Genomic DNA, 243,211 nt, shown 5'->3' with positions numbered 1-243,211 from the left:
GATATTAAAATTAGAGAAAAGGGCCTGACAACACTTTCTGTTCAGATGTCCTTGAACTTTAGGAAATTTCAGGTTTGACCTACACCACTTTAGTCTCTTTCCAGTGTCACTCTTCTCAACTATAGCTACTACTAAAGTAGTGTAGAAACCAATTAAAAGCAGAGACACAAGTGCTGGAACAAGTCAGCTCTCAGATCCCGTGAAAATGCAAGAGACGAGGCACTGCTGTGTCAAAATGAGCCTGCACAGTTTTTTTTTTACAAAGCCTTTCCCCACCCCTAATCTTATGTCACTCTCAATTTACTACAAACCAAGCAAATAGATTTTTGGTATGTAGAAATTAGATGCTTGGCTATAAGTTTCAGAAGTGCCAGTGCTATATGCACTCCTTGTCAAGGATTTTCAGATGATGCTGAGCATGAAAAAAATCTATTAATGTGCTAAGAGGTTGGTGCTTGTTTGTAAAAGAAAACTAATTTATAATTTCCATATGTCTGCTAGTATTTCATCTTCTGTCTTTGCTTGTGACCTTGGCACAAGACAAGGCTTAGATTTTTCAAGAGTAAATGTTGAATTTCACTGCACACACACACAAATCAAAAATAATTCCATCACTGATCATCAAATTTTACAGGTAGGCACATTAAGAAAAAACAACAAGAAGTTCTGTGGCACCTTACAAACTAACATATTTTGGAGCATAAGGAGGTCACTGCTCACAAAAGCTTATGCTCCACAATGTCATTCTACGAGGTGCCACAGGACTTCCTGTTGTTTTTGCAGATACAGACTAACATGACTACCCCTCTGATATCAAGAAAAATGTTGCTTGAAAACTTTTGACTTCCACCTTACGTTTTAGAAGATGTGCTGTAACATTGGTGTTAGAAGAAGTGGGGCAGACATACCATTTAAGCAAGGTGAAGAGGAATGGGAGGAATGACCTCCCTCTTGCAGCTCCTCCTGCTTTATAGCTTTGTGTATGTTAATTTTAGAAATAGGGAGTCGCTAGCATAAAGGAAATTACCAGGACAGTGGAGAAGCCTGCAGCTTCCCCCATAATCTTGCACAACAGTGAACATTTAAATTGATAAACATGGGGGACCCCCTAAAAATATAATCCAATGTTATTTTTAAAAAAAAAATCAAATTTTGCCAAGACTACTTAACACAAATGAAATTTTCTGTTGAGTATTTATAACATGGTGAACTGAACAGAATTAAATTATGAGGAATTAAATTCAGTGAAAACAAATGGTTGCAATACACTACACTCAGGAAGGAAAGATGAAATTGACAAAAACAAAAGGGAATAAATGGCAAGGCAATAGTACTGCAGAAAAGATGTGGACACTTGGGTGAGATGACTGACCTCTTTGGGTCCCTTCCAACTGTACTTTTCTAGGGCTGTGTCTAGACTAGCTCCCAACTTTGAAGGGGGCATGGTAATTAGGGTGTCAGGAGGTTACTAATGAAGTGCTGCAGTGCATATGCAGCACTTCATTAGGCTAAATCTCCCCCCAGCAACTTCAAAGTGCTGGCTTGCACGTAGCTGTAGGTACTTCAAAGTGCCCGCGTTCCTTCGACATACCCACGGCTACACGCAAACCCGCACTTCGAAGTTTAACACTTCGAACTTGCCGTGGGGGACATTTAGCTTAATGCAGTGCTGCATATGCACCGCAGCACTTCATTAGTAATCTCCCGACACCCTAATTACCGTGCCCTCTTCGAGGTTGGGGGCTAGTCTAGACACAGCCTAGGAGTATTTGTACTTAGCGTTTGATAAAACGTAAGAGATACCACATGAAGCAAAGCACTTAGAATGACTCACCTCTATACTTTAAATTATACTTTAAAGTTTGGTGTATACGTACAATTTAGTCTGACGTAAGTACAGCTCTCAGGTGTGAAGCCCACAATCAAGTGCCAGAGCTATATCCACTTTACCTTTTGCATAGCATCAGCTATAGGTGGACAGAAAAATGCTTCTATTGACCTAAACACTGTTACTTGGTGAGATGGTGATCCTGCCATGACAGAAAACTCTCTTCTTTGCCATAGGTTTTGTCTACATTACAAATTTATGGCAGCATAGCTAAGTCATCAAACTTAAAGCCATTATAGTCCCATCCACATACACCTGGTCCAACAAAGCTACTATTTACAAATAGAAAAAGCCACAAAACTATAGCATTCTATGAAGTCTTTAGAAAATGTACAAGCTTCAATATATGAGAGCTTAGGAATCATAACTCTGAAAATGGGGACAATGAGCCACGGAAAGGTGAAGTGATTTGTTTACAGAGAGTAGCAAAACTCAGGCACATTTTAAAATGAGGTCCGATTTTTACTTCATAAACACTTCTCTCTACTTAACCTGTTTTGGTGAAGAAAGAGAAGTTACTCACCTGTAGTAACGATGGTTCTTCGAGATGTGTCCCCATGGGTGCTCCACCATAGGTGTTGGGCTCGCCCGGCGCCGCAGATCGGAATACTTCTAGCAGTTTCTATTGGCTTGCGCATGCGCCGACAGGCGCCGCTCCCTTGCGCGCCCCCGGCCATGTGCGCAATCCGGTCCCCGCCAGTTCCTTGACCAACCGCCTCGGATGCTCCTGAAAAACACCAGACAGAGATCCAAAGCGGGGAGGATGTGCAGGTGGTGGAGCACCCACGGGGACACATCTGGAAGAACCATCGTTACCACAGGTGAGTAACTTCTCTTTCTTCTTCGAGTGGTCCCTGTGGGTGCTCCACAATAGGTGACTACCCAGCAGTAACCCAAGTAAGGAGGTGGGTAATCGATTTATGTGCAGCTTGCCCCCGAGAGGACTGCTGTCGACAGACGGGTATCCTCCTCGAATACCCGATACAGGGCGTAATGCTTGGCGAAGGCGTCGTAGGATGACCTGGTCGCCGCTCTACAGATGTCTTTTAATGCAATTCCCTTGAAGAAGGCTGTTGATGCTGCCACCGCCCTGGTGGAGTGAGACCTAGGCGGAGCCAGCAAAGGGGTCTTTCGAACCTTGTAGCACATTTTTATACAGGATACAATGTGCTTCGAAATTCTATGGGAAGAGGGGCCTTCCCCTTTTGACCTGGGAGTGAGACACCATAAGCCTGTCCATTTTGCAGAAGGACTTAGTTCTGTCTATGTAGAAGGCCAACGCCCTTCTCACATCTAGGAGCTGTAGGTGCGCTTCCTTGCTGGAGCTGTGAGGCTTCGGGTAAAACGAGGGTAAAACTATTGGTTCGTTAGGATGGAACTCCGAGGAAACTTTTGGAACGAAGGCTGGGTGTAACCGTAAGGCTACCACCTCCTTTGAGAATACTGTGCAGGGCAGCGTTGCCATCACTGCTGCGAGCTTGCTCACCCTGCGGGCTGACGTAATCGCAAGAAGAAAGGTTGTTTTCATAGTAAGGAGTCGGAGGGGTACCATGGCTAAGGGTTTGAAGGGTGGTCCCGATAGCGTGCTGAGCACCAAGTCCAAACTCCATGACGGCAGTAGCGGTTTTCGAGGGGGATACAGGTTTACCAGCCCCTTCAAGAACCTTGTGAACATAGGGTGGGCCCTTCCTCTATATGCCGAAAAGCTGATATAGCAGTGAGGTGGACCTTTAGCGAGGATAGAGAAAGCCTGTCTCGTCTGAGGTCCAATAGGTATTCTAGTATTATGGTTATGGGAATGTCGAGGGGAGCTAACTGTTTGGCGGAACACCAGGCTGTAAAGCGTGTCCATTTCTGTTCGTAAGTCCTCCTGGTGGAGGCCCTTCGGCTACACTCCAAGACTTGTTGTACTTCCTCCGTACACGTGCTCTCTAAGGCGCTGAGCCATGGATTAACCATGCTTGTAGGCGTAGTCCCTGAGGGTGCGGGTGCACTATGGACCCCTGAGCCTGCATGAGTAAGTCCGGCGCCACCAGTAGGGGGAGTGGTGGACGATCCGACATGCGCAGAAGCAAGGGAAACCATTGTCGTCGGTCTCAAGTTGGAACTATGAGTATCATGCGAGCTCTCTCCCTTCTGGCTTTCTGCAGAACCTTGTGGATAAGCGTTGTGGGGGGAAACGCGTAGAGTAGAGGGCCCTTCCACGAAATCATGAATGCATCCCCCAGGGACCCCTGCCCTATTCCTGCTCTGGAGCAGTACTGGGGACACTTCTTGTTGTACTGGGTGGCAAACAAATCGACTTGGGGAAACCCCCATGTACGAAATATGTGCCATAGCAGGTCGGAGCGGATCTGCCATTCGTGCGTGAGTGCGAGGCGCCTGCTCAGCTGATCTGCCTTCACGTTGCGGGCGCCCAGCAAGTACAAGGCTTTCAACGTTATGTTGTTGGTGATGCACCAGTTCCACAATCGGACTGCTTCCGCGCATTGCACACGGGATCGTGCCCCTCCTTGTCGATTGATGTAAAACATAGTGGAGGTATTGTCGGTATTGATCCCGACTACTTTGCCGTGTAGGTATTTCCGAAAATGTCTGCATGCACTGAACACTGCTCTGAGCTCCAGTATGTTTATGTGCAGTGTCTGTTCCGCAGGGGACCATAGCCCTTGTGTCACCTTGCTGCCAATGTGCGCTCCCCATCCTATGAGAAAATAGAAATTTGTGGTTGGTGGAAGGGCACCCCCACTAGCAGATTCTTGGGATTTCCCCACCACGCTAGGGATCTGCGCGCTTCTGTCGTGGGCGACACTACCCTGTGGACAGTGTGGGATGCCAGTTTGTAAACACTTGCCAGCCAATGCTGCAGGCTTCGCATGTGTAACCTGGCATTCTGTACCACAAACGTCACTGCCGCCATGTGCCCCAACAGTTGCAGGCATGTTAGGACCAGCACCGCGGGGCTGTACGTCATGATTTGCACCAGGGCGTTGATAGCGCGGAAGCGGGCGTCAGGCAGGTATTCTCTTGCTGCGATAGAGTTTATGCGTGCCCCTATGAACTCTATATCTTGCGTGGGTTTGGTCTTTGACTTTGCGAGGTTGATAACTAGGCCCAGCGAAGTAAACGTGTTCGCGGTGACGCATATCATGCGTAGGACCTCTGCCTTTGAGGCCCCTTCCAGTAGGCAGTCGTCCAGATATGGAAAAATAAACTCCCCCTGTCTGTGCAGGTAGGCTGATACCACTGCCAGGGTTTTGGTAAAAACTCTGGGTGCTGAGGATAGGCCGAACGGAAGAACCCTGTACTGGAAATGTTCCCCGCCGACCGTGAAGCGGAGGAAGCATCTGTGTGCCGGGTGGATTGTTATACGAAAGTAAGCGTCTTGTAAGTCAAGGGCTGCAAACCAGTCTCCATCGTCCAGTGCCGTAAGTATGGAGGCAACTGTGATCATCCGAAAGCGTTGCTCGCGCAAGTAACGGTTGAGGCCCCGTAGATCCAAAATCGGCCTCCAGCCTCCTGTTTTCTTCTCTGTTAGGAAGTAGCGTGAGTAAAAACCTTTCCCTTGGAATTCCGGCACTCTTTCCACCGCCCCTATGAACATGAGGTGATCTACCTCCTGCTTCAGCCTCGCCTCGTGGGCAGCGTCCCTGAGATGAGGCCGGGTGGGAGGTTTCGTCAGTGGAAGTGACTGGAAGGGGATCGTGTAACCCGTGGCTATAATTTCTAGCACCCACTTGTCTGTGGTGATCTTTTGCCATTGGGAGTGGAACGGTTTGAGGCGATGATGGAACATGAGATGAGAATGGCATTGAGCGATGGTGTTGATAGTGCAGCCCTCGACATAACCGTCAAACTTGCTGTCTCTGGGCTTGTCCCGAGGGTGTACGGCTTTGTTGAGAACGTCGTCTGGGGGCCCTGTACTGCTGCTGCTGTTGATGGCACCCTTGGTCATAGCCTCACTGATATTGAGCGCGCTGTGGTTGGTAAGCATAGCGTCTTTGCTGAGGATAGAACTTCTTTTTCTTGTATGGGGGAGTATAAATACCCAAAGGTCTGAAGTGTGGCCCTCAAGTCTTTGCTGGAGTGGAGGATCGAGTCGGTTGAGTCTGCAAACAGCTTTTGCTTGTCAAAGGGAAGATCCACGATCTTCACCTGTAGGTCTCTGGGGATTCCAGATGTCTGGAGCCAGGATTCCCTACGCATTACCACTGCTGCTGCTGTTGAACGTGCCGCCGCGTCCGCCACGTCCAGGGCAATCTGGACTCCCGTCCACGACGCCGCATAACCTGCTTGGACCATCGCCTTTAACACTGGCTTCTTGTCCTCCGGGAGTAAATCCATGACAGGAGTGAGTCTAGAGTAATTGTCAAAGTTATGGTTTGATAGATGTGCCGCGTAATTTGCCAGTCTCAATAATAGGGTAGAGGAGGAGCAGACCTTCCTGCTGAACAGCTCTAGTTTCTTAGCATCTTTATCCAACCCCCCTGATTTGTACTGAGACGTTTTCGACCTCTGCTGGGACGATTCGACCACCAAAGAATTGGGTTGTGGGAGGCTAAACAGGAACTCTATGCCCTTGGCTGGGACGAAGTACTTCTTATCCGCTCTCTTGTTCGTAGGCGGAATAGAGGCCGGAGTCTGCCATATGTTAGTGGCTGACTCCATAATGGCTTCGTCCAGCAGGATAGTAATTTTAGATGAAGCTGGGGTCTCAAATTTTTCAGGAGTTTATGGTGCTTATCCTGCATCTCTACTATTTGAATGTCCTACATGAATGCTACTCTTTTGAACAGCTCCTGTAATTGTTTAAGGTCATCCGGAGGGGAGACATCCCCGGGGGCCAGGGCCTCATCTGGGGAGGATGAGGAGGAACCGCTGGGGTAAACCTCCCCGAAATCCTCTGGCTCCCGAGTTCAGTGGTATACTTGCTCCCTGGTGGGCTGTGAAGGGAAGTCTCGGGATTCTGTACCTAACTCCCCCTGGGACAACTGTGTTCCCGTCCCACAGCGAGAGTGTACACGGGAGTATTGACGAGTAGTAGGAGAGGACCTGCCCCTGGATCTAGAGCTGTGGTGTCTGTGTTCAACATGATGAGGACGACCATAGCAACATGGGCAAGGGCCCAGTGATGGAGACCTGGACCACGATCAGGGAGTGTACCCATGATGTCTGGGAGAGCGGGATCTCCGCGACGACATTGACAGTGGTGAAGCTGGTTTGTGATAGTACTCAAGGGGATCCACGCCCAAAAATGGTGAAGGTGGCCTGAGCCACGGCAAAATTGGTTGGAGGAACGGAGAGGGAGGCTCGAAATAAGGCAGTGGAGTTGCAGCCCGGCGGTGCGGTGTGTGTATCTCGGGAGCGGGGGTGGGTGATAAGGGCAGCGCAGCCCTGCCTGGAGATGGACTAAGGTACCGGGTTTTAGCTCTGGCCTTGCCCCTCCCCAGCGGGGTGGGCACCGCCCCCTCTGGTGCTGGGGATCTCAGCCCCGTTGTCGGTGCCGCATGGGTAGCTTCCTCCGGCGCCAGTAGGCTCCATGCTGGTGCCCTTGCGCCGTCGGCGTTGGTGCCACGTGTGGCAGCGCTGCCGATTCCGGCGCTGGCACTCGCAGCGCCTTCCGTGCCGCTTGTTGTATAATTGGAGGCTCAGCCTCTGCCCCATGCGCTGCTGCGCTGCCGCTTTCATCAGCTCGCAGCTAGGGGCTCTGCGTTGCGCTCGTCCTGCTCGCTGGGACTGCCAGCGAGGATCGAGCCGGGGAGAGTTTCCTCCTCTTCTGCACAGAGGGGGTCAAAGAGGCTGCCTTCCTTTTATGCAACCCAGAGGGCCCTTCTGTGTGATGTGAGGCTTCTCCGGCAGCTCAGGCTGGAGGGCCTTATCAAACAAGATCATTTTGAGCCTCATTTCTCTGTCCTTCCTGGCCCTGGCTGTAAGCTTAGCGCAGTGGGAACACTTCTGGGTAACATGAGACTCTCCCAGGCAGCGAATGCACTCACTATGCCCATCTGAGGCCGGCATAGCCTCGCAGCATAACTGACACTTCTTAAACCCCGAGGAAGCCATCGCGGTGAGTCTTTACTGTTAACAGGGTACTTAGCCACTAATCAGTGCTTTCTAACCCAAAATAACATTCACGGCCTTCAGGGCAGCGGACGGCTTAACAGCCTTCTTGTCCGCCTCTCCTTCGTTCCTCTTCTCTCTGCTATCTAATATGCTCTTCTCTTTTTTTTTTTTTTTTTTTTTTTTTTTGTATAATAGTGACAAACAAACGAACGACACGTAAAAAACAACTATCTTATCTGTCTCTGGCTTTAGCCGGAGTGGATTCCATCTGCAGCCGATAGTGGCTGAGAAGGAACTGGCGGGGACCGGATTGCGCACATGGCTGGGGGTGCGCAAGGGAGCGGCGCGCGTCGGCGCATGCGCGATCCAATAGAAACTGCTAGAAGAATTCCGATCTGTGGCGCCGGGCGAGCCCGACACCTATTGTGGAGCACCCACGGGGACCACTCGAAGAAGAACATGTTATTGTGAATTTTAATAAAATCCAAGTACTATAATGAGAAGCTAGGCAATTCAAACTAGAAATAAGGCATAAATTTAACAGCGAAGGCAGAATGGAACAATCTCCATGTGTTGTGGTAGATTCTCCATCACTGGTAATTTTTAAATCAAGATAGGTTTGTTTGTTTTTGTTTTTTTTTTTTTAAAAAGATAGGCTGTCATTTAAAGTTAATTTTGGCATGACATAGGGCCCAAATTATACATACAGGTGGTCAGACTAGATTAGAATGGTCTTGAAGTCTATGAAACAGACAAGCTTAGCAGAAGCACGGAAGTTTTAAGAACAGAGATCACAATGATATCAATAGTTTGTGAATGGATGTATAGCATTTGGATAGAATTGAGTGGTTTCTTATTTTTGTGCAACATCCTTATGGGCTGCATATTAACACAAGCAAACCTATCCCCAAAATATCTGAGTAAACACACATTTTGTATTCACAAATACATAGAATACAAGTGTGCATATTTAAATACCATCATAAACTAAAATAACATTTTATTTTTCCTTAAGATAATGTCCACAGTATTCTTTAAATAATCCAAAATAGATATTTGGGGCAAATACTGTAACTATTTTAGAAAAAAAAAGTTGTGTTAATTTATATCCTTAATTTAGATTTAAAACATTGTTTTTATATAAACATTTGGAGGTGTTCTAGGACCAATTATCCCTGATAAGATACTTTTGCACAAAGGAATTCTTCAGTTACAATCCTCATGACAATTTCTTCCACTGATGCAGCTTGATCAGTTCAAGGTAGACGTTAATATTGGGAACTGTTGGCTCTGTATTTGTTCTTTCCCTAAAAGCAAACCATACTTTTGGGAACAGCCAGATGCACTGTATTGTGTCATCACTGAAACCTCATATATCAAGAGGTGTATACAATATATCCCACTGGAGCACCTAAGCTGTGAATTAGCAAACTCACTAAACCTGATCTTTATAATGAATCTTTAAATCCATTACTGAAGTCAAATACAAGCAAAACAGTATTTTCTTAAAACTGAAAAACAGTCTGTATTCTAAAACACAAAAGATCTGTACCAATTAAATACAGTATGGCAGAAATTGAATATAAATTACAGTTCTTTACAGTAAATAGTAAAACACTACATTCACCTTAATATACACAAAATGAAAAGAAATAACAGCAGCTTTTCGGTAAGGTCCCAGGTATCTTACTCATTCACTTGGCTAAGAAAAACAGGTACAGCAGGCCATTCATTTCACTCACTTTTACCACTTGTTACTTTACAGCTATCCCAGACATTGTACAGGCATCTACAATATGTACATGCGGAACAGCTTCCTCAAGAACTCACAAGCATTGTACATAAATCCCTCCATCATTTCCATTATTAAAATAGACTATACAGATTAAAAGTATTTTAGAACGTTCCATTTTAGCTTGATCATAACCAGTATATAACAACAGTGCAAGGTTTGCAGTTGTGATCCATTACTGCTCCTTTGTTTCTCCATTTGCCTAAAAGCCATTTTTAAAGGAAATAGTGTCCTCACTTCTTTGCAGCAATACTGTTTCCGCAATCCAGCTGCCTGGCTTGGGTTAGCATATAACATTCCAAACATACAGCCTTGGCACTGTTTGTATTTTCAATACAGTGCCAAGTCACCACAGTGGCAGGCCTCTAGGAAGACAAAAAATGAAGCAGTCAGATATTTCAGTGTATTTAACACAGGACATAAGGCAGCATCGTGCCCAGTGATTACAAGACACATGGCACCAAGCTAGTAGTTAAAACAAATGTTTACAATAAAAACAGGATATCAACAGCAAGTGGGTCAGTCTAATAAAAGTTCTTTGGTAATTAAGAACAGCATAGTGTAGATTTTTCAAATATGATATTACATCCTTTTACCCCCCAAAATAAAATATGTTTTTTTTGTTGTTGTTTAAAATACATCTCCCAAGTCATTGTGTAACAAATAGTCCAGTACCTCATAAGTATCTACAAATCTGTTTTAACTGTATTTTTAGTGTGCAGCCATATCTGCCTATTGGCAGACTAACTATAGATACACAATATATTTATATATATAATATATATTTTTATAAAAAATTAGAGAAGTAAGTCCATGACTCTACAGAGTGCACATTCAGTATGGACAGATGAAAACTGTACAGTGACTTTTAAAATCCATGAAGGGTTCTACACAGTAATGCGTGCAGCAAGTGCAAAAATGCTACAGTTTATTTAATCCAAGACTTCCTGTTCTCTTGTTTCCTAGAAAAAGACGACGCAGCTGCATCTCCTGACTGACAGAGGGGTGCTTCTCCTGCTTCAGAAGAGGAAGATGACCCTGGAAGTATGGAACTTTTCCGCTTCTCGGAAGATGCTTGAGATTGTGAAGTGCTACTGCATCTCTTTGTTGAAGCTGGTGCTTTACTGAGGCGCTCAGGACGAACAAACAAACCATGTCGTGGCTTGCAGTGGAAATACTCTCTACCTTTTACAGTTCCATCATGTTTCCCTTAAATGAAAATAAATACATGACATTAGTTTTCAGTACTTAGTCGTCATATGCAGTTACTATATATATATATGTGATGATTATCCCTAAAAATACTGAGTATTCAAGCTTGAAACTCTTGCTGGTGACAGCAGTACATGAATAAGCGGTGAAGCATTCTGAATAATGACAACACATCACACTAACTCTTAGGCTATGTCGACACTACAAGATAATATCAACTTTAAGTCATTTAGCTCAATTTTACCAAGTGCTTCTCTTCACTGTAAATTCCATTAGCTCAATTTATTGAGCACTAAAATGGACATAATATCAATATCATAATATCGTCAGAACCTGACAGGTGTAGCATTGTTTCGAATTTAAAATTCCAAATGAAGGGTAGTGAGGAAGTACCATGTCTCTAAACTGAATTCATTAGCCTCCAGAGGCGTCCCATATGTGCCCCACAATGCCACACAGTTCTCCACCCTGGCCTTTTCCATCTCCACTGCTCTCAGGTGCAGAGGAAATAGGCAACAGGAAGACCGTTTCAATTTGGCACCTGGAAGCCTTTGGCTATGGCATAATGAGATGTTGAAAAATCTTTTCTTTCTTTACTATTAGTGCAGCTGTGAGGTCTGTGGTTCTGTGTCTACCTCTGCTAGCTGTTTTTTTTCCCTGCACTGCTTGGCACCAGCTGCTGCCCCTCCTCACCCCCACCACGTGGCAGCTTGGCTATGGGTGGGGGTTGTGCTTGTGTGATAGGATGAGAAATTTCTTTCTAGCTGTTGACATTTTGTCTTGACTACCACATCTCCTCCCTTTCGTCCCGCGGAGGTGCCCCACATTCCTGAACCTTCCCTACATACTACATTTATCTCTTCCACCTCCTGCTGGAAAGCAAGAGCAAACAGTGTTTTTGTGCCCTTTTGCAGCTTGGTATCTGTGCAGATGCTATTGCAAAGCTACCATGGCCCCTGTCCAGTTTAAAACTACTGTGGCAAATGTTGTGCACTCCTTACACATTATGCTGTGATACATACAGAGCGTAAGCAGCTGCCAGAGCAATTAAGATTCTGATGAGAACATGGACATGCACATATGTGAAACATCAGAGAGGAGAAACGGAGATGCTGGCTGCACTCAATGCTTTGTACACAGTGGTTCAGAAGCCATGAAACAGGCTGGTGGGACTGTACTGCTCTGCAGGTATGGGATGATCAGCAGTGACTGCAAAACTTCTGCATGTGTATGGCCACTTTCATGGAACTTTGCAAATTGCTTTCCCCAGCCCTTAAAGAAAGCAGAATGGACCCTGTAGCATAGACTGATTAGTTAGAAAATCGACCTAAATCAGTGAACCTAACATCCTAGTATAGACCTGGCCTTAAGCTAATATAGTGATAAAGTACAACATTTATTCCCTTTTCAGAAGTAACTGGTATTGCAACATCACAATTAAATAATTTAGAAAACAAAAACTTCTTTCATTGTCTAAAAAGGTTCCAACACAATCTGAAATCTAGGTTGTCAATTTTTCTAAAAGAGCGTTAACTCTAAAGGTCTGTAGATGATTTCTATAAAGAGCTTTTGTACTCAAATGGCATTGCTTCCTGTTTTGCGCCAATGTTCTCATCAAAATGAAAGTTGTGCTGGTAAAATCAAGGTATAGTTTTAAAACAATTCTTTAAACACTATTCTGCTATTTTTCTCACAAACAGTGATCTTTGGCAAAGACAGCAGGCAGAATTTTAACTCCTCAGTGGCTGGTTGCTATAGCAATGGGCGGTGAATGATGAACTAGCAAAAAGGTTGCTTTAAATGTTGGCAGTTTTAAAAGGTTAAAGTTACCTCAACTTACCCCAGCTACAAAAAGAGTGGGAGGGAAGGGACAGACAACAAAGGGGAACCAATGACAGCCAGTATGACTTGAGGTGTCAAAATACTTTGCAAAAACCCAGAGAAACATAGTTCTTTGTTTAAAACAACTGTGAGCACACACAAAAATTAACCCTTCAAAAACAAACTAAAACCCTGTACACTTAAAGAAATATGCCACATTAAGAAGGATGAGTATATAAAATAGCCCAACTTCAAGACTGGTGTGATATTTTCCAACACAATTTACTCGTGGGGAAATTCACCATCACTCAGAATTCATGTTTCCCCACAGAAGATACATCTGCCAGAGAGTTTCTGCAGTTATGCCTTTTGCCCAACAGAGGTTGCTGTGGTGCCAGAACAGAGGGCAGCTGGCTCACCCAGGGTAGCAGCCAGCCACTGATAGGGAGAATGATAGGTGCGTCCTCACGGCACCCTGCCTGCAAGGACAGATGAGGAGGCAAAAGATAACAAGGGAAGGACAGACAGAACAGAGCACATAGGATTGCTCTCTCTCTCTCCGTGTGTGTGTGTGTGTGTGTGTGTGTGTGTGTGTGTGTGTGTGTGTGTGTGTGTGTGAGTGAGTGAGTGAGTGAGTGAGTGAGTGAGTGAGTGAGTGAGTGAGTGAGAGAGACACTGAGGTTCAGAAGGGCTGGGGTGGGGGGCAGACTTGGGCTGAAGGGAAGTGAGGGTGCTGGGACATATGGAAACAGGGCAGATGTACCTGGCTGAATGGGAGAGGATAGGGTTCAGCCAGGACCTTCATGGAGGAGAGTCCTCAACTCCCTAACAATCCCTCCTCCCAAAAAAGCCTGTTCTGTACCTCTGCCATCCACTCCCAACCACCATCTAGGTTCACTCCCAGGCTCCTGCCCACCAGTTACTTTCCTCTCCACCTCAGCTGCTCTGTTACCCAGGACTCCACCAAGCCTTTGCACTGCTTCTGACAATGTGGGAGATATTAGTTCTATATTGTAATTGAAATTAATTTTTATTCTAAGTTCTCTATGAATATGCTCAATAAAGAATCTATTTGCTAAAAAAACATTAACTGAATCATTTGTTGTCTGTATTGTTACAGACATTTGCTGACATGTACCGTGAAATAATTGAAACTGGTGTCATTGTAGTATGTTGTTTTGACAAATACCATATGCATATTTTCAAAACATTGTATACAGAATTTCCAACTTTTTTGCACAGAATTCCCTGTGGACTACTTAATGTGCGAATATACAGTATAAACATACATTATGCCAGAAGTTATAACTTACAGAACCTTATTTGTGGGCACTTACCCAACTGAACGCTTAATTCAATTCCAACCCAGATGCCAGGTGAAAAATCCACTGGTCCAACGTATCTTACTGTGCCAGTCTTATTACCTCCCACACACACTTGTTCTCCCATTGCCACCCAGCTAGGCAAAGTGTGGGTTTGGTCTGCAGAAGCACCATCTTCAGAGTCAGAAACATCTAAATGGTTCTTTATAATAAAATCGTTAAGGGAAGAATCAGGATATGTCTGACAATATGAAGTCTCTTCTACTAACACAGAAAACAGAGGGTTTTCAGTGGCATTTGACAGCTGGGAATCCACACCCCCAGAGGCCAGCTGGCCTAAGTGTATGCCCTCTTTGTAAGTGTTTTGTGATAAATCTGAGACACTGTCCATTGTAGCCATTGGTATTTCTTTCTTTTCATTAGAGGAACCAGTGGAACATAACTTTTGACCTACTGACTGGTCAAAGTCCTTTCCATCTTCAGCACCCATAAACTCTGTAAATGAATGATCTTCGAGAACATCTGACGTATGCTCAATCGTTGCTTTCCGGGATGAAAACTCAATTTTGTCTCGAGTGTTTCCGCTGGTTGAGGAATCTAAATGGGAACAAGAGCCAGCTCTATGTAAGTTCTCAGAGTTCTTCTCAGTGGCATTTCGGGATGGTGAGATCTCTTTTGCTAAGGCCCTGCTTTCTTTGAGTGGTGACACATGTATTTTATCTTTAGCTAAGCACCTTTCTGGAAGTTCCTTGTTCGAAGATCTCAAATCATATGCAAGACATGATCCTGAGTGATCACTGGAGTCCAAATCTTTCATCTGATTGGTTAGCTGGTCTGTGCTATCACTACAGGGAACAAGCATGTCAGATAGTGTAGCATTAGAGGCACTATGCGAAAAGTAACCACTAGTAATACTGCTAGTGGTGGGGCTGCGGGATACCTCTTTCTCAAAGACACGTGAAATCATGCTATCTGTTTTAGTGGAAAACCACTCTCTGTTCTCCAAGTTAGCATTGTAAACGCTGAAGTCAGCAAACTCCTCAGGTACATAAGGCCGAAAATTATGAAAACCCTGTGAGCCTGTCAGCTTCTGATTAATGGCCTCCAACTCACTGTCGTCTTCATCAGAGTCCTGCAAAAATTACAGTCATATGGGTTAAGCACTTTATGAAATACTTTCTAGATTAAAGTTTCAAAAAAAATGTTTTTTCATTGATTTGTAAGTACTGTCCCAAAGCTTATACTCTGTGACGGTCCAAATAAATTTGTCTCCTAAATATCAAAAATGAAGAAAAATGTTTACATCCTTTAAACAAAGTACAAGTCCTCTCTGAACAGCAATTAATGCCTGAGTAACTTACAGAAAAAGAGCCACTGAAAGTGCTGTCCTATCAATATTTTCTAAGATGTTCACTTTAATTAAATTAATGAAGTGTTCAAGATGTTTTAACCTCTGAATTTATATGTTCAGTAACTAGACCAGACAGTGAAATTTAACAAGTCATGTTCTAAATGAGTCACTTATTGACTACAAAACAGGTTTTTGTCTAATCAGGTTTCCGGAAACCATATACTATGTTAGAGTTCTTGTCAGGACAGGCAAATTATAAATGAATTCATTTCTGAGAGAGACGCTTTATGATAATTGCATCACAAAATAGACTTTAAAAGTTTTTAAAAAACTTGTCTACATGCTCAGTTAGTGTGCAGCAAACAAGGGCATGAATCCAAGTCTTGCACTAATCTGCCATCTGGACACAACCTGAGTCCTAAAGTGTGGCCTGCTATACTTTCTGTGATTCATACAAAGCCTCCTCTTCTACTCCTCCCACTGCCTAAAAATGCTTACATAGTAGACCCCTGACTTATGCAGGAATTTCATTCTCACAACCCCTGTGTAAGTCAAATTTCCCTTGCAAAGCAAGGGAGCAGGAAATTAACAAGGGCACCAGCCCTGGTCAGTTTCCTGGCTCCAGTGAGTGGAGGGTAGCTGGAGACCAGGCTAGAGCCTGGCTCCTGGCTTCCCTAGGCTTGCCAGAGCCATGAAACTGACCAGCAGCAGTGCTGGTCAGCTTCCTTGCTCCCACAGTGAGGCAGGGAGCTAGGAACCAGGTAAGCCTGGCTCCAGGCTCCCCTCTGCTGGTAGGAGCCAGGAAACTGACCAGCACATTGCTGGTCAGTTTCCTGGATCCAGCCAGCAGGGAGCCAGGCACAGCTTCTCCCAGCTGGGGGAAGCCACGTTGACTGTCTGCCCTGCCTCCTTCAGCTGGGAGAAGTCACGCTGGGTAGACAGCTGTGGCAACACAGCTTCTCCCAGCTGGAGGAAGCTAGGAGAAGCCACGCTGCCAGCCTGACTTCCCCCTCACTGGGGGAAGCCAAGGGATAGACAACTGCTGCAGCACAGCTGTCTGTCCACCCTGCTTCCCCCAGCTGGGGAAGCCAGCCAGCCAGAAAGCACAGAGTGGCTTCCAGTTGTGCTTAACTCGTGTTAAGGCAAGTGAAGCACAACTCAAAGTCGCACACTTTGGTGGTTTACTATAGGCTCAAAATAGAAAAGGAAACTCTCAGGAGAAAATTCAGAACATCTCAAAATAGTTTGGTTTTGTATTTATGTAAATATCTTACATATTTTACAATTTCTGCCTTTGAAATTCTTTTAAATTTAAGTCATAAACCTTCATCACGCACAAAGAACTGCATCACTATTTTAAGAGTTGCCAATGCATAATTTTTGTACAAGTGCTATTTTCACAGAGAAAAACATAGGTTGGTTGCCAGGAAACACAGACTTCAGCAGTGATGCGGGAACAATTTTGGAGTGGTGGCGCTGAGCTGAATTCAACTCCACAACTCTGTCTATGCCCCCTAGTCATAGGTGGCACTGGCAGCTGGGACCCTGCATGTGGGGCTGGTAGCCAGGACCCTGGGACCTGGAGACTGGCCAGGACCGTGCACGTGGGACCTGGTGGTGAGGCTAGTGGCTAAACAGGACACAGGCCCAGCCGCTAAGACCAGTTGTGTGAGGATGGCAGTTGAGCAGGACCATGCGGCTGGAAGTGAAGCCAGCACCCAAATCCCTCTATACAGGTACAGCACTCAAGCAGGATCCAGGCCTGGTAGCAAAGCCCCATGGGGAACAGCAGGGCCAGGGCTCAAGCTCATGTGTGAGGACAGCAGCCAAGTGGGACCTGGGGCTGGAAGCAAAGTTTCTGGGGGACAGTAGGGCCAAGCAGCTCAGACCCTAGACTACAGGGGCTGGTGGCTGGGAACCAGGGCAGCATGGGTACGCAGCTGGGATGCCCAAATCCTGAGGTGCTGCAGAACCACCCCTGCATTCCTACTTCCCATGCCTATGGATTTCAGAAATACGGTTTAAAAACATCAATATATTTGCTTCAGCAGATATAACAGATCTACAGTAATAGTGCTGGTCTTGCACCACAGAACATAAGTAACACTCCTCCAGTTGTAGAGCATACTTTTCTCGCACTGGAAAATACTCACAGTTTTAAAAATCCACATTGTAAAAGCGTGCACTTTATGCAATGATCTCTAACAATGTTCTTACAGTACTACTGCTGCAACTACAACACTAGGTCTAATTCAGTTTATCTAAAATGGCACCTTCTACCCACGTAATTTCTCATCCTTACACAACTGATGATCTCAATCAAAACATAAGCAAGTAATACATAAGCCTGAACCGATGCTCTGATCTAGCCAAACTCTTAAGCATCTGCTCTTAAGATGTCCTAATTTATGGCAGGGCTATGACAGTGACCTGATTTTCCATCCCTTATCTCAAGAGTCAACAGAGAAGTGAATCTGGGCCAAAATTTTTGCTTCTTTAATTATTTTCTTTGTTAATTGGATATTTTCACGATAGCATTCATCATAGTCTCCAAGCATCTCAAACATTAATGGCTTTATCCTCAATGCTGATGTGAGGCAGGGAAGTGTTATTAAACTCATTTTAAAAATGGGCAAAATGAGGCACAGTGATTAGAATGACTTGCCCAAGGTAATACAGGACATCTGTGGTACAGCTAGGAAGAAAACCAGTCTAACATGCCTTGACCCAAAAAAGACCATCCTACCTTTCCTCCAGTTTTCACTCGAGAGTGTTTAAGACTTTTTTTTTTTTTAAATCTGAACTTTGAGAACTCAGAAAACAAACTAAAACAATATATTTATTATTTCAGGTATTAATGCTGTGCCCATGACTATAGTATCTAAGCACTAAACATGGTACAGGTGGTATTTACTGCTAATGTCACTTACAGCCTGTTGGAAATACATTTTAAAATGAAGCTATGGAACTTGAGAAAAAGCATACAGAGCAACAATTTTGTTCACTTATGTTAATTTTATAAAGCAGCAAATCTCTCAAATTTCCTCAGATGCACATATTTGGAAGGCCATACTTAAGTATATTTGATTACATGTTTTTTATAGCAAGTTTGAATTAGAAACTAGCCTATACCATCAATAAAACAAAAACCAAAAAGGGAATCCCCACAGAACATGCCTTCTACTGGAGCACCAGCCAGATGCAAGGAAAGCAAAGGGGCCTGCAGCACCAAAAACAGATTCAAGAGAAATGGTACGCAGCATGTGGCAGCAGAATTAAGAAAGATGGGCAAGCAGCAAAGAGGGGAGCAGCAAAGGCACAGGGATTCAGAGAATGAGAAGTGACAACACAGCAAAACTGATATCTTGCCGATGTAAGAAGTCTTCTGTACTCTCCCTGTATTCAGCAGAGCTAAATGCAAATATCTGAAAGCAATAAAGCTCTTAATCTAGGGGGTCACAAGTAGGCCTTAGACAACCAGCTACGGTTTACTACTACGAACTGCCTAACTAATAAATACAATTTATTATAGGTTGAACCTCCCTAATCTGGAACTCTCTTGTCCAGCAAAATCTGTAATCTGGCATGATTTTGGTTAGCTGGATGACCACTTATGTGTGTGGCCAAGTCTTCTGCGATCCCATAAAGTTTGTACACAGCCAGCAGTCCTGCCTCTCAGTGTTCTGTGCTCTTATTTCGCTGTAATATACCCCTAAACGTCTTCTAACAGCCCAGTAAGCAGTGAAAGTTTTGGTAATGGGCTAGATAATATTGACTTTCTGTGGTCCAGCAAATTCTCTTGTTCGGCACCCATCAGCCCCCAAGGGTGCTGGACAAGAGAGAGGTTCAGTCTGTAATTTCAAACAAGACACACGTTATTTAGTGGTTATGCCACTGGTGCTTTAAATTTAATATTCATGGCACCAAGTTTATTGCCCACTACAGGTATAAGATCTGCTGGAACAAGATTAGAAATGTAAATTGCAAAACATTTTGAAATGCCCACGCAATATTAAAACATTTAATCTGATCTCATTTCACACCCGAAACGTCTTGCTTCACATACATACAATATATAGATGATAGCCTATGATTTAGATTTAATGCCATACTTCCTTTCTTTTTGATGACCGAGGCCAAAAAATTAACATTGTCATCAGTGGTCCAAGGTCTATTTATTTTCCAATGTTATGAAAGAAGGTTAAACAAAATAAAAAAAAATACCCACCACAGAATGTAAGAATTGTTGAGCCAGGCCAATCAAATATCATGTAAAATATTTTAAAATATGTAATATTTTACTCTAGTTAAAAAACAGCTGTCCATTTTGTACATACACATTCAATCTTCATTTAGAATTCTTGTTGTTCACATGTAGTCGAACCCGTCAAGATGTCGCTGTTGTGTCACATCAAATGTGACACTCAGCTCTTCAGATTCAGGAATATTGTGCCTACTGCCAGATTCTTTTAGAATTGCAAACCTATTTACACCAATTGAGGACCAGGACATGTTAATTACACCAGTTTACGGGTGACAGAGGAATCAGTCAGAGTGCTTCTTGAAAGCTGAGAGTCTTCAATTTCAGTCACGTGTACAGGGTCTGATTGGCTGAAGTTTAGTGGAGTGGGTTAACGAGCTATGAAGCCTACCATAATACAAACATTGCAACCGTCCTGGGATCCCAGCTTAGACAAAGGTTTGTTTCAGTGAGGTTTAGGCACATCTCTATTTGAAAGATTTAGGTTAAGTTTACACAACCAAGTTTTGTCAATGAAACTTTGGTTTGCTTGGGAGCGTCAACCTAACAAAAATCTCCAGAGGGCATTTACACTTGCTCCCTCTGTCAACAGACTGTGTCTACTCTGGGGCATCGTGCTCATCAAAAATGTGAGCGATGCACTGTGGATACGAACCCTGCAGGGCAGCGCTGATCCCTGTACGTCTTCTGAGTTCTCCCACAGCTTCCCTTAGCTTCTGGGAATGGCATCGAGTAGCTGTGTGAGCTCTCTGTGCTGAGAAATGTCAAAGCAGCACAACAGTATCTCCCCACCTATCCCCCCTGCAGCAGCACTGTCTTCCCAATGCAGGACAGAACAGGAGCAGTCCAATGATTTGCTCTTTGCTGCCCAAACAGAGTAGCACACTCAGCTGTCAAACAATTCGCTGAGCTTTGGAAGGGCAGGCGCCCATGCTTGCAGGGCAGCAAAGATCAAAACACTGAATAGAGCCAAAGGGTAGGCATTGCTGGCTACTGGTGGAAGCCAGTTCTTTTGACAAACCAACAAATTCTACACCAGGAGTGAGGAATCGCCCTCCCCCACAATCCAGATCCAGCCCACTGCTTGTGTGGATCCAGCCCCCAAGGCTCAGAGCTTCACTTTGTTGCCTTTCATTTGTCTGGCCAGCAACTGATCTTTTTCTTATGTGGGTCAGTGGCCCTCCCAACCCAAAAAAGGTCCCCCACCCCTAGTCTCCACTGACTATTTGTTGACAATACAGGGAGGAGAAAGAAAAATGTCTCTCACAGGGGTCGAATTTTTTCCCAACAAAAGTCACACTGAAATGTTTACATGCTCACTGTTTTGTCCACACAAGGCAGTTTTGGCAACAAAACTTGGTAACGTAGACATGCCTTTCATCTAGCCTGGGAGCCCACCCACCGGCATAGACCTCTTGTAGCTCAGGCCATTTTACTTCTACTCTCGGAAGCTATATTGTTATGAAGTTAGTAGGGTTGCAAATTAAGTTATTTTAATCCCTATGGATTACACATTTTTCTAATGTACTCCTAGAGTTTTATCCTGCCTCTCTTCCCTTCACGGTATGCAAGCCAATGACTCACAGGTCACAAGTGCTGACTGCTGACACAGACCATGCTGTGGACCTGTACCACGATGTAGAAAAAATAAAAATTAGCTACTGCCCATGAACAGCAGCCACTTTTCAAATGTAAACGCCACAAGGCTAAATCTACATCAGGGTAAGAGCCTATGAAATTTAATTAAAAACCCATACAGACAAAAAACATACTAAAGCTACACTGTCTGAATGAAAGAATCTACATAACAGCAGGAATTTTTGGCACCACACTTTAAGGGCTACAGGACTGCCAATCCGCAGACCTCCCAAGGTCCCTTCCAGCCCTCAGATTCTATGATCCCCAGCCCCCAGTCTTCAGGTTTTGAATTCGCATACCAACTTTAGAGTGAGGCAAATGTTAACAGCCAAGTCCTATGGCAACACGTGCCATACAAAAATGCTGAAACACCTGTCATAAAAGCTTTGCTAGTGGGGGAGGCATTTAAAAATGTAACCAAAGTGAGTGAAAAATAAATAACTTACAGTCTAAAAATAATAAAGAGCAGTTGCCTGTTGATTAAGAACTGCAATCTTACTTTAGCCACAGCATTTCAACATCAGGCACCTTGAAGTTTCCACCATTAAATGCAAGGTAACTTACACCAAATGGGATCATGCCATTTACTTTGATGTACAGTCACAAAATCTGAGTAATGTGTACAAGTATACCAGAAAGATTTCAACATAGCTTGCTAAACGTACCTTTCATCTATTTCACCATTTGCATGCTGCAACCCTTAAAACTGATTGTTTTCCTTGTCTGATAGGTGATACGTGACTGATCAGAGAATCGAGTTATTGCAAATTGTATATTATATTCACAGATAGGCACCCATGCATTATAATAGCCAGTTTAAAATTAAGAAACACCAAATGTACATCAACTTCCCCCACTTCTTAACTGTCCACGAAAGGGCCTTAAACCCACCACCAGGCATTATGACAGAAACAGATACAAACTTACAATCTTCTCTTCATGTATGCTATTGTTTTCTACAGGCATGCTGCTGGCATTACTTCCTGAGGGCACAACACAGCCAGCGCTATGTACCTGAGGTGAAGGCATGCTCTGAAAATGTTAAGACACACGACACGTCACACAAAGACGACACTGACAGCTGAATACAGTATTACACTCATGCAAGTAAGAAAGGAACAAGGACATCTCACTAAGTGGAACACATAGGCAGACCACATACTGTACCATGGTTCAAGTTACTACAGTTAAGAAATTTATGCAATCTTCAAAATGATAGTTTAGGTTAGAAATAAGGTGTCAGTCACAGAAATCCTAAAAACACCACTTTTAAAAATAACGCTGTTTTATCAAAGAAAAATATTCAAGGGATTTTTTTTTTTTTAAACAAATTAAAAATGAATGTCATTGTTGGGGGGGGAAAAAGGACCCACACACACACTATACAAAAATACTTAACAAAAAAGTGAAACTTGCTAAGTTCCAGTGAAAGATAGCAATCCCTGAAGCACACACTAATCATTACCAACACAGGATCACAACATTTTCATGCTATGGGTACATGCTACAAACCATTTACTAAGTACTGCAAAGTTACTCTTTATTCATGAATAAAGAACGATGCAGAGTTTTGCTTTACTCAAAAAAAAAAAAGTGTTACCTGTTGGCTAAGTAGAGGTCTGGTTTCGAGAGGGATCTTTCTTTTATGTTCCTCTTTTACAGGCATTAAGGGTTTGAAAAACTTTGGTGGCTGAGGAGAAAATGCTTTAAATGGGCTGGCTATTAAGGCATGTGGATTTTCTGATATACAACCTAAGGGAAGAACAAAAACATAGTTATTCAGTTGTGTGGAGCCACTGCACCGTGTTCTTAAGCGCAAACAGAATAATGTAGAATCAGGCAAGGTCAAACAGCATGTTAGAAAAACTTGTGCTTACAAAAAGAGCAAGACCGGCCCAAGTAGGAGATGGCAGAGAGCTTCCAGGGGGGAAGGACGGAGACAAGGATTGTTCCAATTTGGAACAGGCTCATGCACAGGACTGTAGATGCTACTGGCTGGTGCAGAAGCTTCCCTTCTTCATAGAATACTAGAACCGGAAAGGACCTGGAGAGGTCATCAAGTCCAGAACCCTGCACTCATGGCAGGACCAAGCACCATCTATATCAGTGTTTCCCAAAAAGTGGAAGTGAAAATAAGGGTTCCGCAAGAAATTCCCTGTGGCTCCGGAGCTGCGTGTGCTCTTTAGAAGTCTTTGTGCTCCGGATGCTGTTGTCACTCATCTGCAGCTCCCTGCCCTGCTGCCACTGAAAGAGTAGAACTAAATTTAATTGATTTAATGGCCAGCAGAGCAGCAGGAGGGATCCAGCAGTTAAACCAATTAAATTTAGTTTCACTGTTTTAGTGGTGACAGGGCAGGGCGCTGCAGACAGCCCCTCACTCACCCTGCTACTCGTCCCTACAAGCTGCATGGCTGCCATGCACACAGCTACCATGGCCTCAACTCCCTGGCCACAGTAGCTCCATGCTGGGCCAGTTCTGCCTCTTCTTGGCCCCCTTGCAGGGCTGGATTCAGAAAGGGGCTTTGGTGCTGCGGGGGCTCCAGGCTGTAGCTGGTACAAGCCCTGTTTTCTGGGCCAGCCCTAGTGTGGGTCGGGGGAGGCAGCTTGGCACATTGCCATTCCCTCCCCCTCAGCTGTGTCCCCAAGGAGGGAAGTCCTGCTACCTGAGTGGCCACACCCCTCTGGCCCCCACCAGCAGAACACTTCCACGCCAGCCTTCCTTCCACTGGGCACATGTGGCTGCCCGGTGTAGGCTCCCCAGCCACTGACACAGATGGGTTAGTTCCAGGGGCTTGTTGGGGTTGAAGCAGTTTAATCCTGGAGATGGGGGTGGGTTTAGGCTGAGAGGGGTTAAGCCTGAGGGTGGTTTGCAGGATGAGGGGTAACATTTGAGGATGGAGGGCAGATTTGGGGGCTGAAGAGGGAAAAAGCCTTGGGTGGGTTTGGGGGCTGAGGGGAGTAGAGCCTGGGAATGGGGTCCACAAAATTCTTTCAAGTTTAAAAGGGTTCTGTGGTCAAATAAAATTGGAAAACACTGATTTACATCACACCTGTTAGATATCTATCTAACCTATTTTTCAAATACCTCCAGTGATGGAGATTTCACAACCACTGTAGGCAATTTATTCCTTTGCTTAGTCAACCGTGGTGCGGTTTAAGCCCATTGCTCCTAGTCCTATCCTCAGAGGCCAAGTAGAAAAATTTTTCTCCCTCCTCCTTGTAACCCTCTTTTAGGTACTTGAAAGTTGAGATCATGTCCCCTCTCAGCCTTCTTTTTTCTAAACGAACCAATTTTTTAATCTTCTCTCACAGGTCATATTTTCTAGACTTTTCATCATTTTAGTTGCTCTTCTCTGGACCTTCTCCAATTTCTCCACATCCTTCCTGAAATGTGATGCTCAAAACTGGACACAATACTATAACTGAGGCTTAATCAGCACAGAGTAATATGGAAGAATGACTTCTTGTCTCTTGCTCACGACACTCCTGTTAATGCACGCCAGACACCGTTTGCTTTTTTTTGCAACAGTGTCACATTGTTGACTCATACTCAGCTTGTTGTCCACTACGACGCCTAGATCTCTTTCTGCACAACTCCTTCCTAGGGAGTCACTTCCCATTTTGTATGTGTGAAACTGATGTTCCTCCCTAAAAGGAGTACGTTGCATTTATTCCTCATTGAGCTTCACCTTATTTTCCTCAGACCATTTCTCCAGTTTGTCCAGATCATTTTGAATTCTGACCATATCCTCCCCAAAGCACTTGCAACCCCTCCCAGCTTGGCATCATCTGCAAACCTGATAAGCATAACCTCCATGCCATTATCTAAATCACTGATAAAGATATTAAACAGAACTGGGTCCAAAACTGACTCTTGTGGATCCCACTTGTTATTCCCTTCCAGTATGACTGTGAATCATTAATAACTACTCTCTGTGAATGGTTATCCAACCATTTATGCACTCACCTGATAGTAGTCCCATCTAGGTTGAATTTCCCTAGTTTACTGATAAAGCATTTGATACAGTACCACATAACCTTACTAAGTCTAGGTCAGGGGGTCTCCAACTGAAATAGTGAGAAGAGCCATTTTTTTCCAAAATCAATACTTCAAGAGCGGCAATGTATGGGAATATGAGAAAGTCCTTAATAAATATATAAAAAATAATGTCAAACCATACTTTCCGTAACCCCCATTTTAAGAACAGGGCGCACACAGTGATTTATACCAGTTAGAAAGTTAAAATACCCCCATTTCAAGGTTTAATCCCTCCAGCCCCAAACCACCCCCACCCACCTCCAGATTTAACCTACCTGAGAGCATGTGCACAGCTCTCTTTCATCGTCACCACCTCCTCCCCCATGCTGCTTCCCCTGCCGCCACTGACTCTGTGCAACGCTAGCTGGCTCAGCCGCCCCTCCCCGAAGCTTTCCTGCAGACTTCCCCCATGTACACGGTGGGCAGCTCCCTGCCCTGCAAGCCTTCTCCTCCAGACTCCCTGCCTTGCTGGCTGATTTCTGCAGAGTCCCCAGTTCTGCCGGCTTTCTCCTCTGGGCCCCCAGCCCTGCCAGCTGATTTCTGCAGGGCTCCCTGCTGCAACTCACTGCTCAAAAGCTCTAGTGGCTGCTGCCGCTTAAACAAAAAAAACCCTTAAATCCAGTTTAACCGGCGGCAGCCTCTAGAGCTGCAAGAGAAGTCAGCAGCGGCAGCACTCGGAGCCGCAGGTTGCCACCTCCTGGTCTAGGTCTACCATGTCCACTGCTTCCCCCTTTGTCTACAAGGCTTGTTATCATATCAAAGAAAGCTATCAGGTTGGTTTAACATGATATGTTCTTGATAAATCCATGGTGTTACCTATCACCTTATTATGTTTCAGATGTCTGTAGATGAATTCCTTAATTATTTGCTTTCCTCATCAGTCACAAGAGACTATTTACAAGGGCACTAAGGCACGAGGTCCACTGAAGATGAGAAGACACCACTGACTCTTGCTATGCAAGGAAGGCGCTCATACAACCACTGCAGGTGGTAAAAGGAACTGAGAGTGCACAGGACTAGTATAGCTAGTATACTGTTGCATGTGAGTTCCACTCCAGGGCTGCCACAGCCAGCCGCAGATTCCACTCAGGCAAAAATCTTTGGTAACTGTACACATGGGTATGCACACACCCGAAAGATCATCAACATGAGCAAGCACTGAAAGAAAAATCACAGTGATCAGATCTTTTCTCCCTCTGTCTCAGTGTTCCCCTTCTTGGTCCCGCATGCTGCTCCATACTGGCACGAAGCATGAATTCAGACTATGTAAAAGAATCATTGTAGACCCAAATATAATTTAAAATGAGCTTATAAGCATGTGTATCTCTCTGCCCTGCTCTGTACTTTCAATGGAATTCATACCTGCATTCCCCATTGGTAACAGTTTGTTACAAACAGGTTCAAAGAAAATATTGTTGATGGGATATACATACTGACACACAAACAGTAATCAACCAGAACAACTATGGAATCAGTTTTAGTTCTGAATTGATCATTCCATGTAATTCATGCCATGGCAACTAAAGTTTTTTAAATGTACAAAATAAAGAAACCCTTTTTTGTTCTTTCCTACTTTATTTTGGTTCTCACTTCTTTTGCCTCTTTAAAACACTTGTCTTCTCTTTTTCTTCCTGGCCGTTGCCTTCCTCTTTTTTTCCTCCCTGCTTCTATACTGTACTTTTCCAAAGTATTGGCTCTGAGAACGGCACCACTTTAAATCCTGCATTTTATTTTCAATCTCTTGGTACAATATTTTGTTTTGTTTTTTCTCTAAGAGCAATTTAAACACGTATATGTTTGAAAGACTTACCACCAGCATCTTTATTTCTGCGAGGGGAATCCTTCGGTAATGTACCGTAACATGATATATCTTGATAACTGGAAGAACAATCAGCTATATCTAGGTGGCTTTCTGACCAACCCTAAATAATGTAAAATAAATGCTCACTAATCATGAATTAGTAGACAAAGTCAAATCTCAAAAGTTGTTAATTCCCTAACCCATGCAATTTAACTGTGTCACTGCATACACTTTCTGGTAAGGAAGTATTAACTGGTCAACAGGCACACAACAGTCAGACACATCAGTTAAAATAACAAAGACTGTATTAACAGTGCAATCAATGATATGACTGCAGGACATGCAGACATTCTGACACAGACTTTGACCTAGTTAGCTTAAACAACAATAGCCAAACCATAGCAGAACAGATTAGCATTACATAACCAGGCTCTCACAGGGGGCTGTGAAGCTCATGCTGCCTCCACAGATGCCCTGCTAACACTGTTTTAGCTACCTGGAGCAAAACCAGCTAGGGTATGTCTGTTGGTGCTGTAGTCATGCACCCACTGCAAGTTTAGGGTAAGTTCTATGGGCCTCTACTCTGGTGCCAGGAGTGAGACAGCCTGCTCACTCCCTTTACTCACTAGGCAGGATGCACTAACAATTTAGTGCTCTTTGACGGTAGGCTCAGGCCTGAAAAAGTTAAATCCAATAGCCTGGCAGAAGCCAAGGAGGTGGGCACTTCCCGATTAGTAGTTCCACACTGTACTGTTGAGAATCCTTATTATTCTTTATGGAGGTAGTTTATCTGTGCTCTGTCAGCTTAATTCTTTGTTTCCCCCAACAACCTCATTTTATTTTAGACCTTGCAGTATGAAAAATTAATATCCAGAAGATAAACTGAGGCATATGTAACACTCATAGAAATAATACAATATAAGAAATCTCTCGTGTTTTCTATAAAGACATCCTAGAGACTACTTCCTATTTTCTCTCCTCCACAACACAGAAGAGAAGAGAACCCTATTAATGCCGACTGAGAAACCCTAGTACAGTAAACTCTTTCATATCTAGCAGTCCTGGGACTGGGAAGTTGATGGATTTTCAAATATTCTGGATAATACAAAGGTATACGTAGCAATGCAAAACACTAAAGAAAACAAGACTACATATTAAGAAACAAACAAAACTGTGTGCAGAGTACCTCATTTACCAACATTAGCATCATACACTACAAACTTGTACTGTACTTGATCACCATCATCAACTGTGGGCTCAGCACCCATTGGTGTCTGATGCCTCTCTCACTATTTCCTTCCATCTTTCCCTATCCAGTGCAGAGTGGCTTAGTTTCTGTAGACTAGCTCCACACCAATCTACTATATGTACTGTATTTGCTGTCCTTATTAGTATTTACTCTCACTATACTGTACTTATGGAAATCATAACTAAAAGTTACTTATGGTTAAAATGCCAGTTTTTTGAGAATTCCAGATGATAGAATGCCAAATAAGAAAGAGTTTACTGTAGAACCTTGCTTGCAATAATTATTTTAAAATATACTGAGACATTTTGTTGTTTCACCTTGCAGTACGACTAAGTCATCAGTCACAATCATCTGCACAGGAAATTGACTGCCTCTAAGAATATGTTCTAAAATTTCCTACTTCTTTCAAATTCCCCTCCCTTAGTTATGTCACATCTATATCTAAAACTATGCTTTAAGTCACAAGTAAGTATAATCCAAAAATGGTTCACTTAAATAAAAATAAGTAATATGAATCCAAGATCCAAATAAGGATACATTTCGGCTATGCGCGCGCGTGTTTTGTTTTAGAAAAAATGAAAGAACTGAAGATTTCAGCAGTTTATGCATCTGAAAAATCCAAATTTACAAACCTTATCATCTTCATCACAGCCAAAAAGATCTAATCGGCTAGAGGATACCTACAAGATACCAGGAAAGAGGTATGAGAAAAGATTCTCTTGTGCTCATAGATTCAGATTATGAATCAGAAGGGACCACTGTGATCTCTTAGTCTGACCTGTTCTAGGTGTCTACATGAGTGATGTGCTCAGCTAGCAGAACTGCTGTTTCAATTGCCTAGAATACTCAAAATAAGTGCAAGAGCAAATCATAACCACAGATGTCACAGAAATCTACAAGACCCTAAATAAAATTTACTAGGAAAAACACGGAAATCAACCACTTAAAAGTGACAATTTTAAAAATATCTGGACGGACTGTTTGAATCATACAAGAGTAAAGCAGGGATACATACAAGAGTAAGGCAGGGATACTCTTTAAAAAAGTTTAGCAAGAGGTACCCAAAACTGACAACTCAGACCAAAATTCACCTGAAAGGGGGAAGAGAGATTTTACATAAAATTTGTGGGATTTTTTTCCTACTCAATTATTATTGTGACCCAATTCCCCCTTCATACTGACAGTTCTAGAAACATGGATGTGTGTGTATGTATATATGTGAGAGAGGGAGATCACTAGCTCACAGAACTGGAAGAAACCTCCAGAGATCATCGAGACCAGTCCCCTGCACTCAGAGCAAGACCTATCACCTTCCCGGACTGATCTAACCTGCCCCAGACACTTAAAAGGCCCCTTAAAGGACTGAACACACAACCCTGGGTTTACAAGGCCAATGCTCTAACCACTGAGCAATCCCTCCCCTACTAATCTATATACTAGCTAATAGTGGTAGCTTAGAAAACACACATTTGGTGTTACAATGGTTAGGAATAATTTTATCCACTATCTAAATTCAACAAGGAAGACCCTGGCATCTAACATTTTTTTGGAAAGAGTTTCTTACATTGTGGACATTTGGTGTACTGATGCTCCTCCGTATATGTCTTGCCTTGGTAGAGAGTGCTTCTTTAATTGTGACTGCCTGTGAAAAGACAGAATATTTTAATCTCTGTCTAATTCACTGAATCAATAGCTCCTATACAAAGCAGCATATTTAAGACTAACTTTGTGTATTTTACATGCCTGACATATGTCTTCATAACGGCTGTGTCAACACTAGAATACAACTTCGACGGGAGCATGGTAATTAGGGTGTCGGGAGATTACTAATGAAGTGCTGCGGTGCATATGCACCATTTCATTAAGCTAACTGTCCCCCACAGCAACTTCAAAGAGGCAAACTTCGAAGTGCCGGCTTGCGTGTAGCCTCGGCTAATCCGCCAGTACTTCCAAGTGTCCAGGCTACTTTGAAGTCCCTTAACTTCTCAAAATTTACTCAAAATTTTGAGGAGTGGAGGGACTTCACAGCAGCCCGGGCATTTCGAAGTACCGGCAGGTTAGCCGCAGCTACATGCAAGCTGGCATTTCAAGGTTTGCCGCTTTGAAGTTGCCGCGGGGGGACTATTAGTGTAATGAAGTACTGCATAGGCATCGCAGCACTTCATTATTAATCTACCGACAGCCTACTTATCATGCTCCCGTAGAAGCTGGGAGCTAGTGCAGACACAGCCAACACGTTTTTGCCATTTAGCTAGACATTTTTTAAACCTTATTTTCCCACCACAAACACCACCTCAAAATCTCCCCAGTCTTAAGACCTCCACTGGATCGCCTTTCCTTGCTACTTGCCTGCCTTAGTCGTTCGAGGCTTAGAATGTTCTCCACCTGTAACACGCAACGTATATATTTTTCTATGTAGGTTTCACCATCAGATGTACCCTCGTTTTCAGTCCTTGCTGCCATCAGGGCCAGAGTCTCACGATCTTCAATTTCCTCTGTAGCCTATTATAAATTGTAAGTTTTTTTTAAATAGATACATTTTTGAGATATCAAAAATTATTTCCCTTTAAAATCCTGTTTTTAGAAGATAGGCTTAAAACTAGGCACCAGTCTTGTATGCATAAATAGTTATACTGACACTGTATCAAACAAAACAATTTTTAAAAATGTCTGTAATTGTTTGTTCAAACCTGATACCAAAGCTCACAGTCCAGAAAGTAAAAAAGTTAACTAAAATCAATAAAATCCCTCATTAGGTTAGCTCTTCCGCATGTTATGCATTTTTTTTAAAAGCTTAAATAAAGATTCATTTGGCACACAGGGATCCACATGTACAAGTAACACATTCTTTTCATAACCACAAAAACTGAGTATTCAATTCCCATCCAAATAATGTTTCTTGCCCCAACATATCATTCCTCTCCTTTCACAGATTGTAAAGAAGTGCAGTATAGTTTACCTTTGGTATATTGGATACTATTTCATAGGTCACACCACAGGAATAAAATATATTTTTCAAGGATATTCTTCTTTTCAGACTCTGGGTAAAACTCTAGAAATATAAAAGAATTTTAAATTTCTATATCCACAATGGTAATTTTTAGCATATAATTTCATGTATTTTGCATATTTTAATGGTAAAACAAAAATAACTTCACATTTGTAAGTTCATGAAAATTTTGATGCTTCTTTCTAATATGACAATCACATATTTTTATACACTCATCCCTCACTATACGAGCACAATTCGTTCCCAAATTTTTGCTCGTAGGCAAAAACTCACAAGAGCAACACTAAATTCCCATGACAGTACACGTAGAAGTCTCAAATTTGTTCCAAGTGCTTGTAACTTGACATAAACCAGTTGAGTTTAGGTACTTTTCTGACATAGGATGTAGTATGTAGAGCAGGGATTTCCAGCCTATGGGTCAGGATGCAAACATGGATCTCATTAGATTTGTTAAAGGTCGCCAGCTGGGCAGTTCCCAGCTGCATGGGGCTGTTAAAGAAGCCACTTGCAGTTTCTCAACACTGCCGCCTCAGGCAGATATCTATCAATAGTGATACCTGCTGGAGACAGCAGCTATCTCTGTCACTAGGGTTTGCAATTACATTATACCTAGGTGCTGAAACCTTAACACTTGAGTTAATTGCTAGGAGCAGGAGGGCTGGGGAAGGCACCCAGCCTAGCAGCCCTGGCGAAGAGACTATGGGAGGAGGAGCAGTGTCTAAGGCTAGGGCTGTTGAGGGGTGCAAGGGGGGTTTTAAGACTGCGAGAAGTTTGGGGCTGCAGGGAGAGTCTAACGCTGGGGACGGTTTGGGGCTGCTGGGGCACTCTAAAGCTGGGGGTGGTTTGTGGTTGCTGGGGGGTGCCTAAGGCTAGAGACAGTTTGGGACCATAGGGGGCAGTTAAAACCTGACTGAGGGTGAGGTCTGTGGGGCGGGCGGCGGGGGGGGTCTAATACAGTAAATCCTGGAGTTGCCCAGGGGTTGTTCCTCCAACCCCTGCATAATTCGAATTTTCTTGCAAGGGGAATGGAGCCAGGAACCACCAGGGCTTGTCAGTTTCCTGGCTCCCAGAGTGGCAGGACCTCGGAACAAGGGGCAGGCTGGTTCCAGTCTCCCCATGGCTTGCGAGGCTGGGAAACTGATTAGCTCATGGGTCATCAGTTTCACATTCCCACCATTGCAGGGGAGGGAACCAGGCTAAGAGCCTTCTCCCTCTCTTCCCTCAGCTGAAGGGCTGTCAGACAACTGCATGTCTGATGGAAGGGAGGGAGAAGGCTCCAGCTGTGGGTCTCCCCACCGCCAGCCAGGGACCCCACGACTGGAGCTGAGCCAGCTGCAAGGCTGCGGGCCTCCCTGCCCCCAGGCCAGGGACCCCACTCACATAAGTGGAGGAAGTTCACTCATATAGTGAATAAACGTAGGTATATATGTTCCTTGTTTTAGCAAGTACTCATAAGTAAAGTACTCTTTAAACGAGGGATGGGTGTACTTATGGGCCCAGGTTTCTCCATTTAGTTGAAATTTCCATAGTTTTTTACAACCGTGTGAAGTATAAGTTGAGTGTAAACTATATTCAAATCAAAACAGTAGCATTTTACACGTTCTTTGCACAGGCATAAATGACTACACAAAGACTGAGATGTGTGAGCTTATGGGTGCTCCACGACGCTCCCTCTCTTCTTTTACATCAGTGATCCACTGCTTGACTCTGTGATAGATAAGAAGCTGAAGGAGAAACGTCAACACATGCTAGCCAGTCTCATGACACTTGTGACATGCTAGCTAGTCTCATGCTGCCACTGAAATTCTCCGATCAACAGTATGGGGGCACGCACACACGTACAACGAAGGATTCACAGGGACCTCCTGAGGAACCATCGTTACTGCACAAGGTAACCTTCTCTTGCCACTACTGCCTGCTCACAAGTTTCAACCATTGTTACTGCACAAGGTAACCTTCCCCCTCTTCAAGTCGCATCTCTGTGGGTGCTCCACTGTAACCTGTAACTGTAAACTTCCCAATGCTGGAGGCTGGACTTTGGAGTCAAGTCTAATACATATGATAGTACAGAAGCCCTGTATTTGACATCTGAAGCCAAATCACTCACACTGGCACAATGTTTGTGAAAGTAAGTGCAGAATGTTACAGCTCCACTTATCTCTGTTATGGATATAGAGAGTGATCAATGAAGAGACCAACCTTATGGAATGCATGTACAGTGAAGACAAGTTTATCTCCCCGCATAATTGATAGCAAAGTTTAATATAGCCAGAGACCCACTTGGGGAGCCTCCGAGCTGGCACTGCTGCACCGTTCAATTTATTCACAACTGAAAGGAAGAACCTTGGAGATTTTCTGAAGGGCTTTGTCCTAAACAGATGGACAATGCTGCTCTCACATTGAGCATAGTCAGGATGGCCTCTCCATTATCCATGGGAAGACCAGGATAGAATACTGGCAGTTGAATGAGGGGATTCATGTGAAATGCAAAAGGTATTTTGGGAGCACACTTTGGGTATAAGCTGAGGACAATTTTGTCTGGGAAGAATATCATAAAAGAGGGATATACCATCAAATCTTCTATCTCCCCTGTCTTTCTAGAAGTGATGGCAAAAGTATCATCTTATTTCATGCTCTATGTGAGAACCTAGATCAACAGGGAATTCTCTCATCATTGAGTGAAATTTTCTTATTTAACAGAACATTTTAGACAAATGACCCTTAAGAACAAAAAAAAAGCCAGTTGCAAAATGGAATAATACTAGGGCAAGAGAAAGGTATCAATAAAATTAAGAGATATATAAACATATATGAAAATACAAATAAATCCTATTACCTGCTTGTTGTAAATATTGGCTGCAATCCTTTTACGCAGTACTAATTCCATAGCAGCAGGATGACTAAGCTGCACAGTGACCTTCACTATTAAGTAAATCCTCTCATTTTGTGGTGTTACCCTGTTCAAATGCACTGACTCATGCACAGAAGAGTCCCAAGAAGCAGTGGCTGAAACCTAAGTGGACAAATTCAGTAGTGTGGCATGAAGGGAGAAAAAGAAAATGTGTTTTGATTACTTCAGTTTAAAATTTACAAGAATTTACCAGGAAAAAGAACCATTCATGAAAGAAAAATAATAGGGTTAGGGTACTTTAGGAGCACAAGTGTGGGCGTGTCAGGATCTGAAAGGCCACATTGACCATGTGATCCTGGTGCAGTGAAGAGCCCAAGTATACATGGGACCTATACACAGCTGCAATCAGAGGGTAAAGTGGACGGAGGGACCACACGCAGATCCATCTCTACAGGAATCCTCTGGTCTTCCCTTATTTGGGACTTGATGCAAAGCTCTCGTAACTGAAGTAGCATTGGACTAGGCTAGTTTCCCAAACTTCTCAGTAACACGGCACACTTCAATGAGACAAAATTCCATGGCACACCTACTCTTTTCAGCTGAATTGATTGCTCATAAACATCACATTTAGCTATATTTATTATTAAGGTCTTACTAGAAAGGTTCACAACAAAGTAGTGCATACAACACATTAGACAAGGATCCAATGCATTAATGTTTCAAATCCACCACAGAAAACACCATCTTCAACAGGTTAGAAAAAGGCAGACACTCAGTTATTCAGGGGCGTTGGAGTTGGCTCCTTCATCCCAGCTCCAAGAAGCTCCCACTCTCCCACCCTCCTTGGCATGGGGGTGGGGGAAGCAGCTCCACAACCCCTTTCAGGCCAGGTAGCAGCATTTCAGATGCCTTCTGACATGAATGGTCTCCTGTGGGACTGAGATTCCTCCTCACAGCAGCTCTGCCAAGAGCCACGACAGGGACAAAATGAAGAACCCCATACCAGCTGGGACTCAGGCAGCCTTGCTGCTTGAGTCTCAGCTGGTATGGGGTCATCATTCCCCTGCTCTCCCGCACAGAAAGGGGAAATTGGTGAAGTTTCACAGCACACTTGGGCTGTTCTCATGGCACACCAGTGTGCCGGAGCACACTGGTTGAAAACCACTGAACTAGGCCATACTAGGGGCAAACAAAGGCCTCTGCATCTTTCATTGTGTGAAAGATATCTCCTTTTTCTTGCCACAGGCATCTCCTCAGCCAAATTATTCATTCTGAGAGTTGGTCTGAGGGTATATGCCTAAATGAGACAAAATATAGGATGCACTAGATGTTCATGGTTGGTCTGGGATAAAAAGCACAGAAAGACCTAAAAAGTACCCTATCAACAACTTTCAGGCCATCTATTCTTGAGATGAAGCAGCAAAAACACATACAGGTCCTGCTTTTAAAAAAAATGCTTTACAGGTCATCTTTAAACTGAAAAAAAAAAAAAAAAAAAAAAAGGAATAAGGGCCACTTCATCAACCACTGAACTACAACACATTCTAGGGCTGATTTGGTAACTGTCTGACAGTTCAGCATAGAAAACAAGGAATATCCCATCCAAATGAAACTCCAGGAAAGAATTTGTGGATACAGAACGTAATTACCAGAAACTGAATTTGTTAGCAACTCTACTCTGACAAAAAGTGCACTAGAACATATGCCTATAAAGCGTTTTCTATGTGTATAGTAACCTGCACGGTATTAACACTGAAAGTATGGTCTTGGCTCCAAACACATTAACATTAACAAGAAATTAACTTTTACAATTAATTTGATACTTATCTAGTAATAGAAATTAAATACACAATAAAAACATAAAACAGAAAGCAAGCATGAACATAAGGCCATTGTCAGGAAGGAGGCTATCTAGTAATTTACCTCATCGTCACTGTGTTTTATGATTGGCAGATAAAAGAACTGACTCCCATGCTCTTTGGGTAGTATTGAGTTAACTCCTGACGCATGGGGACCGACAAGCTGTTCACTGGCACTGAGGTCATCAGCTAAGGAAATTTACACACAAAGAACACAAATGAAAAAGTTAGCTCCACAACAAAGGATATAACTTAAGAGAAGTTTGAATTGTTATAAAGGCCTGAATTGTTACAAAGGCTTATCCAGTGATTTTGTACATCTTTCATACCACATTATGTGCTGGCTAGTAACTAATATGCCAAATTGTGAAGAAGTTTGCGACATATACACCAGGGATGAGGGAAAACTAGATTGAGACCATAACATTCCTTCGTGCATGTGATCCAAACAAAATTTCAAACTAGATTTCTAGACGTTCATCAATCAATTATAGTGTGCCAGCCAATCCCTGAAAAAAGAATTTTATCTACTCATTCATCATAACCAGATAGCTTCTCATATCACATATGATGCTGAGGTATCAAGGCATTTTAGAAGACTACAACACTAAGGTATCTGAAGATTTGAATTTACACACTGGACAATTGCAGGGTTGTAGACAAGCAAGTTCCTCTCAATCAGGTAGTTCTTCCTAAACATTTTGTTTAGTGTCATACCTGCAAACTGCCCCAAATCCTCAGATACATAACAAATTTCAGCTAAGTGATACACTAAAAATTCATTGTGGTAGTCCTTTCACATTAAGAACTCAGTGACTTTACTAGGAAAGGCTGCATATACTCTGTATTATGCTAATGAGATAAAATTTAAAGAATCATTACTTTTGAACCAGGTGAGGAAGCACACCACTGCCACTTTCTCAATAGAGTTTGGACAATTTTCTATCAGTTCTTTAAAGGAATACAGTCTTGCACATAGAACTGAAGCACCTTTTGAAACTTGCACTATATTCACCTATCTGTTATTGATCTTAAACATCAACCCTGCTTCTTTTGGAGGTACTATAATGCATTAATCCCCTCAAGTATCTTTTAGGGAAAATCTGCTTCGGGTCTCTTACAATGCCTTGTTACTTGGTCCCAGTTGTAAAATCATTCTGTGCTTACTTGCACCAATCTGCGAAATCAGAAAAAAGGATTTTGTCCCTCTTCTAAAAGCTGTACAACATATAGAATCAGAGGCAGTGTTCCCTGTAAGATGAAGGCTTGAGCAGCCACCCAGGAGAAAGACAGGTGTTGCCCAGCTGATTAGCAAAGAACCCACTGCCACTCACAGCTGACAGCCTGTGTTTCTACTGGTGGTGCACATCCACACATCCCTTGATGCACATAACATTTATTACACCGAGGGATGAAAAAAATTCGAGGGAACACTGATCAGAGGCATATTTATACTTTTATTTTGCTTGCTTTCCAGAGCCATCCCCTCATTTACCAGTGTACTAAACTGAAATCAACTATTTCATTCAAAACAGCATGAAAAGCAACTAACTAACCTGGAGGTACAACTTACCATTCAAATCAAGGAAAAGGACAGGTATGTGTGTTTCCATTCCTGAAGGAGGGATCCTGGAAAAAAGAACAAACTAATATGAATACGGTTAAATAAATACCTAAGCTAACCCACACAGTCAGTTATACATGCATTATTTACATAAAATGCATCCAATAAATGAAATCTTCAAACATTTTTGGTAGAAAATTTAATTGCACCAAAAAAAGTTAGGATATGCTAAGTTCTAGTACCCATGGCTATGTCTATGCTAGACGGTTTTGTCAACAAAACTCACAGAGCATCTACACACAAAATGCATTTTGCAGACAGAAACTGTCAACAAAAAAGCCATGTAGATGCCCCGGGAGGACCTTTTGTTGACAGAGCAGATCAAAAGATGTGTAGACAGATTTTTTGTCAGAACATCTCTTCCAACAGTAACTTCTGTGGACAGATGCTTCTGGTGTAGATGTAGCCCGCAGGTCTAGTAAATCACTTATCCTACATGTTGTATTCTTGTATATATGACTAAATGCACAGCTTAAATAAAAAAATTTAGTATGGTGTGATGTGGCACACTGCAACTTTCATGGGAATCCCATCTTTAAATGGCTTGTTCTGTGTGTACACATGATCTCAGCAATATCACCGATATAGGTCTCCCCCGCCCGAACTAATTCGCCACTTAAAAAAAAAAAAGAGATCAAATCATAGTACACTGAAATAAACACTATGGATTTGTTCACACTAGGAAATAACTTCAAAGTTAACTTTGAAGTTAGGCGCTACTTCAAAGTAACCAGCAGAGAGTCGACACATGTTTACAGTTACTTCCAAGTAAGGAAGTCCAACTTCAAAGTCCTTACTCCATTTTCGGGAATGGACTAGTGCCCCACCTGGAAGCAGGGAGTGTGTAGACTTTGAAGTTAAGCATCTGTTCGAAGTTGTACTTCGAAGTAAGCAAATTCAAAGTTATTTTTGTAGTGTAGACACAGCCAGTTATGTTTTTCAGTGGTCTCATTCACATAGGTAAATATATTTTCAAGTTACATGCGTGTACAACTAATCACTAAAATTAAATTACATAGCATTTCTATGAATGTGTATATTTTTGGTTAAGTGGTCCACAATACCTAAACTGAAAAGGGAAAAAAATTACAGGAACCTAGAAATCAGTGATATGAAGAAAACTACTAGATCATTTAACTCCTTCTTGCTAACAAAGGACTACCTACTTGGCATTGTACACTATTTTCAATCAAACAGAGCAATTAATTCTTAGCATGTTTCTCCCAACTTAAGAACTCTGAACTACATATAAATCAAGCTTGATTTGTGGTTCCTCACCTCTACCCCACCAAAAGCCAGTTTTAGTAATGTGAATACAAATAAAGGTTTCTCAAACTTGTGGCTTTTTGAGTGGGGAACAAAACCTCTTCAACTGGTCCAAACATTTAAAAAGGTCGAACAGAATTTTATAAAACTTTCTATAATTTGTTTTTGAGACAACAAAATGTACAAATGAAAGCTTTCAACTTACAGGCAATTTTCAGAATTATAACTACTTGAAAAGAAGTGTTTAAATTTAACATAACTGCTCAAATTGTAAGTATAGGATTGTTATCTCAGGAGTTTCTGTACAAGTTAGTCAACTTTTTCTGTTGACCAGCATATCCCAAAGTGTGGTACCTGTACCTCTGGTGGTACGCGAAAGGATTTCAGGGGGTACACAGCAGAAAATAAATTACTAAAAATAGGAGATAAGCACTGGGACAGCATTGGGAGCAGGGGTACACTGATATGGCCGCAGTTCCGAAGGGGATATGTGAATGTTTTAAGTTTGGGAAACACTGCTTTAGATTCGTAATACACTGTACATTCTACAAGTTAGCACAATTAAATTTTGCCCAACAGTTCTTTGCTCAGTTCAGATGCAGTTCCTTCTCCAATGCAAAGCAATGAGGAAATCAGGAAATGTATTGAATAGTTTATATTCATATTAGATTATTAAAGAATCTGGGGCTGATTCACCACTGTTCTTCCAGCTTACGTCAATTAATACTAACGTGTAATACTAGTGTAATATGGCAACACAAACGGTGGTGAATCAGACCTTCAAATTTCATTACTTTGCTATGCGCACACACAAAAACAATGTTGGGGTTTGGTCTTCCTGAATTCTATTTACACATACCAATTTGCAGGAGCACCTGGGATGCCACTGTCTGGTGCTGGGACAAGCACTGCATTCCTCTCTTCTGTTAGTCCCATCCACTGTTCTAGGAGCCGTGCTTCCCGTTCTATTTCATCTTCAGTTTTGTCTACAGTGAGAGAGAGTATATCGGATGTATTATTTTTAATCTGCACTTGTAATTCACAATTTCCTGTAAAGAAGTCACAGTGTATCACTAGATTATAAATCACATTATACAGACATGTGACACTGAAATTTGAAGTATTACAAATTTCAGCTTTGCCAGAAAGTTTCCTCAATAAGTTAAGTTACTATTAGTATTCTAAACAACACGCTAAGCATTGTCCACAAAATATAGTGAAGACAAGTTTTTCCTCAACAGCTCATGATTCCAAGTTTCACTTTAAATGAAACTATGTCTGTTTGGAAAGGGGAAAAAGAGTAAAAAGAAAATTTAGCTTCCAGTAATACAAACCTTGCTTATTGCTGATTTTTTTAATCTGTTCATCTAAGTACTCCCTACGTTTTATGAGTGCATCAGACCACCTTTCTCGCACATAGTTTAAATCTTCCTCCTAATGTGGGGAGAGAAAATATTCTCCTCAATGTTCAATATAGAACTTCACAAGAGACATACAATTATATGGGATAATTTGTGAACAGAAATGTTACTGAACAATTTTTCACAATTAATATGCAGGAAGTTTTCGTGTATATCATGCACTGATTAAGCAGTACACCATCCAGGAATTAAAAGATCACTATATTTGAAGTTTCAAATTACAAGAGGAAAAGCATGAAAAGTTAACACTACACCAGCCGCTGTACAGTTTTTATGGTAGCAACATTGCTAAGAATTCATATGCAGAATTTGTGATTTAGGAGTAAGTACTGAGACGAGGAAAGTGGCATCCAAACTCTTTAATAGCAGTAGAATGGGGCAAATTAGGTATTACTCACTGGCCAGGTATTTTGCTGAAAATGCCAACAGGTCAGTACACCCTTAAACTTGCATAACATTCTGTTAGCTGCCACCAGTGCAATAAAAATTCCCCATGCAAACAAAATCTATCATGCATTCATGCTTTATGACATCACAGGAAAATTTGGTCCATTTTTCTCTGTGATTCAAGGTGTCAGGAAGCACACAAACAGCCTGCAGGAAGTTAGTACCTAAACTGACATTTTGAAGACTGCCACAGAACATACTATGCTACATCACGGAATGTAAATACCTATGTTTTAACAGGTTTTGCTTCTTCCAAGTCTTACAACTAGGAAGATATCAGGAATGTGGATTTCCATTTTTAACTTTTTTTTTTTCTTATTCTTCTTAGATGCTACCTTTTGGTGATACCTATTTTTAGCTTTCCTACTTTTCAAATTGTTCAAGCTATTCAGGATACCTAATGCAGATAACTTTTTAATATTTAGGTGAGCAAAACCAACTTCAATAAGCTGAAACAACAAAATTTCTTATTGAGATTTAATTTCACAGCACATCTCCCCTCTACTAAGTCTCTCTACCAGCATTTTCAAACAGTAATACATTTGCTACGGATATTAGAATTTACTTTTTAAAGAAAACCTTAAGTATAAATTCCAGACAGTAAACGTTAAAGAAGGTTGCATGTTTATATTTGTGAGAGTGTTAGGTACTGTATTTGTATTCTAACATTCAAGTTGCTAAACTTTATCTTTTAAAGCAGTGGTGTCCAATAGGATTTTCCTGACACCTCCCCAGCCCCACCCCCCACCCAACTGCTGGCCAGAGACCACACCGGGCCCTACGGACGGAGATGTATGAGCCCCACCCCACCCCCTGGAACTGCCAGGCCATGCAGCTGGAGAACACACCAGTGCCTCCATCAACAGCTGGGCCCCATGGCTGGAGACCGCGCCAGGTCCACAGCAGGAGCTGCTGTTGGAGTGGCACTAGCCACACCAGTTGCTGCCACCATGGTCTTTTCTCACAAAGTGGTGGGGCACGTGGGTGGAGGCTGCTCTATTTGCCACACTGCGGTGTCCTGTTCGCCACGTGCAGTGAATGGACAGCATATTGGACATAGTTTTAAAGAAACAGGATGTTGGAAGATCTGAATGCTGGAAATACTTTAGAAAGAAATGAAAAATAAGATTAGAGATTGAGGATATATTGAAATGACGATGTTTTTATAGCCCAGGCAGTTTTTTAATGCAGAGAATACATTTTTAAAGTTGCTTGTGCCTGCTCCAATACTTTTATCCACTTTAAAGTTGCTGGCTATTAGCATTAGCTGTGCCCCATGCCACAGGATAGACAGCAATGGCAGCAATACCTGATAACTATCCATATCACCACCATCAACATCATCTCTCTGGTAGGAGAAAATAAATTTTGTAAAAACACAAAGAACATGCATTTTTCTTGACTTATCAGCATACTAAAAATACATATAAATAAAACTTCAAACATCTTCATCACACACAAAGTGGTACAAAGGCAAAGCATTTATAAAATTTAATCACTAGAGTCACACACTTTAATGGATTTCATCAGCCCTGTTGTTTTAGTTATAGGGTATCAATTAATAAATTAAATTATGGATTGAACCTCTCTAGTCAGCACCCTCAGGACATGACTGGTGCCGAACGAGAGAATGTGCCAGACCATAGGAATTCAATATTGTCTAACAGCATTAGCAACACTTCCACTGCTTACTGAGCTGTTACAAAACATTTAGCAGTAAATTAGAGCTAAATAACAGAAAAGAACATTGAGAGCCAGGACTAGTGGCTATAAACCAACTTTATGGGACCACAGGGAACTTGGCCACACCCACAAACTACAGACCCATCAGCCTCACATCAGTCCCCCGGCAAATCCTGGAGGGGATCCTCCACTATAAAAATACTAGAGAGAGGAAAATGATCAGAAATAGTCAATATGGATTCACTAAAAGCAAATCATGCCTGACCAACCTGGTTGCCTTCTATGATGAAGTAAATGGCTTTGTGGAAATGGGGAAGGCAGTGGATATGATATACCTAGACTTTAGCAAAGCTTTTGATATGGTCTCTTGCAGTTTTCTTGTCAGTACATTAAAGAAGTATGGATTGGATAAATGCACTTCACAGTGGATAAAAAGCTGGTTACTTTGTCAGGCTCATTGGGTTGTGATCAATGGCTCGATGTCTGCTTGGTGATCAGTATCAAGTGGAGTACCCAAGGATTGTTCCTCAGGCCAGTTTTATTTAACATCTTCATTAATGACCTGGACGAGGGGATGGATGGCACCCTCAGCAAATCTGCAGATGACACTAATCGAAGGGGACTGGTAGATTTGCTGGAACGTAGGGATAGAGTCCAGAGTGACCTAGACAAATTGGAGGATTGGGCCAAAAGAAGTCTCATGAGGTTTAACAAGGACATGTGCAGAGTGCTGCACTTCAGACATAAGAATCCCAAATACTTCTACAGGTTGGTGACCGACTGGATAAGCAACTGTTCTGCAGAAAAGGACCCAGGCATGACAGTGGATGAGAAGCTGGACAGGAGTCAACTATGTGCCCTTGTAGCCAAAAAGGCTAACAGCAAATTGGGCTGCATTAGTAGGAGCTTTGCCAGCAGATCTAGGGAAGTGATTATTCCCATTTATTTAGCACTGGTGAGGCCACATCTGAAATATTGCGTCCAATTCTGTCCCCACCCCCTTAAAAAGGATGCAGAGGTATTGGAGAGAGTCCAGCAGAGAGCGACAGAAATATTTATAAAGAGAGGCTGAGAAATTTAGGCTGTTAGTCTACAGAACAGAAGAGTGAGGGGGGATTTGACAGCAGCCTTCAACTACTCAAATGGGGGGATACAAAAAAGATGGAAAGAGGATGTTTTCAGTGGTGACAGATGACAAAACGAGGACCAATGGTCTAAAACTGCACTGGGGGTGGTTTAGGCCAGATAGTACGAAAACCTATTTCACTAGGATGGTGGTGAAGCACTGGAATAGATTAGGTAGAGAGGTAGTGGAATATCCATTCCTAGAAGTTTTTAAGTCTCAGCTTGACAAAGCCCTGACTGGGATGATTTAGTTGGGATTGGTCCTGTTCTGAGCACAGGGTTGAACTTGATAACCTCCTGAGGGCTCCTTCAACCCAATGATTCTATGATAAATGGTCGCCCAGCTAACAAAAATCATGCTGGATGACATGTTGCCAGATGAGTGTGCCGGACTAGAGAGGTTCAGCCTCTACTGGCCTCAAGTTTATTACTTGATATTAGTATCTCACCTGTGATAAGTATCATTGTTAGTGTAAATTTTAATTTTTTTCAAATCTATTTTGTTGCTTGTACATAACACACAAGCTTTTAAACAGACAAGACGTTGTCATATTTCTAAACAAGTAACACTTAACAGTATACAGGAATTAAAAAATCAGATCAACGTCATATGGCAAAGGTAGGAACCCCCTGAAAATAATATATTGTACCACATGTCATCAAACTCTTACATATAACATGATGGCTGAGCACTTCTATTCTATAAGCATACATTAACAGGGAAGAGGACATTAGGAGGTCCAATGATGAACTGATATGTACATTAATTGTATACTTCTACATCTGTCCTCAATGAAATTAGTAGGTGTTCTGCCACCAGCTTCCACATCAACAAGCTTGGGCCCATAAGCACATACTACACATATACCTGGCATCTGTTAAAGACAGCAAAAATACCAGAATATTATGTATGGATGTGATTATATTAAAATACTTTGGCCCCATTTTGACTTAATAATTTGAACTGTTTTAAGAAGGTTCTCAAATATAGCAAATAATTATTAATTAAACACATTAACCTGTTGCCCTACCTGGTAGCTATCCAAGCCCCTCTGTAGTTTGGTTGATCTGGCAGTCACACAGCCTATAGAGACAGAAAGAATGGCTTCCACCATGAGGGGAAGTGTTCCTGAATGCTGCACAGGCTTCACTGTCACCTGAACTCTTCGAGAATGACCCTGAACAAGTGAGACCAGAAGATCCAGAGAGAGAAATTCAGAACAATGTTTTCAGAATACTCAAAGTGGGTTAACAGAATAAGAAAAGGACTCAGTACCTGCCTAAGCTGAAAAACCCCCCCAGTGTTTACATCCTTTGCCTGATGGAGTTCTACTGCTGTGTATTCCCCCAACTCATTTAATTCCTGTATGGAAATCCACATTTCTATTCTGCGCGTTACTTCACTCCACCTACAGAGAGACAGACAAACAAACAAACAAACATTTGTAACTCAGATGTTTAAGAGAACAAAAGTTGTTCTAACCCTGCAAGCAGGCCACCTCAGAGAATAACAGAGGCCTGGGCCTCTGAGTTCAGAGGCCCCAGTTCAGCCTCAGACATATCTAACGTCTCAATCACAGGGTCATACTAACACCAAAAGAATATATGAAAATGAACACTTGAAACATTTAGTTATTAACAATAAAGTCATCATACCAACAGCATGAATATTAAAAATGTAACTTTAATTGTGACTTTCCACTGCAAGCAAAACTATTTTAGGAAGGCTTATCTGGCTTTGTTGTGTGTAAACTTGTTTATAATTGCAGAAAAATCTATTTTACATGCATCATCACTGTTAATGTTAAGCATTGCAAGCCCATTCACATGCTTTTGTCCAATTGCAGAATATTTCTTTACTTCTTTTAAGATGTTGACTGCATTCACCTGAAGCCATTGATGCAGGAGACTACCAAAAATATGTACTGCAATTGTGATATTAGGAAAGATAGTTGACAGCCAAAGATCAAATATTTTTGGAAGAACTTCTTTTGGCTTGCAGTCCAATTTAAACTTGGGGGAACATATACATTTCAGGAAGATGATCTTGTCAGACAGCTCTCTTGAAATTTTGTTGCTGTATCTCTGTTGAAACTGTTCAGCTGCTGAATACAGATCTCCAACACTGAGTTCTCTGGACTCCCAAAAGAATCCAAAACAGTTATATATTTCTTGCAGTGACTCAAATTGACATGTAAGATCAGATTTGATGGAATAAGTGATAACAAAAAAAAATTGACTCCATAGTACTTTTCTGCATCAGATTGAGATTTTAGGCTTTGACTGGTGGAAAATTCAGATGGAAAGTCAATATCCTTTGCTACTGACTTGGACTCAAATGATTGCGCCTCATTGATCATGAGCCTTTTGACTATCTTCCAGAAGTCGTTCAATGACATCCCTCTCTACACCCAATGTAGCACTGCATGGTTGAAATACAAGATTGGTTTGGGGATCATTTTTAGCAGTTTCTTACACATAGACAATATTAAAATGCATTCAAATTTGGATGTACACTTCTAAATTGACTTAAGCTCAGTGCAAGCCTGTGTTGTGAGACTAAGAAATTCAAGCTCAGTTAAAGCCTCTCTCAGGGTCTACACGTTGTGCAACTGGTTTAATGCCATCAATTCATGCTGACTATTTCATTGTCGACATACCATGAAGGGAAACAGGCAGATGCTGCTTCAGAATGTCCCACTTTTGACAACTGCTGCCGCAGAGGTTGCAAAATTACTGGATTGATCTAAAGTATGATATTGCTTCCTTTGCATGATTCAGTGCAATCAGCACCAACATGATTTAGTGTTTGATTACCACAACTGGAGACAACAGAGTTTGGATTTTGCTGAAGGAGGACTGCTTGTACTCTGTTGTTCTTCTCGGCCATATTGGATCCATTGTCATAGGCTTGGCCTAGGCAGGCTTGGAAATTTAACCTGAAACCTTCCAAAATTTCTAATACATGAGCAGCGATTTCTTTTCCATTTTTTTCATGAAATTATTGAACAAAATGAATCACTCTTCAATTGAAACCTCTGAACTTCCTGCAATTTTAATATATTGAACAACCAAGGGCCTCTGTTCTTTAGTAATCTGGAGCTGCATCAATAATAATTGAAATGTGCTTCACACATATCTCTTCAAGAGTTATTGTTTGCACAAATGTCCCACACAGCTCGTTAAACTCGTTTTGTATTCTAGTAAACAGGAAATGGACCTTCATGCATTTTCCACCTTCTTGAGATTCATGAACACACTTAACATAGCCTGATAAAAGTGAGTCATACTTGCTAAGAAGCTCAAGTGTACCAAGAAAGTTTCTGTTTGTAGGGTCATTGACTGCAACTAAACAACACCAATCCCTGTTCAGAAAGAAAAACAATGGCATTCAATGTGTGTTCAAGGAGTTTTTTTTTTTTTTTTGGCAAAAGGAGTTTTTTTTCCAGTTTCTGTGTTTTTTACACTCAGCAGAAAGTTTTCAATTGAACTGTCAGCTAGTGGCGCTCTACCACCTGGTTTCCATGTACCATAGTTATCTTTATGCAATACTGAAGTTTGACGTGACAATATTTGATCTTTCAACTTCCTCCGACATCTACTGATGCTCCAACCTGATGAATCAAACAGTACTGATGCATTTGAAGTATTACTGTTTAAAATGAAACAAGAGTGCACAGTACAGAGCCCCCTTTTCTGTGCTCCAGCAGAGCCACTCTCTTGTGTAGATCTCTCCATTCAAAAGTGTTTTGGTCAGCAGACAAGTGAGAAACGCATTTCAGCATCTTTCAGTATATTAGTTGGACTCTGAAAACAATTAACTGAGAAATGACTGCATTTGAGCAACATTGTTCTTTTCAAGATGTTCAATATCAGATTCTGATGTCACTGTTGTTACACTGTGTCCTATGCTAGTCATAAGTTCTTGCTCTTGCTGTGCAGCATCTCTAAGGTCCTCTTTTGTCTGCCTGCACAGTCTCTAACTCCAGCATAGATTCTACATCTATCCCTATGACTGGCACTTCTATGTTTTCATTAATGACCCCCTCATTTTAAGGCAGCGGTACTGAAATGTCATTTGTGGATACAAAGTTTTCATCATCAGGGCTATGTCCATACAAGCCCCCCCTCTTTCGAAAGAGGGATGTTAATGAGACACTTTGGGATATGCTAATGAGGTGCTGCAATGAGTAAGCAGCACCTCATTAGCATAATGACGGCCGCAGTGCTTCAAGTGTTGCTTTCGATTGCATGTAGCTCATCTACACAGGGTCCTTTTCGAAAGAACCTCGCACACTTTGAAATCCCCTTATTCCTATTTAGTTACAGGTAAAAGGGGATTTTGAAGTGTGCAGGGTCCTTTTGAAAAGGACCCCATGTGGATGAGACCCTGTGTAGACAAGCTGCATGTGATCGAAAGTGGCACTTTTGAAGTGCTTCAGCTGCCATTATGCTAATGAGGTGCTGCATATTCATTGCAGTGCCTCATTAGCATATCCTGAAGTGTCTCATTAGCATCCCCCTTTCGAAAGGCGGGGTGGCTACTGTTGACATAGCCCAGAACTGGAAGTGTCCCTGTCAGTATGGTCACCAGCTATTGGCTGAGGTGTCTTTTCTATGAGAAATATTGTTATTGGCTTTACACTCTTAACTGCTACCTCACTCTGTTGCTTTCACTACTTTTAAATCTTTGCTTCAGTTTTGTAAAGGTGTTCTCAAACACAGTAACACACAAAATTAATTTACTAAAGGCTATTGGTTATAGCAAATTTTAATTGTATATAATTCACAATGAATAATATACAACAACGGTTTGGGGGTGTTATTTACCATGGTCCTTTGGCTTTATTTCAAAGTCTCGAAATTTTGTCTGCTAAGGTGTCCTCATTATTAAATTCCTCTAATAATTGGTGCATTACTATGAATATGAACATGAGGCGATTGCCAGATTAGCTATAAAGTTTATTAAACAACTAAAATTAAAAGTTGGGTATCACAATAAAGGTTTTTAAAGGTGAATCTAAAACTGAACAAAGGAGGCAGCTTCCAGCTGAGCCTGGTATGGTTATCGTATACAAAGACACATCAGAAAAAACAGGAATATGAAAATCTCCTATGCAGAGATAAAGGTAAAACTGACCCACAAACCAAGCAAAATCACTTTAACAGAATTAATTACAGTTTTCAAAACTTCTAAACTACATGAAGACTAAACAGGGTTTCATAAAGTAGAATCACTAATCACAAAAGCTACTTCAGTTACAGAGATGAAAAATCAGATGAAACTGAAAGACTGGTGAAGGACCAAGGTCCCACAATGATTTAAATCAATTTTATGCCTGCATATATAGCTTCTTTTGTTGTCTCTGTTATATCTGAAAGGTGTATAATAAATGGAAATGACTTGGTAGAAAAATATCAAAATTTGAGGCCCCTTTGTCTCCAGAGGCCTCGGTGAAATGGACCTTTGCCTGCCCCGCCCCCGCCCCGATAGGGTAAGATACTTGCAGGAAACCCTTAATCTATTTGGAAAGCTAAAGGAAGTATTCCTTGTAATTTGTTCATACCTATCTGTCAGTGTCCTAGTTTTAGCACTAAGAGAATCAACCTCCCAAATTGAGCTGCCATTGCCAGTACACCTGTGACCCCACACCTCAACAGCAAGAGCTCCTTCTGAAATGAACTCCAGAAATTCCTCTGTGACATTCACCACGTAGTCCTGGAAACAGAGAAGACAATATCTATTAAATTAGTAAGTCAAATCTCCACATTTTGTTTGCAAGGGGAGGGGGCAGAGCATACGTAGCAGAGGTAATAATTTGGATGAAAAGCTTTAAATTCACAGGTGGGTCTTGATGGCAGAAAAAACCTGAGACAAATCTTAGGAATTCATATATGTGTATTTTTAACTTTTTAACATTCTCAACCTTCCAACCACACTCTAAATAGTCTTAGATTTATACTCTGTAAGCTACTGATATTATTAAAACCTTCGATTAATAAATATAGTGGACCCCCAACTTACACAGTTTAGACTTGAGCATTTCTTGAAATCATGCAAGTCAAAATCGTTGAGTGGCATGGAGCTGAGAACCACACAGCAGCCTGGCTCCAGGCTTCCCCTCCACTTTTGGGAGCTGGGGAACCGATTAGCACTGCTGCGCCTGATGCCCAGCTGCCTGCCACTCCTGAGAGCCAGGAAACTGACAAGTGCTGCTGTTCCTGGCTCTGGACTCCCCACCACTCACAAGAGCGATGAGCCAGGTGCAGCCAGGACCAGGGGACCCGAAGGCAGCAGGGCCCCTCCCCGCCCTGTCCCAACTTACTCGAAATTTGACTTATGCATGCTTGCCCAGGAACACAACCTACGTGTAAGTCAGCGATCTAGTGTAGCAAAAATTTCATAATAAGTGTTAGTGTTTCCTTACAAATTTAAAGGCAACTGCTTTGAATATATCTCTAAATTATAACAAGTTATCACTACAGCTTATTATAAATTTGAGTTTATCTCCCAACACACAGTTTCTTAGGGATTATGATACAGGGCATTTAGTTATGTTTTCTCCCCAAAAAGTTCACGTCAATTTAGGATCATACTCTGAATAGTTCATCTCAAATGTATTACCTTCCTTTGATATGCTGTTTTAAAATGCAATCATTACCTGACAGTGACAGAAGGTCACTGTAAACCGAGCTTCCTTGCTTTGAGGTGACGGCACATCTGGATTGACCACTGGTGCTGCTACTGTTGACTCACACTGATCCCAGAATGCATATTGACAGAAGACAAAGTTAGACAGATTCAGTGGTAGTCCAGTTGCTTCTTTTATTTTTACCTAGGCAAGACAGACACTCAATTGTGATTATCTCCTCTTACACATTGTTTAAAAAACTGAAGCATTTAAGCAACAACTAACAGTTAGAACCAAATTTTCAGAGAGAGACCTCAAACCACTCTCTAAACATGCATATAGCCTGCAAGCCTGCAGCTTGCATATACAAAAACTCAAGTATATTTGCACACAGTGTTTAAGTATTCAATTTGCATACCTATACACATGTTTTTGAGCATATAAAATGGTAGGCTCCCAAAACTGAACAGGTAAGTTTACATTTTAAAACTATATGTACACACAATTCTTTATTAAAGGACTGTCAGGGGTCTACAGTAGCTAAAAAAAACTCATAAGTTTTAGTGTTTCCTTACGAGTTTAAAGACAACTTCTTTGAATATATCACTAACTTATAACAAGTTATCACTACAGCTGATAACTGATGGCAACAGACTGAAATAGTCTCTAACCACAGAGCAGGAACAGCCATAGAAACTTCTTTATTGATCAAATTTCTACCCTGAAATGCACAGATCTTTTCTTCTGTGACTGCCAAGATGGGTATCTCTTGGGATGTCAGTATTCATGGTATGAACCTGTGTCCACTAGAAACTGAACTGAAACTACTTAAATCACCCTCTTTCAATAGGGATCATTTTCAATCACTACTTATACAGACTGAACTGGAACCAGAGTTAGAGAGATAAGTTTCTTTCCTATTTATAGCACCGTATATAACCAAGTTGTATCAATACATTTGTCCGTTAAAAAAAAATCTCAACTAACAGATTGTCTTCTGCCTACCCTGCATGTGAGTTTTTTTGTTCTGTGAATAATTTCTCCATTGCTGTCCATGATTTCCAGGCTTCCACTCTCACTGGAGTTCTCAGAAGAGTCGTCCCCTTCTGCTACATGTTCTGGAACAACACCAGTGACTCGCAACACTTCAACATGAAGTCGTCCTGCAACCTGAAGCACAAATACTAAGTATTTATGCTTTAAAAACACAAGAACATTGTATAAAATACCCAACCTCCTGGGGAGAGAAGAGGAGCAGTAAACAAGTAGTAAAACTGAAATATCACTGCACGTTAAACATGAAATAGAAGAGGAATACCACCACAGGGAAACATAAAAGGAAAAGAATATGGAGAAAATGAATCCACGATACGTTTGTCTCACTAGTCAACTTTTCAATTCATACACAATGGTAAATGTACTTACGGTCATTACTGCAGTGAAACTGGCTGCACTTTCACTGAGGTTAAAGAAATTTGTGCATAAAGCTGAGGCACCTCAATTTCTGCCCTAATTCTTGTCTGCCAAGTTATCATCACAGAATGTATTTTATATTTTGAGTCAAACACATTTTCTTCATCATAAAATGAGAATGTTTTGCTGATTGTTTATTAAAGTTACAAAAAATTTAAAAAATAAAATCAGCATTTAGGTTAGTCAAAATTCTAGTGTGAGATATTTATCTATAAGACAGATTACAAACCCAGAAATAATTTCCCTCCATTTTTCCACTTGTAATACATTACCAATACATTAAGACTATTTAGTCTTACCTCTCCCTGTTGGCTGATGATCGGCACTGCATATTGAAGCTTAACATCATAGAAAAGGCACTCCAAAAATACATTGGCTACTCCAATTAAGATATGATTCTCTTGTGCTTCGTAGAAAGGGTCACCTTTTTTACCAACGAGCTTCCTTACCTGTTTTTTTTTAAAGGGTATATTAATTACTTTTTAAAAGTTGTAAACAAACCAAAACTGAACAAATACATATTCTTTATTCTGTGTTGTTTACCATTAATCACCCACTCCACAGATGTTTTATTCTACATCATCACATCACATTTAAATTTAGAAGTAAAGCTCACCACAAAATTACAATAATATTTTTGGGATTGAGATCAAGTATTGCCTTTAATTTCACTCATATGAATAATATGACATATTTTGTACGAGATTCAGTCATATTCAGACCCTTTTCTAAATACACAGCTATAAGGACTTCAAGGAGTTTCGCCTCCTTATAGCCAAACTGAAATTGGTCTTTAAAAGAAAGAACCAAATCCTTTTCCCAATACCCAGCTAGACACAGTATATGGACAAGATGCTGGGGAGCGCTGCAAGGTCTACAGGTGCTGCAGGACTCCCTGCCCCACCAACAAACTTGGAGCTAGTTCTTTACTGCTAAAGGCTGAAACAATCTCCACAAACACACACACACCCCACGCATAGCAGCTGATCATCTGGCTCTGCTTTCAAAGTATCTTACAGGTGTATACTGCTCTGTGGACGTACGAGCACTTTGCATCCTATTCCTCCTTTTTGTCTTCCTGTTCGCCTCCCTCTCCAAATATAAACATTTGAGACACAGTAGTACCGTTACAGTATATAGGGTGTTACGTACTTCCAGGAAAGATGATTAATGCCCAAGGGAACAGACTAGTAAACCAAACCATGTACTTTTAATACTTAGGGGTGCGCTCTTTAGCACTCCTGTGCTCACTGAACTCAGTGGCCCACTGGCTTCTCTATGTGCAGTATCAAACCCACAAAACAAACATGATGCGAGTTTCTTATTGTCCTGCCCAAAGCAGCAATAATGCACACAGAGGCCAAGTAATAGCTCAAACTGTTGTGAGAATAATGCTCCATGCAATACTGCAGGAGTCAGAATAATTTGTGCTCTCCGTATCAGCCATGTGATAGCATGTTTGCTGCTGCTTCCAACCAGGCTATTAAAGCACACATTCTCAAACAAGCAGGTCCTACTTCATTCAATTATTGCAAAGTAAAATGAGGCAAGGACAATTATGATTACATACAGATATGATATTTGTGCATAAGCACCATGCATATTTTTTCTACAGGAACTGTAGCAAATTTTAAGTTCTAGGACCAAATTCTGCTCTCAAATACTTGTGCCAAGTCCACTGGTGTCATGTTAACTGGAATTCTGTCAATAAGAGCGTAAAGCGCATATGTGAGGGCAGAATGAGGAGGTTTTTTTTTTTTCTGCATTGCAATGTACGTTCCGCATTTCACTATTGTTCACAATTCCATCAACAACTAGTGCACGAAATTCTTCAAAGTACACTAGACCCCCAATTTACACGTAGGTTGCATTCCTGGGCACCATGAGTAAGTCAAATTTCCTGCAAGTCAGGACTGGGTTCCCCAGTACTGGCTGTGCCTGGCTCTCTGTTCCTGTTAGCATTGGAGAGTTAGGAACCAGGCTACAGCCTGGCTCCTCTCCGCTTGCAGGAGCTGGGAAACTGATCAGTACTGCTGCACCTGTCAGTTTCCTGCTTCTTATGAGTAGCTGGCAGCTGGGAACCAGGTGCAGCAGCAATCAGTCAGTTTCCTGGCTCCCTGCCACTTGTGGTCTCCGGGAAACTGACTAGCATTCTGGAGGGGAGCCCAAAGCCAGGCTGCCACTTGGTTCCCAGCTCCCTGCCACTTCTGAGAGCCAGGAAACTGACCAGCACAGAAAACTGGTCAGTTTCCCAGCTCCCACAAGGGGAGGGGAGCCAGAAGTCAGGCTGCCACCTGGTTCCTACCTCCCCACCACTCACAATTTCGACTCACATTACTGCAAGAAACACAACGTCGAAATTGTGTAAGTTGGGGGTCTACTGTTCAGTATTTGTGCGTGTCAGCTTATGTATACATATTTACAGTCTGTATTGAATGGGTAAAGACAAATATGGATATTTTTAAAATGTATTTTAAATACCTCAGGAACTTTCTCCTTCCATTCTTGATACAGGTCTCGCATGTCAATTAATTTGTTCTCCAGCTTCTCAATAGTCCACACTTGAGTACCTTTTTCTTTTCTTCTTACTTGAATAGCTGGCTCACTTACTATTGCCCCCCTCTGAGTCAGAAAAGAATAATTGACTGTTCAGAAATTCATTGTGTAAAATATTTTAACTCCAATTATAGTCTCAAAAAGTACTAACACACAGAATACATGGCTCCCTTTTATATTCCAGTCAGCCAGCTCTACCTTCCAACTCAGCATGTATGGCTTTTAAGTTCCAGTGACTACTTACTTCCTGTTGTTCTTCTCAAATAATTATTATTTTTTTTTTAACATAAAAGTGTTAAATAAGAATAATCTCACAAAATCTACAGTAGTGGATAGTAATATCCTAATTGACAGCAGTGGATTTTACTATGCACCTGAAATGTCAATAAGCCTATGAAAAGTCTTGAATAGGTTATTTTAAGTTTTGTAAAGACAAAATCATAAAGGCCTGAAAAAGGGTGAAGTTTTTTTAATCTTCCCCAATTTGAATTTAAAAACAAGGAATTCTACTTAGGTTGTTACAGAGGGGATACATTTCACTAATAAACAGAAGCTGATGTAGATTTAGAGGGAGGCAGGACCAAAGAAAGCCTGAAAATGGGGCCAAGGGTGATACAGATGGGAGCCAACTCATTCCCCTCTTTTCCAGTCCTCCTTATTTGAGAGGACAAGGCCAAAAGCGCCCCCACAACAGGCTAGCTGGGACTGGGCTGGGTAAGAAGAGGGCTGACAACAGCATTCCCAGATAAACTGAAATTATTAACAGAAGAATGATGTCCTGTCCTGTACATCTGACTGCCAGGTATTCTCAGATAAGTGAATACAACTGCAGCCCAGTTAAACACTCTGTCTCTCTTCCTGCATGGCCAGGACAATAAAACAGTACCATCTTTCTGAGATTAGCTTTTTTTACCTTTCTGTTGGCACTCAGGTTTGCAGCAGGGATCTGAAGTGTCACCTGATAGTCAGTTAGCTTCTTCATTTCTTCTGCTAAGAAGTTTGCTTCTCTCACTAGTGTGTTTGCCTTTACTATTTGCTCTCGAAGTTTAGCCAAGCTCTGCCGGAACAATTCATCCCTGTAGTGCAGCAGGTATGAAAAACAGAAGGAAAAAGTTACCTATTTCTGTAACTGGTGTTTTTCCAGATGTGTTGCTCGTCTCCATTCCAATGCAGGTGTGTGCGCATGTGCATGCCCAATTGTTGGAAGTCTTTTTCCCCTACTCATCAGCCATCTGATTGGTACAGTGCCCCCTGGAGTGGCGCCGTTATGGTCACCAATATATACACTGCCCTACCCTCAGCCTGCTCAGCTCCTTCTTGCCGGCTACTCCGACAGCAGGGAAGGCAGGTGGGTTTAGGAAGGGACATGAACAACCCATCCCAAAGTTACGGAACAGGTAACTGTTTTTTCTTCTTTGAGCGATTGCTCATATGCATTCTAACGTAAGCGAATACAAATTGACATTAGGAGATGGAGTCAGAGCCCTGCCTACTGCCACATCCTCCCTAGCATGCTCCCTAATTGCATAATGAGTCTCAAACATATGTATGGAGGAATGGGTGGCTGTCCTACAGATCACCTGAATCAGGACATGGGCCAGGAATACTGCTGAGGATGCCTGCGCCCTCTTAGAATGAGCCCTAATCAGGGGAGGGGGCACCCCATTAGTTTATAGCATTTCCTAATACGCGCTACTATCCAGGAGGAAATCCTTTCAAAGGAAACCAGATGGCCCTTCATCCTGTCCACCACTGCTACAAAAAGCTGCTGCAACTCTTTGAAAGGTTTGCTTCTATCTACATAAAAAGCCAATGCCCTGCAGACATCTAGCATGTGCAGGCTCTGCTCCCTTGGGGCCATATGTGGTTTGGGGTAAAAAAAGAGGCCGAAAAACTCTTCCACTTTTGAAGATACGTGACCCTGGTGGAGGATTTCTGACTGTTTAGGAGCACGTCCCTCACTGGCTCTGACCAGGGAAGTTCCATGGTGATCAGCCAGGAAGCTTCCTTGCCATGGGGTGAAGCAACAGGTCGGGGTGCTGCAACCACCCTATGGCCTGCGTCAAGAAGTCCAGGTGTGAAGGGAGTGTTACAGGTTCACTCACTGACAGGTCTAATAGGACTGAGTACCGGTGCTGCCTGGTCCATGCTGGAGACACCAGGATCCCCAAGGCCTGATCTGACTGAATTTTGAGGAGGACCTCATGGAACTGGAGGGAACACATACAGGAGCAGGCCTGCCGAAGAAATGCTGAATGCGTCTGCCCAAGATCCCAGACTCCCATTCTGGTAAGAGCAAAACATCTGACGCTTCTCATTAAAGATGAGTAGTGAACAGGTCCACCTGGAGATAGCCCCAAATTTGGAAAATTGATTGTAGCACATCCAGGTGAATGGACCACTCGTAGTTTGTAACGGACCTGTTGAGGTGGTCTGCTATGGAGCTGTGAACCACCAGTAGGCACTGACCTTGCAAGAGAATTTGGTGTTGAATGCAAAACTTCCAAAGAAGTCTGAGGGCCTCGTGACATGCGGGGGCTGGGGGGCAGTGTGCACCCCCCATCTGTTGATATAATACATTACTATCATGCTGTCCATGCTCACCAGCACTCTCCCAGATGTGCCATCCTCCCGTGCCTAAGGCTGATGCATCAGTTACCAGGGAGAGGGAAGGTTAAGGAGGTCTGAAAGGCACCCCTGAACATACTGTCAGATTGCCCAACCACCCATGCAGAGTCCGCGGAACCGGCTGCAGTAGAGTCACTAACACGTCTATACTGAATCTCACAGGGTGATATACCGAAGCCAGCCACAACTGGAGAGGGTGCAGGTGAAGCCGGGCATGCTGTACCATGAATGTGCACACCACCATGTGTCTAATAAGTCTCATGCAGCACCTGGCTGTCGTGGTGGGGAATCTCATCAGGTCATTTATGATGTTGGCCATAGCCTGAAATCTGCTCTCCAGCAGGGAGGCCCTGGTGTGCACAGAGTCCAAGAGAGCCCCCACAAGCTCTAACGTTTGGGTGGGAACCAGTGTCAACTTTGTCTCATTTAACAACAACCCAAGACCGTTGAACACCCATCAAATAAGCCTCCAATGTTGCTGTATTTGGGCCTGTGATTTCCCTTTGATGAACCAGCTGTCCAGGTATGCGAACAACTGGACGCCGTGCCTGCAGAGGACGGCTCCCACTACTGCCATGCACTTGGTGAAGGCTCTTGGAGCCATCAAGAGACTGAAAAGGAGGACTGTGAACTGATAATGTTTCCCATTCTCTACAAACCTGAGAAACCTCCTGTGAGGAGGGTAGGTTGCAGTGTGAAAATGTGCGTCCTGTCAGTTGAGAGCAACAAACCAATTCCCCTGATCCAGCAACAGAATTATGAGTCCCAGGGAGACCATGTGAAACCGGACCTTTTTTACATACCTGTTCAGGCCTCACAGGTCCATGATGGGTCTCAGACCCCCTTTGGATTTCAGTATTAGGAAACAGCAGAAATAAAAGTCTTGATTCTTGAACTGAGGGAGAAGCTCCTCTATTTCATCCCACTCGAGGAGCGAATGGACCTTCCGGGTGAGCATGTTCTCATGAGAGGGGTCCCTAAAGAGGAATGGGGAAGGAGGGTGGTAAGCAGGGGTAGGAACTGAATTGGATAGCCTATCCCCTTTCTACTGTGTGCTGGACCCACTGGTCTGATGTTATACAGCACCAGGTAGGGTAGAAAGGGGAAAGGAAAAGAGAAAATAAAGGGTGTGCTGGATCCCACAGTGTGAAGTGCTTCAATGATCCTGACCATTTGGTTTCGGCACAGAGAGGGGGCTCTGCCTAGAAAAGGGGCAGGGGTAAGATGTCTGTGCTGAGCTGTGGGAACAAGACGACCCAAAGACCTTAGGCTTGCTCTTGAGTCTTTAAGACTAGGAAGTCTTTCGTCTGTTTTCTCAGAAAACGAAGTGTGTCCCTCAAAGGTACATGTTGTATGGTCTGCTGCACTTCCTGTGGTAGGCTGGAGATCTGTAACCATGTCCCACACCAATCCCCAAAGCCATAACTTGGGTGGCCACATCTGCAGCATCCAGGGCAGCTTGGAGGGCCACATGCAGGATCAGTTTATCTTCTTCCACCACTGCTATAAATTCTTGTTTAGCATCCGGAAGGACTAGTTCTGAGAATTTAGACAGCGAGGACACTATCGAAAGAGTACCTGCTCACTAGAGCCTGCTGGTTTGCCATATACAATGGTAAACCCCCTGTGGAATAAACCTCTCTCCCGTACAAGTCCAATTTCTTGGCTTCTCTACTTTTGGGACGAGGGCCCTGAAAACCTTGCCGCTGTCTGTGGGTGGCTGCATCCACAACCAAGGAGTCAGGAGGCAGGTGGGTTAACAAGTGTTCATTCCCCTCAGATGGGACAAAACACCACTTTTTTCTTTCTTTCTTGCAGTTGGCTGGGCAGATGTCAGTGCCTCCCCCATAGTTTTGGCCATTTGGGCAACTGTTTTCGTGATGAGTCAGGCCACATTACAGGGCCCATGGACAATAAAATGTGCGTCCTGGGGTCCGCCTCATCCTTAACCTCTTCAGCTTGGACACCCAAGTTCTGAGCAACCCTATGAAGCAGCTGCTCTAGTGCCTGACCATCCTTCAACACCAGAGAAGTGGAGAAATCTGCCACTGCTTTGTCTAGGAAGGACGATGAAGAGGTTCCAGCCTGCACCAAACCACTTGGATCCATGGCTACTGAGGCATCCATATTGACTGCCAGCAGTGAAGGAAAGAGTTGAGTCATCAGCACTGTAACACCAGCCTGGAGTGGTACTGAAGCTGATGCAGATGGGAGCAGTGCTAAGGCCACTGAGGTTACCAGCACTGACAGGGCCCATGCACCAAGGCCAAGGGCATTGGCACTGATGCAGCTGGCACCAGTGCCAGCGCCGTTAAGTTTGGCACCACAAGCAGGGGCAGCACCAATACCGGTCTGTCCCCTGGCATCAACTGGTCCGTTGTTGCCTCCCATGGCAGCGCCCCCAGAGCAGCTGAGGGTGCCTTGTGGAGTACCACAGGAACCCCCAACACCGCTGGCAGTGATGGGGTGCACTGTGCGGTCTGAAGAATTGGAACTGAGATTTGCGATATGCCCAGCGGACCCAAAAGGGTCACTGAGGAGGCACTTGCCAATTGTGATAGCTCCGACCACGCCTAGTGTGCGCTCTGATGGGAGGAAGAATGGCTACTCCTGTCTGATCCCAAAAAGTAAGAGTGACTCCAAACCCAATGCCTCTGACACCGAGGACCAGGGAGGTGCCTGATCCACAGGCACCTGCCTCTGCACTGACTGTGCCGACACCTGCACCAGCATCACCGACGTCAAAGGTGGTGCCATCAGAGCCAGTCTGCCGCGTGACAGAGGCCAGCTCTGCACGTGCACCAGTGGTGCTGAAGTCCTTGGAGGCCAGGTGAGCGCTGTGATCTTCAGAAGACAGTGCAGCACACAGAACGCCTTAGGCGTTGAGGGCATGTCCAGTGAGTGAGGACTGAGTTCATGAGTCAGCTCTCCAAATCCTGACCCTTCCACGGTTCGACTGTCAGCATCGCAGGGTCATCCCTTCTCCCTGGCACCATAGGGGACCAGCCCCTCTCGTGCCTCTTCCACTTATGCAGAACCAGGGACTGCGATTTGTGCCTCCTGGAAGGGCATGGTGCCAGCCTGTCACCTCAGTGCCGCACACCTTTGTCCATTCTCAGTGCCAACATCACACTTAGTGCCGGTACACTCCACACCGAGGATACTGGGCTCAGACCTGCTGACGGCGAACGCTCTGGTTGAAGTGCGGCTTCCGTTAGGAGGACTTTCAGGCATTGCACTCTATCTTTACATGTCCTCAGTTTAAAAGTCCTGCAGATCGCACAGAAATCCCTCTGATGGCTCTCACACAGGCACTGCAGGCAGGGTGAGTGGGGATCGCTCTTCAGCATGCACTTACCAAACTCTCCACAGACCTTAAGGCCTGGAGACCCAGGCATGCCACGGCTGCAAGAGGGGGGAGCCAGCCTCCCCAGCTTGGGCCCAGCAACTATGTATACAAGAATTAACAACACCCTAGCTAGTAACTATGAATAACTTAACTATCTACCCATAAGGGCTAACAGCAAGAAAATGCTGCTCACACGAGCACAGGGAGTTCCGATACCATCACCATGGCAACAAGGAACTGAGCAGGGAGAGGGTTGGGCAGTGTATATATTGGCGACCGTAACGGTGACACTGCAAGGGGTGCCACACTGACCCGATGGCTACCAGCTAGGGAAAAAAGACTTCCAGCAAATGGGCATGCACGTGTGCACACACCTACCTTGGAATGCACATGACCAATCACTTGAAGAACCTATTTTTGTTATTTCAATGTCCCAATCAGAATGGCTAGTCACATTTTTTTCCTGAAACAAATTTGGGAAGAAATGCTGTACTAACACTAAATGTATCTTATGCATAATTTTACTGAAAAAACCTTAGCATTTGAAATTAAAATAAATCTATGGAGGGAAGTCCAGAACAATTAAACCCAAACTTTCCCAACTAGAAGTCACATTGGTAACAGAGGAATTGCTACACTGGTAATTTGCTAGGAGCTTGAAGGCTGCTCCTTATTTTGAAGTAATGGAACACATTGCATCCGTCCTTCCGTGTATTCTGGAGGTGTGGCCCAGATCAACAACCAGCCCCAGCATGTCATGCTTCATCTTTGTACCAACTGAACGCTGCCATGTACAAAACCTGTGTCTCTATACCTTCTTATTAAAAAGATAGCGCTGGCTGGAGGGGGCCGGGGGGGGGGGGCAGGGAGAGCCTGTTGTTCCATAGTATTCCATGAGCCACTGCACTAGGCCACATCTAGCATTAAGCAGTCTATGTCCGCGTATCAAATGCGCTTCGTAATCAAAAAAACCTTGCACAAATTAACAACTGGAGCATTATATGCAGCTTAACACCCTTTGCCCAAACCCCAAAAAGGTTCCCAAACCTGTTTGTACAAACTTAATCTAATAGGAAAACTGGAAGCACAAACCTGCACATTGTGCTTCCACCTATGACGCAAGCCTGGGCTCTTCTGGTGCAGGATCCAAGACAATTTTTATAGTTTTATGTGATTATAGTTTGACTAATAGAGTATACGCCCAACAATTTCGACCTTGCTTTAGGAGGCCTGCACAAAACAACCCAGATGTGCAGCAGCACTTCAATAGTATGTTGTATCTAATAATTTTTTTGCATAAAATCCAGAATTAAACCTTAGATTCCTCAGTCTCCAGAACGTCCACACACAGACACACATATTCACAGCACAAAATGCTACAGAAGTCAATTATGCAGGTGTACTTCGCATTTCCACAGTATGTATAGGATTAGAAATAAATTTTAGAGAAATGGCAATATTGCTCTCAGGATCATGTAGAGATGGGCAGAAATTGGTAGTTTGGCTGAGTGGACATTTTGCTTAGGCTTTTAGATCCATCAGATGCCTTAAATACCACAGACCGTACCCTACTGTTGTTATGCCTGTATGCCAAAGCAGGAACTGCTCGAGTGGCTGCATGTTTCCTTGAGAGGAGTTCCAGACAGTAGTTCTGGGCTCTCTCCCATGTAAGGTAACACAAACTTACGTATATGTTGAACAGAAAAGGATAAGATCACTGGTAGGATTAGCAAGGAGGCCAGCTTTGTGGTTTCTTACGTATTCTAAAGTATGTAGCTCAGTGATTATTTGCTATCTGACAAAGGTAGTTGTGGGCAACCAGTGACCTGCGAGAGATTTTTTGCCCATGTGCAGGGATACCAGATTCTGCTGGCATCTGTCTGCATAGCTTTTTTCCTGCCAGCATTACTAAAGTGCCAGGCATATAAAGCACAAGCATGTAAGGTGAGGTGCATGCTGATTGCACACAATATTGACTGTGAGAGCTGTGTGCTCCCTCTGCATCCAATGAAAGTGCCGCAACGATTCAAGTGGCACACCCTGGAAATTCCAGGTCTGCAAAAACAGTAAGCAAAACTACCCTACCCTGGTAGGCCGCCTTGGTTACAACAACCTTGAAGCCCACTGAGATGAAGAAGGGCCACTCTCACAGTCCACTCAATAGGCTAGGTTGCCCATTGTTGGGCTAAACTCTGACAATACAAGGGATGGGAAGCTTGTTATATGCCAGGCATTCATGAAGCAGCTGTATCCTAAGCTACATCTACACTAGGAGATGATAAACTTAAATTTATTAGAAGTCAAATTCAACCTCGTTCTTACGAATTAGAATGTAAGTGTCCTCAAACCTTCTGGAAAGTCGACCCACCATTTCTCCATCTCAGGTTACTGCATCCCCATTGCCTTATCCAAGTTTGAATGTGTGAGCATTGCATTGTGGGTACCTATCCCACAGTTCCTCAACCCTGTTGCTTTCTGGGGGAGTTATACCAACGAGTTGTGTTAAAAAAGAAAATGCCTCAGTTGCTTGTGGTTGTTTGATGTCACTATCCCAGAATCCAAACCACTGTTTCAGAATTAAGAGCACCCACTAACCTCACAAAAAAGAACTGGAGATCATGCCATTTTCGATGGCACAGCACTAGCACAAGTATGGATCCTCGAATGCTTCAAGTCATTGCACACACAGTTACAGTAATTTCATGGACTGTTGTGCATTTTCTTTCAACTATAATTGGGGATGATGGTTGAGGAGGATGATGAAGATTTTGAAGAAGAAATCACTCAACTGAAGTCCACAAATACTGGCTGCCCCAGATGCATTGCTGAGAGTGGAGCAGCGGCTTTGGACTCATGAGACCAGCACAGACTGGTGGGACCACACTGTTTTGGAGTCCTGGGATGACCAGCAGTCGCTTTGCACAAATAAGTCCACTTTCATGGAACTTTGTGATGTGCTGGCCCCACCCTGCAGCACAGCAACACAAGAATGTGGCCGGCTTTAACAGTTCAGAAATGAGTGGCAATTGCTCTGTGGAAGTTTGCAAACCCCGAGTGTTACTAGTCAGTAACAAATCAATTCATAGTGGACAGAGCTACAGCAGGGACTACGGTGGTGCAGGTAGCCAGGGCACTCTGTCAGCGTTGCCTGAGGAAGACTGTGATCCTGGGAGATGTACAGCCCATAGTGGATGGCTTTGCTGCCAGTGGGTTTCCTAACTACAGTGGGGCAATAGTATGCACATCCCCATCACAGCCACAGCCCACCTGTCCTCTGAGTATATAAACAGAAAGGGGTCCTTCTCGATGGTGTTGCAGGCAGTGGTAGATCACAAAGGTTGTTTAAGTGACATCAACGTGGGATGGTCAGAGAAAGATCATGATGTGCGCATCTTCAGAAATTCTGGGCTGTACAGAAAGCTCATGGATGCGATTTTTCCCCCCAGAACGGAAAATCAACATTGTCAACATGGACATGTCTATTGTAACATTGTGCGACCCCGTTTACCCTCTCCTCCCTTACCTCATGAAATCCTACATAGGAGCCCTGGACAGCAGCCAGGATAACTTCAATGTCAGACTCAGCAAGTGCAGAATTGTGGCGGAATGTACCTTTGGCCATTTAAAAGTGAAGTTAAGGTGCCTACTGACCCGTTTGGACCTTTCAGAAACTAATGTCCCCACCGTGATTACAGCATGCTGTATTTTGCATAATATTTGTGAAACCAGGAGGGAGACTTTTATGATCGACTGGAATTCAGAGGCTGAGGACATGAGGTGAAGGGATGGTTATTTTCCAAAATAGTGCCTGGCAGCTGTGCTATCGGCCCCCCTCACCCCCATCTGGTCCCCTGTGCCATGAGTCCTCTGAGGACCATCGTGTAGCACTAGGCAGCTGTGTTACTGGCCCCCTCCACCCCCATTTGGATCCCTGTGCCGCTACTCCTCTGCAGACCTTGGTATAGTGCGGGGCAGCTGTGCTATGGGCCCCCTCCATCCCCAACCAGGTCCCTGTGTCACAAGTCCTCAGCAGACCTTGGAGTATCGCAGGGAGCTGTGCTATTGGCCCCCTCCACCCTCACCTGGGTCCCTCTGCTCTGAGTCTTCTGCAGATCTTGGCTGTCCCTCATGAGTCCCCATGATGAGTTGTGCACTCCACCACACATGGGAACCAAAAAAATCACACTGAGGGGGTCATAAAAAAAGTTTATTTGAGGGACAAGAGGATTAAGGGGTAAAGAAAGTAAGAGTTGTCAAGAGTCGTGGAACAGTCTTTTTCAGTGGCTATTAGAGCTAGAATGGCAGGCCTTCTTCATTTGAGAAGTTTTACAGCCGTCTGCTGGGCTGATGGGAAAATACTCTTGGCTGTACCAGGAGCAGCTGTAAGCAGGGGAAAAAAAGGCCATGCAAAGGAGGGCAAAAACCCATCTGTGGTGCACAGGCCAATTTGCTGTAGCAGGGTCTGCAGCTGCATGGTGAGGGGGAAGGGTGGAGGGGTGTGTGATTCCAGCCACCGGGACAGCTGGGTGGGAAGGGATCCCTGTAAAGTGAAGGGAAATGGAGGGGGAAAAGGAAATGGGATGGGAGAAGGGCCGCAGAAGCTGCCATCTGTGCAGAGGAGAGGAGACTGAGTGCCCACCAGCCACGTAGTGCTGCAATGTGCCCCAGGTAAAAGTAAGAGGGCAAGGAATATTGAAAATACATACAATCCAAATTCCCATGCTTCTTTAGGTTGACAAAGACGACTTCACCCTCCTAAAAAATAACAGACAGAAAAAAAAAGAGCTGCTCATCCTGTGTGACCACAAGCCTGGAAAATTTGCAAAAATGTTGTGTGGCACCATATCACCAGATCGCTATCTGGCATGGCAAGGTATGCTACCTTGGAAGCCACAGTAAGTCATGGCTGAACAAAACGTGGTGCAAAAAATACAAGAATTCTTGGATGATGCATTTGAAGAGCTCTCCAAAAAGGAGAAGCATTCCCTCCCTATAAATATTAACATGCTGTTCTGAGGGGAGCAGTTCCAGAAAACTTATACCTCATACTCAGCCATAACCTGCCTAGCGTTCAGAAAAGAATACTCACCAGAACAGATGGGCCTCAGGGGCTTGGGGACTGACAGACAGGACTGGTTCCAGGTCTATAGGGAAGAGCTCTGGGCTGTCAGGAACAGTTTCCTTGGGCCCCTGCTGGCTGCTGCTATCCTCCTCTCCACTGGACTCTTCCTCCTGGCCAGTCCACACCGGACTTCAGACCAGGGCCTCCACAAGTGTTGAAATGAAGAGTGGGCAATGTGGTCGGGTACCCCACCAAGAAACATGTATAGCTGTTCATAATAGTGGCAGTTCTTTGGAGAGGAACCAGACTGCTTCCTGGACTTTGCGATACGCCTACTGGAGTTCTTTCACCTTCACCAACATTATGTAGAGTCCTGGGAGTAACCTTAGGCAATCATCAACTGCTATATCTTCTCATATATGTTAGTGTTTCTCTTGGACACCCGAAGTCTGCTTGCCGCTGTTTATTCTCTCCGCACTGCAAGAGGATCCAGAATCTCCTGATGGCTCCATGCTGGAGCTCTCTTGCAACCCTGAGAACTACTAGGAAGATCACTATCCTGAGTGCTCATGATTGCAAGAGACGGCAACCAATGTGATGGTTACCGATGCAGTGAGATGTGATGGGTAAAAGAAATTTTAGCTTTTGAATGCTTCCGACATTTCCAGGGGTTGCTAGTGATGAATTCAAATTTGCAGGCTTCCTGTGACCTACTTATGGCGCACCTGGAGAGCAGCAGACATGGGAGCAGCCATACATGGCAGGTCACCGCATAGCACTGTTGGATATATATGGGACACCTGTGGAGGCGGATAAATTCAATTTTAAGACACGGCTCTTCTACACCAGCCTTCATGCGGACTTTTAAATTCGAGCTTGATGCTGCACCCAACCTGTTTTAATGGTGTTATATTGATATTAGTGCTCCCTAAATTGAGCTAATGGTATTTACAGTAAAGACAGTCACGTTGTAATATCGAGCTAACTGCTTTAAATTTGAATCTCTCAGTGTAGATGCAGCCCAAGAATGCTCCCTCTCTTCCTCTGGCCCCTATGACTCCCACCGCCTGATCTGGAGGAAAGAGGATGTGACATGACTAGATTTTTATATTGGGCCTAGAAGCCATTTTAATGCCCATTGTGGCTATTGTCCCCAAATATTGTGCTGAGGGGCTGTGTGAGGTGTCTAATGAAAACTAATGGTGCCTTGAACCTGTGTATGCTACTTATGTGTCTGTATCATGCATGTAGGTAAAGTTATAGACTTTAGCTATGTAACTGAACACTGAAACATTTTCTAGCAAAGCTTCACAATGGAAAGTGCGAACTCAACTCCAGCCAAGATGAGTGGATTATAAACAAAGGCTCAGGCAATCAAATCCACATCCCAGATACTTGGAACTTATCAGTGGAATGCAGCGCATTGGTCAGATGACCTGGACAAAAACAAAGGAACAGGTCCACCTCAGAATTCTGAGAGTGTAACCTGGGATTCATCCAATGGCACCTTGCCATAACAGCCCAACTGAGTCAGGTGGGGGTGAACCCTCAAGGAACTATGGGAAGAAGAAGGGGCTTGGTCTCTGAACACGAGAGTAAACATAGGATGGTGTGGACTCAGCAGGATTCATCTTGGATCTTTTGGTCTTCAAGGGTCCATGTCCCAGCATGGGGACCGCAGCAGGCTGGACCTACAATGCACCAATAAGTGAATCTATGGAACATGAAATAAACTTTCAGAGACTTTCAAGAATCAGCAAACAACACTGCTGGTCTGCATCAGTAGTTATGATTGATTTATATAAAGTATTGCTTTAACAAATTTCCTCTCCAACCCTGTTCTCTCTCTCTTTTTTTTAAATTAATGAATTTTTAGATATTCGAGCTAAAGGATCAGAGTGTGGTGATCTGATTAAATTCCAGATATATATTGACCAGGAACCAGGGCTGGACCCTTTGGGGTCCAGAAGAATCTGTGTGTTACTGGGTGAAACAGGCTTAAGAGCCTCTTGCCTTAATTTGGGAGTTGTTGGTCTGGTGCTGGCACAGCAGCTGGGAAGTCTGTGGGTGGCTTCTGGCTGGCAGAAGTGCTGTGTTGGCTGGTTGGATTTGCCAGAGAGTGAGAAAGAAATCCCAGCCTAGGGATGTAAGTAGCCTGGTTTTCAAAAAAAAAAAAAAAAAGAAAAAAAAAGGGTACCCTGGCTTGAGTTCTCTAGCTGTGTCCAGAAACCCCATCCTATTACAGAGGGAAATTCCTTTCCCCTTTCCTCTTCCCACTGTTATCCCTGACATCAGCAATTTCACATTAGATGGCAATAATGCATCCTACAAAGAGATACACTGTGGGCTCAGGTGGAAACGGAAGTCAGAGAAGCTACTTGTTCACTTCGCAGTGCTCTGTGTTGAGAATGTGTTACTTGAGTGCTCTGTCATACTGCTGGCTTCCACATAGAACTGAATGTGTTTTTGATCTAAAAATGGTCTCAATGGTGTGGGATCTGGCTACATAAAATATACCTCCTTTCCTCCCTGCGTGACACTTTCACATGTGAAATCAGAAGAAGTACTCAAGCTAACAGGTTCCCAATTTAAAAGAAAAAGGAGGGAGTCCAAAGACAAGACTCCTTCCAGGAGAAGTTCTTGGCTCCTTTTCTTGGTCCAAGTAGAGCCAAAATTCAACAATTTTCTGGGACTACTACAAAGACAATCTCTTTTCCTCAGGCTTCTGGGGAAGAAATGGGTGTCGAGGATAGCCTGACTAGGTGGGGCTGTTACCTGAGCCACATAGTAGAGTGGGGAGTTCTCACTATTTTTCATACACTAATTCTGGGGTTTTTGTGTGTGTGGTTGTGCCAATGCACTTACAACACCACAAAAATATCGCACAGAAACCGAAGTGAACAAAATAAGTTTTAGGTGGGATTTTTGTATTTTTCTGCACAAAAGGTATATGCCAAGTTCCATTTGGACACAAGCTAAAGCAAATATCCATTTGGATACAGAGTGTTTAAAGACACTGTTTTTAAAACAAACAGCAGCTAATCCTTCACTACAGTGGCATTTGGAAGGTACATACCAGTCACATTCCATGCAAGGCCAGTCAGTAGGGTTCTTTGCCTACAAAACCTTATGCTCCAATATATCCGTTAGTTTATAAGGTGCAACGGGACTTCTCTTTGTTTTTGTGGATACAGACTAACAATACTCTTCTGATACTTGTCACTAGCTTCTGTTACACCTTTTCCTTCAAACTGAACAGGTGGTGCTATGCCCTAAATTCAGAAGTATGTTTTTCGTATTTCCCATCACTTGGTCCACCGATATTCTCTTCCCTCTCATAACGCTACACCGTCTTTACTGCCTAATTGACACTAGAAATTCCCCACTGACTTCTCTTGATTTCCCTTTTTAGTACATATACTGTTTTCTCCCCTCTTCAGAAACCTTCCTTAGAGCTAAAGAAAATGAAGTCTCAAAAAGATTCTGCATGCAGGACTGGAAGTGTTCGCTATTTTTTCAGGATACTTTTTATTCATTAAAATAATCTGCTAGAACTCAAAAATTCAATCAAAGGCGTGGTAGCTGTGGTGTTCTTATGTTGCAGCTCTAGAGACCTCAGCCATGAGAGCGGTTTACCCATCAGTGAACCCGAGCGACAAAACTCATTTCTGAAGGTCCATTCCCCAAACTCTTAACACTTGCTGTACAGAGGGGTGAGTGCTGGCATGCCCTCCCCATCTCTTGCTTGAGGGCTTCATCTTTTCATACCAGCCTGAAGCTAGAGGATATCGTCACCCATTCTAGTTTTCTATCCATTTTCCTGCTCTAGACCATTCTGTGTGATGTAAGGGGAAAGGTGAGGGTGAGTGTAGTCTCTACTACTCTACCCCTCAACTCCGACCTGTTTTGTGAGTGGCCTTTCCTTGTGAGTGATTCCAGTTTTTACCCATGCTGCTGTTCACAGTCTTTCCCAAGCAGCAGTACTGTAACATGATTTTTTTTTTTGGACAACTTCACTACTGCTCACAAAGCAGTTGTAAAAATCAGCAGCAAGTCCAACCAGAGACTGATTCATTTCAATCTGTTATTTGGCAAAACTGCACTAAGTTTTAAAAGTACTGCAAACTCTGGAAGATGAGACTGCATCATTTTGCATTCAGTTCACATTAGGATGGTTCTCCTTACATCTCTAGGAGCTAGAATCTTTCTTAAATAAAAATAAAATATTACAGTTTTCCAGTACTTGACTGTGAAATCTTTGTTTTCTCTAGTGAATATGCAAGCAGATTTTTTATTTTCCAAATGCAATTTGGCAGAATTTGTGAATGCTGAAAGGAAGCAAACACAAAAACTAACACAAAATGCATGGTTTAGCAGGACTAGATATTGATTCTGTTTCCTACATTCTTTTTTGTCTATTCCATAAGACTATTTTGGCTTACTCTGTTTAGACTTTTGTTTTATATTGACTTTTTCTGGAGGAGGAGGAGGAGGAGGAAATACGCTGTGATAGAAAGAAGCGTTCAAAAGTCACCATGTGTTAAAAAAGAGATGAGTGAACAATGAAGTCTCTGTTGAAAAATGCAAATAAACATTCACAGAAAATTGAATTGGGAAAAAAAACTAGTACTCCATTTAGTCATTCCTTCAGTCGGATGAATCATACAATCAGGAACAGAATATTACTTTGTTTACAATAAAAGGCTGCTGCTGAAATCTTATTCCTCTTACCCTGCACTGACTGTCTCTCTCCCATCTCTCTCCCCAACAGCTTCCTTTTACCTTCTATCTCAAGAACAAGTTTCTGCCATCCTTAATAAGTATGCTACCCCTTCCTAAACTCAGCTCATTTCCCACCACTTCTTTTCCAACTTCCTAAACTGCCCTTCCAAATCTCCCTCCCAAAAGTCACTTGTGAATCTTCCACCCATGTTTTGTTTGCATTTTCTCACACTCACAATTGGATCTCTCGTGTTTCCATTGCATATTAAATAACCTCCCTTTGTCAAACATTCTAAAAACAGCTTTACCCTTAAAAATAAAGCATGTCCAACATGAGAGTACACCTTTATTTTTTGGGTATTTCCTATAGTTCTAAATTTTGTCTGCGCTTGATGCACATTGTTAGACTGTGTTTTCACAGTGTTGGGTAATATTTGATAAAGCTTGACCTTATCTATTTGTCCTTTCCCTCCATTTCCCCATCCAAGTAATGTCAGCAACACAACCAGGAAGTGTGAATACTGTAGTAATTTAACACAAGCATAGCATCTGAACTGCTCTTTGAAGAATTCATGGTGAGAAAAAAAAAAAAAAAGTCACCACAACACTCAGGGCCAAATTCTGCTCTGAAAAGTGCATTGAGATACTAAATCAAATCAATGGGAAGCACGGCAATGGTCAGAATGCAGGTCTTAATGAAATAAAATTGTGATTTAATTATACAGAATATCGTTAAAATGCAGTATCAGACCCATTAGCCAAAATGTTGATTGTTTCCAGAAAGTTGATCATCTTGCCCTTTTATCCTCCCAGCCCTCCTCTTTATATTTCTCATTCACATTGGTTTTTAACTCCAGGATTCTCACCTCTCTTCTGTCCAGAGGTTTACTTTTTGCTGAGCAGTCTGAGCTGTATATGACAGCCTATCACTGCTATGCTGATTCTGCCTTTCTGGAGAAAGCTGCTGCCGGAGCTGCTCAAGCTCACGCTCGTACATCATCCTCTGCTCTTCTAGAGCACTCCGCTTCTCTTCCAAATACTGCTTCTCCAAGATCTGCACCACATTTTGAACTGGGTCTAGAAAAGGAGGAAACGAGAGAACACAACACTTGAATTTAATTCCAGGCCAAACCTCTTATCAATATTGGCTAGCACACTACAAACACTTCCATTGCTTACTGGGCTCTTAGAAGATATCTGAGATAAATTAAAGCTAAATAACAGAACATAACGCTGAGAACCAGAATGGGAGGTTGTAAACAAACTTTATGGGACCAGGGGAAACTTGGCCACAGTCATGATAAGTGGATATTTGGCTAACTAAAATCATGCTGGACTACAGATGTTGCCAGATGAGAGTGTGTTGGAGTACAGAGGTTTGACCTGTACGGTCAGAATATCTATATTTCAGTAGCATTCAAAAATGTGTAAGTACTTTCCAAGAGCAAAGAAAAATAAAGCCATTGCCCCAAAGAAGTTATAATCCAAAAGTCAAAATAAATGTACAAATGAAAGAGATATAGCACATAGAGAAAAACAGAATAGTAATGGCTGACATTACTAGTTCTATTTTTAATGCTGTTTTAAAATATATTATGGACCCCTAAATGGGGGAGGGAAGGAGGAAAGAGTGGGGGTTGAATTAAGAGCAGGGAAGGAAGGTAAGAAGAAGAGGGAAAGGAAAACTTCATTTTCTCTGTATTAGCAGATGAGGAAATGTGATGGAAAGTAGTGGAAGAAAACTGAGGCAAACAGAATACATTTTATCTACCCCAGTTAATAACAGTCACTGAAATAAAGGACTTTTTCTCCCTTTTAAGAGTAAGTTGCCAATGAAACATTTTCTAAAATTTCTTTGTGGTTCTGAAAAAGAATGATTTTCTATAATAAATTAATCTTGCTATATATCAGAAAGGGAGGGGTCGGAGAGCAAAGACAGCTATATTCCAGACCAGACATGTCAAACTCAAAGCCTACTGAGGGCTGCACAATCAAAAACTGATAGAATTACATTTTCTTTAGGGGCCCTGAAAGCTATCAGAAAGTTGTAATGATTACAGATTATGTTTTAGGTATATTTTATAATATTTTTTCAGGTCTTGTTTGACTATAACACAATTTTGATTAAGAATTTAATACTTAATATGAACTTTGGTTTTATAATTTTATTATTAGTTCACAAAATGAGAAAAGGCACATGTAGGCAATGAGGGAAGGAAGAGAGACAGAAAACACTGATGATAAAAGAGATGAGGGAGAAAAAACAAACTGGAAAAGTCAAAGACAAGCCATCTGAGAGAAAACCATCTCAAAGAAAGAAGGAACGTATGGTTTTGCAGTGAATATGCAAAGGCAGGTGTCAGGATGCCTGCACTCTATGGTTAGTTCTGCACGCTCTGTGCTGCCAGTTTCATCATCTCCAAAAATAAGGATAACCTACCACACAACAAAGTCTTGAGTTACCAACATGAATGGGCTTTGAGATTTGTGGCGGGAAGGAACAGCAAGAGCTAATGTAAAGAAGTGGGATCTGAGAGGAATGGAGCTGTACAGACTCAGAGAATGAAGATTAGGGCTGAGAGAAACTGATCACCACCAGCTCGCTGGTGGAACGCCCCGATGTTGTGTTGCCAAGGGTGTACTGAAGTAGGAACATTTCCACCGTACAGGATTTGTCAATCACTGTGACCAGGGTAGAATGATGCTTTGGCTGACTGTATATAGCTCCCTCTCACCTTTTGTACAGGGTGGGTACAGCACAGTGAAACCCCTTCTCTGCCCAAAGGGCAGCCTCTCCCCCCACATGGTGGTTACAGATTCCCTTCCCCCCACCCCCTTTCAGTGGGCCACAGAAGACATCACAATTCAACATTTTTATCCTGCACAGTGGAAGCAGGGAGAGAGGAGAGCGGCGCTGGGTGGCCCCAGTAAGGGAAGGAGTGATGGGGAGAGAGCCCAGGTCAGGATCTCTTAGATTCTGTGGCTACTGTCTGAAGTCCAGGAAGGAGATTTCCTTTCAGTTCCACTGGAGAGAAACTGCGCTCCCCTCCCCCTCTCAGACCTCCTCTCCTCCAGTTTACACTGCACCCCTCCCCCGCCCCGTTTCTCTGCACTTCCTTCTCAGACTTCCTGGGGTTTACACTGCAATCCCCCATTGCTCTGTGTCCTCCCCCACTTCAGACTCTTTGGGGCTTGTGTTCCCCCCACTTCAATGCAGCCCCCATTGCACCACCCCCTGAACCCTTGAGGCCAGCACGGCTCCCCATTACAGGGCAGTCCCCATTGCATCACTGCCTCAGGCCCCATGAGGCTTGCACGGCACCTCCCCATATCCCTCCCCATATAATTATGCCTTGTGTGCCTCTGCTTCTTGCTCTGCCCCCCACTGCTCCCTACCTGCCACTGCCCCAGGCAGGCGCCCCTCTATGCCTTGGCCCATGTGGGTTTCACCACACCTGCCCGTACCTTCTCCCCATATAAAACTCTTCCTCATGTTCCTCTGCCCCTTCTTCCACACTCCCCCCAGGTCCCTACTTACTGCTGCCCCAGGCAGGCACCCTTCCCCACTTCTGCCAACATGGGTTTCACCATCCTTCTCCTGAGAGCAGTCACACTCTCCTCTGGCACGCATGAGGGGCAGGGGGCAGGACAAACACCAATCCCAGCTCCTCGGGCTGTCCCCCGCGCACGCATATTAAAGCCCCCCTGGCTCCCTGGGGTCTTAATATGCATGCAATGGACACGGACAGCCTGAGGAGCAGGAATTGATGTATGTCCTGCCCCCTGCTGCTCATGTGTGTCAGAGAAGGGAGTGTGACTGGGTAGGTCACACAATGTTTTATTAACATCTAGGCATGGGCCGCAAAAAACACACACACACACACACACACACACACACACACACACACACACCCCAAAAATGGTTGAGATGGCTGCTCCAGTCTGATCACAAAGAGGTAGCAAGCAAGCATATCCTTGAATGAGCTACAGAGCAACTGGTGCCCAGGCAGCATGGCCACCACCGCCCTGGGGAGCAGCTGCTGGCCACCCCCACCAAGTCTCCTCAAACCTCCCACCTCCCTGTCCTGACTCCTGCACCTCCACACTCCCAGCTAACTGCCCTAAGCCCCCCACCCCATGCCCTGACTACTGCACCCCACAACCACCCTAGCCCTCTGCCCTAAAGGACCTGAGCAATCTGGGTAAATATTCTAACATTCAATAAAGTCTGGTTTGATTTCATGTTTGAAGACTAAAGGTCAATACTTTATTGAACAATACGGTAACACTTAGACTACCCTGCTGTGCTGTAGCTGCCACATACAGACCCTGAGAAAACAAACTAAATACACAAATAGCTCACATTGACACAATCACAATACTTTGGTGTGCAGCACAGTTCACACTGCTACATGCCAAACTCTGGGACTGTGTAGACAAACTCTTCGATCCAAGGGGTCCAACATGCCAGCATTAGCCACATGTAGCTATTTGGCCAGTTGAGTGAGGCTAGTTGGCTTGAACAATAAATATATTTTCAGAATAACATGGACTAATTCACTATAGCAGTAGCCACTATTCAGAACTGATTGGCCACCATGGCCTTAAATGTGAGTGGTCCTGCCTTTATTCCAAATATCAAGTCATGTTTGGCCAATATACAATACTGGTGCTACATGGAGAGACATGCCATCGTTAGAGGTGCCACGTTAAATAGAAGCTCTGTATGACAGTACATACTAATGACCAGGAAAAGTTCTTTATAAAACCCAATTTCTCACGCGGTCAGAACAATGGTGAGGGTTGCCTGTGATCTTCTATCATAGTTTGCATTTACCCATCTGCATTATTTTCAGCATCATTAAAAGTATCAATTTAAGAAATGAGTCTTTGGAAAAACTGAAAACTAAAAATTACTATTTTAATCATATCTTTGTGGTTGAAAGAATAAAACTCATGCTTTGAGCATGGACTTACAGTGATACACATCATTACAGCCATTATGAATATGAAGTGAAAATGTGTAAATAGTAAACATTTTATAAAGACATTAAATAATATATTATGTATCTTAAATGGTTAGTGATAGCCTCTTTCCTAACTAGCCAGAATTTGTTTTGTCATTAGAATCATTAGTTATTTTTAACTTCCAGACACATTTTGGACTAAAACAGATTTTTCCATGAACAGAGTTTTGACAGAAGTATACACACTAAATTACTTATTTGCCTACCTATAATTCTCATTAAACACTTGCATAATACAAGCAGATTTATCTTCACATCTGCAACTTTTATAGCATCATCTCTAAAATATTTTGAAACCATAGTTACACAGAAGAATGACTGAGAAATTAAACATGACAGAAAATAAAGGACAAGCATGCTAGAAATGAAAAGATGTTATTGTGTTTGGAAGGAAAGGAAACAACACTAAAGAAAAATCATTGAGAAAAGCATTTACTAAATTCCTCAAAGACTATTTAATTGTTGCCAGAAAGTGAGTTCCTCAAGATCAAATGGAAAGACCTCTCCAGACACCTGCTACTACAGATCACATTAATATCTGTTACACCAATCAAATCATAGTACGAAAAAAATATTCTTTGTAACATCTGGGAAGTCAACAGTTTTCTAATTTCAAGTAACATTTCCAGTATCTGCAAGAAGCAGATTAAGTAGTATATGAGTATTTATAATTTAATACAAGCAGTTCTAATTTGCTAAACATTAAAAATGGAAATTCATCTATATTAATGTTGTAACTGTGAAAACTAATGGTCCAATTTATAGCTGCATAACTACAGAAGAAATGAAAGTTATAAATGGTGAAATTCTCCCCAATTCGAAGAGCCCACATTAGGCACTAACCAGAACCTACACATCCCATGTAAACCAATTTAGAACGTTGTATGAAATGTCTGCAATGGGGAGGATTTTACTCAACATTAGCTTTAAATTGGATCTTATCTGGTACTGGAGGCATCAACTTGCACACATTAATGCATGTGAATATTTCTATGGATATGATTGGGTGTGCTCAAATACACAGTTACTCTTCTGCAAAACCATTTGAGGGATTAGAGCTTGAACATTTAAATAAAAGACTATACTTTTTGGATATGCAACTGGCACCTCACTTTGATTCTAAAAATGGATTTTAACGTGTGATGGAAATGTTACCCTAATAATGACAGTAAAACGCTTAAAAACTGACATATATAAGCCCCCTTCTAAGCCAAGCTACAAGTTGAGAAAAGTTGAGTGTACTACTACTAAAAATTGCACTACAAAATCCCCACACAGAACTGTAATGATTTTAAATAAAACAGGAAAAAGGAAACCCAATCACATCACTTATTTCACGATCATAAAATAAATAGAGGAATAAAAAGCATAGTTGTTTGCTATATGTCTGATTGGATCTCCAACACACAGCTTATCTGCCATGTTTTGAGAAGGAAATGAGCATGGTGAGGGGAAAAAGCCATTTGGGCAGCAGTTGTCCACCACTGTCTTCAAAATTCTACCCTTTCCTCAGAACTTTCTTAGTGCTAGATATAGGACACTTACATTTCTGAGATAATACATTCTTAATGCAGCTTTGCCTTGCAGAGGGCATATTTATTTAAAGAGGGATTTTAAAAAAAAAAAAATCAATTACTCCTTGTGTTTGCTTTATGTCTCAAATCAAAATAACAAAAATCGCATTTATAATAACCTACAGCTAAGAAAGAGAAACCACAAAATCAGAAGTCCACTTCCTAAGGGATATACTGAAAATATGGAAAAAATTAACTTACTGTCTTTAAATACTTAAGTAAAGTTATGCTTCACCTCCACATACAGATTGCTTTTTCATTTTTTAAAGTAAAGGAATAATGGCAGTGGAGAAAAGCTGGTTTGAATTTACTTTTAATACATAAAAATGACACTTCCATACATTTTACATATTTATCAACAGAATGTTTACATCACTTGTTACACTCATCAAGTGATAGTTTCTCTGAGATTTGTCAGATTTGCCCTTGCCTTAGAGCTCAGCCCTGTGGCAAGCTACACTAGCCATGGAGGTGATAAATCAGGGATTTTCACCACTGCTCCTGTTTTCAGTGGGTTTAATGGATTTTTCATTTAATGTAAAACAGCAATGTATGCATTTACCAGATTAAAACAACCAAATTAATTAAAATGTAAGGATGTATCTCACATTTACAAATGCTAAAGTAAATTACCAAAATCTGTCTAACAGTGAGATACAGCATATAAAGAAAAAAATAAAAGGCAATCAAAAGACATGCCATTAAATTAAGGAACAGCAACTCACTGTAAATTGATACAGATTATTAACATCCCTGGTTAGTGACAGGCAGTTCAACCACCAATTGATGTTCTTCCATTAGTTGAACCATCTCATGAAGTGCCAAGTTTTAAACCTGCCTCAGCTTTGGCATAAATGAGTGATGTTCCAAGGCCTTAATACAGGCAACTGTACCTTCGTGTAGGATGAGACTGAAGATCACAAGGAGGACAGATTCATCTCAAATTCCCTTGCTGGGACAAGAGAACCATTACAAGCATATTTCTATGCTCAAATGATGATAATTTACATGAGTTAAAAGCCTGATCTTGCAATCCTTACCCACATGAATAGTCCTATTGAAATAAGTGTTATTACTGATGTAACAACTGCAGGATTGGGCCCTTAATACCGCAGTGTCCAATATATTCGCTACTTGCCACATGTGGCAAACAGCACGTTGCACTGTGGCAAATGCATGCATACCTAACTCATAATAAACAATAATTCTTCAAATTCATCATATGTGCTCAAGATGATTCGCACAGGTGCTCCTTTAGGCAAGGCAGCCTGCCAGCCAGTGGGAAACCCAAGGACACTGATACCTTGTGCGCTGAAAGGGAGCACTGTAGGGCATAGCAAGCATAGAGGTTTGGTATCACACCCTCCAATACGTGGGGACTGTGTCACTGTCTGTGAACTACGGGCAGGTAAAAGCTGGAGCCATGCCACTCCCAGCCGTGCTGGGGCGGGGGAGGCTTGTTACAAGCTACTTGGGGTTCAAAGCCTTTCCATGATTAGCCTCTCTTTGCTGCAACAAGTTGTGTTGCGGTACTTTGTCTGTGGTCATTACATCATCTCACAGTTTTGTGCGAATTCAAAGGCCAGAAGGTATTTATTTTTCTAATATTATTTAATACCTTTGTATAATATAATGTGGCAACTATGGAAATATGATAACCACTAGTGTGGCGAGCTTTGAATTCTGATTGAACACTGCTGCCTTAGTATACTGAACTCTTGCTATAATAAAATCAGCAGGGTATGAAATCAATGCCATGTTCAACAGCAACATGTAAATGATGTGAGGGAACAGAAGAAACCAGAGAACTGTAAATAACTTATTCTGATTACTATGAGTCATGGCAGTGAAGGAAACTTTCCTATTTAGGGGAAATAGCAGGAGAGATGATGGTGAGATGCAAAGACAACAGTAAGCAGGAACAACAAGCAGTTCCATAGCACCTTACAGAACAACAGATTTATTTATGAGGTAATGAGCTTTTGTGGGGCGAGACTGCTTCCTCAGATTTTCAGATTGGAGCGGACACTTAGAATCCAGGGTTAATATACCGGGGATGGGGAGTCAACAGGAGGGAAGGAGCACGGGGGAAAGGTCACCCATCAGTAACAGAACCAGTTAAAGAAGTAAATTAAGTTAAAAGAAATGTGTCACAATCCTGCTAACAGCAAAGGTGGGGAAATTGCCCTTTTAATGTGTGAGATAATTGAGATCTCTATTAAACCCTAAGATTAAATGTGTCAAACTTGCAAATGAATTTAATTCAGATGTCTCCCTCTGCAATCTCGTGGTAAAATCCTTTTGTAGAAAAATGGATACTTTCAATCTTTTATTGAATGTCCAGGGGGTGTTAAAGTGTTCCCCTAGAGGTGTATATGTACTCCAATTCCTGGTGTTGGACTTATGTCCATTCACCCTTTGGTGCAGAGACTGCACAGTTTGTCCAACGTACATGGCAGAGGGGCATTGCTGGCACATGATGGCATGTGCAGGTGTATGAGCCCCGATGGTGTTGCTGATGTGGATAGGTCCAGTGATGATGTCTCTAGTATAGATAGGTGGACAAAGCTGGCAATGGGGTTATAGTCAACTATGTTATGGTATTACATCAACAGTACGTGATGGACAAGAAAAGATGAAACTGCCATGAAGTACAGTTTAAAGTTAAGTTTATAGCACTTTCACAATTAATTGTGGTCAAAGCTTAGAAGGTTTTAGAAAAGGATTAGATAAAATGACCATCATTTACAATTTTATCACATAGAACAATAATGTGGAAAGAATAAAAAGGTGCTTCAGGACATCAGCTAACCATTGACTGATAACGTTAGAAAGAAACTCTACGGCTGTGTCTACACTACAGTTCTGTTTCAAAAGAACATCTTTCGAAAAAGAACATCGAAAGATCCTCTTTTGAAACAGAGCATCCACACACACCAGCAGGGACCAAAGATTCAGTCCATTCTTTCAAAAGGCCCCCAGCACAATTTCAAAGGAGAGCGTCCACACATGCCAGGCACTCTTTCGAAAAAGCAGGGACAGGTAGCGCCACGGGCAGGGCTGAATGGTGGATGAGCCCTTCTGGGGCCGTCGCTTGCCATCCCCTTAAAGGGCCGACCCCCTGTTCCTCAGCCTGCACGCTCTGAGGGACAGCAACCCTGGCCCCAGGCAGTGCAAGAGCGAGAGAGACAGCGAGAGTAAGAGCGACAGCGGAGGTGGCATCCCAGGCCCTCATGGACCCCTAGCAGCACCCCCCGCTCCATCACAGCTGTGGCCAGCGCCCTGACCATGGTCCTGGCCACTGTGCTGCAGCAGCTCCGGGTGGCCATCACAATAGCCACCATCCTGGACACCATCCTCAGGGTGCAACATCCCCAACCAGTCCCCTGGGTCATCTGCCTGTGGAACTTCCCCACAAGCAGCAACTGGTGGGACCAGATGGTGCTGGAGGACTGGGGCAATGAGCAGTGGCTCCAGAACTTCAGGATGACCAAGAGGAAATTCCTGGAGCTGTGCCACTGGCTCACCCCAGTTCTGCAGCACCAGGATATACACCTGAGGCCGGCGCTCCCCCTGCACAAAAGGGTGGCCATCGCCCTATGGAAGCTGGCCACCCTGGACAGTTACCGATCCACTGGCCACCAGTTTGGGGTGGGCAAAGCCACTGTCAGGGCAGTCCTCATCGAGGTAAGCCGTGCCCAGCTCACAGCAGGACTCCACGCTGGGGGCAGCCTTGCGACAGGCACCATCGGGAGAAGGGTGGGCACCCTGGGGAGGGGATGGGACGGGCAGGGGCAGGAATGGGGACAGGCATGGGCGGGCAAGACACACCCCACCCCATGCTCACGAGCGTGCCCCACCATGCCCTGCAGGTCATCCAGGCGATCAACAAGGTGCTCCTGAGGCAGCTGGTGTGCGTCAGGGACCTGGACGATGCCATCCAGGGAGCTGGGCTCCCCCTACTGCTTTGGGGCCCTAGATGGCACCCACATCGCCATCCAGGCCCTGGAGCACAGCCACGGGAGCTATGTGAATCGCAAGGGCTACCACTCGGTCGTCCTGCAGGCCCTGGTCGATGCCAATGGCTGGTTCCAGGACATCTACATGGGCTAGTCCAGCTGCGCCCACAACGTGAGGGTCTTCCAGAACTCAGGGATGGGATGTCGTATGGCCAAGGGGACCTTCATCCCCCAGCGGGAGCTCCCCATCGGGGACACGATGATGCCGCCCTGTATCGTGGCTGACACGGCCTACCCCCTGCAGGCCTGGCTGATGCAGCCATACACTGGGCACCCCCAGCCAAGCCAGGACCTTTTTAACGCACAGCTGAACCGCGCCTGGAACACTGTGGAGTGGGCGTTCAGCTGCCTCAAGGACCGTTTTAGATGCCTCTACACCAGGCTGGAGGTGGGCCTCCCCACGTCCCGGCGGTGGTCGGGGCCTGCTGCACCCTCCATAAGCTGGTGGAGGCGAAACACAAGCCCTATATGCAGAGGTGGGCCGCCAAGGTGAGGCATGAGTACGAACAGCCCCATCATCCTGTGCCGCCAGGCCCAGGAGGATGGGGTGCATGCAAGAGACACCCTGCTCCGGGACCATGGTAACCACCCCCACCCGCACCCTGCACACGCACACTCCCCCCTACCCACACACACCCCCCAACACCCATGCACGGGGAACACAGGTTAAAACATAAAATAAACTATTTACTTTGAAGAAGTGTGCCCCTCATTTTCTAGGTGGAACTATACACATGTAGGGGGAGGATAAGTGGAGAGAACGGCTTACATGGGAATGGGGAGGGTGAAAAGGGAGAACTATTTATATGGGAGCAGAGAGGGTGGACGGGAGGCCAGGGTGGGGAATCCTCACCCCTCCATGGCTGCCCCTTCCTCCAGATGTCCGAGGGCCCCACTGGGGCGGGGTGGGGCTGGGGCCAATGGCACAGAGAGGTAGGGACGCAGCTCAAGCGCAGTCCCCATGCATGTGCCAGGCTCAGCACGGGGGGAGGAGGGGGCCAGGGACTCAGCCTCCACCTGGCCAGCTAGGTGTGGGCCAGGCAGATGAGGCTGGCCGGGGGGTGGGGGAGAAGGGAAATGCTGGAGGGAGCAGGGGATGCACGTGTGAGTGGGGCATGGGGGAAGGTGGGAGGGCAACAGGGGGTGTGGGTGTGGGAGTGACCTGCGATGGACCGGCGGCAAGGGCCAGGTGGTCAACCACGGCCTGGGTGAGGGCATCCAAGTTGGACTCCGCTCAGTCCCATGACTGCTGCTCCACGGGAAGCCACTCCCACACAATGCCCGTCAGCTCCTGTGGGGTTGCGTTCCCTGTCTCCTCCCTGGCCCCGCGCTGTCCTTGTCTGAGGCCTGGGCCGCTCCCCCTCGCCCTCAGTGGTAGGGCTCCCTGGGCCTGTCGTGGCACTGGTCCGGCTGCTGGAACTGTGGAGACAAAAGGAAAGAGGAATGGGCCATTAGTCAAAGTGACGGACCCTCTGAACCCTCCCACCCCATCCCAGCAGTCCTGCAGGGACCACATCCAGGGCTCCCCATCTGGGTTGCAGGAGCGCTGGCTCTCCTCCGCCTCCTTCGGTCCCTCCGCGGCCTGGTGGCCTGTGGTACCATCCAACCTGCATGGTGCTTGGTGCCACACGTCATCCCTGTGAGGCCAGGGTGGTGGGGCCATTTGGCCTGCCCGTGCCCTGGGGCTGATGTCCCTGTGGGTAGTGTGGGACCACGCCAGGTAGGACTGCGTGCCCCCTCCCCTGGCCACCAGCATGCATGGTACTCACCTGTGGGTCCCTCCAGGAACTCGGGCGAGGCGTGGTCGGAGGGGGCCAGGCTGGATGGGCCTGAGGGGACGTCGAACCCCCTCGCTTGAGCCCTCGTCATCGCTGGTATCCAGGATTCGCTGGGGGCACTTGCCAGTGGCCAGTGGTCTGGACTAGTCCTCCCCCTCAGTCCCCATCTCCTCCAGCTCGGTCGGAGGTGTCCAGGTACACGGCCAGGGGTCTCGTCTCCTTAGGCCCAAGGAGGCGGTCGAGTTCGTGGTAGTAGGGGCAGCTGGTGGGTCCTGCCCCTGACTGCCTGGCCATGTCCTGAGCCCAAAAATACGCCTGCCAGAGCTCCTTCACTTTTGACCTCACTTGGTCTGGGTGAGGTGACCCTGGCCAGTGAGGTCCTTGACTTGAAGGTAGGCACGTTTCGGCGCTGGACCCCCGTCTGCGGCAGGACCTCCTCATCTGCCCAGAGGGCAAGGAGATCCTGCAGCCTGGCCTCTATCCAGGAGGGGGACCGACGTTTTGGGGGCTGGCTCTCCTCCTGTGAGGACTCCTCCCGGTCCCTGAACGGGCCCTGGGGTGGGCAGGAGTCCCAGCTGCTGCGGCTTCCCCCGGGGCGTCACGGCTAGGAGCTGTGCGGATGGCAGCCTGGGCTCTCTGCTGCCTGCACACTCTCAGCTTCCTGTCTGAGGGCTTCTCGGAGCCTGCGTGCTGAAAGGTGGCTGGACACTGGAGCCACAGAACTATGCTTGTGCTGTGAGTGGCGCCACCGCCTGCCAGCTGATCATGGCCATGGAGGACCTGCTCTTTCGAAAGAGTAGGCTGCAGAGCATCTACACTTGCTCTCTTTCGAGATTGTCTTTCGAAACAGGGCACTTTTCCCATCCCGGGAGCAGAGGACCAACTTCCAAAGAACAGGGGAGTTCTTTCAAAGTTAATTTCAAAAGAGTGCCGTGTTAGTGTAGACGCTCCTTGGCTCCTTTTGAAAGAACTCGGACTTCCGATCCTAATTTTGAACATATTTGCTAGCGTAGATGCACCCTACCTGTGGGAAGTTTATTCTGTAATTACCCAGGACTGCCTTTCTTGTATTCTACTCTGAGCCATCTAATATTGGCCTCTTTTGGGAAGAATACCGAACTAGATGGATTACTGGTTTGCTCCAGCGACTACTAAACTAATGTATTTGAGCAGGTTTGGTTTTTTTTTTCAAACTGGACCCAATCATTCAGCAGCAAGCATCTGATTTGGCCATTCTCTTACCATTACTATTCAGCGTTTTCATTATGACTTCCATTTGTGCAAATTCATAGTTGTAATCTGGTTCAGAAGAAGCTTCACTAGCTGCATCCAGTTCATTCTCTGCTAAAATGGCTTCTTTTTCAAAGTCTTTCAACCAATCTCGTCGCTTCCTCTTTGGCAGATTGATTCTATTTAAAAATTTAAAAGTGACTTAAGATTTTAAAAACAACAACAGTGAAAATAGGTAGGCAAAAAAGGTGCATGAGCGGGAGGAAATAAAGGATTACAAAATTACCTAAAAAAGTGGTTGTTTCCCCATAGGATTCTATCTCCATGCCACAGCTGAGTGGCAGAACATACCAGTGTGCCATTTACACAGGATCTAAAAAAAGAGGAAGACCACTTCGGTGAGATAACAGAAATGATATATGGAAAACACCTACAAGTTCATCTAGTCTATTTTCCTCATCTATGCAAGATGATATACCAGCTAACCAAGTTCTTAAGTGTAAACGTGAAAGGTTATGAATGAAAGACCAATTGCTACCACCTCTGAAGAACTGCTGTGGTTGTAGGTCTGCATTATAAACAGTAGGGGGAGAGGGCTTCCATTTTAGTCCATAGCTTGTGGTTCAAAAAAAAAAAAAAAAAAAAACTGCATGCACATTCCAGAAACTGGGTCACAGACTGTTTCATTGTGAACAGTCTCTGAACCTAGCTACATGCAAACCTTATTAAAAAAAGATTGTGCACGGTTATTTTGTCATTTGTAAGGATACCTCCAAAAGCAGGTTAGTTTAACAGATGGCAAATATTGCTAATATGTGCTATAGTTATTATATAATTTATAAATAAAACTCCCCTTTATCACTGAATGTCACTGTTTTGATAAACAGCTTATATTAATCAGAAGTTTCTCTTTTTGAGAAATTCTGAAAAACAGCATTTGCATCTAGGGTCCTCTGTATTTAAGCTTTAATCATAACAGAATTAAGTGGGATTGTTTGGTTCTTGCTTCTTTGGCTCAAAGCAGCAAAAGGAAACTAAGCAGCGTTTACTGCCAAAATGTGTCTTACAAGCACAATATTGTCCCTTTAGACGCAGCATTGTGAATTCAGTTTTATATCACAAATATCTTAAGTATGAGGTATGAAATAATTCATTGTTTGATTTGCAACTCTCATAACAAAGTTATCATAACATAAATATTCCAGAAACAACTACTTAAGCATTTCTGATCAGGACAAAGAAAACAAAGCTTTGTTATATTTTTCCACTCACATACTACTGTGTTCTTACAATTCAAAAAGACTAACTCCCTGTACTGTAACTCTACCACCCTAAGTCTAAATACCAGCAGTACGACAATATATAGACTAAGGTGTGCTTTACAAAAAACACGGTGACAACTCTCAATTTTTGCTTACCATATAATGCCTGTATTTGTGACATTAAGTACACAGTAAGATCACAGGTGGTGTACTTGTGTGGAATTACTACACATTAAGTAATGTTGCAAGGTTGAATTGCTTTAAATGCTAGCAAAGAAAAATATCCCTATAAATTGAATATTCCTATAACTCTAAGGTTATGGCTACACATCAGCTCTATTTCAAAATAAATGATTCCAGAATACCTATTTCAAAATAGGACTGCTACACGCAACAATCTATTTCAAAATATTACTTAGCTATTTCAAAATACTTAGTCTGCGTATACAGTGCTTATTTCAGAAGAGTGCCTATTTTGAAATAGCTATTTTTAAATACATGCTGCTAAGACAGGGAATAGCGCTTATTTCAAAATTATTATTCCAAAATAGATGCTCACGTAATAACAGCATCTCTTTCAAAATAGGTATTTCAAAGTAGGTGATATTTCTCCTGCAATAAGGTTTACCACTTTCAAAATAATACACCCTCTATTTCAAATTTATTTTGAAATAGTGTGTGCATAGTGCAGATGACAGCAAAGTTATTTTGAAATAACTGCTGTTATCGCCACATAACTTGGGTGTGTGGCTGTAGCCTGAAAGAAAAATGAGAGGGAAAGAGCCTGGATTCATATATTTACTAGGTATTACTATAACTGGGGCCTGCAAATGAAATTTATATATACCATGAACTCGGAGGAAGTAAATTCACATGGGTTGCAGTAACCCATTCAACCAGCTAACTGACAGACAGATATTCCATCCCAGAAGTTAGCATAGTAGTAACTGCATCTTTATCATCCTGCCTGTACAGAACCCATGTAAACAATGATCCCATCCTTCTTTCCAAGACCCCTCTAATGATAGTTTATCCAGAAAGATCATGGAGACTTCCTGTCTGGTGTGTAGGTCCCTTGTGTCTTATGTTTCTGTTGACATAAGCTGAATTAAAACTGGCTGTTGACTAGAACACACAATATTTGTGACAGAGTAAAATAAAAATGCACACCTCTTTCGGTAATGAGAAGCCAACATTGCACAAAGCAAGTGCACTGAACTTTCTTACCTTGCATTTTCTTTTGGTGTGAGAGAAACTTCTCCATCTGATGCAATGTCAATCTCACAGTGCTCTGGTTGGATCCCTATACCAAAGAGCTGTATGTCCTGAGAGGTATCTGCACCAACCCTGGTGTGATCCTGGTTTATTAATAAAACATTAACGAAAATCAAGGTGTTTCTCTTTATGTAACTTATGAGTTCCAATTTACAATGAAAATACTAACATAAAAAGAATATAAAATGTGTAACTATGCTGTGGACTTCTGCCAGAAAAAAAATGGTGCTGGTCTGGCAAAAGTAAAATCTGTAAGGGGCAACTGACCATTTCTTCTATGCAGCATTTCAGCTTAGTAGTTTTTTTTTTTTATAAAAACCATAAAACACCACAAAAATTATTTCTAATTTTAAATATTTACAAGACTCTGGTGCCCAAGCATTACTGCACATAGTAACAAAAAGCAACTGTGTCCTGCAGTCCACAGAAGACAACATAGGCTGCAAAACTGTGGCACAAATGGACTAAAGTAAGCATACTGTATTAGTCAACTCTGTTCCATAGCTTCTGTCTCTTGGAATCTGACCCAAATAGGATAGGATCTTGTGCACTAACAGATATTTCAGTTGTGTCCCCATATAGCTGCTCCATTTCAGGTGTGCTTGCATCCCATGCACCTTTGATACAAGAATGTTGGTAGTAACAGGTATTTGGCTTTGCTGCCTTGAGGAACCTTTACTACTACTCCTAATACTGTCCTCATGAATGCTTTATTTCAACTGGTTTCTGAGCAAAATCCTGAAGAGGATGAGGGAATTCTGGAGTCAAGTCCAACGCTAAAGAAAATACCACATTATCAAGGACAGCATCTCATCCAGAAGAATGAATAACTGCTTAGTGCTCAGAAAAAGTATGCATCAAAGTCCCAGCTGCAGCCTTGCAGATCTCAACAATGGGGACGTGTTTTGAGTTATGCAACAGACAGAAATGCATTTCGTGGAATAGGCTAATACCACAGAACGTGGTTACATATCAGAAGCTTCATAATATGAAACAACATGTCCAGAAATCTACCTTGAAGTTTCTGCGTGGAAATTGTGAAATCAATTGCGATGGCAATTGAAACAGTCTTGGAAAAATTTCTAAACAGAATGATTAGCTCCCTCCTGTTTAAATTATGCAAAACAGCATTTTTCCTGGTCTGACATGGTTTTGGGAAAATAATTAGAGATTATCTCATTTACACACAATCAAGTCATCAATGTGTTAAGTAGAAACTTAGGTTGCAGACTAATTTTTTGTTCTTCAAAAACACTGGGGAAAATCTGCCATTAAAGCTCCCATATTCCTGATTTTTTTAGAGGAGGTGATGCCAAAAAATCTGTTTTTGTTACTAAGTAAAGAATGAAACAGGCGGCCAGCTGTTCTAAAGAAGATTTTGTAAGACATTTGAATATAAATTTAAATCTCATATACAGGAAAGGGATCTCCAGTATGAAGTATAAGGCCCCTCAAACACCAGCTGAATCTTGCTCTGACAGAATTATCAAACACTGAGCCTCCCACAACCAGGGAACAAAAGTTATTATAGTGGCCAAATGAATGGCGGAAGAACTCAAACAAACCAGATTTTAATGCCAGGAGATAGTTGAGGACAGCAGAAAAGGAAGAAAAATTATAATCTACCTTCATACTTGTGGTTCTTCAAGATGGATTGCTCATGTCCATTCCATTCTAGATGAGTGAGCCTCCACACAGTCATAGACTTCTGCCTTAGCATTTTATTTATAGAGTCAGCTGCAGTCGGCATCCCCTTGAGTGCTGCACTCATGCATTGGGCGCTCCCAGTTCTATACTCTCTCTGTTCCTTCTTACCAACAACTCCAATGGAGGGGCAGGGGAACAAATAAAAGACTGGGCATGAGCAACACATCTTGAAGAATAACAGTGACAAAAGGGAGGTAACTATTTTCCCTTCTTTGAGAGTTAGCCCATGTCAATTCCATTCTAGGAGACTCACAACCAGTGCCCTCAGAGGTGGGCTCAAAGTCTTGCAGCTTGCAGTACTGCTCTACCAAAAACAGCCTTATTCCACGTCTGCTAGATAACCACAAAATGGGATGTTAATATGTGGATGAAAACCAGGTAGCCACTGTACTGATGTCCGGGACAGGCACTTGGGCTACAAAAGCTGCTGTAGCTTGGTTGAATGGACATTCATGATTGACAGAGGCAGCACCCTTGCCTGAGTGTAGCAGACAGAGATCCAAGAAATTTTTTGGGTAGACAATGGACGATCTTTCATCCTGCCAGGTATCATGATAAACAAGTGTGACAACTTGTGGAACGGCTTGGTCCTTTCGATATAGAAGACAAGCACCCTACTGAGGTCTTTAAAAAAATGAAACCTACACTCCTCTAGTTTATTTAGCTTTTGGGGGGAAAAAAGAATAAGTACATGTCCTGGCCTGTATAAAATTTGAGACAGCACCTTGGACAGGAAAGCAGGGCATGACCACAGCAGGACCCTGTCTCTGTAAAAACTGTATGGGGTGATTCCAAGATAAGCACTCTAACCTCAGAGACCTGGTGGACAGATGTTATTGTAACCAAGAATGCAACCACCCAGGAAAGTAGAAGGAAAGAGCAGAAAGCCAAAGGCTCAAAGGGCAGAGCAGGGGCAGCTGTTCCCATGAAAAATGACAGCACAAGATTTAAGTCCCCTGGAGAGATGTTGTAAAGCTGCTCATGGCTCTTGAAGAGCCTGACAGGCATATTCTGGGCAAAAGCCAACTTACTTCTGAGTGGTGGATGGAAGGCCAAGTGGACCTTAATATTTGAAACAGGCCTGGGAGATTGAGATGCAAAAGATAGTTCAGGATTAACTGCAGTGAGGCCCATGTGGGGTGAACGCCTTCACCCAAGATCCAACAAGTGAAATGCTTCCATTTGGCCAGGTACCTCATGCTGGGGGAGGCCCTTCTGCTGCCCATTAGGACCTGCTGTACACTGAGCACTCCTGTTCCTCCATATTTAACTGTAGAGAAGCCAAACTGTCAGGTGCAGCACCACCAGATTCAGATGCAGAAGACTACCATAGTTTTGTGACAGTAGGTTTGACTGTAGCAGTAGCCTTAAGAGAGCAGTCACTGAGAGGTAAACCAGCATGGTGCACAAGCATTGGCATGACCAAGTCTATGCTACAATGATCATCTACACGCTGTTCTGCTTGATCTTCACGAAGAGTTTGCAGCTCAGCAGAACTGCAAGCCTGACTGTATCTCACAAAAGGTAACACTAAAAGGGTGAAACACTTAGCATGTGTATAGCTATAATTTTTTTTTTATTTAAGAAGTAGAATATGAAAGCTCCCTACCAGTAAAAATTTGTCAAACAGAAACAGACTAGTATGCAAATAATGAGAGTGAACTCCTCTGTGAAGCATTCTGAGTGATGTTGATAGAAGTACTATATAAGAGCCAGGCATTATTATAATGGACTTTGCTGCCTGTCATTCACTTGGGATGATACATGTAGCGTCAGAATACCAATATATTAGCAAGTTTGCACTGTTATTGTTTCCCATGGAATTAAAGAATACAGGCTGAGCCTCTCTAATCCATAACACTCTCATCCAGCAACAGCTGTAATCTGGAATCATTTTAGTAAGCTAGATATCCACTTATGGGTATGGCCAAGTTTCCTGGAGGATCCATAACATTTGTTTACAGCCACCAGTTCTGGCTCTCAATGTTCTGTGCTGTTACTGAGCTTTAATTTACCACTAAATGTCTTGTAAGAGCCCAGTGAGCAGTGGAAGCAACGGTAACTCTGCTAGACAATTTTGATCTCCCGTGGTCGAGCAAATTCTCTTGTTTGGCACCAATCAGGTCCCGAGGTTGTCGAACTAGAGAGATTCAACCTGTACTGCCAGTAACTGAAGTGCACAAAAGCTACTTTCATCAAGAAAAAAAGTTAGGAAAACTTATTACTCTGATGTTTAACAGCTTTATTGAATTATAGTTAATTTTCACTCTTAGAATGACTACCAAAAATAGCTCTTTCATAGTGAATAGACTGACTTGCTGTATTTAAATGTTAATGTTTAATATTATGATTTGGTAATAAGACATTAAGAGCTACATGAAGCTTTTCTGTAATCTGAAATAAAAAATGAAGTTTTTTTTTTGAAACAGATTTGTCCCCATATGTATTCAGAATTAAAAAATACATTTTTACTGCTTTCAGACAACACAAATAAAAGGAAGCAAGAGAAATTCTATTTCTTCTTTAGCATCAACACAATTGTTTACTAAGGTAGAGAGTCCACCACCCTTACATATACTAGGTTGTATATTACTCCATGAGAACTCCCATTAGAATCAATGGGACAACTTTGGGGGCACAGTACTACATAGCGTGAGTGAGGGCAATGGAATACAGCCCCAAATTTCAATCAACCAGCTACATAGCGCAAATTAACCAAAGACAATGGAGTCACACGAGTGTAAATGAGGGCTTTGGCCTGCAAAATGTTTACTACATGTTACACTGCATTAGGAAAGGACCTCACCATGACTCTAAGCATATACAGTGTGCCCACAGGGAAAACAAAAAAATCCTAAAACTTCTTAATTGTCAACTGAGCACACCTGAAAGTCACTGAATTAATTATGGAAACATGTTTTTCTGAATACATGAATTGTTCCTTCATGCTAATATGAAACAGAAATCCAACACTGGGGGGGCTGCGTAAAGTTCAGATTTCATCCCTGGAATCCAGTTCTCAGTTCATGGTTAGAAAGAAACTCCAAATGCAACACAGGAGTGCTTCCATCAACCTCTTGGGAGCAGCGCTAATGGAGTCCAAAGGGGATTCATATCTAGTCTTCGTTTGGAAAAACTGGGTCTGCAACACAGGATTGTGCATAACACTTGGACACACTGAACCTGGTTCTTCTGCTTCACCATCATGAATCAAGAGTCACCCAATGAAGTCAATGGAGCTAAAGAGTAAGCTAGGCAAATTGAGAGGGAAATTGCAACAAAGTAAAGTTGTCCTGATCAGTCCTATGGAGTCTATCATTCTAAATACCAAATTATTTCAGAAATTATAAACAAGATTGTTCTTCAGTCTGATTTGTTAAATATGTTAGTGTTCTGATCGCATTCTTACCTTTAAATAATAAACCAAAAGTTCATTGAGTGCAGGGTCTGCATTCAGATTAACCAGGTAACACTTGTCATCCCCAACTTTGATACCAGAGGATTCTAAGGAAATTCCCATGCTCTCTAGTTGCCTTTGCCTCTCCTAAAAACAAATAAAAAGGTTGAACTCATGTATTATAATTTCCTGAGACAATAATTAAAACAAGTAAATGAAAGCAAGGACGAAAGCTAAACACTTATCTACATACAAGACACTGATACTAAAAGTATGACCACATACATTATAGTAAAAGGATTAACTAAAATAAACAATCATACCCTGTATGCTTTTACTAGATTTCACTGTTATGCACCATGATGTACTCCTTTAGGCTATGTCTACACTAGAGAGTTTTGTAGACAAAACTGGAGTTCCGTCGACAAAACAGAGCATCTACACACAAACTGCGTTTTGTCAACAGAAATTCTGACAAAAAAGCCGTGTAGACGTTCCAGGGGGCCTTCTGTCAACAGAGCAGATCAAAAGATTGATCTGCTTTTAATATGTAGACACAATCTGTCGAAAAGAAGTTTTTGTCAGACATCTCTTCCAACAGTACCTTCTATGGTTCGATACTTATAGTGTAGATGTAGCCTTAATGTTCACTCACTTTGAAAGCCATACAAGTAGTCCAATCAACTTCAGGGGGAATGCTCACATGAGTAACTAATATGAACCATATGAGCTGCAGAATCAGGCTCTGAATAATGTCAATAGCAAGTTTGTCACATTACAGGCAAATACAAGAAAGATAAGCAACTTAGCAGCTATGGTGTTTAAGGGAATGACAACGTAGCTTAGGCTCAAGGGTTCATTTTGTTTTTAAAAAGCTCTAAAGTACCTAATACTAACAGAAACAATTCAGCAGAGATGTCTTTGTTTGGATCCACACATTATATTGTAGTGGTGTAACCCAAATATCATAACATACTGTTAATGCATGAGAGCTTGAAAGCGCAACTGACACATTCACTGTCCAAGCTGCAAAAAACAAAACAAAACAAAAAGAAACAAAAAAAAACCCAAATAGCATAAATGATGGAAAATAAATCAGAATCTACAAGTTCTGTAAATTCTAGTCAACAGTAATATGAGGACTTGTCTACAAAAGAAAACATAGGAAAATGAATACAAGTTAGCCGAACATCTGAATTTAAAATGGATTATTTAAACAACAGTAAATCCATGTGTGGACACATTCAGAATTAATTGGCCTTATTTTGGGTTATTTTAATTCAAAATTAAGAAATTAAATTAAAGACACTAATTCCGAATCTGTGCACACAGACATTTAAATAATCCATTTCAAATTCACAACTTTAGTTAACTTTGAATAATATTATGAAGTCCCCTTCTGTAGACAAGCATTTAGTGACAAGTTCATTTGTTTTTACACAACTTTCTACTCTACTTTACAGAGTCACTTTATGTTAAAGAACTGTTTTGTAACAGCCCATGTTGATGAATACAATGCTGAGATTCCAGTCCCTCCGAAGTCAATCTGAGTGTTTTTCATCCACTTCAATGAAGCTATGATTTCAGCCACTATACTCATGTTTCTGCTTTGATCTGACAAATCTGAAGTAGCCCATAATCATTGGCATTTGTTTTTAATACTTATAGTGAACTTTAACTATCATGGCGGTGAGCCCATTATATTTAGTCTACTGAAAGAGTCAGTTTTAGCAAATTACACTGTTCTCTGGATGTAAGGTTGAAAGAAGTGATAAAAGAATGAAAAATACACAGAAGGAATGAAAGAGCAAGTAAAGGCTCCCTACAGAGATAAGGGCATAGGAAACAGTAATAGTCAAAGCCAGACTCTCAGCTATTGTAAATCAGTAAAGATCCAGTGAAGGCAATGGAATTATACTACTTTACAACAGCTGAGGATCTGTGTCTCACCACAAAGTAGCTGCACTACCTGTGCAATTTCTTCAGTTTTCCTTAACTTTTCTTCCCAGGTGACTGTAAGTTCTTTAATCAGTTTTTCAGATTCTTCCAACTTTTCCTTCAGCTCTGGTGCTTTCAAGGCCTTAATGTTGAGAAGCGGAAAACTGTCAGAGCTATGCAGATTTATCCAAGCTAAGATCTGACAAATATATTTATGTAAAAACTAGGTGACTATGCAAAAAATAAATAAATAAAATACAAAATCTTAACAGGTTATTCCTTTGAAATTGGATATTCTTGTTCACCCTACTTTGACTCATTTTTAATTATTTGGATTAAATGCATTCCCTAGATTCAGAACACATGTGCAGTTGCTCATATTTTACCCAAGATCCTACTATGATTTTATAAAGTGCCCTGAACAGTTATATAATTAAGCACAGAAGATGAAAAAAAAAGCAATTACAGTAAACTCTTCCATATATGGTAGCCCTGAGACTGAGAGGTTGCTGGATATTCTAATATTCTGGATAGCAGAGAGGTATACCTAGCAATGTATAACATTAAAAAAAAAACACACCAAGATTACAGATTAAGAAACAAAAATGTATGCAGAGTTCTTTATTTACCAACAATAGTACTGGACACAGTAAACTTACACTGTATTTGCTGTGTTTATTTGTATTTACTTTCACTATACTGTGCTTATGAAAAACAGAACAGAAATTTACGTATGGTTCAAATGCCAGTTATCAGAGAGTTCCGGATAACAGAATGGTGGTTAAGACAGGGTTTACTGTATCCCTAATGGTTGTCAAAAACAGAGATGCAGTTAAAAATGTTGTTTAAATGGTTAAACAATTAAGTGACTGAGACCGATGCCACTGGCGAATATGGCTGGGGCAGGACCTGCTCCAGCATCATGCAGTTAGATCAGGCTAAATGGTAAGAGTAGTGCTTACTGGTTAATCTTTTACATCCCTAGTTAAAAAGAAATTAAACTAGATGGTGAAAATATCCATGTGATCAATATATATTCAATAGTTATTTTTGTTTCTCAATCTTTTGGTGACAGTCAAAGGGTATTAAAGCTCTTCATAATTCAGTGAGACAGACTAGACTATATGTAGTGTTGGGTAAATTTAGAGCACTTCCATGCATCCTCAAAACGTTTTAGTACAAAAATCTCCTTGACAACAGTAGACAGACAAATAGATGAGAAAAAAATAAGGTTAATGAAGACCATTACTATTAACATAATAGACAACAGTCACAGCACACTAGTTGCTTTAGTAGCTTTGATTCCTGACTCTATGCTTTTATTGAACAGTTTAACTTAAAAAAGCTACAGCCAATTCCCATATTTTTTTAAGATGAAAACCCACTTTACACTTGTGGTCAGAGTCTGTTCTGTGCCGTACTACTCTGTATCCACTTGTGACTTTAGATTAAATCTTCAGGGAATGAAGTTTGGGAAGATAAACCTTCTGTACAACCACAGGCACCAGGTTCCACCTTTTCCTCAGTGTTCTCAACCCTGCCCCCAGCCCCAACCATGCCCCCTTCCCATCTTCTCCACCAAGGCTCTTCTCTCTCCAGCACCTTCCTGCATGCTGTGGAACACTGAGGGGAGTAGCTAGGATGAAGAGGGTAAAAGGCTGCTGGTGGGTGCTAAGCACGCCCTAATTTTTTTCAGCACCTCTGTGTTTTACATAGCGTACCAAAGGCTCAAGAACAATCAGATATTTCAGCTTATTTCAAGACAGAGTTAATAATGCAATACAATTAACACAGCAATCTCGCTTTCCCTTCATTTTAAGATCTGCACATAGAACTGAATTCCTGTCAACACACTTGACATTTTCTTATAGAACTCTAGATAAACAAAGCCCCAGATAACTTCACCTCAGCTTGAGAGAGCTGTTCTTTCAGTTTTTCTACTTCTTCACGTAGTTCTCGAATGACTCTGGCATTTGGATCTTCATTTACCACAGCATGATTAACTATCCTTTTGGCTCTGTCGGCATATCTCAACGTAGAAAGCGTTTCTTCATAATTGTCAGCTGCTGGGCTAATTGTGGCTATCATGGCAGTTTGGCTGTTTCCTCCCAAGTTGTCCTTTGAAGCATAATCATTGAGAGTTTGAGGCATACAGGACAGATTAAAAGGTACCCCAATGCTCTTTGTAGTCATAATGTAATGCAAAGAATGGATTTGAAATATGAATTACAGCTACTTAGACACCAACATGCCCTGGTTAATTTTATAACTCAATTACTTTCTAGGTTTCAATGTACTAGACACTATCCCTCTACAGATTAAAGTGAATGATGTACAGTGGGTCATAACATATTGCTATAGTCAGGGCAAACACAGCACCAGAGACTCTGTTCCTAGTAATATGGAAAGAAGTTTATAGCAGCAACTGCTGCTCAACTCGATACAAATCAAGAGCTGGTGCTTGTACACACAACTGTAAGCTCTGATCCCACATCACATATATCATGCTTAGAATTAGTCTATAGCAGAGGCTTTCAAAGTGTGAGATGTGCCCATCCAGGGAAGTCTGGAGGAATGTTTAGGAGGGCCAGTGCAGTACCGGCCCCTCTCAATATGCAACCTCCCCTGAGATGGCTCAGGAAGGTAGGTTCAGGTTGGCCACATGTAGGAGACCTGTGTCTTTTTGCTCATGACAGTCGTACAGAGGAACAGGAGTAGTAAGAGCAATGATGCACTACTGCCCGAGGTGGAAAAATGGAGGTTGGACCCTCCGACCTGTACACAGCTCCCACCCCTTACCAACTTATACGACTGGGGGGCTGTACTCTAATGGCTACCCCCATGATGACTTCATGCCCCTCCCCTCACAGAATTTAGTGCCAAAGTCAAAGAGGCTGCCATTCTGAGCCACAGACAAATATGGAGAGAGAAAAAGGGCTGCATGGACAATGGCCCCTGGGACCAAAAGCAAAGGGTGTGGGTGGGGTGGGAGTAGGGCTTGTATTGTCCCAGAGCTGCATGAGGTGCTCCAAGAGCCACGGAAAGCTGCCCCTTGCCTGTAGTTTCTTGCCACCTAGGGTCTATAGATCACAGGCAGCCCCACCAGCCCAGGTCAGGGTGATGGGCATAAAGAAGCCAAGAAAGGGATCTCCAGGTCAGTACTGTGGCAGAGGAGTTGGATCTCCATCCATTACAGGCAGTCATGTTGACCCCAGAGGGTTATTTCCCTGCCCATCATTGCAGCTGCCCAGCAAGCTTCAGAAAGCCCAGTCCAGAAGCACGGTCATTACCACCCAAACTGTGTTACTTCTCCACCATGCTGTGGGTGTAGAGTACAAAGCCAGGAAGCCTAACGACTCACTGTGAAGGAGTTGGCTAGCTCAGCCTAATGTCTGCAGGCATACCACACTTTTTTCTGGGTGCAGTTCAGAGCCCCACTCCTGTATATGTGACCAAAGTGCCTCTGGCAGGGCTCACATTGTAGTCTCCCGCTCCTTTCTTCCCTCATCATCCAGGGCAGGGTGGAGGCTTGAGTGAGCTCCGTGCAGCAAAGCCTGCGTCAGTCCTACACAATGGGACTTGGAAACAGAGCACCACCTCCATCCCAACTCACCTGAGTGGGTCATCCAGTCTTTGGCATGTATTGTCTTCGTTAGGGGAAGAAGGGGAACCAAAAATTGTAAGTCATACGGGGGGTTCAGCTCAAAAACTTTGAAAAAGCTGGGCTACAGGATGAAATGAGACCATGCATTACCTTGAGAAGCCAAGTGAGTACAGAATCTCTATAAGGCACAAACTTGTTTTTCCCCTTTCCTGCAGCTTGATCAGCAAGTGATGATATAACCAAACCCAGCGTTGAGAGTGACCTAGGAAAACAGCAAAACCTTAACAGCTTTGTGTGTGTGTGTGTGTGTGTATTTTTTATATATATATATATATATATATATATATATATCCATCCCAAACTATGTGATTTGTTAAAATGCAGAAGAGGAAGAGGACTTGAAAGAGAACTAGACTGTGATTTACAATAGTTCATGTAGGCTACCTCCACACTTGCATTCCTCTTTTGAAAGAGGAATGCAAATGAGGGAAATCAAATGAAAATGAGGCACGGATTTACTTATCTTGTGCTTCATTTGCATCATTTCTTTTTGGAAGAAAAAAGCAGTGTCGATAAGGCTCTGTAAAAAATAAACCCCATCTTTGAAAGAACCCTTCTTCCTATTTTGTTTCCGGAAGAAGGGTTCTTTCAAAAACAAGGTTTATTTTTGAAAGAACCCCATCTACACTGTTTTTTCTCTTTTGAAAGAATCTCTTTTGAAAAGAGATTAATAAAGTATGATATGTAAATCAGTGACTAGTTTGCATTCCTCTTTTGAATGCAAGTGTAGATGTAGCCATATAGTTTTTAAAGATGCCTGTTAAAGTAACCACATTTATACAAAGAGAACTGGATTCAAACATTAATCTAAGTGGTTGCCTAGGATTCCATACTGTAACCTGACGAAACAAAACTCAGAGTTTGGGACTCGGTTAAAACATTACAATATTTTAAATACTTCAGCATGTGAGGTTACAGTACCTTATATATCCTTCCTCAGAGACCTGTGTCTAAAGATATGAGACCTTTACCTCGACACTTATTCATTAAGCATGGTTGATGGTACTGCAAATCTGAGTCAGAGGGGCTGAAGTCAACAGAACCACTAGCATGCTTAAGCATGTGCATAAAATGTATACAGGATCAGGGCCTAAATTAGACTAGCAAAACAGTTAAAGCACAAGCTTAAAAGAAGTTAGTCTTGTTTTAAACCAAAGAGTCTTACTCTCATCACCACGCTTCCAATCTGAACATAAAGCCTTTACAAAAAGGATCAACTAATTAACGCTGATTGGATTGAGAAGTAGGTGGGAATAGTTGGCCCTTTAGATATGCTATTTATACTTAAACATTTTGATATATTTTATAGGGGTATTTTTGCATTTGTGCACACACATTATATACCTGGGTAGGCAGCATCTTCATTATAGGCTACAGCTGTGCAGCTGCACCAGTGCAGCTATGCCATTGCAGCACTAAGTGAAAACAAGCCCTCTGATGCAGTCATGGCACAGTGCCTATCAAAATGAGGTCATGACCCTGACCGGGGCTCCAGAGTGCTACTGCAGTAAAAGCAATAAAAGATTGTCAAAAGATGTCACATAAAAGTGTTTTAATGAGAGAGCTGAAGGTGTTCCAGCTGCTACAACTTTTATGGAAGATGTTCCAATATCGTGCAACAGAAGGACATACGTGGATATTATGAGAAAGCATGGTTCAAGTACAGGAAATAAGATGTGGGGTGCATGTTCATGCGTCCTTATGACCACACATCCTAGCATGCATATTTGCTTATCGGTACAAACAGCTTTTCAGTGGATGAATCACCACGTCATTCAGCACAAACGAGTATTTTAATTTTAAAGTGAAAGTCCAGCAGCCTTTGCAATTTTGTCTGGGAAAACTGATTCCTGGATCCCTAATCTCTCATTTCCAGAGATTATGAAGACAGCAAATACAGAGATGCCACACACTGCTCCATAGCAACCTCCCAAGATAATGACAGAGCACCAATAACGGGCTCTTAAGAGTATGTTGTTGAATACCCATCAATCAGAGCAGGGGTGCACAAAGTGGGGGGTCTAGCTCCCTCAGGGGGGTGAAATTTCATAAGGGAGGAAACAGTGTGATCGGCTGCTGGGTCTCAGGCTCATCATCTCATTAAAAATGTTGAAATATGTTACTGTTTTATATGCCAATTAATAAAGTTTATACATTCTAGATACTTCTATTCTTTCACATGCTGAAAGGGTTTGTTTGTTTTCCTATGAATGTAACCAAAATTTCCGTCAGTTTGGATTACATTGGACAGGTTGGGCGGGGGGGAGCTGCTAATTGCAGGGATGAAAAGCGGGACCCAATATAAAAAGGTTGCTCACTCCTGAGCTAGAGCAGCAGTGACAAGAACAGAAGACCTGTGAAAATACGAAGAAACATTAAACCAAGGGGGGGAAAGTAGGCCTAGAAAAAAACTGAAGTAAACTCTCCAACCAAAACTGTTCCTCAAAGGTCATACATAAAGCCAGCTAATTTAACTGTTTCTCTCCCAGTTGAGTACTAGTTTCCATACTGAGCATAGGGCCTGTGGTATCCCAAATTCCTTTGCAATATATCTGGGATTCTAAACAACAAATCAATGCACTGGCTTTAACTAGTCAGTGCACTCTAGTGGACAAGGCACCAAACTGACTCAGGAGCTGTGCCACTGACCTGCCAGCAGTCATTTCACCAGCATACCTCAAGTTTCCCCAGCTGTAAAATGAGGCCAGTGATCGTGAACTCTTTTGTAAGGAGCTTTGAGATCTAGCAATGAAAGTTGCTGCACAAGAGCTAGGCATTAGTAATAACAAAAAATGCAATGAGTGTTCTGTACAGCTAGTTATTAACAAATGCAATAATACCAAAATGAACATCCCTTAAAAACACAAATGAAGAAATTGTAAGAAAAGCCATTGTTTAAACATAAGGCAAGCATTATAAGAAATGACTGAACTACAATAATGACAAGATTCCAGTGGGTATATTGCCTCATAAATGCACCAGAGATGTGTAATTACTTTTGTCTAATCAACACACTGTCGTCTGATAATGCTTACACAACGTCCTTTTTAAAAAAAAAAAATCACACCACTGCTGGATAAGTTGGGACAGTTCAGGAAGAGAAAGTGTACTTGGCAGCCTGATTCAGAGCACATGAAAGGGAGAGTTAGTGCTGTGGATTTCGTACTTTCAACATCCATTTTTCCTTATGCATGACTGAACTCACTTGTTATTGTGCGGTCAGAAGCTTGTACATTCCAGACAAGTGCCTGAATCAGCAGTTGTAGAGGTGATGCCTGCTTACCCAAGTGGAGAACGCTGCACTGAATGGCATAATTTCAGCCCATTTTCATAGGGTTTTCATTGATATTTAGTAGATAGAACCCAGCTACTGCTCCTGATATTATGAAAACTGCTCAGATCACAGTATTGTGGCCAATATTTATTTGGTTTTCAAAGTCTTGCTTAGTACTTACAGCTAAGACAGAAGCCACCGTGGTTTTATTAAAAAGTGTCAAAAATTACAGACTGTTTAAGAGGAGTGCTTTAACTCTTGACAGGCACTAATCAATGGCTGATTTTATTTGTTTTCTAGGTTTCCAGATACATTGCTATGTGGGGTTCCATGGGCCCTATGATTAGTATGGGACATAGTACTCTATTGGGAGAAAAGCAAGTGCATTCACCATTTCTGAAAATCTTTGAAACGACTGATGAAGACAGTTATGGGGCAAGGCTCTTGAAAACCTTGATGGTGAGGAGATGAGCAGACACTTAAAACCTGCTGCAAGGGAGGCTGGAGAGGACCATCCTCTCTCTCTCTCTCTCTCTCTCTCTCACACACACACACCCACCCACCCACCCCTTGGATGACTGTAAGCATGAATTACTTATTTTAGAGAAAGGTAAACAAGAAGAAAAGAAACGAAGCCTATGTCTGCTCTACAAGATAAATTCAGCTTTTAACAAATTTGATTTCTTAACCTCGATCATATGACTTCATATGCAAGTGTCCAAAAACCTTCAGGAAATTTGATTCTCCATCTCCCCATGTTGAGTTTTCACATCCCTATTGCCTTATCCAAGTGTGACTGTGTGAGCAATGCAGTGTCCCACAGTGCCTTAGCCCTGGTTGCTTGTGGGAGCTTGATGTCACTATCCCAGAATGCAAAAGCACTCTCCCAGAATTCAGAGCACCCAGTAACCACTGAGCAACAAACGGAACATTGCAACATTTTCTCTGTCACAGTGGTAGTGAAATCATGGATCCTCAAACGCTTCAAGTCATTGCATACACTGTTGCTGCGACTTCATGGACTGTCGTGCAATTTTTCTGTCCATTAGAAAGCGAGATGATGGTTGAGTATGATGATGATGGTTTTGAAGAAGAAATCTTTCTACTGCAGTACAAGAACTCATAACTGCTGGCTGCCATGAATGCATTGCTGACAGCAGAGTGGTGGTTTTGGACTTGTGAGACCAGCACACACTTTTGGGACCACATCATTTTGGAGTCCTGGGATGACGAGCAGTGGCTGCAGAACTTTCGCATGGACAAGTCCACTTTTATAGAACTTTGTCATGTGCTGACTCCCCACCCTGAACCACAGCAACACAAGAATGTGGCTGGCTTTAACAGTTCAGAAGCAAGTGGCAATCGCTCTCTGGAGGTTCACAACACCTGACAGCTACCAGTTGGTGGCAAGTCAATTCAAGGTGGGCAGATCTACAGTGGGGGCCGTAGTGATGCAGGTAGCCAGTGCAATCTGTCAGTGTCTCCTCAGGAAGGCCATGATCCTGGTAGACGTACAGGCTATAGTGGATGGCTTTGATGCCATGGGGTTTCCTAACTGTAGTGTGGCAACAGATGTCCTGCACATCCCCATCACCGCCCTGGCCCACTTGGCCTCTGGGTATGTAAACAGGTAAATGGGTACTTCTCCATGATTTTGCAGGCACTGGTAGATCACAAAGGTTGTTTCACTGACATCAAAATGGAATGATCAGGGAAGGTTCACGATGTGAGCATCTTCAGAAATTCAGGGCTGTACAGAAAGGTCATGGAGGGGAATTTTAACCAGACCAGAAAAATCAAGAATGGTAACATGAAGATGTCTATTGTAATATTGGGCAACCCTGCTTACCCTCTCCTCCCTTGCCTTATGAAACCCTATACAGGGGCCCTGGACTGCAGCAAGGAAAACTTCAAAGACTCAGCAAGTCTGAGTCTGAATGCACCTTTGACCATTTAAAAGTGAGGTTCAGATGCCTATTGACCCATTTGGACCTTTATGAAACTAAATGCCCCCACCGTGATTTACAGCCTGCGTTATTTTGCACATCATTTGTGATTCAAGGAGGGAGAATTTCCTGACCACCTTGAATACTGAGACTGAGCCATAGGCAGGGCTTATGTGCAGCCACCTACGCGGCCATTCACCAATAACCATGCGGAGGCAGCAATGATCAGGGATGCTTTAAAAAACTGCTTCATGAATGATCTGCCATGCATATGATAGTGACATATTTCTCTGTTGTAATTGCAACCAACCCCCACTCACCAAACTGATTTGTGCTCCCCACCAAATGCAAACCAATAAACTGTGTCTTACAAGAATGCTTTTACTTGATGGCAGGAGGTTAAGTCACAGGCAGAAAAATGGATGTTGAAGGAGGGTTAATTTCCTTAAAAAAGGGAGGGGGTAGTGCAGCTGTGCTATTGCCCCTGTGCTCCACCCCTGCTCAGGCATCTCTGCCATGAGTCCTCCGAGGACCTTGGCATGGCAGCAGGCAGCTGTGCTATTGGCCCTTTCCACCCCCACCTAGGTGCCTCTGCTGCAAGTCCTCTACAGACCTTGGCATAGTGGCAGACAGCTGTACTCTCTGCCCTCTCCAACCCCACCCAGCTCCCTGCAATGATTTGTGCACCCTACCACTCGTGCATGCCACAAAAAAGAAAAAAGAAACTGAGCTCAAAAGAAGAAGTTTCTCTTGGAGGGAGAAGAGGTTTAAGTGGCAGGGAAAAGAAGTGGGCAAGGGTGGTGGAACAGCCTTTTGCAGTGGCCCTTGGGGCTAGAGCTCTTGGGGCTGCAGTGGCAGGCTGACCTTGCGCTTCCTCCTTGCATTCAGGGACTGTGACAACGGGAGGTGGGGAGCGACCTGTCTTCAGGGAACTCCCAACTGCTGCATTGGGAATCCCTCTGCAGCTCCAGCATGTAGCACAGGACCTTCTTTTGGTCACTCACTGTCATTATGAGCTTTGCTGCGTCCTCCCTTTGGTTTGCTGCTTGGTCTCTCTGGAGCTCAAGCACGCTCTGCCACTATAGTGATGTACTCTGCCACCACTCTGCCGTCTCCCTTTTCGTGTTGCTGGTTTCTGCTTCATATGCCGAAGGATCAGATCCTGCTTGGACCTTTTGCACTTCCTTGCCCCATCTCCAATGCTGGGCATTGACACTTTGTAAAGTGAAGATCAAAATTGACACACAATTCACACTCAGCCATTACCCATCAATGAATGGGTCTCTGTCTCTACTATCAAGGAAAGTTTCCTTTTTGCGAGGCCATTTAAGGCTTATTAAGATGGGATTCAAAGCGCAAATTGAAAAAGCCATCATTTACCATGATTTATCCAGAACATTTCAGCGTGGACATAAGCTATTGTTCGCTTTCTGGGGAGGTGGGGGTTGCAGAAATGGGTAAGCTGTCTGGGGTCCTGGAGTAGGGGAAAAGCTTTTTTCTGCCATTCCTGAAGAAATCTCCACAAAGAGCAAGGCCTGCAGAGACTGGCAGCTACATGGTGAGTGGGAATGGTGGGGAAGGGTTCAATTCCAGCCATATGGACAGCTGGGTGGAGAGAGATCCCTGTAAATTGAAAAACAAAAGAAAAAAATGCCAGGGTGGTGTTTCCAGCTGTCTGCTGGGTCGGGGTAAACAAATGTTTCTTGGTGGTCACCAGAGCAACCCTCTTCAGGGAAAAAAATAAAAGCCATGTAAAGGAGGGCAAACGTACCTGTGCTGCACGTACCGGTTTGTGGTAGCAGAGTCGGCAAAGGGCAGCAGCTGCATGGCGAGGGGCAAGGGTTTGATTCCAGGCATATGGATGCATGCGTGTGGAGGAACCCCTGTAAACTGGGAGTTTTAAAAAAAAAAAAAAAAAAAACCAAAAAACAAAAACCTAGGGGAAAGGGAAATGGGAGGGGAGAAAGCCTGGAGAGCCTGCCACCAATGGGTAGGAGGAAATGGAGCACGCACCAGCCACGTAGTGTGGTATTGTGCTCCAGGGACTTGTAAAAGGACAGGAAGCATTGCAAAAAAAAAAAAAAATCCAATCCAAATTCCTGTGCTTCTTTAGGTTGCCAAAGAAGACAGCACCCTCTTAAAACTAACAGATATCGACAAAAGAAGAGCTGCTCATCCTGCGTGACCACAAGCCTAGAAAATTTGCCAAAATGCTGGGGGGTGCCTTGACACCAGATTGCTATTTGGTTGCCTGGCATGGCAAGGTATGCTACCTTGAAAGCTGCAGTAAGTCAGGAATGCCCAAAAACCTGACTGAAAAATAAAAGAGTCGAAAAATACAAGAGTGCCTGGATAAGGCCTTTGAGGAGATCTCCTGAAAGGATAAGTGCTCCAGCCCCAGAAATGTTAGCACACTGTTCTGAGGGGCACAGATCCACAGAAAACCTATACCCAGCCACAACCCACTTCTAGCATTCAGAAAAAAACACTCACCAGAACAGCTTGGTCCCAGGGGCTCAGGGACCAGTGTAGAGGGAACTGGTTGTAGAGGGGACTGATTCCAGCGCTAGGGAGAAGAGCTCCACGCTGTCAGGAAGAAATGCCTCAGGCCTCTGCTGGATCCTCCCATCCTCCTCACCCCCCAGCTCCTCTTGGCTCACCCCAGACTCCAGACCAGGGTCTCCACAACTGTTGTAATGAAGAGCGGACAATATGGTGGGGTCTCCCCCAAGAAACATGTGCAGCTGTTCATAATAGCAGCAAGTCTGTGGAGATGACCTGGAATGCTGGTTGGCTTCCCGGATTCTGTGATAAGCTTGCCAGAGTTCCTTCAACCTTCACCTGGCATTAGGTAGAGTCCCGGGACTGACCTGTGGCAATCATCAACTGCAACATCTTATCATATAGTTTCGCGTTTCTCTTGGACACACAAAGTCTGCTCGGCATTGATTCATCTCCCCAAACTCCAAGAAGATCCAGAATCTCCTGGGGGGTCCACGCTGAGGCTCTTTTGCGAGACTGAGAACTACCAGGCAGATCACAAACCTGAGTACTCATGACTGAAGGAGATTGCCACCGATGCAGTGCGATGTGATGGGTAAAAAATTTTTCATTATGGGCGCTCTTTATATTTTAAGGACAGGGTGCTAATGAATTCAAATTCAAATTTGCAGGCTTCTTGTGCATCTGGAGAGCAGCGGAGAAGGAAGCAGCCATACCTGGAGGGCCATCGCATAGCTTTGTGGGATATATATGGGAAATTTCTGGAGGCTAATAAATTTGATTTTAAGACATGGCAGTTCCACACTGGCCTTTATCTGAAATTTTACATTTGAACTTGAACTTTAATACCAGTCGGTTCCAACAATATTATGGTTTTGATATTAATGCTTCCTAATTTGAACGAATGGTATTTACAGTGAACACAGTGGTGTTTTAATATCAAGCTAACTGCCTTAAATTCAAATTTATCTCGTAGTGTAGATGTAGCCAAAGTCTCATTTAGAGAACGCAGCGTGTGCATCTCCTTTAAAATGTGGCTACCCTAGCTCTGGAGAGCAAAACAGAATCTCTCTCTGCACGAAGTCAACTCCTGGCAGCAAGATCTAAGAGTTACAAAGTGGAAGTTAAATCAGGAGGTGATGCGGAGGGAGTGAACCATCGTTCCTAAGTGCTCCGAAAAGTAAAAGGAGTGCCTGAAGTACAATGAGTTGCATGACAGAGAAGGGGAGGATATGACTGGTGAAGTCTGTTTCACTCAGTGTTTGCTTTTAGGGAGAGACTAAACTTCCAAGCAAACCTGCAGGAACTGGTTAGAGGCCACGGAAATCACTCTGCACAATTTCTGGTTTACGTGGTGTACCACATGGTTTGCCCAGACATTTAAAAGCACAAGTCAGACTGCTTTGCCTTCACTTTCACATGCTCATCAAGAGCAGTTACATATGGCAAGCAACAGTGAGCACATTTTAATGTATTATTGCTGTTTCAAAAAATTACAGCCACTCTGCCTTTGACCTCATCATGTTATGCTGGCCACATATTTTTAAGATCACTCAAAATCACTGCCTAAAATGTTAAAAATGTATGGATTATAATAGGATGGTGTGCTGGTAAAATCTTCAGCGCCTCTTTCGGAAATCTCAACTATTGTATCTTCTCCACAGAACTCACTGTCTAGATCAGAGACATACTAATCTGAGTGATTGCACGAAGTATATATTACACATTATTTACATTTTAATAGGAGAGATGGGGTTTCCCCTCAGTGTTCCCTGAAAATCAGTTCTAGTAGAACAATTTCCAGAAACAAACTTTAATTATTTGCTGTAATGCACTCACACAATGGAGGGGTGGGGTATACAGATCTCAGAATAAAAGTGCCTTTTAACCCCCCAAAGCTCAAACAAATACAAGTTGAGTAGCTTGTATTAAGTGGAAAGAAAGAGAATTCTCCTAAGTATGGGAGAAGAGAGATAAAGGACACCACATTACAACACTGAAAGAATTCTTTCCGGTCTTCAAGCATCAAGCTAAATTCCAAAGGGAGAGCAATGAATAAATGGATAAAGGGGACTTATGTAGACTTATGCAAAAACTCAACTTCTGGGTAAATGTACATGCAGATATGAGTGATGAGGGATGTTTTAAAAATTTACTTTGTAGAAATGTTTCATATTAAAATTTACCACTCAAGAAAGATCTGAAATTTCCGTATCTGAAGACATCTATCCATTGAAAAGAGACAGCATGGATAGAGCCAGATTCCAGTGCCACCACAATAAAGGATGTATAGCCTGATTTGGAAGGATCAGTTTATAGACAGAAATGAGGAGTGTTCACACTCAATGCCCATTCAGTTCTTGGTATCTATTGCTGATGCAGTTAGCATCTGTTGTGGCAATGGTCTTTTTGATATGATGCTTTTCCACCAGGATTTATACTGAGACAACTGACTGACTTCACATAGGCCTGTGACCAACAGACAACTGACTGATTTCACACAGGCCTGTGACCAACAAGGAGATCCAAAATGATCAGAAACAAAAACAAACAGATAGATCTGAACCCCTGACCTTGAAGGTAAAGACTCTACATACCGCATTACCAACCTACAGCCATCCAGTTTCCCATCACATGTAGCAATTCTTAGACCCTACTGCGCCAATCATGAAAACTTTTTAACATGACACACTCATGAAAAGTTGATTAGTGTTCAGAGAAGACTCTCTTGACCTGTTGAGCTTTTAAAAGATTAGGGGCTTTTTTTCCCCCAGTATTCTAGTATAAAATGTAGTTGAAATAAACCTCTGAAGCCCTGATGCCTTGCAGAGAACCAAAAAAATTTTACTGGAACTTTTAAAATAGGTATTGGAAAAAAGTGCTAGATTTAGAGGCTGCATTTTATCTATTTTTCCCCCAGGAAATTAGTTTAACAAAAAGTACTTGTTCTTGTGGAAAACCACAGTAGTTATGGTAGCAAAACGCCACATAAATCATTTTTGCTTGAGTTACAGATGCTGCTAGGCAGACAAACTTACACACCTCCCTTGTGAGCTATTTTTTCTTAAATAGTTATATGCTTACATAGCTTTAGCACATATTGGCACAAGCCATCCAATTTTTACCTAATTTTAATGTCTTGTATTCCGCCTTTTTGTAACTTAGTCTTTCAATGATGGGATAGCTACGTGTGTCTGAGCAAAGGGTGTGTAAAGGAATCAAAGGTATATTCTTTCAGAGTGCTGTTGTCACTTTTTCCAAATGAGCAGCACACAAAGATCTCACCTGAATCATATATGAATCAGGCACCCTACATCAATACATAATGTGGTGTTCAGCATATAATTTTTGAAAAAACGTAATTAAATTCCTTGTTGACACAAAGCATCACCTGATGTGATTTGTGACAAGTGAATCCAGGCAAGCAGGCATTGAAATGCCGATCTTAAGTTTAACTTTTTAAGCCTCGTAGTAGCCAGTTCCCTTACTTGTTTATGTTGCTGCCTTCCTTCAGACGTTCTCCTGCAGCTCCTGTTTTAGACACCCTCTCACTACCAGCCAGATCCACCAGGCTGACTTTGCTGACTTTCTCTCCAGAATTCTAGAAGAATAGAACATAAGGAGATAAATAGCCAAGAAACAGGACCACAAAATGCTAAAGAACAAGATACACTTGCAGGATTTAAATCCTGCTGTTTCATAAGCAGTGTGTTATGAACCGTAATAAATGAGATGTATAAGGGAGTCTGAAGAAAAAGAAATTCCCATAAGGTTTTTAAACTTAAATATTTACTGTCACGTTACTTTATTTCTTAAGGGTTACACCACTAAAATAAAATAGCAATAACTACAATGTAAATTCAATAAGTTTATAGGCATGGTAAGGTATTAAGTGTTGCCAAGGCTAACACAACAAAAGTTTTCTGTCTAGGGCTATGTCTATACTACAGCAAACTGTCAAACAGAAGTCACTGTTGGTAGAGATCTTCCAACAAAACTTCTGTCTTCAGGGTGCGCCCACACACAAGGGCGGATCAAAAAAGCCATCTGCCCCGTCGACAGAGTGGCTGGACTGTGTGACTCTCTCTCAACAGAGCAGTCAACCAGAAGCACAGCAGACGGGGCTGTCCAGTGACCCAGAAGCCCTGTAGGTCAACAGAGGGTCCCCCAGAGAGTTCACACATTTTTTTTGTCCATAGATTCTGTTGAGAAAGGCATTCTGCCTCGTGGGGGAGAGGCAGAAAGCTGTCAACAAAAGTGCTGAGTTCTGTCGACAGTATGGTACCAGAACGCATTTTTAGTGTGGACGGTCTGTGGGTTTTGTTGACAAAATGCCTACTATTTTGTTGAAAAATCCCTCTACTGTAGACATAGCCTAGGACAGGTTTTGAACAGTATGCTCATCTCTCATTGCAACTGGCTGATTCCATGTTTTTTCTTTACACCTTTAATCGCAGTCTGAATCATCATCTTTACTAGATGAGCTAAAGGCATCAAAGCATTTCAACTTAATTCAAAAAACTATCTGAGGATGGATTATCTGTTAGGTACCACTAAAAACAGTATGAGTTACAATAAAGACAGGCTATGCCTATGTTGCAATCAGGGTCTGTAAAACCAGCTTGGGTTTGCACACACGCAGCAATTTAGCTACTGGGGATACAATTAGAAGTGAAGCCATGGCAACATGGGCTTCAGTCAGGGCTGTACAAGCCAACCCAAGATACTCAGAATTCATTTGAGTGGCTACTAAGCTCATGCTGCCGCAGTTTCACTGCTAGTGGTAACCTGTACGGCCCTGAGCAAAGCTAGCTCAACTATAGCTACATGCTGTAATCACACCTTGCTGCAGTGTACTCCTACTCCAAAAGAGGAAAGTAAAAGCAAACCAAGAGTATGTGTTCTCCCTTCCCCCACAAATAATCACCACTAACTGGATCAAAGTAAAGGGTAATTCAATATCAGACAAGAAACTGTGTCCTCAGGTGACATTACACTCAAAGCAGAAGTGAAAAACTCCACCCCTTAGGAGTGAAGGCCGCTTAGGTTTTAAAATGGTAGGCCATTTATGTTTCCTTATCCAAGATTAAGCAGTGCTACTTATAGATGCATAACAGTATGCATCCTGACTGTAGACTTCAATTACTTTCAAGGTTCCTTTAAATTTATCACTCCTGAAGTGTAAATATCAGGAACTAGATAGCTGAAGGGAGAAAAAATGACAGCAAGTCTCTCCTATTTTAAACAAGGGCCCCCACAAACACACACTTACGCCAGACTGCAGGTCATAAAGTGTCTGAGTTACTACAATATTGAATACAGCATGAGACCGGCTGCTTTCCTCATTCATGTTGGTTGCAGCAACCGTTCGAGATTTGTTTCCCTCTGACATCAAGGACTCAATATCCTGGAGCATAACACATAGTAAGAAAGGATATTACGATAATTTTTCTTCTTCCCACTAAGCAATATTCTCATTAACATAGAAAAGATGAGGACCTCTTCCATACATTTTGAGATATACAGGGTACAAAGGGTACCAATTTGACTGGCTGCAGTTATTCAGCCAGTAAATTTTAAGTGCTATACTTAAGTCCAGTTCTGACATACACAAGCTCCAATCTCTACTCATCTGTAGCTCAGAAAATGCTGAGAATATCCACATTACAAGTCATATTTGTTTAATGCCAGTAATTAGGCCAACATAAAACCACTTAGACAGATGAAGACAATATGTTTCTTCTGTGAACAGCCCTAATACTATCTTCACTTAATTGGCTTAAAGGGTTTTTACCTCACTTAGAGACTGTACCTTTCTACACATATAAACCCAAAAGCAATTATGTTGAGTTTTATACACGTACCTGCTGACTCTTCATGCCAACATGCATATAAAAAGTTGTGAAAATTCACACTAGCAAAATGTTCTTTTAAAGATCGGGGCAGAAGAGGATTGACTGCATTTGAATTTTCCTTAGCTAGCATAAGTCATAAAAGTTGTAACCAGAGAAACTGATTTGTCAATGACTGAGAGAAACTGCTTCTTTCATTTACTCAAATTTTCTTATTATAGTCAACACATACCAAGTGAACAAGAAGGTGGTTTTCATGCTTACACTGTACACATTTGCCTGAGAAATATATGAGTGATCTTTTAGAATCATAGAACACTAGAACTGGAAGGGACTTTGAGAGGACATCAAGTCCAGTCCCCTGCCTTCCCAACAGGACCAGCACTGCTTAGACCATCCTGGAGAGATGTCTATCTAATCTGCTCTGAAATACCTCCAGTGACGGAGATTTCCACAACCTCCCTAGGTAACTTATTCGAACGTTTAACCAGCCTGACTATTAGGACTTTTTCCTAATGTCTAACCTAAATCTCCGTTGCTGCAGTTTAAGCCCATTGCTTCTTGTCCTACCTCAGAGGCTAAGAGGAACAATTTTTCTCCCTCCTCCTTGTAAATTCCTTCACACCTCCTTTTAGGTACTTGAAAAACTGCTGGCATACCCCCTCCAACTATTATTTTTTCTAAACTAAAGAAGCCCCGTTCTTTCAGTCTTCCCTCATAGCTCGTGCTCTCTAGACCTTTAATCTTTTTTGTTGCTCTTCTCTGGACCTTTCCCAGTTTTGCCAAAGACCTCATGAAATGTGGTACCCACAATTGGACACCATACTACAATTGAGGCCTAATCAGTACAGAGTAGAGTGGAAGACTGACTTCTTGTCTCCTGCTCACAACATGCGTAACACATCAAAGAGCAGTTTTCTTCTCCTTTAGGAGTACATGAAAAATATTGTGAAGACTTTCCAACTTTTCCTATATACGTAAACAGATTTTTCATTCAGTATGCTTTATAAAGAAATCTCCATGCAGTTTTTACAGAATTTTATTTAAATACTACCTTTTAGTTTCTTTTCTAAAAGTTATTCCATTTTCAAAGGAGTCAGAGTGACTCAAACAGGTGAGCCCTTGTGTAATGACTGACACAGTGAAACAAGACCTGGTCAGAAAAGCTTTTAATCGAAATAAACAGTTCTGTATCTTCAGACAGATATCTTCGTGACTATCAATAATGAAGCCAAATATTAGAACACGTAAATCATCTCAGAGAGCCAAAACACCTGAGCAGAGACTGGTTTACATAGTACAAAATTCCTCCTAACTCCGTATAAAGAAATATTTATGTATCGTCACTTTCTATTTACCTCAAAGTTAGTAACAGCCAGCTGAGACAAGCCATCTACGTATGGTCCCAACACTTTGTGCTCTCGAACCTTAAGGGACTGCCGGCTCCTTAGGAACAAAGTAGAGTGTTATTCAAAACTTTCCAGTAACAATCTATAATTATGGATTTTATTGTTTAAAAAAAGAAATCCATGAAAACAATTGTTTAAAGTGCTGTAACATCAGCCATAGAACTTGTGATTTTTTTTTTAATCTGAGTTTTTTAAATGGTTAAAGTAACAGTAAAACCAACCTTCTAGATAAATTTGCTCTCTTTTGTTCTTTTTACCAGTGTCAATCTACCAATCAGGTTTGAACAATTATTGGAGTCCTGCTGGAGTCATGGGGGGATTAGAATAGATCTAGAAATGCTTTATGTTATTTTTTTTTAACAGAGAAATGAACAAAAATCATGGATGTAATAGAACAAATTGAGGAAAAACTCAAACTTTTGTACTTTTTCCACACTTCACTGAAATGTAACAACTTAATCTTTAAATTGTTTCTATCAGTTGATATATATAACTTGATATCTATTGGGCGCAGTCACATTCAATGGCTTGTTTTTTAAATAAAACATTAACCTAGTCAGAGAATTAAACCACCTCTGAGGTCAAATACAATGGCAGGTAGCTTGGTGAAGTCCAGGGGACAATGCCTTGTTGATAAGTTCAGCCCCTAACTATGACTGCTGTGATGGGGCAGGGTTCTAGGATTTATAACCCAATAAATACAATTAAGTCAACCACTATATATTTAAGGTTAGTCTACATTTAAAAGGCAATAGGGGCAGAGCTACACCACTGTAGTGCTTCAGAGTAGACACTACCTATAGCTACAAGAGAGATTCTCCCATAGGTGCAGGTAATCTACCTCCCCAAGACACAAGTGGATTGTCAGGGGTGTGGACATAGTTCATCTGACCCAATCTGCTCGTAGAGATATGACCTCAGAGTTTACAAACCTTCTAACGCTCCATCCTGCATTTGTGACTACCAGGAGAAGGTACCTTCAGCTCCAGGATTCCCTAACTACCTTTCTCCCTGCTTCTGGGATTCCAGGTCTCTTCCCTGGAGAATACCTATAGAACTTGGCTCACAGCTTTCCCAACCAGAGTCAAAGTGATTTTTCATTTTACTACTATAAGGGATTTTCAATACTAGAAACTGACCTGAGTCGACTAGAATAGAACCTCAGAGTTACAGATACCTCAGGAATGGAGGCTGCTCATAACTATCAAATGTTCCCTAACTGTGAACAAGACATTATATAGTACAGCCATGGGGCAGGGAGGGTGTGGGAGATGATGACACTATGGCTACAGCTGGCAAGTGAGAGGTTCCAGAAAGGGTGCTTAGGGCTCTAGACTGGTGGAGGGCAGATACACTTCACTGGGGACCAAGGCTTCTGCCCCATGCACCTCTCTTTGGCGTCAAGCTCACAGGAGCACCAGGACTCAGGGCTTCAGCTTTACAGCACTGTTCCCAGATTCTTCCCCACAGGGGTACCAGGGTATCCCAGGCTCTACTCCCAATTTTAGCCAGTGGAGGGTGGGGGGCACTGAGGCTTGGGACTTTACGTATGGGGAAAGTACTGGGGTTCCAACAGGAACTCCTCCTGTAGCTAAAACTTAAGGCACAGCACAAACACACCATCATGAGGTAGCTGAGACACAAAGCTCCCTGCCCCCCTCAACCTCCAGTTCCAACTCCATCCCAATCCCATGTGCCCCAGGGTCTGAGCCCCACCGCAGTAGAGTTTACTGGGTCATGAGAGATTTGTTTGTTTGTTTTTGGGGGGCAGGGGAGAGATCCTCCGCTGCTGACTGATGACTTCCAGCTCCACCTGGGGTCCAGTTGACAGGGTCATATTTCTGGCATTCATATCTTTGAGGTTCTACTGCACTTTCATTCTTATGCTGCCTGGGAACACAATGAGCATTAAGTGGGATGCTAAAGCTATGTGCAGTCTCAGAAGTCAGCACAACATTGGTTTTCATTCACAGGGTTATTTTTGGAACTGTAAAAACCAGAAGCTGACAGTTTATGTCTCCTCTACTTGCCAGAGAAAGCTTCACATTTGACAATGCAGCGTATGACTGGAATTTTCATTTGTTTTTCATATCTAATTTTACACAAATACTGAAGGATAATGCTCTGAACAAAACAATATTCTTATTTTGTTTTTAGGTCCCTCGTAACTATTCATTGTTTTAAATACACTGAACTAAGAGAAAAAGATTCAAGGATCATCACTGAAGTCTAGATATAACAGACTGCTAGATAAACATGTATTTGTAACATGTAAGTGAATATTAGTTTCTGTCCAGTTTTCATGGCATAGATTTTTTGTTTTAAAAAGAGTACAAGGGGAGGGGAAACAAAAGTCATCTGACAAGTTTTAGGCCTAATCCCATATTCTTATCACAAACAGAATTCCTAGTGAAATAATTAAGAGCATTGGCTGTGTAATGAAGGAGGCAGGATTGGGCTGTCTTTTCCCATGTAAGGCTTCTAAAACACTGCAAGCTGCTAAGAAAAATTGTAAGTCAAATCTATAAAACCATGACATTTTAGCTAAGATAACTAGAGCTGCCATATATCACATGGACACAAATAAGGAAGAATCAAGTTACCCTGATTTATTTATTAATTTGATGTGCCTTTTTAGTGTTCTGTATTTCTCCCACCGGTTACAATCATATGTTGACATTGCTTTGTATTCTCAGTTCTTTAAAATTAATCTGCATTTCCTAAAAGGAAAATACTTTCCTATTAAAAGATTTGTCTTACAAAGTATACAAAATCTGAGAATGCTGCTGGAATTCTATGTTACTCCTCAGCGACTATAATTTTTCTTATTAGTTTTATCCCTTCTTTCCCATTTAAAAAGCCCAGTCATACTCTTTTAGCCAAGCGACTTATTTGAATGGGAGACAGATGTTATGATTTAAAAAATAAGTGATACAATTTAATAGGAAACAACATTTTTTCCTGTCCTAAACTAATGTATATAGAAATACTGTGTGCTGTTCAAGAGCTGTACTAAGATGATCCAAAAGTGTCTGAATTCCTACAGTTAAAAATGTCTAGTTAAAAGGTACTATTATAAGCCATCATTTTCAAATAAATACAAGTAAGCATATGTGTACATTTAAAACACTATAGGAGCCCACCTGCATCATTTCATTGTAGATACTACCAATGCAAATGGGAAGTAGTACTCATCAGCAGAAGTAATCCAACTCCCCAAAAAGTGGTAGGTAACTGTACAGAAGAATTCTTCCACCAACCTAGCACTGTCTAGTAATGACTGGTCTATACCAGGGAGCAAAGTCAATCCCAGATATGCAATTCTAGCTAGCATAGCTGGAATCAAAAGTATCAGGATCAGCATTGTTCCCTGGTGTGAGCTCTTTGGGCTCAAGCCAACATCCCTTATTCCATGCAATGACATGGAGTACCAGGGTCGACGGCCAAGCCCAGAGAGATTAAACTCTAGAAGATCCATCATGGTGCACTGAACATGCAGTAAGTATAGACATACCTTTGGTGACCTAGACTAGCAATTAAATTGCTCAGAGATGTAAAGAATCCATGCTCCTAATTGTCTTAGTTATGCTGATCTAATTTTCTAATATAGGCTAGGCATAAATTAACTACATCACGTTCACAATATACAAACTTAGAATTATTTGAGAGCTGTTCAGGTAAATGTTTTGGGCATGTGATTCTTTATGAACAAGTATCATACAAAAGTTTCTCCAACCCTTCCAAAGTGACTAATTCTACACTGCAGTTTCAACTAATATTAAAAAAAAAAAAACTTACCCTTTAGGGTCTAACAGATCTCTGACCTTCTCATTATAGATTTCCATATAGGACACTTCAACCTTAAAGGTCTGAGATTCATTTTCTTCCACAGAGATTCTTTGAAATAAAGCACAACAGAGCCGTGGGATCAGGCCCAACTGCTCTGCATTGCCCATCATTGAGAAGGATTTTCCTGAACCTAGTGAAAAGGAAAGATGCAAAGAAATGGAATGTTTTAAAGCACCCTGCAATTTCCCAGTCACTAAATTATTCACACAATGTATGTTTTCCTCTCCCTATTACTCTTCAACGAGCATCTAAGAGAACAAAGTGACTTGGAGGACACCAAGCAGTCAGCACTTTTATCTGAGTACACATGAAAAAAGATAGGTAACTCAATACAGGACCCCTTCAAAACATCCCCACCACAAACGGTATTTACCTTTTCAGCCTTAGATCACACACACAAAAGAATCAATGGGTGTAGGATATGAATTTCCCATGCAATCCCTAGCAGTAGCTCCTGCAGGTAGAAACTAAACACACATTTACACCTATGTAAGGAATATTGCACTGTCACTGGCCTTTCTGAACCCATTCACTGTTTAAATAGAGGATAACTTCTATACCTAGAGCTGTCAATCTATTAAAAATCAAATAGAAAATATAATACTGTAATAAAACAATCGTGTTTGAAGATTTTATTTTCACCATTTCCCCACAGAACAGTTAGATTCTCTTCTTCTAGTGCTAATATTTTGTGCATTTCCACCCCCACCACTCCACATACACCCATACAAAGAAGCCTTCTCCACTCTTTCCTCATATCAACAGAAGACCTTCTCACCTGTTTGTCCATAGGCAAAAATACATGCATTATATCCCTGAAAGGCCTTTTCAAGAATTCCTTCTCCAAGGCACTTAAACACCACTTCTTGACCTAAAATAACAAAAACAAAACAGCAAATCACAAAGCACCACCACCGTTTTTTGAAGACAAAGAAACAGGAGTCTTTCTTCTTTAACCGACAAGGAAATCTAAAAGGAAAGTCTGCTCTTTTGAGTGCATTACTAAGAAAGAAAAACCATCATTAACACAAAAGTCAAAAAGGCCAAGATTTGAAGCCTGATTGACTAAAACTAGCACTGCAAACTATAGTTAAGTATTCTTAAAAGCTGTCTAGTTTTCAGAGGTGTTAAGCACTTCACACTTATCTTCAATGAGAACTACAGGCAACCTCTGAAAAATCAAGCAACTAAATCCAGTACCTAGAAAGGAACCTAAGTAACTAAAGTTTAAGGGAACCAAGTACGAAAGTTTTAGCTAGTATGTATTCCCGAATTAGAAAAATGCATGTAGAATGCAGTAGCAAAATTCCTAATTACTACTACATGACTATTACGTGTTAAGTCTCTTAGTTTAAAGAGTAGTGTACTAAAGATTGTCCCAGATATTCGCTCTTGTGAACTGGTTCTTAAGTTTCAATAAAAGCCAGTTATTTTTCTTTTCATTTGAAGACACCTAAAGCAAAAGGAAAGAACTGAGATTCTGTCTAGGGACAATATGTATATTATTGGGTCAAATGGCTTAGCTTAACATCAACTCCAGCCTCCCCCACCCGGGTAAACTCTTTCCTGTCTGGCATTCTATCTACCATTTAAAACTCTCAAATAACCAGCATTTTAATCATGAGTAAATTTTAGTTATGTTCTCCATTACTACAGTATAGTGAAAGTTCACAGTGTACTATACTACTGCTGTTGGTAAATAAAGTACTCTGCATCAATTTTTGTTTCCTTCTTAATATTTAATCTTGTTTTTCTTTAGTGTTATGTACTGCCAGGTATACCTACTATCCAGAATATGTGAATATCTGGCAACCTCCCAGTCCTGGGGCTACTGGATATGGAAAAGTTTGAAAATCTAGTTTCTAGATACAGGAACCCAATATAGAAATCCTCTGTTGTGTGACTCAGTCACAGAAGATTTTAAGTATGCTTTAAGCATTATGAGCCAAGATATGAAAATAGGAACAGTGGATATTATCCAAAAGTTCAGGCTCTGCACCACCACCAGGGCAAGTATGTCATGCATTCTGACCTCTGCTCTGTGAAGTGTGCCATCTACATCTACTCTCAAAGCAAGCAGTGCTGAGTTAAGGGTGGAGTCCGAAACTAGATTGGGGGTGGGGTGTTTTTAACCGTTTACACACTGCATAGTGATTTTGTGGAGTATTTCATGGTAATTGATATCTCTTATTTAAGTTCTAACCTGTTAAAATGCAGACGTGCAACTAGCCAAACTTCTCCTTTGCTTAGCAGCTATGCTGATAAATCATAGGACTGGAAGGCTACGTCTAAATGGCAGGTGCTATTTCGGGATACGGTGGTATCCAAAAATAGCTGCCCGCATCTATGCAACATGCCCATTGTCTTGAAATGGTTTTCAAAGTAATAGGCATGGCTATTCCAGCCATTTAGACAGCGCCATATTCCAAAATAGTCTATTTTGAGCTTACAGTACAATGTAGACATAGCCAAATGGACCTCAATAGGTTGTTTAGTCCAGGCCACGTGGCACTCATGTCAGGACTAGGTATTAGACCATTCCTGACCGATGTTTGTCTAACCTGCTCTTAAAAATGTCCAATGATGGAGATTCTGAAACCTCCCTAAGGTATTTATTCCAGTGCTTAACTACCCTGGCAGTTAGGAACTTTTTCCTAATGTCCAACCTAAATCTGCCAGGCTGCAACTTAAGCCAATTGCTTTTTGTCCTATCCTCAGAGGTTGAGGACAACAAATTTTCTTCCTGCTCCTAGTAACAAACTTTTAGGTATTTGAAAATGGTTATCATGCCCCTTCTCAGTCTTAACTTTTTCAGACAAATTCCGTTCTTTCAATCTTCCCTCATATGTCATGTTTTCTAGACTTTTAATCATTGTTGCTCTTCTCTGGCCTTTGTCCAATTTCTCCACTTCTTTCCTGAAATGTGAGGCATAGAACTGGAATAAATATTCCAGTTAAAGCCTAATCAGTGCAGAGTAGAATGGAAGAATTAGTTCTTGTGTCTTGCTTTTGGCACATCCAAGAAGGATGTTTGGTATTTTTGGAAGAATGTTACACTGTTGACAGATATGAAATTTGTGGTCTACCATGACCCACAGATTCCTTTGCACAGTATGCCTTCCTAGACAATCATTTCCCATGTTGCATGTGTGCAACTGATTGTTCCTTCCTAAATGGAGTACTTTGTATCTGTCCTTGTTGAATTTCATCCTATTTACCTCAGAACATTTAACCTACTTGTCCAGATCATTTTGAATTATAATCCTATCCTATCCTATCCATAGCAGTTAAAAAACAAGCTGGGAGGGGTTGCAAGTTTATTCTCTATGCCATAATATAAATCACTAGCAAATGTACCCAGCATTGCTAAGATCTTTAACAGAAGTAATTTATTGAAAATAAATGAACAATGCATGTGCTTTTTTCTATGGCAATAGCAGAAGAACAATGAAAGCTGGAATGAGGATTCAGGGTGAAGAGGGGTGATTCGTGGGGTGCAGAATTCAAGGCAGGTGGAAGGTGCAGAAGTTAGAGCAAGGGTCTCATGACACTGGGCTGGGAAATGGGCTACTGGAGCAATCCATGGCAATGAGGGTGGCACTGCTCCAGCAGAAGCTCCTCCCAGAGGGCCAGGGCAAGCTCCACCATCCAGCAGCCTTCCCATGTCCTTCAAGCTATCAGGGGGCTTCCCTCCCTTCCAGCAGCCTCCTCTGCAGCCTGTAGGCTGTCCACTGGGGTTGGGAGGGGGCAGGTTCTGGGTTTGGAGCAGGGGAGCTACTTATCCAGGGTGTGTGTCCACTCCCTTTCCATGTTCTGGGAAATCCCAGGATTTCAGACAGTTCCCACTTGCCAGACACAACCAAGCCCCAGCCGTGGTTTAAGTTAAGGTGAGAGGAAGCTATATACCAAATTTTGTGGTTGTAGTTCTTACTATTTCAGAGGAATTCCTGAACAAACAGAGAACCAATAGACACATGCTCAAATTCATATATAGATGGATGGAGATACTGAACAGACCCAAACCCAGACTTGATCCTTGAAGGACACCACTTGTTTTGCCCTCCCAGCATGACTGCGAACCATTGATAACTACTCTCTGGGAATGGCCTTCTAGCCAGTTTTACAGGCTTAGTACCTCCATCTAGGTTGCATTTCCCTAGTTTGTTAATGAGAAAGTAATGCAATACAATATCATAAGCTTTACTAAAGCCAAGATATGACATCTATCACTCCCCACCCCACGCCACCACTACAAGGCTTGTTACCCTGTCAAAGAAAGCTATCATGCCGGTTTGACATAATTTGGTCTTGACAAATCCATGCTGACTGAGTCTAACTACTCTTAGATAAGGCATATTTTGAAATATTAAAAGCATTTTTATTTATACACACAAATGACAATGTCTGACAAAACAAACCATGGTCATTGTGTGTGTGTGTGTGTGTGTGTGTGTGTGTGTGTGTGTGTGTGTGTGTGTGTGTGTGCGCGCGCACGCGCACGCACGCACGCACACAAATAAAAATGCATTTTGACCCCACTAAACATTTATGATCTGAAAGCAGTTAAAATTCATCAGGATTGCTGAGCTAAGGAAAAAATTGGCTATTAGCTCTTCAGAAAGCATTTAAACAGCTCAGTCTTGAAAAAGAGAGAAGCAGTAACAACCACTGCCTATTTCCAAAATCATTATGGAGCGTACAAAAAGTTTAAAAACACTCCCTTCCCCTTACCTCAGCACTGCCTAATGTACAGGGAGAAGAGAAACTTATTTGCTTTCCATCGCTGTATTTAATTACCCCAGAATAAAAATATACATTTTTTAAAAATACAAGATGATGAATACATAGCATAAAATATGTATCTTGATAACTGCTAAGCAGCCTCTTTTGTGAATTTTATAACTCAAACATGCCAAATGATGTAAGAATACAGAGAACTGCTGCAGTCTGGAATACAGTATTTTTGATTTTTCCATAGATACATAAATGTTTTGTTACCTCATTTCATCATATAAAATATTTTCACTCATTTATAATGCACTGAATGAGACACTGTCCAGTCATAGCTATTTTGTATCATTTGACATTTGTCTTGTTTACAAGCACTTCCTGATCCAGCTTAAAACAATCAGCAACTTCCATTACTACACTGAGATTTTTGCAACACAAATCTTTCAGACAACTAAAAATATTAGTCATTTGATGCCTTAGAAACCATTTTGCTGAAATATGCACTTCTTTCTTCACATATTTTTACTACTAACGAAATGCAAATGAAAACAGGATCTTTGTAGCATAAGAGTGTTTCCTCCAGAAGTGTGGAGGGTTTTGCGGGGGGTGATGGTGTTTGTTTTGTTTTTTGTTGTGTTTTGCTGGAATAACTCTCCACAATATTGCAATCATCTCCATGTAAGTAACTGGGACGTCTTTCTTAGATAAGGGGATAGGCACTATACAGAACACAAAAGATAGTTATCACAGATGTTTGGGTGAAGAATATGCAGCACCAGCTAGGGTCTAAGGATGCACAATGCACAAACTTACTTCTTCAGCCAACCCCTGACGGAGCATTCCAAAGTTATCAAAGCATTCATTTCAAAGGGAGACACTTGCTTTTCTGCCAGATAAGACTGCAAAGTTAAATGGTGGTTAGAGCTGAATAAAGCAGATATAATTATAATTTAGTACAGTACTTCTAGCCTACAAACACTAGGGAAGCAAATTAGAGAAGATCCAAAATAACTCTATTTCAGTGAGGAAGATTGATTGCTCCTATTCCTGACCAGAAATAAGAGAGTGGAGAACTTTCAGACCATCCCAAAGTTGAGGATGAAAATAAATAAGTATAAAATGGAATACGAGAGTGATAGACATAATCTGACCTGCAGAATCTTTATCACAGATGACAATGCAGAAAGAAAGAACATAGTCTGACAAACAATACCAGTTGAGTTTCTGTAGGGCTTTGGTGTCCAATATGCTTGTCACTCGCCACATGTGACAAACTGGACACTGCGGTATGGCAGAATGTGGCTTCTCAGAGCTGCACATGTGAAGCACCCTCCGCCTGCTCTGCACATGCACCCCACCACTTGGTGGGACAAGTGCGTGGTGGCAGCAGCTCCTTCTGCAGCCCCGGCATGGCTCAGGCAAGTCACCGGCATTGGCATTTTGCACAACATGGGGGATGCCTGGCTCTGCAGCTGGGGGAGGGCCTACGGCGATCCATTAGTTTTTATTGGACATTGCTCTTGTAGGGTTTACAATCAGAAATTCTGAGCTATGGCTCCCATTCCTTTCCTTTTTCCATTAGATTTTTATTTTCCCAGATTTTTAAGTGTTCAAAAAACCTATGAGAATTATGCAAGTATCAGATATAAATGCAGAACCTTTGTTTGTATCACTATGTACTGTAAGTGATGAATAATCCCATGCTGCCCACTGTTAATACAGTGAAGTCTCTTTTAACCAGTATTCAATTAACCAGTACTCTCAGACAACCAGCAGGGCTGCTTGGCGACCGTCGCCAGTTGGGGGGTGGGAAGAAGAGAGCCCTCCTCTCTCTCTCTCTCACACACGCACATGCACACGCACACGCAGAGCAGCACAGGCCAGGGCCTGCTGCTGGGAGCAGCTTAACCTGGGTGGAGATGGGTGGCCAGAGCACGGTGATGTTAAGGTGTTCTTCGTGCTTATTAGGTACAGGAGATGCAGTGATCGATCAGCAAAGAAAAACTAAATCAAGCATGTCAAACATGCAACCCCACTGAATTCTTTTTGTGGCCCCAGGACTGGGAGCTGGATGGGGTGTGGAGTCCCGCCAGCAGGTCCAGCCCTGGGGACCTGGCTGGGGCTGGGGAACCCTGGCAGCTCCAGGGATGGAGCCAGGCAGGGCACAGAGCCCTGCCAGCAGCTTCAGCCCCAAGGACCCAGCGGGGGCTGGGAGACGGCCAGGACACAGAGCCCCTCCAGCATTTCCAGATCTGGGGACCCAGCCAGAGCCTGGGGGACCGCAGCAGCTCCAAACCTGGGGACTGGCAGGACTGGGAAACCCAGCTGCCCAGGGCCTGGGAGCCAGCTGGGTGCAGAGTACCTTACATTTATATTTAAATTAATATATGATCAAGTAATTTTACACATCAAATATTATGAACTATTATTAAAGTTATAAAAAAATAAATGTCATTCAGTATTAAATTCTCAATTAAAATTATTGTAGTATAGTCAAACAAGACCTGAAAAATACTGTATTATAAAATATACATAAAACAGAATCTATAATAAATAATTACAACTTTCTGATAGAAGTACATTTTCTTTGGTGGCCCTGAAAAGCTAACATATTTCATTTGTGTGGACTTCAGTAGGCTTTGAGTTTGACTTGCCATTACTAAACTGACCACAAATAGCTCTCCCGTCAACTCTGGTGCTCCAGCAGAATGAGACACAACTGGTAGACACTGCAATGTTTCAAGCTAAGCTACATCTACTCCAGCTAGGTTACTCATGTGGCTGGAGTCGTGTAACTTAGGTCAACTTAACCCCGTAGTGTAGGCCAGGCCTAAGAAACTTTTAGTGAGTGGCAGGGAGGTCCATAATGAGAGAGAATGCACGATAGGCAACTGAGAAATAGAATTTTACCCGATTGTCACAAACTAAGGGGCAGGTCTACGCTACAGGAGAATGTTGACCTAAGGTATACAGATCCAGGTACGTGAACACTGTAGCTCAATGCGACATAATGATGGTCAAGTTCCTGCAGGGTCTTCACTGCAAGGGATAAACAGGAGACACACTCTGGTCAACTTCCCTTACCCTTCCTCCGGTAGAGAATCAGATTCAAAGACAGAGCAACCTGTGGTCCATATAGCAGGTCTGTACCAGATCTACTAAATCGACCGTTGGAAGATCAATAGCTGCAGTGCTGATCTCCTAGTAAGTGAAGACCTGCCCTAAATGTTAGATAAACTCTAAAGACCCTTTGAGCTAGCAATCAAACCATTCCTATGTTTCTTTCATTCTGTGGCAATCTGCTCCAGAACTCTGCTGCACTAGTTGAGCTAGCTGTGTAATCTAGTAGTGAGGAAACTTTCTTGTAATATATGGCCATACACATCTTATAGACCTGGAAGGGACCTTGGGACGTCATCAAATCCAGTACCATGCCTTCTTGACAGGACCAAGCACGATCCCTGACAGGTTTTTTTTTGTTTTTTTTTTTAATTTATTTCCCCCAAACTCCTAAACAGCCCCCTTGAGCATTGAACTCTCAACCCTGGATTTACCAGGCTAATATTAAAACCACTCAGCTATCCCTTGCCCTGTAACACATGCAAGGGGGGGGGCACACATTTAGGATGACACTGAACATCTGAACAAGCTAGTATTTTGGTGATGAAACAGCCTCAACATTGTATTAATAAAAGCAAAAATGACTCTTTAAAAGACAACCAAATTGAGTGCACATTAAAAAAAATCTTTAGGATAGGTAGTAATGAAGCTCCCTGGCCACTTGATTAGAGTATTGCCAACACAACTAAATTTTTGTCACAGTTTCAAGATGTTACTTAACATAGGCTTTGGTCTACATGGGCAATTAATTAATTGACAAAATTTTTGTTGTCCACAGGTGTTTAAACTGCCCTGCCCCTTTGATAAAAGCTGTGCCACAGCAAGTACTAGTGTAAACAATGCTTTGTACACCTGTTGACAAAGCAACTACTGCTTGTAGGAGGTGGAAGGTTTTTTGGTCCAATTGCTGAGAGCATTTACACTTCCTGACTTAGAGACAGTCATGTAAATAAAAGCTGCGTACAGTAAACCCTAGAAATACATGGTTTCAAGTTGCACATAACTCACTGTACTGTGAGTTAAGCACAACTTGAAGCCGCTCTGCAGCTGTCAGCCTCCCTAGCTACCCACAGCTGCAGGCAGCTAGGCAGGCAAAGAGCCCCTTCTCCCTGCCTTCCCCCAGCTGTGCAGCTGTCTGCCCAACAGTAACGCCACTGGGAGAAGGTAGGCAACAGGCTTTTTAGCCTGCCTATCTGCCCACAGATGGGGAAAGGCAGGGAGAAGCAGACAGGAAACCAACCAGCTGACCAGCACATGGCTGGTCAGTTGCCTGAGTCCCACAAGAGGCAGGGAGAGGGGAACCAGGCTGTCCCCTGGTTCCAAGCTCCCTGCCACTCTGGGAGGCAGGAAACCTCCTGCCTGCAGGCAGGCTCCTGCAAACCCAGGGAACTGGGAACCAGGCTGAAGCCTGGTTTCCATCTCACCCTGCCCCCAACTTGCATGACAATTTGAGTTGTGTGGGGGTGGCAGGAACACAACCCCCAGGTAACATGAGGGTTTACTGTAGTGTAGATATACTCCTAGGCTCGGTAGTCAAACTTCAAGGGTTCAACTTAGTGTACTTAGTGAGTCCATGCTAAATCGAATCATCAGGGCACTGCCATCAACCCCAGTACTCCTTGCAGTTATGCAGAGTAAGGAAAGTCAACAGGAGAGCTTCTCCCATCGACATCCTGCTGTGGGGACCATGGCAAAAACTGATTTAAGATACATCATTTCCAGCTACACTATTCTTACAGCTGGAGTTGCATATCTTAAATTGATTTAGTGTGCATAATTCACCATCATTGTTCAGCAATAACTTTTTTCATCTTATGAATACAGAACAAAAAAACAACATACAAAAGGTGAAAACTGAACATAAAACCTGTTAAAGTATTCTGGGAAAACCCAATGCCAACAATAGAAAATGTGAGAGAGAGAGAGAGAGAGAGAGAGAGAGAGAGAGAATCAAATCAGCTATTATTCTTAACCTGTTAAGTATCCATGCTTTCCTCTTTGTTCTGTACAAATCAAGCCTGTGACATTCCTTGACAAATAAGAACACAAACATAAGTGCTGACTTTTATTCTTCCCTGGAGATAGTCCACTCCCAAAGCCTAGCCATCCTCCACCCACACCCTAAGGGTCAAGCCTCACTCTGTCTCTACCTGCCCTGCCCCTCCCCTGAAACCTTACCCTGTCTTCACCTCTTTTCACCACACTCCTGCCCCACCCATCTGCTACTCTCTGCCCTCTCCACAAGCCATATCATCAGCTGACTAGGGGTGCTGTTTGTATCATGGGTGCTCCAGCTCCAAAGCACCTATGACACAAAGGCTACGTCTACACATGAAGCCAACATCGAAATAGCTTATTTCGATGAATAACGTCTACACGTCCTCCAGGGCTGGCAACGTCGACGTTCAACTTCGACGTTGCGCTGCACCACATAGAAATAGGTGCTGCGAGGGTACGTCTACACGCCAAAGTAGCACACATCGAAATAAGGGTGCCAGGCACAGCTGCAGACAGGGTCACAGGGCGGACTCAACAGCAAGCCGCTCCCTTAAAGGGCCCCTCCCAGACACAGTTGCACTAAACAACACAAGATACACAGAGCCGACAACTGGTTGCAGACCCTGTGCCTGCAGCATGAATCCCCAGCTGCCACAGCAGCAGCCAGAAGCCCTGGGCTAAGGGCTGCTGCCCACGGTGACCATAGAGCCCCGCAGGGGCTGGAGAGAGAGCATCTCTCAACCCCCCAGCTGATGGCCGCCATGGAGGACCCAGCAATTTCGATGTTGCGGGACGCAGATCGTCTACACGGTCCCTACTTCGATGTTCAACGTCGAAGTAGGGCGCTATTCCGATCCCCTCATGAGGTTAGCGACTTCGACGTCTCTCTGCCTAACGTCAAAGTTAACTTCGAAATAGCGCCCGACGCGTGTAGCCGCGACGGGCGCTATTTCGAAGTTAGTGCCGCTACTTCGAAGTAGCGTGCACGTGTAGACACAGCTAAAGAGACATAAGGAAGAAATGTTTTTTCCGTTTGTATTAACCCTATTTTAAATTTTTCAAGTTTTTAAATGCATATCTTAACTTGTTGCATGAAAATCAAAGGATACAAATGCAATTCTCTTTGAATGGTCACATGATACTACACAAAGATTTGAACTTTCCGTATGACATGCTTATGAACATTGAGTTCTTCCTAATATGGTATGACATTTTAAAATTAAAGAATGTTTTCTCACACCTTCTCTCTAATTATATAGCTTTGTCATTTAAAAGGCAAACTTAAAATTATGTTAAAGCACTATCTTGTCCTTGTACATGTGAAATCTGACATTTAAAATAAAGTTTTTTAATTACCCAAGAGAAAAGCTGTCTGTGAAAAGCTCTTAGTTGGAGAAAACAATCCATTTGATAAATTCAAACTGGATTTTTATTAAACTTCTACCACAAAAAAAATTTGTTTCTGGGTAAAGCCCAAGGACAAGAGAATTTAAACCAAAAGGTATTAAAAAAAAAAACCAAACAAACGAATTTGGAACAGAATTGCTATCTTGTTCATAAATGTCACAACAAAAAACATTTTTAGAATTAAAATTTCACAAGTGGTACATCAAGAATCTCTTAATTCTTTGTACACACTCTTCTGATCTCACCCTAATTCTCTTCTCTGCTCTGAAACCACTTCTATGCAGTTTGTAAACCCAGGCCCTGGGGTGAGATCCATGCAGTCAGACTATTACATTCATGTGAAAACCCACTGACTACACTAGGCGTGACTGTCTAGTCTATGATGTTCACCACTTTCCAGGACTATGACAAATTTTGTACGAAGTATGCCTGTGCAATAATCTGCACCATTGTCTGTCTCTATCTTCAGGATACAACTCTTCCCCGTTGGGGATTTCGGAAGAGGTAGAAATACATCACAGTACTTGTGATGGGGAGAGGCCTCCAGTTTTTTTTGTCTGCCAGATCCATTTGGTGCTTTCGGTCTCCCTTCTTCCCCAGTTTCCTTGTTTTTAATTCTAAGGCTCACAGCTTCCTGGGCTTGCAACTCTAGGATTCACCAATGTGCTAACTCATCAGCTTGCTTCTGAGCTGCAATTTTCAGTTCCCTTTGCTCCAAGACTGACTGATGAGCTCTCTTTTCCTGCCACTTGCCAGCTCTGCAACTACATCACTCTCACCAATACTTGGGCTTTTCTTTCCCTGCTTCCTTTTCGCAAAACGAGCGAAGAGAAAAGAACGAACTTGTGGCATTTTTGACTCTTTTCAGTCATTGCATTGAGAGTCTCACTTAAATCTCTATGCCAGAGATAAATAGCAAATTTCAGTTAAAACAAGCCGTGCATATCACTCTGATCGCTGCACCAGAACATGCAACCTGGACTGCGGGACTGCTGAACCCTCCAAGCCCACCAGCCTGGGTTGTCCTTCATACGGTGATGCTGATATCAAGCTACAAAAGTCAGATAGGAATTGCACTTGCACAGGGATGCAACATATTGAATAGTAACAGAGAGTAAGCTGTGCTAGTCTACACACTATCAAAACAAAAAGCAGTCAAGTAGCACTTTAAAGACTAGCAAAATAGTTTATTAGGTGAGCTTTTGTGGTCTGAAGAAGTGGGTCTGTCCCACGAAAGCTCACCTAATAAACTATTTTGCTAGTCTTTAAAGCGCTACTTGACTGCTTTTTGTTTTGACAGGGATGCAACAGAATTACATGAATGGATTCCCAATCACTCATGAACCATAAACAGAGAAATTCCAGTCAATTCCCCTCCTTCCTTTCTCTCTGTTGGGGGAATGTCAGCATATAACAACCTGGAGAGAGGCTTCTCGTGCCTGTTGTGACTGACTGGAATTCCTGCCAATCCAGGCTGCCGAGGTGGGGGGGCGGGGCCTTTCCAGGAAGCTGTTCTCCACTCTGCCATTCCCCATGAGGGGGAGGGAGAGGGGCAGCAGCAGTGTGTGGAGGTAAGCACCACACCCATGCTCCTGCACACCCCTCCTGCCCAGACCCCCACACCACCATGTTCCTGCAGCCCTCGCCCCCCCACACTCAGACCCCAAACACCCACTTCTCGGCCCACTCCTACACCCTCCCTCCAAGGCCACACATCTGCTCCCTGACAGTCCCACATTGAATCCTGAACCCCCGCATTCTTAGTTCCACCCTGGGCCCACACAAGAGTTAATCTGGCCTGAGGGAAGCCCTGAACCTCAGTTTCCCCACCTCCACACCCTTGCCCATTCTGCTGGAGCTTGAGGGGAGTGAGGTGTCTCAGTCAGGGGCCACATCATTGAGGGTTCCGTGCCTTTTTGGGGAGGGGGAGGGCTTCAAACTTGTGTGTACCCCCAACAGATTTTCTGTAAATCAATGGCACCTGATGCAAAAAAGGTTCCCCCACACCTGCCTTAGAGAAAAAAAAATTATGAAGTCATGAGCTTTCACGGACAACCCCACTTCCTCAGATGAAAAACAGAAAACAAAACACCAGTGTTTATATATAGTGGGGAAGACAGGGGAGGAAGTGATTATCTGTCAGTAGTAGGACCAATTAATGAAGCAAATTAAGTAGGATGTGTCTCACTCCTGAGAATACTCCTTTCAACTTCTCCCCTACAACCCCCCACCCCAATATAAACCCTGGATTCTGTTTTTTAATCTCCATTTTTCATCGAAGGAAGTGAGATTTGCCCAAGAAATCTCATGACCCAATACATTGATTGGCTACGTCTACACTAGCTTCATACTTACTAATGAAGCATTGAAATACATATTCAGCGCCTCATTAGCATGCGGGAGGCCGCAGCACTTCCAAATTGATGCGGCTCACCGCTGTGCGGCTTGTCTTCGAAAGGACCCCAGCTACTTCGAAGTCCCCCTTATTCCTATCTGCTCATAGGAATAAGGGGACTTCAAAGTAGCCAGGGTCCTTTCGAAAAGGAGCCCCGTTTGGACGAGCCGCGCAGCGGCGAGCTGCATCAATGTCCAACGGCTGTGGCCGCCTGCATGCTAATGAGGCACTGAATATGTATTTCAGTGCTTCATTAGTAAACTTCGAAATGGCTATTTGCATGGCCATTTCGAAGTTTTTGGCTAGTGTAGACACGACCATTGTCTCTAAGGTGCAACAAGACTGCTAGCTATGGATAGCTACTCCTTTATTGCAACTGAAAGACTGGTTGTGGGTGTTCCCAATATCACAACAAACTTCAGTAACAGAGTAATACTAGATCAAGATTTACAAAATGACACCTCCTAAAGCATACTCTGTACAATAAATGACATAGTAATATCAGTGATGATTACAGAGGTTGCAGGGTGCTACTTTGAGGTATAATGTGTCACAGAGGTATCATTTGAAATATTAATCTCCTGAACATTACTGTCCTGGTAAAACGCATACAGCAACACTGCACATGAAGTTATGATACTATTTATCATTGATGTTACACGCTCCAGGCCAAAATCGGATCTCAAGTGGGTCTGTCCCACAAAAGCTCATCACCTCAAATTACTTTGTTAGTCTTTAAAGTGCTACAGGACTGCTTTTATTGCTTGCATAAGCAGCCATTTTCTGATGGGGGAAAGGTGTGTTTTTAAAATGTACATTCCAAGCCAGGGAGAGTTCAGACCTCACAGCTACAAGAAACTAATTGTTGCCTGCGTTCAAACAGGGAGTAATCCTCAAAGTGGGGAGCAACCACCATATCACCTCTTTCTCTCCTCCCAATGTCTGCTCACAGCAGCTATAAAGAAAGCATCACTGAACTGGAGGAGTGCTGGTCCTTGATGGAAGGTTCTTCAGCCAGAACAGATTGCTCTAAGTGTATGGCAAGACAAAATTTTTTTGCTTTTAAGTCACTTAACTTGTTCAGTTAGGTATTAGGTATGTTCGGTTAGGAATTTCACTCATGTTTTTGTAACCAATCCTGACTTTTATGTATTACTTGTAATAATTTAAAATTTCTCCTTCATAGTTAATAACCTTATCTTATCATTTTATCTTAACTAGCATGTTTGGATTAAATGCAGGAACCTCCATTTGAGATAACAAGGCATATAATTTTCCTTTGATGAAATGACATTTTCTACATGCTCACATTATTCAGGAGTATACTGTGCAGTGCAAGCCATACATTTCTGGGAGAAGTCTGGGACTAGGAATCTGCTGGGGTTCTTCTGCAGTGTAATTCACGAGTGGCTCACTAACAGCACTCAATACTGTGTGGAGGCTGTGTGTTATCTGGCCAAGAGTGTCTGATCCCCAGGAAAGCAGTGTAGAAGGAATCTCAGGAGACATAGCTATTCAGAGATCCATGTTGTGCCATGAGGAATGTCAATGAGATCTCTGTGTAAGGATGTAAAAATCCACCCATGTCTCTCTCATTGCATTCTACATCTATACCAGTGATACACAGACTGAGGCTCAGGAGCTAGAAGTGGCTTTTTAATGCCTCTACTACAGCTCTATGCCACAAAAGATATTAAAAACATTGCGATTTAATTAACCAATCTCAGTTATTAGACAGTCAGGATGTTATTACTATTTTATTAACCAGCTGCAGAATACTTAGTTGGCCATTCAGCTGGGAAAATTTTATATGAATAGTAAATGAAACAATGGATGCACACTATTGTGGCTCTTCTGGGTAATACTGAACTCTAATTTGACTCCTGAATCCTTGAGGTTGGAATGTAACTGATCTGTACAATTTCTCTCTCAGGTTGGTGAGGGATGAGGGGAAGGGGTCAGCCACAGCACAGATGACAATTTTTAATCCTCTCATTCCCACAGAACCCTACAGGCAAAAAGTGATAGACTGTAAAATGCTGGTAGTTAGTTTCAGTGCCTTTTTTGTAGGAAAAGAGAAGCCAGTACTCAGCTGGCTCCCCTCCCTCAGCCAATTCCACAGCTAGGCCTTGCGTGGTGTTGGTACTCAGTACTGGCAAGTACCAGCACAAAACAAGCACTGTTTTGTTTCATAATCTCCACTACTAATCACTGCTGAGAACTTGATCTAAATTCAGTTGTGAGAAAAACTAATTTTAGTGGTGGTGCTCTTCCTTTTAGAAATCTAGTACATTCATACTTCAAATAAATTAGTGAAAGGGACAGCGAGGTCTCTTTTGGGCACTTTAAACTTCTCTCCCATTCTCCCCACCCCTGTGTGTGAGAGAGAGAGAGAAGTGTCTCCTATTTGCTACTGCAACTATCACGTGTATTTCTGCAGTCAAACATGAGATTCCTTGGCACAAAATATCACAACTATATATATCAGAACACTAAGAGCTTTATTAGAGAAAGCATGTCCATAAATGTGACTAGTATGTTATGTGTAACCAACAGAGCAAGTCTGGGCAAATTGCAGAGCTAATGAGATCATGGCTAAGGACTCCATTAGCTTATGTTCAGATCAGCCTAAAAGAAGATTACTTACCCTATGCAGTAACTGAGGTTCTTCAAAAGAGTTGTCCCTATAGGTAGCTCCACTTTTGGCATCTTGACGCCCTGAGCTTCTGATCAGAGACCTGCAGTAGCAGCGCTGGTTGGGCTACAGGCCATTGCTCTGATGCACCATTCTGAACAGTTACATGGTAATGTGCAGCTATTCCATCTCTACCTCAGAGAACCAGCATAAAACTCTGAAGTGGGGGGGAAGGGGGTAGGGTAGTAGCACACTCACAAGGTCAGCCATCTCAAAGAACCTCAGTTACCACTCAAGACGAGTAACTCTCTCCTTCTCTTTAAGGAGTGTCCCTGTGGATGTTCCACTTTAGGTGACTGTTAAGCAGTGCCCTTTTGTGGTGGGGAAGGGGGAAAGATTGGAGTAGTTGTGTCAAGTGTTGGATAGCACCACGAGTTGAATGTGAGCATCTGATGCTGACTGTCGCTCAATGGTGTAGTCTTTTGTGTATGTATGGACCAAAGCCAACCTGCTGCTTTGCAAATGTCAGCAACAGGGACATTACTGAGGAAAGCTACTAATGATAAAAGTGCTAATTTTGAACGTATATCAATGCTTCTAGGAACTGGTAAGTGAAAGTTTTCAGAATGCAGGCAGATGTCACCTGGATAGGCTCTGTTTGAGACAGCTTCTCCCCTTGATCATTCTATTATTGAGGTAAATAGTCTTGATAAATTTCTAAATGACTTCGTTCTCTCAATGTAGAATGCAAGAGGTCTGTGAACGTTCAGTGTGTATGGAGTGATGCTTTCCTTCCATCTGCATATGTAAACAGATAAGTAGATAAATTGATGGAGTTGACAGGTGGAGTCAACAGTGAATAGGAATTTGTGCTGTGGTCTTAAGATGACTTTGTCCTTGAACAAAATTGTATGCAGATGTGCCATTAATGTTCCTACTTCTCCCAAGTGCTGATAGACATAACGGCAATAAAGGAAGCCACTTCCATGGATAAATGTAGCAACAAACAGGTCGCAAGAGGTGCAAACAAGTTTTCCCATGAGTCCATGTAAGACAAGGTTGAAGGGTTGTGGGGTAGTTGTTGATCCTATAACTAAACACTTTCTTAAAGGCATCAAGAACAAGTATAGAGGACCCATCCACCTTGTCATGGGAAAATGATAGCTGCTCAGCTCACCTTGAAAAAACTTTTGATTTTAAACTGATTTTTAAGTTTAGTATATAGTCCAGGACTCAGAGTACAAGATGTTGTTTACATGTGTTTATCTTGGTACCAAGTGCTGAACCATTTCCACTCATGTACTTCTTGTAGTGATTTTCCAATTATTGAGTAATCTCTCATTCACCTCCTCTATCCTTCTCAGTCATGGGGTAACCAAGCCTTGAGGTGGATGGGACTGGGATGGCAGACATGACCCACATCTTCAGTTACAGGGTGAGGCTTCCAGGTGGGCATGTCACCATTCACTGAAGGTATCAGAACTAGGTTTGTCTAGCCCACGTAGATGCTATTAAAATCACCTTGGATTTGTCTCACTCGACCTTGTGTATGACCAGATTTAGAAGCAGGGTCTATGGAATACATATAATCAATGGGGCATCCCATTTCATAAACCGATCTCCTCCTCAGGATTGGGATCCCGTCCTGCTTTAGAGTGATAATACAGGCATTTGGAGTTCAGTGCTATTGCAAATAAATCTATGACAGAGAAACCCCACAGTCTAAATATCATGTAGTATTTGGGAATCTATTTCTCATTCATGAGTCTGTGCAAAGTCCCTGCTCAGGATGCCCACTGTTGTGTTCTGGCACCCTGGAAGGTAGGATGCTGATACGTGGCTGTTGTCGCTAATGCACAAACTCCAAAGCCATATTGTCTCCGTAAACACTTCATGCACGACACCTTGGAAGTTTACATTGACCATGCATGCTACAGTGTTTACAAGCATCCTGATGGCTTTGTTTTTGATAGGGGTTGAAAGGGGTTGCATGCATTGCGAACTGCCCTGAATTTCAAAAGGTTTATATGTAGTTTGGACTCCAGTGGGGACCATCAGCCCTGGAGTGTACTGATCAGTAAATGCGCTCCCCCATTCAATCAGGGAGGCATCCATGGTGACTAGTAATCAGTGGAATCCTCCGTAGAAATGGGACTCCTGTGTAAACATATATTGGTTTTGGTCCAACACTCCAGTAAGTCCTTTACCTTTCTTGGCATTTTGACACACCTATTGTGTCTGCATGGGATGGGCACTATCCAAGCCAAGATTGTAGACATTTTATGTCAAGCCTGGCATGCTCAACGGACACTGTTGCTGCCAAATGTCCCAGTAAGTGGAGGCATGTTCTGATAGATATTGTGGACTGTCCATGACCACTGAAATTAAGTTGACAAGTATGATAAAGCATTGCTGAAACCCAATGACCTAGGCATAATGGGATTCTTTGGCACAGTGCTTGTCCAGTTTGTCCAATATACAAAGCAGAGGGGCATTGCTGGCACATGGTGGCATAGATAATGTTGATGGAGATTCAGGAATATGAGCTCCTGATTGTGTAAGTGACGTGGTTAGGTCCACTGATGGTGTCTCCAGAGTAAATATGTAGAGAAAAGTTGGAAATGGGGTTTGTTGCAAGGAAAAGTCCAAGGATTAGTATTTCTGTGGTGTGGTGTGTGGTTGCGAATGAGAGTTTTCCTGAGGTTAGACAGTTGACTGCAGGAAAGTACAGGTCTGTCACTAGGCCTGTGAGAGTGAAGCATCATGTTCCAGTATCGGTTGTAGATTGTTGATTCTGCTCTGGAGCGGTTTGAGTTGGAGGCTACAGGCTATGGAACAAGTAGCGTTCTGTCTTCACACAGCTTTCTTGGGCCTATCTAGTAACAGAAATCTTGAAAACTTCACGGGTGGACAGCCTATATAAACCTAACTTTTAATCGAGCGTAGATAACTATAAAAGGGATTTTTTAAATACACTTGAAATGTACAAAGGAGAACTATTACTTACACTACCTCTAACTATGAGCTAGCCAACTCTATTTTAACTAATCAAAAAAGAATGGGTGATGCTGATTGCCCTGACTAAAGCCAAAGGTAGCAGAGAAGGAACTGAGGGACAGTTGTTGGCACACAGCTATGTAGTTGTTCAAAATGGCATGAGATGGCAAAAGGGTGTATATATATAGTCCAACAGGGTACTGCTACCACAAATCTCCAATTACATGTGCAAGGCATGTAAACATCAAAAGTGGAGAAACACAGGGACACTCACTGGAGAAAATCAAACGTTACTTCTTTAAAAAAAAATCATCTAGCTAATATATTTTAAAAATCATGGAAAAATTGTATTTGCTTCAACACAACCAGTTTCCCTTTTCTTCCATAGGGATTTCAACAACCGGCTTCCCACCATCAATCTTAGCCTTGACCACTCCACACGAGAGATCCATTTCCTGGATACCATAATACAAATCACAAATGGTCAAATCAATACCTCTCTTTACCTGAAACCCAGTGACCACTACCACTATTCTTCCCTACATGCCTTCGAGATTCCATCCAGGACATACCACACGACCCATTGTTATAGTCACGCCCTTAAATACAACCACAATCCACTTCAATACTACTGACAGAGACCAAAAACTCCAAGATCTCTATCAGGCATTCATAAAACTTATTTACCCACTGGGAGACATTAAAAAACAAACAAACCAAAAAAAACAAAGAAAAAACCCACCCAACTATTTCTAGATAGGCCCAAGAAAGCTGTGTGAAGACAGAATGCCACTTGTTCGATAGCCTATAGCCTCCAACTCAAACCACTCCAGAGCAGTATCAACAAACCACAACCTATACTGGAGCATGATGCTGCACTCTCACAGGCCTAGTGACAGATCTGTACTTTCCTATAGACAACTGTCTAACCTCAGGAAAACTCTCACTAGCAACCACACCCCACACCACAGAAATACTAATCCTTGGACTTTGCCTTGCAACAAACCCCATTGCCAACTTTGTCTACACATTTACTCTGGACACACCATCACTGGACCTAACCACATCACTCACACAATCAGGAGCTCATATTCCTGTATCTCCATCAACGTTATATATGCCACCATGTGCCAGCAATCCTCCTCTACCTTGTATATTGGACAAACTGGACAAGCACTTTGCCAAAGAATGACTGGACACAAATCAGACATCAGGAAACTGAATACACACAAACCTGTCAGTGCAATCTAGCAGGTCATAGCATTTAAAACTTCGAAGTTTCCATTCTAAAACAAAGAGACTAACACCAGATTACAAAGGGAGATATTTGAACTACAGTTCATTACCCAGTTTGACACCTTACCTCGGGCTCAAAGATATCAATTGCCCTACGCATTACAAGGACAGTTTCCCCACTTTTGATATTCATGATGATCCCAGAAAGCCCACTTAACTTACTAGACACTTGGAATAACTATTTTTCTTCCCCCTTTCAGCCCCGTCCTTCTGTTCTGTGTAGCTGATTCATCAGTTTTTATTTCATTTTTTTCCTATCTTTCTGTTGAATTCTTTTCATCTCAGTTATTTATCAGGATTTTCCAGATCTGAAGGAGGTCTGTCCCACGAAAGCTCATCACCTAATAAATTATATTGTTAGTCTTTAAAGTGTTACAGGACTGATTTTTTGCTTGTTTGTTTTCTGAGTTCCCCTTTTATTAGCATACAACCTCCTCTGTCTAGAAGATTTTAAAATGTGTTAAACAAGTGTTTTAACGAAACACCTTTGATTCCTTTTAGACATATCCTCAGCCTTTTCCTTGACTGGAATTTAATGGTGTGGTGCTCGAACATGTTCTAACTATTGCACCCTAAAGCTCTAGTGTTGATGAGACAATGCTGACTTCAACATATCCCAAAGTGGTAAAGATGAAGCCTAGACTCCTTCCCTTGATCTTTTTATCATGTACAAAAGTAAAATGTGTCTCTTCCAGTTTTAGGATGTGATAGTTATTGTTAATAGTTTGGAACAATAGACTAAATCCTAACCAAAATAACCCACCTAAAAAGGGATACTGCCTAAGGCCACTGTTCTCAAATCTACCCCCAGCTTTGTTTCACAGATGCAGCCTCAGGCAGCCTGAAAGCAGCTAGGTTGCATTAGCATTAATTGCAGGGGATGAAGTATAACAGGCAAATCAAGAAACATGCTCTCCTTTTCCCAAAACCTACTTCTTGACAGAGTCCTGAAATACTAGTCTAGTTCATGCACTTGTAAAATTCTCCTTCCTTTGTTCTCATTGCCATGGGTGTCTCAATGCCCACAGTCCTCTGCTGGGTGTGCACTGTGTTCCCCACTCTTGTGCCCAATCCACAGATGAGTCTGTTGGAGCTTGCAGAGAGCCAGCTTTTTAGATCAAACTGTAGAGCAGAGGTGGGCAACTTGGGGCCCTCTGGGGCTCCACCTTCCCCACACACACCAGGGCACCAGTGCCCCAACACATCCCACACCTTCCTCTCCCTCCCACCACTTTCAGAGCACATGAATCACCTGGTTTGTGCTCCATGACTGCTCCTTCCCCTATCTCCCACAGGTGGAACGTCATAAATCAGCTGTTCGTGGCATTCCAGGTCAGGGACGGAGGGAGAGGTGCACAGCTCAGTGGATTCATGGCACTTCTGAAGTGCTGGGAAGGAGCAGGAAGCATAGGAAGTGAGGGACTTCAGTGTACCAGTGTGTGACAGGCACATGCAGCAGCGGAGAGGACAGGAGGCCCACAGGGCAGTAGGTGGAGCCCCAGCTGCTGCAGCCCACTGGTAGGAAAGAGGGTCACTCATGAGGTCCACTCAACATCCTTGGTTGCCCATCGCTTCTGTGAAGACTCATGTTTTTAGCTCTGGAGGAGTCACAGCTCAGTCTTTGACACTGGACAAGATGTACATTTGTACAGTGCCTGGCACAATTTGAGTGACGGTGATTACATGTTTTGATGAAGAGATTTTATTCTGTGTAGCAGTTTGTGAGCTCTGCCTCAGTCTGGACAAGGAGGACTGAAAACACATGGTCTCATGACCAGAATTAGGACTCAAAGTCAGAAATAATTTCTGCTATGGAATTTAAGTTTTGTTTTAATTGAAAGAATCATTCTCCCAAAAGAGGCAAGAAGCGAGTAAAAAAAGGAAGAAACTATTAAAGCTTATAGGCTTTTTAAAAAGCTTCCTTTCCTAACATTATAGTGGACCCATAGATTTTGTATTGTTTGTGAGCTGAAGAGACTCCACACTGGTCAGCCTAGTCCCCTGAAAGGCCAGAAGCCAATTTTACTGAGGAAAACGGTCAGGAGATCAACCAAAGAAACAGAAAATCACCCATTTTCAAAGCATTAATACACTGACAAATATGGTGAAAAAATCAGTGACTTACCTGCATATTTTGCAGTGTTTGATTCGTCCATGGACCAGAAGCAGTAATCAAAGGCAAACACCTGTGTAAGAGTATAAAAGAGAAATGAAGAGGTTCCAAAACACAAGACATCCAACATATGCTGTTTGAATGACAGATGCACCACACTATTTCTACAGAATGTAAAAACGGATCCGAAACAAGCTCTGTTAGGCATTAAATTAGTCTTGAAAGCAGATCTTCAGAGCAAGGTTTGAATACGGTGCTGTAAATGAAGACTAGGACCACACACTGACAGTGGAAGTAAAGCAAACTTGCAAACCCCTTTGGGCGTATGCAAGGTTTCAGACAGACAGACAGACAGACAATCTTGATTCCAGCGTTCCCTAACTTGCATAAGGGAAGGCTACTCACCTGGGACAGCAACTGGAGTTCTTTGAGATGAGTGCACCTTGCAGGTGGCTCCACCTCTGGTCTGGGTGCTGTCCCGGCACCTTTGACCAGAGATTTGTCCAGCAGTCTGGTGTGAGCTGCACATGCATGGTGCTGCTGCTCTGTGCCATGGTTGTTGGAACCACGCATGTGCAGCCCATGCCTCCAGTTCCTTCTCTCTAGTGGAGTCTGAAGTCTCCAATGCAGAGGTGAGGAGGGCGGGTGGTAGAGCACCTGCAGGGACACTCATCTCAACAAACTCCAGTTACTACACCAGGTGAGTAATCTTCCCTTTGAGAGAGAGATGTCCCTGCAGCTGCTCCACCTCTAGTAACTAAAGAGTGGTAACACTCAGGCAGTAGACAATTCAAATTGTCTGATGGCTGATACAGAACTACTCTATTCACCTGCATATCCACTCTAGAGCCACGTGTATTAGCATAATGGTTAGTGAACGTGTGGCACGATGCCCAGGTGGCAGATTTACAAGTTTCTAACATGGGGAACCTTATGTAGGAAGGCTGTGGTTGCTGATACACGAGGTCCTCATAAGTCCAGGTTCCATTCCTAAACAATGCAAATTATTGCAAAACAACTTATAAAGGGGAATTGATATCCATAAGGGATAACGTAATCAGCTTGAGATATGGTCCCAACACAGCGCAGATCATACGTGTGGTACATATAATGTCCCTAAATTCACGAGCAACAATAAATAGAAACAGATTACACAAATACAGTATTGTACAGGATATTAAGATGAAGTGTGTGTGCTTGTAATGCGTTCCCTTCAAAACTTACAGACAGCGAGGATGATGCAAAGAATTGTGGTGTGATGTCACGGCACACTACAGAAGGGATGCAGAAAGTCGGGGGGATGTGAAATTTTTAAACAGGGGCACAGCAAAGTCCTGCTCCCTGCAGCCATAGTGTCACTAACAGGGGAAGAACTGGCTCTGCAGGAGGGAGTGAAGGCAAGACGTGTTCCCCAGCCATTCTCCCTTGCACACCAGGAGGGCATGTATACATTGCTGTCCCCCTTCAACCCAGCATGCAGCCTTCCCTGTGAATCCTCCTGTGTTCCAGGACGACACTGGGCACCGCTGCCTCTCCTCAACCCAGCATGCAGCCTGCCCCTGCCTCCAGCTGTCTTTGTTGGGCAGTGTGGCTGCCTCCTCTGCCTCCCCCTCTGCTGCCTAGCTGCACTCTGTCACAGTACAGTACCTGAACAGGTTTGTACCTCTCTTATCCAGCACCCTTGGGACCTGACCCAAGGCAGATAATTCTCCCAATAAGGGAAAGTCATCTTATCTCAGGCCCCACAGTTGGCCCCTGACTGACTGCACATCCAGGCAGCCCAGTCCCAGCTTCTGGCTGCTTCCGGGGTCCTAGCAGCCACTGTACACCGGCTCCTCACCACCCAAAAATCCAGGCAGCCTGCAGATATTCACCAGTTGCCACCCCGACTCCCCTCCACCCCCCACCAGCCCTGTCTTCCTGTGGCTCCCCGAAGTTCTCCCCAGCTCCTGTCTTCCTGTGGCTCCCTGAAGCTCCACCCCCCCGCCTCCGCAGTTTCCCACGGCTCCCTCCTGACTCCTCCTGGCTCCTCGCAGCTCACCATCAGTCCTCTGCAAACTCCCCAGGACTCCAGGGCTCACTTCCAGGACTCCTGCACTACAGGGCCTGCCACCCAGCCACCAGCTACATTCCTGGCCTTTGGTCCCTTGGCCCCCAGATGACATAAGTGCGACTTACAATGAATTTACTTTCATCAATTAGTTAATGTGAAACGTCTTATAGCAAAGCGACTTACAATGAGGATACCTGTATGTCCCTGGTGGAATATGCTGTCATGGGACATGGGGTCTGAATTCCTTTGCATTCTTAAGGTACCCTTATACAATTAGCAATCCACTTAGATAGTCTTTGTTTAAATGAAGGCTGTCCTTTGGATTGATTAGCAAAGGAGACAGTCTCACTGTTTTTCTGAAAGGCTTTGTTCTGTCAACATAGTATGAAATGCCTCTTCTAACATCTAAAGGTGGGCATGGCAGCCTCAAAAGCATTAGCATGAGGTTTTGGGGAAAAAACTGGCAGGTGGATCAGTTCAACAATGTGGAAAGATGAGGGTGTTTTAGGGAGAAATTTGGGATGGGTACATAGGGTGATTTTGTCCTTAAAATATATGGTAAAAGACAATTCAGACATAAGCCACAGGGTCTCCCACATGACATGCTTATGTGATGCCATGACAGAGGCAGTCTTAGTGGAAAGGTGAATTAAGGAAAAGGAGAGTGATTCAAACAGGGATTTCATCAGAGCATGCAGAACAAGATCCCAAGGTGTGACTGCGATTTTCATATCTGGGTGAAGTATCTGAACACCCTTTAGGAAACTACTGATGGGATGTTGGAAGACTGATCCAAATTCAGCTTTCTGATGTAAGGCAGCTATTGCCGTGAGGTGAACTGTGACTGAACTAGAGGAAAGGCCTACCTGCTTCAAGGTAAGTAAGTAGTCGAACACTGTGTTGATCAGTGTGACTATGGGATTTATATTTTTAGCAGTGCACCATGTAGCCACTCTCTTTTACTTGTAGGTATACCAAGACCTGGTGGAGGTTCTCCTACTGTTGGAGCTCGGCAGGACAATTTAGTTCTGCATCAGTGGGCTATTGAGGTACCAAGCTGTGAGCCAAAATCCAGGTACATCCGGGAGTAGGTGATGTCCTGGTTGTACAATAATGAAGTTGGGAAGGTGGATCGGGGCATGTTTGGACATGTGGACAAGAAAAGAGTACCAAGGATGTCTCGGCCACTCTGATAAGAAGAGAATCACTGTTGCCTTGTCTGTCTGAAGCTTGTAAGTCACCCTGGAAAGGAGTGGAATAGTAGGGAAAATGTAGCACAGTGCAAGTTGTCCATGACACGTTGAACGCATCTCCCAGAGATCTGTGGCTCACTGCTACTCTCGAGCAAAAAAAAGGGGACACTTCTTGTTTCAAAGGGTCACAAGGATCTATGCCGGGTTGTCCCCAGAGGCAACAGATGCTCTGTATGATGAGGTGGGGGTGGGTTGCTCTCCCACTCCTGTTGTTTAGGGAAACGTGTGCAAGGTGTCTGCCATGGCGTTGTGCACTCTGAGTATGTAAACTACTAAGATTTGAATGGTGTAAAGGATGCAGAAGTTCTACAACTTTATTCATTCATAATGCTCAGAAGGAGACCTCACTTCCCCTTTCCTGTTTATACAAAATATTCATGAGATGTTGTTGGCCATCATTTTTGTGTGGTGGCCCTTTATGAGGGGAAGAAAATGTCTATAGACATTGTGCACTTCTCACAGCTCTAGGAGATTGATATGAAGAGTGGCTTCCTGAGATACCAATTAACCTTGTGCTGACTTGTCATGTAAGCGTTCTCCCCAGCTCACTCAAGAGGCCTCTGTTGTGAGAATCAGTGATGGGTTAATGTGGTGTAAATGGGATGCCCTCCCAGACATTGACTGATCACTTCCACCATTACAATGACTCTTGCTGTGCTCAGCACAGTGAGCTTCCTGTGTATCAGGTCCCTGTGTGGTCTGTACACTGTTGCAAACTATGCCTGTAGGCAGTGCATGGGTAGACACATACATATGACCACAAATGTGGTCACTGCCCTGGGCCCTAGAAGTTGTAAGCAGTTCAGGGATGTGACCTGAGGAGTATCCTGGCTGGAAGCTATGAGGGAATGAATAGTTGTGAATCAGTCATGTGGTAATATAGTTTTTGCAGTGGTAGAGTCCAGAACTGGTCCTATAAACTGGATCCTTTGCATGGTCTGAAAGGTGGCTTTTTTTTTAAAAAAATAATCAGCCCTAGGGAACTGAACTGTCTGCATGGCGAGTATTACTTCTCATAGAGAAGTCACTTTGATTAAGCAGTCATTGAGATACGGGAAGATTATGGTAATGACCCTCTGTGAAGATGTGCAGGCATCACTGCAAGGACTTTGGTGAACACCCTGTGGATCATACATAGGCCAACGAGTCAAACTCTGTATTGGAAATGATCAGTGTCGATTGTAAATCTGAGAAACCTTCGATATGCCAGGTGTCTTTTGAGGTGGAAATAGGCATCTTGTAGGTTGAGGACTGAGAACCAGTCCTTGAGCTACAAAGATGAGATGACAGTGGAGACAATAACTAAATGGAATTGTTGGGTTCTCCTGTATCTGTTGAAGTTGCATGAGTCTAAAATTGGGCACCACCCTCCACCTCTCTTTTGAGTTAGAAAGCAACATGAGTAAAAATCTTTTGTCCTGTGTTGTGCAGGAACAAGTTCTATTGCCCCGATACTCAAAAGGTGTTGTACCTCTCGATGTAATAAAACTTCCTAAGAGGGATTCCTGAAAAGGGACAGGGTAGGAGGGCAGGTATGAGGTTTGGCTAAAAGGGGAATGATGTAACCATGTACCAAGAACAGTCAACATGGATTCACCAAGGGCAAGTCATGCCTGACCAACCTGATTAGTTTCTGTGCCGAGATAACTCGCTCTGTGGACATGGAGAAGTCAATTGATGTGATATATCTTGACTTTAGCAAAGCTTTTGATACAGTCTTCCACAATATTTTTGTCCATAAGTTAAGGAAGTATGGATTGGATAAATGGACTGTAAGGTAGATAGAAAGCTGGTTAGAAGATGAGCCCAACCGTGTCTGAATGGTTTCAAGTGGAGTGCCCTAAAGACAGGTTCTGGGGCCAGTATTGTTCAACACCTTTATTAATGACCTGGATGAGGGGGATGGATTGCACCCTTTGCAAATTTGCAGATGACGCTAAGCTAGAGGGACTAGTAGATACATTGGAAGGTAGGAATAGGGTCCAGACTGACCTAGATAAATTGGAGGATTGAGTCAAAAGAAATCTGATGAGGTTCAACAAAGACAAGTGCAGAGCCCTGCACTTGGGACAGAGGAATCCCAAGCATTGTTACAGGTTGGCAACCAATTGGTTAAGCTGCAGTGCTGCAGAAAAGCACATGGGAATTACACTGGATGAAAGGCTGGATATGGGTCAACAGTGTGCCCTTGTAGCCAAGAAAGCTAAAGGCATAGTGGGGTGCATTAGGAGGAGCACTTCTAGCAGATTGAGAGAAGTTATTATTCCCCTCTATTCGGCACTGGTGAGGCCACATCTGGAGTGCTGCAGCCAGTTCTGGGGCCCCTAGAATAAAAAGGGTGAGGATGCACTGGAGAGAGTCCAGCAGAGGGCAACAAAAATTATTAGGAGGGGTGGAGCACATGATCTACGAGAAGAGGCTGACGGATTTGGACTCAGTTTGCAGAAAAGAAGAGTGAGGAGTGAGCTGACTTCCTGAAGGGGAGTTCTAAACCCCTCTTCCTTCAATCTCCTTTCTTCAACTTCCTTAAGGGGGTTTCTAAAGAGAATGGAGAGATGCTGTTCTCAGTAGTGACAGAGCAGAACAAGGAACAATAGTCTCAGGTTACACTGGGGGAGGTCTAGGTTGGATATTAGGACAAACTATTTCACTAGGTGGGAGGCAAAGCACTGGAAAGAATCTCCATCCCTAGGGTTTTTAAGTCCCAGCTTGACAAAGTCCTGGCTGGAATGATTTCATTAGGGTTGATCCGGCTCTGGACAGGGGGCTCCTGAGGTCCCTTCCAGCCCTAGGATTTCATGAGTTTGTATGCTATCCAGAATCCACTTTTTCAGGTATCTAAAACGGAGTCACAAGGAGGAAGGAGAAAACTTGTTCTTCTTGACCTCTGATGACAGAGCAAGAGGCAATGGGCTTAAACTGCAGCAAGGGAGGTTTAGGTTGGACATTAGGAAAAAGTTCCTAACTGTCAGGGCGGTCAAAGAGTGGAATAAATTGCCAAGGGAGGTTGTGGAATCTCCATCGCTGGAGATATTTAAGAACAGGTTAGATAGATGTCTATCAGGGATGGTTTAGATAGTACTTGGTCCTGCCATTGGGGCAGGGGGCTGGACTCGATGGCCTCTCGAGGTCTCTTCCAGTCCTAGTGTTCTATGATTCTATGATGTAACACACTGCCACTTGCTGAGGAAGGGTAAGAGATTATTCACAAAAGGTAGGAGAAATGATCATAGTTGAAGCCGGGATAAAGTCCTATAGGCCCTTGACCACACCTTCAAATTTGTTAGGCCACGGTATCTGTGGTGCTGAGCCAGAGGATTGCCTGCTACATTGCTGCCTTTGTTTGGATTGCTTGGGATTGTCAAAGTTTGTCTGGGTGTACTGGGGGTACCATGGCTACTGGTACGTCTGTGTCTGGTGGCTGGAGTGTGAATTCCTAAGGCGTGCGGTATGTTTCTATAATCCATCGTGCGCAACACCTCATTAGTTTTGTCTGGGGAGGTCCTCAAAGGCGAACTGGATCTCTCTTGGAAAAACTGTGGAGGAGAATCAGGTCCCATAAAGTTTGTTTACAGCCACCAGTCCTGGTTCTCTGTTCCACGCCATTATTTAACTGTAACTTACCCCTAAATGCCTTCTAAGAGCCCAGAAAGCAGTGGAAGTGTACAACTAGACAATACTGACCACCAGTGGTTCAGTAAATTCTCTCATCCAGCATCAGTGAGATCCTGAAGGTGCCAGATTAGAGAAGTTCAATCTGTATTTTATCCATTTTTTCCGGGGAGGGGGAGGAGCAGATACTCCCCTGGCTCTCCACTCCCACTCTCCAGTCAATGCTGTGGCTAGGGCTGCCAAGGTGTTAGTACTCAATACTAGCACCTACCAGCACACAAAAAGCACTGGTACGAAGACATCTGACACAAAAAAAAGGAAGTAGCATTGGCTAAAACTAGATGACCAACATAGATGGTTTGGTGAACCAAAAGCTGTCTAGGAAATTTGACTCCAGGACACACCTTGCAGTCATCAAGCCTTCTAAAGGAGTAGCCTTTGATGCTTAACTAAAGACAGAATACTTGTTGAATTCATTTAAGGAATGAACCCTATGACAGTTGTGAGGACTACCTATCTACATTAAAATTACAAATCTTGTCTTAGAGAACATCATCTGTTTCAAATTAAACGCTCGCCTAACTGTAGATTGTAGCCCTTGCGAGGTCTACAATGACACTTCCCACAAGGGTTCATTCTGGGCAGTGCTGTAAGAAAGTTCAAAGGTTACATGTTATGTTTTTGGAGGGTTGGAATAAGGTTGATGCACTAAAGAAGTACTTAATGTGCAATTTATGCAAAAAACATCCTTTCACAGAACATTCTGTGGACATTATGCTACCTCACTGTCTTGGAGTCAGGCCCTGAAAAAGTGATTTCTCTCCTTGAGGTGAAATTCCTTTTGCTTTTTCATTCTAATTGGGAAGGAGGTATAAATAGGACATTAATTCCTCAAATGCATGTCACCTAAACAGGTTAGGTAATTTTTACACTCACCACTAAGAGGGATTATAGCACTGCAGGTGGTATATTTGTAAACTGGGAATTTCTGATTGGTAGCCAAACCTAAATTATCCAAAGCACTAACTACTCTAAAACTAGCACTAGACTAAGCTAAAATTCCATACAAAAGGCAAATTTTCCTAAAAGCTGGTTAATCCAGAGCTCAAACACTGATGGGGAACTCTAACACTCAGACAGCAAGAAAGAATTAAGAGGGAGCCACTGACCACATCCCTGTATACCTGAAGCTCAACACAGGAGGATAGTGGGAGCATATGGCACCTCTAGGTACAAAGAGCTGTCAAAAGCCTCTGATCTGACAGCATTACATGCACATAAAATTGCAGAGGAGAGTACAGTACATAACTACTTGTACAAAAATAAGAATTTCCTTCTTCCTCCCACAGATAAGAGAACCTCACATGCAAGAGGTTAAGGATTTTGTGTTACATTGTGAAAATTAATTAAAACTGCACTAATAAGAGCAAATAGTTCAAGTCTGACACAGGCATAAGTTTTTACATTATAATGTGAGGCAGATTACTATGTTTTGTCTTTCCTTAACATTTGGAGACTACACAAGGCAATTTGTGACATTGTTATAAATTAAAAAAGTAAATTTTATATAATTGTAAATGTTACGATGTTCAATAATTCTATTTTCACTAGTTATGACACTGTTACATAAGAATTCAGAAAGATTTTCTATCAATTCACACTAATGTAACAGAGGTACGATAAGACTTTGTAGCTACTATGGGAAATATGAATTTTTTTAAACACAACTACATGTTCTAATATTTTTTCTTTCTATTCAGAACACACAGCATTTCCTCTTTGAAACCAACACAGCATCCCATTTATCTTCACCTACCCATGACCTAATTAAAATATGAAATTTTAGATTAATATTTTTGCTTTACATTTCAAATATATTAACTGTCAAATGTGTTATTGAATTACATTACTCTGTCCCACTCTCCTCTGCTTTATTAACTCTTCAGAATAACACAGAGCACTACTACTAAACTATAGGCATTTTTAATTTTCAGAAGGGTTGGTAAGACAGGTCAAAACATGTAACCTTGCAGTTAGATGTTTATTTTTCTCAAAACATACATCCATCATTAGTCTTTGATGACCTAGACAACTATTTTGGCTGTTGAACTTTCTTTGCAGAAACAACTAAAGCCCAGCTCCAGACTTTTGTATAGTCCCACCATCATCATCAATTACAGTACAAAAATCAAGAAAGTAACACAAAAGAAAAAAAGTCCAGACAAGGTAATTCTACCGCTGTCTGGAGCACAGAAATAAAAGAAATCCAATGTTTTCCGAACAGAAAAGGATAACAAAAATGTTAGAGGCTTGAAAAAGAAATGACAGCACGGTCTGTCTCTCATACACGTTTACACAAGCTGGATTTCACAATACTTACCATGATACTTATACTGGCACTGATTCTACACTCATTAAAAGAATAAAAACAACAAAAACGTTGCTCATGAACAAGGTAGTAACTATATATCATTGTCATCAGTGCTCCCTCCTCTCCTCACAACACACTTATACTTCCTCCCATCCCTCATACATACAGTTCAGAAAGCCCTTTCTAAGCGAAGGTCTACGCTGGGGATTAAATCGAATTAAAGGGTCTTAGGTCAATTTTATAAACCATCAATCTTCACCACAATGCTCATTAGGTCAATTTTAAGGGTCTCTAAGGTCAACTTTTGTACTGCCAAATTCACCAGGAGTAATTCTTAAAAGCTGATTTTTCAGTGTTGACCTATACCAGTGCAGAGGACAGCCTTATTAAAATCAACTTTATTAGCCTCTGAAAATATGCCACAATGCTTGTTGATGTGTCCTTTCTGGTCATGTATTCACCTCCACTGCTTTCTAGGAAAGTAGGTGACAGGAAGCAGTGGTCATCAGCCTGGGAATTTTGAATCCAGTTTCTTTACTCTCGAGCCAGCGTGCCGAGCAGATGGCAGGAGCACACCTCTGCAGCATGCCTACCAGCCATGAATTCCCAGGGATGCAAAATAACCCCAGCATGGAGCCATCAGGAGATCCCGCACTTCATCATGGGGGCGGCATGGATGGACTTCCTGCAGCTCAAAGCCAGCAAAAGAAGTGCCAATATTCATGCAAAGATATTCCAAGACAATTCAGAAAGACACACTCGAGACACTCAGCAGTGCTACATTAAAATCAAGGAGCTGAGGCAAAATTACCAAAAGTGCAAAGAAACTAAAGGCCAGTCCCCAGAAATGCCACTTTTACGATAAGCTTCATGCTATTCTGGGGACAGATGCAACCTCTTTCCCCAGAAGACACATGGACTCCTCAGTAAGGGTTGCTCAGCAGGATGATCCATAGAATCATTATGGATAACAATTCATTCCTCTAATATGAATATGGCATTAGGAATATATTACCGACCACCTAACCAGGACAGTGATAGTGATGTTGAAATGTTAAGGGAGATTAGAGAGGCTATCAAAATAAAAAACACAGTAATAATAGGAGATTTCAATTATCCCCATATTGATTGGGTGCATGTCACCTCAGGACGGGATTCAGAGATTAAATTTCTTGATGCCTTAAATGACTGCTTCTTGGAGCAGCTAGTACAGAAACCCACAAGGGGAGAGTCAATTCTCGATCTAGTCTTGACTGGAACGCAGGATCTGGTCCAAGAGGTAACTGTTACTGGACCGCTTGGAAATAGTGACCACAATATAATAACTTTTAATATTCCTGTGTTGGGAAGAACACCACAGCGGTCAAACACTCTGGCATTTAATTTCAAAAAGGGGAATTACACTAAAATGAGGAAGCTAGTTAAACAGAAACTAAAAGGTAGAGTAACTAAACTAAAATCCTTGGAAGCTGCATGGAAACTGTTTAAAGACACCGTACTAGAGGCCCAACTTAAATGCATACCCCAAATAAAAAAACACAGTAAGAGACCTAACAAAGAACCACCATGGCTAAACAGCCATGTTAAAAAGGCAGTGAGAGAGAAAAGGGCAGCTTTTAAAAAGTGGAAGTCAAATCCTAGTGAGGAAAATAGAAAGGAACATAAACACTCCCAAATTAAGTGTCATCATGTAGTAAGAAAAGCCAAAAAAGATTTTGAGGAACAGCTAGCCAAAAATTCAAAAAACGATAGTAAAATGTTTTTTAAATACATTAGAAGCAGGAAGCCCGCTAAAAAAGCAGTGGGGCCCTTGGACGATAAAGATATAAAAGGAGCGATCAAGGAAGACAGTGCCATTGCGGAGCGATTAAATGATTTCTTAGCTTCAGGTCTTCACGGCTGAGGATGTTACAGAGGTTCCTAAATCTGAGCCAGCCTTTTTAGGTGACAAATCTGAGGAACTCACTCAGATTGAAGTGACATTAGAGGAGGTTTTGGAGTTAATTGATAAGCTGAATAGTAACACGTCTCCAGGACCAGACGGTATTCACCCAAGGGTTCTGAAAGAACTCAAATGTGAAATTGCGGAGTTATTAACAGTGTTTTGTAACCTATCCTTTAAATCCACTTTGGTACCAAATGACTGGAAGACGGCCAATATAACGCCAATATCTAAAAAAAAGACTCTAGAGGAGACCCTGGCAATTATAGACCGATAAGTCTAACATCAGTACCAGGCAAATTAGTAGAAACACTAGTAAAGAATAAAATTGCAAGGCACGTAGAAGAGCACGAATTGTTGGGCAAAAGTCAGCATGGTTTCTGCAGAGGGAAGTCGTGTCTAACTAATCTATTAGAATTCTTTGAAGGGGTTAATAAACATGCGGACAAGGGGCACCCAGTGGACATAATATACCTAGATTTCCAGAAAGCCTTTGACACGGTCCCACACCGAAGGCTTTTATGTAAATTAGGCGGTCATGGGATAGGAGGAAAGATCCTTTCATGGATCAGGAATTGGTTAAAAGACAGAAAACAAAGCGTTGGAATAAATGGTAAATTTTCACAATGGAGGAGGGTAACTAGTGGTGTTCCCCAGGGGTCAGTCCTGGGACCGATCCTGTTCAACTTATTCATCAATGATCTAGAAAATGAGGTAAGCAGTGAGGTGGCAAAGTTTGCAGATGACACCAAGTTGTTCAGGACAGTCAAAACCAAAAGGGATTGTGAAGAACTACAAAAAGATCTCAGCAAACTGAGTGATTGGGCAGCAAAATGGCAAATGAAATTTAATGTGGGTAAGTGTAAGGTAATGCATGTTGGAAAAAATAAAGAAAGGTTACTCACCGTAGTAATGGTGGTTCTTCGAGATGTGTCCCCGTGGGTGCTCCACATTAGGTGTCGGGCTCGCCCGGCGCCGCAGATTGGATCTTCCAAGCAGTTTCAGCCGGACCGCGCATGCACCGGTGCGCGCCACTCCCCCGCGCGCTCCCGGCCACGTGCGCGATCCGGTCCCCGCCAGTTCCTTGACCAACCGCCTCGGATGCTCCTGCAAAACACTAAACAGAGATCCGGAGCGGGGAGGATGGGCGGGTAGTGGAGCACCCATGGGGACACATCTCGAAGAACCACCGTTACTACGGTGAGTAACCTCTCTTTCTTCTTCGAGTGTTCCCGTGGGTGCTCCGCATTAGGTGACTACCCAGCAGTAACCCAAGATAGGAGGTGGGTAATCGGAATATGTGCAGCTTGTCCCCGAGAGGACCGCTGTCGAGAGACGGGTATCCTCTTGGAATACCCTGTGAAGGGCGTAATGTTTGGCGAAGGTGTCACAGGATGACCAGGTCGCCACTCTGCAAAATGTCTTTTAGCGCAACGCCCTTGAAAAAGGGCTGTTGATGCTGCCACCGCCCTAGTGGAATGAGCCCTGGGCATGGCCAGGAAAGGAGTCTTTTTGAGTTTGTAGCACATTTTTATGCAAGATACGATGTGCTTCGAGATTCTCTGCGAAGAGAGACATTCTCCTTTTGATTTGGGAGCGATAGAGACTAGGAGTCTATCCGTTCTCTGGAAGGACTTGGTCCTGTCTATATAGAAAGCTAGCGCCTCCTCACGTCCAGGAGGTGTAGGCGCGCCTCTTTGTTAGAGTTATGAGGCTTTGGATAAAACAAGGGTAAACAATAGGTTCGTTAGTATGAAACTCAGATAGAAACTTTAGGAACAAAGGCTGGATGCAGCCGTATGGTTACCGCCTCCTTGGAAAAACAGCGCAGGGTGGCGTTGCCATAACTGCCACAAGCTCGCTCACCCTGCGAGCTGACGTGATTGCGAGAAGAAAGATCGTCTTTACCATAAGGAGGCAGAGGGAAACCGTGGCCAAAGGCTCGAACGGTGGTCCCCTTTTCGCATTAAGCACCAGGTCCAAGTTCCACGAAAGTGGAAGCGGTTTCCGAGGGGAGTATAGGTTTACCAGCCCTTTAAGGAACCTGGTAACCATGGGATGGGCGAACACCATGTGCCCTGTCTCTCCGTGTCTGAATGCCAAAAAGGCGGCAAGGTGGACCTTAAACAAGGATAGCGAGAGTCCTCCTCTCTTGAGGTCCAGTAAATACTCTAATATCACAGCCATAGGCACCGAAGAGGGGGGCTAGCTGTTTGGTAGAACACCATGCCGTAAAGCGAGTCCATTTCTGCTTGTAGGTCTTCCTGGTGGAAGTCCTCCTGCTACTTTCTAGGACTTGCTGCACTTCCTCTGTACATGTGCTCTCTAGGGAGCTGAGCCATGGATTAACCACGTTTGTAGTCGCAGGCCTTGGGGGTGCGGATGCACTATGGACCCGTGGGCTTGCGTGAGCAGATCCGGCGCCACCGGAAGGGGCATCGGTGGCCGGTCCGACATGCGCAGGAGTAGGGGGAACCATTGCTGTCGATCCCACGTTGGGACTATCGGGATCATTCAGGCTCCTTCCCTCCTGGCTTTCTGCAACACTTTGTGGATGAGCACTGTGGGAGGGAAAGCGTAAAGCAGGGGGCCCCTCCATGAGATCGCGAAGGCGTCCCTCAGGGACCCCCGTCCCAGTCCTGCCCTGGAGCAGAATCGTGGGCACTTCTTGTTGTGCTGAGTAGCAAACAGGTCTATCTGGGGAAAAACCCCATGCATGAAAAATCGGTTGCAGCAGATCGGGACGGATCTGCCACTCGTGCGTGAGTGCGAAACGCGTGCTCAGCTGGTCTGCCTTCACATTGTGAGCGCCTGGGAAGTACGAGGCTTTCAAGGTTATATTGTTGGCGATGCAGCAGTTTCATGACCTGACTGCTTCTGCACATAAGGCACGGGACCGAGCTCCTCCTTGCCGATTTATATAAAACATGGTGGAGGTATTGTCTATACTGATCCCGACTACTTTGCCTTTTATATGGTCTCGAAAGTGTCTGCAGGTGTTGAACACTGCTCTGAGCTCCAGTATATTTGTGTGCAGTGACTGCTCCGTGGAGGACCACAGCCCTTGCGTCACCTCTTCGCCCATGTGTGCTCCCCACCCTATGAGGGAGGCATCTGTAGTAAGAAAAACCGATATGTGTGGTTGGTGGAAGGGTACCCCTGTTAGCAGGTTATCGGGGTTTACCCACCATTGCAGGGATTTGCGCACCTCTGTTGTGGGCGACGCCACCCTGTGAACAATGTGTGCTGCCGGGTTGTATACGCTTGCCAGCCAGTGCTGCATGCTGCGCATGTGTAACCTGGCGTTCTGTTCTACGAACGTCGCTGCCGCCATGTGGCCCCGCAGCTGTAAGCACGTCAGAACCAGCACCGTAGGGCTGAAGGTGAAGACTTGCACGAGGGAGCCGACAGCCCAAAAGCGAGTCTCTGGTAGATATGCCCTCGCTGTAATAGAATTTATGCGTGCCCCTACGAACTCTATGTCCTGTGTGGGGTCTATCTTTGATTTTGTCAGATTGATAACCAGGCCGAGCGAAGAGAACGTGCCTGCTGTGATGCATATCATGCGTAGTACCTCCTCCGTCGAGGCCCCTTTGAGTAGGCAGTCATCCGGATACTGGAATATAAATACCCGCTGTCTGTGCAGGTAGGCTGACACCACTGCCAAGGGCTTGGTGAAGACTCTGGGGGCCGAGGAGAGGCCAAACGGTAGGACCTTGTATTGAAAATGTTCTTTGCCTACCATGAAAAACCAGAGGAATCGTAGGTGAGCCGGATGAATAGGTATGTGAAAATACGCATCTTATAAGTCGAGGGCTGCGAACCAATCTCCATCGTCTAGTGCCATAAGGATGGAGGCGATTGTGATCATCCGAAAGCGTTGCTTGCGCAGGTACCGGTTGAGGCCTCGAAAATCTAAGATGGACCTCCCGCCTCCTGTCTTTTTCCCCGTGAGGAAGTACCTCGAGTAGAACCCTCTCCCTTGCAGTTGCTCTGGCACTCTTTCCACTGCCCCTATGAGCATGAGATGGTCTACCTCCTGCTTGAGCCTCGCTACGTGGGAGGCCTCCTGGAAGTGGGGCCTGGGTGGAGGTCATGGCGGTGGGAGCGACTGGAAGGGGATGGCGTACCCCGTGGCTATGATCTCCAGCACCCATTTGTCTGTGGTGATCCTTTGCCACTGGTTATAGAATGGTCGGAGGCGATGGTGGAATAACCGCTTCGGATGACCTTGCGATGGTAGTGATGGCGCAGCCCTGGATCTGTGTGTCAAACTTGTGGCCTTTGGCCCTGCCCCAAGGACGCACGGCTGTGTTGGGAACGACGCCTGGGAGTTCTGTACTGCTGGTGCTGTTGATGTCGCCCTTGCTCGTAACCCCTGTGGTACTGGGGACGCTGTTGCTGGTACTGGTACCATCTTTGTTGAGGGTAGTACTTTTCTTTCTGTATGGAGGGGTATAAATCCCCAGGGTCCTAAGTGTGGCTCTTAAATCTTTACTGGAATGAAGGACCGAGTCAGTTAATTCAGCAAACAGCTTCTGCGAGTCGAAGGGAAGATCGACTATCTCTGTCTGCAGGCCCTTGGTATACCCGGAGTCTGGAGCCAGGACTCCCTTAGCATCACCACTGCCGTAGCTGTGGAGCGTGCTGCTGTGTCTGCAACATCCAGGGCGATCTGAACTCCCGTCCTCGAGGCCGCGTAGCCTTCTTGCATGATGGCCTTGAGCACTGGTTTCTTGCCCTCTGGAAGCGAGTCCATGAGGGAGGTTAACCTAATGTGGTTGTCGAAATTATGGTTCGCTAGATGCGCTGCGTAATTTGCCATTCGCAACAGTAGAGTGGAGGAGGAGTAGACCTTTCTGCCCAACAGCTCTAGCTTTTTGGCATGTTTGTCTGTTCCCCCACATTGCGACGACTCCACCACCAAGGAATTTGGTTGTGGGTGGCTGAACAGGAACTCCGTGCCCTTTGTCGGCACGAAGTTTTTGTTTTGTTTTTTTTTGTTTGTTTTTTTTTTCCGCTCTCTTGTGGACAGGCGGAATAGTCGCAGGAGTCTGCCATATCATAGTGGCAGACTCCAAGATTGCGTCATCAAGCGGTATTGCTATTTTGGAGGAGACCGGAGGTCTCAGATTTTTGAGGAGCTTATGGTGTTTCTCTTGCACCTTAGCTGTCTGGATGCCTTGCGTGAAGGCCACCCTCGTAAAACAGCTCTTGGAACTGTTTGAGATCGTCCGGAGGATGGACGTCCCCCGGGGCAGTAGCCTCATCCGGGGAGGAGAGCGAGGAACCGCTGCGGTACGTCTCTCTGGACCCTTCCGGTTCCTGCTGGTGATGGTACACCCTCTCACTAGAGGTTTGCGAGGGAAAATCTCGGGGTTCCATAACCAGTCCCCCCTGAGATGCTTGAGTCTCTGTCCCCGGTCGCAATTGCCCTCAGGGGTACGAGATCGTTTGTGGGGATCTTTCCCTAGTAGATAGCCGATGGTGTCTATGCCCCGCGTGGTAGGGGCGACCATGGCAGTATAGGCACTGCTCTTGGGAAGGTGACCTAGACCACTCCCTTGGTGCTTACCCTCTGCGTCTGGGGGAGGGCTGGAGAGAGCGATTTTGCATAATAGTCCAGCGGTTCAAACCCCAGGAAGGGTGAAGGTGGTCCCAGCCAGGGTGAGGCTGGTTGCAAAAAATGGAGAAGGGGGCTCCAGGTAGGCTAGGGGGGACCCCTGCCTTCTGGTTGGAGTCTGCAACATAAGCGGAGGGCTGTGAGAAAGCAACTCCACAGCCCTGTGCGGAGAGGGGCTGCAATGCCTCCTCTTGTGTGCAGCCTTCCCCCTCCCTTGAGGAGGTAACTCCGCCCCCTGACGTACAGGGGATCCCGGCCCCGTCCGCACCGAGCTCGGCACGCTCGAGGGCGGTGCCGCACGTGTGGTGTCCTCCGGTGCCTGCAGGCTGCGTGCCTGAGCGCTCTGCACCGCCGGTTCCCCGGGGGTTGGTGCCGCTGCCTGCGGTGCCACCGGTACCGGCGCTTGTTTAGCCGCCACCCTGCCTGCGGTGCGGGGCGGCTGGCTGATTATCGGAGGCTGAGCCGCTTCCACGTGGCTCTCCGTGCTGCCGCCGATCAGCTGTTGCTGCGGCTGGGGGCTGCTCGCTCCTCCCGTCCCGCTCGCTATCGTTGCCAGCAGGGATCGGGCTGGGGAGACTTTCCTCCCTTTTTGCGCTGATGGGGTGAGGGAGGCAGCTTTCCTTTTATGGGCCCCGGAGGGTCCCTCCTGCTGCGGCCGCTCCGGCACATCTGGCTGGAGGGCCTTGTCGAAAAGCAGCATTTCAAGCCGCATCTCCCTGTCTCTCCTTGCTCTGGCTGTTAATTTAGCACAGAAGGAGCATTTCTGTGCAACATGGGACTCCCCAAGGCACCTTATGCATAGACTGTGCCCATCAGACACTGGCAGCACCTCTCGGCAGGACTCACATTTTTTAAATCCTGAAGAGGACATTGTTGGTGAGTCTTTCAGTTGTTAAACAGGTACTTAGCACCTTCTCTGTGCTGTTTTCCCCTTCTGATGGCCTGCTGCAGCAGGAGGGCTGATGGCCCTATGCTCCTGGCCTCCGGCGCTTGTTACTGGGACTGGATTGAAGCTGTCCCGCTTGTAGTTTGTTTGTTTTTTTTTTGAAAAATAACAACCGGCTAACTTGCAGTAGCCTAAGTACTTGAAAAACTTTAAAGAAAAAACAGTTAAAGCCATTGAATACGCTACTTGGCCTTAGCCTAGTTCGGATTCCGTCTGCAGCCGACGGCGGTTAAGAGGAACTGGCGGGGACCGGATCGCGCACGTGGCCGGGAGCGCGCGGGGGAGTGGCGCGCACCGGCGCATGCGCGGTCCAGCAGAAACTGCTTGGAAGATCCGATCTGCAGCGCCGGGCGAGCCCAACACCTAATGTGGAGCACCCACGGGGACACTTGAAGAAGAACCCAAGTTACATGTACTATATGATGGGGTCAAATTTAGCTACGACAGATCAGGAAAGGGATCTTGGAGTTATAGTGGATAGTTCTCTGAAGACATCCACGCAGTGTGCAGCGGCAGTTAGTAAAGCAAATAGGATGTTAGGAATTATTAAAAAAGGGATCGATAATAAGACAAAAGAAATCATACTTCCCCTATATAAAACTATGGTACGCCCACATCTTGAGTACTGCCTGCAGATGTGGTCTCCTCACCTCAAAAAAGATATATTGGCATTAGAAAAGGTTCAGAAAAGGGCGACTAAGATGATTAGGGGCTTGGAACGGGTCCCATATGGGGAGAGGCTAGAGAGACTGGGACTTTTCAGTTTGGAAAAGAGGCGATTGAGGGGCGATATGATAGAGGTATATAAAATCATGAATGGTGTGGAGAAAGTGAATATAGAAAAATGATTTACCTTTTCCCATAATACAAGAACTAGGGGACACCAAATGAAATTGATGGGTAGTAGGTTCAAAACTAATAAAAGGAAATTTTTCTTCACACAGCGCACAGTCAACCTGTGGAACTCCTTGCCGGAGGAGGCTGAGAAGGCCAGGACTCTATTAGGGTTTAAAAAAGAGCTTGATAAATTTTTGCAGGTTAGGTCCATAAATGGCTATTAGCCAGGGATAAAGTATGGTGCCCTGGCCTTCAGAACAAGGGCAGGAGATGGATGGCAGGAGATAAATCACTTGATCATTTTCTTCTGTTCTCCTTCTCTGGGGCACCTGGCATTGGCCACCGTCGGCAGATGGGATGCTGGGCTGGATGGACCTTTGGTCTGACCCAGTATGGCCATTCTTATGTTCTTATGATGAAGGGGTCCGATTTGTTGGATGAGGAAGAGGTGGACAAAAACAAGGTGCAGTCAAGTGCAGAAGCAGATCCTGCTATCCAGGTGCTGATTCTGGACTTAGAGCTCATCCCAGGAGGCAGCTTCAGAGGCAAACCAGGCTGCTGGAGAGGGCACTTCTGGTGAGAACGCTTTTTTCCTACTGATATTTTGGTGTAATTGTAGTTTGGGAGAGTCTAAGCCCATTTCCCTTAAAACTTCTTGTTAATATTTCTGGTGATGGAGCACTGATCCTAGTTGGACATCTCTCTGAAGGTCTCAGACAGGCATTTTTGGATTCTCCTCACGAGATTTTTGGGGAGACCTGACTTGCTCCTGCTTCCACAGTAAGACACTTTCGCACGTCAGGCCACCGGTGAGTAATGTAGACTCAGGGCCCAGAAGCATTCTTGAACATTTTCCAGCACTGTACCCAGACAGAATGAGAATTTTTTTTTATCCTTTTTTCTTATTCCGAAGAGGCTGATGTCTCCTCTGGCAATCTAGAATGCATGGGAAGTTTTGAGACTTACAAATGATTTCTTGCCTGTGACACACCCCATGCGCAGCCAAACTCATGCAGCCTGACTTGGCTTTTAAATCGCAGCTTGGCAAGCCCCCCTTCCCTCTGAGCTGGTGGACAACTGGACCCTGCTCTGTTTCACATGCACAGTGACTTTTAATGTTGAACTCCTGACACAGCCTGCTTTAAAATCCAAATGCTGCTTTAAAGAAGCCCATGCGGCAGCTCCTGCCGCACCCCAATGGGCTGGCATCCGATCGGAAATCCAGCTCTCCCCCTGGCCTTGCAGGCAATTGGACCCTGCCCAGTTTCATGTGCATACCTTCAGTGACTTTTAATGTTTTTTTTTTAAATCCTGGTGCAGCCTCCTTTAAGATCTCCACCACTCAGTGGCATGCCCCATTCAAAAGGCAAAACGGGCACTTCCACATTTTTTTTCCCTATGAACCAATGATAGCTTACCATTGTGTTCAAGGTAAATGTCAGCTGCAGAAGAGCTTGAATCATGCATTTTTCAGCCTTAAGAGTCCAAAGAGTGCCCTTGCTATTGCAATATGTTCTTCCTTAGAGATAGCCAGTCATTCATTCTGTCAGTATGCTTTCTGTTCCAAATAAAGATAAAAATGTTGCTGTTGACAATGGCCTTAATATTTCAATGCAGTTTGGTGGATTTACTGCTGTTGTGTCCTCATGGGTCTTTGGCTCCATTGACAATAACCAGAAGGCTGCTTGTGTGCGTATTCAATTATATGATACCAATAATTTCAGCAGACCCCAAGAGGTTCACCACAGACCAGATAAGGATCGAAGGCGCCCGGCCAGGGTTTATTGCCAAGCAAGGTACAAGTAACACTTGTTAGGTACAGTATACTGGTCTGATACCCTGTACAGATGTACGTGCTGCAATGGACTGACACTGTCCCCCCTAGGTCAGACAAAGATGGTTCCCTGTCCAATCTAAGCCCCGCCCTTTGCACACCTCCTCCCTCTGCATATTCTGCCCCAGAACAATGGGGGAAGATCATGGAGATCCATGCCCTCTACTGCCACACAATCACCCACCAGCAGAAGGCTAACATACCAGGAACCATGAGTTTACTGTCCTTTTGTTTTCCCTGTACCCATCACTTAGCCATTAGGGCCCCCTAAATAAAAATATTGTAGGTTGGAAAAAGAAAGTTTCATTAATTAGTTAACATGTTTTGGGGTCCACACTTTGTGGTTGGTTGTGCTGGTCAGTGTAGCCCACAGGTGAGAGGTGATTTCGTAAAGGGCAAGGAAACAGCATGGGTGTGGGGGGGATGCTAATTAATAACAGGAGACTCAAGACCTTTCAAGCTCATTCATAAACTTGGTTTTTCAAGGCATCCCTGATTTTCATTGCCTTGTTCAGTGCTCTCCTGTTTGCCCTTGTGTCCAATTGCTGATAATTACTGGCCACATCTGCCTCTGCCCCCCACACTGGCATGAAATTGTCCCTCCCACGTCACAAATGTTATGAAGAATACAGCAGGTCCCAACAAGGGTAATGTCTTCACTGAGGAGGCACCTGAACCTGGCTTTTAAATAGCCAAAGGCACATTCCACTACCATTCTGCACCTACTCAACCTGTAGTTAAAGAGCTCCTTACCGAGGTCCAGGATGCCTGTGTATGGGTTCATGAGCCAAGGAAACAAGGGGTAAGCAAGGTCACCAAGAATCACTATGGGCATTTCCACATCCCCAGTGTTGATTTTTTGCTGTGGGAAGAAAGTACCACTATGGAGCTTTCTAAATACACCCGAACTCCTAAAGATTCGCAAGTCATGCACTCTTCCCAACCACCCCACCTTGAAGTCGGTGAAATTATCTTTGTCATCCACCAAAGCCTGCAGTACCGTAGAAAAGTACCCCTTGCAGTTAATGTACCCGAGGCCTAGTGGTCCAGTGTCAGGATGGGGATGAGAGTTCCATCTATGGCCCCACCATAGTTAGGGAAACCCATGGCAGCAAATCCATTAACTATGTCCTGCACATACCCCAGAGTCACTGCCTTTTGCAGGAGCAGCTTAGCAATCTCCTTGGCTACCTGGATAACAGCCTCCACCGTAGATTTGCCCACTTCAAACTGATTTTCATCTGACCAGTAGTTGTCTGGCATTGCAGGCTTCCACAGAGCAATTGCCACATGCTTCTCATCTGTCAAAGCAGGTCTCATTCTGATATCACTGCACTTCAGAAAGCACTTCAAAGTTCCATGAAGATGGCCTTATGCATGCAAAAGTTTTGCAGCAACTGCCGATTGTCCCATGACTGCAAAATGAGGAGGTTCCACCAGTCTGAGTTGGTTTCGTGGATCCAGAACCTGCACTCCCACAGCGTACAGCGACTCCATTACTACCAACAACTCCATGTTCTTACTCTCCGGATCAGGACATCTATCAGTGCCACCCGCATCAATCCACTCATACTCCATGGGAATTACGTTCAAAATATATTGCATCACAATGTGGGAAGTCATCATAAAACACTGCACCAACCACTGACGCATTTCCAAATCCACATTATTCTTTGTAATGGCAGGTAGCAGTCAGTGTAAAAGCAGTATGAAAAGTCCCTTGTCTGTTTCTTTTCAGCAGGACGTGAGGCAAATACGTCCTTGGATAATGACATCAGAAACTTGTGGCAACTTTTTTCCCCCAGACGACACTGGTACATAAGCACACAATGCAATAGGCCTGCAGGAACTGAGATAGGTGCCCATAATGCACTGCTGCCAGAGTTGAACTTAGGCAATCTGATGGGAACATACTAAATCAACTTTGTGAGCAGCTTTGAACACACTTTTGACACTATAAAACCTAGTGGTAGAAAGTTGACTTCAATAAATTCAATTTTATTCACAAGTGCATACATACTCTCAGGAAGGTTTCTGCAACCTGTGGTTCCGGAGCCACATGTGGCTCTTTAAGGAGCTACTTGTGGTTCCAAAAGCTGCTGCCTCTTAAAAGAATGTACTTATTTAAAAGTAAATTCCATTTAAGCAGTGGCAGCTCTGGAGCCTCTGACCAATCAGGGGTGGCAGGGCAGGAAGCCTGGAAGTGAACGCTGGCCAGGCAGGGGGCCACCCCACTTGTGCAGATGTCAGCCGGCAAGAGAGCTAGGGGGACAGGCAGCTGAGCCTGCCCCTGCTGAAACTGTATAACCTTGCAGCCCGTAGCAGAGGAGGGAGCGGCAGGGAGCAGTGGGGAGAGGCCGCAGCAGAACTATGGACTGAGGTGAGTTAATCCTGGGGGCAGAGAGGGAGGTTGGGGCTCAGAGTGGTTAATCCTGGGGGCTAGGGGGTTTGTGGGATGTGGGGGTAAAGCCTGGAGATGGGGTAAAAATTTTCTAATGGGCACAAATATTTGTGTGCGCACCTGTGCTGTTATTAAAATAGGGGTGATAAAAAGCACAGTTTGATCTTAATTATTAAGGTCTGTTTCCTATTCATGTGCACTGCGGCTCTTGAAGGATTGACTTTGTAACTGAAGTTGAAAAGAGGGCTCTTCTCACGATTTCCGTCGCAGACTCCTGATCTAAGGTATTTACTGTATCAGATACTCACAGGCTAGTTCTCAGATAATCACATCTGAAGAATGCCAATTACAAAAAAAGGTCAATTTGTTTCTTAAATCAATTTCATGCATTTAAAGTACACATTGAACTTGCAGCCTCAGGGCCAGACCCATGCTGAACAGAAAAATTTCCTGAAGCAGTGGATGTCAAAACAAAGCACCACTGGGTCTCCACAGATCTGGAAAGAAGGAGTGCAGGTGTGGGGGGAAGCCTGCAGTTTTGTGGCCTGCATGGTCCCACATACAGGGCCCTGCTCATACCCTAGGTCCCAGCTGCCAGCTCTTCTGCTCAAGTTCAGGGTCCCTGCCGCTGGCTGCAGGCGTCCACTCCTGTGCCTGACCAGGGCTCCAGAGCCACACAGCACTATGGTCTCAGCCTAAGGCAAACAAAGAGCACTGACAGGGGCCAGCAGCTGGACCCCCCAGAAGCTGACCAGGGACCAGTGGAACAGAGCAGGGAGCTTGGTGCTGTTGGGTTCTCCACACCCACTAATTTTTCCCTCTGAGCGTTCCAGCACAAGATTACACCCACACAGTTGCCACCTGTATCAGACCATGGAAATCTGTATTAGAGAGGTTCACCCAGTAGTGATGTACCCTGCATGAAGTACTTATTTCCACATACAAAAGGATTTTTTAAAACCTCATTAAAATAACCACACATCCTGGCTGCAGTTTTAAGAAGCAATGCTTCTCTATCTTTCTATATATTTTAATCCAATTAAGTTCAATATATTCAAATTGCAGATTTTTGTAGAATACGGAAATAAGGTTTTAGGGTTATTTTAAACCTAGATTTTTCTTTAATGGCAGCTTTCACGTAACATGCTAATAAAACATACTTGGCATTTCTGTAATTTTCAGCATTTTTAAAATCAATATATTTAAAAAATAAGATACTCACTTACCTTTGGTGGCTTTCTAGATGTTGGAGAATCAGCAATGGCCACAAAGAAGATTGCCCACACATCAGACATGTCACAGGAAGGCAATAAAAAGAAACAAATATAAACAAGATGAACGTCTAGCGCACTTAAATTTTCATATTGAATGCTTTGTACAGAAGTAAAATCAAGTGTACAAGTTATTGCTGTCCAAATACTAAAGCAGTTACATTTCAGATTTTAAAAAAAAATATAAGAACCATTTGCTGTGGCAGGACAAAGCCCAACTGACTTCAACAGGGTTTGACATGGGCTCAAAAATCCAACAATCCAAAACATTGCATATGTTACAGAATTAGAAATTAAATCTCCCCTCACTTACTACAAGTTTGATTATTAAATGAGGAAGAACAAAAATATTAACCTTTTTATTTTCAGGTTTGCTATTAACTGTGGAATATCTTTTTTATAAATATCAGATGCACCTCAGTTCAGCTGTGTGATATTATCCTGATTTAACACAGAGTTAAATCAAAGGAAGTTGTAAGGGGGAAACAAAATGATGTTTCAGATAAGACGTGCAGTGAATCATTTCAAAGATGTTAAAACAACAAGGATTGGGTTATCAGCTAAGAAGGTAGCTAACCATCAAGGCTGCCTACAAAGCTTTTTACTCTTCCCAAATCTAATACTATGATTAAAGGAGGATATTCTGCCATTAAAGGAGCTCAACTTAGAAAAAAGAGTGGTGTTCGGTGAGTTACTGAGGCCTACCCAGAGAGAGCTGAAAGGCACAGCAGGTGGGAGAAGGAGGAAATAGAAACACACACACACACACACACACTCTCTCTCTCTCTCTCTCTCAAAGCAGTCTGCTTCTCCCTAGCCAGAAATGGGTGACTTGTACCAAAGCTTGCAAAGAATGAATAAGGCTTAGGCAAAGGGAAATACAGGTCAAGGCCTTTACTAGTTTTAACTCCTTTGCTCTGTATGTTTTGTACCTTTGGATGAATGATCAAATGTTTTGAAGAAGTGATTTTTTTTAAGTTATTTTAATAAATTGCTATCACAGGTGCCATTATTTAGTTTCCTGGTGGTTTTCCCCTTGCTGCTTGCTTCCTTTGATTTAATTCTATGCATTCAGCCAGAATCATATTGCACTAATAATACCACACCAATTTATGAACTCGGTTCAGCCTATAGTATTGGGAAACAGGCGGGTTGCTAGCTACAGCTCTAGTCCTGAAGCAGCAAAACAACAATAGTTCCACCTGAAAAGGGTTGAAGATAGTGAGGTCTCATTGCCACAGGTATACAACTGCAACTTCCTGGTCGCGGGTACTAGGGCAGTTGCTGTGCGGGTGGGGGCAGGGGCTCCAGCACAGCCAAAGTAGACTCTATTGGCAGTGGCCGGGGGAGGCAGCAGGGGAGATCCCCTTGCTGTCGACCAGGGCTGCTGCAGTGGGGCTGGAGCACTCCTGTCCAAGGCATGCCATGAGCCACCACAGATGGGGGCTGCTCCAGCCAGACTGGCGTGCCCCTATCCATGGTGCTCCTGGTCTGGGATGCTGCAGACAGGGGCTGCTCCAGCCACTTTGGAGTGCCCCCCCACCTGCAGTGGTACCATGTGCACAGATGCTCCAGTCAGGCCAGAGCAGCCTGGGTCTGTGCATGACAGGTGGCTGCACTCCAGCCTGGCCAGTGCAGTCCCTGTTGGCAGCAGAGTGGCCGCCCAAGCTACCACCCCAATTTAATCAGTTGAACTTAATATTTTATGAGTTAACTAATCAAAGGGATTTCACATTCCTAATTTCAAGTGAAATTCACCTATCCATCCATCACTGATGGGGGTGCCAACCAAAAAAAATTCAAAACCCCTTGATTACTCTGTTCCCAACCAGGAAGCACATGGGGCTAAATCGCGCCCTTAGATACATGTCACAATTCCAGAAGTCTACTTCCGTTGAAGACAATGCAATCTTCCATGGTGCTATAGAATACCTACCTTCCCATCACAGGAAGTCCTGGCAGATGGGGCTAAAAGGAAGGACACATGAGAGAGCAAACAGTTTGCTCCTTATGAGGTTCTCCTGGGAATTCTCCCACTCAGTTCTCCTAGAATTCAATTAGACTCCAATCTTACTCAGGTTCATTTATTTAGCATACCACAAAACTAAACTGAGTTGATCAGACTCACACGTAGGAGGTGGGGTTAAAGTGTACTAGTTTTCAACTAATTTTTATTTGCAGACCCCTAAAAGATTTTAAATGGAGACGCAGACTCTTTTGGAAAGCTCAGTCTGCAGATCCTCACTGGTCAGACCTCAGTTAAAAAGCACTATACTATACTGATGACAATTTTTTGCAGACCCCCTAGGCAGTCTGAATATTGGGCATACCAGGCAACTAAGGCAACACTGAAAACCTCTTTCTTTACATACATTTAGACAACACATTGTATTTTTTCTAATATATTGTATTAAATGCTTTGGAATTGGATTGGTCACTTTATGAGAGCCAAACTTTGTACTGCCTATGTACAGCCATGCCCTAGGACACAACCATATCTACTCCAATCCCTCTGGCAAGCACTGACAACATGTTTATCAAGCATTCTTAAGCTAAGATAATCCCCTGGGGAAGTAAAGAACAGAATGACAGAGTCAAACAAGTATCCAGAAATCACCTGCTACAGAACAGGCCCCAAAAGGAGAATACCAAAACACCACTAGTTATCACCTAAAGCCCGAAGCTAAAACCCCCTCCAGCGTATCGATTCTCTATAAACTACCCTGGAAAACGATCCCTTACTCTCATCAACCTTAGGAGACAGGCCAGTCATCTCCTACAAACACCCAACAACCTGAAGCAAATATTCACCAGCAGCCACACACGACACCACAGACACACTAACCCAAGTACCTAACCCTGCAACAAGCCCCATTGCCAACTCTGTCCTCACGTCTATACAACTGACACCATCGCAGGACTTAACTACGTAAGCCACATCATCAAGGGCTCATCTATCTACACATCCACTAATGAGATATGTGCCAGTAATGCCCCTCTGCCACCTATACTGGCCAAAATAGACAGTCTCTGCCAACGAATAAATGGACACAAATCACACATCAAGGAAGGTAAAATACATAAACCAGCAGGAGAACACTTTAACCTCCCTGGACACTCAGTAGTGAATTGAAAAGTAGCTATCCATCTACAAAAAAAATTACATATGTTTAAAAAACCCTTCAAAACCAGACTACAAAGAGTAACAGTAGAGCTGCAATTATTTAACACAATCAAATTAAGACTGAATAAGGATTTAGAACGGTTCACTCATTATAAAAGGTGATTCTCCCTCTCTTGGCATTCACATCTCAGCATCAACTGCTGGGAGTGAGCCATTCACCCTGACTAAATTGGCCTCATTAACACCAGTCCTATATTTGGTAAGTAACTCCCTCCTTTTGGGCATGTGCACGTGCGCATGTCCCAGCCTCTGTCATTTCCATTCCAAAGCACGTGACAAAGTGGGTTGTACCTATGAATGCTGAGCTTTTAAAATGCCACAGAATCCTCATTTTTGCAGATACAGACTAACATGGCTACCCTTCTGAGACCTGTGTACCACTTATTTTACACCTCATTTTACGTTTTATTTATCCATTGTTAATCCTGTTGATTGTAAATGGTTCTCTGCATATTCCCCCTTGTATTAGCTAGTACAAGGCATTCTATTTCCAGGCTGCTGATCCACTTATTCTTTAATCTTATCTCCCACAAATGATGACTCACTCATGTCCTATTACTCATAAGATAGGCACATGTTCCCACCACCCAAAGACATACTCAGACTTGTCAGGAGACCAGCAGGAGAATGGCTCCGTACCAGCTCAATACTCTTCATCCTTACTCAGCAGCAAAGCTCTTGTACTAAGTGGTGCTCCCCTGAGCTTCTTAAAAGAGACCTCCACATCCGTGAGTTTTTGGGAAGAGGAAGAATTAACAGTGTAGGGAAATATTAACCTTACTGGGAAATTCTCTGCAAGGCTGATGGACAGACAATACATATCCCTCTTTCACCCACCACAAACTCAATGAGGCTACATCTACACTACAGCCAGGATCAACAGAGCAGAAATTGATGAACTGGCAGGTAACTTAGGGGGCCCAGTGAAGTCCTGCCAAACTGCCTGACTATCATTCTCCAGTCAACCCCAGTATTCTATCCCTGTCAAGAAGAGTAAAGGTAAGTCAATGTCTTTTGTCAGCCCCATAGGGTGTGGATACTACAAGCAAGCAATCAAATGGGGAGTGATAGTGTTCTCTCATTACTGAGTATTATCTTACATTGGAGTTGTGGATCCTTACGTGGTTGATAAGGCCTACCTTTGAATCACAGCTTATATTACAGTGAGGACATACGTTTCCAAATAGGTCAGGAGGCCAATAACCATGACTCAGTGCCAGCCGCTCCTTCCTCCTGAGCATCTTGTCCTCCCTAGGCGCTTGCAGGCAAGTTAAAAATGCAGGAGACCATTGCATAGGACTGCTCTCCATTTTGAGCAGTCATGAGCAAGTGTCTCCCAAGTGTCAAAGTCAAAACTGCACTTCTTTAAGCTGTACTTAAGCTTGTCCTTATAGCACTTCTGTTGTACTCCTATGTTATGGTACCTGTCTTTCAGCTGGGAGAACAGGACCTGTTTCAGGATGCAATGGTCAGGCATCCAGACAACATGACCAGTCCAGCAAAGCTGCTGATGGATGATCATTGCATCGATATTGGTGGTCTTTCCCTCTTCCAGATTATTAAATGTCGGTGTGTGTCTGTCTTCCCCATTTGGTCTTCAAAATCTTATGGAGGCAGGGTTGGTGATGCCTCTCAAAGACTCAAGTGATGCCTATAGGTTGTCCAAGTTTCAGACCCATACAACAATGTTGGAAGAACAACAGCTTGATAAACAAGAAACTTGATGTCTGTTCCAGAATCATGATCTTCAAAAACCCTGTGCCATAAATGAGGCTGCACTGGCACAGCTCAGACAGTGTTGGATTTCTGCATCAATATCTGCCTTGTATGAGAGATGACTTCTAAGGTAGAGGAAACGGTTGCCATTCTCCAGTACTTCTCCACCGATTTAGTAGATGGAGCATGCGATGCCTCATTTGTAAAGGGTTGGTGGAGCACCTTCAATCTTCTTGATGTTGAGTGCAAGACCAGGACACGTGTAATCATAGGCAAACACATTCAGGATAGTTTGAAAATCTTTTTTCAGAGTGGGCAGAATCTGTATTGTACTCAGCATGCTGAAGTTCCACAATAGGTATGATGGAAATCTCACTCTTAGGTTACATCTAAACTACACAGAAGATCAACCTGGTCAATCTTCCATAGTTGGATTTCATGAGCCTGGCGAGATGCACAAAATTGAACAATCTGGGGTCAGCAGTCAACCCCTGTACTCCTCAATATCACAAGGAGTAAGGGAAGTCAGTGGGAGTTTCTCTCCCATCAACCTCCCTCTGTGAAGATGGCCAGGTAAGTCAATTCCAGCTACACAATTGCTGTAACCAGAATTGCTTATTTACAATTGACTTACCTGCCTAGTGTAAACTGTCCAGATTCATCCAGCTAAGCCTGAACAGCTTTCCCTCCATTCTATAAATGACTTCAGTGTCAGCTTGGAGCTTCCTAACAATTAGGTAAGGAATGATGGCAAAGAAACCCACAAACATGGCACAAACTAAAGGTACATCATCAACTCAACCTATGTTATACACATAGCTGGGTTTGTGTACCTTAGGTTGGCTTTCTGCGGTAATGTAGACACAGCCTCAGTATCCTGTTGCAGAAAAGGAGACAGATGCCTTATGGAGTCACTTTAATTGTCTTTCTGAACAAAACCTGTGTCAAAGTGTTTCTATTGAGGTGAAACTGGGTCCAGAAGGATTTGCTAAGAAACTAATTGCTTTATATATCATTGTAAAATATTTCCTTATATTTTTGCAGTTATGGTTGTGTAATTTTTTCCTGTTATCCTCCGAAACCAATTTTGTACTTTTTTTTCTTTTTTTAAACAGTGACATTTGATGGTAGACAGATGCAAGAGCCCAGTCGCCAATTTCATTCAGCAAAATGCTTATCACCCTCAGATTTTCTTGATTTCACGCCACAGGGAGTAGCCATTTCCTAGTGTTCCAAAATTATTTTCCTGTCAGAAAAGCCAAACTAACAACTCGACAGCAAAAACACTTGCTGGTTCCACCAGCAGCAACAAGGACAAAAGGGTCTCTGAAATCATTCAGCTAGCTCAGACCACAACACATTTTTCTTTTTAGTTATTTGGAACTTCCTGGCAATTTATGGTAATCATCGTTCTGGCAACAATTCAGATAAAGAAGCACTACAGGATTCATTCTGATCTCAAGACATTGTTTAAGCATATGCAATTTAATTGGTATTTCAAAATACAGTGATCTGGGGATGGGATATGATTTACTGGTATTAACTTCCTTCAGTGCAACTAAACCACCACACCAATATAGCTCACTGTTTTGAAAGAACAGTTGAAAGTTCATCTGTTTAACCGGTTTCTCAGTAAGCATTAGGCTTTCCAGAATGCTTACGAGATAACTGGTTACCAGACATTTCCCAAACTAAATCAGAGCAGTCTGGGCTGCGTTGGGCCAGCTTGGGGAATTCCTGGTTGCGTCGGGGGTGGCGGGGGAGGCACACAGAGATGTCTGTTAGGCAGGCAGGACCAACATTCCCTGTAAGACGAGCGTCAGCTGTCCAGGAGAGATTGACGTGCTGCACAGCTGATTAGCAGAGCGCCCACTGAACCCACAGTGGACAGCACGTGTTTCCAGTGGTGATGCACATCTGCACACGCCTGCGTGCATATAAAACCCATTCTGCTCATTGATGGAAAACAATTAAAGGAAACACTGGTCAAGTACCCCAGACATAGCTGCACTGGCTCAACCTCCAGGACAGAAAGCCCCCATCCACACTAGAGCACCCCTAGCCTCATCCACTGTGGGCAGGTAGTCCTGGAGTCACTCCCACCACGCCTATCGCACAGACACAGCTGTGGTTCACCAACAGTTAACCACTTAATTTAATTTTAATAATTTGACTGAACTGTTTTGACCGATATTAACATCCCTATTAGAAAAGGTGTCCATACAAATGTATAGAACCAAGCCTTGTAACTTTTTACATCCAAATATCAATTTGATTAGACACAGACCTTTACTAGATTTGTAATGAAAATGACAAAAATGATTCTGTAGCTCTAAACCCAGAAGAACACACGCTGGAAAAATATGGGGTCTTGACTTCATATAGAGTGCAATGTCCCCCTCCCTTCCCCCGAACACACATTTTTCCCTCTGTGGGAGGCCTCATTTTCCCATGCACTCCACCCTTTCCAATTCTGATAATGGTACCTGGACTACACACATCTGAGTTGTAACACTTGGCCAGCACCTCCACTACCAGCTTTAAAGGGTGCTTTACTGTGTTTCAGAGCCCTGTTTTCTATTATTTATTCTTTTATTTATTGTTCAAAAATTTCACAGACCAGTCACTGTGATCCCAGGTGCAGGTCTTAAGGGAACACTCCTGGCTTAGTTTTGTTTTGGATGGGGGGCAGGTACCGCCTAGAAGCAGCTGTAAGCTAAGTTTATTTAAGTGCCCCTCATTTTCAACGTGCACCTTCAAAGCTTCCTTAATGTTGACAACAGCCCACTGAGCTTCTCTAACAGCTCCAGTGTCCAACTTTGTGGGCAAGCACAGTGCGCCTCAGTGTTCCACCATTCTGGAAACAATTCCCCTTTACTTTCACAAACTGTGCAAAATGTGATATGCTGCAATAACCATGGGAATTTTCTCCTCAGTGAGGTCTAGCCTGCCATAGACACCCCTCCACCTTGCCTTCAATCTCTGACAGGTGCATTGGCTCTCCATGTGGCACCTGGTTCAGACTATAGTTAAAACACTCTGTAATGCTCTCCAGGAGACCCATGCACAGTTTCAAGAGCCAGGGCTGCAAGGAGTAAGCGGGTCTCTCAGGATCTCTATGGGCACATCTCCCATTGTAATCCTCTGATCTGGAAGGAAACTCCCCACCTACAGCTTTCTGTACAGGCCAGCATTCCTGAAGATGTGTGCATCATGCATCTTTACAAACTACCACATGCTAATGTCTGGGGAATGTTCACAGTAATCCAGAACCGCCCCTTCATGTCTATGTACTTGACAGCAAAGACGTCTGTGCTAAAAATCGGGAAGTGTACCATCTATTGCTCTCTGCTCCCTTCCAACATTCGGGAAATCACATCTCCAAAAAGCCAGCCACTAGGTCATGCACATTTCCCAGAGTCAAGCTCCTCTGTAGGTGAATGAAATGTATTGCCCTGCCCAGTTGCAGCAGTACAGCACTAACGGTAGACTTCCAAACTCATTTGCAAGTGACTGGTTGTAGTAAACAGCTTCTACATAGCAACTGCCAGAACTCTCAGCAGAGACAGTGGCTCTCATTCCGGTGTCCTTCCACTGCAGGCGGGTGGTGGTGGGGGAGCTCAACATACAGTTGCAGGAACGTTTGCTTTATGCATCCTAAAGTTTTACAGCCACTGGTCTTCCTCCCATACCTGCATGAAAATGCAATCCTATCAATCAATGCTGATTTCCCTAGATCAGAAGTGATGGTCTACCCTGTGCAGCTTCTCCATGACTGCCAAATGCAGTCACAGGTTCCCACTGTCCATACCACACGAGTTGTCAGGCACCTACGAATCTTCTTCCTCTGTTAGTAATTTCAATATGATTTCCACTGCAATGTGCAAGATCCTCATGATATCTAAACAGTGCATACAAGAGAAGAGCAGAATCCATTTTCTCCCACTGCAGATGCAGAGTACACAGCAGAGAGTGACAATTGTAAAAAAGTGCAAAAGGATCCCAGAAGCCCCCATGTCTGATGGGAAATTTTGACTTGTCCAAAAATGTCCTGCACTTTTTGTTCCATGACCCCACAATTTCTAGCAGAAGAGGCATGGTGGGATACATACCACAGTGCATTGCTCCCTCTGTCAATGGGGGTGTTCCCAATGCAAAAGCCATCTGCTGACAGAGGGGGCATGTGAACATGCGACTGGGCCACTCTCAATTTCTATGTATCAACATTAGTTTCCTCAACAAAACTTGGTAGGGTAGATATAACCTAAAACATCTCCTGAATTTACCATCTCTGAGGAACAAGTCCCTTTGTAGACTTTGCGGACTGAAAAAATTCTAATCACTTCCCATACCAACATTAAGTACAGATTAACTAATTGGGACAATTAAAATACCAGACAACTCAAGTTATACTCCTTCTGTATCAGGTCCATAGCCCTTTTATTAAGAAAAGCATCGCAAGTATTTAACACAAGACAGGACCATCACGAGGGGAAAACACGGCTTGTTAAACTTCACACATTAAATTGCAGTCTTTTAGTACAATCACACTTAAAAGACAAAAGATTACAGTCTGCTATACAGAACTATAATCACTGGCAAAAATAATGTTTTCCTCCTTCTCTCATCCCCTCCACATTTTGGATTGAAAATATGGTAAGCAATCTTGTCAATACTAGTTAAAATTGAGTACTTCTTAGTAGCATATCTGTAGCATATTTTATAAATGCTATAAATCACAATGACCTACAAAAACTAAATGATGTTTACTGAAGACCACCAAATAGAGTAACAATACTTCTTGAGTGGTGTCAGCATGCTTAGTATAGATTGAGACTCTCCTCTTTATAATAAATAGGAGGTATGTAGTAACTAAAATAAACTAGAGCTAAACTTTTTTCCATTTTGGTCAACATTTAATTTGCTCATTTGTTTAATATGAGCAAGAGAGTAACCACCAGCCTCCACATCGGGGCTTGAGTATACTGTACATTGGAAGCCAAACCACAGTGTAAGACAAAGACACAGTTATGAAGGTTAAGATTTTATTTTCTATTTTGCATAAACATTCTTTGCTTAGCATCATGTTCAGATTATAGGCAACAAGCAAGAACCCATGAGTTCCATTGTCACATTCAATTACAATGCTGGAGAAAAATCACGATTCAAATTCCATCCAATTTATGTTACTAACGAAATTTCAAGAGATGCTAATCAGGCATGACACCACATCCTTTCATATGGCCATACAACTGTACGTTAACATTCCCTGAATGTAACCGGTAGTAAAAAATTAGTCTGTTGGAGACTGTTACAGCAAAATTCACACCCGTTTTCAGCTTTATATTGACATGACGACTTAAAATCATAGAAGTATTCATTACTTTGCTATGGTAGATCAGAAAGGAATTACTATATTTGATCAGTGTATTTTTAGAACATCACTTAATTTTAATGTTAACACATTAATTCAATAATTTCCACTGACTTACTAGAAAGAATTCTGTGGAATAAAAGTCCGTCATGTGTCAGTAAGTGTTTGAAAAATTGTAATTGCCTTAAAGTATTAACACTGAAACCAGATGCTGATGGGTACTTCGCAGACAACAATACTGGTGCACTGGAAGAAAAGAGTAAAATGATATACTTTGAAGTCACAAGAACCATGAATGGAAATAAACAAGACAAGTGGGTTCAAGGAACAAACCTGTTAAATAACAGCCACTTGCAGAGGCCTTGTGTCAGTTCCTTACACCAGTAGAAGTCAAATTTGTGTCCCCTCTCCTCTTGGGGAAACCTTAAACACAACATTTCTAAAATGTGTGTGTATATTTTTAGAGAGGTCCTGAAGTTGCTCTGTACATTTCTCTAGAATCTGTCTGGCTGCAAATATCATATCAGCAGTGCCTCAACCGACATAACAATGGCTTTCAGGCATAATGTCTCTGTGATTTTCATCAACTTGACCAAGGCATTTAACATGGTCAACAGAAATGGACTCTGGAATACTTGGGCAAATTGGCTGTCCTGAAAAAATCATCAACATTGTTCGGTCTTTTCAGGATAGCATGCTTGGTCATGTCGTTAACAACTGAAAGACATCAGCACCTTTTGAAATATTAAATGGTAAAGCAAGGATTTGTCCTTGCTCCTCTCCTGTTCAACATCTACTTTCCAACATTGCTGTCAAGGACTGCACATTGGGCATTCCCATGAGCTCATGGGAATAAGGGGACTTCAAAGTAGGTGGTGTCCTTTCGAAAAGGAGCCCCATCTGGACGCGACGCGCAGCGGCAAGGCGCGTCAATTTCGAAGCGCCGCTGCCGCCCGCATGCTAATGAAGCGCTGAATATGCATTTCAGCGCTTCATTAGTAAACTTCGAAATGGCCATTTGCATGGCCATTTCGAAGTTTGGGGCACATGTAGACGTAGCCTCAGTGAAGGATGCAAAGGAGCTTTTTGATCACTTTGTTACGTCTACTCATAGCTTTGGACTCACAATGAGCCTCGAAGACAGAAGTTATACCTCAGCCTGTTTGGAAAGAGCCCAACATTCCAGTGATCACGGCTGCTGACACAGGCTGTAAAAGGCTGTTGACAAGTTCTGCTACCTCAGAAATATACTGTCCTCTAGCATAAACATGGAATGTGACGTATCTACTTGATTAGCGAAAGCCAGCACTGCCTTTGGAAAACTTACCAAATGCATATGGAATGACAGGGTATTGAACTCCATACCAAGGTAGCAGTTTATCAGACAGTTGTCCTGAATACCCTGCTGTATGGCTCCAAGTCATGAACAATATATTGCCACCATGTTTTGAAACTCAATCAGTTCCATATGCACGGTCTGAGAAAGATTGTGCACGTGAATTGGTGGGACAAAATTCCTAACACAGAGGTTCTTAAGCTGTGTGGCGTCATGAGCATGGAAGCAATGCTTATGAACAAACAGTTTTGCTGGACTGGTCATATTATGAGGACTGATGATATACGGATACCAAAGATGATCTTATGGTGATTAGTATAAGCACTATAACAACTTCTTCAAAGCTAGCATGAAGTTATGCAGCATACCTCCCAATGATCTTGAAAATCCAGTTCAGGACAAATTGTCCCGGCAGCAAACCACTAAACAGACTCTCATATGCTTTGAAAAGTCAACGTATCCAGGTTCTACAGGAAAGACATAGGATCCAAAAAGAACGTACAATGCCCGAAGTTGATGAGTTTTTATGTGACATCTGTAATTGGTTCTGCTGATCAAGAGTTGGTTTAGTTGCTCACCAATGGCATCACAGATGATGAGATCTGTCAATCGCTGGCTCAATCCCAGCAAGTGAGGAAGCAATATAGTTTTATATATAGTCTTCTAATATCTAGAACTACAGGCATATTATATTTATATGTATGATATCCATGTGGAAAATGGGTGAAATGTTCGTATCTTTCACCTCTTCTCCACTCTCCACCATTTCTATCCCCAAGAGTACCAGTATTCAAAACTTCTAAGAATATTTCAGATTTTAAAGAAAACTTGCAGCAAACCACTGTCCTCTTACACAAAGATAGAATTCTTTTTCCAAAACAGTTACACTTGTTTGAGATACACAACAGGCAATCTAGCCCTGTAACAATGACATGGTTTGACGTCTAATATCTTGTAAGCATCAGGGTTAAAGATGGCTCTAAGATCATCCTGAAGACAAGGTGGAAGTTCTGCTTTCCAATGAGAACTTTATAGTTAAGAGTTAAAGGATGCTAAATAATGAAATAAAATTTTAAAGAATCACTATTAAATATAATGAAAGTAACTTTTATAGAATTATTTTAGACAAGTTCCTACCTACTATTTTAGTCATAAATTTATCACATTTCAAAGGCTATACAATTCCATTTATGGCTTTACAGGCTGGGAGATATGCAAAACCAAACAGAATGTTTTACAGCTCAAACATTTCTAAATGTGGCTACACAAAATATGGTGGTGAGTGTAGTATTAAAGCCTCATTGGCACTCAGAAGCGATCACCTACACATTTTAGTTATGGTTATGTAATTCATGCCAATAAAATCTTTATACTGTATTCACCCTACATGCCCACATTTTTTATTATACTAGCACAACAATTTTAAAAAGTGAGCATACAAGTTTAAAAATTTAGACAGAATTTTAAGAACTTACTAAAGCCAGTAATTCAGTTTTTCTTCATAGTGGCAAATTCCTCATGTCTTTAATAAGTTATGAACTCTCTTTTGTGCGTTTCAAAAAGACAATCTAAGAGCATTCGTCCATCACCCTGCCCGCCCATTTGCACAGGCAATACAGCCCTTGTGCCTGTTCAACTAAGGCAAAAGAACAAGCACAGGGTTACCAACTTTCTAACTACTGAAAACTGAACACCCTTGCCCTACTCTTGCCCCACCTCTTCCTCCAAGGCCCCACCCCATCCCAACTTTTCCAAGGACCCATCCCCCATTCATTCTTTTTCCCCTTTCCTTTGTTTCTCACTCTCCACCTCTTCCGCTTTCCCTCCTACACTGTCCCTTCTCCCTGACAGAATACTCACCTGCTGCCTGCAGAGCCAGGCTGAGGGGAGCTGATGCAAAGTCTGCCCATCTGCCCAATCAAGGCACAGATGGGTGGGGTCAGGCTCCAGAATGAGTGTCGGGGCAGAGTGGGACACTGCAGGGGCTGGTCCCCAGAGTCAAGAGTGAGGCTTGGGGCAATCAGGGCACAGCAGTTTAGAAGGCAGACAGGATACCCAACCCAGCCCAGGCACCAGCACGTACCTCTTGGAGCCACGTCTGAAAGCCAGACACTGCTCTCTGTCCGGTAGCAGCAGCTGAGCAAACTATTATGTCTCACGTGGGAAAAAAAAAGCAGCACTGCCTTTCAAAATAAGCCCAACCCACTTCAATGGGAGAAGAGTAGATGCGGGGGGGAGGATTTTAATGCTACTAATGGAGATCTTCAGTTTCATGGCATTGCTAAATCATCCCTAGCAGATTTGATTTATCCCCTAGGATTACCCCAGGCATCTGCTAGATGCACACACAGCCCTCCTGAATGGAACTTCATGCCCACTTATAAAGGGGCAGTCCCCACAGTTGGGGACCTCTGCTGTAGTTAATAAAAATATATTGTGTTATCTTAACCAGCGTGTTTGGATTGAAGTGCGTGGAGAACCTCTATATTTCTGGGGAACAAGATTGGGACTGGGAAGAAGCAAGTGTCAGCCTGTAACTAATGTATGAATGGCTAGAGGTCATCACTCAGTACTGAGTGGTGTGGGCAAGTTACATGGTGTGTAAACTTGGAGAGAGAGTTCTTCACCAGCAAAGTAGTGCACAAGGCACCACAGACTGGAGAATTAAGGGGGCACCATTGTTCACTAGTCCAGATTGTGCTCTGGAGAATGTCACAGTAAGACTTCTTTTTTGTTTGTTTGTTTTTTGTTTAAACAAAAAGATTTGGTGAATTGTGCTCTAAATTAGTGAATCCAACTGACAATATCAGAAGGATGTTCTAAATATAACCTGCATGACATTTGGTTACATTCAAGGTATTTTAGAAGACTAATTATACCGATTTCTCCAGACATTACAGAATGGTAAAACTACCACACTTGATGTTTTGGTTTGTACTAGGGACCTTCAAAAATGCTTGATGTGGGCAAGGGACTGACACCTAACTATTTAAAATGATCAAAACTAACAGATATTCTATTTGCAGTTGAGCAAAGATGTTTAAAATTGCTAGCTCAGATTAAAGCAATTGTTGAAATCTCTACTGTGGAACTGATCTACAGATATTTATATTGATGTTAAACTATTTGGAAAAACTAATTCAAAATTAATCAAGTTCAAAAAGTCTAAGAGAATCTCTGGTAACCATCATCATCAGGAGTTAGGAAGACACATTTAGGCATTTAAGCCTTTCTCCACACGAATTCTTACTGTAGCATTATATTATTATTTAAGTACGCTGGTTGCCCTGAATCTGTAAATACATCTTCCAAAGTAACCTTATGCAGGAATGTTTACAATATCTGGACATAATCAGAATGAAAATTTTAAAAGCCACATCTTCTCATCACTACTTACATTCATTGCTTACTGCTACGTTTCTTTCAAATGAGAAAATGAAAATCCATGAGGTCAATTTCACATTAGTTCTCATTCATCTGCATTATCTGAAACCCAAATATTGCTACAAATAGTTTTAAAAACTTAACTAAAATTAAGTTTTTTTAACAAATTTTATTATTTAAACATTTTATAAATGTTTACTCACAAATTAAATAAAAATATTAGTAAACCACCAGAAAGGGTAAAGAAAGCACAAAGGCTTACACATGCAGATCTAGTAGCTGATCTACCTTTCTATAGATCATGGGAATTCATGTAGAAAGGAATTCAAGACGACAGCTTTAAAAAAGGCTTTGAAAGTTTAAATCTATACACAATAACATTTCACTTTTGTTTTAGACCTGCTTTTAAGAGAAACTAAATTACTGACACTTTGTGATAAATTAGTTTACTATATATGAACTCAATCACACTTTTCCAAAAAGTCAGTTAGATGCAGTGCCAGAATCATTAAAACATTACTGTTCTTTCCCTTTGAAGAAAGAGCAGAGATATGCAAGATGTGTGTCAGAAAATGACACAAAAAGTCAAACTATACTGCCAGTAACACAGAATATGAAATAAAACAAAAGTATTCCATAACTAAGTTACCCTTTCAGTTATCCTATGCTTTTTTCAGATTCACTAGATTACACCAATGTCCTTTCCTTCTCCCTGTATTTTATTTTTGTTCTAAACTTTCACTAGTTTGCAGTAGAATAATCAGTCTCATTTTTCCACATCTTAAAAAGCTTTCAGGTCAGAAACCCAATGTAAAGCCATGAGGGCACTTCAGACCAATATGCGTTAGTGCAGTGAGTTTTGGGGCCTCAAAACTTCAGAAGTCCATCCTGCTCTAACTCTAAGTCATGAGCAAATTACTGCTTAAATAAGTGGCCTAAGTATTAAATTGCATGAAGCGATTTTTAATACATTCTATATTGACCAAATAGGTAGGATCCACTATTCAATGGCTGATGCCAAGCAACACCACCCGAGGAAAAATATGGCGAGGTGCCACATTTCTTGTTTCATCATCCAAAGGACTGAAAATATCTGCACTCTCCCTTAGTAGGCGGGAATGGAAAATTTTACAAGTGCTTTAGCTTTCCTACCCCACATAGTCTAAATATTGAGGAACAAGACAAACGGAACATAAATGCTTATAATTAAAATATACACTATTCTCTATAATAGAACTATAAACTCAGCAGCTAGATTTTGAGAAACTTGGTTGAGCTCCCAACTACTTCATGCCTCTTTAAACTATACGCAGAGATCAGGAAGCCTAAGTTGCATGATATACAAGCCATTCACAGGCCCATACGCAGGGAAGGTGCAAGGAGTGCATGTACACCTCCCCAATGGGCTGCCCCACCTCTTCCCGGTCCTGGCTGTGGCAGCAGCTCAGCTCCAATGACCAGGTAAGATAACCTGGCCACAGGGATGCTCCCCTTTCCCAACACACACTGTACCCTAACCCCCACTCCCAGCCTCCTGCCCTCATCCTGTAAACCCACCCCACACCTTGCGATGAGCCCCTCATGAACACTGATGCGTTGCTCTGGGCTGCTCTCACACACCAACCCTGACTCATGCATCCCCACATGCCAGACCACAGCCCTGAGCATCACATGCTCCATCAGACTAGCTCCTGACTCAATAAAAGGATGTGCTGCTGTTCAGTGCGGACCGTGCTGCCAGGCAGCACCCTGTCCTGGCTTGTGCATGGTGAGGGCTCCAAAGGTGGGAAAGATTTTGGGAGGCCTGCTGCTGCTGAGGGGAAGTCTGCCCCCAGCGCCAAGTGAGCAACACTGAACGGACCATTTCAGCTGGCCCTTTGACCAACATACCATACATCCACCCATGCATGTGGAAATTTGGCAAGCTCCATCCCTTGTGTTGGACACGTTTGTGTAGTGTAGTGGGAAGCCAAAAATCCTGCATTAAAAATGTCTTTTTTTTTTCCTAACCTTTACTATACTTCTCTTTCCTCTTGCTTTGCATTGTTCCTGTCATATTTTCAGATATGAGGTTTCTGGATTCAAGCTGCAGTGGGGAGTAGCTGGAGGATCAGTTGAGATGAGACACACTCCTGGGTGATGACAGGTCGGAATAACTGACCCCCAGACTGGCGCACTGCACCTTCTGAAGCCAGTCTATTTGGTTTTCCTTGACCTGTGATTCCATACTTTTACTATTTCATTCTGAAAAAATGGCCTTTTGCTGCTTTTTGTAAAATCTTTAATCATTCAGTTATAAAAGCAAGGATTTCAGTTAACTTAGTGATCTTTGTTGATGCTTTCTTTCCAATCTTTGTTTCCTTTGGCAAATTCCTTATCAAATGGCTTCCTTAAGACAGATCACACCAATCTTTGGTTTCAAGAGGAGGAAAAGTAGCTGAGGAACCAACTGACATGGCATAGTCACCTGGGTGATCACACAGTACATACACAGTGTGATTCCCTACTTTTCCTTCTTTCTTTCTGCAAAAATGGCTGTTTGCTTTCCACGGGAAGGGAATGAGGGCAATCTGGAAAGATGGCACCAAATATCCACAGCCACCTGTGGGGCATTTCCTCCCCCCCCCATACTGCACCAGCAAAACTGCCCAGAATGCTACAAGGATGAGGGAACTGTGGGATAGGTGGCCACAATGCACTGCTGCAACAGTTGATGTTTGGTGATTGACAATGGCAGCAATAAGTTGACTTTGTGGGGAAGTGAGGATAGTCAAATTCGAATTTATGAAGCCCCGCATTACAAAATTGATTTTAATAAATTCAAATGTATCTCATAATGTAGATGTAGACTTACTGGAGCACCAAAAGAGGGTCTTTACGTATCTATATTAAACCCATCTTTTTGAGAGGCAGTGGAAACGCAGACAGAAGAATTTTTCCCCACTGACCAACCAGCACCACTACCAATACCTACGCTAGAGTTTAAAACAGCTCAATTACATTGGAAATGGCATGAAATTTTCCACAGCTCGGAACGATGTAGTTAAGTCAAACTAACTCTATAGTAGAGATCAGCCCTCAGATGGATACTCACTGTTTTAAAAAAAGCAGCTACTGGCTGTGTCTACACTAGCCCAAAACTTAAAAATGGCCACGCAATTGATGAGCCGCGTCAATTTTGAAGTGCCGTGGTTGCCAGCATTCTAATGAGGCGCTGAATACGCATTTCAGCACTTCATTAGTAAATTTCGAAATGGCCATTTGCATGTCCATTTCGAAGTTTTGGGCTAGTATAGACAAGGCCACTGAGTTATTTTCATTCAGAAAAATGTGATGCAATGAAATTATCTATTTCTCAAAGTTAGGTTATCATTTAAATGTGACTGTTATTCAAGATTGAAGAGTTACAAAAGAAAAAAATAAATGAAACTAAAAACAAACAACAATTAAGAAAGAAAAGCAATTTTAAATGCATTCACGCTAGGTAGTTAGCAGGCCAACTCTTCAAGCAGCATAATAGATGTGCAACTTCTCACTGTGTCAGGAGGCGTTTTCATGATTGTGAGGCATTTTTTTCTTCAGTTTTAGCAAAGAACACTTCTTGGAAGAATTAATCACACTGTAGACTTAAGGGGTTTTGTTTAAACTTCTTTTTGGAATTTTTCAAAAGTTACCTGACCAAAAGCAAACACAGTATTATAATAGCAATTGAACTAATCTCTTTACATTCTCCTTTTCAGTGATGCACAATAAAAACATGCCAATGGTTCTGCTGCTGGTGTCCACCGACATCTTTGCATTGCTTCTTTATACGCCCATCTGTATTCAACTGTCATCTATCTTATACTTTGATCATAAACCATTTGGGATAAGAACCATCTATTACTCTGCTTTAAGTGGTTAGTGCAGTGGGTGCTGTTCTGTAACTAGGTCTTCTAGAGGCTATAGTAATACCAGTATCTTATACATTATATTTCCCGTGTCCATCCATCCAGGCAAGGTTCTACCATGTTCCCCACCCTTGCCCCACACTGGGCCCAGCACCCCACGTCAGCCCAGGGCCAGACCCCAGCCAGCCCCCAACGGACACCCCGCCACACACTTTGACAGCCACAGCCCCTTCCCAGCCAGTGCAGGGCCTGACTCAGCCCTCCAATGGAGCCACTGTCCCTGTGCCAGCCCCTCCCCCAGCCAGCGTGGGACCCAACCTTGCCCCTACAACACCCACCCACCCACCGCACCATGCCAGCCCCATCCTCTACCCTGGCCAGCACAGGGCCTGGCCCAGCTCCCCAGAGATCCCACCCCCAGCACCACGCCAGCCTCAGCCCCTTCCCCAGCCAAGTGCAGGGCCCAGCCAAGCCCCCAACCAAGCTCCCACCCCAGCCAGCGTAGGGCCCAGCCCACACACTTTGAATGCGTATTACAAGTTTCAGTCTACAACTTTCTCCCAGCCCAACTTCCGCTTGCAAGTGGAGCTGCAATGGGTTCTCTAGTTATAACAAGTCTGTAAACATTACAGTATTTAATAGCACAAATGGTTTTAAGTTTTTCCTCTGCTCCTTGCCTCGACAGCTAAGGAACTACAGCAGCCTACCAGGGATGGGAAACCTTGGCTTCATGGGCTGACCTGCCTTGATCCTGCTCACAAGGCTCAGGGCTCTGCTCCCTCACAGCGGAGAAGGTGGTGCTGGCACGGCAGCCCCGCATCCAATCTTCGCGCCTCAGTGCCTCTCCCATGCTAAAGTGCGAGCACTGGCTCCCTGCTGCAGAGAGGTGGAGCCACAAGCCTTGCAGGCTAGATCAAGGCAAGCCGGGCTCTAGATCAAGGCAAGCCACAGACTCATCCAGCCCACAAGGTCTGTCTGGCAGAGGGGAGAAAGTGGCTTTGCACTCTGCCATTCCTCCTTTCCACCACCACCACGACTCACTTCCTCAGCTGGGGAAATGGAAACAGGGAGTCTCTATCCTTGCGCTGGCTAGGAATCTCAAGCCAATAGGGGCAGCAAGGCCTGGTGCCTGCAACCTGTGCCCCACCAGAAGCAGTGTTCCCTGTCAACTGTGCACTTGTGCAGCCACTCAGGAGAGACTCAGATATGAACCTAGCTGATTAGCAGAGCGCCCATAGCTAGTTTTTTTGTTTTTATGAAGGAATGTATATTCACACATGCCTACACGCACTCAGATGGAAAAGATGAGAGGGATCACTGCCCCAGAGCTGTGGCAGACAGGTGCCCCAATCCTCTGCCCTGACCCTACACTCCCCACTCCACCACTGCACCCTACCTTCCACCCAGATGCGGCATTTGCACCTCCACTCTACTCTCCAGCAGTCCTCTCTTACACACTTGAACCCCTCATTTTTGGCCCCACCCCAGAGCTAAGAGGGACCACACAACCTACTAGCCACGGGCCCTCTGAGGTGCAAGGGGAATGAAGTGTCTCTTTTGTTCTCTCATTACGGCCACATCTGTAAGAGTTATTTTTCTCCTTTGTACTTGGGGGCCAGGTCAGTGAGGTGTTTTGTTGTTGGGACTTTTTAGAGGGGCATATCTCACAGGTATGTGGCCCTCATTTTTATGGCTCAGTGGCTCCCAAAAATGGCTCCTTACCCCTGCTTTATACTGTTATGTTTCAAGAACACACTGCATACTACTGGTAGCCAGAAATGTGGCTATTCCTGTAGCCAGACAGAACCCCCCCTTTTTCTCTACTCCATCTTGTCTCTCCTGGGTGCTTCAGAGCACCAAAGGGTTAAAAGAAGCAGCTCAGCCCTGGAATGCCCGAGAGCGCAGATGTGCTTATCTCAGGCACGGTCTTTTTGATGCTCCGGAGCAAAGAACAAGAGACAGTGGAATAATAAACAGACGGGCCTCGGACTGCCCTTGGCTAAATACTATCAGTTGATTCGCCTACACAAACGTCCCAGACGGAGGAAAAATCTCCAGCCCATAAAGAAAGAATGCCCTAAAATTATCTCTACCCCACAGGTGTGAACCAGCCTTGTGATAACTAGTGTCCCGAGACAAGTTAATTCAACGGGCATCTTTTGAGATAAGGAAGAGCGTACGTGACCCAATGGGTTTAAAGCAAGGGTCCGGCAGCCCCTCTAACTGAGCTCCAATTACCTCTACCTGCCAGTCAGGAGGGTCTTTGCCTCCCAAGGTCCTAGGGGACGCCCATTTCCTCGTTATTATTGCTTCTTCCCAAGGGACTGAGTGAAAACACTGGCCACACCACACCACACTGGTAATGCAGGGGTGAGAATAAGACTTGTTAAGTGTATTGCTTTCCTTTTGTTTTCTTTGCGCACATTCAATAACAGATCTATGACTTGTTACATGCTAGCTATTGGCAACTAAAGAACAAAGTGTAAACCTTCTAATCTTTGTAACAAAGTATAAATCTCGTGAGCTTGCAACAAAGTGTGTGTGTGTGTGTGTGTGTGTGTGTGTGTGTGTGTGTGTGGTGTGTGTGTGTATATACACACACAAAATCTTATCTTGTAACCATTAGGGTTAAGTCTCCTTAGTCAATAAATAAGTAACTGGTTAAACTGTAACCCGACTCTCCCTGTTACTGTGCAAGCCGAACACAAAACAAAGAACCGAGCTGCTTTTCAGCTGCATTAAGCCTGGTCATTGGTGAGAGCGTGCTGAGAGCTGAGCACTGAGTCGTGCTGCCTCCACGGAGCAGACTCTCTGGGGCACCCATCAGCCACCCTGGCTGCCCGCTACGAAGGGACTTTCTCGTCCTAGCAGCTAAAGACTCGGGTGTGGGAAGCTCTCAGTGCAACCGTTGGGGCACCCATCAGCCTGTCCTGGCTGCCCACTGAGAAGGGACTTTTCCTGTCCTAGCAGTTAAAGACTCGGGTGTTAGGACCTTGGGGCATCCGTCAGCCTGCCCGGGCTGCCTGCTGCAAAGGTACTGTCTGTCCTAGCAGTTAAAGACTCGGATGAAAATAAGGCCATAGGTGGTATCTCACCCGACCATCAGCTAACAATTCCCTAATCCATTGATTCGCAAACTGTGGTTTTCAGTTTCCCAGCTCTGGTTGGCTTTTGAAGCCCCAGTATGCTCCAGCACCCTGCTCCCATCAAGACCCTGACCTTCTCGCCCATCACAGTCCTAGGCAGCCCCTTCCTACATAGTGAACCCCTCATTCTGGCCTCACCCCAGAGCTCAGGAGGGGGCTCAAAATCTTCTAACACCAGGACCCCAGAAGAGTTAACCTAGTACGTGGAAAGCCATGAAGCCTGGTCCTCCTGCCTCCTCTTGCTCGCTTCCCCGCTCCCTACCCTGGGTTTGGACCAATAGGGGAGTGAGATATCTCAACTGGGGGCCACATCAGTGGGGGGATTAGTTTTGGGGGTGGTTTCTTCTCACCTGCATGGCTCCTGACTCAGAAATAAGTTCCCTTCCTCTGCCTTAAATAAAGGCTGCATTGAAACCTCTGCTTTTATTGAGCAAACATTTTAGTTCACTTAAAACAAAAGTTTTGGTAAAGTTCAAGCACTTAATCTGTTTAACTATGTTGATGATTATTTCCTTTCCTTACCAATTATATATGCCCCTTTAAGTCACAGCTCCAGTAGCCTAATATGAATAATTTAGCATTTAAGGTACTTAATCATCATCAGCGGTTGGCTGGTGTTCCACAAAGCATTTGCATGGTGGGCCAGAGGCCAAAAAGTTTGAGAATGACTGTTTTAATCCTTTGGGCACAGTGAAAAGAATTTCTGAATTGCCCTGTAAAGTCCAAGTTGAATAGCATTACATTCTTTTTATGGCCAATATCCAAATGAAACCAGAAGTCAGTATGCTATGGTTTCACAAAAAAATAACTCTTCATAAAAACACTGAGTCTCATGTTAATTGTTTTAACTAGTTATTGGCACTCTCACGTGAAGGGAAATCCCTACTCTCCCCAATAGTATTTTCACCTCTTGCATCCAGAGAAACTAACTGAAACATCTGACTCAATCTTAAAGACATGAAGTGTGACCACCAATGTTAATTTGCATTTTTTGGTTTTTATATTTATTTACAGACATCCACCTCCAGAATGGTACTCAGTCTGTGGTTAGTGTAACAGTTCTAGGTGGTTTGCAGAACAGCTCCTTTCACTATGGGAAAGCAGCAGTCAGACATGAAGAAGCAATATTTCTGTTACCTGTAGCCCATTCAAGACAGAGTAAATTACTTCCAGGATAAGCAGACAAAGGCTGTGTCTATGGTGCATTTTTTTTTTTTTGACAATACTCTTTTCGACCTCCTAAGGTCAAAATCAAGTAGAAAAAAAAACAACATTCACACAGCCACAGCACTGCAAAACAGAGCACTCTCATTTTACAGCCACAGTTCACAGCCACAGCACTGCAAAAGGAGCATTCACATAAAGCGAGTTATTATTTCTAGGGAAAAGCCCTCTTACCTCGACTGCATGCATGGCAGCATGAACATTCTGTGGGGTTTTGGGTTTTTTGGGTTTTTTTTGTAATTTTATTTTTGGGGAGGATTTTAAGAAAAAAGGGGTTTTAAAAACAAATAAAAAAAGCAAGTGTAGACAAGCCCAAACTCTCACTACCTCAGTTCGAGTCAGTAGTGCAGACACTGTGACACTGGTGGTGGCAGGGCCAGATCTACTCTTCTTGAGGGCCTAAGATATTAGATTTTGTGGGTCCACTACCACGGCTCTCATGTGGGTCCAAAAATGAGAGGTTTAAAGTGAGCTAGCGATGGTTAAGGCAGAGGGCTGGGTGCAGGAGGAACTGAAGGCTCTGGTCTCAGACTGGAGGTGACACATTTGGCTGGGGCCAACAGGTTTGGAGTGTGGATAGAGGCTCAGGGCAGGAGACTGGCTGTAGGGCCTGGGCAGAAGTTACTGTGTTGCTGGAGGCTAAGGACTAGGGTTGGGGGTTGGGTGCTTACCCAGGACAGCTCCCTTTTGCGGGCACAGGAATCTCTGTGCACTGCCTCTGCAGCTCCCACTGGCTTTGATTCTCAGCCAATGGGATATGTGGAGGCAGAGCCTGAAGATGAAGAAAGTGCTTGGACTGAGCTTTCGGTGCTTCAAGCTCCAGCCCAGCAAGGATGGGCAGTGCATAGAGATGTGTTCTTCCCCGCACATGCACACGGCAGGGCTAGAACCAGGGGCTTTGTAGCAGCAGATCAGGCTCCCAGGATGAGAGGGCCCTGCACAAAGATCTGCATTTTGGGCAGGCTGGAACTCTTTTTGTGGGGCCCTCTTAGCCCAGGCCCCTGGGCTGCAGCCTCTAAACCCATTTCTTAATCTGGAACTGGATGGTGGCTCAGGCTAACCGCCTAGTCCAAGACTGCCCAATAACACAAGTCTAAGGTCTGATAGCCAATCCCAGATGCCGCTACTGCTAGAATAGCTATGCAGCTCAAGCTGAGCTACTATGAGTCAGTTTACTCATAATGGCAATCACATCACACACGTGCAGTGCAGACATACCCTCTGGATTTTTTTGACGATGTCAGACTGGAAAAAAAAAACAAAACCCCACAACCTCTTCTCTCTGCACATTGTGCAGCTGCTTCATAACTTTGTCAGAAATACAGCAGTGACCAAAACTTCCTGGTAAACAACTTCAAGGCTAACAAATGCACAGGAACACAACACTAAACTGCAAAAACTTCACTCTACAAACTTGTGGAGAACTTAGATCAATCAGCCAATAAAAGTGAAGTCCTATATCCTGAGGCTGTCTAGATTCAAGGGTTTTGTCCACAAAACAGCAGTTTAGTGGACAAAACCGGCAGAGCATCCAGAAATTGCCAAGCGCGTTCTGTCGCTAGTATGTTGAAAGAACGCAGCACTTTTGTCGACAGCCGAACCCCGCTTACCACAAGGAGGAATGCCGCTGTCGTCAAATCGCCAATCTAAACTTTCCGGGGAGCCTTCTGTTGACAGAAAAGAACTCTGGGATGCCACACAGTTGCCCCAGTGGACACCCTGCCCACAGCAAGTAGTGCTCTATAGTTCCTGCCTCCCGCCATTCTTAAAGCCACAGTGATCCCAGGGAACCCTGTGGCAAATGGCTGAGAGCATGGTAGCATCAGAGCCACAGGCTGCAGTCCCCCACACCCTTATGACTATTAACTACACTTCACTAAAAAGCACATAAAATTCAAGTGTTACGAATCCCCCACCACATTTTATGAAAATGCATAATTCAAAGACGCTTCAGGCAAAATGCATCACAAAACATTTTAAAGTCACAACCTGCTGAATGAATACATTCTATTTCTGTGCATCTATCATTCTTGTATGTGAAGTCAGAAACAGGAAGTATTAATCTGTTTATAATTAGATCACTGTAAATCCATGGATATTCATAGCTCATTTTTGTAGATACGGATTTATGTATCTGCCCAAGCCTCCATTTATAATTCTAAATGGGACAATGAGGGCCATTAGTGACACTCCAGAAACATGATGACTCAGTACTCAAACCAACAACATGTGAGCAGCTTTGTTTTTCTTCAAAGCCCAAACTCCTGTTCCTCCCACAAAGACATGTTCCTGACACTGGAACCAATTTTGGATCTTGCACTTTTTTACTCAAGGGCTGTGTCTACACTTACCAAAAACTTTGAAACACCCATGCTAACAGCCAGATGGAAGAATACCAGTGAGGCACTGAAATGCATAGTCAGCGTCTCATTAGCATGCCGCCGGCCTGCAGCACTTCGAAATTGCTGCATTTCGCTCCCACGTGGCTCATCTACACCAGGGTCCTTTTCGAAAAGACTCCACAAACATCGAAATCCCCTTATTCCTATGAGCTCATAAGAATAAGGGGATTTCAATGTTGGTGGGGTCCTTTCGAAAAGGACCCCGGTGTAGACAAGCCACGCAGGAGCAAAATGCAGCAATTTCCAAGTGCTGCGGCCGGCGACATGCTAATGAGATGCTGAATAAGCATTTCAGTACCTCACTGGTATTCTCCCATTTGGCCGTTAGCATGGCCGTTTTGAAGTTTTTGGTAAATGTAGACATAGCCATGGTGAGAAAGGTCTAAACTGAACACAAAGAATTCCTTCTTTGGGAAAAGGGATATGAAGGTGGGAAATCAAACAACAGGGCAGCAGCCAAACACCAAAGAACTCTCAGGGTACGTCTACACAGCAAAATTATTTCAAAATGACAACTTATTTCAAAATAGTTTTGTGAGCATCCACACAATGCAACCATTATTTCAAAATAATTTCAAAATAGCAGTCAGCTGTGTAGACAGGGAATGGATACTATTCCAAATTAAGCCATAGTGCACCCAATGGCTCTATTTTGAAATAGGGTCTAGTGCATGTAGACACGTTATTTTGATAAATATTTTGTGTGTAGCAGCATTATTTTGAAATAAGCTATTCCAGAAAATCTCTTCCAGAACAGCTTATTTTGACATAATGCTGCTGTTTTTAAACATAGCCTCACTTACCCACCAAGATGTCTGTTGGAAATATTTAAGACTGAATGGGTAAGGATCAGGCCCAACCCAGGAGGCTGCTTAACTTGTGTAAAAATGAATTAGATCTACTGTGAGGGTAAAAATGTGCATGCAACAAATTTGTTTCTTAGTGTATTAGGCTTAATTGATGTGTTTTGTTTATTTTGGCTTTACACACACTGTTTTCACTTGCATTCACTTAAATCCTACTTTTTATACTTAATAATAAACAGAAGTGTTTTTAAGCCCAAAGTAGATAATTGTTATCTAAGAGAGCCATACCTGTGCATCTCTCTTTCATTGATAAAGACAGCAAATATCTTATGAGCTTTCCCTGGGTTAAACTTTTACACCAGGTAAGATAGATTTATTTGGGGTTTTGGTCCCTTTTGAGAATCATGTTTCTGGATGCTGTCAAGACCCTAAAGTTGAGTCATTCCATAGATGAATCAGCTCAGCTCTGGTGTGTTGCTTTGTGGGGAGAGGGAGGTTGGTACCCCAACTCTGTGCCTTGGCTGAGTTAGATGAGAGCTTCTGGCCCAGCAAGACAGGATGGCAGGGTGCCCCAGAGGGCAGGCGGGCAGGCTCAGTGGTATGATCAGCACATTAGAAGACAGGCCCTCAAGGGGACCTCTGTTATCCAACGCGTCACATCAAGGAACCAACTTCAGAGCAGAACAAAAATTTGTTAGAGTAAAATTCATTGTTAGACTTCATCTTTAACTAAAATGAGATTAAATTTATGGGTAATGATCAGATTCCTACCAATTTGTAGAACCACATACTGTGTGGTCTTCCATGAAGGGGAGTGACATAGAGCGGTCTCACACCCCACGTTATGGAGTTTCATTTATTCTCTCACTTTACACCTATTCTTTAAGGGCCTTTTCTTTCACAGACAGCTTTTTTTTTTTTAAACTATATTTTAGCATCCATGTGTTTTAATGCATTTTGTCATAAAAATGGTCACAATGAAGTAATACTGTATGGACAGGTAAAAATAATCAGACAATTGTGACATTAAAAACAAAGGAGAAGTATTTATCAAAGCACATCCAAGTCACATGCCAAGTTTCAGCATAGTGCCATTTGAAATGGACAAAGTACACTGCTTGAAAACACTACTGTCTACAGGAAATGCTTAGAGATTCTTTACCATAGCATTCCTGGAATTATAAATAACCACGACTACAAACAATATGATAGTGTGCACATTGCAGGGCAATCTACGCAGTAATTCTAAAAGGAACTATTTTCTTCTTTAGATAGCATATTGCTTTCAGGCAATGCACATTTGCTACAGATTTTCATGTATACAGAGATTAAATAACTAATGACAATTAATAGAAATTGATTATTGGGACCAAATTGGTTTGAGTGACCATTTTAATCCCCTATGCCACTCAGACAGATGACTAAAAGTTGCATAAATTGTCAAAGAATAATAAACTATAAATACAAATACTGTGGATATATGTGGTACAAACTTGATTTACTTAAAATTGTGAAAATAAGACATTTATCGCATTTAAAAATTTTTAACTTGAGAGCTTTTGTAGAACCAGTTAGATTATTTACTACCATAACACTCTAAAAGGGCACTATCACTGAATTGCTACTTTATTTTTTAATAGAATTTTTTTTACAACTTGAGAGTTACCAATGTTATTTTTCAGTACTGACGCACTGGTAAATGCCTCACCCACTAAAAAGTTGAGATAAGATTTGCAAGTGTGCACTATAGCTATATTTACATAGTTACAATACTTTTAAAATTACACACAAATAACACTCCTTTTCCACAGGAGATTATCATTCTACATATAGCAGTAACTACAATTTTTTTCCATTCTGTTAATTATTTTTCCAGAACAGCATAGTGAACAACAAAGCATCATATTAAATGGTCACAACATGTGCTCATTCAGTTAAGACAGCAGACAAATTCTTCAGGTAAGAGATCAGTCACACACAAGCCATGGCAACAATCAACAACTTCCTGAGAGAGAATAATGGAAAGGATACTTCATGTGTTTTACTCAGGTTAGACCCATTCACAGGAATTTTGCATTGCCCGAAAAGGAGGGTCTCAGACCACTGCTCAAAAAAAAAAAAAAAAAATCTCTATGAAGAGGGCTAATTCGGCCAACAACAGAACACAATGCCTGTAAGATTCATATTTTAAACTATGAACGTGAACATTTAAAAATACATGATCACAGAAAGATTCCAACATAAGCAGCACAGAGTCATACTGCTGAAATATCTGTTTTTAGCCTCTTTCCCACTCTCAATCCCCTTTCTTTCTCCTTCCTTCCACTCTACCTTGTAAATTAAAAACAGAGAGAGAAGAGGAGGTGGGATTAAAATACATGCCCACAACCACTCTGAGCACTTTGACCTTGGATAAAGTTATTTATAGAAGTAACATAGTTAAGTTCAGACCCACTGAATGCATAAAGCAGCAAATGAAAGGATATAAACCCAGTATTTCTGCTATCTGCAGTTTACCTCCAACAAGTACACAAAAGAATGTTAGCCTTAAGATATTTTACAGGACTGTTATGATTTAATTCCACAATAGAAGCTAGGACAGAAGGATGGTGAGCAACAATATAAATGCGTTTCCCTCCCTCATAATCAGCAGCAGCTCCTACTCTCAACTGAAATGACAGACTGGCAAGTAATGGAGAGAAAGCCGTGCTAGTCTATCGAAACAAAAAAGCAGTCAAGTAGCACTTTAAAGACTAACAAAATAATTAATTAGGTGAGCAGGTGAGCAAAATAATTAATTAGGTGTAGGACAGCCCCACTTCTTCAGACCATTGCCATACCAGAACAGACTCTCTTTTTTTCCTGATTTGTCCACCTTGATTACTGTTTTTGGTTCTCTGTGCCTTAAATATTGAGTCTGTTCTGGTATGGCTATGGTCTGAAGAAGTGGGTCTGTCTCACAAAAGCTCACCTAATAAATTATTTTGTAAGTCTTTAAAATGCTACTTTGACGGCTTTTTTGTTTTCAAAGACTGGGTAGAACCTGAGGCATGCAGCTGGTTAAGGATGGGGAAAAAAAGCTGTTAAAGGACTGGGGAGAGGGGCAGATAATACAGTAAATACCCCTGGGGAAGGGAGCAAATTGTTTATTGTGGAAAGCAAGCTTGTAGGTCCCTGCACCCAGAAGGGTGTGTCCCAGCACCAAAATGGTTCAAGTCTGAACTGGTTAGAAACAGATGAAGGAAGTAGCTTAGCCAAAAAAAGCAGCCACGTGGGCCTGAGGCCCAGAATGTGCACCTGTTTTCCATTTAACAATCCTAGACAGCAATTTCTGAGACTTTATCTACACTAGCACTTCCATTGGCCAGGGATTTGAAAAAAAAAAAAAAAAAAAAAAAAAAAAAAGCTTTCCCAACCAACGTATGCTATACCAACAAAACCAGCAGTGTGGACAATGTTGACAATGGGAGACATAAACCATCCTCTAGCACAGTGGTTCCCAAACTTGTCGCCATCATGAACCCCCTTTGAGTTTTGAGAAACCCTCAACCCCCCACCTCTTCTTTACCATTATCCAACCCCTTTTTAACAAAAATTCAATTAGTAATTTAAAACAAACATAAAAGCCTGATGTAAAAATGTTATTTAAAACGAAAAATAATCATGAATAATTTTGCTTGGTCCCTTGCGGTTACCTGGTGCAGCCCCAGCTGGCCAACTGCCTGAGCCTCATGCCAGCCTCTAGAGCTGCCCGCACCAGCTGCCCACCCGCCTGAGACCTGAGCTGTCAGAGCTGCCTGCCAAGTCCCACACCACTGGGGCCAACCACCTGCTCACCTGCCAGGCACTGGGGGCAACTGTCTCCTGCCTGCCAGCTGCCTCAGCCCTGTGCTGCCGGGACCAACCGCCTGCCCACCAACCATGGGCCAGCTGCCCAAGCCATCTGCCCAAGCCCCATGCTGCCACAGCCAGCCGCACACCCGCCATCCTGAGCCGCCCGAGCCCCATGCTGCTGGGGGCCAGCCACCCTAGCCCCGATCTGCCAGGGCCAGCTACCTGAGCCCCATGAGTCCCACAAGCTGGCAGGCCACCCAAGCCCTGTGAACCACCCACCTGAGCACTTCCCCTGCCCTCCTACAAAGCCAAACACCCCAGCCTCCTATCTAACCCCATCTGCCCCCTCCCCAACCCCCCCACACTCATTTGCAGAAGGCAGCCAGCTCCACGTGGGTCTTTGCAGGCTGCCTGCTTTTTACAGAGGTTGCACTGTGTCACCAATGTAAAATGGCAGGGGCTGACAGCCGGAAGCAAAGGCTGGATCCTTCTTCAGGTGGAGGGAATGATGGGGGGAGCTAGGTCACCACATGCCCTCTTGGAATTTCTTCATGCTCCCCAGTTTGGGAAACCATGCTCTTACAAGCAGTAGACGCTAGTTATGCTTGGGGCAGAGCTGTCTTCTTTCAGCATAGGGCAGCTTCATGTGAGACCTTATAGCTTTTCAGCAGTATAGCTATGCTACAGCTCCCTGGTATGGCACCCTCAGGGCCTGACTGGTCCCAAACCAGACCTGACAAGGTCAGTGCCAGACCCTTTGCTTCCGCTGGCCCGCCCTTCAATCGGCAGAAGAACAGGTGTGTCTGATCAAGCAAGGACCGCGGGAGAAGGGAGAAAGCGCTCGGGGGATGGGAATAAGCAAGGTGTTTGAGAGCCTCACAGCTGGGGCCTACCTCCAAAATGGATATTTGGGGAAAGATACAACCTAATAGCTCTTGGCGACCTAGACCTTCACTTTGCAATAAACAGGATGTTTGATCCAATGGGACCATAACGTCTTGGCACCATACAAGATAAAATTATCGTCTAGTAGCTAAACTAAAGTTTGGGAACACAGATGCACTCCTCCTTATCTACATCCGTCTGGAAATGCCCAGATGCCAACACCTACTTAGCTCAAGCTAATGTCTTGCAGAGTGTGCCTGTAGGCCTCTTGCATTACTGCTAAAATAGAATAGAACAGTGAAAGGTAGAAGGAAATAGCAAATAGACTTAGCCTATATTATACTTCTTATTCTCTTAGTCTAATATATCCTTATAGGCTATATAAATTAAACGTAAACTACTAAAGATAAATGTATGAAGGGGAAAGCAGCATTTTACTTCTGCATAGTAAAGCTATACTAAGTCAAAGTTCAGTTGTAAACTTTCAACAGAATCACCATCACATTTGGTTCAGAAGTACGAACGCTTCAGAGTTACACAAAGCCTTTATTCAACCTCATAACTCTGATGCTTTGGAAGGGTCAGAATGAGGTATGACAAAAGGACACAAAACCTCAAGTTAAAATTTTTTTAATTTTTCACCAAGAGGAAGCGCCCAATACTCTGTATGAAAATAAAGATTTGCATTGTATCACAATACATCATCTGTATTTGAGCTGAACAATACTACTTTTGCAACTGGGGCATCATTAGGAACATGCTTACCTTCCAACAAATTAAACAAAGTAAATTCCACCATATATTATCCTTTAATGATTAACTTGCAGCAGCCAAAAAACCTATACAGCTCACAAAGGTTCCTAAAGTTGGTTTAAATATGTTGAGGAACCAATACACCATGAATACTGAATATATTTCCTGAAAATTTTTAGAGAAGCGGCAGTACAAACATGCTGTCATTATTTCCAAACATCTCCTAAACAAACAGCCTTGAACAAGCATCTGAAAGAATTGTTATCAGCAAGAGCAGATGTTTCCTTAATGGGACGATCTAGTACTGGAATGAGAGAGAACCTGGAATCCTGCTTTAACTTCAGAACAATTTTCCAAGACTTTTGGTTCCCATGAAGGCTATGCATGTCAGGCCAAACGCATGCTGAACTGGGATGCAAGGGATGGCAGGAAGGGCTCCATAGAAATAGCAGCTCAGCTAAAAAACAACGCAGTAAACACAAAGCTGGTAGTGAACTTTGACTGTAACCAATATAAACAAAGCGACCAAACAATTTAAGTTTAAAATATTTATCCTATGGCAATTGTAAAAATTAAGGGCAGTTTGACAGATTATTTTTTCTCCTTTGTTTAAAACAAAATACAGAGAAGAAAAAGCTCTAGCTGGAGTTCCAGATAGTACGGCTAATATGGACATGCTGCATTATTGCTGCTTTCAGTGGTACTATCGTATATGGATCAAGTAACAGGACAGTTGTCTCATGCAAATAAAATAAAACCACTCCCTAAAAGAGCAAAACTTTAAAGAAAAGAAAGGGACAGTAAGTAGCCCCAAAAAGTGTCCCAAACTGCAACTGAACCAAAAAAAAAAAAAATCATCACACATTTATCCCCTTAAAAGCTATTAAAATTCTATCTACCACCACATTATGCCTGTGTATGAGAGAGAAATGGACAAAAAGATCCTCCCAGGAGTGCATCTTAGAAAGAATGTCAGCGTTTCCAGTGTAACACAAAAATTTAATTTATGACAGATGATTAGCCCCAATTTCCCAGTGATCTTCCATAAACAAAATGCTGAAAGAAATAAAATACGTCAGTTACTGATCTGGATTTTTGGAAGGGGTTTTTGTAGGTAGGAATGGGGACACAGAAGAGTCATTTCTAATTTAAGCCGTTTATTTTAAGAGGGATTTTCAATCCTCAATTTCATATTATCAGAATCATAGAACACTAGAATTGGAAGGGACCTCAAGAGGTCACTGTGTCCAGTCTCCTGCCCTCACAGCAGGACCAAGCACCATCTAGACCATTCCTGAAAAAAGTTGGAAGAGCAGAGGCACTGTTTCCAATTGCACCCTCGCAATAACAGGTGCACATAAGACTGTCAGGGGTGGGATGAGAACCCATGCCTCCACACCATTTCCTGTAGCCTTTTCCTTAAACCAAAAGTTAGTTGAACCAATACACTTGAAACTCTGCTTCAGAAATAAGCTTTTCTTAATTCTTAAAGCACCAACAATAATCTAATTTCATATATCTTTCAATAAACAAGAAAAGAAACAGTAACTAGCATCCCTAATTGATCTCAGAAACTGAGATTCACTATGCTCTGACAAGTCTGGTTCTTCCTCTCAACTAGGTTCAACAAGAGATGTTTCACTATAAAGGAACATGCAGGCCATCCCTAAACTGAAGATATTTTTCACATGGACCTGCCTTTGACCCAAAAAGTGGCCTCAACCAGGATTAAATTCTACATAAATGAAGCATGTTTAGAACACAGCTCCACAACTGTTCCCAGTCATGCCAGAAAAGGTCATACACTACGTGCCTATACAGAAACTATTTATCAATTGGAAAGAAAATTGTAAAACTACCTGTACTAATTATACGCTAATAAACCATATGATGAGGCTTATTCTTGTGTCATTCCATACTAGCAAGACAGGCACTACAACATATTCCTGAGCAACCTTGTGTAAAAAGGTCTTTGGAAGAAATTCTACAGTTTTCTGTCATGGCATGTCCAAAAAATTACCTGGCTGTTAACCAGTTTTGTCACCATAATGCCTGAAGAGTTTTGGGCTATAATAGCTACACTAATTGCCTAATCTGTGACCAACGTGGTCCAAATAGAGTGACACATTCAAGAATATACATAAATCATTAGTGAGAGAATCATGCAGCATACATGCGATGTGGTTGAAAACATTTAAAAAAAACTCAGAAACAGTCTTATTTTTGAAATATAGCTGAAAATGTTTTAAAAACCCCACAAGTTAGTTCCTTCTAGTATATATTATATACCAAAATTTCCCTAATCAATCATGCAAAAAACAGAATGTGCAACAATCAGCACTCTCTTTTTTGGAAACATTACTGAGGCCAAAATATTACCACAATCCTGATTTATCATCACCAATGCTTACTGTTAATGTGCTCCTTTGTAAGTCAAGGCAAAATATTTCAATTATGATGCAAAACATTTTAAATTAATTTCTTCTCAAATTGTCAAAGTTGCAAAGTTTTCATGACAAAACAACATGGTTTAATTAGTTGTAGCAGTCTAAAAAAAAAAAAAGTGTTTACATCTTTGTAGGTAATTTTGAGGGGTCAACTGATACATTTAACCTCAAAACAAAAAGCAAAATGAAGAAAATAAACCACAATATTTAGGGACTGAACCTGGCACCACTATGTTTTCCTCACAATAACAATTAATATTTATGGGATATTGCAAATACAGTAATGAACTCTGTCAACTAAGTAGCTTTTGGGGCAGTGACTTCATTGGAGTTTACCAGATTTAGTGAGATTGTTCTGTTTAGTTTACTTTTCTGCATCCAATATGCAAACATTGGAGAGATGACTCAATAGTGACCCAGCCATAAGAGGAGACTATAGCAAAGCTTGGAGGCTTTGGAGTTGATGATTAATAAATGCATTCACACAATCAGCACAGCCATGCTCAAGGATGGTGATGAAAACTAGGAAATCCCATTAACCATCTATGAGTCAAAAGAAATCAAGTTTTATAACTCATCCGTGTTGGCACTTTCATCTAGAGCCAATCAAGGAGTCTACTTAACCATTTGCATGCATATGGTGGGATAAACACCACGAACATGCTCAAGCTGGTTTGGATCTGAATAGTGAGAAATGACACATTGCTGATTCATTTCAAGAGCACTTCTCAAAAGAATATGATAACAGCCCCACTGATGCAGGTTCCATACATATAGACATTTTATAGTCAAAAAGCACAGAGACAAGTGCAAGGAAATGCTGTGCTCAGTACTACATACTACAGGAAAAACAGAATGATGAATAGTCTCTCTCTTGCAACATCAGTCCGACACCTTTACCCAGCCCTAGGAAGACACTTCAGTCAAGTTCAGGCCTTCCTGCTTATACTTCTGAACCAGTCTCCTCCTGCCATCTGTATCACATGCAAGAAAGGGGAATGATACATGTCTGTGGTCAATAAACACAAGAAACAAGAACAAGATTGTGTGGTAGCTGAAGGTTGGTATCATAAGACATGTTATACAGGAAGATTTTTGACAAGATCAGCAGATAAGAACAGTCTAATTGTGCAAATGCACAACAAAGCCTTCAGGATTTTCTGTGCCGCTATAAACCATCTGAATTTTGCCGTAAACTAGGAGATGTTGTGGATATGAAGATCTGACCAGATCAAGTTTGGGGGATTGGGGCGGGGGGAAGAGAAGGTGTAGCCTTGATGTTTCAAGGTATAGGTAAATGATACACTTTGTAGGCTGATATTTTCATAATCATTTACCCACAACTGCGGTAGGAAAAAAATGGAAATTAAACATCACAGCATTTTTCTAACCTTTAAGTTTATAGTAAATTTTTGAATACAACTGTAAAATATAAATTTACAACAGTGGCAAGACTACAATCAATGCCCTACAACTACAATGAATGCCCTAGATTTAACAACTGATGCAGCAAAGTCTGTTAATTCAGATGAACTTTCAAGTTTTGGTGGCCAGGGTTACGAGAGCATCAGAAGCAAAAACACTGGCTAGCTAGGGCTGATCCTCCACATGACACAAACCTTAACTGATATCATTTTGACAAGATGCTATTTTCCTCGTACCCAAATGTCAAAAATAGACACCAAAATCCTCTTCTTTTAAACTGGAAATTAGACACTTGACAGGATCATCTCAAGTGGTCTCCATATTAAATAATCTGGACCACTGCATGCCACAGAATACAATAATTAAACTTGGCAAAAGCCTTGCTCAATTACAGCTTATTAAAAGTTCTAACGAGGTTGTCAAGCTGTCTGAAGGGGCTCACAACTTACCGCCAACCTCAGGGCATACTTTGAGGGAAAAAAAGGGCAGCTACCCCCAAGCTGGTGGTATGTTCTATAATTACATTTCACCAAATCAGTAACAAATTGGAACTTCTGAATCACTATACAAAAGTCTTATCATGGAGTCAAACAGTTGCCGGGCTTAGACAAACTGGAGTTTGTTATGACAGTTTCAGACAGCTATGTTAGTCTAAACTTCAAAAACAACAAGAAGTTCTGTGGCACCTTAGAGACTAACAAATTTGTTAGGCTAAGAGTTGGACAACCCATCTGATGAAGTAGGTTTTACCATGAAAGTTTAATGACCTAATACATTTGTTATAACCAATTATTTAAACTAAAAATCACACCACGGCAGGTTTCTCTTGGTCACTGATGCTAGATCAACTGGCACTCCTGATTTAATACCAAAGACAACATTTGGTGACAATTCTATAGTAAACTAACTAAAGATTTATTAGCTTAGAAACGGAAATGAGAGTTACTGAGAGGTTAACACAGCTAAAATGTAATAGGTGAGTCACAGTTTGTAATGCCAAATAAAAAAGCAGCCCTGTGGCACTTGAAAGTTTAAAATTATTTTAAACAAAATAATTTATTAGGTGATCAGATGTGACGTGGGTCTGCCTCACAAAAGCTCATCACCTAATAAATTATTCTGTTAGTCTTTCAAGTGCTACAGGGCTGCTTTTTTGTTTTGTGAAGATACAGACACGTAGCTAACACATACAGACATGTAACATGGCTATGTCTCCATGACTAATTCCAAATGACGACATTAATGTAAAAAATTACCTATTTCCCCAAATTTTTTCCAGAGTACACAGACTGCCCCTGGCAATGTCCACTTTGAATATGGTACACTTCCCCGACAAAAGTCCAAAAATGTAGGACATTTCTTTGAATCTATTTTTGTATCTTCCGACACAAGAAAAGCTGAGTGCGCCTCTAGTCATGTGGGCTTTTCCTTTGACACCGCCACCTTCAACAAAGTGAGAAATGCACGTAATCTTTTGACCTCTGACAATCTTACATAACGGCCACTTGCTCTGAAGTTAGCATTTTCTGTTGAAGTTCTTACATCCTTTGTTAGCATGTCACATTCTTTGATTGGTTATTAGTTACAGAAGTATACACAATGTGCATGTTTATTACATTGTACTACACTGGAACAGATTAGCGACAACAAATAATATTCCACTAGTTTTCATGAAGTTTAAACACTTGAATATACTCCTCCATTTAACACTCATTAGCCACGTCTACACGTGCAAGCTACTTCGAAGTAGCGGCGCCAACTTCGAAATAGCGCCCGTCACGGCTACACGTGTTGGGCGCTATTTCGAAGTTAACTTCGACGTTAGGCGGCAAGACGTCAAAGTCGCTAACCCCATGAGGGGATGGGAATAGTGCCCTACTTCGACGTTCAACGTCGAAGTAGGGAACGTGTAGACGATCCGCGTCCCGCAACATCGAAATAGCGGGGTCCTCCATGGCGGCCATCAGCTGAGGGGTTGAGAGACGCTCTTTCTCCAGCCCCTGCGGGGCTCTATGGTCACCGTGTGCAGCAGCCCTTAGCCCAGGGCTTCTGGCTGCTGCTGCTGCAGCTGGGGATCCATGCTGCATGCACAGGGTCTGCAACTAGTTGTCGGCTCTGTGTATCTTGTGCTGTTTAGTGCAAGTGTGTCTGGGAGGGGCCCTTTAAGGGAACGGCTTGCTGTTGAGTCCGCCCTGTGACCCTGTCTGCAGCTGTTCCTGGCACCCTTATTTCGATGTGTGCTACTTTGGCGTGTAGACGTTCCCTCGCAGCGCCTATTTCGATGTGGTGCTGCCCAACGTCGACGCTGAATGTCAACGTTGCCAGCCCTGGAGGACGTGTAGATGCTATTCATCGAAATAGCTTATTTCAATGTCACTACATCGAAATAAGCTATTTCAATGTAGCGTGCACGTGTAGACGTAGCCATTTTGACCTGGTTTGTCAGAGTCACAAAGTTTCCTCTGGACTTTGCATAAAAGGTTACACCAGTGGTAGTCTGGAACAATATCGATTTTGAAGAACAAATCAAGCATTGCATTCCCACCACATAAATTGAATAATGCTGCACAGCCGCTCACTGAATCAACACTAATATTGGCAGAGTCCAACTGCCAAAAAGAAGTATATTCTCTTAAAACACTCCCTCATTTTGCAACAGAGCAATACCATCAAAACATGATGCAAGGTCCACAAAACCTGAGTCATGATGCACATACCAAAAGAGGCTGACAAGTACAGATCAAACCTGGAAGCAGCACTGAATCCATGTACATTTTTATGAGATGCAATGCTGATTCATATACATTCCCTGGCTGGACAGGTTTTCCTACTGCTCTTCACCATGACTACTCAAGAAGTCATCTATCCATTCCTTCTAATCAAGATATCACCAACAGATATCTACTGCTTATACTATTCAGATGTAGCTAATTATCGTGAAATTCAACATGTAATCTTGGCCTTTGGCCAAGCAACAATGCTAAAGCGCAACAAATCTGATGACGTCACAAGACATTTGATAATGTGGCTCAGCAAAGTCTATACTTGCACATCATTTCTAGGTGTCCTTGTCAAAAGAACTGTGGATGCAAAACTCCTTGATAGAGTCAGAAGCTGTCAATGAAGGATTAACTAATGGTGCTTTGAGAAGTCACCATTATAATCACCGTATGAGAGCACAAACTTCTATTTGAAAGCAAGTTTCTTCTGAGATTCAAGACTTGCCTTAAACTGTGACCACTGGACAAAGCGAACAAATATCTAGAAGTCAAAAAATATGAAATTAGCATTCCTCATTGACTCATCTGATGTGGTATGGAGAACTGATGAATTTACCAATCTGGTCATGTATTATGAAAACTCTATCCAGAGGAAGAGCAAAGAGAACCCAGTATTCACCTTCTGGAGCTCCTACTCAGATATGGTAGACATCCCGCTCCTTTTCATGAGAGCAAGTGTTCAGCTATCCCCTTAAGGAACCAGGGCATTGACTAGTGGGTGAAATGTGCCAGATTATTATCCATTCTATTGTCTGGAAATGGTGAAACATTCAGAACACTACACAGAACTCAGCATTAAAGAACAGAGGATAGTCCAACATCAAGGCACATATGGATTCTCAAATTGCCTGTGAACAGGCAACTGAACAAGTCTAAAATAAAGATTAAACAAACAGGTGGCTTGACTGGATTGACAAGAAACATTTAGCGGTTTAATTGATGCATCTTGTAACAATATGAAAGAGCAAAGATCTCGATACCACAACAATTTAGCCATAATAAAAATATTCCGTGAACCAGGGTGGACTGATTTAAAATCAAGTTGATTTAGGTCACCAAACAAAAAGATTTCAATCAAGTCTCTCCCCGCCCCCACCAAAAAGAGAGCTAACACTGACCGTGCTTAGAGTGCACTTAATTTTGGAGTAAACCCCACCGAACTCACTGGCACACGTGTTTTTTTATATGAGTATAGCATGAGATTCCCTTGGAAAATCTAAATTATGCTGAAATAAAACAAGGAATAGATTTATGGCATCACCATGATGTTCCAAAATACAGAGCATGTATTATGTACTATAAAATAAGAAAATGACAGTGAAAGCTGGCAACTCAAGATTTCTCTTACTGCAGCTTTCTGTACTGTATACTTGAGTGATAGATTCTAAGCCTGATTAACTAGTTAAACACCCCATAAGGATTAGCTAAGCTAAACTTTCTTAACTAGCAACATCCAACACAGAGAACAGCTTGGGAATTTACTTGTCAAATCACACTTATACTGAAAGGCGTAGAGAGTCTTGAAGAATGATGTATTGTAATGTGAATTTTTAAAATTACTATCCAGTTGACCCCCTCTACCATATCCACATCATTTTCTCCAAATAAGCAGTTTTCTTTAGGTTTCATTCTTACAATCAGGCCCTGCACCATCTTCTTGCACTACTTACACTTGACATGTTTCACTTTTTTAGCCAGGGAATGAATTTCTTCAAAATATTCACAGATAGGGTCTTCTCTTTTGCCTAGACTTCACAACAGTTTTTCTGCGGAAAAAAGTGTGGGGGAGTATAGGAAGTTGCGTGTGTCCCGAATGTCTTCCTTTTTCTTTCTAGCGCACTCTGCTATTCCTTTCTATGTTTCCTTGGTCCTTCCTCATCTATTGTGTCCGTCCGTCCGTCAACAACGTCTTAACTCCTCAGTCATGCTTGGCCAAAGTCTGCTACCACAGAACAAAAAACAGTCCTATCCAGCTTGTGTCTTCCTTTGCACTTTACTCTTTAGTCTGCTGAGAAAACAGAAATTGAAAGCCAAAGCCTTCAAAAAGCAAGAGCTTTTCGTTAGGCTGGACAGACTAGAGCCATTAATTCATTTTTTTGAGACTAAGACTGTGTCTACACTACCACCCTCCTTCGAAGGCAGGATGGTAAGTAAGGTGTTGGGAGTTTATTAATGAAGTGCTGTGCTGCATATGCAGCACTTCATTAAGCAAATTCTCCCTCGCAGCAACTTTGAAGTTTTAAGCTTCGAAGTGTCAGCTCACGTCTAGTTGCAGCTCACCTGCCGGTACTTAGAAGTGCCAGGGCAACTTCAAAGTCCCCTTACTCCTCAAAATTCAAAGTTGCCCCAGCGGGGAATTTGCTTAGGAGAATGGTAGTGTAGACAAGCCCTAAATGTAGATGTAGCAGGTTTGTGATAAGATTTAATTGTAACTTATTTTTAAATGATAAATTTAGTGTTGTATTCATGATTTTAAAAAATAAAAATTGATTTTAAAAAAACCCATCAATATTTATCCACCCTGCATAGGGTTACATTCTTGACCATCTTTTCCCAATAGCCATTGATGGATCCATCCTTCAACAAATTTACTCAGTTCTTCAATGAACCCTGTTGTAATCTTCGCCTTTACAACATAACCTGACAATGAGCTCCAGACGCTGATTTTGCATTTTTTTAAGAATTAATTCCTTTTATTTTTAAACCTGCTGACTATTAATTTTATTCTATGATGCCTGTTTTGTGTGTTAGGTGAAGGACCAAAAAACATTTCCTTTTTTACTTTCTCCATACCCATCATGATTTTATAGACCTTTATCATACACCTTCTTAATCATCTCTTTTCCAAGATGAGAAATCCCGTCTTTTTACACTCTCCTCACACAGAAGCTGTTTTATATTTGTGCTTTTCTGTACCTTTTCCTATCTATCGTTTCTGGGATGAAGTGAACAGAACTTCATGTAGTATTCAAGATGTAGGCATAATTGTGGATTATAAGATTAAACAAATTGTTTCTTGGCTGATCAAGTCTCAAACAGTAACTAAGGACAGACCACTCTTCACACTAAAGGTCTACTTTATCCATATTAACAGACTGTATATTATCACATAGAATATGCTGTACAATTAGTTACCACTTAAATCTCTTGGATATTCACACAGATGAACCAGACACTGATTAACTATGTCTGTGTATAAAGCACATGTGAGAGTTGTAATGAAAGCTTTTAAAAATTAATTACAAACACACACTAGAATAAAATCATTCCTCGCTATATGAGCGCAATTGGTTCCTAACTTTTTGCTCATAGATGAAAACTCGTAAGAGGGACACTAAATTCCTACTAAAATACGTGTAAAAGTCTCTGATTGGCTCAAAGTGCTTGGAGTGACAACAGGTGGCGCTGCTTCTGAAAGGTAAGTGAACCTGGGATTGTGGGGGGGTTAAAGGCTGGGGGCAGTTTGGGGACATGAGTGGGAGGGAGGGTTAAAAGATGGTGGCGGGTTGGGTGTGGGAGGATTCAGGCTGCTGCAGGTTGGGTCTGTCAGGCAGATGGGAGGGTGGGAAGGGTTAAGGCTGAGACGGTTTTGGTCTGCAGCGCCAGCAGGGTTAGGCTGCAGCCATTTAGATGCGTGGGGCCAGTGGTGGTGGTGGTGGGGGGGGTTAAGTTGCCCAGGTTCAGGTCTCGTATTAGCAGGGGGAGGTCACTCATCCAGTGAAAAAAGGTTAAGTATGTGTGTCCCTCATTTAAGCAAGTACTCGTAAATAAAGTACTCATTTAACGAGGAATGAGTGTACTACAGACACACGCCTGTTCAGCGGAGTATTCTGTATAGACTGCTGACTTAACATATTGAAACAAAATCTTTATAAATTCTGCCAACACATGATGTTTGAAAGAAAAAAATTAAAGCCTTTCATCTGGAAGAGTCCCAAATTGTTCACAAACTAATTCCACCCCAAAAGCTGAAGGGATTTGTTGTCCATCTCTTGACTCAAAAGCACGAAAGCTGGAAATAGGGTAGTCAGAACAGCCCCCAGACATGGGAAAATCATTTTCCCCACAGGGACCACCTGGGTTTTTGGCCTCATCAATCTGCCTGGTGTTTTATGGAATCACCAGGTAGTTCTATGGGATATAAAATGTTCTCAATGTTGTCATTGATCAGCAAGGTTTTATTTTACATATTGTCCATTACTTTTGCTATATAAAAGTCTTCATTCATAGGCCATGTCTACACTTGCTTCCCCCTTTCCAGAAAGGGCATGGTAACGAGCAGAGCAGAAGATGCTAACGAGTCATGGATTAAAATATCTCACACCTCATTAGCATATCCCCACAAGATCTCACTTCCAGAAAATTCTCTTCTGAAAGCAAAGCTGCCGTGTAGACAGGGGTCCTTCCAAAGGAAATGCCCCTTTCGGAAGACCCCTCTTCTACAAATGTTTGGAAAGAAGGGTGCTTTTGAAATTGGGGCATCCTTTTGAAGGAATCCTGGCTACATTACTCTTTTTAGTTAGAAATCAGCAACTTAGATGAGACAATTTTCATATCAGAGTCTCATTTGCATTTTCAAACTGCTGTAATTTACAAGCCCCTTCTGAAAGGGAGGGTTAGTGTAACCACAGCCACAAAAAATCTGGTACAGGCTAATCTTTGACATATAAGAAGATCTTCAATATAAACAGGACTCCCACACTTTCCTATATATATATTTTTATATTATTGTGATCCAAGATAAAATTATTCTGTGAAGCAATGAATAACCCTTGAGTGGAAGAATTTTCAAGAACCCTAGCATAGCTTAAACATCTTTTAAATCATCAATTTCTCCTATGCTCTTTGAAGCTTGAAAATGCACTGCCTTTTCCCAATTAGAGAAGACCATGGCCCACCTCAATCCTTCTTAGACGACACAAACTTTATGGATTCTACTGCTTAAGGCGAGTACAATACAAAAACCAAACCACTGATTTGTGTAGGTTCTGAATAAAGAGTACAATAAACCCTGGAGAAGTGCAATTTCAATTTGAACTTAACATAAGAACATAAGAATGGCCATACTGGGTCAGACCAAAGGTCCATCCAGCCCAGCATCCCATCTGCCGACAGTGGCCAATGCCAGGTGCCCCAGAGAAGGAGAACAGAAGACAATGATCAAGTGATTTATCTCCTGCCATCCATCTCCTGCCCTTGTTCTGAAGGCCAGGGCACCATACTTTATCCCTGGCTAATAGCCATTTATGGACCTAACCTGCAAAAATTTATCAAGCTCTTTTTTAAACCCTAATAGAGTCCTGGCCTTCACAGCCTCCTCCAGCAAGGAGTTCCACAGGTTGACTGTGCGCTGTGTGAAGAAAACTTTCCTTTTATTAGTTTTGAACCTACTACCCATCAATTTCATTTGGTGTCCCCTAGTTCTTGTATTATGGGAAAAGGTAAATAATTTTTCTATATTCACTTTCTCCACACCATTCATGATTTTATATACCTCTATCATATCGCCCCTCAATCGCCTTTTTTCCAAACTGAAAAGTCCCAGTCTCTCTAGCCTCTCCCCATATGGGACCCTTTCCAAGCCCCTAATCATCTTAGTCGCCCTTTTCTGAACCTTTTCTAATGCCAATATATCTTTTTTGAGGTGAGGAGACCACATCTGCACGCAGTACTCAAGATGTGGGCGTACCATAGTTTTATATAGGGGAAGTATGATATCTTTTGTCTTATTATCGATCCCTTTTTTAATAATTCCTAACATCCTATTTGCCTTACTAACTGCCGCTGCACACTGCGTGGATGTCTTCAGAGAACTATCCACTATAACTCCAAGATCCCTTTCCTGATCTGTCGTAGCTAAATTTGACCCCATCATGTAGTACGTGTAATTTGGGTTATTTTTTCCAACATGCATTACCTTACACTTACCCACATTACATTTCATTTGCCACTTTGCTGCCCAATCACTCAGTTTGCTGAGATCTTTTTGTAGTTCTTCACAATCCCTTTTGCTTTTGACTGTCCTGAACAACTTGGTGTCATCTGCAAACTTTGCCACCTCACTGCTTACCTCATTTTCTAGATCATTGATGAACAAGTTGAACAGGATCGGTCCCAGGACTGAGCCCTGGGGAACACCACTAGTTACCCTCCTCCATTGTGAAAATTTACCATTTATTCCCACCCTTTGTTTTCTGTCTTTTAATCAATTCCCGATCCATGAAAGGACCTTTCCTCCTACCCCATGACCACCTAATTTACATAAAAGCCTTTGGTGTGGGACAGTGTCAAAGGCTTTCTGGAAATCTAGGTATATTATGTCCACTGGGTGCCCCTTGTCCGCATGTTTATTAACCCCTTCAAAGAATTCTAATAGATTAGTTAGACACGACTTCCCTCTGCAGAAACCATGCTGACTTTTGCCCAACAATTCGTGCTCTTCTATGTGCCTTGCAATTTTACTCTTTACTAGTGTTTCTACTAATTTGCCTGGTACTGATGTTAAACTTATCGGTCTATAATTGACAGGATCTCCTCTAGAGCCTTTTTTAAATATTGGTGTTATATTGGCCGTCTTCCAGTCATTTGGTACCAAAGTGGATTTAAAGGATAGGTTACAAACCACTGTTAATAACGCCGCAATTTCACATTTGAGTTCTTTCAGAACCCTTGGGTGAATGCCGTCTGGTCCTGGAGACTTGTTACTATTCAGCTTATCAATTAATTCCAAAACCTCCTCTAATGTCACTTCAATCTGAGTGAGTTCCTCAGATTTGTCACCTAAAAAGGCCGGCTCAGATTTAGGAACCTCTGTAACATCCTCAGCCGTGAAGACTGAAGCAAAGAAATCATTTAATCGCTCCGCAATGGCACTGTCTTCCTTGATCGCTCCTTTTATATCTTTATCGTCCAAGGGCCCCACTGCTTTTTTAGCAGGCTTCCTGCTTCTAATGTATTTAAAAAACATTTTACTATCGTTTTTTGAATTTTTGGCTAGCTGTTCCTCAAAATCTTTTTTGGCTTTTCTTACTACATGATGACACTTAATTTGGGAGTGTTTATGTTCCTTTCTATTTTCCTCACTAGGATTTGACTTCCACTTTTTAAAAGCTGCCCTTTTCTCTCTCACTGCCTTTTTAACATGGCTGTTTAGCCATGGTGGTTCTTTGTTAGGTCTCTTACTGTGTTTTTTTATTTGGGGTATACATTTAAGTTGGGCCTCTAGTATGGTGTCTTTAAACAGTTTCCATGCAGCTTCCAGGGATTTTAGTTTAATTACTCTACCTTTTAGTTTCTGTTTAACTAGCTTCCTCATTTTAGTGTAATTCCCCTTTTTGAAATTAAATGCCAGAGTGTTTGACCGCTGCGGTGTTCTTCCCAACACAGGAATATTAAAAGTTATTATATTGTGGTCACTATTTCCAAGCGGTTCAGTAACAGTTACCTCTTGGACCAGATCCTGCGTTCCAGTCAAGACTAGATCGAGAATCGACTCTCCTCTTGTGGGTTCCTGTACTAGCTGCTCCAAGAAGCAGTCATTTAAGGCATCAAGAAATTTAATCTCTGAATCCCTTAACTTGCATTAACATGAATTAAGTGCAAATTAGTGCTGGTGAGCTCAGTGGGCACACAGCTGCTTGCATCATGGTTTCTCCCAGCTAGGAAAAACCACACTGCAAGCAGCTCTGTACACCCCAGCTGGGAGAAGCCAGGGGCTGCATGGTTGCCTCCCCCAGCCCTCGGCACACATTTCCCCAGGTGGGAGAAGTCGGGGAGCAGCAGAACTCTGCAGAGGCTTCAGCTGCCTACTCCCCAAACCAGGGGAATTTAAGGGATCTCCCCAACCTCCCACCCCCAATTTACAAAAAATTTGATTTACGCAGAGGTTGTCCAGGACGCAACCTCTGCATAAAAATAGAGGGATTACTGTAGTTTAATTATTGAAGATAGTGTATAAAGGAAGTGTTACAAATTCAAATTATATATCATATCACCAATGAAAATATTGATATAACTTGATGCTTGAAGTTTTAACTTACTCAGTCTTTTCAGTTTATTTTAATTATTTTCATAATTACTGCAACAACTGTACTAAACTCAAAACTGTATGAACTACAAGACTTTCAGAGGAACTGAAATGTAAGATACAAACCTTCCTGAAGCTTGACTTAGAATCAATTCCTTAAATCATCAAGGCAACCTGGTATCTGTACAAAGATGCCTATGCTTCTCAAAAACCTCCTTCAAGTTTGGATAAAAAAAAAGAATCTTGAACCACCATTTTCCTGAGTCAAGCAAAAACTGCTTCCTGCTTCAGGAATAAAGAGTAATTCTTCAGAGGAAAATAATGGGTGTCAGGACTGAAGTTTTTCCTGCCAATTAGGGCTAAAATTCTGGCAAATATACAAGTATGCAGAGGTATTCATGCACTGACCTTTAAATTCTAGGAACTATCTTGGGAAGTGTTCTAACCAAGTTAGTCACACATGAGTTTGTGAAATTTCAAGTTATGAACAGAGTTAACAAGAGAAATTTGAGCCCCAGAAGTTTTAACACACAATTCTCCTCAGAGAAGTTGTTCAACTGGCAAAACTGCTTCATATTTGTGACTTGATTAGGGATCCTCCTGTAACTAGCAGGTAGAGAAAATTTAAGAGTAAAGATTTATAATTCCATTCCAGATGGAATAAACAATCAGAAATTAATTATCCTGATTGAATGGTTTTGCCAATTACTATAGTCACTGAATCCAGTGGCACCCAGGCAAAGAGCAGTCAGATCATCTAGAGCAGGAGTGAGCAAACTTTTTGCATCAGGCCCCACTTTTCATCCCTGCAATTAGCAGCACCCCACATGCACCTGTCGAATGTAATCCAAACTGATGGAAATTTCAGCTATGTTCATATGAAAAAAACTTTTGGCATGTGTAAGGAAATAAGTATGTAGAGTAAAATTTTTATTGATCAGTGTATGTGTATTCACAATTATACATAATAAAGTAACATTTCAACATTTTTAATGAGATGGATGAGACTGACACATAGCAACCAATCGTGCTGCAAACTGCCTTATAAAATGTCATGCCTCTCCCACCCCCTGAGGGAACTCACCCTCCAGTTTGCTCACCCCTGACACAGAGCAACCTACAATAAAGTCATAGGAAAAATTGACGAAAATCCCAAGGTAACTAATTTGCTTGAGTAACAAATTATGGATCAAGCAAAAAGGCATGGAACTCATAAAATCTTCCCAAGAACATCTCAGAAGTTTTCTAATAGCATGAGAACATTTTACACTGGGCTCCCACGTGTGCCAAAGAGGTAATAAACTTCCTTTTCAGACCTCACTTCAGAAATCTGTGTGCAGTAGACCCTCAGCTTGCCTGAGAGTTATGTTCCTGGAAAATCAGACATAACTCAAAATTCACACAAGTCAAGGGGGCAAGGCCACCAACTCAGCACCAGCAGCTGCTGTCGCAGCCAGAAGCAAACTATCCCCCTGCTAACAGGAAAGAGAGCTGGCAGAGCACTTTGCTCAGCCAGCTTTGCCCTAGGGTCCCACCGCTGGGGAGGTGCAGAACCCCTTGTTAACAAGGATCCCCCTGTTAAAAGGCTACTGGCTGGCTGGCTGTGAACCGGCTCAGCCACAGCTGCCGGGAGGAGGTCATCCTCCTGCGAAAGGGGATCACAGCTGGCCTGGGGTATCCCTCAGTGCCATCACAGGGAGAGCAAGGGGCATGGGGCACCCCTTTTAACAGGAATTCCCTCAGTTAAAAGGCTGCTGACTGGTGGAGCAACTCAGCCACAAACAGCAGCTGCCACCACATAGGCAAGTGGGGAGGAAATCCCTGTGTCAAAAGGGAACAGAGCTGGCACTGCCAGCTCTTCCCCGAGTGCTGTCACGGGGGGTGTGGGGGGGTGTGGTAGCGTCGGGCTCCCCCAACACTCTCCCCGAGAAGGCACTGAGGGGAAGATTAGTTCCCCTTTGACAGGGGGATCTCTGCCCCAACCACCACCTGTGGCTGCCTTTGGCTGGAGCTTCTGGGATCCCCTCCAATAGCGCCATTGTGAGATACGTGCATTTTATATGCATGTATCTCAACGGTTTATTGTACACATCCACCTGGGCAGCAGGAAGCAGAGTCATGCTGTTACTGCGTCAAGACAAAAAAGAAGTAGATGGCAGATGCCCTAGCTTCAGACCAATGAAAAACTGAATGAAGTCTCCCTTTGAGCAGCCAGGTAGGGGCTTGCCTTTGTGTGAGCATTAAAGGTTGACTTTTCAACCAGAAATTATCTCACACATTGGCAGAGGAATTGAGGAGATCTAAGAAGTGAAAAAGAGACTGAAAAACATGATGTGATTGTTTAGAAGAACATGATTTTTTGGGCCAATACCATGAATTTCTTTTATCTCTTGAAGTGGTGGTTCAGGCTATGAAGCATACTCCGTAAGCTTCAGAGCCCAACCTGCCACTTCAAGCACTGTACGCACATCAGTTTTTAGGGTGACAGTGTGAGTGCTACAAACCCCAACCCCAGTTTATCAGTCCAGCTAGAGGCTTGCTCCCATGAGCGGTAGACATGCTGTTCTCACTGCTACTGTTTTATCAAAACAAAAAGCAGTCAAGTAGCACTTTAAAGACTAGCAAAATAGTTTATTAGGTGAGCTTTCGTGGGACAGACCCACTTCTTCAGACCATAGCCAGACCAGAACAGACTCAATATTTAAGGCACAGAGAACCAAAAACAGTAAGCAAGGAGGACAAATCAGAAAAAGATAATCAAGGTGAGCAAATCAGAGAGTGGAGGGGTGGGGGGGAAGATCAAGAATTAGATTGAGTTAAGTATGCAGACGAGCCCCTATAGTGACTCAGAAAGTTCACATCACGATTTAAACCATGTGTTAATGTTCCGAATTTGAATATAAATGTCAATTCGTCCACTTCCCTTTCTACAAAGGAGCGATAATTTCTTTTCAGTAACACACATACCTTGAGGTCATTGACAGAATGGCCCATTCCATTAAAATGTTGACTAAAGTCTGAAGAAGTCTGGTCTGAAGAAGTGGGTCTGTCCCACGAAAGCTCACCTAATATACTATTTTGCTAGTCTTTAAAGTGCTACTTGACTGCTTTTTGTTTTGATAGTGTATAGACTAGCACGGCTTCCTCTCTGTTACTACTGTTTTATGTGTGGCCTACACAGAAGGAAAAATTACTAATTATCCAATCCTGAATAAAAAAAAAAAATCTATGCAGGTAACTTTCATTAGTATGATTTATGTACATGACTGCAGAAGCCTCAAATTATACCCAAAGTACATTTTACAAATCAAGACAGATCATCTGAAATGAGCTCTCTCTCTCGCGCTCTCTCTCTCTAACCTTAAAATCAAAAGCAGTACTAACAAGAAAAGGAACAAAATTTTCAGACCCAAAGTTGGAGCATTTGTGGATCCATGCTTGTGCTAGAATGCTGCAGCAGGAAACGGCATGATCTCCAGTTCCTTTTTCGCACAGTTACTGATGCTGTGAATTCCGGGACCGTGCTTGGAATTCTGGGATTCCAACATGAAACACCCATAGACAACCAGAGCTAAGGTACTACAGAATAGGTACCCACAATGCAGTGCTCATGCTCTCGAACTTGCATGGGGCAATGGGGAGATTCAACATGGAAAAAAGGTGTGTCAAATTTCGAGAAGCTTTGTAGATACTTTATTCAAATTCAGAATATTGAGGTTAAATATTCAAATTTATTAAATATCGAATTTCTCTCAACGTAGACAGAGCCCCGAACTTGACTGATAATAAAATGGCCGTAAACTAATTTAGAGTGCAGTTCTCTCAGTAAAACTGAGCTTTTTCAGTAAAACTGTAGGTTCCACCCTTGTAAAGGTACATGGTGCTGGACAATCAGGGACTTAATGCTAAAGATGCACAGCCCATATGGCCACTGTGGAGAAACTAAATGAATTCTTTGCTTCAGTATTTACAACCATGGATGTTAGGGAGATTCCCAAACCAGAGCCATTCTTTTCAGGTGACACATCTGAAGAATTGTCCAAGACGGAGGTGTCAGAGGAAGTTTTGGAACAAATTTATAAACTTAATAGTAACAAGTCACCAGGATCAGATGGCATTCACCCAAGAGATCCGAAAGAACTCAACTGTGAAACTGCAGAACTACTAACAGTGGTTTGTAATTTATCCTTTAAATCAGATTCTATACCTACTGACCGCAAGATTGCTAATGTGACTCAAATATTTAAAAAGTGTTCTAGAAATTATCCTGGCAGTTACAGACCAGTAAGTCTAACATCACTACCGGGTAAATTAGTTGAAACCATAGCAAAGAATAAAGTTGTGAGACACATCTATGAACATAACTTGTTGGGGAAAAGTCAACATGGTTTCTGAAAAGGGAAAATCATGCCTTCTCTGAGATGGTCAATAAGCATGTGAACAAGGGGGATCCAGCGGATATAGTATACTTAGACTTCCAGAAAGTCTTGGATAAGGTCCCTCACCAAAGGCTCTTAAGTAAAGTAAGCTGCCATAGCATAAAAGGGAGGGTCCTCTCATGGACTGAAAACCGGTTAAAAGACAGGAGACAAAGAGTAGGAATAAATTATAAGTTTGCAGAATGAGGAGAGGTAATTAGTGGTGTTCCAAAGGTCTGTATTGGGACGAATCCTATTCAACCTATTTATAAATGACCTGGAAAAAGTGGTCAACAGGTTGCAAAATATGCTGACAATACTAAACTGTTTGAAACAGTTAAAAACAAAGTAGACTGCTAAGACTAACTTGCATTTGCAAAACTCACTTCAGCAGCCACTGTTTGGTTTAGTTCTTATTTTTCCAAAGTTTCAAGTTCCTCACAGTAGCCAAAAACAAATGCGTAAATTTAAAACAATCCTATACACCCATGAAGAAACTGCACTTGAAGGAATTTAGGAAACCTGATGGGACTCTAGAATGAACTTTTCTAGTCTCAATTACACAATAACTCCTTTTGAAATGCATACGAATTAAGGCAATTATTTTTACAGCTAACAAGCCAAGAGGAAGTTGAAATCTTTACTAAAAAATGAAGTGCTTAAAAGCCAATTAAGCTATACATATTACACAACTGTTTAAAGGCAAGGACAGAGAACACCCATGAAATCACCCTTTATAAAGGAATATTGCAACCTGCAGCTGCTGTACCCTTCTATTTTCAAAAACAGGTTTTATCATCTCAAACAAAAAAGACTTTCCACAAAGGAAGGTCTGAGAAACGGTATAAAAATCACATTTTGTTCTCAACAGTTTAGGAAACAAAAATATAAGGTAAGGTACTAGTTAATTCAGTGGGTAAAACTATAGCATGTGCTTTGCAGCTCAGACTTGGTTCCTCTGGCTATCAAAATCTACTACAGTTTGAAAGTAGCTAGTCCAGCACCCTCAGGATCTGAGGTGTTGAACCTGAAAGTTTGCTTGACCATGGAAAGTGAACTTCGTCTAGCAGCATTACCAACACTTCCACCTATTGGGCTCTTCGAAGACATTTAGCAGTAAACAGCAGCAAAGAACACCATGAGTCAAAACTAGTGTCTGTAAACAGACTTTATAGGACTTTTATGGGACACATGGTCACAATCGTGATAAGTGGACACTCGACTAACTAAAATCATGCCAGACTAGTGATGTTGCCGGACGAGAGTGCCAGACTAGAGAGGTTCAACCTGTATTCAGAGAGCTTACTAACTGAATTTTGATAGGTTTTGGCAAATAAATGTTTTTGGTATTTGTCCACGTCTAATAAAATATTCAAGTAAAAAAATTATAAACATATAGATAGCTGTAGGTTATATTTTTAGAGTGTGTGTGTGTGTGTGTGTGTGTGTGTGTGTGTGTGTGTGTTATAAAATACTCAGCCTCCAGCAACACATTTTAAAGCAACTGTTCTTATATTATTGAACATTGATGTGCTGTAAACTTTTACTATGAAAGCCTCTACGTTAAGAAAAAAATTATACTGAACATGCATATTTTCAAAAAACGTTTCTGAATACATGTGCTCATACATGAAATTCCAGCCAAAGCAATGGGTTCAATATTTATTGTTTGGAAAGTGCTTTGAGATTCTTTGATTGAAAGTGCTATTGCTGAATGCAAAGATCTCCATTTACACAACTTTCAATATTTGATTTACTCACCTTCACCCAAAAGAAAAAAAGTCAAGAATTAATCTTTGTCCTATTACAATTAAACTGGTACTATATAAATACAGAATCTCCAGGTCATTTGTTCAAATTCAAAACATCTTAACAGTGATGAAAATTTGCTAGCATATGAGGGCCACCCAGTGATTATGTAATTCCAGTAGCTTCAGATTAATTCCTCACATATCTCACCAGTTTTTAATATATTATTTGAATGTATTTCCCACTCTATCATAGGCTGAAAAAACGTCCAAGGCTGATGACTAGGGATTCAGTAGCTCACAATATGTTTATCAAATTAACAGGACATTCTCTCAAGATATACTGAAGGCTTGAATATTCAAGTTTTTAAATGGTTAAAAAAAAAATCCCTACCAGTATACCAAGTGTCAAAACTGCTGATAGATCAATTACAGAAGTTGACCGAGGCTGACAATGTTGGAAGACGTTTCATTCTCCTACCAAATGAAACTAGAATAAAAGGAGCACCCTTTCTAACATTGGAAATACAGAATATTTCTGTTGGTATAAGAACTTCCGCCAATAGTTCTACATCACAGGCTTCATCATATGGATCAATGGTAAGGAGAACCTGGAAGGATTTCACATCCATTTGAACTCCACCATCAATCTCAACCTTGATCATTCCACACTAGAGATCCATTTCCTGGATGGTATAGTACAAATCAACAATGGTCAAACACCACTCTGTACTGGAAACCAACCAACCACTATTCTAACCTACATGCCTCAAGCTTCCGTCGAAGACCCATCACACAATCCATTGCCAACAGCCAAGACCTAAGATACAGCCATATCTGCTCCAATACTACCGACAGGCAAAAAAAAAACAAAAAAAACCTACTAGATCTTTATCAAGCATTGATAAACTTAATTACCCACCAAAAGAAGTAAAGAAACACACTAACAGTGCCAGATGAGTACCCAGAAGCCAGTAACTTCATAAGCATCCCAAGAAGATAAACAACAGATCACAACTTGTCAACAGCTATACCCCTCAGCTTGAACCCCTCCAGTGCATTATTGACCAGCTACAACCTATATGGAACATGACCCCTCACTCTCACAGGCATTGAGTGACATGCCTGTTCTTTCCTACAGACAGCCACCCCAACCTAAAGAAAGTACTCACTAGCAGCCACAAACCATACCAGAGAAACACTAACCCAAGAACCTACCCCTGTAAAAAACCCCTTTGCCAGCTCTGTCCACATATCTAATCTAGAAACACCATCACTGGACCTAACCACAGTAGTCACACTATCAGGGACTCACTGCCTGCACATCCACTAATGTGATATACGCCATCAAGTGCCAGAAATGTCCCTCTGCCACGAACATGGGACACACTGGGCAGTCTCTGCACCAAAGGATGAAAGGACATAAGTCTGACATCAGGAACTGGAATACACATACACCTCTAGAGAATACTAACCTCCCTGGACATTCAATAAAAGGATTTGAAATTAGCCACTCCTCTACAAAAGGACTGCACCACACTATTACAGAGGGAGACATCTGAATTGGAATTCATTTGCAAGTTTGACCCACTTATCCTGAGGCTTAACAGAGATCTCACTTATCTTACACATTACAAGGGCAATTCCCCCACCTTTGATATTTGCAGAAATGGCACATAGCTCACGTAAATTACTTCTTCCACTGGTCCTATTTATGACAGTGACCCCGTCTTCCTCTGCCCCCCCATATAAACCCTGGGTTCTAATTGTCTACTCCAGGGGTCAGCAACCAAAAAGCAAGAAGAGCTATTTTGTCCAATTTATTAAAAACTCAATAATTCAAGAGACAATGCAGGTGAATACCAGACAGTCCTTAATAAATGTCAAAACATACTTTTTGTTACCCTTATTTTAAGAACAGCACACACACAATGATTTGTGATGTGACACGTCTACTGCATAATGTTCACAAAACGTTTTACATATTCTGCTTCCACATACATTAGGTGTACTTATTTACACCTGATCCTTCTCTCTCTGTCTCTGTAGGACAGTAGGGGGAATTATCCAACATTTTGAGATCACATATCGTTTGCTATTAAGATAGGAGTTGTTCATTTCCGGGCTTTTAGACATTCACTGATAATTGAAAATAATCAGGAGAATTTTTCATTTTTTTTTTTTTAATTTTGAAATTATTGCAGTGGGAGCCACAAAGAAGTCCTTAAAGAACTACAGGTCGCAGACCACTGGTTTACTCCAAGATGAAAATCTGAAGTGGGTCTTATCCATGAAAGCTCATTACCTAATAAAAATACATATGGTGATCTTTGACAGAGACTACCCAGGTTAACAATATAGATACAATAATTCAGTAACAAAAGAAAAATACCTCTATTTTTAAATTACAGGCCTTTTAAGAAAAATTCAGTTCCTAAACCCAGAAAATTCAGCAATAATCATTATCTCAGAAGAGCTAGATGGCTAAGATAATAAGTAGCTATAAACACCCTTGTTGAGACTAACCACAGAATTTAAGTACAGGTTGAACCTCACTAGTACAGCACCCTTGGGACCTGATCAGTGCCAAACCAGAGAACGTACTGAACTGACAGCAATACTGTCTAGCAGTATTAGCAACTCTTGCACTGCTTACTAGACTCTCAGAATACATTTAGAGGCAAATTAAATCTAAAGCACAGAATACGGAGAGCCAGGACTAGCAGATGTTAAAGTTTACGGGACCACGGGAAATTTGGCCACAGTCATAAGTGGACATCTGTCTAACTAAAATCATGCTGGACCTCAGATGATGTCAGACCAGAGAGTGTTGGACCTTATATCTAACAAACTACTTCAGTGTTTCATTGTGTGAAGTGTTACTAACATTTTAGGATAGATCTGCAAGCAAAGCTTTTGACCAGTTCATCTTTTTTGACCTTTTACCTCATAAATTTTCCAACCATGGTCATGTAAAGAAAGATAGGAAAGCTAGGAACACGTATTCAAGACAACACCAAGGACAGTTTTCTTCACTGCCCCCACTCCCCCCCCCACCCCAAAAAAAAGCTTATTTTCTGTTTTTGTTCTGATATGCTGACAGTCTATTTCTTCTACTCGGAAAAGTCTGCCCACTATTCAAAAATCCTCTAGCATGGGCTTCCTAGAGCAGTGACCCAAGCACAAGGTACTTCTAGCTGTCTGGATTTTAAAACTTGTTAAACGAATATTTTCCCATTCACCCTGTTTCAGAAACTACACTGCCACATACCTATAACCCAGGGGTTGGCAGTGAGAAAGACAATTCCTGTTTGTGGAAGCTGGCCATGGAGATACAGACAACATATTTGTATCAGCTCAGGAACTGAACAACATGATTTTGCTGCAAGCTGCCCCATAGCAGTTCCACAAGTCTTCTGGTAACAGCTGCTTCTCTGTGTTAGCAATGTGAATGTCTGCACAGTAGCACCCTGTCTTACTGCATCCACATGAAAAAGTATCACCTGCACTGGGAGTGTACATAGGAGGTCAAAAGGTCAAATTTCAGCACTCCACATTGGAAAGGTTGCTGACCTGTGCTATAACCAGTGCTTTTTTGTGCCGGTACTTGCCAGTACTGAGTACTAGCACCTCGGCAGCCCCAGCTGCTGGATTGGCTGGGCGGAAGACCAGCTGAGTATCAGCTCCTCTTTTTTGAGAGCAGCACTTTTCTGCAACAGGATCTAGCTATGATTCAAGTACAGAGTAAGTGAAACGTTTCTGAAACAGTTCTACCATGCAATTTCTCAACTTATATATATTCCATAAACGAGCTGCCGTGGCCAGTGGAGGGAAGGGCAGAGAGCTGCTCTTCACTGGCCCCAGCACAGAGTCACTCAGGCAAGCACAGTCCTTCCTGGGAAAAGGATTCAGAGCTAGTAATACACAACCTGAACAGTGAGGCATAACAAGAAATCTAATTTAAGAGAAATTAAAATCATTTTACAGTTTCTTATAGACAAAGGCAATGGCTGCTGTTCTTCTATCCACTACTTCACGCAAGTGATATTTAGAGCACATTCATTCAAGCCACTATCTGGTTGATAATTACTTTGACATATGGAGAGTTAGCAGCTGTCTCATCTCACCTCACACTCCTTTCAGACAAGTTTCAGTTTAAAGAAGTGACTGTTGCAATACACACAAACTTCATACAGTAGTGCCCTTCTGCTGGTCCCCTCTGACTATGCAAGTAGTGGTAAACTGAAACAAACCACTGCCACTGAAGTTTATACAGATTCATGATTTCACCATCCTTTGGGGACAGGAGAGGGCAGAATGAAATGCAGAATTATTTTATACATTCATTTTTAAACAACTGGTTTTTAAAACATTAACTAGCTAGGAAATTAGTGTCTCAAAAGGCAAAGAAGCCTACAAAAACTGCATCAATTCCTGCTCATGCCGTAAGTTTTATTGTACTACAGAGGAGCTAGGGAGCATTACAACAAATACCAAATATTAGTCTGTAACTCTTACCAAACAACAGTAAAAGATTTGCTATAAAAACTGATAACAAAAAGATCAAGAAAAACAGCAGAGCAGTGGGGTTACTCACAAGGAAACTTACAAAATATATGCAAAAGAAAAAAAGAGATATAAAAAAGAATTCCAGGGCACCTTCTAAACTGAACACTATATTTAAAGTCAGCTAAACATGCTCATGACCTCCTTTCTTTCCTTCCAACTAAAGTAAATGAACCAAGATAAGTTTGCCCAAGAGTATGCTTTTAACATAATAAACTCCCCAATAAATCTTCCTGGTTTCGGTCCTAAGGGGCACAGTAATAAAGTAATATTTGAGTTGTGCAGGTTTCCTGGTTTCTCATTTATTTTAGTCAAGAAACAAACAATTTAATAAATAAAAAGGAGGTCAATGGGTTAATGTATGGCACTACAATCATTAGGGAAATCAAAATAAGGTTAGCTTTTTTGAAATTTGCATTCTTCAGAAATAAATTTGCAGTGGTAGACTAAGTTGTCCCCCTAAGCTGTGCAGCTTCCCATTAAGCCCCATGGAGGGACTCAGGGCTGCAGTGGGGAGAGATTGCTCTCCCCAAGTCCTGAAGCTGCACAGTGGGAGGGGGGAGGGGGAACTGCTCCCCACCAGCCCCCTCTTGACCAGCCGGAGAAGACCAGAAAGATACTCCCTGCTAGCAGCAGCACAAAGCCATTCAGGCAAGCCCAAGGCCCAACCCCCTGCCCCACCTTGAGTCCCCCACTGCCCTGAGAACCCTCCTGCATCTCAAACCCCCTATTTCCAGCACCACACTGAGCCTGCACCCCAACTGTCTGCCTCAGCCCCAAACCCCTCACCCCCAGCTCCACCCTAGACCCTTCACCCTCCTGCATCCCTGCCCTCTGCTCCAGCCCTAAGCCCCACACTGAGAATTCACAAGCCTGACTCCGGCCACATGAATTTTATTATGTGCACCAATACGAAGATCATGTGTCACACATCACCTCCACATTGATGCACATAAGAAAATTATTTCTGTTCCAGGGTGGAAAAAATTAGAGGGGATACTGGTGGTGTGGTGGGAGGGATGAGTCTTTATCGAGAATACTCAATAGGAAGACTGCAGGTGAAATACAGATCAGAGACTTTCAAATAGACCCCAAAATCTTTTCATTTTATTATGATCGTTACTGATTTATTTTTAAATTATTTTCTTCTCTCGGCCTTAGTACCTTGATGAAGAAGTCTGGACTTTGACGAAAAAATAATGGACTATCCCAGTCTATACCAACTGGCGTGCAGAAAGCCTGGCACAAATGCAAAGGAGGCTCCAGAACAGACCTTTTTAAAGGTTACTTTACAATGGGATAGCAGTTCTAAATACAAAGTAGTACCTTATAAAGCTCCCAAAATGAGTTGGAAAATTTCAGACAAAAAAAACATTTCAAACATACCCAGAAACAAATGTTTTCAATACTTTCAGGAACTTATTCCATTTCTTAATTATGTCTAACCAAGCAGTAGTTCAACTGGATTTCACAGTATTTATTTCAGGCAACAGGATGGAACCATCACGGAGATATAAAATAACAGAATATGCTTATAAACTCTAAAGTAATATCCATTTCTAAGAGAACATTAGTTAAGATACAAGGTTTCATATATTTAATAATGCAGAGAAGATTTTAGTGGGATTTCCCTCCTCCAGCTGAAGATGGCAGAAAATCTCCTGTGCATAGAGAAAAGATAAATACTCCTGATTTGCTTCTCCATTAACAAAAAACATACAACTATCAATTAAAAACAGTAACAATTGTAACTGATTCCTTAATCACAATTAGCCCTGATCTTACTACTAAAATACTGAAGGTGGTGCAACTGATGCTTGTTGAATGGTTTCCTTTTACATTCACTTCCTAATAGGAATCAAAAACTGAACCAAATAAGATCTCCCTGATTCAGTGAGACTAAAATGCAGATGGCTAATTTCTTGTATGTTTTGATATCCTTGCTGAATACAATTAGAATCTAAAGTTCATATTTCTGGGGGCAAACAAGCCAGGTCAACCTTCTCTGGTCAGTTCTCTAAGTGGCTAGAGAGACAAAGTAATTTAATCTTGTGTGTCATTCTGTTATTAATTTTTTGGGAGATAATATGATGCGGTGGTCAGAGCAAGGGACCTGAAACTAGGCACTACCGGTTCTACTTACTCTGCCAATGTCTGACTTTGTGATCTTAGGCAAATCACAACTGTTACCTTATTATCCTCACCTGTAAAATGGAGAAGTACTACTACCCTTTGTAAACTACAAAAATCCCACCTTTGTACAGTTTAAGCCAAAAGTTTATAAAATTAAAAAACCTGATGTTAGCTACAGTTCCAAAAGAAAACCACCCCATGAACCAGACAAGTTTGAACAGCTCCACTTTTCATCAACTGAGCACAGTTCTCCAAAAGCTAATCTTCTAAAAATGAGTGCCAGCATCTTCAATTATAAATGTGGATGATTTTCTAATTGTTGTATTTTAGACAATCTATTCAGGCCATTTTAAATGGCAGTTCCAGGAGGTCCTGAAACCTTTTTTTTACCTTCACTGACTTCTTGGCTTTAATTCCATTAAGAAAAAAGCAATTATATAAGCCAAACCCGTCTGCTTCCTTTGGTAGAGAAAACTTATTCTGAATCACAGTATTGTGTAAACTTTTACTTTCATTTAACTACAAAAGCAATTTTTTCAATATTACATACATCAATTTAAGTGACAGTGTAACCCACACACCTAGGGATGTCATGCATTGTCCCATGCAGCGGCCCTTAGACCACTTGCACAGAGAAAGAATGAGTGTCCTCTACAGCCTTACCTGAGAGCCACCTGGCTTTTAGCTCAAACTATAGAACATGGGTGGGGATCCCCCTGGACCGCAGCTTGCCTGGATCTGAACCCTGGGCTTGTGATTCCTCACCCTCGCATCCAGCTCAGAGCACGGCTGGGGGTATGGAGCCACATGAGCCAGATAAGGTAAGCCAGGACTGCATCCAGACTATGGCACAGTGCCACTGCCACTCATCCTCCCCTTTCCCTGACTGGGAGAACAGCAGCTAGTGGCAGTGGCACCACTACAAGCTGCTTCCTGCCCCTCTTCCACTCCCCCCACAGCCAAGCCCTCAGCAGCACTGCCTAGAAACTCCATCCTGCTGTTCTGATTGGAATTCTGGCCAATCAGAGCAGCAGAGGTTAGTGCTTGGGAGTGGGACTGCAGAGCCATGTGAGTGGGGGTACTGCACAGTTAAGCTGCACCCATGTCACCCAGACCCTGTGCCCATCCCCTGTTCCCATACCCCCTCCCATCCAAGCCCCTCACTCCCACCCCCTTCCTGCACCCTCCCTCCCACTCTAACCCCTCCCTGCCAGACCCCACACCCATAGCTCTCTGCACCCCCTCTCATACAGGCCCACCTACCCACTACCCACTCCTGTACCACTTCCTGCCTACACCTCCAACCTGCAGTCCACTCCTGCACCGCACTCCATCCCAGATCATCCACCTCCAGCACCCCCTCCTGTCCACTTTCTCCCTACTTCCCAGATCCCCACCCCCACAATTCCCAGCCTGCTCCTGCACTTTCCCTCCTTTCCCAGACCCCACACTCAAGCTGCCTCCTTCTTGGCATCCCCCTCCCACACTGAACCCCTCATTCCCCTTGCACCAGAGCCTAGGTGGGCCCACAAAATGTACTAGCCTTGGCCCAATTAAGCTCCAGAGGTCCCAGGATGGAGTCCAAGAGGGGGCTCATTCGAGATTGCAAGTGGGTCTCCAAAGCTCAGGACGCACACACTTCCTCAGGGAACCTACACACCTAAAAATATGGTTCGCTGCCCCATTTAGTGGTACTTAAATAGAGAAAGAATGAGTTTCTTCAACAGTTTTAGTGGAGATTCAGCCAACTTCTAGCTCAAAATGTAGAGGCTTATGCACTAAGCTCTAGAGGTCCCAGGTTCAAGTCCACCTGTCAGCAATTACAACACCACAATGTAAATTATCAATATTCTTTTTTCTACATTACCTCAACTGCCTCTCACAAGTATGGACAATTTTTATTACAAGAAAATTTCTTCACATGCTTCAGGCCTAATTTTGCTGAGCTTACTCACCATGATGAATAAGTAGTTCCACTTAACTTAATGGGAATACACATGAGAAAAAACTATCAAGCGTGAGTAAACATGACAAAACTAAGCCCCACTCAGTGTCTCCGGCTTTTCCCACAAAAATTAATTTTGGTTAGCCATACAACTTTATATTTTTAATGTGCAACTACAAGCAAAAATAATGGCAAACCGATCAACCAGCAATCCAACAAGTGAAATTCTAATTCTGAAATACAATTTTGCTATAAAGGAGGATCTGAGAAATATAAAACCATGCTACATGACGAAAACCAAAACCCATTTGGTGCTTTTATTTCTGCTGAGAAATTATATTTTTATACATTTCCAAAGGCATTCTCCATATGAATTTAATCTGAACTACTACAGCAGTTTTGCTTTTTTTTAAATTAAAGTATTCCTACAGCACCAACAGAATTGTGACTATTATGATGGGGGGGAAGAACATGGCAAATTCATAGATTTTAAAGGGTTCCACTAAACACAAGGAGGATCCAATAAGCTTCAGGGAAAGGCTCTGCATAAATTCTACATTTGGAAGACACTTAAGTACAATTTTATTTAGATAAAAACAACAATGATTATTAACTGACCAAAATCCACTGAACATTCAAATGCACTGTCATTTAAGTGTGTAAATAAGTTAGATGCAGTTTTGCAAAGAAAACCACTAAATCAATCAACTGAGACCCCCTAAACTGAACTTCAGGTGAGAAGACGCATGCATTTGTTTAAGAGCACTACTTGTGTCAGTGAGATCCCATGCAGGTGCAAGGGCTTGTACATGTGGTTATCAAGAGAGAATTAGATCCTAATTCTGGAAAGGTCAAAAAGGAACAGATACCTACTTAACAGTTGATAAAGCAACAAACACATTCACATAAACAAACCACCTTTGGTCTTCCTAGCTGTTCCTTCTGTCCAAATATCTGCAACAATTCACACAGATTACCAGGAATATACACAGGGGTTTGGTTGTGCTCTTTTAACTGTGGATTTATTTACTTCAAAAAACTTATTACCCTGGAATATTTATACATTTGTTCCTATCTTTTCAGAATTATATACAATTTATTTCTTCCTTCAGTTTGGCATAAAATCATTAAAATATATGGAGAAAAAATTTACAGTACCAAAGTTCTGCCAAGCCTACACATTTTAGATCATCATCTGGATTACAGTAACAACAAGAAGTCCTGTGGCACTATCGACTAACAGATATTTTGGAGCATAAGCTTTCATGGGCAAAGTCACGCTTCGTCAGATGCGTGAGTGGGTGGGTTTCGGAGGATGATTTAAAGAGGGAGTCTCAGTAACGGGGAGGGCCAGAGTTGACACGGTTTATTCAGTCAGGGTGGATGTGGCCCGTTATCGGCATTTAACATGGAGTTATAATGTTGGATTACAGTAGTGCTTCTGAGCTGCAATCAAAATTGGGGCTTTACCATGATAGGCATTACACATACACATAGGCTACATCCACTCTAGAAGCATCTGTCAACAGTAATGTCTGCCAACAGAGTGCATCTACACACAAAAGCTGATTGACAGAGCAATCCGCTCTTTCGATAAGAGAGCAGCCAGGCTGCCCTGCCCTCTGTCAACCAAATGGCTGATCAGAAGCTCTGCAGACAGGGCTGCCCTGTGAACTGGAAGCCCTCTCTGTCAACCAAAGTGTCTACACTGCATTTCTGTTGACAGAAAAATTATGCCTCAAATTTTTGAGGGATAACACTGTTGAGACAAATGCAGAGTTCTGTCAAGACTGTCAACAGAATGTTTTGGGTGTGCAGACGCTCCCTGAGTTATATAGACAGAAGCCCCTTCTGTTGACAAAATTCTCTAGTGTAGGCATTGGCATAGACAGAAAGTATCTTCAGAATGTAAGCTTTTCAGGGCACAGACTAAGACTATATTACTCCCATTTTACAGATGGGGAACCAGGCCACAGAGAGATTACCTGACTCTGCCAAGGTCGTGTTGAAAGTCTGGCAAAGAACCAGGAAACTACTCCAGATCTTCCCAGTCCCAAACCAGCACATTAATGTCACAAAACCGGCCTTACTTATGCTGTCATCAAAATAGTTAATGGCACAAAAGCCAAACAATCTTTGAATTTTTAGTAAAGCATCACTGAAGTATATAAATAGTGTCTACCAAAAAGGCACCAACATACATAATTCAAATTGCCACAAGCAGCGAGTTCTGTTTCTTCACAGCTATTTTGAAGTCACGCCTATAAGAGGTGCAAGCAGTCTCATAGGCAAATGACCATAACTATCACAAGAAGTCCTGTGGCACCTTACAGACTAACAGATATTTTGGAGTATATGCTTTCGTGAGCAAAGACCTGCTTTGTCAGATGCATGAATGGGGCCATACCCACCCTGACTAAATAGACCTTGTCAGTTCTGGGCCCCCCCTTGACTGAGACTCCCTCTTTAAATCCTCCTCTGAACCCACCCCACTCATGTATCTGCCACGCCACAGGACTTCTTGTTGTTTTTCAAGATACAGAGTAACCCATCTACCTCTCTGATACTTGACCGTAACAATTATTTGACCAATGCTCTGCTCTTAAGCAGAAAATATATTAAAAGCATCAAGTACAAGTATCAATCAACAGGTAACTGAACATATTAGCACACAATGAAACTCCTCCCCATATGCCCTCCCAAATGAAGGAAAAAAAAAATCCCTCTTCCGGCTCTGATCTATTTTTACAATCTGGTGCATTGGTATTTTGGATGATTTCCAAAAGTATTCTTTACAGGGACTTCACAAGTAAGTGCCAGATTTCTGAATTATTTTAGCATACTCTCTTATACTGATTCACAGAACAGCACAGAATTAATAAGGGATCCAGCAGTCACCACTTTTCAAATGCAAATATCTTGCAATCTAATAATATAGCCCCTTAAAAAAAATCTTTTTCCCAGCATCTAAAATCCAGCATACAACTTGAGTTCTCAAAAATTAAACCTGAAGGTTCCAGCAACTCATTTACAGAATCTCCCTAAAGAAACTCACAAAAATATTACCTTCTCAGAGTCTTCCATCCCACCTCTAACTCTAAGTGCTAATCAAACCATAGATATTTAAACATACATGAAAACTACTAGCATGACTAAACGTGCCTCTTCAAAAGCAATATCGCCCATAATTCCTCTAAGAACGGTATGTCAAGATAAACTTGGGGCCTGATTCTGACCTCACTGATGCAACTCCGTCAATGCTCTTGACATCTTATATAGCTGCAAATGAAAGAGAATGAAGCTACTGGGCATTTTTTCCCTAAGAGCTTCCAGAAGTAGCAGAAGCAATATTAAGCAGCTGCTTCCATCTTAACAAAAACACACAAACAACTCATTGTTTGCTCCAATGGTTATACCAAAGGCGGCAAGTTGGGGAAGGGATTTCAGGATGGGGATATTTTTAACGTTTTATTTTTACCTGTTTTCTCCTTGTTTGGTGTTTGAAGGGGGAGGGTGCAGCACAGTCTGATTCCCTTCCATCTCCACAATGCACTTGGTGTTCAGCTCCAGCTCTAGGAGAGCATGATAGACCAGAATAGCCCCTCGTGCACAGAACCGACCCACATGCACCCCTCCATCACCCTACCAACCCGAGCTCTCACCGGTGTCATTCCTCCCCCCACCCCACTCCCACGGCGGGGGAAAGGAGTTGGGTGTTTTTTCTCCCCACAGCCTGAGGCTCCCGCTGCTCATCCCCGGGACTGTTTGGACGAGGGCTGCTCTCGGGAGACCGGGGGGGGGGGGGGGCGTTTGAACCCTCACCAGCTGCGCGCACGGGCACGGGGAGAGCCTGGTGGTGGGACGAGCCGGGTCGGTGCGCCCCGCCGTAGGGTGTGACAGGAGGCGACTCAGCCGCACCCAGGGCGCCCTTTGCTGTCTGTCCGGGTCAGGGTCCGTGAGCCCGGCGCCCATCCCGCCCGGACCGGGGACGCGCCCAGCCTGGCCTCGGGCCCCGCGGGCTTTACCTCGGCGGTTCATGGGCCGGACCCTGACGGCCACCTTCACCTTGGTCTCCGACATCTTCCCCGCGCGGCGGCTGCTGCTGCTTCCCGCGGGCCGCTCAAAGGGACGGCTCCTTGCCCGCCCCGCGCTGCCCACGGCGAGGCGCAGCCCCAAGGTCCATCCCCCCGGGGGGAGCGGCTCCGGGATGCCTCCCTCCCTCCGCCCCTGTGTCTGTCTGTCTGACTCGGCGTCTGTCCGCCTCTAGCCTCGCTCGCAGAACAGCCCCCGCCAGCCCGCTCCCCTGCGCCGCCTCCGAGCCGAGCCGACCGCCATCTTCCGCCCGCAACAGCGGCCAGCGGCCGCCTAGCCAAACGCTCCGCCGCAGCGCACAGGCGACAGGCGGGTTAACCGTGGGCGGGGGGAAGCTCCCGGCAAGAGCCGGAAACAGCCGAGCGCCTTCGGGTCAGCGAGAGTCGAACGGAGCTTCCTCACCTAACCCCGCCCCCTGGCTCACGTTCCCCGCCCCCTCCGGCCGCCTGGGGCACGCGCACATCCTTAGCGCCCCACGTGCCTCCCTTCGGCGGGGCTTCGGCGCATGCGCAGCGCGGTCGGCGAAGGCGCGACGCGCGCGTGGGCCGAGCTGCGAAGCAGAGGAAAGCCGAGCGAGCTGAGGCCGAAGCTTGTCAGGGGCGGACGAAAGAGCGCATGCGCGGCCGAGGCCGTGCAGCTGAGTGAGCCGAGTGGGGACCAGAGGGTAACAGAGGAGGCAGGAGAGGGCGGCAGACAACAGATCTCTTTGCAGGCCAGAAGCTCTTCCATGTCACCCCACCCCTTGCCCAGACTGTGCAGGGTGTGACTTTGGAGCTTCCTTAGTGTTGCAGGAGGCACAGCATCATCCGAGGAAAGGTGAAAGTGGTGTGGCTCCTTGAGTGGGGGTGGGGAATGCACAAAGGAAGTGGAGGATAACATCAAAGGGCAAGAGTGGCCTCCGTTCTAGGACAATCATACCCTGGGGAAATAGGGCTGCACTGCAAAAAATCCTCAGGCTCCAGGGGCCGGACATCATCAATAACCAAGATAATATAATAGGGGATACATGTCTCCTAGAGCTGGAAAGGACCTCAGGAGGTCATCTAGTCCAGGCCCGTCTTTTCTTGGCTGGACCAAGCACCATCCATGGGGTCTATTTGCCCTCATCCTTAGCTGGCCTTCTCAAGGATTGAGCTCACAACCCTGGGTTTAAGCAGGCTAATGCTCAAACCACCAAGCTAGATCTGTGGCAACTGACTCACCCTTTTCCTGCCAAAGAAGGAATCAGGAAGAGACGATGGCGATGGTTTGAACATATCCTTAGAAAACCAACCACCAACATCACAAGGCAAGCCTTAAGTTGGAACCCAAGAGTTAAAAGGGGAAGAGGACATCCAAGGAACACCTGGCATAGAGACCTGAAGGCAGACATTAAAAAGGCAGGATGCACCTGGTTGGAACTGGAAGCAATTACCCAAGACGGGACTCTGGCGAATGGTCATCAATGCCTATGCTCTGAGACGTGGGAGTGGAAGAGGCTTATTATTATTACTATGAAATTAGTTGAGTTTATTGATGTTGACTTTCAGCATCTGAGTGTATAAAGTCAAAGGTGCATGTCCCCCAGAGCACATTCAGTCAACTAAGTGCAACTCCACTACAGGCATCTCAAACTAACATTGACTCTAACAACAATGTACTGTGGATAGCCATCTCACAGTTCCTGCCACCCATTTGAATTCTGAGGGTAGGTTATCAATGCCTGATGGGACAAAACATTGTCACAGATGATTCCGAGTACATGTTGTCAGCTTCCCATGATGAACTTAACTTCTCCCTCCCTGCTTGAAAGCAACAGTAAATAATCATTTTGTGGCCTTTTTTCCCTGGCACTTCTTGAATACGCTATAGCATGGCAACTGGCAAGTGTAGATCCTGTGCAGCTACACACCACTGTGGCAAATATTGCAAAGTCCTTGCACATTATCCTATAGTTTGTCCAGAGCCTAGCCAGAAGCTGCTTGCATGAGGAAGAATGTGAGGCCATATGGACGGACATGCAGGAACACACTGAATAGAAAAATTGACATATACTATGGTGGCTGGATATGTTGATATAATGGAACGTCAATTCTGGTTTCAGAAAATAAGCACAGACTGGTCAGACTCCATAATTGTGCAGCTATGGGACAATGACCATTGGCTGCAAAACTCTTCACATGCATAAACTCTTCACTTTCATGGACCTCTGCAAATCACTTTACATGGCCCTGAAGTGCATTAGTACCAAAATGAGACCTGCTCTGACAGTTGAGAAGTGAGTGCCTATAGCTCTGTGGAAGCCTGTATGCCAGAAAGCTACCGGTAAGTTGAGAATCAGTTTGGAGTGGGCAAATCTACAGCAGAGGGTGCTGTGTTCCAACTAGCCAGGACAATCAATACCCTTCTGCTACAAAGGGTAGCGACTCTAGGAAATGTAAAGGCCGTAGTGATGGCTTTGTCTTGATGTGGTTTTCTAACTGTGGTGGGGCAATAGAATGCATCTTGGCACCAGACCACCTTGCCAAAGAGTACATAACCCACAAGGGGGTTGCAGGTCTGAATGAATCACAAGGGCCATTTCACCGATATCAGCATGACCCGGTTGGGAAGGGTACATTATGGACATATCTATTGGAACTTTGGTCTCTTCAGAAAGCTGCAAGGTGGAAGTTTCTGCACATCAGAGTTTTTTTAATCCAGTTTTTTAATCCATGAATGACCAGACAATGCTGTGACAGTTATGGATGTTGCTCATTATTAAGCTGCCTCTGTTGTACAGGTACTGTCCTACAAAGCAATCCCCAACCCCAAATAAACTTGGCACAATGAATAAAGATCCAGTTTTTCTGAAATCATGCATTTTTATTTAGAGAATACAGATATAACTGAGTAGAAAAGGAGTTGCAGGTATAGCTAAGGTCTGATAACTGAGGGAGGAAACACAAGGACAAGTGGCTTATTACAATCACCTTGTATAGCAATCAAAGCCTTTTGCTCTATGAGCCATCCCTGGAGCTGAGTGAATGGCATCCTTGACCTTATCCCTCCGCCCTTACATTGTAGGACATCTGGGAGGGGAGAAAATGGAACTTGGTGAGGAGGGCATGTTGGTTATCAGTAGGTGCCAGGGGGCTCTGTGCTCTAGCTGTTTTTCCTGCACCTCATCAAGTCTGTTTGCTCTCCACACCACCACGCACCTGAGCCTAAGCATCTCATCCTGTGTGGTACCTAGTGTTGCTGGCATTCTCTCGTATCCTCCTATGTGGTGCCAATTACATCTAGCAGCATGTGCCTCCAGGCATTGAGTTGCACCTTATCAGTGTGGGCAGATTGTATAAATTCGTTAAACATTTCATTATGTGTCCATTTTTTCCATCTTCTAATCTGCAAAAGTTTAACTGTTGGAACAGAGGCAGATACCACAGGCAGGCCGCTAGCTGCACTGGAATAAAATGGAAGGTTAACTCTTTTCCAGTGAAAACAAAAAAGCAGTCAAGTAGCACTGTAAAGACTGACAAAATAATTATACTATCAAAACAAAAAAGCAGTCAAGTAGCACTTTAAAGACTAACAAAATAATTATTGTTTGCAAAATAATTATTTTGTTAGTCTTTAAAGTGCTACTTGACTGCTTTTTTGTTTTGATAGTATATAGACTAGCATGGCTCCCTCTCTGTTTTTTTTCCAGTGAATGAAGACTTTATAGCACAAAGCACGTGTAATAGGTACAAGGCTGGATTCTTCATTTTAAATTGAGCACCTATCAGTAAGATATAACCCATGGCAGAGCACTGGGCAGCAGAACAAAGCAACTCGTTAGGAGGCTTCTTTAACGTCCAATTTGAAAATGTGGGATAGGTTGGTAGCCCGCATTGTTTTTTGCATTTCCAAAGGGAAGCAGTGTGTTTGGCTGGAAGGGCAAAGGTGCCCACAGCCAGCATGGGATCACCTCACCTCCACAAAGCATGATAGCAAACTGCAGCCCTCATTTGCCGTATCAGGCTAGAGGAGGGGAGCATTGTCTTTGGCTCCAGAGTTAGGAAAGTGTCCTGTCTGTCTTTCCGCCTATCTGATGGGGGAAACTATCCATGAGTGTGAGGGAGAGTCCACCATGTCTAATCTTCAAGTAACTTGTCAACCAAACATCTTGTGGTATGTGTGCCTGCTGCCTTGTCACCAGCCTCCCTGACTGCATCTCATCCTTTCACAGAAGCCAAAGAAAAGGGAAAGTTTGCAGTGGTAAAAGGACATGGAGTAGTTTTAATTTTAAAAAGAACAAAATGTTTAAGTAAAGAGACTGGTTTGATTGGTAAGAGATTATTTTTTGTATAGTGCCTTCAGTGTAACAGGGTTATTAAGCATTAAATTATTAAGGTAGTGTAGGTAGTAAAACAGAGATTTTAATGAATGTCAGGCCACATTTGATTCATGTTTAGGTTTTATATTAAAAGCTTTTTTTTTTTTTTAAATCTAAGCTCAATAAAACTGCTTGGATTTTGAAAAAAAAATCCAATGAACAGAAACTAAATTCAACTGAAAGTAAACAAGAAAATGTTACTTACTCCTCATAACACAAAAACTAGCGGTCACCAAATTAATAGGAACAAGCTGGTTTAAACCAAAAGGAAGCATTTGTTCACACAGCACATAGTCAACCTGTGGAACTCTTTTTCAGAGGATGTTGTGAAGGCCAAAACTATAATGTTCAAAAAAGAACGAAATACATTCATGAAGGATTGGCCCATTGGATAGGCAGGCATGGTGCCCCTAGCCTCTGTTTGCTAGAAGCTGGAAATGGACAACAGGGTATGGATCACTTGATAACTTGTCTGTTCTTTTTACTTCCTCTGAAGTACTTGGCATTGGTTCTTACGTTATGTTACAACTCAAATACCAGTCTGCTCTGAGTTAGTGCCTGAGAAAGTGAAATTGACTACACTAATTTCATCTTCCAATCCAGGAGAAATTAGAAAAAAAATGAACATTGAATGGTGAAAAGTGAATTTAGATTTTTTTTAAATGCCACTTTTAATAACTTGAGATTTTATTTGTAACATAAAGACACAGGGTGAAATCCTGTCTCCAGTGAAATCAGTTTCAAAATTTTCATATCCTTCAGTGGACTCAGCATTTCAGACATTTTTTTGAAAGGTTGCGTTTTAATGCACCAATTTAATCTGTTGAGTGTGTTCTGGGGAGTGAGATTTTTGACACTGCAGGAACAAGACAAGATGTGGTCAGTGTTCCCTTCTAAACTAAGCACTTTGGCAGCCATCCAGGAAAGATTCAAATGCCACCCAGGTAATAAAAAGACCATCCACATCACTCATTGACAGATGCATGTGTTTCTAGTGGTGGTACACATCTGCACATATTGGTGTATGTAACAAAATTTATTGCGCGCATGGATGGAAAAAATCAGAGGATACGTTGGCTGCAATTCCTTATGCTCAAATGGTGCAGTACCCAGATGAACTTTTTTTTAGTACAGTGAAAACATGACGTTGTGAGGAGTGATGGAGACAAGTAGCCTTCTTGAGATTCTACACCATGAGCCAAAATTTACTTTCGAGTACATCAGTGGGAATCCATAGTAACTCCATGAAAGAGGAATTTTTCTAAATTTACCATCAATGTTTATAATAGCGGGTTTTTGACCAGTGCTTTCAGATGGGGTTTTTAGATTTAGATTTTCCTTTTGCTTCTAATTCCTAGTTCAGGGATGCATATGAGACGGCCTAGAAAATATTTTCCTTCTCCCTTACTTATGGTTAATTTAACTGTCTGAAAAACCTTTCTTGGGACTTGAAGGTTATGGGTCTACATTTTTTAAGACATATTAAGACTAAAATGAGTTCAAAGTCATGTGTTATGAGCCCAGAAGGGAGTGGGAGGGAAGGGAAAGATCTGAAGTCTCAGTCCAGTGAGCAAATGCAAAATAGACATACCTAAACACTATTGTTTAATGTTCAGAATAGTTTGATGATAGCGGCTGATGATTGCTTAATTAGATACCTTTCAAAAATGTCTACTTTTAAGTTAATCTCACAGATCACAATAACACCAGGACACAAAATCTTTTAGCACCGATAATGTACCTGGAATGGAATACTGGCACTAGTGAAGTGAATGGGACAGAATCACAGAATCACAGAGAATCACAGAATCATAGGGCTGGAAGGGACCTCAGGAGGTCATCTTGTCCAGCCCCCTGCTTCAAGCAGGATCAACCCCTACTAAGTCATCCCAGCCAGGACCTCGTCCAGCCAGGACTTAAAAACCTCGAGGGATGGAGAATCCACCACCTCTCTAGGCAACGCATTCCAATTTTTCACCACCCGCCTGGTGAAGAAGTTTTTCCTAATATCTAACCTACACCTTTCCCTCTTCAACTTCTGACCATTACTCCTTGTTCTGCCATCTGACACCACTGAGAACAGTTTCTCACCCTCCTCTTTAGAGCTCCCCTTCAGGAAGTTGAAGGCTGCTATTAAATCACCTCTAAGTCTTCTCTTCTGTAAACTAAGCAAGCCCAAATCCCTCAGCCTATCCTCATAGGTCTTGTGCTCCAGACCCTTAATCATTTTTGTTGCCCTTTGCTGAACCTGCTCCAGCAAATCCACATCCTTTTTATACCGGGGGACCCAAAGCTAGACACAATATTCCAGATGTGGCCTCACCAGTGCCAAATAAAGAGGAATAACTACTTCTCTAGATCTGCTCAAAATGCTCCTCCTAATGCACCCCGGTATGCCGTTAGCTTTCTTGGCTACAAGGGCACACTGTTTACTCATATCCAGCCTTTCATCCACCACAGCCCCCAGGTCCCTTTCCATCGTACTGCTGCTGAGCCAGTCGGTCCCCAGCCTGTAACAATGTTTGGGATTCTTCCGCCCCAGGTGCAGGACTCTACACTTCTCCTTATTGAACCGCATCAGATTTCTTTTGGCCCAGTCCTCCAATTTATCCAGGTCCCTCTGGATTCTCTCTCTACCCTCCAATGTATCTACCTCTCCCCCTAGTTTTGTGTCATCCGCACACTTGCTGAGGGTGCAACCCAGTCCCTCATCCAGGTCATTAATAAAGGTGTTGAATAACACTGGCCCCAGAACCGAGCCTTGCGGCACTCCGCTTGAAACAGACCGCCATCCAGACATTGAGCCATTGACCCCTACCCGTTGGGCCCGACCATCAAGCCAGCTTTCTATCCATCTTATAGTCCAAGGATCCAATCCATATTGTGGGAGACCATATCAAAAGCATTGCTGAAGTCAAGGTATATCACATCCACTGACCTCCTCATGTCCACAGAGCTTGTTACCTCATCCTAGAAGCTGATCAGATTGGTGAGGCAGGACTTGCCCCTGGTGAATCCATGTTGGCTACTTTTGATCACTTTCCCCTCTTCCAAGTGCTTCAAAATGGATTCCTTGAGGATTCCCTCCATTATTTTCCCAGGGATTGAGGTAAGGCTGACGGGTCTATAGTTCCCTGGATTGTCCTTCTTTCCTTTTTTAAAGATAGGCACTATGTTTGCCTTCTTCCAGTCATCCGATATCTCCCCCGATCTCCAAGAGTCTTCAAGGATAATGGCCAAAGGTTCAGCAATGACCTCTGCCAATTCCCTCAGTACCCTGGGGTGCATTAAATCCAGACCCATGGACTTGTGCACATCTAGTTTTTCTAGATAGCTCAGAACTTGTTCCTTCCCCACAGATGGCTGCCCTCCACCTTCCCATACTGCATCATCTATGACCATCATTGGGAAGTTGACTTTGTCTGTGAAGACTGAGGCAAAGAAAGCATTGAGTACTTCAGCTTTTCCTGCATCATCTGTCACTAGGTTACCTCCCTCATCCAGTAATGGCCCCACATCTTCTCTGATAACCCGTTTATTGTTCACATGCCTATAGAAACCCTTCTTGTCACTCTTCACATCCCTTGCCAGCTGCAGTTCCAATTGTGCTTTTGCTTTCCTGATTACTGCCCGGCATTCTCCAGCCGTATGTTTATACTCCTCCTTAGTCAACTATCCTCGTTTCCATTTCTTGTATGCATCTTTTTTGAATTTAAGCTGACTAAGGATTTCCCTGGTAAGCCAAGCTGGTTGCCTACCATGTTTGCATTTCTTACTACGCAGCCGGATTGTTTGTTCCTGTGCCTTCAGTAAGACATCTTTAAAATACTTCCAGTTCTCTTCAACAATTTTCCCCTTCATCTTCGTTTCCCAAGGGATCCTGCTCATCCGGTCTCTTAGGGAGTCAAAGTCTGCTTTTCTGAAATCAAGGGTCTGTATGTTACTGCTCACCCTCCTTCCTTTCATCCGGATCCTGAAATCTACGATCTCATGGTCGCTGCAGCCCAGGTTCCCCCCCACTTCTATTTCTTCGACTAGTTTTTCCCTGTTTGTGAGCAACAGATCAAGTTGCGCATGGCCCCTGGTCGGTTCTTTCAGCACTTGTACCAAGAAGTTATCCCCAGTAGTCTCCAAAAACTTCCTGGATTATCTGTGTGCTGACGTATTGGTCTCCCAACAAATGTCTGGATGATTAAAGTCTCCCATGAGAACGAGAGCCTGGGATTTGGAAGCTTCAGTAAGCTGCCTGAAGAAAGCCTCATCTATCTCCTCTCCCTGATCTGGCGGCCTATAACAGACACCAACTACAACATCACCTCTGTTACTTCCACCTCTAAGCTTAACCCAAAGACACTCAACTGGATTTTCTCCTTCCTCATACTGGAGCTCTGAGCAATCATACTGCTCCCTCACATAGAGCGCAACTCCTCCTCCTTTTCTCCCCTGTCTGTCCTTCCTAAACAATTAAAACCTTCCATGACCGTGCTCCAGTTATGTGAATCGTCCCACCAAGTCTCCATTATTCCAACCACCTCATACTTGTGTGACTGTGCCAGGGCCTCTAATTCTTCCTGTTTGTCCCCCCGGCTTCTGGCATTACCGTACAAGCATCTTAGAGAAGGGGCCGATTGGCCTACTTTGTCCTCTTCACCCAGGAAACCCACTTGATTGTTCCTTCCTCCTTCCCCACTTACCTCCGGGCGTGTGTCACCTTCCCCCAAAAAAACCTAGTGTAAAGCCCTCCTCACTTTTGACATGGACTTCATTGGGATCAGGATTTCACCCTTTTAGTGTAATGATTCTAGCTTTTGCTACTTAATACCATAGCGCTTTGCATCCTAATAGCATAACTTCATTGTACAACTATTAAACTTATTGCCACATTTGAGTTAGTTGTTTTGTTTAAGGGTCTCGTACAATTTTTTGAAATATCAGATCCAATTTTTTAAACCATGCTTAAGTATCAGCTTGAAAGTGGCCAGTGTTCAAAATTGCTGAGAACTCTCAGTTTTCAATCAGAATTGGAGCGGCTCAGCACTTTAGTAGATTAGGCCAGTTCAGTGTAGGTGCATAAATATAAAATACCTATCTTTGGACATGTTGGCTTAAGCCTATTTTTGATAATATTATTTATGATACTAACTATGACACGTGGTTAAATTGCAACTGAAGCTAGGAAGCTATGGCTCATATATGGACTGCCTACCTTTGAGACCTGATCATTTTACCATCACCAGTCTTCCAGCAGCTACACACACTTTCTGTAAAAGAATCCTTGATCCAGTAAAAACTCAAAAGACTAACACAGTAATACTTAACTGTTCTATAGTGCTCTCCATTGGTAGAGCTCAAAGCATATTTACAAAGGCATCAGTATTATCCCCCTATTACAGATGGTGAAACTGGACTATGGAGAGGGGAAGTGATTGCAGACAATGGAAGAGCAGAGAATAACACCCCAGTCTGAGTCCCAGTCCAGAACAATTGAACTTCAGTATTCTTTCTGAGTGGTTAAAAGTGTTGGCCCCAATGGACTATCTGGAACAGTACTGCACAGCTGGAATAGTTCAAAAGTATTGTGACAGAGGGCATTTAATGCAATTCACCAGCAGTAGATAATGCAAACTGAAACCAGAATAAAAGTTTTCTTTGTGCATTCCTCACTCATTTCTTTTTCTTCCTGTTTAATTTACTTTTCAAAGAAAAATGTGATTTTGGGCAATGTTATATTTACTGTATACCATCACACTCACTGCCTGTATTATTGTTTATACCACAACCACAAAAGGGACAGGATTTTCCAGACTAATTTAAAAAAGTACGGTGTGGCCTCTTCCTCAAAAATCTTACAATCTAAAACTCTGATTCTGTAATTAGCTTTGCCTGGGCAGACCCCATAAGGTGAGGGGTGTTGGTTAATGTGAGTCAACCCACATTGTTCCAACTGAATGATCAGGGCTTAATTTCAGACAAGCTATGAATGTAAACAATAAACAGAATGCACGGAAAGGAGGCAAAGTCTGCAAGAATAACCTCACATGTTTCTTAGACACATTGGGACAAATTCTCTGTATGGATAATTTGGCACAGCTTCATTGACTTCAGCAGAACTGTGCCAGTTCGCATCAGTAGAGAACATTACCCACTGCGTAACAATGATGACTGCTCTGCAGCTGAAGTATTTGGTTGAATTAAAATAACGAGGCCAAACTCAGTCTTGCTGAATCTCCATTGCAGTAAACCTGAACACATTCAGAGTGAAATATCTAAAATAAGAGCTTGTTTTTGTGGTATTGTGAGGATTAATTATGGTTTTTTTCAGTTCTTTGAAATGAAAATTATTATGTAAAGGAATATATGAAAAGGCAATGACAGATAAGAGCTCGGAGGCTTTTAGATCTGAAATTTCTGTCACTCTGAAAACTAGTATTTGATGCTATTTGTACTGATTATAAATAATCCCCAAGAATCTTGGATCCCAAAATAGGGCCACTACTGTATGGCTGCAATAAGTGTGAGCATACAGTTTTGCTATCTGCAGCTTCTTCTCTGTGGCCAGGATCCTCTCCAAAATCTTCCATCCTATCCTGCACTGACTGGCTGAAGAGGAATGAGGAGGACAGAGACGGTGGTCTTCTGTGGCTCAGTGTCAACACTGGAACTGAAAAAAACATGGCGGGCCCACGCCAGCTGACGCAGGCTTGTAGGGCTCTGGCTAAGGGGATAATTACTGTCAAGACAAGCAGGCTTGGGCAGTAGTGCAGGATCTAGGACCATATGAGGAAAGAGCTGCAGCCCGAATCCAAAGGTATACATGGCAATTAAACAGCCCTTTAGCCTGAACCCTGGTCAGCTACATATGTCTACATTTAGTGCAGACATACCCCTGGTGGTGGGTATTCACTCCCCCTGCATGGTAAGGGGTGGTTATGCCTCCCTGAAGCACAGTTCCCACTTCACCTCTCTTTGTGGTGGTTACTCCTACAAGACAGGACAGTACACTAATAGCACAATTTAGCTTGTGCTTCACATCAGGTGGGACAACAACAACTTATTTAAATCTAAACGGTAAATAAGCTCTTGTGGTCCTACGTATCTGATGAAGTACAAGCTATACTGTGCTGCTGATGTACTGTCTTGTCTAGCGGGCTTTTCACATTAAAATTTGACAGTAATATACTCTGAAGTATGGCTTGCTCACGTATGTGTCTGAATCTGGAGATTCAGGCAGTCTGGAATTTTAAAGACATTTCCAAGTGAACACTTTCTTTTAGGCAGCTCTGAGTCAGGATCTTCCATGTTCCTGTCAGCTGAAATGTTTCAGTGCTGGTGCTACAAGTATGTGTAATATAGTTGAACTGATTAAATATGTTGACATTTTGTCTGTGCCTCTAATCCCTTTTTTGTATTGCAGTGGTGTCCCTAAAAAAGTTTAATACATGTACAACACCACAGAAAAGGGAAATATGTGTAAAAATAGCTAACACCGAGCTGCATTATGATTTTGCAGAGGATACTTCCTTTCTCTGTTGATCTAAGAACAGGGGAAGAGAGTCACATTGCTTTGCTTCCTACCACACAATGTTCAATTACTGTGGGAACTGTTAAGTGCCAATGCCACCTATATATGGTAAATAGTATAAGTGAAAGAAAAGCCATCTTGTAATCAGACATTTTGTTATAAAGCAGGTATTACAAGGAAGTTGTTTGGAGGCAGAGGAGGAGGTAGCAGATATTTGTTTAGCAATGTTCACCACGGATAATATGAATCACAATAAAGGGCTTCAGATACCATTGATATTACAGAATCAAAAAACCTCATCGTCCTTCAATACGTCTATCAAAGCCACTCAGACATATTACACACACTGTAATGGGGAGAGAAAGAGAGGCAGATCTTCTTTGGTTCACTGTAATAAATATGTAAGATGCTCATTTATCACAGTGATACGTGTATGGTGGTAGGCAGAAAGAAAAGTGAAAGCATACAGGCTACATCTACACTAGAGGGTTTTATCAACAAAACAGGTATTTTGTCGCCAAAACCTGCGGCACATCCACACTAAAAATACATTCTGTTGACAGAATGAACTCGGTACTTTTGTTGACAGCCTTCTGCCTTTCCCCCATGAGGCAGAACGCCTTTCTCAACAGAATCTGTCAACAAAAAGCCATGTGGACACTCTGGGGCAGGGGGCACTCTGTCGACAGACAGGGCTTCTGGGTCACCGGGCAGCCCTGTCTTCTGTGCTTTCAATCTGCTCTGTTGAGAGAATGGCTGGGAAGTCTGGCTGCTCTCTGTTGATGGAGTGATCTGCTTTCATGCGTGGCCACAATCTGTCAAAAGAAGTTTTGTCAGAAGATGTCTTCTGCCAGCAACTTCTACACTCTAGTGTAGATGCTGCCAAAAAGTAAGCATTGTGATGAAAACAAAATAAAGATACTGAGGGTCAGGCCTCAGATTTACTGGTATTGGATATATAGTGTTAATGTAAATAGCAGTTCAATTTTTAAAATAGGATCAAGTATTCATTTTCTTATATTTGAGATTTTTCCCATTAACCATATTAATATTAGTGTTTACCTATTTGCAGTACTTTGCACTATCTAACAGTAAAGAAATTTAATTGCTCATCCCTAAGAAACAATTAACTGTCCCAGTCTGTTCCTGACATTATCACAAATTAGATCAGCAGGGCAGGCCCCAGCGAATGCTGTAAAGGACAACCCTTCCATTATTCCCCACCCCAGAAGGCCCTCACTTTCTTCATCATTACTATAAAGAATGTCTGGTATGCAAGTATGACTGAAACAGATCCCTGCAGTTCTATTGTGAACGTGAGTCCTGAATTGAGAGCCCCTAGGCTCATGGGAACAGAAAGCAGGGGGCCAGCTTACAAATACGGTCTGGTACATGGATACAGCTGTTACGTGCTTGCTAAATGTAGATAATTTCCTTAGCACTGTTCATAATATACAGTATAACAACAACCCCTTCCCTGAAGCATTTGCAGTCTCACAGCTATACAATTACTAGTGAAATATCCCATCAAATCTAACACTCAGAAACCATTCAGTTCAACCATAGAGAGATGATTTCTGCTCTAGAGGTGTAGACAGGAAATGGATAAATAACTCTTCTTTATGATACAATAAATGAAATTTGCTTTTTCAAAACACCTATTTTTATTAACCCTTTAAATTCAGTCAGTCTCCTTCTTGTTTTCAGGTCTGCAACAGAGAACGGATAAACTATGCCAGGTTGATACCAGGTCGCAGATAGACCCATGGCTGAGCCCTGCCCTTTTTTTATCCCTTAGGGGGCTCCTTATGAGCCTGCCTCAGTTGGTAGTCAGACTTGCATCCTGCAAATGGGCTTATAAAATTACTTCTCAACTGTGAATGCACACGTTTCCCTCTTTATACCATATGCAAAATTGTATATCCCTATACAATGCAGTGGACAAAGGCAACAGTGTTGCTTAGAAGAGATCATTAAAGTCACTCGTCAAAAGGTTCCATACAAGAAGCTGAATAAATCCTTGGCTTGACTAGCAACGGAAGAGGGGGAAAGGATTCCCATTGTTAAAAAGCAATTGGGGTCCTGATCCAATGTCCATTGAAATCAATGGAAAAAGTACCATTAATTTGAATGGGCTGGCTCAGGCACTTCATAAATGGACACAAAAAAACCTCATTAAAATTAGAGAGTCAGGTCTCCCTTGAGTAACTTTATTTTACTCTATTATAAATGATAAAATTGCCCTTAACTGTTGTGCATGCTTAGTTGGATGTTCATGAAAATAAGATTAGATAAAATCAAAATATCTAGCAGCCTTAAAAACAAGTCATATGCTGTACATAATAACCGGGTCCTGCACAACTTTCCTTGCACACGAGGTATCCTTAACCCCCCTTCTTCCCCCCAACAGGCCCTTTCTTTCTTCTCTTCTTCAGAATTTGCAAGAGCAGGCTTGGTATTTATCTTCCATTCACTGCAACTGAGGCTAGTCCCCATCTGTTAGTTGCTCAGCAACTTACATATCCAAACATAAAGATATTCTATGGATCTACCTTTGGGTTGGATGGGCTGTTGTGATCCAGCCAAGGTTTGTTGCAGTAAAAGGGGGAAATACCCAAAGAAAATAAATTATGTTAAAAATGTTTGGTGAAAAATGTTCGGTGAAAAATCATGACAAAAACATGCCATGAACGTGCACACCACATTAGGCATACAAGGATACAAGTAACCGTCCCCAGAAGCTTAAATTCTAAAGCTTGACCTCCGCAGTGACAACTGCATGAACCCCCATTGACTTAAGTGTATCTAAAGGTCTAACCCTGGAGTATTTACATATGTGGATAGCAGTGTTCTCTGTAAGCTGAGCACCTTAGCAGCTGCTCAGGAGAGGTTCAGGTGCTACCCACCTGATTAGCAGAGCACCCACAGACGTCCACAGAGGGCAGCATGTGTTTCTAATGGGGGTGCACATCCACATCTGTCTTGGTGCACATAAAGTGTAACTTGACCCATAGATGGAACAAAATAGAGGGAACACTGGTGGATAGTCCCGTTTGGGATACTAAAGAGATGCTTTGAACAAAATGCCTCTTGTAATCTATTGTTTTCAATCGTATAATCTGCTCCATCTGCAAATCCTATTTCGTGCATGTA

General features: G+C 43.0%; 1 protein-coding gene across 6 annotated transcripts; it reads right to left on the bottom strand.

Moving 5' to 3' along the window:
- Positions 1 to 8,316: 8,316 nt before the first annotated feature.
- On the bottom strand, positions 8,317 to 228,549 carry KIF13A (kinesin family member 13A). 6 transcript variants are annotated; one of them, XM_074987602.1, is made up of 40 exons: positions 228,131 to 228,542; positions 227,584 to 227,677; positions 162,639 to 162,651; positions 138,553 to 138,613; positions 116,627 to 116,719; positions 115,798 to 115,978; positions 111,949 to 112,036; positions 110,011 to 110,145; positions 108,227 to 108,339; positions 97,107 to 97,218; positions 95,258 to 95,470; positions 93,384 to 93,494; positions 91,427 to 91,561; positions 86,263 to 86,393; positions 84,060 to 84,146; positions 83,786 to 83,952; positions 71,012 to 71,222; positions 55,298 to 55,460; positions 54,310 to 54,450; positions 52,128 to 52,277; positions 51,361 to 51,525; positions 50,386 to 50,559; positions 49,291 to 49,442; positions 45,000 to 45,132; positions 44,755 to 44,901; positions 42,225 to 42,263; positions 40,382 to 40,481; positions 39,907 to 40,033; positions 37,731 to 37,786; positions 36,222 to 36,346; positions 34,284 to 34,460; positions 31,397 to 31,489; positions 30,783 to 30,939; positions 30,002 to 30,075; positions 29,070 to 29,117; positions 27,198 to 27,309; positions 22,949 to 23,100; positions 22,276 to 22,380; positions 14,114 to 15,230; positions 8,317 to 10,952 (listed from the first exon to the last, which is right to left on the bottom strand). In XM_074987602.1, exons 1-40 carry the CDS (start codon positions 228,183 to 228,185, stop codon positions 10,672 to 10,674), a joined length of 5,988 nt encoding a protein of 1,995 aa, XP_074843703.1. In that variant the 5' UTR covers positions 228,186 to 228,542; the 3' UTR covers positions 8,317 to 10,671. The 6 variants fall into 6 exon arrangements, with proteins under 6 accessions (XP_074843703.1, XP_074843704.1, XP_074843705.1 ...); XM_074987603.1 differs by lacking the exon at positions 42,225 to 42,263; XM_074987604.1 differs by lacking the exon at positions 22,276 to 22,380 and having other exon boundaries at positions 228,131 to 228,541.
- Between the last annotated feature and the right edge of the window lie 14,662 nt (positions 228,550 to 243,211).

Source organism: Carettochelys insculpta, chromosome 2 (genome assembly GCF_033958435.1).
Source record: "Carettochelys insculpta isolate YL-2023 chromosome 2, ASM3395843v1, whole genome shotgun sequence".
NCBI lineage: Eukaryota > Metazoa > Chordata > Testudines > Carettochelyidae > Carettochelys > Carettochelys insculpta.
Note: the sequence above shows the minus strand (reverse complement) of the source record. Positions and strands in the feature narration are given on the sequence as shown.

What these genes read in the sequence shown, in the direction of transcription:
- KIF13A (XM_074987602.1), bottom strand. Translation starts at nt 228,185, where the DNA reads ATGTCGGAGACCAAGGTGAAGGTGGCCGTCAGGGTCCGGCCCATGAAC. An exon ending in AACAGCTCTCTCAAGCTGAG is followed by an intron (nt 93,495 to 95,257) that starts GTGAAGTTATCT and finishes CTCAACATTAAG; the next exon opens with GCCTTGAAAGCACCAGAGCT. An exon ending in TCATCAGCCAACAGGGAGAG is followed by an intron (nt 51,526 to 52,127) that starts GTAAGACTAAAT and finishes TTTGTGCTTCAG; the next exon opens with GTTGCAGGACGACTTCATGT.